Here is a 205,791-nt window from a genome sequence, read left to right on the forward strand (position 1 = left end):
GTGTTATCTAAAACCTCATGCACTTCTAACACTTTCGTGGTTGTCGCTGTTAATGTTGACTACAGAGAAAAGAGGATGCGAAAGTATGCAAATTCACATTGCACGAGTGAAAAGAACATAATTTCATTCTGAAGAGGCTTGTAAGTTTAAAGTAAGTGTCTTGAGGTGTCATTGTGTTGCATAAGCTTGTTATAAGTACCTTCATGCTGTAGGGTGTGTGTGATTTCTAAGCTTGTACATGCTTGTAGACAATTTGCATAAGATCCGTACCATCGTAAAGAGCATTGTATGTTCCTTAAGATTTTTGTTTCAAAAGAGTAAGAGTATGTTTAAAATGGGCTTGTGTCAGGTCAATAAAGACAATGCTGACACCTGACCACAGGGTGAAAATATTGATCAGGTGTCAAAACAGTGTTCTTTCAGGAAACCTCCTTTAGGTCATTTTGTTTGCGCTGACTTGTCAAGCTTTGTGTTCTAGTCGTCTGATCCAGCATAAAAGAAAAGAGGTTGACCGGGAGAAGCATTAAGCAGTCCCACAGTGCTTTGCAGGTACTGTGTGAAGAGCCCCATTGGCACCTCCAGTGGACAGGTAAATTACAGTAGCCAGGGTTCTAACTGCTTTGTAAGACGTCAAATGTAGGCCTGAGTGAATGGAACTGGGCAATTTCCCATAATCCCAAGTGCTTTGTTCAGAGATGGGGACTCGAGTTTGAGACTCGGACTCGAGTGCGACTTAAGTCGCACAAACAGTGACTTCAGACTCGACTTGAGACTCGTCCTCGAAAGACTTCAGACTCGACTCGGACTCGAGCTCCGGGACTCGTGAACAATGTTAATTTTTAGTAAACGTCAGATGAGCTCGCTGTTAGAGTTGTGACGTTCGCGAACGAACCGATTCTTTTGAACGGCTCATAAACATGAACGATGGGAGCCGAGTCACGGCTGGAGGGGAGCGTTCTTTCTGTCGCTCTTTTTCCTATGCGTGTTTCAGAGCGCGTGTTTCACACAGATGCACACAAATGAGCTCCTCCGCGAGACAGAACTGTTATAGGGGGAGGGGCGCACCCAGCGCAGGCCAACCCTTTATAGCGTGATGATATTAGTTATTAGTTGTGCACGCATCCTTCAACTGAGTAGGTACTCCAGTGGAAAAAAAACCTGCGTGCCTCTGTCATTGGGTAGGAGTGGAGCCATGACGTTTTGCACAGATATTCATTGCAGCCCACTTTGTTATTGTTCATTGACTTGAAGGGCTGATGTCCTATTTGCAAGTTTACAGTAGTAATAGTATGTAGACATTTCCATTTTATTTATTCTAATTTTATCTACTTTAAATATTTTTGGTTCTCTATCAAAATGTTCTTGGGTGATAACAATGTTCTTGTGTGTAAGTGTTTGTAGTAAAAGCTGTTTTGCACAGAAATTCATTGCAGCCGGCTTTGTTTTTGATGTTTATTGTGAGTAGGTATTGTATGAATAACATAAGTCAGCATAGCTTTGTTCATTCTTAAGCCAGACAAGAGGTGTGCAGCTATACAGCCAGGACAGACAGAAGGCCATACTGAATCCATAAATGCAAAATACAGATATTAACTTAAAAGTAAAGCATTCTTGGTGTTTTTGTCATGTTGCAATAGCCTGTTTACAACTGATTATATACCAAAATCAAAGTTGATATTGTATGCTAATAGATAGAAGTTGTCATAATAACATATTACATGCTTTGAATTCCTTATATATAGCTATGCAGTGTTCTAAGCAGCTTGGATGGGTCGCTGTACGTGATGCAACATTTATTATAACCAGAGACTTAATATAATAAAGAGACTTGAGACTTGACTTGGACTCTAGCTCAGAGACTTGAGACTTGACTTGGACTCTAGCTCAGAGACTTGAGACTTGACTTGGACTCTAGCTCAGAGACTTGTGAGCATCTCTGGCTTTGTTATTCAGACCAGCCTGCCAGATTGATGGCCATAGGAATAGAGACCAATTGAAGGTTCACTGAGCAGAAGTTTTATCAGAGATGTGGTTGAGATTTTCTAAAAACTACAGTAAACTGTTCAAAATTTTGGAGTTTTGGAAAGGAAAACTTCTATTCAACATGGATGCATTAAACTAATCAAGTGACCGTAATGTAAATGTAATATTGCAAAATATTGAAAATAAATACAGATCTTTTGAACTTTCTATTGATCAAAGAATTCTTAAAAAAATTATTATAGCATTATATATCAACTAGGATAATTCGATAACGATAATTATTGCGATATAATTATCCCAGATGAAATGATTTATGATTTATAAAGAGTTCAATAAATGTTCGATACAATGTTTGGGCCAAAAACGGAACGGAACAGCGCGACTCCTTTGAATCGCGCCACACGGATCGTTATACACTTAGATCCAGGGTTTCCGCGGGGCCATAAAAAGTCATAAATGTAACAATAAGAATTTAAGGCCATAAAAAGTCATAAAAACGTCCGGATTTTCCATACAAGGTCATAAAAAACATTTAGGCACGTCTTAAATTGATATGCTAGTCCATTCATTTGTTCTTCCATCAAAATGCGCTCGCAGCGGCAATGGTATTCATTTTTCACCTGTTGTAGTTCTGTATGAGGAATCTGGGTGGAATCACAGCGCTCCAGAACTACAAGGTCCATGTGGCAGCATACAGACTTGTCAGAATGACTTTCAGAGAAACCCGCGCGAACTCAGAACATACTGTATCATACTGAGTCACTGCTTATCTTAATTGAAATAATCCTGGCTATCACAATGGGAAAATGTACCTTTAACGATCTATGGCTCGAAGACGGTGCGTTTAGTAGCTGGCTCAAGCCCTTCGTTTACATTCGTATCAAGCATCCAAACACAAGACACGTAAAAGTTGAACTGAGTAGCTGGTTACTCGCGTGCTATGTTCGGTGCGGAGAGAGAGAGAGCCGCGAATCATGGACAGTCCCTCCTGCACATGAACGAACAAATACTAATCGCAGTTTTAAACAAACAAAAGGATGTGAAGGAGCCCAAATCAGTACTCGTGGTGTTTTGGTGTTCAGGGCTCACGCAGAGAAAGGCGTCTCAAAACGCTTGAACACAGAATTTGCTTCTTTTTGTTCTTGTGCCGACAAATACTTACAAAATATGTCACAATACCCGCCTTGGAAAGTATGCTCGAAAAAAAGTTATTTCTTAAGTGAAAGTAAACAGTTAAGGAAAAAGATGCGTTCATCGTCTCTTAAAGTGGCCGCGCCTAATTTATCCACTAGCTGCTGTAATGTTAATCCAAGAAAATGAAAGAAAATCATTCACTGCTCTTGACTGCATTACTTTGTAGTTTTAACAAGAATTTATGCACAGTCAAACCAAAAATTATCCAGAATCCAGATATAATTTTTGATATACATATTTTACTAGTAGGTACAGGACACTAATACATTTTTGTAAGTGAGTATAAGCCAACTGTGACGTATTATTCCCAAAGAATCTTCATACAGTGAACTACTAGTGAAATAGATAGGATATAAATGTTACTATCGATAGATAAATGTTCTATCTATCTATCTATATATAAAATTGGGAACAAAAATTATTCAGCACCTTATAAAGCGCCATACATTGCTTATGTGTTTTTTTTTTTTTTCTGAATAGCTAATGCAACCTTTTCACACCACTATGGAGGAATTATTGAGTCAGATTATAAACTAAAAGTCTAAAACTAAAAGTCTTAAACCAAAACTAAAAATCTAAATTTGAAACTTAAAGTCCAAGTGGAAAATTTATTTGGTATTTAGGATTGGGCATTTGGTATTTAGGATTGGGCATTTGGTATTTAGGATAGGGCATTTGGTATTTAGGATTGGGCATTTGGTAATTTAGCCATTTAGGATTTAGGATTGGGCATTTGGGGATTTAGGATTGAGGATTGTATGCAAATTAGGAGGCGTGGCCCAAATACCAGAGGCTGGGTTTGAAATGGCTGGTGTGCAGAGGCACCTTATGAACAGCAGAGGAAGCTCCCAGTGCTAAGGAGCACACTGTAATGAAAGTAATGTAATTGTAATGTAATTCTGTTCTGTAATGAAACCGAGCGAGGGAGCGGCTTGAGCGAGGACTGTGTGATAACTTCAACTTAATGACAGCTTTGTAACATTTGTGGCCTCAAACACAAAGTTACCAGTGAAAGGAGGACTAATTTCTTTTCTCTCACAATCTTTATAAAATATATATAGGCTATATAGCAAAAAAAAAAAAAAAAAAACAGAAACAAGACCATCTAGTGGCAATGTGAAAGGAGTGTATCTACTAATGTCAGAGGGGTTAACTGCAGTTTAAAAAACAAAACAGCATGTCCCAACATAATAATACCCTCCTAAAGCATGTTAGCAATATCAGCTTATATAACTAGTAGCTAATGTTAGCATCTTACCTGCTGCACTGTCTGCTGCTTTCTTGTCATCAGACCGATAGCCCTCCTTTCACTGGTAACTTTGTGTTTGAGGCCACAAATGTTACAAAGCTGTCATTAAGTTGAAGTTATCACACAGTCCTCGCTCAAGCCGCTCACTCGCTCGGTTTCATTACAGAAACAGAATTACATTACAATTACATTACTTTCATTACACTTAGCACTGGGAGCTCCCTCTGCTGTTCATAAGGTGTTTCTGCGCACCAGCCATTTCAAACCCAGCCTCCGGTATTTGGGCCACGCCTCCTAATTTGCATACACTCCTCAATCCTCAAATGCCCAATCCTCAATCTTCAAATGCCCAATCCTAAATCCCCAAATGCCCAATCCTCAATCCTAAATGGCTAAATGATTAAATGCCCAATCCTAAATACCAAATTCCCAATCATAAATGCCCAATCCTAAATCCTAAATAGCTAAATGACCAAACGCCCAACCCTAAATAGAAAATGCCCAACCCTAAATACAAAATGCCCTATCCTAAATACGAAATGCCCAATCCAAAATACCAAATTAATTTTCGATTTGGAATTTAAGTTTCAAATTTAGATTTTTAGTTTTGGTTTAAGACTTTTAGTTTTAGACTTTTAGTTTATAATCTGACCAAATAATCCCTCCATACACCACAGTCTGAACAAAATGAAGCATTGCTTGGTAATTGGTCAACAAAGTATTGATAGTTGTGTAAATATTGTCATAATAACTAATCTGTAGTTTTGGTTTATTGTAATCCATTACATACATTTCTATCAAAGTTATGACATTATGAAGACGAATTTGTTCTGACAGAGTTTAACTCTAAATTCTTGTCATATTTTATAACAATTTTAGAAGCAATAGCAAGTAAACTGTAATAGTGTGAGAAATGTTGTCTGAATAAATTTTGGTTTGATTGTATATTTCGTTTTTACATTGAAGACTATTCAGTGTTATTTTACATTTAATTATTCGGTTTCTGTACCTGGACACCTACAAACTTGAAAAAAACGTAAACATTGTGTAAATAGCAAAAATAAATAAAAATGAAGGAACATACAAATTAAACAATTTCAAACAGGGCCCACTGGTACAAACTTCAGCGGAGCCCCGCAAACCACAGCTACGCCCCTGCCTGTGGGTGTTGAATACTGTGACCAAACACCAATAACACTTGTTATTTTGGAAAGTAATTTCATAAAATAATTGTTAATTTACAATGTTACTTTACAACGTTACAATTGGTAAGTGTTCCTGTGTGCTTGATATTCAAGAAAAAGAAGGCGAAGGCTTCAGTTTCTTAATCTTAAGAAATAATAGAATAACTCTTTAAATAATAAAACTTGTTACTTTCAATGAAAGTCAATAATAAAAAAAGACTTTTGAAAGGAATTTAAATGACTGAAGTTATTTATCGTAATTTGTGTAGGTCATAAATTCAAATCCCAATAGTCATAAAAAGGTCTTAAAAAGTCTTAAATTTGACTGATTAAACCCTGCAGAAACCCTGTGGATCAAAGTTCAAACTGACGCGATTAATCACTTTAATCCAGCTTGCAATCAGTGTTGTACATGGAAGCAGCTCCGGGTTGATGAAGGATGAGGTCGAATTTGCGCATGCACCACTTATTGACACACGTGGAAACGCAGCAGAGAGATCAAAACAAAACAACGGCCACTAATTAAAATTACATAAGGATTTGTAAAGAAGAATGTCAGAGAATTTCGATATAAGCCAAGAGGAGACACATACGCAAAGCTGAATTCACACTTCATCAGGACGGAGCTGATTTCATGTACAACTGTTACTGCAAGCTACATTGAAGGGATTATTCCATTTTGAATATGGATATTTCTCTTACAAAAATGCACCGATTTGCTGCACGGGTTCTTTGTACACCCACCAGAACCAGTATATTATTGTGATAATTTTTTTGGCCATATCGCTCAACCTTAATATCAACCAACACTCCTCTGATTTCAACAACAATAATAATAATAATGAATATTTCTTGAGCATCAAATCAGCATATTAGAATGGTTTCTGAAGGTTACTGTGACACTAAAGACTGGAGTAATGGCTGTTGAAAATTTAGCTGTGCCATCTAAAATAAATTAAATTTTACATATACAATATTGATGATTTTTATTGTATTTTGCATAATAGACTTATGTTTTTTAAAACATTTAAAAAAATCTTACCAACCCCAAAATTTTGAACAGTAGTGTTTTTGAAACAACAAACTCATGTCCTCACATGTAGGTGAATAAGATTTTGTTGAAGTAACCGAGGATGTAATGATGTAATACTACTGTCTGTCATACATTTAATTGGAAATTTCAGCAAACTCTACAACTCTTTATGAAAAATTGGCAGAACTATTGTAAATGTATACGCAAACATTGTTTGTGATCACTTTTTAACTTTTTTTGTTTCACATTTGAAGGTAGTCAAATGCAAATAACTTGATGCTTTTAAATATTGTCAATAGTGTTTTATAAAATACATGAATGAATGAAAAGTTTAGTTTTTTGTAGTTATGAAATATTTGTATTTGTATATATTTGATATGTTTATTTAATATATTATAATATGAGCTATTAAAAGTCTGTGCAAACACTAAATGGAACCTCATAATTTTGCAATAGAATTTCATTCTTTTCCAGATATTTCTTCCTCAAAGGAACTAAAAAAACGATTTATTGGTTCTTAAGAATTGGAATTGGAATTGTTACATTCACTACTATTACTATCCCTGTTATTGACATTCAGTTAATTGCATGTGGTAATTTCACAAGATCTCTCTTTGTATTGTAGTTTGTCTTCATCAGATTGTCTGTTGGCCTGTAATACAGATCTAGTCTTTTCAAATGGAGAGCCATTAACTGAAAAAGAGGAAGAGACTGAGTGAGAGGGGAGACAACTGTGCAATTGTTGTTTCTGAGTATTTATGTTGGATCCTCATTATTGAGAATGAACAGGATCTGTCTTTCTGTTTATGTGGGCCCATTGTTTGAGGAATCATTGTTTGGTGGTTCCTCTGTGCACGTATAGTGTAATTATTCTGGGGGTATTTATGGCCAGATAGATTTGTTTTGTGCTGGATCTAAAAATAGGGCTCATCCTGCACCACATGGCTTCTGCTGTGATGTGATGTGCTGAGCGCTTTCAGATAAACACGTGAGCATGTGCTGTCATTCCCTAGTGCAACACTTTAACAGCACTCTGGGGTGTAATGGATGTTCTTGCCTCACACCTCTGAAGTGTGGTATGTTCAGTATTGAAATACTTTCTACTAGAGGTCGACCGATGTATCGTTTTTCCAATTAATCGGCACCGATGGTTGATTAGTGGAACTATAGGTTAGGGGTGATCCAATCTTTATAAAGCCTTTTTTTATCATTTAGAATTATTTATGGTCATGATACAATCAACATTTTTAGACATATATTCAGGGCCTGAATTTAATTTTGGAAAATTAATTCCTTTCTTAGGTGACTCTTGTAAGAAGATTTTTTAAATTTAAATTATTATTTTTTTTTTCATTTCAGGGGTGGAGGGACCATTTTATCAAAAATATATATTTATCTTACCTAAATGTTTGATCATGCACTGTCATGTAACTGTTACCACAATAGCTTACACAGCGCAAGCATTATTTTGTGAGCTGTATGTGAGGTTCACATACTCTGTTTGCAGTAGTCCATGCATGGTACAAAAGCATAGGAGTCTGCTCCTGATCCATGGCTGTTTAAATTTAATAATAAATTAAATTGGCAAGGCTTAAAACAAGTGCAATTGATAAGCTTTCGTGACGACGTGCAAGTTGTCTGTTTACGCTAGGTAGTCGGTTAAAATCACCGGCCCCCTCCCCTCTCCACACCGCTTTACTAAAGATATGCTCCTCCATCTGATACTCTTGATCGCTATCGGCTCCAATACTGGCATTTTCTGCGGATCGGGTATTGATCAGACGAGGGCTGTGTATTGCCAAAAATCTGGCGGTACGATACTGGGGTTGTGATATATTGGGATATTTCTTATTTTTATGAATAGGATATATTTTTAGGAAAGCTGTCATTAAAGAACACAATTCAATTCAAGTTTATTTGTATTGCGCTTTTTTACAATACAAATCGTTGCAAAGCAACTTTATAGAAAATAAAAGGATCCTTTAGTTAAATTTTATAATGCATGTATAATAAAGTTTGTGTGTGTGTGTGTGTGTGTGTGTATATATAAACCTGCTTTAAAGGTTCACACTCCATTTAAATTTGTGACAAAAATGGTAGCATTGCATCCCTTGTCTGCACAGCACTGCTTCAAGTCAAACTGCTTCAATTTGGGTTTGTGTCGGTGTTGTTGTTGTTGTGCATGCTAGGCACGCATGCCATCATACGTCATCGTGTCACTATTTCATTGATATCGTGATATGATACTTTTTTTTATCATGTAAAAACTTATATAAGTATTATCGTGGATGGTATGATATGGCACACCCCTAACAGTGGTTCATTAAAAAATGTCAAGAATCAGCCGGCCAATCAATCGGTCGACCTCTAATTTATAAACTTTAGTGACAATGCCTCAGTAGTGCAAGTGACAATTCCTGTGTCGACTGTGCAGCATGCAGCTCGCTTATAGTGCAGACTAAATGCGATTTGAAGACATTTGCATTTTGAAACAGAGCGCTGTGCTCTACTTTCTTCTATCCCAGTTATTCTAGTAGTTCACCATGAAATGTAAAGTTTGTCCCTTCTTAGATTGATACAAATGTGAGTGTTTGCCCAACAACAGCGCTATTATGTCAACTAACTGCATGAGTTTGGAATGGGACTATCTGGCAGAAAGTGAGCGTTTGATGATTACTGTTCAAAAACAGTCAGTTTTGCATTATTATTTTTGTTGACTCAGAAATGAGTACATTAGTTTGTTTCATGAAAATAACTGTCTGTCTATCCAAACTCAGGCAATGGACGCAGGCAGTTAGCACCCTAACGGGATACCTGGCACCATTTGTCTACCTGCCGACTTGCATGTGCTCGACTCTGCTTATCGCTCTGTCTTCTGGTATGAAAAGTTTTTCAGTCCAGAGAAAACTCCTGCAGTATAAGGGATAGTGGTTATCCTTGAGCAGAGCCATCTCCTGTATGCTGCTGTTGCACATGAAAATGTTGGTCATAATTTCCTGCATTTCCTCATTCCAGTGTAATCTAAGGGGGCTGTCCTGTACCTTTGGAATTACAGAGCTGGTGACGGGCGGTTGAGATGTCTAGTTCATTAGATTTCAGGGAGGAGTTGAGACTGTTGACCCATCGCTATACCTTGCCCCCTCTTGTTTAGTCCTCCTTACTCATACAAACTTTACAAAATATCCTGTGAATAGTGTGATTTTTGTGTGAAGCCTGGAATTGTTAAAAATTACAGTTATCTATTTTTCATATTTTACATTTTTTAAATTATGATTCCTAAAATCCCTTTTAGTATTTTAAATAACCAATTGAAATTTATATTGTTTTATTTATAGGTAATTTATTTAGGAAAGATGCTATATAGTTTGAATATTGGGCCTATTTTATTGTTAACCTGGACTTGGTGCTGAAACTAAATGTGCAGTTTAAAGTTAAATTGATCTTGAAGGAATAGCTGTTTAATGGCCTTTCAGATCAGGATGTTCTGTTCATAGTAGAGATGCAATTGCAATTTTCTTGGCCAATTCCAATTACTGATTATGATTTTTGTAAGTGTGACCTGCCAATACCGATTTTTGTCAATTGCAATTTATTTCCCAAGAATTATTACTGACTGCATATACAAACAAAAATCTATACTTTTTTCAATGCAAAAAATATTTATATAATTAAAAAATATTAAACATTACAATTGCCCCCATCTGGACCAAGTTTCCCTGATTTATTAACTGAAAAGGAGTTGCTGTATATAACAAAACATATGTAGTTTCCCACAGTTTTTTTACTAATGCCGCGTTTCCACCAAAATTACCCGGAACATTTGTACCTTTTGCTTTCTGTGTTTCCACCTCGGTGTAAAGTACCGGGAAGATTAGGCAAATAGACTGGTAACGTAGGTCTGCACGCGTTTCCCCGTTCAAAGTACGCTGATTTTGGACGTGCATCCTCGGTAGTGCGGCTTTGTAGTCAGTCACTTAATTTTAACTTCTTGTTTATCGAACTACCACTGTATAAAATCAGTGTCACATTGCACGTGTGTTGATATTCGCGGAAACATCTTTGTCGTTCAATGTTGCGTACCAAAATCATATATTATAGCATAAATTCCATTTTAACTGCCGCTGTATGGATCTAAGTTTCTGTGTGATCTTTTGTGATCATTAGCTTTGATTTCTGCATGAGTTTCTTTCACACACACTCACTCAGGCTGTGCGAGCCTCATCTGGCACGACATTATTATATTATCAGTCGCTGTAAGTGTGATGTCAAAACAGACCGGCTCGAAATCGTTAGGTAGACTGGCTGGTCACCGGCCCGAGCCGATCATGCGGAAAATCCACTAATTCCGGTCCCTGGCTGGTTGATCGGTGCATCTCTAGTTCATAAGCCATGTTAGTTGAGAACATCCCCAGAGTACAGAGGTGCTGGTGCAGCTGCCATAAGCCTGGCCTAAGCCCAGCACAACAGCTGCGCTAGATTCCCATCAGGACAAGGCCGTGCAGGTCAGTCCGTTCAGTATGGCCATTCACACCGCACACACAGTTCTTCCTCAGCTGTCTCACAGCGAAGCTCCTGCATACAAAGACACATACAGAAAGCACACACAGGGCAAACACATGCGGCCACGCGACGTGCCCAGCGCTGCTCAACTGCTACATCAGTCAAAAGTATTGCGCGAGTGAGGAATGTTTGTGAATGAACTGGAACAGAGCTTTACATTGTAATCTATTGATCTATCTGTTTGTCCTTCTATTAGTCTGTCATTCTGTCTTTTATCTCACATCTCCCATTCTCATTCGTTCTGCGACTAAATAAATTAACTTCTTGTCAAGAGAAAAAGTGACCGAAGCAGCAGTTGTGAGTGGGGTGGCCAACACTAGCCCCGCCCCTGAGTTATTTGCACTAAAATAATTAATCGCCTATATATATACAAACATCTTCAACCCTAATCAAATACAAATGAAATGAAATGAAATGAAAAAGCTATTCAAGGTCAAAGGTACTTACTCATTCTTACTAGAAAGCTACAGGCAGGTGAGTTTTTATCAAGGTTGGAGCAAAACTGCAGGACTGTGGCTCTCACGGACAGACGCTGGCCACCCCTGGCCTACACCATCTTCACTACGCAGCACCCTGATTACATGGCTGGTTTGACCAATGCATGATAGCTATTCATCAAGGAGCTGGTCAAAGATCTTGTAATGCCACATATGAAGAGGTATTTGGAGGGCACACCTAACATTCATAACCATATTAAAGAAGCAATGGGAAGATGTGGGATAAAAAACAAATTACACCACCCAGCCACAGGTACATCATGCAGGATGAAAATTAAAGTGCAAGAGGTGCAGGATCTGCCCAGCTGCCAAATACAGACAAGTGAGCAGCTAGTGTTCCCAGTGCCAGGCCTGTTTGCAAGGAGCACATACCTGTAGTTGTCATTTGTGGGGCATGCAAGCATGAGGATGGCAATTTGAGAGTGCTGTACCTGTGTCATTTTGTTTTGTGTAGTTTTACTTTCATCTATTTGGTCACATTCACTACAATTCACTAAAGTTGCACTACAGACAGTTTATTGGTTATCAGTGATGTGTGCATGTTATGTGTGACAAAGTGGCAAATAAACACATTTCAAGTGTTAAATGTGCTGGTCTAAATAACTGCTAAAATTATTTTCATAGAATATAGTGTTTTATCAAGCTTGTGTAGATGGGTCATTTTTGACCCATGTGTGTAAACTTGATGTTGTAATTAAATAAAAAAAAGCAAGGGAAAAAAAATAAAATTACAATTTGTGGTCATTGTAAAAAGATATTTTGAATATTCATGGATAATGGAATTTATAGATCAGGGAATACTTTTTTTTTTTTTTTTTTATACAGTGTCCGCGGGTTGAAGCGTCCCCAATAACGTGATATTTGGCTCCTGGAATTGAAATTTTACCAGATGAACCCAGCTGAAAAACATGTATTTTACCCCCTGGAATGTGATTTTTACTGGTCAACCCCCCTCAAAATGTGATTGGGCTAGTTTTGAATAGCAGTTGGGTGGGTTTGTTGTGAAAACCTGGCAACCCTGATGCCAGTGATTATACTCAGGCGAGTACCCACTAGTGAGAGAGATGATCAGTTCCACTTCGCTTGATCAGAGGTGTCTACACCGATCTAGCACACCACATTAAATAGTGCTAAAATAGTATTTATTACTTGATTTTCCTAATAAAATGGGCAGAATTTGAAAGACTTTGTTTCATATCAAAAGTAACAACAAAAGACTGTCTATCTGTCAGTCAATATCTGTCATTTAATAAGTTTGTCAGTCTGTCAATATATATCTTGTATGTCTGTTATTACATCTGTCTGTGTCTCTCATTACGTCTCTCATCTTTCTGTCTAGCCTACGTAGTCTAGAATTGAGACTTGAATCTATTTTTCTTTTATTATGTTCATAGAATCCTGTCATCTAGTCTGTTGAGGTCTTGTGTGCTTATGTCTTTGATTATTGTTGAGTGGTTTTGGGTGTAACTGAATAACTGAGTGTCCCATCTTAATACATTTTACATGTTGCTCTGAAACTAGGGTACATTTAATGTGGTACAGGCATTTTGCACTAGAGTTTCCACACCTCTATGCTTTTCCAGCCTCTCCCAAGAGGATGTTGGGTAGGCAGCACACATGGTGTAGAAATGGAACCATCTGCTCGTTCCAACCCCCTTCTAAAACCAACGGGCCCCCCACACGCCTCCCCTCACAGGACATCCAATAAAACCACCCTCAGAACTCCACTCTTCCCATATCTCACACAAGCACATGTGGATATTTCTTACTCAGGGCAGTTGGCATGGAGGCCCACAATCAAGTCGCACTGGCATTCCGGCTGCGGCGCTGGAAACTCTGAGCGCTGAGCTGCACCAGAGACTCTGAAATGATTCAACCAAGAGTAGCGTTGCCGATTTTCAACTGAGTGTTGTAGAGTGAATTAAACACTGGAGTGGTTTCCTATTAGCCCTTATACTGGAACTGGGATCATGTACTGGGAGCTGTGGATCAGTCATCTGACTAGGACTGGGAAGCACTGCATGCTGGTCCGGAATAAAGGTAGGGCTGTACAGTATGTATCTGTTTGTGTGGCAAACAGACATTGACTGTCTCAGCTGCGTGTTCTCGCAGGTTTATTAAGTTGTGCAAGACCAGTCTTTGTTTTGTCTTTTATTCATAGTGATTGTTTCCGGTTTCATTTATAGGGGCATTTTTAAGACTTGTTGAACCATCGATTACATTTTGCCCTAATATTATTTTTAAGGGTTATTTATTTAGTTAAGTCTAATTTGCTATGCTGTTATTTCTGTGGATAATTAATGTGCATGTGTCAACAACACTAGGAGTTTTGTGGGTTCTTTTAGGGATGTTCAAAACAACATATTTATCACAAAAAATCAACTAGTTGGTGGGTTGCTCAAACTACTGATTTACTAATCCATCTTAACTGGAAGCTTTGGTTTTACTTGAGCTGACTGAATGAGTTTCTTAGTTGGCGTTTACATAAGACAGATTATTTTATTTAACAACAGATGGTATAAAATGCAGATGTGTGTTTTAAATTTAGACTATTGGTTATTGCTGATATTTTTGTTACTGTTGTACACTAATAATTCAGTAACACTGTTACTGTAATCTGTAAATTATTATTATATTTGGTCGGTATGATAATGCTTTCGAATATTATGTTGTTATATGCACTACCATTCAAAAGTTTGATGTTGGTAAGATTTCTAATGTTTCTAAAGTAAGTCTCTTATGCGCATCAAGGCTGCTTTTTTTTATTTTTAAATTTTTTTTACCAAAAATACAGTAAAATTTATATTGTGAAATATTATTACAATATAGAGTAGCTGTTTTCTTTGCAAAGAAAGTTTAAAAGAAAAGCATTTACATGAAATTTAAATAGAACTTACCATATTTTCCGGACTATAAGTCAAACTTTTTTTCATAGTTTGGCTGGTCCTGCGACTTCTAGTCAGGTGTGACTTATCAAAATTAATTTGACATGAACCGAGCGAAATGAACCAATAGAAAACCTTACCGTCTCCAGCCGCGAAAGGGCGCTCTCGCGGCTGGAGACGGTAATGTTTTCTCTTGGTTCTAAATAAATGCGACTTATAGTCCAGTGCGACTTATATATGTTTTTTTCCTCATCATGACGTATTTTTATACTGATGCGACTTATACTCAGGTGCGACTTATTGTCCAAAAAATATGGTAGTTTAACCATTAGTGATTTTGATTTATGTATTTTAACTTTAGAGCATCTAGTTGTTTTTTGAATAACTAGTCATCCATTGTGACCCATCTTTTGTAGATATTTTGTATTGTGATAGACTTTTTGTTGCTGTCGTTGATATTTTGATTCATGTTGAATAATTTAACTTAATTTAGCTATTTGTTAAGTTACCTTGGGATGTGAATGTGTTCAATTCCATGGTAGTACTATTTGATTCAGACCCTCTACTATGGTAACGCCACAGTTTTGTAAAGGTAAACCTATTGTAGCCTGATCTTAGTGGCAGAATTTGTTTCATAGGGATCAGTAAAGGGAGTTTCTGATGCCTTTTCATTTCTACCTCGTCCGACGGTTTGTCCTACCACACTTTTCCCTGAGGAAAGGGGCAGCTGCCCCGACATGCTTGGTGGGTGTGTTTGTGGCTGGTTGACAGCTGTAGAGGAAGACCAGCAGACGCAGGCATGCTCAAGGCGTGGGGACTCTCCCACACCATTTTTCCAACCTCAAAGCTATTTCATGCTCCTCCTCTCCTTAAGATGTTCCTTAAGAATCAAACCCTCTCAGACAGAAGCAGAACCATCAACACATTAGGTCTGTGTTTTAGTACAAGTGAGATCAGAGACTAATCTAGAACTGCTAGATTATGCCTTTGAAGACCCTGCCGTCCAGCAGCAGTTTTGAAGAAGAAAGGGTCAGGCTGACCAACCATTCCAACCCACAGGATGTGGACCACTATTGCTTCGCAGGTAGACATCGCTATAACGGCGCCCTGAATGGCAGTGATTTTTATGTTGTTGTTGTTGTTTTTTGTGTGTGGAGGATTTCAGGTTGAGGGTATTGACATTTGTTTGTGTTTGTTCAATGTAGAAGCTATTTCTTGGTCAAATGGTTTGCTCTTGGGGGGTTTCTGGTGGTCATTTACTTTTTATAAATTAAGCATTTGGAATTTTTGTTAGAAATTTAGGAATATAGTTGTAATTTATAGTAAAATCCATTTTCTACTTTTATTAGTATTTAGAAAATATTTAATACATTTCAGTCTTCTGCATTTGAAATAACTTTTCGGTTTTTATTATTTATGTAGTATAATATTTTATATTATTATTAAAATAATAATAATAATAATTGTTATTAATATTATTATTTATGTATATTTTAAAAATATACATACATTTTCTCCAATAGTTCTTTGTGGATTTTAAAATATTTCAATAATTATTGACCAAATTAATATTGTTATTTTATTAATTGAATTAATTGAATGTCCATTCATTATTAATGTCCCTAGCATATAGTACAGTTTTGTTTTAGTTTTTTTTTAGTTTTTTTTATGACTTATTGAAGTTTTGTGTAGCCTTCATAATATTGTTAACACATATTACTTGCAAAAAAAAATGTTAAGTGAGGTATGACATAAGGAGCAAAGTGATTTCATTTTAAATCACCCTCCTTGTTTTCATTTTGCGTCAAATGGTTGCAGTTGCTTCACTTCTCTTCTCCCTCCCCACCTTGACGTTAACATGTTCGTCAACTCCTGAAACCCCTCCCCTCATACACTGACTCATTTTGCCCTTCCCAGAAGCCTCGTCTCGTTGGAGATGCCATATGCTCCATCAACAACTGCTTATGTTTTCTGTTACTCATAAAGCCTGTTGTTTGTCCCTCTTTCTCCCTCACAGAGGCCCTGCACAGGCCGTTTGGACTGGACTCGACGTCGCTGACGGAGGCGGTGCGCTGGAGCTCGAAGGAGAATCTGCTGGGGGCTGCAGAGAGTGACCCCAACCTCTTTGTAGCGCTTTACGACTTTGTTGCCAGTGGTGACAACACACTGAGCATCACGAAAGGTATGATAATCGAAAGGAGAGGAGTGGTTGCGCAACATGCGGTGCTCAGTTTCACTGAAAACGTTCACCGTTTGATCTCCACCTCTGAACACGGATGACAAACCTCATTGCATTGATAGTGTAAACTCAAGTGAAACCCAAGACCAATTTTAATACCTGGAAAAAAAACTAAGCTGAAGAATGTCTTCACAACTGTTATGGATAACTTCCTCTTTCTGTATAACAAAGCCATGGTGGTGGCATCTTTCCTTTTCCTTCCATCACTCTCCTTCCTCTTTGCTATACTTCAGAGCAACTTGTTCCTCTTCCCAGCAGCAGTTTGTAGGATCAAAGAACCAAGCTAAAAATGAAAGCGGATGCTTAACTTTTGAGTTTTATTCAACTGAAGAGCATAAACACATGGGCACCAACCTTAGCCATATGCGCTAACGCCCACAGCTCTTTCCACAGACTTAGGGAACGAGTCAGGCGGTTCTGTGCTCAGATGCTCCACGCTGAAACAGCTAACGCTAATGCCCACTTTGAAGTGTAATCCCTTCAGCTGGGTGAAAAGCAGGTGGGTAAACACAGACTAGCCCACGAGAAGAGTTCAGAGAGAGGGAGTTAGCAGTCTGCTCTTTTTCTCTGAAGTAATCGCTAATGGCCGGTAATGTAATGCACCAATGCACCAGCCTCTTCTTGTCTTCTCGCATGGGCCTTGTTGCCGCGCCAGTGTCGATTTAGGATTGGAAAAAGCACTTGGTGTCTGAAAGCTAGCAGGCCTAAAATGTGTTTCCTTGGCAGGAGGAGAGCACCCTCTGCTGGACCTATGATTGATCAAAGGAATTAAACCAAACGTATCATTCAAAATACCAATCAAAAGTTTGGGGGCAGTAAGATTTTTTTTAAAGCATTTATTCTTTTTTTTATTATTTTCAGAAAGGATGCATTAAAATGATCCGACGTAACAGTGAAAGACTTTTATAATGGCACAAAAGCTTTTTATTTAAGATAAATTATTTTTGAATTTTTCGATTTATCAAAGAATCCTGAAAAATGCATCACAATTTCCACAAAAATATAAAAATTCAGCTTTCTCAACATCATAAAAATAAATTACCTTTTTAAAATATATTAAAAAAGAAAGTTCTTTTATTTTTCTTGTCAAATTAATGCAAACCTTGGTGAGCACAAGATACTTTTTTCAAAAACATTGAAAAAATCTTACCAACCACAACTTTTCAACAGTAACATACATGAATAGAAATACATTTACATGCATTATATATATATATATATATATATATATATATATATATATATAGAAATACATTTACATGCATTTTATATATATAAGTTTGATCAAAATTATACACAAACGTGCCAAAAAGTGGCCTTATTTGTTATTTTGGTAATTGGTTACATCATTGTTTTTGACTGTGCACAGTGTACACCTAGATTTAACACTATAGAGGGTTTGGAGCGTTCTTTTTTTTCCCAACAGCTTGATGGAGCACAGCTTAATTGAAGAGAACACAAGGCTCGTGGGATGTTCCCAATAGTGCTTTTTGGAGGCATATCTTGTAAAAAAATTTTTTTTTACATAATTCTATTTTTAACTGTCATGGAGCATGGTGCAGCTGCCAGAGATGTCCGTCTGACATGCATATTTGATGAAAAATTAGATGAAAACACTACCTAATGGACAAGCCCAAACAGATCTTATTTCTGAATTATTACTGTAGTTACCTACGTAAACATGCACTTTGCCTTATTTTGAAAGACCTGATGTGCTTTTATAGTTGAACGATGGGCTTGTTGTGGCTTGCATTTCTAATCTCTCATTCCATTCCATTCAAGGGAGAAGCATTGGTATGAATAACAAGGGATTACATTGTTGAATCATAAGGAAAACATTATGCATAAAAATGTGAGAAGATCTGAATACCGAGTGATCGCAGAACAATGTTCTGTTCTTTTTTGCATTTCAGGAGAGAAGCTGCGAGTGTTGGGGTACAACCAGAATGGCGAGTGGAGTGAAGTCCGGTCGAAGAATGGCCAGGGTTGGGTGCCCAGTAACTACATCACCCCCGTGAACAGTCTGGAGAAGCACAGCTGGTATCATGGACCCGTGTCCCGCAGCGCCGCTGAGTACCTGCTCAGCAGCCTGATCAACGGCAGCTTCCTAGTGAGAGAGAGCGAGAGCAGCCCTGGCCAGCTCTCCATCTCCCTTCGTTATGAGGGACGGGTCTATCATTACCGGATCAACACCGCCTCTGATGGAAAGGTTGGGCTCCTTTCACTCTGCTTTACAAAAGTCAAGCTCCTTTTCCTTTGATTTTAAAGTTGGTCTCCTTCTCTTCTGCCTCAGGTCTATGTAACAGCTGAAAGTCGTTTCAGCACATTAGCTGAGCTGGTTCATCATCATTCCACAGTGGCAGATGGTCTGGTAACCACATTACACTATCCTGCTCCAAAATGCAACAAGCCAACTGTCTACGGCGTCTCCCCCATCCACGACAAGTGGGAGATGGAGCGCACCGACATCACCATGAAGCACAAGTTAGGCGGAGGCCAATACGGAGAGGTGTACGTCGGAGTTTGGAAAAAGTACAACCTCACTGTAGCCGTAAAAACACTAAAGGTTCGTGTTTTTGTGCCTATGCTCCCATTTCAATATTTCCCCCCTATTTCACTGGTTTTTATCGCATTGAACTGTTTATGGGTTATTGTGTGCCACCAAGTGGCTTGTCATTTTATTGCACCCATGGATTTCTGTTTTTGTAGTTGTTTGGCTAGTTCTGTTATGTGTTAATATTTTATATTGGATTATTTTGTTTCAAAGGAGGACACCATGGAGGTGGAAGAGTTTCTGAAGGAAGCTGCAGTCATGAAGGAGGTGAAACATCCCAATTTGGTACAATTGCTAGGTGAGTGTACTGCAATTTTTTATTTTTTTTTTATAGTTGACATATTGCCTGAAAAATTAATCAGCAACTCCAGATTTGAAGCTATATGTGACCTTGGACCAGAAAAGCGGTCATAAGTAGCATGGGTATATATGTAGCAATAGCCAACAACACATTATGAGGGGTCAAAATTGTAGATTTGTCTTTTTTGCCAAAAATCATTAGGATATTAAGTAAAGGTCATGTTCCATGAAGATATTTAATAAATTTCCTACCATAGATGTATCAAAACTTAATTTTTGATTAATAATATGCAATGCTAAGAACTTCTTTTGGACAATTTTAAAGACGATTTTCTCAATATTTAGATTTCGATCAGATTGCAGATTCTTAAATAGTTGTATCTCGGCCAAATTTTGTCCTATCCTTACAAACTATACATCAACGAAAAGCTGTTTATTTATTCAGCTTTCAGATGATGAATGAATCTTAGTAATAAAAAAGATCCTTATGACTGTGACTTTTGTGGTCCAGGATCACAATATATGCTTTAACTGGTTTCGGTTCAGTTGACCCAATAAGAGATGTCCTTGTCTAGACAGTTTAGAAAAAAATCTCAAGGAACTTCACGACTATGTTAATCAACCATTAATGAGTATGCATTACCCATTTTTCTCGAATAAGAAATAACAATTGTTTGTTTTAACCAAAATCTGTTTCTAGATTTGTCCCAAATTGGTCATTTGCTTTGATTCCGCTTTTCTAGGTGTGTGTACATTGGAGCCTCCATTCTATATAGTGACCGAGTACATGCCACACGGGAACCTGCTGGACTATCTGCGTGAGTGTGACCGGGAGCAGGTCAATGCTGTGGTTTTGCTGTACATGGCCACTCAGATCTCCTCTGCCATGGAGTATCTGGAGAAGAAGAACTTCATCCACAGGTGAGCGTTGCTCTTCAACCGTCAGTAGATTTCAGGAGTTCTCGATGGTTATATGGTCTTATATCCCATTGAGAGATCTCACTCCATCTTCTCAATCTCTTTCTCAGGGACTTGGCAGCTCGTAATTGTTTGGTTGGAGAGAATCATGTGGTCAAGGTGGCTGATTTTGGACTGAGCCGGCTGATGACAGGCGACACCTACACCGCTCATGCTGGGGCCAAATTCCCCATCAAATGGACCGCGCCAGAGAGTCTGGCCTATAACACCTTCTCCATCAAATCAGATGTGTGGGGTCAGTTACTAATTTCATTTTGTTATAAGAATTGTGTTGAAAGTCCTGCTACTCCATTAAGCGCTATTTGTTACAGACAAAAATGGTTGATTTGTTTATAAATAAGTGACTTGCTTATTTTCCCCAATTTTCCAGCATTTGGAGTTTTGCTCTGGGAGATTGCGACGTATGGCATGTCTCCATACCCAGGAATCGACCTGTCTCAGGTGTACGATCTGCTGGAGAAGGGCTACCGCATGGAGCAGCCCGAGGGCTGTCCTCCTAAAGTCTATGAGCTCATGAGAGCCTGTGAGTACCAGCAGTGACTTTAAAAACACTTCATAGCTTTTACTTAATAACTTTAAAAAGTATTATCTCATTAGTGTATATTCAAATAATGTCGAGTCATATTCTAGTGTATATTCAAATAATATCATACATATTCTATATTAGCAGTATGCAGTGTTGAGAAATATTAATATTATTTATATCTTGATATTTTTAAAATGTAATTTATTCCTTTGAAGGTAACGCTGAATTTTCAATAGCCATTACTTCATACTTCAGTGTCACATGATTCTTTTCAGGACTTAATTTTTTTTTATAGAACAGCATTTGTTTGAAATGGTAATCTGTGGTAACATTCATTTTGTAACTTTTACTGTCACTTGTGAGCAATTTAACGTGTCATTGCTTCTTTTCAAAAGACTTACATGACCCTAAACTTTTTAAGCATAGAGTAAAGCCATGGTTTGTTTGTGTGTTGGTAGGCTGGCAGTGGAGTCCACTAGATAGACCCTCGTTTGCTGAGATTCACCAGGCCTTTGAGACCATGTTCCATGACTCGAGCATCTCAGAAGGTATTGTTGCATCATCTGTTTTGAGAGACAGAGGAAGCTGTAAACCAAGCTGACTTTTTATACAGATCTTATATACTCAATGTTAAATTAAAGCACAACACATAGTCTTAAATTGGCTTTAAAGAAAGAATAAATAACATAGGTTGTATTGAATTAAATATAGAAGTGCATTTATGACAATTTACCATTGAAAATTGACTAAAATAAAGTTGAAGATATGACTCGCAGTATTTAGATGTAAAACATAGTATTAATCTGTCTACTTACTCCTCTCCAGAGGTCGCCGAAGAGCTGTGTAAAACCGCATCTGGTGGGCAAGGTGGGCTCGCTCACACCTTTGGCCACGATATGCCACTGTTGCCCTCAAAGTCTCGTGGGCAGAAGAAACACTCTGAGAACAAAGAGAATATGGAGGAGGCAGGACCTCACGGCCCTGCAGGTATACAGGCTCAACTCCGGCTCAATCGGCTCAGACAGAAGCTCAAGAGAATGGGAGTGGTGTTCATTACTGATTAACAGAGCTACATAGTATATAACCCTACCAATATATCTTCACTAATATAGCCTAATTTAGAACATTCTGTGTATTATATCATACATACATACATACATACACACACACACACACACACACACACTCACACTCACTCACTCACTCACTCACTCACACTCACTCACTCACTCACACACACACACACACATATTTCTTATACAGATTTATTGCAAAATAATTGTACCTGTTCTTTATTACATAAGAAGATTTGCAGTTTCCTCAAACGGTTTTCCTCAGTTTCCTAAACAGTCAATTGGTTGACTTGCTTCTCACAGCTGATGCCTGTACTATCAACACAGGAAATAAAATCCAATTCACTATTGTCTATTTAGAAACCGTTTTCATCATGATACCAGTGATACTACAAGTTCTATAGCCATAAAATATTGACTAGTTACTTTACACTCAACCTGTGTGTGTGTGTGTGCGTGCGTGTGCGTGTGTGTGCGTGCGTGCGTGCGTGCGTGTGTGTGTGTGTGTTTTTTAGTGTGTTTTTGAATGTGTTTGTGTGTGTGTGTATATATATATATATATATTGTCGATTTAGAAACCATTTTCATCATGATACCAGTGATACTACAAGTTCTATAGCCATAAAATACTGACTAGTTACTTTACAATCAACGTGTGTGTGTGTGTGTGTATATATATATATATATATATATATATATATATATATATATATATATATATATATATATATTAGTGCTGTCATTTAACGCATACGATTAATTTTACAATCCGCAAAATTACTGAAGCACAATTTGTATTCTAAACCCTTTAACCCAATTTTGCTTTTATGCTTGCGATCAGATTATTTTAAGCTGCTAAACTCCGGGAAAGTTTTCAATCCAGTGATCCAGTAAGCTAATGCATTCAAACAATCCATCCAAAACATCCATCGCATGTACAGACTGAACTGATTGTCAGCACATCCCACCACTGTATGGCCAGATATGACACAAATTATATTTTCTCAACTGGATAACCAGTCTTGCTAGTAAAGTTTTGATGTATGAAGACTGCAATCAAGGTAAAGACGATTGCGGTGGCTTACAGGAGTCGTACAGTAAGCATGTGTGAGTCCGTTATAATAATACATGTATGAGTGCTCTTGACACATTGATTGCACATTGTATTTATGCACAGGCACAGACATTTTCGTACATTGATGTTGTTTCCACATATTCATGATAATGTTTTGATTCATCTGTGTTTAGTTATACTGAATGGATCTGTGTACTGTAGTAGATATATGCAGTCGGCAGGCGGTTGGTTAAGGTTTTTTTTTTTTTGCATCTCCGTGTGGTCCTGTTCGTTATTGCAACATTTTAAAATGTAAAAATAGCTATTTGCTGTTGCACTGTATACATACTATAAAATTCAGATTTTCTTTTCTTTCATATGTGCTTTCATGGGGTCCTTATATCACTTGGTTTTTTGGTGTCCTTTTTTGGAAAGACATCTCAATTTATCTTGAAAAAAAGCTTGCAGAAAATACAGATTTTTGAGTGTCACCCTTCAATCTTTTGGTTTACTTTGCTGGATATAGCAAATTATGACAAAATGAACATTTGATAAATGATAAGATAAATCGTCTATGCTTAATTTCATGAAGTGTGCGATTAAGCTTGATTAATCACAGAAAAAGGGTGTGATTAAATTAGATTATAAATTTTAATTGATTGACAGTCCTATATATAAATATATATAAATAAATATATATATATATATATATATATATATATATATATATATATATATATATATATTTCTTTCTTTTGTTCTCATGTTTGTGTTTATTGTTTGAAATGTATTGTGATCCCATTTGTGTACGTGTGTATGTGTATGTATGTGTCGCATTTGTCCTGTCACTAAACCCCAAGTATCCACACAAGCACTGCACGTGTATCTATATTTTGATTAAAATTTGTTTAAGCATTTTTCATGTATTGTGCAATATTGTTTTTAAACTTAAAACTATTTATATGCTATTTATTAAAATTACATAAAGTTTCTATAAAATGAACTTTAAAGGTGGAATTGTTTATAATTACTTTTTGTCATGTTATTAAACCTTTCAAGCATGCAAAAAGTTTATTTTTAATGTTTTATACATTTCTTGTTTTGTATTCCTGTATCTTTATTGTCCTGCCATTGATTGTCCTGGCAATCTTACTTTTCCGCACATATCAAGTGATACTCTCTACATACAGCAAATATCTAGACTTCATGTTTGCCACAGGACCTGTAAAAAAGAAAAAAATATATCTTATCTTATATCTATATATCTTGGCCCACTCATAAATATTGCCCCATCAATTAAAGAGATGTCATGTACTTTCATTTTTAAATAATGACATCAAGCAGTAGCAGTAACTCATAAAGGCACTACACAGTGTCTTGTATAAAAGCATATACCAGGCTATTTCTTATGAATTACAGTCAGGGTTAGCAGAAATGTTCTCTAATATCATCCAACATTCTTCACTTACACCAGGCTCACCATGTTATACTTCTATGTGTTTATCTTTTGTGACCTTTGCTTGAGACGCCACTATTGTTAACAATGTAATAAATTAAATATTCATTTTATAGTCAAGCAATCACAGTCTCGCACAATATGCTATTTGTGCACTGAGTTATGCAGTAAGCAAGTGTTCCAGTTTTAGTTATTTATTGCATGTCTGCTGTTACCACTTATTTTCTGTTCTTTGACTTTTGGTTCTGTTGTCCTATTGTGTTCAGGTCTTGCAGCATCCCTTTTTTTGGGTGATGGACGCTCCAGCAGCTCTCCTGCCCTACCACGTAAACAGAGGGATAAGTCTCCCTCTAACCTGCTGGAGGACTCCCTGGACACTACCTTCACCCGAGACCGCAAGGCTGGCTTCTTCAGTTCCTTCATGAAGAAGAAGTCCATGTCTTCCTCTTCTACTTCATCCTCACCTCAGCAGCAACAGAATCTCCCTATGCCTCCCAAGAGGAGCAGCTCTTTCCGGGAGATGGAGACCCAGCCCCATAAAAAGTATGAGCCCACGGCTGGGTTTGCTGGCCCTCCACCTCCATTGCCCCAAAATGATGGGTTGAATTTTTCTCCATCTCATGCAGAGGGGAACCACGTGCAATCCCGCTGTTGTGGGGCCACGTTTGGACAGAAACCCTCAAGTTCAAACTCTGGAGCAACTGGTCAAGTGGGAAGCAGTAGTAGTTGGGGAAGCCTTGCAGGCTTCTTTACCCCTCGCCTTATCAAAAAGACCCTGGGATTGCGGACTGGTAAACCTTCTGGAATAGACGAAGGAAGTGGAACCAAGCCATTCCCTCGTTCCAATTCAACTTCCTCTATGTCTGCCGGGTTGCCGGACTTAGAGCGGATGGCGCTGACATTACCAAGAAACCGAAGCAAACCCCCATTAGAACGTACAACTTCCACCACCTCACAGCCAGAGAATGGGGCAGCACGACCTTCAGATGCAATCCTGAGGAAGCTTGACGAAGGTACGGCTCAGATACGAGATCGTCCCAAAGCCAAACTCTTGCCACGAGGGGTCGCAGGTGGAGTTAGGGCACCGGGTGTAGGGGGAGAGGCAAATTCAGACTCCAACACACGAGGAAAAGATGGGCAAGATGACAGGCAAGGCTGGTCATCTCCATCGAAAACCTCCACTCTTGTTTCGGTCAATCTGCACAACCACAAAGTTCCAGTGCTGATCTCCCCAACCCTAAAGCACAGCTCAGCTGATGTACACCTAGTCGGTGTGGACTCTCAGGGCAACCGCTTTAAACTGCTGTCCGACAGTGGCGATCGTGACCGACCGCGACTGGTGAAGCCCAAATGTGCACCTCCTCCACCGCCCATGCTCCGCTCCCTCCAACACTCCTACAGTGCCGATTCAGCTGACGAGGTTGTCAGTGGAAACATTGAGGTCAATGGAGATGCCGTCAAAAGGTCAGGAAGAGAAGCCAGAGGAGCACGTCCATCTATACCACCACCACAAGTGCCTCCAGCCCCCATAGTCCCCTCTATCAACAACAACACCCAAACTAAGATGGCCAACGGTGCTTCCAGTGGCGGGCCTGGCCCTACTTCCGCCAAACCCACCCTTAGACGGACTCGGCAGCAGACAGAACGAATCCCACTGGAGAAGATCAGCAAGGAGGCTCTTTTGGAATGTGCCGAATGTTTGAGTAGTGCTCTTCAAGGCAACACCGAGCTTTCATCAAACAGCCAGGTCCTGGATGTGGGACACCAACTTTTGGACTACTGCTCGGGGTATGTTGATTGCATCCCCCAGACACGTAATAAATTTGCCTTTCGTGAGGCAGTGGGGAAACTGGAGTTAAGTCTACAGGAGCTGCGCGCTTCCTCTACAGGTGGGGGAGTGGGATCTGGGACCAGCCCTGCTCTTGACAACTTGCACACGTGCATTAGAGAGATCAGTGATGTTGTGCAAAGGTAGCCACTGTGTCCACCTCCAAAACTCCTCCTCCTGTACTCCTTGAGACTTAAGGTATCATAATCAATTTAGTTTTATTTAAGTATTGGGGGACAGAGAGTATTCTCTAAGAAGTACCTCAGAAATTTACTACAAACACTCTCTAACTTTTTATTGTTTACAGGTGACTTTCTCCTTGAAATTGCCAGGTGGGAACAGAGTTCTTTGTATATAAGCTTTTTGTCACTACCAAAATACACGGTTTTGTTTTTGACAAATTAATATTTACAGTTTTTTCTCGGTATGACTGAATCAATTTTCACAAATATACAGGGGTTTGCACAGGTTAATGTGAACCAACTACAAATTAACTGGTCCACTTATCATGCATTTTACGGATTTCCATTTGCTTTTTCGATATTTAATTTGCATTAGTTCCATGGTAACTGGATATTGCATCAGAATGTCAATGCAAACATACAAATCCCAAACAGTTATGGTATAAATTGAACTTAAACAATATTGCTCGTTATGAAACTGCAGTAGTAATGAATTTGAATTGCAAACACTGCTCTTTGTCTGATATTACACACTAAAACTGCTTCTGACAACATCCCATACTGTCTTTTTTTATTATTATTTGACCACACTTGTTAAACAATACAGCATTTGATGACCATTCATAATTTCTGTAATAAGTCTTTATTTTGACATGGTCCATGCATTATTTTTGCTAGCAGTGATTGGCTGTGGCATAGTTGAAATGGTGTTGGGTCTGTCACCACATGGATCATATTCGGCCTTTAATATCTGTGGCCTTTAGATAATGCCCCCATCACACAGATGGCACAAATCTACAGTCTGACTCTAGAGTTCTACACTTCAGAATTCTAAATATGTTTCTAGATTTTATTGATTTGCTATGGGGCAATTATGTGATGTGTGGAAAGTCTCAATTTATTTTATGACCGTCATGGTGCCAACACAGAAGCAGCAACACTAGATAAACAAGTATTTCCAAGTCTTTTAACACAAACTGCATTTTTCTTAGCACATTGATTTGTGACTTTATTTTGATTTCACTTTAGAATGTCGCCATTTGTAAACTTGAATTTTAAATTATTCTTTATTAAAAGCACAGGCGTTTTTATGATATTGTAGATATTGCATATTATTTTATACCCACAAACAGGTATGGAAGGTAACGCTCACTTGTGTCCTTGTGGTGAGATTTTGGTGTGAGGGTCTCCATCTGTGCATCTACATTATGAATGTATTAATTTGTTAAAACCGGAATGTTTTTTTGTTGTTGTTTGTTTGTTTAAACAGTTCAAACTTTATAAAAAAAGAACCATTATTAAAAGAAACATTTTCTTCAGGACATAAACAGTTGTTTTCTGTGTCTGCATTCATGAAATGATAGATTTCTATTAGAATTTGCATAAATGAGATTTTTGTGGGTACCCTGCGATGCATAATTAAAATGTAATGAATATGATTTGTACCGATTACACTGGAGCACATTTTTAAAGCATAAATGTTAATTGCCTTGCCTTAATTCACTATTCTAGGGTATATAGTATGGAGATTTTGGAAGGAGAAATTGTTTTTGCCATGCATCTCAATGACATTTAAATTCCACTGCAACAGAAAATCATACGTTTTTTGTTCAAAACCATTTTTGTATTCTAAATCATTGCATAATTTGCCTACACTAACTTGGCTTGTTTTATCATTATAATTTTTTTTTTTTTTTTTTGCCATGAGCAGTGTTTTCTGATATTACATGGTGCCTTTTGTGAGAGATGTTTTGTTTTGTGCACTGCAAGGTCATGTTAAAGATCTGTTTATGTAAATATGTTTTGCGCAAAAATATTCATTATCCATTATTAGGTGGCAAATGGGATTTTTCAAGCCTTTATTATCATTCAGGCTGCCCTGTTCAGACATCTGGGTATGTGAGGTGTCCGACTTGAATAGGAAAAGTGCAATGATCTGTCCTTTACATAGAAAAAGACAGTGCTTGAAGTCTGGTCTCCTTTTACTGAAAGAGCTCATGAATTTGTTTTGCTTTGTCAGGAATACCTTTCTTGAAATCACGTTAACACAGATGCGTTTCATGCGTGATTTAGCAGTTTGTTCTTTCAAACACATGCAGGTCATTTATTCCATTTATTATTATGTCTAAAAAGTTTTCATTACCAAACAACTGTGGGGGAAAAAAGAATTAGTGACTGTTTTTGTTAGTTTTACATAATTGTCAGGGAGTGTTTTGCCTTTTAAACCTTTTAGTAAACAGCAACGTGGTTTTTTTTTAAATTTCCACTTTTCACCGGAATTTGTATTTTTTTTTTCTTTTGTCAAAATCAGTACATTTTATTTTAGTAAACCTCCTCTGAAAGTTTGTTCATTGAATAAAGTTTTATTGTATCATGTATAGAGAAAGAATTCGGAGAGAACAATCTTATCCTATAGTTTATGCTTTATGAGCCTCGGTTACCCAAGTTTTTTCCTTTTTCATTTTTGTTGGTCTCTTTTATTTATTTTTGGTTTATTTATTGATTTTCTTTTTATGTTGAATCCTGGAACTCGCTTTTTTTTTTCTTTTTGGTGGGGGGGAGGGGGTGGCGGGGGCTGTCTTTTTGTAAGGTCAGATTTTAAGTGCTGAAGAAATTTATATACCAAAGGCCACCTCTCTAGTCCTTCAAGTGCAATGAAAATAAAACACTTAATTTTGAATATGTGAATTTAACAGGGATTAAAAAGGCAGAGGTTGACAGATTAACAGTATTTTCTTTGTTTTGTAAAAAGTATATTTTGTGTGATTCTAATTTAAAGCTCACTTTTAATATTATATTACTGTGAAGTCCTTCCTCATTGTTACACTTGATGTAAATAATGAATAAAGAAACTGTTGAAACATTGGTTTGAGAGTTTATTTTCTAGTTTTATCATTATTTAATATTTTAATTATTTGTTTTAAGGCATGCTGTGGTGTAATACGTAATACTTTATCAAGTAATGAACATTAATTGAAATCTTTGTAAAACCGTGCCAAACCTATATTTTCATTTAATTTAACTTGAAATTGGAAAAAAATTTTTTTTTTTTAACTAAATCTGTGTAGACTACAATGTATTTAAAAACGCAGCTAAAAATAGCAAATACTTATTGAAATTACTAAAACAAAAAAAATGTAAATATAGATATAAAAACAATATATGGTATACTACAGTATACTAAAATATATATCTATATTTTTAAATCTATAGTGGTATATTCACACACACACGCACACACATATATATATATATATATATATATATATATATATATATATATATATATATATAGATAGATAGATAGATAGATAGATAGATAGATAAAATGTAATCAATATTGCAATATGATTATGATTTTTAGTCTACAGATTACATTATTTCGTATTACATAACATATATATAAAACTCTATTGTAATGTCAAGAATCTAAATGGCAAAATATTTAATCTCTCCACTTACACGCTTTGGTGAATAGGGGGCGCTAATGGACAAACGCATACCTCCATTTCCCCGCGGCAGAGGTGCATTGTGTGTCGGAAATGGGAAAAGCCTGAGCCGTGAGGTTGTCGCTGCTGGCTTCATTGGAGTAGTGAGTTACACGACGACAGAGAGAGGGAAGAACAAGCAGCCCTGGAGTTTTAAGCGGCGGAGACATCAGTTTTTCGGAGTTTTTTCGCTATGAGCTGGGGAACGGATCTTTGGGTAGGCGCACTTTTCCATTCCTTGCTCCTTGTGGCCTTTTGTTCACTAACAAACAACTCGGTTTTTGACATGACTTCAGGAAAGGTGTCCTAGTCATGCTGCTTGTGTATTGTCGGTATGTCCTGCTGGTTTACAAAAACACCTTTACCGCCAGAAACGATGTCATAGTTTGATACATTATAACGTTTAGCTTTAAAATGTAGCAAGTTTCATATGGCTCACGCGTGACGTTTCGTTTGATCCTAGTGACATTCCAAATCAAACCCAGGCTAAAGGTTTCACACCCAGTTTCGATGACTAAGAAGTGGAGAGAGGATCACCATTTATTAGCTCGTTTTCTTAGCATACAATCGATATAATATCGTATATATGGATTATTAATTTAAGACAAACCACAGATTCTCCCTGCTGCATCCAGAATATTTTTCTATCGTTGCTTATTGGTGACAGAGACAATGTAGAAGATGATGTGCTGTAAAAGAGTAACCTGAGATGAAATCTTCTAATGTTTGGGTCTTATGTTTCTTTATCTACGGGTTCCATTTGGAAACGCTTCTGCAGTTTGATCCCACATCTTTTATTGTCTGGGCTTCGAGTCTGCCATGTCTGATTGACAAAAACTCGCATTTTAAATAATGAAAACTCCTTCGTTTCGACATAAGCTGAAGTATTGAGAGACAATGAAGCCCGTCGAATGTGTGTGGGTCTGTTACAGGGGTGTTGCCCTTCAGATTGGGCTACTGGACAAAAAGCAGAGGATGTGTGAGGTATTGCTAGAAATATCCCATGCATCATTCTGTGTTTTTGAGGTTTATGGGTTTAATCTAGATGGTTATTTTTGCTTTAACTTTAATTGCTATGCATAGAATTACAAGTTTTGTGATTGGTCATGCAGATACATAACTGTAGTTACTTTTTTCGTGAGTTTATGTTTCTGGTTTCTTAGGACAATGTAACTTGAATCATAATGAATTTGCAATGAACAGATTTTAAAAGGTTTTCCTAAAGATTGGATAAAGCTTGTTTTATCGTTGTTCATCATTTGAATAGTCTGAGGGTTCCTGTTGGTAACATAGTAGCTGGGTTGAACTGGTTCAAGCTGGTCATTAGCTGACCGACCAGTAACCATCTTCCAAAAACTAACTTAAACTCTTGTGACCAGCTGGTACCTGGTTTGTTGTTTTCTTCCAGAAACATTGTCTCATAATTAAGAGATTGATACATAACAGAAAAAGACTTTCCAGCACTTTTCAATTTAACCTCAATGGAGCAAATTGTACTGTCAACTAACTGAACTTAGACTGAACAAATTCCAACTTTTACATTCAATACTGTATGTTTGGCTTGAATTGGCTGTCTTAATTTCCTGTACTGTAAATCCCTTATGCTGTGAAATATGGCATATCCTCCACAGTGTCAGTGGTCTTTTGTAGATTGTATTTATCTGTAATCCTGTGGCAAATCCTTTTGTACATGGAACATGCTGAGTAATCATGTTTGTCTGCTTGTCTCATGGTGAATGTCTTTTTAGCCATAAAATGTGGAAATATTTTCCATCCGTAGCCTTGGCTCTGATGAATGAAATGCCATTCTATCCTTTAAATGTCCTCTACACTTTTCATCATGGTTATCCTCAAATGCACTCTGCCTTAGATCCATTTGTGCTCTATTAAGTGTCATGTAAAATCAATTCATGTAATGTAGGATGTTTAATGTCGCTCATTATCTGTCAAGTGGTATATCAGTGGTATAACGTCTCGGGTGTGATTTGTTCACACCTTTCACAATTACCCAATTGTAACACAGAACAAGAAAACACCTTAAGCACAAGACCTATTGTTAGTTCTTAATGTCCTAGAGGATATTAATGGGACGTTTTTTTTTTTGCGCAGATCTGTTATTAGTGCAAAGTAGACTTTAATCAAATCAAGAACAAAGAGCTTGATTGAAACTTAATCACACAGTGCTCAGCTGAGTACGTTTAATACTGTTATTATTACAGTGGTTTCCTTGAGTTTGTTGCATCTTCTAATGTCATTTATTTGTTTTAAGTCTGTATGATGGTCTCAGAGGAGCCAGCCCAGAGCTCTAATGTTTTGTATACACCTGTAAGGAGTGTGTGGATTGAACTGTCAGTGTGTGCTGTTAAAAGAATTGCTTACAGGGCTTGGATGTGGTGATTCAGTCTTTTGTAGAGCAGACTGGTCAGACCTGTTAGTGCATGTAAGGCTTGGAAAGTAATTGTTTAGTCCATGAACTTTGTGTGTTGTAGTGTTTTGGGTTTCAGAAATGAATTGAATCCATGCATCCATGCTGAAGAAAACAGAATGGAAAAAAATGTTCTAACCCCAAACTTTTGAACAATAGTCTAATGCTATATTGATAAATATATAAGGTTTTCTCATGAAGATGCATATGCATGATGCATTTGAGATTTTGAAAGGGTCAGATTTTTTTTATCTTGAATAAACTGACAGATTAAAAATATTTCTGTAGGAAATAAAAACTTGTCAATGAAGCATATACATATTCGATTGTGAATGTAAATTAACTTATCATTTTTTTTAAGTTACCAAAGGAAGCATTTAGTTCATGTAATATAAGGACTTCAATCATGTAAGAATCTGTGGATAGAATTTGCGCTTTCTCCCTGATCTAAGATCATACACACTTGTAAAAGTCATGTCAAGAGTTGACTGAGAATCTTGTTATACATCAGATTAAAAAGCAACTTCTGTCTTCAGCCCCTGCAGTGACCCAAGCAAAAGGCAGCTGTATGAAGCTCCTGTCAAGATGGTTCAGTTAAAGGTTATCTGTAGGACTTGAAGGCTGCTTTCTGTTTTAGACTGTTCAGGCTTTTGACAACCTGACTTTGTGTTTTTACAAATAACTCTGAAATCAGGTAATTGTACACTCAAAACAGGCTCACTCAAGTAAGCTTGTATATTGTTTTATCTAACCATAAAATAACCCCCAAATTTAAAAAAATGCCAGTATTTACTCACCCGCATATCCATTCCAAACCTGCTGTTGCTCTGTTTAATATTTATGCAGCTTTTTCCATGACCGTTTGTAAGTGACCATGGCTGTACTTTACATTTTATTTTTAATCAATATAGTGTAACCAATATAATTGTTATTGGATAGTTGTTTACTGATGTTTTTCTTCAGTGATACAATTGAAAGCTTCTCAGTTGAGATGTGCAGATTGCTGGAGCTGGTAATCTTGGATACCTGGAGTTGAGTCAGGTGAGACTCTGCCAGATCATTATGACCGAGTGCAAAGACTGCTGTCGCTGTTCATTTGCCAGAGGATCTATCTATAAACATATGCTCTGAACATAATCGTGGGAAAGAGTAGGTCAGGAAACAATTTGCTTAAACCTTTGACCCCAACGTTTAGTATATCATTCTAGAGTTTATTGGCATGTGTGAGTAATGCTTACATATTACATGTGTCTATGGTGAGAGAACCAGTTTGTGCTTTCGTTGTCACTGACTTATTTTGAACAGATTGAATGTTGATCATGAATGGTTTGCTTTCAGTTTTTCTGCCTTTTGTAGTGTGGTTATTATTCTGTTTTGTATCCTGTGTCATTTTTGATAATTTCTCTCTTTGGCCCATTTTTTCCAATTTTATTTTTGGAGTTTTATGCAGTTTTACTTTCTATTGCTTCTGCCGTAATCAGAAGAAACCTCACAAACCGTCATTTCACAGTATCTTTCTTAAACACAAGCTTTCAATATTCGCACACAAATGGATCTTTGTAGAATGTGAAGCCTGCTCTTGGCTCTCTCTTTGGCCCCTGGTGCTCTCTGAAAGACCAACAGCTGGGTGCGAATGTCTGTCCATATCATACAAAGATTAATTTAGTTTTGAGATCAATGTTATCATAACCAAGGGTGCGCGGCTTATTTTTCTGCTGGAATCGACTAATTGGAACATCAAACTCTGGGCTACAACCATTTGTTTTTCACACAGACAATATTTATAGAGCACGACACACACAAACAAGTTTTGTGTTCCTTGGCCCCGGAACCAGAGTTTGAAAAACCGGCAGAACATCCTGTGATCTGCTCTACCAAACCCTTCATGATGGCGGTCCAAAAATAACTGTACTCTGAAGCTCTCCTTTGTCCTTTACTATAGATTTGGTGGCCTCATCTGAAGCAATTAGCCCAGGTTGAAAAACTACATTGAATACGACCCACTAGGCTCCACTGTTTTGGGTAAACAGGGCCACTTTTGGTCCCATTTCCTGAATCATTGAGCCCAAAACATGAAGCATGCATTTTATAAGACTAAATGGATATAAGGATAATTTTGGCCTAGGAATTTTCAGCAGTCCCTTGACACATGATGTCTGAGCCATTAATATCAAATTTACATAAGTGGGGAATTCTCTTCTGGTTTGTTTTTAAATCCTCTTACTCACTTCCTTTAGAGGAATAAATTCTGTCATTTTAGTCACCCTTATGTTTGTTCGAAACCTGTATGCTGTCTTGTGTTCCATGGAACACAGTGTTCTTTTTTTGAAGAATCCTCACTTCTGCAAATGTAGAATTCTTATTCTTTTTAGCGCAGTTTTATGCTGTACATTTCCCCCTGAGGGTCTCTAGATTCTCAATTTGAAAACCTGTATGTTGCATTAGATTAAACGAGCATTAAACACTCTCATCCTGTACTGCTACGTGCAGCTAATGAACTTCTCTTGCCTTTATCCACTGTTTTCAAAGGATTTTTACAATTCTAGGAGCTTCTTGGGGAAAGGTGTCATATAGTCAGCTCAAATCCATTACATTATAGCTCTGTTATGTAACCTGAAGAATGAAGAGGCACTTAAAAACCACCTCACAGGATGCCACTTTTGCACATACTTTTTAAATAATTAATAAACTCAAGACCTCAACATTTGGAATTCATTGTTTGCAGCTCTTAAATAGAAAATGAATTCAGCTTTTGCACAGAAAAGCTTGATGAGAATTGGCTCGAAACTGTGTATTGAGGGTAACTGAGTTCATTGTTCACAGACAGCTTCTTTCACATTTACAGGGCCCCTCAGTCCCCTGACAAATCACACAGGCCTGTTTACAGAAAGAGAGGGAGAAAACACAGGGAACCAGACTGGTCGTTTTGTCGTCTCCCACCTTTTGTTGGATGACATGCGTTGCATTTTTTATGGCCTGTGAAAATGATTCTGGAGCCGTGAGACTGTTGCTTAGAATGGTAAGAATGCACTGGAAATGTACATTTATTCACTTAGATTGGTAAGGTAGGGAGTCGGGACAGTTTTACAGTTTTTTTTTTTTTTTCACACGGGGACAATGGTGTATCAAAACAGCTTGAGATTGTTTCTTGTTTCTATTGGGTGAATTGTGGATTTGCATAGGAGAGAAGCGGTTTCCAGGGTAATCCAAATGAAATGTATCCATCTCCTAGCATGGTAAACGAAGTCGGCTCTGTGCTAAAATGCACATCTCAAGTGTCTTTTGTTTTTAATCTAGTTATGCAAGTCAGGTAGCAACTCATTAATCTGTGAGCCTTAACCTGACTGAAAATCTTGGCTCGATGTGTTAAACTTGGATTAAACTCACACACTGTTAAACTGTCTGGACAAACGTGGCGTGATGGAAGTGCATGCTGTCTTGAAGTTAATCATTAAAAAGAGGTCTATGAGCAACTCTGATACTTAAAGCCTTGCCCTTATAGATTGTTCAAGGTGAACAAGAGGGCTTGCTGAGAGCTTTAGGAGAACACGTATGTTAAATATCAAATCTGACATCATATATGCTTAATAGATTTAAGCTCCATGCTATTCATGGTTAAATAGCATTCTGTCATCCTATCATTTATGATATATGAAAAATCCAAATGAAGCGAAATTAAAGAACATCCTGTATTATTTTGGAGACTTTGTTCCAGCCTGGTGAGCTGCCCATGTAGGCAGCATTTTAAAGCCTCTTAAGCACAATCACATTCTTTTGGCACATTGATTACAGGAATAATTACTTTAATATCGAAAGGTAAGGGAAGTCAAAGTGGAATATAATCTAAAATGTCTGTGGTATTTATTTAATGCTTAGAAGTCAGTCAAGTATTGTTAGCTTACGCCAATCTCTGAAGGAATTCACACGAGCAGCATGATTTTTGTGATGCAGTGTTAATTCTGACTGGCATTTTTGATTTAGTTTTTAGTTTTTTAGTCTTTATCTTTAGACGAAAATGCTTAATAGTTTAAGGTCACATTTTAGTCATTTGAATCTTTCATACTTTTAGTCTAGCTTTAGCTGACGAAAAGACATTCATTTTTGTAAATTTTTAGTCATGCTGCAGTTAACAACGTATTTCGGTATCTAGTTTATATGCAGTCTTAAAAGAAAAATATTATCATGAATTCTTCTCTCTTCAGACCAAATAAATTAAATTAATTAAATGCATGGATTTGCTACAGGGGGCCTTTATTTACCCCCCGGAGCCGTGTGAAGGACATTTTATCACAGATACGTGCACTTTGTTTCACGTTATGTTTGTCGGTGTAATCTGGGTTATTTTCATACAGGAAGAGAGAGTGGCATTTGGGGGATGGGGGTCTAAATTTTTAGGCTTGCTTCAAACATGGCTTCTAATGATTTCCAAAAGAAAATGATTTCCCCCTGTAACAGCACAGCCCTTCACTGTAACTGAAAATTTAACCCCGCTGTTTTTGCATTGACTCGCATCAAGTTCTATTGAAATACTACAGCTGCTCTGCGTGTGTAATCTAATTGCCTTTTACTTCTGGAATGTATTTTTTTGATAACCTTAAACTAACAATGTGATCTATTTTTGTACAGGTTTTAATTAGGCAATATCGCGTTCATAATCACATTTGATTTCGAACGCGATTACGCCTAGCTTGTCAGTGAACTACGGCTCTGTGTAGTGAATGCCGATCAATCTGAAAGCAGGTGATGATGATTTACTACTTATCACGGGATCGGCTTACCTGGCGAGATGCGCATGACAATCGAATGTGATTAATTGCACAGCCCTAGTGCACACACATATATTATGTAAACAAAAACTTTTCTTTTAGATGCGATTAATCGCGATTCATCGTTTGACAGCACTTAAATGTAAAGTCTGCGAGTTTGTCATTATTTTTCTCACAATTGGGAGTTTATATCACGCAATACTGAGAGAAAAAAGTCAGAATTATGAGATTAAAAAAAGTCGCTATTTTTAATTCAGTGGTGGAAATGGGCATCCATACGTTTTTCAGAGAATTGTGGAATAAATATTTATAATTATAACCATTAGAAAAAATAATTATCAGCTTTCTATTTCAGCCAAAAGTTTCAATATTATATTAATTTAACCAACATTTAAGTCCTATGCATGCTCAATTTTACACAGTTTATGAATTGTTGTTTGATATTTGAACTGTATCATTAGAATCAAGGTGGTTGTGGTGTTAATCATTCCTGGAGTGCTCTTGCTTTGCTTGCAGCATTCTAGTGCTAAAGCAACCTGCAACTATAACTGTCCAACACAGAACTGTGTAGGACACAGGAATGCATGACTTGCTGAAACATGACTACAGAAAAACATATCCTTTTGAAAACTTCTCTGCAATGCAAGTACAGTTAATTGGACAGGTGCTAACAAGCGAATAGAGAAATGTTGTCCTCCTCTTTTGTCCCTTAAATCCAGTATATAGAGCTAACAAGGGGCAAAGCCAAGTCCTGTTTCAGACATCATTGGAGCCTAGGTGGTTTAACACTTTTTTTTTTTTTCATGACAAATCCAAACCTCCATGTGAAGCCCCTCAAAGTCTGGTGCATCCATTCTGCTGGCGTAAACCTGGGGATTGCAGTCAGACTGTGCGGTGTTGGTGGTGTTAGGTGGCCTGCTATATCCTGTTCCTCTACAGGAGAATTTACTTATTCAGGCATATTCAGGAAAACCAGCCTATTCAAATAATGTTGCCTTATGCCTTATGAGTTTACTTATGGTTGAGGTTAAAATTATTGCTGGTGGTGCGAGTTAGTTGGTTTGGATTGGCTGCTAAGTATTGTTAAAGATGATGCAGGTAATTTTCACTACTTAAACAGATACATTCCTGCTTAATATCCAGGAGGGGCTATAAGTAAACTATTTGTACGTTGACTTCCCAGAGGGGTGTAAACACTTGTGATGCTTTTAAAACATTGTTCTGTTTGTTTGAACCATCTGACATTTACATTCATTTGGCAGACTCTTGTATCCAAAGTGACTTACATTGTATTCAAGGTATTTGAAAAGTTCACGCATTCCCTGTTAATCAAGCCGTGACCTTGGTGTTGCTATCGCCATGCTCTGGTTTTTGAGCTTCTGCCATAACACGTGGCGTGAGTATCAAACCTTTTATCTGAGCAATGAAAGATTGGGGGGAGCAGGATATGTTGGTCTTGGTGTTTAGGAAACCTTTATGGTGCTTCTAGCATCACAGAAACGTCACACTTCATCTTTAAATAGAGATAAAGCGATGGTGGTATGGTGCGTCTGATGGCACACCCCTACTCCAAACACACTTCTTCAAATACAGTGATGACGTGCATTCAGTTCCAAACTACATGCAAACTTTGGAACTATGAAAAAACCTGAAGTTTTGTCATTATACAGAATGTGTTGAAAACCTGTCTGAGGAATTCTATATTTCATAAGTTATCAAAACAATAACTATTTATACTACTCTCATGCTATTGGTTGAGCCCACGTTACTATTTGGGATGCTCAGAAAAAGCTTTTAAACGTGAGATGAGCCTACAGTCTCTTACCTTTTTGAAAGAAATTATTTTTTATTCCGCAAGGTTGCATTAAAGTATGCAGCTTTTGATAATAATAATAATAACAATAAGAAAAGCTTCTTGTGCTCCAAACAGCATATTAGAAAGATTTCTGAAGGTTCTGAAAGGCTCCTAAAAATTCATTTTTGCTGTAACACAAATAAATGAAATGTTTTTTAAATGTACTAAAATGTTTTATGTTAAAATAGCACATTATATTAAATAATATTTCACATTACTGTTATCAAAACTGGTTAAATTACATTTTTAATGTATTTTTTTGGTGGTATTGCACAATAGATCATGTTATCTCAGCGGGCTTGTAACCTTTAGCTGAGAAACAGACATTGTCCATGTTTTTTCTATCAATCTATTTATCTGTAGAGACATGGTTGTGCAGTTGTTCATTGCTCAGAGGGTAGTTTTTATCGAGACAGAAAATGAAGTGTCCCTCGGTGCAAAGGATAATCAGTGTCAGAGCATGCTGTAATGGTTTTAAAAGTGTGTGTCAGCCTTAAGTCACAAGGCAGTGGACCAACTCCCTTTTTAGACACACACACACACACACACACGTCTCTTTCAGACTGGCATGCCTTTTAAAGTCCTTTAATCTTGAATGCCAGACCTTAACGAAGCTTCTCCTCGGGGCACAAAGGGATGTGACCATGTTAGAAGGCATGTAAGTGGTTTTGGGTACATTTTAGCAAGTCTTAAGAGGCAGCGAGATGAAAGAAACTGACTGTGATGTGAGGCGCTGACAGCTGCGGGAAGAGTGTGAATCTAAAGTGTAAAGAAATATGAGATCTGACAGGCATATGAGTTGTAGACTGTGTTTCCTGCAGGACTTTCGTCTTCATTTCCACCACCACAGCTTGATGACGTCCTCATGTTCTGCATTCCATGTCAGGTGCTTACAGACACGTCTGGCTCAAATTATGGCTCGGACAAACTTGCACTACATGAAGTTTTATTGGGACTGATTCATGACAATTTCCTTTGAGAATGGACCAAAAAAAAACCATGTGGTTCTGAAACACTTCTGACACAGAAAGTGCAAATTATACTGCCTTTTGTGAAGTCCCTTTGACTCATTACTGAAAAATATGAGTGAATGTCTTAATAAACTATTGCTGTTTTATCTACTGCTTGGTGGCTATGATAAGATTAAATGTCCCTTGAACATATTGATTACAACATATATGAATGCTGTAGTCATTCTCAAATATGTTTGTGAGATAGTGATGTAATGCTTCTCCATAACTGTTCTGATGAAGAAACAAACCCCTCTACATCTTGTCACCTACACTCTTAAAAATAAAGGAGGACCTTTATTTTTAAGAGTGTATAAAGTTAATTTAATTTAAAGCAAATGATCGTATCTGGGTGAACTATTTCTTTAAAAGCTATGGCTACAATGTTAATACACTGTCAAGTGCATTATCATAGTCTCTGTGTTTAGTGTTCTCCTGCAAGTAGCCGAGTATAGCACCAGGCAAGTTTCCAATACTTGAAAGGGTTTTTGAACGAACTGCAGAATTAATCTACATTAAGGAGAGCTTCTAAATCCTGATATCACTGAAACCCATAGCATGGCAATCTTGCCTTTCACCTCATTTTTCGTATCATGTTCATATTCGCATGTGAGTTCTTTGTATATCATAAAGACCAGAAAAGATGGATAACTTAAATTTTGATGTAGTGAATACCACTCAAAGCTAAATAATGACTTTACTTTTGGTCGGGGGGAGTAGGGTGAACTATTGCTTTACCTATGTGTAGGACACATGTCCAGGTTCTTCTTTAGAAAACTGAGCCTTGTTTGGTTTGGTGTTTTTGCTGTCTTTTTTTTTTTTTTTTTTTTGTAGGGGGTGGGTACTGAATACAAAGTAATAATTGGTACACAGATCTCCTGTTGTTGTTACCCAGCTCCCTCCTGTACCCTGCATGTGTTGTTGAGGCTTTTGTTTGTTATGTAACCAAAACTGCCCAGTGCTGAGAACCTAATCACAGATCAGTCTTGAAAATCTCTGATCCTAGATTTGTCTTAGACTGTATTAAACTAAGAGTTTGTTTAAATTTTTTAGATTTCTCAGGGCACAATTTACAGGATCCAGAATTGTGCCTGTTTTTCTGATAATACAAGTAACTGTACATTGCAGTGTTGTTATCAAGGGTGCTTAAGAACACATGAATAATTCTGTGTAACACATATAAATTGTTTTAGTTTTTAGAACGCACATTAGCTATTTTTCCATCAGTGAGTTATTGGCTGCAAATGTTCTGATTCTTTATATTGTTATTTTCACTTAAATCTGTTTAAATAATTTGTTTACTTCATTGTGTTTTGTTTTGTTGCATATTTAATGTTTTTGTCTTTTTGAAAAAGTTATTAAAAATATTTAGAGGACAACAGTGGTGTTTGTTAATTTTTTTTGTTTGTTTGTTTGTTTTTTTACCAGTTTTTGTAATATAATTTAGTAACTTATTCCATGGTACGTTTCATCAGATATCTGGAAATGTGATACTGTCACATGCCAGACAAGAACTGCATTCATATAGTTATAAATGTATTAATAGGTCATTAGTCATGTTTTTATTGGAATATAAAACAACTATTGATCTTTTGTATAATGCATTTTATGTTCACTGATGAGTTACTAGAATAAGCCACCAATTAATTGTTTATTTAATCATAGTTTACTCCTGCGTATATGTGTAATATTTAATTATAGAGAATCTAATAATGATACAGCCGCAAAGTCTTATGCAATTATGTTTCACTATTGGTAATTAAGTATTTAGTGACGACACTCCCTGTGGCTGTGAGAGATACCTTGAGCATGTGGTGACCTCTGGGCTGGTTTAACCTAGACTCACCCAGGCAGGCATTTCTAAAAAACTCATGCCCATCCCGTCTGGTTCCTTTCTGAGCTCTAGTGAGGACTTCAGTGACAATTATGGGATTCACTCCTTTTGTGTTTGTGTGTGCACATTTTTAAAACTATGCAAGTTTGTTTTATTTTTATATAATTGATTGTTGTAGCATTCTGCTATGAATTTGAATGTGTGCATATGTAACATCTGTCTGCGCTCTTCTCTGTAATTCTCCTTAGGGAGACAGGAAATGTCACTCTGTGGCTTGGTCTCAGCGATGACCTCACAGACTCAGGCCCAGATGGTGTACAGGTCATCCACGCTCTGCTATTGGCTACTTTTTCATTGCCAATGAAATGTTTTTATGTCTGAAAATATAACCTCACCAAATTTCCTTCTGTTGCCGCAGTTGTATGCCAACAATTACTCATGTCACTGCAGTAATGAAGGAGCAGAATGTTCTATTTCTGTATTCTGTATTACCATACTTGTTCCTCACTAAGCAAGGTAGGGTATTTAATGGCCTCCGGGTCAGCTATGTCATTTGATTAGTGATATAATTGGGTTTCTGTGAGTAAATCTGATTTATGAGCTTATTAGAGATATCCTGTATCTTTTTTAAAATGATTAATCCTCTGCTCACTGTCTCCTTAAAGCAGATTTTTGCTAAATGCTTATAAGATTTAAAATGATCTTTATAGACCTGACTTTGGAAAGGGAAATCAAAATGAGTTTTGTGGCTTTGTTCCATGTGTTAATTTTGAGGCTATATTGTCGAATGTGTGTATGTTACTATACTTCTAAATGCTGGCAGTCAGAATTGTCCAATGAAATGCTCTCTAGAATGAGAATGAGAAGTCATATTTTGTGGCTGTGAGGCACCAAATTTTCTCAATCCCAAAATATTCAACTTATAATAAGTTCAGTGTTGATTTATTAAATAAATGTGATCCATTAATTGATTATAAAATAAACGTAATATTCGGTTTCAGTTTTCAGCTGAATGAAAACTTGCGGTTTCTGTAGAAAAAAATTCTGACTCCCTTTTTCAATAGATAAGCCCTTTGTTATAGTTCTCTCGCTCTCGAACTTCCTGTTACAAAAGGAAATGCATAAATATGCACTCATCAAGCCACTTCATGGGATCTTTTTTGAAGCTCTTAGGCACATCTGGTGTTTAAAATAGTCTTATTCAGTTTTTCAATCAAATAATGATGTCCTGTTTGGGTTAGGGGTTATGTTGAGTTTCCTTTTTGCCCCCTGACTCAATGGCTGGCCAATTTATCAGATGTTACAGTCATTCTTTTGTTCCTCGAGTACGTTTTCTGGGGACATGAGCTGTCCAAGTGTCCATAGCACCACAAAACAACAATTGTTCTCGCCCTCAGTGGTCCTCGTGTTAATGACCCCAGTAATTTGTAGCTTTACAAACATGCCTTGTGACCTAATAATGATTCAGGCACTAACCCATTTCCTCCTGATGAATGTTGCCCTCTGATTCACAAAGTGTTCAAGTGATGCCTCATGCAAAGAATTAGTTTTTATTTCTTATACATTCTTTTGTTATTAATCATAAAACAGTTTTGAAAATTGAACCAGTCTTATGAGTCAATACATTGAATTGATGAAGAATGGAAAAATATTTGTTGATGACTGAAGCTCTACTAATGCCTCTCCTGCTTTTTTGTAAATGTCTCTGTTTGGCTGATGAGTCACGCTTATCAGTGGTTTTAGTTTGACATTAAATTGCAAGTTTAACTTGGTATTTAGAGCTGGATATGACTTGCATGTGATTGCCGGGTGCGTCTTGTGAGCCTTCACTGTGATACTCTATACAGTGGACTCTTTTTCTCCCTCTCTCACAATCTTCCCTGCTTTCATGGATCAGTGCCACTAACAGGAACTTGGACTGTAGTGAACAACCTCTCCTGAGGCCTTTTCCATATGGTTTCCTGTTCCGGCTCCTCCACAGGCAAACTGATCACTTTCAGTCTCAAACATATGATTCTTTGCCCAATTCTCCCAAACCTTTAACAGATAAAAAGTAGTCTTCACTGAGATCATATCATTGGTTCATAGCAGCTGTATTCTACTTTGACCTCTGGTTCACTATTGGTGATTGAGTGTGTAGTGGGAATGGCACAGTGTTTGGGAAGTTACAGAAAACTGTATATTGTCAATCTAAATAGTTTTTTTTTTTATAATTATATATATATATATTAGGCTTTGTGTTCTGTATTACAGCTATTTGTATATTTGATTCTTGTAAGGCATACTTTTTCAGATTAAATTCTGATGCTGGTTTAAATGCTCCTGAAATGTTGTGGTCAAGTTGGAAGTTTGTTGTTCTTTACCACTTTAAAGAAATCGTTTGCATGACTGACCGATGTCGCCTGTAGCATTCTGCCCAGACATTTTACAGAAGCAGACCATTGAGACGGAGATCCAGGTTTGTAGTTGTGCAGGCTGAAAGTGATCTTCCAGTCTCCTTTTGTCTCTCTCTTTTCCCCCTCCCCCTTGCATCTTCTCCTTATGTGATCCTTTCATTGGGCAGACAGACTCACATTTCTGCCACCATAGGTCTACTGTCATTTTTCTGGCCGGTCAGCTTTTGCCCCAGTACACTACCTGCGGATCAGCTAACCACAGCTATAAATGCTTCACTACTGCTGGCCACTTAATACAAGGCGATGTTTCATCTTTATACTTTGATTCTTCCTTTTTTGGCAGCATCAAAAGAAGTGCCATGTGGAGGCTGAATTAGGCCTGTCCCTTGTGTTGCTAGAGAAGAAGGATGAAAGAGAGAGGAAGAGGTGGTGCCCTTGGGCACTTCATTAAGCACAGCAGGTTGTGCTGAGGATGTGGTGAGATTTGAGAGCCCCCCCTGCCCCCCATTCTTCATTCAGAAGGGAATTTTGGATGCGCCTTGAGATGAACTATTTGAATGCTAATGTATGGATTAACCAAAACAATGGAAAGCTTTTTAGGAAGGCATGAATTTTAATGAACCCAGTGCCACCCTAAAAATCAAACTGAAAGTACTGTAATCAGTGGGTGGTATGACTCTTGGTAATAATAATTGTTGTAAATTCAACCTGTGTTATATTTATATATATATATATATATATATATATATATATATATATATATATATATATATATAATATAATATAAAATAAAAGTTTAATTGATCTTTGAAAAGGTGTTGCGTTATGCCATTATCATTATTTTTAGTTGAAACTGGTCTTAGAATGACAATATTATCGTTTATCGCGACAATTTCTTGGACAATTTATCATCCAGCAAAATTTATCGTGACAGCCCTAATGTTATCTAATGTTTGCTTTTATCTAATTCATGTCTAATGTAACTTTATAAACCTTAGTGAGGTATTTTAAGCCTCTTTTGTATTCCATGTATAATTCATGGTATTAAGATGTAGATGCAGGTCTTTTTGGGGTCTCTCTGCTACATTCAGTATGTATTGGGAGGAATGATATTAAATAGAGGCTTGAACTCAGTGATTCAAGGAATAAAGACAGTTACATTTCTGCCTTTCCCCGCCCCCCATAGGTGTGTTGTGTGTGTATGTTTTGCATGGTCACGGTGTAGCTAAGATTTAAGATTTAATCTTTCTGTTTGAATCTTCCAGACAGAATATCTAACAATAATATCAAAGCACTATCAAGGAACGGTTTGCATGAATTCCTTCATGTCTTTAATTGCAGCCGTATGCAAGATATACACTGACATGATCGGAGTAGTATGGCTCTGTGTTTGTTCTTTTGATTTCACCATGGTTGAACTCCGTGAGATTTTCATGTAATTGTTCATGTTCTGACCTCACTTCCTGTCATTATTTGAGCACAGGATGTTTGCCTTCTACGACATGCCTCTCCCGAGACACCCATTGTCCTTTAAGACCCCCAGATTTTTGCTTGTGTTCTGTTATCTGTGATTTTCAGAAACATTTTGTTCTACTTTGGGAGGTTTTTAAAACCTTTGTGCTTTGGATGCAATCTAAGGCTGTATTTGGAAAGGTGTAGACTTTAGAAATGGAAAAGAGCAAATCTATTAAACAAGTGAGTTGTTTCTCCCTGAAAGCATTTTTGGAGGAAATTCATAACTGTATATCTGTGGGGAAATTGGCTGCTGAGCTGCTAGTCTCCCTCAGTCTTTTTGAGGTTTCTTAACTTTTAGCATTTTGTGTACTGCATTCTAATTGGAAATGTTGTCTTCTGTGGTGTTTTGCTTCAACCCCCAAGTTGTACCATTATCTCAACTGTAACTAGTTGTTAATTTGTTCCTCATAGTCTTCAGTCTGTCTAGATTCACAGATAATCTTGCTGTTCTTCGGACAGTTCTAGTTTCCACATGAACAACTCAACACTTTTGACTAAATTTGAGTTTTTCTGTTCCATGTTTTCTGTTCTCTTCTCATTGTAATGTTCAGTTTAGACCTCTACTTAAGGTCAGTTTGTTGACTTGACTTTCTTAGTACATGTTCCTGGTTTTGTTTGGCATGATTGTTCCAAAGTTCATGTTATTCCAAATACATTTTTAATTAAAATATTCAAACGAATGGCAATCTCCTGTTATAAAGAAACATATTGTGCCTTTGTAAAACTGATTTGTCTTACATCAAGGCTCAGGCAATTATGTATTTGTATGGTTGCTCAGTGATCCATAAAAACACAAATTGTTCAGTGTTTTCTCAAAGTAGATGAAAGTGGCAGAGCTCTGCATATTGAAGAGCCTTGGAATTATACATGCAGCTATTATTCACAGAAAGCCTTGATGAAGATCATCATTTCAAAAACAGAGGCTCCTCTAAGAGAGATGGAAAGAACCACAAAATAAATAGCAGAGACCGAAATCATGAGATGAGAATGTCTGGAAAAAAGTTACAGGAGCACTGCTGGAATCACCTTGCATTAAAGTGCTCATCTTGTTTTAGTGGAGGGAAATCCATTCTGCTTTTGCAAGTACAACAAGATATATGAGAGCCCCCTTCTTTTCTCTCAGAATATTCTCATTTGTTGCACACATCAGGAGTGAATCTGGGCATACTCACTTCTGCAGGGGGTCTGGGACGCTTCCTTCCCTTGAGACTTAAATTTATGAATTCTATCAGGTTTCTGTAAGCTGAGATTGGCCCACCTCTTTTTGTTTCCTAGCAACTGCAGTTGCCAGTCAGCCTGTGGAGGCAGAGCCTGCATGAACTCGTGGCATTAATTATTCATGAGCGCTTGGAAAAGTGGGTGATGTAAGGATAGAAACTGAGCATGCTCGCCTAACTTTGGCACCAACAGTAACCGGGCACCAGGCAGAAAATTGGATGTATTATGCCAGCCCTTGGCTACTGCCTTTGTTTCATTTACACTATAATATATGAACAGACTGGGTTTTGAGTGTGAACAAAGACGTGTGAAAGATTTTAATTTAGCATCCATAGTCATGAGCTTGTGTAATCACTCCAGCCAAAAGAACAGACCCTCATAACAAGATGACAGACCACCATCTCCATATCTTCGCCAGTCCACACAAGCCAGTCAGAGAACACATGCCACTAAGAACCATGGATCAAGCTGTTTTTTTGGATGTCACAGGTGTGTTTTGGTGTGTGTTTGTATGCGTTTGGAGAGAACCCGCTGGTTGGCCAATCTGCTAGTGTGTAGTTCAAAACCCTATGACTATGTATGAATATTTATATATACATAATATAACAAAAACTTTTATTTTGTGATTAATCATTTGACAACACATTTATATATTTAAATTATATTTGTGTGTGTGTGTGTGTGTGTGTGTGTGTGTGTGTAAGTGTATATACACATCCACACACACACACACACACAGTAATATTGTTAATGTGAAAAAAAAACATGAATGTTGATTTGATATTAATTGTAAATGATATAATTTGTATTATTAATATTACTTTACATATTAATGAAAATACATATTTTCAAAAGTCAATGAAGCAAATATACAATTATAAATGTTGAAAGTCAAACCTAAATAAATAAAAAATAAGGAAACAAAAAAATATTTGAACTGAAATAGAAAGGAACATGTTATCTCAGCCAAACTTTCCATTTGTCTTAAACTTGTCGTTAGTGACAAGGACATTTCCATTATTATGTGTCACTATAAGCCACACCCACTCAAGGAAACCGCCCCCTCCATGCTGATCATAACAATATTCTGTTTATTGGTTTAAGGTTCACTAGTTTTGTGATATAATCTATGCCTATGTCAATAGATGTCCCTCTTTATGCCTTTTATGACTGGTTTTATGGTTAATCTTAATGAATGCCGTTAGGAACTGGGGCAGTTTCCTGTATCTTTCAAAGTATTAGAATATATAGGAACAATTATTGTGAGATATTAGTATTGATGGTACTTTAATAATGACAATGGCAAAAGTTCAAGAATAATTACTTTTAAAGCAGCATAGAGATAACTAAATGCTATATTATAAATATTTTTTAGTTTTAGTTAATATATTACATAAATTTCTTAAAGTTTTCTGGTCTATTTAAAAGAATGTTGCTGTCGATAGTGTCGAATGCAGCTCTAAGATCCAAAAGCACTAATAGAGAGATATAACCGCAGTGATCATATCATTTACAAAAAGTGCTTTCATAGAAAGGGACCTGTTATTCAATAAGCCAAGCTTTAAAAAAAAAAGATCTGTATTATATCATTTTTTTCTTTTTTATTATTTGTTGAATGTCAATTAAATTGCTACTCTTAAATTGGTTTGGACATCTTTTGTATTTTCTAGTTCGGGATACAGACAGTCTCTATAGTGTGATATCTAGGTGAAAGGGTATCTGTGTGCTGAGAATGAACTGATTTTTGTTACATGATGCGGCTAGCAGATGGTCGGTCATTCTGCTTCCTGACCTGGGCCCCAGTTAGTCAAGTACAAAAAGAGGTTCACCACCCCAAGAGGGATGAAGACAATCCTTTTTCAGCAGGTCAAGTCTGTCCCAAAAACTCACCCGATTGTCTATGTCTATGATTGTCTAAGACCTATGTTATTCTGTAGGCACCACTTAGACATCAAGCCACTGAGTGATGACAGTCTGCTATGCATCTAATCTTGTACTGTGTTCGATACATCGATACGACGATGTATCATCACAGAGATTTGACTATATGGGTATCAATACAGCTTTCCCTCTATTGATATTGTGGCATTTGTGCAGCAGTGGACTGCGCTCAATTTGAATACAAGAGCACCGTTTAGTAGTAAAGTGTGAGGTTTCCAAAAAATGAGTGGAGCATAATATATAGGCTACAAGAAGGTCTAATCTGGCTGCAGAGGGGAACACAACTGGGGTTGCCTGATATTCAGTTGTTAAGTGTTTCCGGGTCCAAGCCTAAACTCGCTTCACTTGAGAATACGACCTCAGCAGACGTTTATGACCACTGTTTATTTATATTAATCATTTAAGTTAAGAGCTTTCAAACTTACGGTGTACACTAAAGTCTACTTGCTCACAGCGACCCAAACACAAATAATTGTTATTTATTTATTTATATTTATAATTTCATTGTCTGGCCATCTGGGACTTCGGTATCCAGTTAAATGTAAGGATTATAACTTTTTCGGTAGTATTCACAATCAAGTTGTTAGTGTATATTAGCACCTTTTGTTGTTTTCTTGCGGTATCTGATAGAGAGTTTGGACCGGGAAGCGGTGACACGTGATGTCAGACTTAACAAGCGAATAAAGAGATGTAATCCCAGAAAGAGAGCTTCACACTGACGCAATAAGGAAAAGTCTGTTAATTATTTTTAGGGCTGCAATAACTAATCGATAAAATCGATTGTTATTGATATTTAAAATAATTAGCCAACGATTCCCATTATCGATTAGTCGGGTCTGCCTGTTCTTACTGTTCTCAATCAAAATGTGGATGTGTGTCTCTAGTTCTGAAATCTTCTCTGTCAGCCTAACTATTTCCCTGCATTTATCACATGTGAATCCCTCGTCGCTGACAGAGAGAGAGATAAACTGAACATGTGGCAAGCAGTGCAAATAATAATAGCAGAAGATGATATGTATTCTGACTTACCACTGTTGTTTGATGAACTTTTGAAAAACAGAGCCTGAGAAAAAAGAAAACTGTAATAGACAATGGAAACATGAATGACAAGCTAACTGGCTAATGGATGATAACGCGCTGCACTCACGGTTTAAAATTAAATACAAATGATCAAATTAGTCAGATTAGTTTGATAAATAGTATCGGATATATGGTGGGAATGAAGTTATATTTAATCACTTTAAACCACAGAGAGTGACCGTAAGATAGAGATACAACTGAGATTCAATGTCATATGAAATGTGTCTGATAAATTTCCTGTGGCCCTAAAAGCAGCCTGATTTTACAGGACGTCTGTAACATAAGTTAAGTTGTATAGTACTTCAACCCACAGAGTTGTTCATTTGGAAAACCTGCCTATTGTGTTTACTTGGATATGATTGGTCGCAGTATTCTCTTACCTTAACTGCCGTGTGTGTATGTGTGTGTCAGATGACAGTTAAAGTCTGGCAGATGGTGGGGAATGCTGTTTTTCCACTTGAGTGAAATATCAGCGTGCTGCAAAGGTGATTTCCTCAATTTCAGGACTGTGTGCAATACTCCCTCCAGGTCTGGAGACTTACCCTCACATGTCTGCATTATGTGTTTATGCAGCGCTCTTCAGGTTTAGGAAGATAATTTGTATTTAACCCTCCACCTGATGTGATTTGACTGTCAGGTGCTGTCGTTGAATTGCTTGCTGGATTCAGGATTTTCCATAATGCCTGTCATGAGAGTTATAGCCAGGAGTAATCATTAACTACTGGTCCTGTGTGCAAACATAGCATAAGAATGCCTCTTTTATCTTAATTGCTCTTCATCGTTCCCTCAGTCTCTCTCTCTTTCTTTCATTCTCTGATTTGTGCACTCATTAGCTAAATAAGATGCTGTCAGTATAACAAAAACATCAAGTCAGCTCAAAATACAGGCCACTGAACAGATGAGCCCCAGTTGGTTGTATTGGCTTGACTGAAGTATAGTGTTATGTTGAAGATCCAGTGACAATGTTAAATTTATGCATCCTTAATGAATACTCTATTAATTTTGTTGGGGTCAGTGTGTTAATGTGCTATTCCCATCCTGTTGTGCATGTCTTTGGTATAACACCACACAATAGTCAGGAATCTTTTGCTGGGTTCACCCAAGGTTTCACTGTTTCTCAAACGGTGTTCTATTCTTGATGATGTTCTCAGGGTGAGGCTGATTAAATGAGCTTGTAATCTGTGCTCCATGCTCCGTGAGGTGCTGTTAAGACATTTGTTCATTGTTCTTCAGTGGAGGAAGTATGCTGACTGCATCTAATCTCAGTCTGTCTCACAGAGTCAGTGCCAGAACTCTAGAACAAAGCTCTCCTCTTCTCTCCTGGCATACAAAGGTTGTAGGTTCAAGCCCTGCTAGCTGTGATGTAGCTCAATAGGTAATGCACCTTAAAACTGAATGGTCATTATTTTTGACAAATGTTGACTAGTCACCATATTAGGAAAAATTTAATAAAATGATAATATGATATCATACTTTGTTAGGACACATAAGTAGTTTTGGATTTGTGACGATGATGAATCCTTTGAAGCTGCATTACTATGTCTCTCTTGTCTCCTGTCGAACAGTGGGTAGACTGTCTTGTGCCCCCTGTGAACAGACTGACTCGGCCTCGGGCAAATACACAGCTTGTCTCTGTCTCTCACTCTCTGCTTCTCAAGCATCATCATCATCATCACCAGAAAGCCCCGTCTGACCCAAGACAGAGTTAGCATATACAGACAGTTGCTGCATTCACATTCAGTTCAAACAGGCAGGTCTTCAGCCTGAGACCTCACAGGGCTCCATGCTGTACTGCAGTGGTCAAAAAAAATGAAAAATAAATAATAGTTTATAATCTGTATTTATATGTAATTGGTTATAGATTATTTAGCTATTCCGTGTTTGTTTTAGAAGCCATTTTAGGTGTTCTCACTCAGTCTGGCTACATCCAACGCCTTACCATAAATAGTCCTTGAATGTAATGCTGTAGATGTCACTTACTCCTCCGTAGGGTTGTATGTCGCTCAGAACCCAGATGGACTGTGTTTGGATCCACCGTGTCTGTGTTGTCAGGTTGGTGGTGAGGAATGTGATGTAACAGTCTTGAGCTGTTCAGCTCACCCTATTCGTCATCCAAGCTGGCTCAACATGTCTGAGATAACATATAAAAGTTAAATTGCTGGAGAGGAGAATCATATTTGCCAAAACGATTCCTTCACTTAAAACGTCTCTTAAAAGTTGGTTCAAATCTATGAAACAATCTTTGTTTGCAGTGTGAACATTTATTCAGTGTTGATTTATATTCTGCACTCACACTGCAAATGTTTAATATTCTTCAAACAAGTATTTCCATATTCATGTTTCCTGTCTGGCACCAGCAGCCAGATCAGACTCCCTCTAACTGGACATCTTTTTCTTTTCTGCTTTCTTCCTTGATCAGGACCAGTTCGAAAATCTCGACAGACACACACAGTGGGGCATCGACTTCCTAGAGCGCTATGCAAAGTTCGTCAAGGAGCGTCTGGAGATCGAGCAGACCTATGCAAAGCAGCTACGGTGAGCATCTGACAACATGTTTTAAATGGCAACTTCTGTAGATGACTCCTCTGATGTCAGTGAGTGGTTTTATTGCTCTGATTACATTAAAATATGTAGGTTAAAAAAAATGAATGATATCAGTGAGTGATACTGATGTACTGGTTCAGATTCAATATTTGTAGCCATGTTTACAACAGATGCAAATAACTGCGAGCTTATAAAGTCAAGTGGGTCAATTTCCTGAACAACTTGTTGACTAATTGGTCAAAAAGAAGCCCCAGTATATTAAAATAATGAATTTGGTCCATCGTGATTCATTCATGAAAATTACAACAATTTATTAACAATATCTAACACTTCATCTGTGGTCATATTGCTATTATAATTAACCAAAATATAGCTTATTTAAAAATGAAAATAATTTAATGCACACTACTCCATCTCATGTGCTTTTATTATTGGCAGCAGCAAAAATGTTAAGGCCATTGTTAAGTAAATACAAGGACAATTAAAGCCCTATTATAAAAAAGATTGTTCCGCTATAAAAAAATAAAGGAATGACTGGACAAGCAACATTAAAACCATGCACACCTGAAATGGCACATCAGGTAAATATGATAATTTGCAAAGATATATATATCTTTTATTTTTATTTTTTTTTATAGTGGAACAATTTATTTTATAATAGGGCTTTAATTGTACTAATGAGCATATCTGGTTAGACCCATGTTACTGCTTTAGTTCTATTTTTTTCCAGCCATCAGTTCCTTATGTGGTAATATTGGTTTTTGCCTTGCGATACAACGTGAGGGGTGGGTGACAAATCAGGGGTCAAAAATCCCTGCAGGCTCTAAGTTGTAAGATTTGAAATGAGATCAAACTGAGAATGAGACACACGCCGTGATTTTGCCAGAGGACACGCAATGACTGCAGCTGTGGCCTACAATCTTTTCCCGGGATGTCTCTGTCCCTGTGGACATTCTGCTGTTGCCTGGATACGGTTATAGTGTCGCTCCTCTTCCCCCTCTCAAATCTCATTGAAGGTTCTAGAGGACCACCACATTCATTCTTACTGACAGGTCCCACACTGCTCTGTAAACCCCCCTCGAGACACGCTCAGTCACACATGGTAACACCCAGACTGTTTTCTCTCTCAAGGGTTTCCATAGTAAGGTGTGAATGGAGCCAAACCACAGTACCCTTGTTTGAGTTTAATATAATTTTTCAAATTAAGTATGTATTGTTGCATTATATATTAGTGTTGGGCGATATGGTCATTTTTCAAATCGTCATATCATCAGCCAGTTGGATCGTCGATACACAATATTATCGTGCATGGGTGGAACAAGAGTTCTTGTCATAGCATAACTTTTTGCTGTTTTAAACCGTGCTGGTTTGCGAGAGAGCCTATGTAAAAAAAATATACTTTCAAACATACTGATAAACTAACGTTAAATATAAAAATACTGCATTTAAAACAGCTAGTTCATATATGGTTGAACGAAACTGTCATATTGCGTGTCCTGAGACAAATTTGCCGCATCTGCGCACGGAAGATATCAGTATGTTCTGCAAAATCAGTCAATGGTGAAAATCATTAATATATTTAATTTAAAGTCCAACAGTTGAACACTAATATTGGACATAAACGAACATGTTAAAGCTGCAGTCGGTAACTTTTGACGCTCTAGCGGTTAATAAACAGAACTGCTTGCGTGTTGCGGAAGGACATCGTAGCCGGAACTACTTCTCTCTGTCAGTGAAGAATCACAAAGGTACTGGGTTACTCCGCCGCGGTACCCCCGAAGCAATCTAAAATAGTCAGAATATAAACACTTATTATAGGTGCACCCTAGTGATTCAGGAAAGGCTAAAAACACGGTTTGGAAAATGGATTCATGTTGTACTCGCTTATTATATACATTTTGTATACTTAGAACACAAAAAAGTTACGGACTGCAGCTCTGAATGGTTGTTTCTTACTGGGAGCGGTAATGCTATTGCAGCATTTTAACAAAAGCATATTTTTCCGCATTTTGTACAGTTGTCTCCATAACATAAAATTATTCATAAAGTGATACAAAATGTTGGACTGTGTATTCTTGCCCGTACCATAGTGTTAAAAACATTTTAACATTACACCTTGAGGTGCACATAACATATTTTTCCACAACTGTTTGTAGATTATCAGTTAGATGCTTATGTTTTTACTGCACCCCTAAAATTCAGCAAGATCCTCTGAATCAAAATAGATTCTGAGATACTCTGGTTATGAGTGTACTAATCATAACCAGACTAAAGGAGAGGGGAAGTGAGTGTTTGTTTGATTGATTTCATGAAGTGGATTTGAGGAAGCTATCATAAAGGAAGTGCAAAACATCAAAGCAGCTCAATGGGAGTCTGGGTTGGGGAAAGCAGGACCCCTTACACATCCCCCATCCCTGAAGACAGCAACGTGCCTGAGCACAGCAGTGCAGCTCCTCTCAGGAGCTCCCACATAACTTAGCATACCAGACAGATTAGCATACCATCACTTTTTTTTGCCTGTTTACCATGGCCTACTTTAATTCTCTGATGCACAAAGTAAACACACTGTAGACAGACTTCTTTTTGTCTTCATGGCTGTATGAATAACTTTAGTTTTGATGTTAAGGTATATTATAATCCCTAATGAGTGGTTACATTTGATCTATTTATAATGTTGTGTTTTTGTCTATATCTGTGTGTTCTGAATATTTATTTTTGTTGTCCAACAGAAGTCTGGTTAAGAAATATTGCCCTAAGCGGTCCAAAGATGATGAGCCCAGGTGAGATAAATTGCATACTTTTTCTTCTTTTCACTTATTCTAGCATGCTCCAGTGGTTCTCAACTGGTTGTTTTTTACACACACGTATACGAAACTTGAAATATAAAAATAAATATTTGAACTACCATTAAATCTGTACATTTGAACTTTAAATATTATTTAATTGTATGTTTTGGCTGCAGTTGCTGTCTTAAGCGGCATGTTTTGTTCCCTGTTGGCTGTAGTTTTAGGTTGAAGGCTCCAGACCCTCCCATATCTCGTAATGAATTCCATTAGATAGGCATAATTTCTCCCAGCATGTGTTTTTGTCCCAGGACATTCATGTTGTGTACAGACAGCCCACCAATTAGAACTCAGCCCTGAAGGTGGGGGCCATTTGCTTTGGACAAAAAAAAACTGTCCAGCCTTCCCAATACACACATGCTCTCTAAATGTCTCATATTAGAACGTAAGCCTTTAGTTCAGATGCAAGACATTGACAAGTCCAAAAATTAAAGTTTTTATCACTGTCCTCATTTGTTAACCGCTTTGGATAAAAGCATTTGCTAAATGAATAAATCTAAATGTATTGCATTGTTTTAATTAGATTTTGGCCTAAAATTGGTCATTGATGCTGTTATGGCAATAATAATAAATAAAAGCTGTAAACATCATGTTTACTATTTTCTTCATTTTTTTCCTGTAGGTTCACATCCTGTCTGTCATTCTTCTCCATACTGAATGAGCTGAATGACTACGCAGGTCAGCGAGAGGTCGTTGCTGAAGAGATGGGGCACAAAGTGTATGGGGAGCTGATGAGGTACTCGCAGGACCTGAAGGGAGAGAGAAAACATGTGAGTGCCAAATACATGCACCTTAGACACATGCACGCTCTGGTGAATTTCAATGCAATTTGTATTTTAAATATTGTTGTCTGATCAACAGCATCTCCAGGAGGGACGGAAGGCCCAACAGTCTTTAGACCAGTACTGGAAACACATGGACAACGTGAGTCGTTTTGAGATTTGAGGTGTCAGAAGTACTGGTACTTTGCTACAAAAATTTACAGTCGATTATCTGAAACAGGTGGGAAAAAAATAATAATAATGATGATATAAAAAAAAAAAAAAATATATATATATATATATATATATATATATATATATATATATATATATATATAATATATTTCAAGTTTTACATTTGATTAATTTATGCTATTACAAGTACCAAAATTTTTTTGTTCTCTTCATTTAAATTTGTTTTCCTTTTATTTTATTAGTGACTTTATTAAGAAAAGTTAAATAATTAAAAACTTGAAGCAGTGTTTATATAATTTAAATACTGAATAATGGGGGTGTAACGGTACAGCAGGAGAGAATAAAAACGAAACATCTTTTTTTAATTAAACAATGGTTAACTATTACGATCTATTTTTAACTATAATAATAAAACTCTCAAATAAATTGCAAACGTTAATGCACAATGTAGTTTTTCAATGAACTTCATGAAGACGTCACTAACAGGTAAAGTAAAATATAGCGAAGTATGTTTCTCAAAATGCTCTTTTCTAGACTTTATTTCTCTAGCATATAACGAGCTGTAGACTCTGATGACTTACCTGAGGTAAATTTAAAAGAACTGGACTATAAGTCGCATTTATTTAGGACCAAGAACCAAGAGAAAACATTACGGTCTACAGCCGCGAGAGGGCGCTCTATGCTGCTTAGTGTAGGCTACAGGAGCACAGAGCAGCATAGAGCGCCCTCTCGCGGCTGTAGACCGTAATGTTTTCTCTTGGTTCATTTCTCTCGGTTCATGTCAAATTAATTTTGATAAATAAGTCGCACCTGACTATAAGTCGCAGGACCAGCCAAACTATGAAAAAAGTGTGACTTATAGTCCGGAAAATATGGTATTTAGTTTTAAAACCAGTAGTAATGATGAAGAGATGATCGCGCTCAGTGCTCACCTCATAACTGAGTCTTCTATACAGCGATCTGTCGTGCTACATCAAAGAGTGTCAAAACATGGACAATTAACCAAAAAACAACAAAACTACAAATCGCAGACCAAGAGCTGAAGAGTAATATTGAGAGGAAAAAAAAACTTTTTTTAAGCAAGGAGGAAGCTTTACTGTATCCTTTGATTTAATATTCCATGGAATAAAATTTTTTGGGAAATTGATTATGAGAAACGTGAAATTTTACTGGTATTAGTATCAACCACAGAAGTCTTGTAATAGCGTCTGCTCTATTTGAGATGGTTTGTACATCTGCTATTTGCACTGTTGTGCAAGTGACCGATTCACTACCTCTCCTCCAGCTGTGACCTGAGATCCAGATATATCTGTGTGTGTTTATGTGCAAGTATAAAACACAAGAAAGTGTCAAAGACTGTTGGCAGTGCACAAATGGAAACCTTCCTGCACCACATTCAAGTTATCAAGTTCTCTCTTTCCATTCTCCCTCTCTCTGCGAATCATACCCTGCACTGCGTTCCTGCATCCTGTACATTTCCTGCCTGTCAGTGCGTCTCATAGTCTGTACAGCTGGATTATTTTTGCAGCTTTATGGTTGCTGCAGCTAAAGGCCAACAAGAGCTGAATTTGGCATTGAGAATGGCCATGTCGTAATAACACAGATATTCCTTGTTCTTGCACTGTCACAAAATGAAACACAGATGCTTTAGAAGCTGTTACACAAATTTCATTACCGCTCTCACTCTCTGTACTGTTTTGGATGTTTGTTTGTACATGTATCTGTATTTATGTTGCTACTTGATCAAAACATGACAGTATTTATGATTGTATTTCATGTAGGAAGATTGGTTAATGCTTACATAGTGTTGCAGGAAATGCATTGTGTGTGTTTTGACAGCCTCAAAACGTGTCTCCTTTTCCGTATGGATTTTACAGAGTAAAAAGAAGTTTGAACGGGAATGCAGAGAGGCTGAGAAATCACAGCTCATCTATGAAAGGATAGACAGTGATATCAACGCCACAAAGTCAGAGGTGGAAAAGGTAGTTTGTGTGATCCTGATATACTCTATATGACTTCTTAAAGTTAATGACTGAATATTGTCTGAACCGTTTGAAAAAACATGGAACGCCAAATGCAGCTTTTGGCCCAAGACTCGAAAGTTGTTCTGGGGCTTGAGCTGTATTCCTTAAGTATTAGTAATACAAATGACCATTCATTCTGTCTTAGGCAAAGTCCCAGCTGTATTTGAGACAGCACATGGTGGAGGAGAGCAAGAACGAGTATGCAGCCCAGTTGCAAAACTTCAACTCTGAACAGTGGAAACATTTCAACGTCGCCATCCCTCAGATATTCAAGGTGATGATATCCCTGATTTGTAGTTTCTGATATTTCAATTCATTTTTTGGGTAAGTTTTTTTTAAAGGCTAAGCTTTTAAAGACAATACTCCCCGAATAAATTGTTAATCAACTTGTTATTTTAGTATTATTTATAAACTATTATAGTATGTATTCATATTTGAATTAGCTTTGATCACAACCCCCCCACCCCAGTATTTAAAATTTTTAGTAAGTTTTTGTGTGCTTTTCATTTAATGTTTTTTTTTCTTTTAATCTTTCTATTTAGTTTCAGTTAATTTTAGTATTTAAACTTATTTTATTTCCGTTAGTTGACAGGGCAACATAACATTTCAATTCAAGTTAAATTTATCATCATTTTATTTGAGCTTTATTTCAATTAACAAACTTTTTTTAGTAGTTTCAGTCAACATTAACACTTTAACACATTAACGTTTCTGTGACTGCTCACAGAAAGCATCTCCTAAATCAAACATCCAGTGTAGTTTTGTGTGTGTAGTTGAACGTTTGTGTCTGTGTGCTTGTAGAATCTGCAAGACATGGATGGACGGCGGACGGTCAAGCTTGGGGAAATGTACCGGTGTTTTGCTGAGGTGGAACAAAGGGTCCTTCCCATTATCTCTAAATGCTTGGAGGGCATGGTTACTGCCGCAAAAAATGTGGACGAGCGTAAGGTAAGCACTGAAATGCTGATAAAATGTTTAAGAACCCTGCAAAAATAGTTGCATTTTGGTAAAACATATATAAATTCTAGTATTAAATAATAACGATATATACTGCTATCCAAAAACCAAAATAAATTATATTATAAAATATTAAAATAGAATACAGTAATTTACAATTTTAATAATATTCCAGATCATTACAAAGTTTACTGTATTTTTATCAAATAAATGCAGCCTTAGTGTGCATTAAAAGAGACTTCTTTTTAAAAAGATCTTACAGAACTTTTGTGGTATATTTATGTTGCTTGCCCAAAAAAAAAATATTAGAAGCGGTGTAGTTTAGCATCTAACATGGTTTGATAACCAGCCTTCATCCATTTGTTGCCTCAAGTAACTTATAACGCTCCATTATGAATTTAAGAAAATATGCCATACTTCTCCCTGAGCTCATTTTGTACCTGTGATCTCCATGGTAGCTGAAGTCCACTTCTTGGTAGAAAAAAGGAGTTATCAGAGACAACGAGTGGGCAGGAGGAAGTGAGGGAGTGGATGATTGAGAGCAAGGGAGGATGAGAGAAACATAAATTGCTGATTTTCTTAGTGCTGTCGCCAGCACTGATGCTTATGAAAAGGTTACTTGTGGCGCCATAACCACTGATTACAATTTTATCTTGCCCTGTTTTAGTCTTCCTCTCTCTTTCGGTCCTGTTCTTGTATAAACACTACAGTTAAAGGATTTAGTGTTGGTTAAATTATTATTATTTTTATTATTTTAATAATTTTGAAAATAATCTTATATGCAACAAGGTCAACTACGGTGATAAAAAAAAAAGTAATTACTCCAGTCTTAAGTGTCACATGATCCTTCAGAAATCATTATAATATGCTTCATATTTTTATGAGAACAGTATTTTTTCCCTAGTATTCTTTAGAATCGTGAGTTCAAAGAAAAGCTTTTATTTGAAACCTAAATCTTTTGTAACATTATAAATGTCTTCACTGTCACCTTTGATCAATTTAATGCATCCTTGTTGGAAAAATACATCTTATTGAGCCGAACTATGAAAGGTTGATACAGAACTTTTAAGAATTGCTTTGACTTTGGAGTCAGACAGTTCTAAGCAGAAAGCAGGACTTCAGCTCTATATGAAGAAACTAAAAGTAATTTTCAGTTAAGTCTAAGCCTTCTTAAATACAGGCGCCCCATCCTGCATCCCACTAGTCAATTTGTTTTAGCCAGTGTTCCATGCTAACACTAACATGTTTTATAGAGGATCCCCCTTGATCTCGATCTTCCGACAAAATCTCAGTGCTCATTACACACATATTTAGTAGCTCCTAACTAGGTTAGGATACCCCTCCAGGTCTCTTAAATAATTTAGGATTTAAAACCAACTAATTTATGCACAACTCTTTCTTTATACCAGGAACAGTGCTGCGTTCACATTTTGGCATTTTGACATTTCAAGAATCTGCTAGGAGCCAGTTCACATCCTCATACTCGGGAAAAGATTAGTTTCTTTGGTAACACACCCATAGTACCATACCACCCTTGTTTTTCTTCTTTTCCCCTCACTTTCCTGAATTAATTGGGGGATACTTGCCCTGCCCAGCAACAAACCGATCGGCTCTGATTGTGATTTGTGACCTGATTCTGTTTATGGTTTCATTTATGAGCTTGCTTGCGTTGTTTTGGGATTTCCTAATGCCCTCTGCTCCAATGCTGAGGTCAAGAGAGGCTCGTAGAGGCTGTTGAATGGGTGACTCGAAGCCAGAGCACTTTTGTAATGGTACCACACCCTGGACAAACACACATTTGTCCCAGACCAGCTAACCGTTCTGCCTCGTGCTTTATTTCACGGTTTACCAACACTAGAGTACTCACTGCTCCTTCCTTCAGATAACATTAGATAGATTGTTAAGGTCTCTCTTTTTTTTTCTCCCAAGATTTGCATGGTTGCAGTGACTTTTCCCTTCATACAGTATATTTCTGCCACTGATGGCCTGACATAGAGATATAGGCTGGTAGTGGTAAGCATAAGGTTGCTGCTTCAGTTTTTGAAAGGAATGAGATTATGCTTATAGTACTGTTAAACCGTAAGTGTCAAGTGTTGATGTTCAAGAGTGCACATAAATATAAATGTGGTACCAGTGTGCTCATGAAACATTTCTGATCAACGGTTTGAAAACAGATGTGCGGTTAAATGTTTTGGTGGAAACATTTTGTGATAATTTTAAGAATTATTTGATGTATAGAACATTTAAAAGAATCAAATTTATTTGAAATAGAATTATTTTCTAACAGTATAGATCTCCCCATCTTTTTTAAGCACTTTAATTTATTGTTGCTGAAGAAAGAACACTCCAAACTTCTGAATCGTAGTATATGATTCTTGCAGTTGGCTCTACATAAAGGTTATGCATATTGTTGCTGTCCCACAGGATTCTGCGATTGTAGTGGAGTCATTCAAGTCAGGGTTTGAACCGCCGGGAGAATTCCCCTTTGAGGACTTCAGTCAGAACATCCAGCGAACAGGATCAGATGGAACAATTGGGACCCCTAAAACGGAAGGAGGCAAACCGGACCCTAAACACGCTGTTAGCAGGACCAAAAACAAACTCTGGCTTTTTGGGAAGAAACCTAAGGTGAGGTTCACAAACTCTTTTCATTGCTAAGCAACTTTCTGTTACATTTTAAGGCTCATGTGCTCCAAATGGGTGATGAATTAAAAGTCTGCATGATGTCCAGGCTCTCTGCTTTGGCTTGTGTGAACAGTAAAGGATTATATTGCTAGGTAAAACTTTAACTTCTGCTTTTAAACCTATGCTGTCAGTACCTACAAACTTCCTGACCTTTTCATGTCTTTTTTTTAACAGCACAACTTCACGTTTTTCCTTCCCTTGAAAGTAGTTCTTGTTTTTAAAAACCCTTAAATTTGAATGATGTAATGGAAGTTAAAACTTGCTTTTAAGCAACATTTAACAGGCTAGACTTTGTTCATTTAGACATTTAACTAGCTAGATGAGTGATTATAGTTTATAGTTTTGCATGTTCATGTTCATTTGTTGTTTGGTTAGTAGTGCTCCTTAAATCCTTTTTGTCCCAGCGTCCCTCATCTATTCCTCCACCTTCCCCTTCCCTCCTGAGTTTTCCTTCTGGCCATTTCCAGCTAACCATCTATCTGTATTGAGAAATGCAAAATCTAAGATCTCATCCTTCCGAGCTGTGAAAAGAGGGGTGAGAGTCGGCCTGGATCTGGCATATTTTTGGATATGCAGTGATAATGACATTAGTGCTTATGTTTGGGCCAATTTCCCTCAACCATGGTTTAGTTAATTTTCTGCTTGTGAGAAAAGTGTGAATCACAATTATTTTTGCGTTAAGGAATAAGGCTTTATCTGGGTCCAAAGAGATGTGAAAATCCGTATCCTATTTCATGTAATGGCTCAATCAGTGTTTCAGCCGTGCAAAGACATCAATATAACTGCTTGTAAACATCACATTTAACACATTAACACTCTTACCTTAGAAAAAAAAATCAATATAAAACATATTCGGTGACCATAAACTCATTAGTCAGATATATAAGGTATTTTGCTTAATATATGAACCATATAACATATTAATTACATTTTTTACTTTTCTTCAATGTTTAATATTTAACACACACATATATATATATATACAATCCATCAAGTTTTTATGACAGCCACTATTTAAATGTTTATTTAAAAAAAAAAACTATTAAAGTAGAATATGTAACTGTAACTTTATTATTGTAAAAACTTCATTAATTTTAACCTTCAATATTATAGTAATGTTGTACTAACTGACTTTCATATATATTTTACAGCATTAGTTTGTCATGTAAGTTACTGTACCTGAGATATGTCCAAAATAATCAATATTGAATCGAATTGACTCAAACAGCATGTGAACCAGAATCGAATCGAATCATGAAATTTGTGTCAAATCCCTGCCCTGCACTTACAGTAATTTTAGTTACACAAGTTGCATTGCCTGCACTCTCATTAGTAGATGCTGCATTTCCGCATTGACATGATTGATGTTGTTTATTTCTCTCATTGTAAATTGCAGTAACTGCAGTAATTGGTGTCATTGAACATCTCTCAAATTAGACTTGAGGATGGGAACAAAGAATACATTTACAGACATGGGAGGATTGTCTTCTGTATATACTGTATATATTGAGTTTAGTCTGGGAGACTCATTGTTTTGAATAATTCTCCTTTGAAGTTCTTTTAAATACAGAACAAAGCTTTTTGGATAAATACCAAACCAATTTTGTTTACCAGAAATGTTTAACATCCAATTGTGAATCTTTTTATAGAAAAGTGCCCATCAAAGTCATTTTTATTATCTTCAAAGAGTTCAGGTCTGACCTTTTCTAAACAGCAAAGCAAATGATGACACTTCAAATATTGTTTTGCTATTTGTGAATGGATCTTTTAATTGGACACAGCTATTCTGAAATTTAACAAACACACTCTTTTTCCTCAAGATTTACTTGATGTAAGTATATAGCAAACAACTATTGTGCAACAAACCTGCTGAATGTTTGCAAATTCAAATTACAATAGAAGCATATTGGATTATAGCTAAAGCTATAATATGATGGTGCCATTCTGTTTAAATGTGACTAAAATCATCAGTCAAAATGCATTCGATTGACTGATGTTTGTAAGTGATTTGTCTTTGTTCTTTGTGAAATGCGGTGATGTAACCATGACTTCTCAGTGGTCTTTAAAGCTGGTAAGTGATGTGTTTTGGATTGTTGTAGTATAGATATGAGGTTTAAGAATAGAATATAAGTGTTTAGTTCCAGGACATTATGACTGCAATGAAACCCTCTCTTTCTTCATGTGCTACAGCTTAAAAATGTTTTTCTTATAGTGTGGCTAAATGTTTATAAATAAAGCGGTATTGCAAAATTGGATTGTATGCGAACAAATGTGCCTATTAAAACCCTAGGAAGTACAACTCTCTTAAAGAATGACTGTTTTTATCACGTGTACTGCGACCGGATGCTTGTCAGTGCTTCCTTGCCTCAAATCAATAACCTGTATTTGTATTTGTACAGGCACCAACACTAGAGGATTTCAGCCACCTTCCTCCTGAACAGAGACGCAAAAAACTTCAACAGAGGATCGATGAGCTGAATAAAGAACTACAGAAAGAAATGGACCAAAGGTAGACCGTCTACTCAGTCTTTTTGATTGTTTGTGTTTTTATGAATTCTCCGTCTAGCATTGTTTCCTTAAAAAAAAAAAGAAATGAAAAGTGAGTAGCCCTTTTTTTCTGAGAAAAAGATCTTTCTATTGGCTAAACTTCTTATTCGACTTTCTTTTTTTTTTTTTTTTACATCCATTTATATCATTTATTTTAATTGTGGTGTTACATTTTTATGTAATTGTTTCCCCGTGTTTGCAGCCATGCATGCTCACAGCTTAAACACTTAAACACCTATTAAATAGCTAGAGGACAGTATCTCAAAATCATAACTGTCTATCGCAGAGATGCTCTTAACAAAATGAAGGATGTTTATGAGAAGAATCCTCAGATGGGAGATCCTGGAAGTCTCCAGCCCAAGATTTCAGAGACCATATGCAACATGGAGAAACTCCGCTCTGAGATCCATAAAAATGAGGTAACCTTCCCAGAGGATCAGCTTATCGTTGCAGTCTTATAAGGAAGCACAGCCTCCGGGAATGTACATCTGGATAAATTTGACATAAAACAGCTGAGCGGCTCTGTGTGTCAGCTCCATCTAGTGGAGTAATGGATATAATGCAGTTTTTGCATCACATGAAATGCAATTTATTTTGAAGTTTCTCATAATAAGCCTTTGATATTTAACAGATGTTCATAAGTGATACAGAATATTTGGAACTGTATCATTCTTCACCTCTGTCTCTCCTTCTCAGAGTTGGCTAGCAGAGGTTGAAGGAAAGCACGGATCCCGTAGTGAGCAACGTCCCAGTGCAGATGTGAACCATCATGCACCCCCCGGCAGAGAGAGGTCTGCATTTCCTGATTACCTTATCTATATAACATTATATAGATAATAATAATAATAATAATAATAAATGTTTCTTAAAGCACCAATTCGTCATATTAGAATGATATCTGAAGGATCATGTGACACTGAAAATTTAGCTTTTCCATCACTGGAATATTTAATGTATTTACAAATATATTACAATATAAAATTGCCATTCCAGTTGCTGTATATTTGCTCAGATGAATGTATAAGAGTGTAAGTAATGATGTTAAGAGACTTATTTTTAAAACATTAAACAGATTTTAAATAGTAGTGTACTTACTGCAAATGCACTCGATCTCATTACATTTTCTTTTTATATGCATCTTGATGTACATAAACAAAAAGAAATAACAGAGATGCATGAATCATTAAACATGTGATATCAGTGGAGCAGTAGCTTCTCATTATGAAGCATGGTTGTCATATGTAACGACTGTACCTTCCAGTTCTATTCAAGTGCTTCGCACCTCCACATGTCACACCAAACATAAAGGCCACTTTAAAACATTGATGCTATTCTTCTCTCTTTCAGTCCTGAAGGCAGCTACACAGATGATCACAGTCAGGAGCATCGGTCTCCACCGCAGCCAGACCCACATGAATTTGATTACGAGTTTGACGATGACGATCCTCTCCCTGCCATTGGCCAGTGCAAAGCCCTCTACTCTTTTGATGGTATAAAAACACCTTGCATTAAATGTTCCTTGTTTGCACCTTTACACACCATAGTTTCAGTGTTCATTTATGTGACTTAAATTTGTGTTAAAGTATTAAAAATGTGTTTGTTCCTTAGGCTCTAACGAAGGCACTTTGGTAATAAAGGAGAACGAGGTGATGCACATCATAGAGGAAGATAAAGGCGACGGATGGACGAGGGTTAGGAAACAAGGTGGAGAGGAGGGCTACGTCCCCACGTCCTATGTGGAGATCTCACTGGAGAAAAACAGCAAAGGTGCGGTCACCTACATATGACATCACCCACGGTAGCACCGTGGGAGGGAGTGTGTGTCAGATTTACCGTGACTCATCAAGTGCAGCTCGGCTGACTGCCATTTGCCTTTGTTCACCATGTGAGCTCAAGGACAAACACACACTGACTCACTGGCTTAAGTGGCTATTTCCTCTGCACTGTGACTTAGCTCCAGCAGATGAAACTGTAGACCTGTAGAGATCTTTTATTCAATTTTTAATTAGTGCTTAATGCACTGTTTTTTAATCGGTTTCATATCGTCGGAGCAAACCTGATCAAAATGCATCAGTTCCTTTTCAAATGTCTGTTTGTCTGTGTAGTAATTTGATCATAATAATGAGAAATACTATCACACTTCAATCATGAGCTCTTATGTTTTTATGCACGTTGAAATTAATGTACACTTTTCCTGGAGCATCTTCTCCTTGTTTCTACAGTCTAATCTCTGTATGTACTTCTGATCTTTCAGTTCATGCAGTTCTTCCAGCTTTCTCCAAAACGTTATTTACTTTCTACTAAATTTTTGCTCATTGCAGCACCAAACCTGATTCACTTCAACTTTTCCTGCGAGTGCTACTCTTCTGTTTAAATTTGTAGTGGCACCAGTTCCTTTTTAATTTGTGCCCTGAAAGCATATAATAAATATGATCCAAGATCGACTTGGTCTTGATCTTTTTCTCTGTCGCTGATCGATCTTTGTTGTCGGTGAACCTTTCAATGACTCTGTCCTCTCTTTTCTCTGTGGCTACAGGTTCCTGAATGGATGAGTGGGGTTCTGTGGTGTTTGGTGGACGGGCTCACTGCTGTGGGTCTGTTAGTGGGGCGAATTTAAGACCAAGATTGTGTTAGGGCAGGTTGCATGTTCGCATGCAGTTTGTGTCATGGCCATTAACATCATTCCATTGCAGCAGACATTCCAGGGACTATCTGGTAAGGCCTGGGAGAATGCAGAAAGACGCTCTCATGCAATAATGGAGAGGCCAAAAAGAGTCGTTGACTGGCACTAACATATTCAGCAGAATGCGTATCTGTCTGTATCATCATCTCATGTTCATCATAACATGCACTTGCATGGTCCAGCAGCCTTTCATTCCGTTTCTGACCAATTGATCCCTTGTTAGGATTTAACCACTTTTTATCCAAACCACTCTTTTAGTGTCCGTTTCTGTTGACTTTTCTCTTTCTCACTGATGCATTCCATGTTAACCATGATGTGAGTCTCAAAAGCATGACCAATCAGAGTAGAGGAAGCATGCTGCTTCAGTAGCCAATGCCACAGTCCACACAGCAACATCCACTCACTGGCCCCGCCCCCTTATGCCATAGTCTGGAGGCTGGAAGGAGATGGATGCATTTGACCAGCAGGGGGACCCAACGCCATATAAAACAAGCAGTGAACCACTAGCGAGGACCTCGAACACCAACCATCATCTCTGCCTTAATTACAGGCCTCTGTGTGGAAACCTGGGTCTATCTGACCCTCAGTGCCCCAAAAAAACTGCTTGTTCTTGGGCTGCCAGAACTCTGTGGTGCTTTCTTCATTTCTCATCCAGTTCCTGATGTCACATGTGCTAAAAGAACATGCTCACTGCCTCCTAACAATCCAGAATCCCATCTCAAGTGCGTTTATTTGTGAATGTGATTCTTACATATAAAACTGTGTATGCATATATGCATATGTATATACCTAGTTAGTTTTTATTATTAAACGCTATGTATTAACATCTTTATTTTCAAATGAATGTTTTTATCTTGACTTTTTTTTTTAACTGAAGCGAGTGACTTTCAGGCTTTGCTTTAAACCACCGTGTCGTAATTGCTTTATAACCTGTTTTTCTTCCTGTCTGAACTCTGTTTTCAATAGAACTCTGGTCTTAACCGATGCACTTTTTACCCCGTTGCATTTAAATTGGAATTTTAGAGAGTGAATGAAGTCGGATGTGAATGCTTCCTTTTGTGTGGATGTGTTGTACAGTAAGACAACATTGACCACTATATACTGGGGTTTGTGTTGGAGCAAGAGCAACTGAGAAATAAATACCTATGTCTGTTCGTCTCGTTCATCTTGCCTTTTATTTCTTCAGTCTGTGTTTAGCCTGATGTAGTTTGTGATTTATTTCATCACTATTGCTTGTTTTTTGTGCAGCCAGGGATTCTAACCTGAAACTATGTAAATGCAGTGCATCATGTGCTTTTGTAGATTAATAGTTTTGTCAATAACACACACACACACACACACACTACTGTACAAAAGTTTGGGCTCAGTAAGATTTTTTTTTAACCAGATATCTAATATTTTAGGCTCGCCAAGTCTGATAAAAAATGCAGTAAAAATAGTATAATTGTTAAATATAATTAGAAAATTGAAGAACTCTTTTGTATTTTAACACCTTTACAAATTTACTAATTTATTCCAGTAATTGCAAAGCTGATTTTTTAGCAGCTATTATTCCATTCTTCAGTGTCACATGATACTTCAGAAATCATTCTGGTATTTTTATTTGGTGCACAAGAAACATTTCTTACAAATGTTAAAAACATTGTGCTGCTTTATGTTTTGGTGGAAATTGATCCATTCTTTAACTAATAGAAAGAACAGCATTTACTTGAAATAGAAATCTTTAAATTAAAAATTGTTACTTTTAATCAATTTAACGCCAGCTTGCTAAAAAAACCAACCTACTGATCCTTATACAGTATTACACATGAGGAAAAATTGTGTAACAATTCAGATTAATTCGACATTTATTCAATATTTTCAGAATATTTCATTTATGGGTGACTATTTACAGGTCAATAATACTTAATACAATATATTACACAAACTAGCCTTCACATGCTTACACTAGTGATGATTATGTACATCTTTTTTTTTTTTTTTTCATGTGGGATTTTAAACCTCAACATTGCTTTGACCAGTGGGCTTCATAATATTTCTAAGTGTACAAACTTTAAAACCTTGTCTTCCTTCATAGAGCTGCAAATTTGTCTTGAAGGTGTAGTCCATCATCTCAGTGGTCTCTCATCCATAATTTCATGTGTCAAATGATTGAGCACATTCATAAACCTCTTATGAAGTGTTCTCACTGCCTACCAACATTATATGTATTTGATAGGGTGGATGATATATTGGAAATTAGAATTATTCTATTACCCTTCCTTCTTTTCTTGAAGGCAAAACTGGTACTGTACCTGCTTATTTCATAAGTGTGGAGCACAGCACACCTCTGGCAGATGCATATTGAACAAAGTAGCTCTCCATAGACAAGTGCCATTTCTGCTCATCAGTGGCTCTTAACTTGCAATCTGCATGTGATCCACTGAAGTGCACATCCTGGTAGAGAACATCCTTTTTTCAGATTCTGATGCCCTTCGACCTGACTCCACAGAGAGGTTCAGAGAGTTTAGTATGTATATAAAGTGTCTGGGTTTTCAGAGTTCTGTGTGTTTGATTGGAGGCTCCAGTTTTCTGGACAGGGCTGTAAGGATGAGTTTGAATTTGTCGTATCGCTCTGTCTGATCCACGGCCGCCCCCCTGCTGCCCCAGAGCAGACGCAACTGGAAATCGGTCCTCATGATCTCTAGCATGTCATCATTAGGTTGGAATCCTGGAGAGATGGTCAAATGTCACTAAAGAATGATTTTCACTTTACAATACGTTTCAATTTATTGTCATTAATGCAATGGATATCAGGAAAAAATAAAATCTTATTTTTTTACACAACTTTAAAAAAAAATTATTCGTACTTTCATTCAATATTAGTTTTTTCTATCTTTATTATCTTGTAAAAAGTCTTTTTGAGAGACTCTTTTAAAAAACTAGCTCATAAGATTCTAAGGTTTGTGAATCAGACTACACTAGTCAAGCTTTTAACTTCCTGAGGCAACCCATGATTTAAATGCAAATTTCCTGTTTATGGCCTGAACAGCATTATTCCAAATCAGTTTCAATCCAAGGGTGTATGAACATTCTATTACATAAATGTTTTTGGCTCACCAATTGCCTCAAGTTAAAGCATTTAAGTTAATGTTATTCCTGGAATGACTGCCTTGTCTTACCCTGGAGGATCCGTTGTGCATTGCAGGTGTATGTGTCCGCATTGCATGCAACAGCACGAGCTCCTTCCAGGTGCCGGAACATGATTTCACAGCCTTGATCGTTGTTCTCCCAGACGTCCATACCATCAAAGGTGACCGCAGGCCTCTCCATCAAGGTGAGCAGCGGCATTAGCAGTGGAACGCTTGCATTGCTCAGTGGGATTTCAGCTAGAAAAACAAGAACCAGAACTTCACTAACCGTGACCTATGGAGGGCGTTTAATGTGTCTAATTGTAAGAAACTCACCACTTCCTTCATAGAGTCCTTTGTAGAATGGTTTCAAAGATTTCTCATAAATGATGGCTGTCTGTGTATATTTTCTTCGCAAGCTAGTCCACGTATGATCCAGTCGGGTAATCTGTTCATACAAGAAAGAGCACAGATTAAAGCCTGCTTCTGATGACCACACATTAAGGGAGGAAAAGTCTCAAGCGCAAGTGGCAGCTATGTAGAAGGAGCTGGGTACCTGAGGCATGTCCAGTGCTTTCATTATGGAGGAAAAGGCATAAAGATCTCCCATGGAGTCTTTCAGCTCCAGAGCCACCAGAATGATCCGGTTTAGGGTGGCTGCTCTCTCATCCAGACTTCCTGTACACCCCAGGATATCCACAGCAACTCCAATCGCCATAGTGTTATGCCTGTTTAAGAAGAACCAGCCATGCATGTTAAATGTGTGGCCTACATGACTGGATACTGCAAAAAAAAAAAAAACCTCAGTTTCGTTAGTTTATCATATGCAAGAGTTCATTTAAAGTTGTCGCCCTTACGAGTCATAAGAAATCTGCTTAATACATCATATGTTGACTGTATCGGTTTACCTTTCCGTGAGGTCCTGTCGCAGCTGTCGCCCATGAGGAAGGGTCACCAGCTCCAGCCCAGAGGTCACACCCATTTGACCTTTCACCTCTTCAGAAACATTTAATATCCTAGCGACCTGTAGTATGTACACACAGCATTTTCATCAAAGGAATTAACATCCAGAATAGAAAAGTATTTCACAGAAGCTAAGCTAAATTTGGGCTGTGTATGTGTCGACTGTTTTTGTCCATAATATTGGTCCTATGACTGAGATAATCAGCCAGCTTAAAATTTAATTCCCATATACACAGACAAACAACCTGGCCACGCTTTTAAAGCAGAAAGACGTGGAGAAGTGGATAGTCACATGTATAAGAGGCTTTTTCTACTTTCAGCCCCTGCTGTGTGGCACAACTGTGATCTTGTCCTCTGATTGGCTGGAAGAACCAGTCTCCAACCTGAAGAATAATCTGACTCACACACTGAGCCTGTAATTACAGACCTGTTGGTCATGATTGTATTCAGTAAGTGGGTGTGAATGGCTGTCCAAATTCTGTTTTCATCTTGATTTTCTCTTATGTTGTTGAGTGCTTAGTTTTTTTTTTTTTTTTTTTTTTTTTTTTTTGAAATCAAAAGCTATCAGATATACAATCTGTTATGGATGTGTATCATCATAACATCTTATTATGTTATACATCTTATATTAGCTTTTGTAATGTGTGACTGCAATATTGTTAAAACTGGAATCTGTAATATATATATATATATATATATATATATATATATATATATATATATATATATATATATATATATATAATATTTAAAAAAAATATATACTTTTATTCAGTGAATTGTAATGAACATTCTATTAATTATGTAAATGTATCACATTTTCCACAAATTTAATTTTACCTAATGCATGTTGATAAATTAAAAAGGATATTAATTCACCAAATTTGGACTTTATGCCGACATCAAAGGCTCATAATTAATATTACCTCACAGTCTGCTTGCAGGATGTGTTTGGCGATGGTTTTTGGATCCTGACTGACGAGCAGCTCTTTGGCTTTCTTAAGCACGGTCATCTCTAGTGGCTTGTTCTCCACTGGTAGAAGCCGGAAGCTGATGTCTCCAGGTTTGAACGCTGACTCTGTTTCAAACACAGGTCTTTTGAAACCTTTCTTGCAGTCCTGTTCTTTATCCACATCCTCCTCCTTGTCTTCCTCACTGTCGTTGTCTAGGGCCTCAATGGCATTATGATAGGAGCTACGGTCAAGTTTTACGCTACTATCACATCTCCTTAACCCCTCCTCAGTCTTTAGTCTCTCCACATAGCCATTAGCTTGTGAGCTAGTCATGTTTTCCCAATCAGCAGGACTGCATGGTTCACAGGAGCTTCGTTCTGGACTCGATGGGCTGGCCAACTGCTGCTGTTGCTGGAATGGAGGTCGCTGTTTGTGGGGCTTTACTGGAGGGACCGGTGGGGAGAGGGTCTTCAGGCCAGGGGTGCAGGATACTCTCATAGAGGGAACCTTGCTGGGTTTAGGGGGCGGTTTGGGACACAGCTGGCTGTCGGATCCACGAATAGCCTCACCAGGCTGGGTGTCAAAGGCCATTCTGCGTGGCACTGTGGGGCTCAGAGCTGGCTCACTTCCTGTGCGGAAAACTGGGGATTTGGGGCACGGCTGGTGCTCCATATGCTGAACCTGAGCCTGAGGCCTAGAGCCTGAAAGCAAAGGCACATACAATCAACTTTTTATTCATTAAAGTCGAAAATATGTTGTAGATGGACTCAAAGCTGCAGAGTTTTCTTTCTGCATTCTGAACGGTAAAGCAGATTCAGCGCTCTGGATTCTGACATGCACAGCAGAGCTGTGTTTTCGCATAACCATATTTATTCCACTGACACAGGCATAAATTATCTCTATCCTCCACAGTGCTTCAACAAAACATTTTATTTTGCATTTCAATTCCATGTCTCATTTCACACATTTATTGTTCAGTAAGCCAAAGTGAATTTCAAAGGAGGAAACGTCAGCTTGACTTTGAGAAGCACTTTCTCTTTGGCAGAGGGTGAATGTGAGAAAGATGACTGGTTTTCAGGGCTGTCAGCTGTGTGTATCACTGGAGGGTTGGAGGCGTGACGGGGTATCAGTGAGGATGAGAGCTGACAGGCACTCACCGATAGGGAGAAAGCTCTCCGACTGATGGGTCTTCAGTGGCCGTCTCCTCTCCTGAACGTGGTTTAGACATGCTGGTTGACTTCCACACTTATCTTTGTTGCTGTGAAGGAGAAAGACAGGTCATTTAGTTTGTTCTCAAAGTCTTTTGGACTATGCCGTGAAGTTTACACCACTTCTCAACTGAGTTAATTTCAAAGTTGCGTGGCATGAATTTTTAAAAGTGCAAATTCAGTGCAGTCTCTCAGTTAATGTCAGGCAACCTGCACAGTTATTTTAATACCATTTTTAAATTGCTAAGTTAATAAGCTATTTTGACACATTGTTTCGAAAAATTAGACTCCCATGTGCTGAAGCTGCACAAATAAGTTAAACTTTCACTTATTTTATGATTATTGGTGCTAAAAAATCTCTTTATATTATTGTGGAACTGTCACATTGTGGGACTGAATAATTGAACACATAAGTAGTTCCACATAAATAATACGCATTAAAGCAATATTCAAAAGTAAAAGTTGCTTTCTTCCTAATTTGCTAGTCAGAAAAATGCCTTATTTAGTTCCTCCTGGGGTCCTAATGAGCAAACCTGTCAAGGATTTCCAAAAGATTGCAGTTAAGAAATGGAAGTTTGTGATTTATACCACAAGACCCAATAAGTATTATAATTCTATAGGTTTTACTGTATAAACCTGGGGATAATATGCAAATTCATGACTAGTCTCTTTTTAAAGTAGACCCCAATTATATATTGCAAATGTATTTAAGTTCTATCTCTAGTATTGTTTATTTTGATGATTGTTTTCTAATTCAGAGTTCAAGATGGACAGTCCTGAACTCTGTCTCTGAATTTCCTTTTACTTCAAATTGCATAAAAAGATTAAATCATGTGAGCTAAATCTCTGTAATTAACTATCTAACCAAGTGTTGAAAATATGAAAGGAATGAATTATCGGCCTCTCTTTTTAGGAGCAGCAAAATTGCATGTATTACAAATTACATGGAAAAAAGGCTAAATACAGATTCTGAAAAAGCCACATTACACAAACCGTTTGAGAACTAGAATCTGTAAATAGTAATGTCAATCCTTTAACAGGATTTTTAACATTTTCTCAAATATATAATTAAAATGCCTTGCAGAGTATTTCTTCTTGGCAATGCATAAGAGTGCCATAGGATAGTCTTAGTCTCACCTGAGGAGATTCCCACGGCTGAGGGTGTGATCCTGGGTGTGTCCGTTCATGATATTCAGACTCAACCGTTTGGAAGTCAGGCTCTTTCTCTCGGAGTATCCCGCCTCTACACGTATAGATCCAACTCCATATTTCTCCTCCAGACACCTCAGAGGCAGAGCTCTGTTGATTGGCTGAAAGATAATCGCTCCCACAACCTCAGAGACCGGCTCACGGTTGCCTACGTAGTATCGCACTAACGCGGGGATGCTGTCAAATCCCTCCTTCTCAAACAGGTACTGAACACGTGAGTAGGCCTCGTTCATGGCTACCACGCGTTTGTTGATTTTGAAGTGTTGAGGGGTGTTCTTCCACTGGCAGGTCAGAACGTAGTTCCCTGGGCTGGACAGCGAGTCTCGGATCAGAAAGTCTCCATCTCTCTGAACCAGGTTTTCAGCCACCTTAAATTCAAACATACACACAATTTTTGATGTTTTTGTAGTCACTGTTTATATATATATATTGCTTCCTCCTTAGTTTCAAGAGTATTGCATGTTGGCGAGGTATATTTTTATATATATTTCCTTATTTGTTTTTAATATCAGTATGTCTTGCATTTATTCGTTTACTTGAGAAATGAGATACGATTAAAGTTTGTACGTCATTGTTTCATATTACTTCTCACTATGTGCTCATGAAAGGATCAAACACTAATAAATCTGTTAGCATGTGTGTTTGGAGCTGTGGAAAGAGTCATTACGTGGAATTAGAATCTCACAAGTGTTTATGACCGTTTTCATGATGGTGTGCTAAATGCTGTTCTCAGGCCTTTCTTATATTATAAAACAGCAGCTAAAAAGCTTAGCTTTTTTTTTTATGTTCAAGTATGCATAGTTTCACAAGTTGCAGCCTGTCTTGTCATCTGTTATTAATAAGTATTCATCTTTTACCATCTTCTCCTTTCAGTGACTAACAAAACACAAACGGGCATTTACAGGAAACACTTTGAAATCAAGCACATGTCATTTCACTCCACTGGTCATAAAGTGATGCGTGTCAAATCGGAAAATGCCTGTCTTTCCTCTTTCCTTGTCTGTAGTTTGTTTGATTAACTCGAGCCGAGCAGGTCAGACTCGTCTGGCTGAAAGACTCATGGGTAAACACGAGCTGTAGTGCAGCACACATGCTGTCAAGGGTTTTTTGAGAATCACAGTGTGTGTAGAGATTCAAGGACCACTCAAAAGAATCAAACTAACTGCTGATTCCTCTTAATAGTGCTGATGGATAACATGATTGTAGAGAAATAATCAACAAAGGGCACCTTACTCATGAACTCGATGTACATGTACTATATTCTAAGGTCATTCAGAAAGTGTGTTGAGCCATGATGAATAAGTTTGTTCTTTCTGACTATATTTGTGGTGTAAGCAGTAGCCAGACGAATGCTGCTAGTTCTGATCATTTGATGCCGTTAAATAAATAGACCTTGGGTCAAATAGCAGTCATGATTCATCACTGCATTAACAACTCTTGCTCTGTTACAATTGTTGATGGATGAGTTGTCAGTTTTAGGGGGCAAATCCTGCAAAGGAGCATGGGAAAGAGGAGCCAGGGTACATGGTTTTCATAAGAGCGGATCTGTAGCTGTCAGCACTGTGATGTTTGCAATGATGAGAAACTGTTGATGGGTGTTTTTGAATAAAGCTGGGTGTTAATGAACCGTCCAGTATGTAGTTATTAAGCACAGTGAATTGTACTAGAAAATATTGTTAGTCTGAGTTTTGCTGCTTGACAAGCATTCAGGCAAGACTCCACATTTAGTGTTTTGTTTCAGTGAGACGTTTTGTTTTCCTTGGTCATGGATCAAGTCTGGGTGTGAAAGTGACTTTACTTGTTCTGGACAGGTTTGGCGCCTGTAACCAGTTCAGAACAAGAACTGATCAACCATTACATAGGTTCTTAAATACACCATAGCCTTTGGGCCTCGCAAAGCAAATACTTGCCACTTCTATATGCTTATTGTTTTTCTTATTTCTAGCATCTAATCATTAATATGTACGTTCACATAGCCAAGCAAGTAAAATTTGCATATTAAAGGAATATTTTAGAACACTAGTCACTGTATTCATAGGTTATTATTTTGCACAACATGCTTATATGTAATCTATTGTTAGTAAAATATATAATGTATACGTTTCATAATTTTGGCGATCTGTTTTTTTAAGTATTAGGACACTGTAGCCTATGAATCATGATAATACAATACTATTCTTTGAAGTAACTTGTAGTACCTTGTAAAAACAGATGTAAGTAGATGCATGTGGTATCAGAGAACCATGATACTGATCTCCTACATCATTTTTTTTCATGATACTTCCATGGTACCTTTTGTACAATTAGCAAGTTATCCATAAGAACATCTAATGCAAGTCATATCCTCAGTGTTTTCTTCTCTTAATCAAGTATTACTGGCCGGAGCTCTAGCTGAAGCAAACATGGCCACATGTCTTTAATTCATTATCTTTTCTACAAAGAAAGTGAATGTCTGAGTGCCAGATACAGGCATGACTTCACTGTCACACAAGGAGAGAGCAGCTATGCTTTGACAGCAGAAAGATCTCTACTCTCAGCCAGATTTAACTTCTGAACAATATTGCAGACATGTGGTAACCATACTTATATTAAATCACGGACACAGCCACTCACAACAGAAATATTCCAAAAAAGTTGTACCTGTCTAGGGATGGCTCCATGATACCAGGCATGACTCCTTGGTTCCTCACTGCTCAGTTTCAGTTCTTCTTCTAGTTCTCTTCTAAGCTTCTCTGGTGGTCCATCCATGATGTACTTGTCCCTTGAAAACTGCACATAGATGGGGACAGAGGAGTCTGTTAGAGCCATGGTGGCCCTAGATAGTATGTTAGTCTCTATGATTGAAGTATGTGTATTAGTCTTGTTTCTTTTTCTATTCCCCTCCCTTCTTTTTGCCCTGTTACTCAGTATCTGACTGGATGATGGATCTGTGCTTCCTGTGCCGATCTGTTTACAGTGACACATAAGTCCCTCCCTCTTCCTGTCTGTCTCCGCCTCCTTCAGCCACGGGGCAAGCCGTACCTTTACCTGCACACACGCCCCACTGCTGTGATTCATCATGGATTTTCTGGTTTGATGGAAAAATGCTTGTCACCTTAGAGGGTTGTGGATTTCACAAGTGAGGAATATTTCTTGTCAATAAGCTGCTTAAAAGAAATGCAACTGAAATGTAGACAGATTATGCAATTTTAATTTTCGCAATATCCTCCATGTCTTAACAGCACATGCCATTGTTGTTTATCAACAAATAGGAGTTGTAATAATGTTCTTCTGTTGTCAAAAGAGTATGATATACAGTACTATTGTCCGGCACATCTAATATGTTATCAATGAATAAAGCTTTATTAATTAAATAATAAATTATTCATTGCTAGTTTGTGAAACCTAATGTTAACATTCTTTTAAAACATTATAATTTGCTTGCTAAACAGTATTAATAGTACAGACCTACTAAAAGTAGTAGTACAGGGTTTGGGGCAGTGCAGCATGTGAGAGAAATGTATTATAAAGATTTTTGGGGAGAAATTTTCATGGCTTCCCCAAAAATATTAAACGGCACAACTGTTTTCATTATTGATTATAATATTCCTTGAGCATCAACTCAGCAATTTATTTTAAATTGTTATAATATAGTAGTAAACAATATTAATGTTTACTATTTTTAATCAAATAAACACATCCTTGGTGAGCAGAAGAAGACTTCTTTCAAACACATGTTAAAATCTTACAGATAGTGGTCGACTGATATTGTTTTTTGACAGCCGATGTCGATGCAGATATCTTGGAAAGCAGGGGGCCGATAGCAGATATAAAGCCGATATAATTATACTTTTTTTTTTTTTTTGTATTAATATTTCAGAAATTTGAAATCATTTGACACTGGATTAATAAATGAATGTGTAAAATAAACATACTAATACTTTAGATGACAAAGTGTTTTTCACAAATAAATATTTAACTAAAATATAATAAAAAATGAAGTAAACACTGTTACCAAAAGGGCACTCAGTATTCTGGGAAGTTTGTGTACAGGGTGCGACTTGCCAGGGGGGATGCGTGGGATTTCCCCCTTTCTGCCGCTACTTTGGCTGGCGCGCAGCCTCTCTGTATTCACCACTCTGCAGACTTGCTCAATGTCCCACCCACGGCGCTATCTGATTAAATACACCTCACGAGTAATAGCCTAGCAACACTTGCGAGACGGTTGAAGCCGGTCCGCTGGACAGTGGAGTTGGTAACTTTTAGCAACTTTTAGATTTAGCGCCTTTTTTCCAAAACAGCGACTAGCAACAAATTTAGCGACTTTTTGGACAATCATTATTTAGTCTCTGAGACTCTCTGGTGCTGCCGTCCGAGCGCGAAGTCTCTTCCCCAGCGCGAGACTCTCTCTCTGCATCTGTTGTGTTCAGCGAGCGCAGAGAGAAAGAGATTCTGTTGCTTCTAACTCTATTTTACAAGCAAGTATAGCCGACATCAGTCACAGCACAACCACGTACTTTATCGTATGTGTATTTGATTTCATTAGTGCAGATTAATGTTTGAGAGCTGGTTGTGTAGTCTTAATGGACCGCATTTCAGTCATTGTAATATTCATTCTGTTGTCTGACAACAAACATGAAAATATAGTAATAAAAACAGTTTTATTGAGAATTAAATTAAATGGCTAAATTAAACTGCAGTATGTGAGCACAGGGAGGCAATACAATACGATGCACTTACATCATAAATATGCTAATTAGCGCATGCCATCATATAGTTAATGTTTCATGATTTATTTGTATGAATTTAAAATGTTTCAAAACATCCCCCCCTCTGTTTTTTTTCCCACAAATCGGACCCTGGCATTAGGAATCATATTTTTCAAATAAAGCAAGGGAAACACTCATTTTACATACAGCACACAGAGAAAATGACATGAATATGAGGGTGGGCAAATGCATAAATCACAGCATAATTTGAAATCATGAGTTTAAAGTTTAAAGCATTAAATTCACACGGACCGACCATCACACAGAGAACACACAATCATGCTGGATACACACGCACACTTCACAAGATCTCACAGCTTGATTTGACCAAGCTTGCAAGGTTTGTGAAATTAAATATTCATTAGCCATTAAAAAAAATTTGTTTAAATTATATAAATGTATATTTGCCTGATGTTGACAGCAAACTGGTAAGTATTAGGTTTGCCTAATAATATAAAAGAAATTGTTGTAACACTTCCTGTATACATAAATTTTTTTGTTTAACCATTCTATCTGATTAATAAACAGACTTCTATCCGTATTAGACAGAACTGCTAATGACAGCAGCGAATAAGAGGGAGAATGTGAGCTGTGTACGTTCAGTTGCTACCCTTCTCAGCGCCGTCAAAATAAAAATACAAAATACTGTGGCATGCCTTGAAAATATCAACCAAGCAGAAAAAAAAACGTATTGGCCGATGCCGATATTTGAAAATGGTAGATATCGGCCGATATATCGATCAAACACTACTTACAGATGCTAAACTTTTTAACTCTTTAACCTGTTTTTCTCGATCATAAACCCTTATTTTCCTGAATTTGTGATTTTTGAACTGAATGCTGTGTTTTTAATTGTACAACCAGGGCAAAAAAAAAGGATGTTACATAATTTAGAAAGGGGATTTCAAACATGAAGTTCTTGGAATGTCATCTATGTGTGGTAACTAACTCCAGAGACCTAAAGTGGTACCTTTGTGCTCTAGCTGGTAGTTGTAAGCAGTAGGTACTCAAGCACAGCACTGCAGCATAACCCCAAGCTAAATCTGTGCGTGAGGGGGAAATTCCCAGCAGGACTCCTCGTTTCAACTTTGTAGTTGTGGTCTATTGAGTAATATGTCAAATGAAACCAACAAAAGGGCAAAGGTAATTGGAATTGATGAATGACTGACTGTGTGTGTGTGTGTGGGCATGCACGCACTCAGAAGTGGAAACTATGATTGTTACACACTGTTTGATTTAATTAAGTCAGCTGAATCGCACACCGGCCAAAGAGCCAGTGATGCTGTTGTGTATTTTTATTATATAGTCCAATTTTAGTGTGTCGTTGTTGCTTTGTAGATTGAAATAGCTTTAATGGCTTGATGATTAAGAGCTTTGGGTTTTCTTAAAACTGCCAAGACATCTGATTATTGCCGAGAGCCATGGTGATGTACAATGACATCAATAATCATAACAAGTGATCTCATAATAGAAACTAGAACCTGGTGCATATGGACTACTCTTGTATTAATGGGCAATGTTTATAATATTATACAAAATAATTAGCAAGACACACATTATTTGGTAAAACCAATCAAAAGGACAATAAAAATCTGTGTAGCATGTGAAAATCACATTTCACTTCTATTAAAACTGAGCTACATCAGTTTCCTGTGATGTTGAGAAGATTCTTAGCTGTCAGTCTCTCTCTCTCTCTCTCTCTATCTCTCTCTCTATATATATATGTCTAAGCAGTGTCTGTCAAGCATGTCAGACAGTTATTAGGATCTTACTGACCACAATCTGTCACTGCGGTCCACAACAAACCACTTCACACAGGCCTGGCAATGCTGGACATCTTTTAATATGACAAAGACACTTCTCTATATAGCAAAAAAACACGTCTCACAGGGAAAAGCTTGAAGCATGAAAGCTTGTGCAATTGATTGGACATCCTCCAATTATCATATACACCATCATATAATAACAACAATCATTCTAAATTGATTGATATCAAGGATTACAAGAGCCTTTTGGCTTGCCCATATTCAAATAATGTCAGATATATCAACTATGTAAACAGGTTATTTATTTCTGAATCATTTTAAGAGTGTTGTTAGGCACATTTTGAAGCAGAATACTTAAAAAGCTCTTAAAAATTGAATGTATAAATTTGTAATTAAAAAAAAAAAAAATTATTATTTGATGGGGGTTTCAAACACTTTGCTTTACTCCTTTATAGATCATTTGACCCTAAGTGGATAGCCAACAGCTGATTGCTAGGAGAGATATAAATTCTGCCATAAGATCTCTTAATTCTAGCCTCTGAGTTGCTGATTTGTGTTGGGAAAGCATCTCGCACAAACATATGGCAGTCTTGTCATTTCCTTTTTTGAGCAGCTAGTGGATAATCCTGGCCGATTTATCCTCATGTCAACTCTCTTTTACTGATCATTCAATAGCTTTAAAAAAGTGTTTTCAGAGGACTCTGTCTGAAGGGCACTTTTTAGATGGTCAGGTATTATGATTACTTGAAAGGTTGTAACAAACCCGCTGAATTAAGGAGTTGTGCATTTCTTTGAAAGCAGTTCTGCGCTTTTGTGAATTTATTCAAGTCATGCCACACAACAGACAGTTTTTCCCTTTATATGGAGAAGCTTCTAAGATCCTTGCTATGTATAGAGACTGACAAACCCAGGCCACAGCGAGGACTGAAATATACTCTGATGCCTCTGGTATTGTAGTGAGGGACGGGCGTCACACCCCTCTTCATTTAGACAACAGCGAGCCAAGCCAACACCCCGCAAGCCACAAATTACAGTGACCAGATGACACATACTTTTACCCTGGCTGGGAAAATCATCCCAAAGCACTTGTTTTTGCTTAGTGTCTTCAACTGTATTACACAATACAGTGACTTAAACAACCGATAAAAATATAACTTTTAGTAAAAACATATGAGCACGAGACTGTATTCTGGTTGTATGGAATGCAAATATTTTTTGGACCTTATGTCCACGTTTTAGGTTTTATGACTGCTTTGTGATTACATGCCAGCTGAGGTGGTGTTTATCTGGCATGGCCGTTGCATTCATTCTGCGCTACGACATCGTGGATCCATTTAGAGGTGCACTGAGGCCATAAATGTTTAAAAATAGCCAACGCTCAATTGCTCGAGCAGCTCGATAGCAGCATGACGAATAATCTCTCCATCGAGCAGCGGTGTAGATGTATTTGTACATCAAATGAATCACCTCTACTTTTAGTTGTAGCCATTTATATATTGCCATATTTATCTTTGCACATCTGAGTGGCTGATTGCTAAGGCTCTTTTTAAATAGTGGCATGCATTTTGAATGTGAAGCATTTGGATATATTGAATTAAGGTTCAAAGGTCACATTGGGTAAGTGCAGCGCACAGGTTAGTAATCGTCAGACAGATGAGCGTCATAATGACAATATATGAGACACTTTGCAGTATTAATAAGAGCCATTCTCTGTAGTAGTTCATGAGACATCAGAAGCATGGCTGAGTGACTAAGCGCACATTAGATCAGATTGGCACACGTCAGAACTGACTGTTCTCATGGCTTTTCTGGTCAAAGATGATGCGCTCAGAGGCTGAATTAGATCTGGAAAGCTGCTTTTGGGTGATGCTTATGGATGAGATGACATTCTCCTGCTGATTCTTGAACATCTAATCCTCTTTAGTTTGCTCCACAAGGGGCCGTTCAGCAGCTTAGCGAGTGAACTTTAAAAAAATCCATGTTTGATTTGGAAATTGTGCAGATTATGGCAAAGTGCATGTCTGAAGATGGAGATCATTTTCATGAATGTTGTGATAGAAACCAGCAGGACTGCTAATCCAATGGTACAAGTAGATAGTTAGTAATACTTGTTCTAATGATTAGAGATTTTAACACCATTTGTGCTACAGACATAAGTAATACCTTGAATGTTGCAGTTTGTTGAGTTGAGGTATCTGACTTACAATAGCTGGATGATTAACAGACCTAAAACAAAAATCAAAGACCCTAGAAGCCAGTCAGAACATCCCAGCAGATGTATAGCAATGTGCTAAAAACGACTTTGAAGACCTTGGCATCAACTGTCCTCACACTGTGGTGGGGACTTTGCATGGTTAAGCATCACTCACATTAACATATAAAATGTCAAGATCTTGTTATTTCCTGCTGTTTCCTGAGAGGGCTTGAAGGATGGAGACCCCCTGTCTCAAAACTGTAGGCTGAGATTCCCAAAGGGTTCAGTGGGTCATTAGCAGCCTCTTATGTGCAGGACAATCGACCTGGTCTGGGCTTTGGTATTGGGTCACACCTTTCCTGGACCAGAGTAAACAAAGAGGGCCATCAGAGTGTCCCATCAGCCTCCTGGGACTTTAAACACAGGACCTCTTCCTCTCTTATCTCACCCCCATCACGTTGTCCATTTAGATGGTCCCCGGGGTGTCTGCCATCGTCATGTATTCCTGGACAGGGCAGGCCAAATCTTAGCTGAAAAGAACAGTCCGTCAAGAGTCTGGGGATGTGACGGATGCTCGTGAAATTTATGATCCTTTTAAATTGATTTAAAATACACATTTTTGGTGCAATTTAGGGATGACAACCAGCATGAACCTGGCTATACAATATTATACTCAACAATTTGTCAATGTATTTTTTCAGTTATATCCTCACACCATTTTTATTATTATTATTATTATTATTATTATTATTATTTGTTAGTTTATTATATTTGCTACAGTATTAAAGACAAAGTCATAAAATGTCAATACTTTGATATATTGACTTTTCTCTCCATTCTTACTAATTCTAAGAAAGACTGATTCTAAGAATCTAGTCAAATCTTATCATACATTGTGTGGATTGAGAGGGCATCTTAGTTTCAGGAAAAAAGCTAGATTCTCTCTCTTTCTCTTATTTAATCACATTTTCTCCATTTCAATCTATGATCCCCCAGCCCCCTCATTCCACTCATTCTGTCCCAATCAGCGTGGCCCAGCCCTGGCTTTGTGAGGAGGGCAGAAGGGGAGATTAGGGCCTGGGGCAGCTGTGCTGAATCACTTTGAACATGGCCTCTTTTTAATGTTTCCTCAAGCGTGCTCAAATTGCTGTATAGCAAACGAGAGAAGGGGGAAAGTAGGGGACACGCTTGTCCTGGGGACTCAAAATTGCTGGAAGCCATCCTGTTGGAAAGGAAAGCCCTGAGCCTGGAGAATGCCTTGAAGTCCTATGGATTGCTTGAGGAAGGCAGAATCAGAGAAGATAAAACTGACGAAAAACAAAACTGTTTTTTTCCTCAAGTTTCCAAATTATACAGCATTCCTTTTTGTACACATTTGAAATGTAGACAACAAAAGATTTAGAAAGCCAAATTGTTAGTGTTCATTCTCTGAATTATTCAGTGCACATTATTGCATAAAAAAATGATTGTAATTTTTCATCAAAATGTAATGGCTTGCTCTGACTCTGAAATGTCTTTCCTGTTCAGCTCCAAACACAGGTGTTAAGTGGTGTTTAAGAAGGGTAGCTGTTTTTGGTTCTGTTCTGGTACATAATGCCCATTTTTCAATGGATAAAATTGTTGTTTGGTCACTCTGCCAGTTGGTGAACACATGAAGTGCTTTCTAGAATTATGTGTTTATTCCCTGGTCCAAAAACATATTCTTTTTTCTCCGACAGGAGGTGAAACTTTTGGTGTAGACTGAAGGGACTGTGCCAGGCTGTGTCAGCACCTCTCCGGCAGCCTGTCAATCAGACAGCCTTCCCGCTGTCCCACTGCTCTGTGGAGCTTTTATTTCTGCCACAGCCATGATACTTCTGCTTGTTACACTGTCAGGGCATGGGGAACCTCTGCTGCCTGTCCAGTGTGTGTGAGAATGGGTTAGAGAAAAGGAGACATGATTCCTTTCAGTTAATTTCAATGAACCAACACTGAAACTGTTCGGGGTTAGACTACTTTTAACTTGATGCCATCTAAATGATGCCACACCAGTGTCCCACAAAACACATGCCTTAAGAACTGACTGAGAAGAGCGATTTATTCGACATTCATTAAAGTCTGTCATTCATGTCTGTCAGGTGTAAATATACGTCTCTGCCAAACGAGTAAGCCTGTTTATTTAAGGCAGACTTGTCACGGTTTGAGTTTCAAGCCTCTGTAGGGTGGAAGACATTCACAGCTGTACCGTACAGTACACACCACAGCTGCCCCTCACACTGACCAAAATAAAGCCCTCAAGTTATTTTCACCATGGAGAAATTTACTTAGAAGTCACTCGCTGCCAGATAAAGCTTTCTATGACTGAAGCTGTTCTGTGAGAAACTTCCTCCCAAAAGAAAGAATTCATACAAGAGGCACCAACACTGCCCTCTCTGTCCCTCTATTGCCCATTGACCCCCCAACACCATCGCAAAGACCGGAAGTCTCCATGACAACCTAGCGCTATTTTTAGAAACAAGCCCAAAAAATGTGGACCAGACCCGAATGTTTTCAACAGACGCTCGAGCCCTGAGAGCGAGGATCCGATGAGTTGGCCGGCCAGACGCGAGAAATAACAAACATGCTGCTATTTCTGGCCAATTCAGCCTTAGCATTCGAAAATATAGACTGTTCTGATAAATTAAACCAGGAATCTGTGATCAGTGCTGGTGCAATTTGCATTCATGCAATTGGCCCACACTTTTATTCAAAGCAATGCTATCCATCTTTTCAGTTTCATGTACTCCCTGGGAATTGAACCTATGATGGTGTTGCTAGTGCCATGCTCTGGTGTTTTAACTACAGGAATATTTCTATGAAAAGCAGGACTGTTCAGTGAATTTCTGTTTCCTAACATGCTCTGCTTTATTGTGTTCTAGATTTTGATGGACCATAGATCAGTAGTTCATGCGCCCTCAGAAAGAAAGAACCGATTAGCTACACCTGTGGAGAGTCCTTCAATCCACTCCGAAATCTGAATGCATTTCATCCTGTTGGCCAAAACCCCCTATAGTCTCTGTGTAATGTAAGTCTTTGAACATTCTTGCTATTAATAATCCATACGTTTTGAATAGTTGTATGACCCATTGGCTGATGGTTTCCTTCCCACATCGGTTCCATATAAAACTGTAACAGCCTCCTGCAAGGCAACCAATTTTATATCACGCATAAATTCACTCAACCTGACCTGAGCAGCTCTCTGTCCTTATCACATGACATTAGATGAGTGAATAGAACTGCACGTGTTCACACTTACGACCCATTTGCAAGCCACAGAGATAAAGGATATCAATCAATACTGGTTAAATGGTTTTAAGACAAAAGGAGGAGGGTGTGCAGCTAAACAATTACAAGTGAATGGGAAGAGAAACACATACACTCTTGTAAGTGAGTGTGTGCATGACGCCTTCACTTACTATAATGAAACAAAGCCATATATCTAAAGATCCCAGACCAAAGACTGCCACAATAAAACTACACATGGACCTGCTTTTTATGGCACCTTTCTATCAATCTTTTTCTTTCTGCCACATTTTTTGTTGCCTTTTCAAAAATGTCCTTTTTTTTAAGAAATAATGCTACAGATTATTTATAGAATTTTACCACTTATATTTACATTTTACTGCTAACCAACATAAATTGTTACATATTTATGTAAATGAACAGTAAACAGTTGTTAAAATATAAATATAATAAATATTACACATGAATTTGATGCTACTAAAATGCATAAACTGACATGTAACTCTATACAGATGTAATTTTATCAAGCTTTTACTCACCTTGCCTCCAATAACAGAGCTCTTCTGATAGAAGCAGCACAAAGCTGCCGTGATGGTCCTCAGAATATTGCATCTCTCCGACATCTCTCTTGTTTCTGTGGCACTCATCAGTGGAAATACTCTTACAAACTCAGTGCTTTATACCTCCAGTGAACAGAAGCATGTTAGCTGCCCAGCGACTAACTGTGAACTCTCTCAGTGCGAGTGTGCATGAGTGAGTGTGAGTGTGTGTGCATGTGTTTGAGCGCTCAGCAGTGCATATGCTGCTCCATGCTGTTGCTCTCACCCCCGGGCAGCCCATGTAAGGAGCCGAGCTAAACTCCATGTGATATGACTTTCCAGCCAATCAGAGGACAGCCATCTGCATGAGCGCCACACAGCCAGCCTCCAAACCAACCCCCCTTTCCCCAAAACCTCTAACAGCTTGTCAGAAAAAGAGATGAGGAGAGAACGGGATAGAAAAGATGTATTTAGATTAGGACTTCAAATTTTTTAGTTCTTGCATTTTCTCTCTTCCTTGCTTTTTTCTTTAGGTATATGCTAATTAGTGAATGAGCGAAGATTATATTTAGACATCTTGAGAATTTCAGTCACTAACTGGACAATTAACAGAAGCTTGTGAAGCTAGTAAAAAGCAAGTAAATATTATGCTTTGAGATCTGAGGTATGTATAGCTGTATTCTGCTGGCATTTCAAAAATTCCACATCGACTGACTAATGTTGCTAATTTCATGAATCATATTCACATATCATTTCTAAATGCAATCTGCACACTTTCCCTGATTTCTTTGCACTGATTTTAGAAAAAGATTTGTGATTTAAGCATGATAAAATGGGTTAAATTGAGTAGAAGTACTAACTCATTATTTGTAATTAAATTAACCAATATACTATGTTTAACAAACAAATACTAGATTTCACAGAAAGCTGCAGCATTGCATATGCTCAAATTCTATGTAGGCTTGATTATCAGGGTCTAAAAATTATAGATGAGAATTGTCACTTAAACAAAATAAAGAACAGTGCTGACACATATTGCAAGTAAATGAGAACATGCAGAGAGAAAATCTGATATCCAGCAGTTCAGTGACATGAAAAAAAAAAAACATTGCTTATCACTAATGACATTTGAAATAAATATTTTTAGACAAGAGCGAGCATTTCCTGTGGACTACTTTTAGGAGCAGTTTTCCAGGCAGATGAGGAGAGTGGTTATACTGTGTGACAGGTCTGCACTGAAGGACCAGGACTGTGTCTTTTAGTATCATCACAACTCTAAAAATCACTCTAAAATCCAGCTGGGTTTCAGTAACAGCAGGGGGTTAATATAAAAGAGCATTCCCCCAGCAGGCAGGGCCCTCTTCCCCAGCTGGGACTATCCTGACCCTGAGAAGAGAGCTTGGTTGAGCCTGAAGGGTCCCAGACGGCCAAATTCACTCATTTCTCCCACTGGGGTTTAAATAACAAGACTACTCTGTCTCTAGTCACACACAAGACAGCACTTAGTGTTATTGCGGCTATAGTTGGTGGGGTGGGGGTGGTAACTGTGGCTTTTTTCTTGATTAACCTATTTGTTAACAGCATTACAAGTTCTGTCATTTTCAGGGAAAGTAACCCCCGCCCCATAGAAAAGAGTCAGAGAGTAAAAGAGGCATTTGGAAACCAGTAAGTTTAGAAGACAGAAGAGAATTCATGTTTTCCAGACCATTTGACCGGACTGAATAGAGCTCACAGTGTTTGTGTGAGGTGAGTCTTTTTGTGTGAGTGTGTGTGGGTGTTATTTGCACCTTTTAATATTGTGTGGCTATTTAGTGAAAGGACCTTTTAAAACATTATTTCCTAATATCAGAATTTTTGTGGGGTCTGGGCACAAAAATCCTTGAGTGAAAATGCTTAAAAAAAAATGTCCCAATATATATTTTATTATTATAAATAATTGTATTTGCACAGCAGTTTAAGTTTTCTTTGACCAGAAGAAAACTGATCCAAAGAGCATTTTGTACTTCAGTGGAAGCAGGAGCATCTGACTGTCTGTGCAAAGAGTTCAAAGACTTTTAAAGGGGTCATCGGATGCCCATTATCCAAGTTGATATGATTACTTTAGGATCTTAATGAAAAGTCTGTAACATAGTTGGTAGTGTAAAACAACACTCTTTTCAGAGCAAGCCGTTTTGTAGCATTTTCCTTTAAATGCAAATTAGCTCTGTTGACTCCGCCCCTCTCTTTTGAACCGCTCTCTGAGGGACCGTTTACTTTACCAACAAAATTAAATGAATATTTAAAACAATAAAGTGTACTGTACGTCCTACATAATTCAGAGCCATTTTTGGATGCAAAAAGTTGGATGTCTATCAACAGATTTATGTTTCTCCCAGATTGCTCTTAAGAGGTAAACAAAGACATAATGGCTGGCTGGCACACCCTCGGACCAACACTGGAATGTTCTCCCTGAGAGTGGGCTCCTAAACTACCTAATTATGCTCAATAAAATCGCCATGGTCCTGCAAGCAAATCTGCCTTTCCACAGTCCGCTAAAGAAAGCAGCCAGCGGGATGTTTTTGTACATAAGAGCAAAAAATAAATTTTAAATACATGTCTGACTTCACTTCAAGAGAGTATAGTTCAAAGTGTAAAGTGCTTGCATGTGACCGTTTCTAGCTGAAGTAGGGTGAGTTAGGGTAATCTGGGAAACCTTTTGATTCCATCTTGCTACATGTTTTTTTCTGAGCATGCAAAAAATGCAGACAAGAAGAAAATTTGATTTACAATTCGAAAATGTCAAATATTACGGTGTAATGTGAGCAAATCCTTTATCTAAGGTGACAGCTCCAGTGCATTAAGTCTGAGGGTTCAGACTTTATCCAGTGGTTAGACCATAAGTTATTTTTGTTTCCTTGTAGAAACTTCATTATAATTTGTGACCCTGGACCACAAAACCAGTCATAAGGGTAATTTTTTTTAAATTAAATAAATAAGCTTTCCATATGATCTATTAGAACAATATTTGACCAAGAAACAAATATTTAAAAATCTGGAATCTGAGGGAGCAATAAATAAAGAAATAATAAATAAATAAATAAAATACTGAGAAAATAGACTTTAAAGTTGTCCAAATGAAGTTCTTAGCAATGCACATTAACAATCCAAAATTAAGTTTTTATATATTTACAGTAGGGAATTTACAAAATATCTTTATGGAACATGATCTTTAGTTAATGTCCCAATGATTTTAGGCATAAAAGAAAAATCAATCATTTTGACCTATACAATGTATTTTGGCATATTGCTACAAATATACCTGTGCTACTTATGACTGGTTTTGTAGTCCAGGGTCACATTTGCTTTATTTATTCTATAATGTTTTAATATTTTTATTATTTTTATTACTTTTAATATATATATATATATATATATATATATATATATTTTTTTTTTTTTTTATTTTACACTAAAGAAACTATGATTGTAAACCTTTTTAATCAAATCACTAGACTTACTGTTTCAAAGGACTTAACTTTTTATAAATTCTGATGTTAAATGTGAGTGAAAGCTTGCTGTAATTTATTCTGTTGTGCTGCAGTGCATATAGATGAACACTAGGAGGTGCTGTGCCTCTGTAATGTGTGCAGTGTTTATAATAATCATCGCATGTTTTAGTTATAGTGGCTTCCTCATTATTTTCTAATTCACACCTAATAATGTTAGGTAAACTTTCAGATGCACTGATGATCTTCCAGTTTGTTTAGTGTTCAGTGACAATCTCTATTGCAATATGTAAGACAATGTTCATTCAGCTTTTGCTTTGACTCACTAATGTCTTGATCCAAGTTCACAGTCATGTAAAATCAAGAGATTCTCCATCCTAAGAGGAATGTGATCAACGATCTTCATCACCAGTCAAGTTATGCCTGTGGATGGGATTTTTGTACAATCTGCAGTGTTCCCTGAGGTAAAGCTCTAAAAATACTACTTTTAATATCACTGCATTAAGAACTGGAACACATGCCAAAACGTTGAATTATAATAACTGGAGGCTTTAAAGCAGGGAGTGTGCCACATGCCATTTCTTTAATTTCGATTTAATGAAAACTCTGGATATCTGACAACTCATTTATCGGGTTATATAAAAGTAAAACAATAAGTCATAGCACTGGTTAAGTTGTTTTACATAGTTACTTCAGTAACACTTTATATTACCTTTGTTAAACATTGTTAATTAATGTATCAATAGAAATATCACCCTTGTAATATTTTCATCTGTATTTAAGGTTGAATTCTTTTAAAGAATTATGTTTAAATAATGAGAATTAGTGTGCTGTCTAATAATAATGTTACTCATTCCATCTTACGTATTTTCTTCTGTGCAGACTGACCTAAAGTTTCTGCCTACTTTCATGGCCATTACTCTATTCTTTGTCTGTTTATCTAAAGAACATGAAATATCTAGCAATGGTGATATGATTTTATATAACAATATGAGTGGGTGTGTCAGTCTCTTCCATCAGGTCTTCATGCTTCCGGTCTCTCTCATCTTTTGAGAGACAGAAGCCCTTTGAGCTGTTGGTACTGGGTCAGTCTATGTCCTGTGTTTCTGTGCTTCTGTCTCTAGCTGCTGTAAACGTTCAGAGAGGCTGCAGGCCGGACTAAGGAAGTCTTTCTATGGGTTCACAGGGCAGCAGATCCCACAGAGGGAACAGTGCCTCATTGTTCCTGTAAAGCTCTTTCATGAGTGCTTAGCAGCTTACTGAGCAACAGTGTGTGTGTGTGTGTGTGTGTGTTCACCATCAGGCCATCAAGAACAGAAAGATGTGTGTGTGTGTGCATGTGTGGGAGAAAACAGGAAATAAATCTGTTGTTGTTAAATATAAAAAAAAAAGTCTTAGTAACTAGCAAAACATCTGAGATTAATAAAGAATAAAGTCATAATAACGGAAGTCAATATTTTGAGAAAAACCCCCAAAATTAATGAAGTTGTAATATTTAAAAAATTTTATATAATCGAAATATCATATAGCTACAGTATTGTCTTTTTTTTTTTTTTTTTTACATTTTACTCCAAATATTATGACTGTTAATATAACTTTATTCTGCTAATCTTTGATTGATATGTATTTTTATTTATTTTTATTTAAGCTCTAAAATGCTTTCATACGTAACCATATGGTTCTTTGGAGATTATAAAATAATTTCTTGATAGTACATTATAAATCATCAGATTAGATCACTTATCATTTTGTATCAGCCAAACCAGACTTTGAATAGTTGTATATATCTTTCTTAAAATGTGTAACATGAAAATTAGTGTTAATGTGCCAATGACACCCATATGTAATTTATAGTAAAATAAATGCGGCACTGATGTTTAATTTCCATCCATGAATCACAACAAGAAGTCAGTGATTCATGTGTCACATCCGCAGATCACAGATTTGATTCCCATCCTTTAAAAAAAAAATATATTTTTAAACATCCAAGTCACCCAAACAATTTCCACCCTCCAGATCCTCTTTGATGATAATAGCTCCAATTTCTTCAATCTCTGCTTCACACGCAAGGAGAGAAACAGATGAATAAAGGCTTGATATTGTAAAAAAAAAAAAAAAAAATCATATAATTCGTGCTTGATATTAAATATAGGTAGATGACTTCCCTAAGTTGCGTGGCTAAGGTTTTGTCCCGGGGTTACATATGTAAACGGAGTAGAAGTTGAGCTAACAAATTTCAACTTGACTCATTCAACCCCAAACCATGATGGAAAGCACCACCTGATCTGATATCATCTGAAAACAAACAGTTTTCACTAACAATGCTAAAACCAGGGTCATCTGACTTCAGGAAGTGATATCAGTGCATAAGGTCTTGGAAGTTAATTATCCCATATTTTTGATGGCTGGCTTCCTGTTAACTTTGAAGAAAACATTCCTTCGCTAACAGGTCGTCAAAAAAATAGGCCAAGACTGTAAACCGAAAACCCAAGACATGCAAAACTAGCCAGTTGAATGTTGAAATAAATGAAGCCTGATGGAAGAGAGACGCTTTTAAATTTATCATTGATTACAAACCTTGTATATAGATAGCATATATAGATATGTCCAGTATTAGATATGTACAGTATAGATAGCGTCCAGTATTTTTATAGTTTCTTGGCTGAATGATCAACATCAGGTAACAGTTTGTAAAGGGAATGTATAATTTATATAATTTATACCAAGCTAAGTATAGTGTCTGTGTACCCCAATTATAATGTCAGTAGATGATGAGAACTGTATTGATAATTACAGCATAATTTCAATATATATATTAAATAATTGACTATTTTAGATGATAAACCCCATCTGTGGCTTTCTGGCTGACGGATTGAATTTGTGCACAGGTCTGCATGGGAACCTTCTGTTACTGAGAGAGATCAGAGATCCCAGGTTCTGTTCAGACCCAGGTGTTTGATAAACATGAAGCTGGAAACTCGACACCACCTGAAGAGGGCAAGTTGAGGTCCACATTCATTCAGTCTGAGGGAGAGGACGGGGGATGATTTACTGAAACTATGACTACCTCAGACCTTGACGCAGACACCCAAACACACAGGCGTGATGAAGACTCTGTCAACATCTAGATTTATTTTCTTTTCAGCTGAGTGTTTAATGGTGTAAATGGAAAAACTTCATATGGCAGTACAGATTACTACAGCTGCTTTTGCATTCTTACAGATGGCCACACATTAAACAGGCAGAGCTTCCTCAAATAGAGTATAAAGAGCCAGTGTATATGCAGTTCGTCTGATTGAAACATTTCATGGCTATGTTATTCCCCTGAGGATATGTTGTCCAGTTTTGTTATAGGCCTCTCTAATTGGCGGGTGAATCTCACGAATTTCTGAATCATATTTTTCTTCAAATTGTTTTTTCAATTTGTATTTTATTTCATCAATCACATTCCATTCAATTAATATCCAGATGAGTTTTATTAATTTTTACAGTAATATTGCCATATATCATTTGTGTGTAAACATTCATTCATTTATTTAAAAAAATACTTTTCACTTTGTTAGTAATTTAAATATTAATTAGTAATGGCAAAATGCTAAAAAATAAAAAATATTCACTCCTATTTATTTGAACATTCAGTTCAAACAAATATGTACTTTTTATATGATTTATATTCATGAAAATGTAGTGTTAAAATGTGTTAACATATCTGTAAAATATGGCAGACATTCTTGGACAGGCTGTGGGATTCACCCTATAATGATGTTTTATAAAAATCATTTTCGGTTATGGTGACTGTCTGTTCAACTGTGCTGGAGCACTGCCAACGTATAGTTGCTATTGACTGTGTGTTTGTGCTGTTTGCTTTGGTTTGTTGTCTGTGCAAGGTAATGCTATGAGGTGTTTGTTCTTCACAGGGAGTTGCTAGACCCCAACATGATGCAGCCCACTGAGCTACTGAGTACAGGGAGGACAGAGAGAGTGAGACGGATCATTTCTCAGCAGGCTGACAGAGGTAGCTGTGTGGTGACAACACACTCAAGGCTGCAGGTGATCACAGTGGAAAATCTCATTCAGTCGGTGCGAACCGAATGAGGCACTCAAGATATATGTCACACCATATCTTTCATCAGAGTCGTGGGTGCTGTAATACAGTCATGTTGTGTGATGGAGAGCTTTCATAACTGCTAGATGATGCCCCAGGTCAAAATAAAGCCAGGGAACAATTCTGCCTTTGCTGGCAAAGTGAAATTTGTCATTTGTTCCTAACTTGATCGAGTATAATTTCACCTGCATATGTTGTTTGCAGAGCCTTGAAATATCACCAGCTCATTTCCTCCTTGTAATTGTGCCATTTTAATTTAAGATGTGTCTACAGGGGCCCCTCGTACAGTAGGAAATGCAGAAATTGTCAGATCTTTATCAGAAAATTTTGGCTGTTGAGTTTTATGAACAGCTCTGGCTTAAAGTTGCAAGAGTCTAAGGTCTGATGTATTCATGTATACATTGCCTGTCATTCCCCTCAGAATCAAATGTGGTCAACTACCTAGACGGGTCAAGGAGAGTGCACTTTATTTGCTAACTCCGAGTTAAATAACACTGAGAAATGGAACGAAAGTATTGTTTTTGCAATTGGCTTATCATTTTTAATTAGCACATAAGATACATCAGGAAGCGTAGATTTTATACAACCAAGATAATCACTCCCACTGACGCACACATTTATCTCTGATGCAAATCCAAGTATGCAATGTAATACGTATATTTACTCAGCACTCCGTCAATAAACTACAATCCTTCATATCCACAACATCCAGCACAGATGACATTCTCATCCTACTTTAAAGACTCTACACTTACAAAACTCCTTAAGCTGAATAGTATTGGATATCTCAAAGGGTTAAGGGTTGCCCTAAGATATTTTCTGTCTTCTGCAAACCCTCACCCACCATTCTATCATTACCTCATACACTGCCAGTGGCTTTTCACCATAATAGAGCAATCATTTCAAACTCCACACGCACATGTTACGGTAAAATGTGAAGCCTTACCTTGACATACTCCATGGTAGGGTCCATGCCTGCACCGTCCCTGCAGGAAAAAGAAAGAACTCTCTTCAGCGAACACATCAACTCTCCTTTAGCCAAGCTGGCTGCCGGTTTAACTGTAAGTGTGTGTGTGTGTGTGTGGGTCCTTCTCTGGGCAGGCTGTACATTGGACTGCAGTTCAGCCCCTCTCGCCTGAGGTCATTACACCACAGTATAGACCACAACATGTGGACACAAACACCCACCATCCCCCCAAACACACACAATTACTTCCACACTAACCTAAATGCACAAAGTTCAGCTGAGATGCAGATTTCAATTTTGACAATGAATAAAAAAATTTAAGCAGGCTTTAAAAAATATAAGGTTAAGCAGTAAGGGATGAGCATTTCAGGTCTTTTAGTGGCTCTCTGTCTCACACACAAACACACTCTTATGACTCTCCGGATTTATGCTTGCGTGAAGACTTAAACCCCAAATTCTAAAGGATTATAGCCAGGAAAAGGGGAATTAATTCATTGAGTCTAAATTTCCCACAGGCTCAAAAAACAGCATAAATAAACTTTCAGTGCTACCTTTGGGTAAGAGACAAACTTGGCGCAAATGTAACCCAGAATCTATACAAAACAGGAGACGAGACATAGCAATTGTTCACATGACCACTATTCCTGCCTGCATCTTTAAGGTTATGGTCTAGATGTGACTTACCCTAACTGCAGAGATGGCCCTTGGTCAGCACTGCATTTTTTGTTTTATTTAGATTCTCTATGTGGAACGCAGGAACCATGGTGGTGAAGAGAGTCACAGAGAAGAATGAGCGGTCGAGGTGCACTGCACGGCTCAGCTTTTTCTCCATTTAGATGTTTCCACCCTCTCTGTTTTTGCCTTTACCCAGAGTCCCTTTCATCTCAGCTTACACAAAAACCTGACTTTTCTTTATGACTCTCTCTCTCTTCCTTTCTTACCACCAGGGTGTGTGGTGGACTGTCTCAACCCCTTAGGGGAATAAGGGTGGCTTTCAGGTTCAGTGTGGAGGTGGCACCTGGGGTGAGAGCTCAGATATATAAAAAGCGTCCGATTACTGGAAATACGAGAATTTGTGAAGATTTTTTTTTTTTATTGTTTGTTTGCTTCGCATTTGATGTAACTTTAAAGCATAACTGATGCTGTTCCCATTGGACATTCAGTAGAAAACTACTCTAGAGGCGATAGGTCACGCTTTAAAGCTTCTGAACACTGACATTAGAGCGCTATAAGAGTACACTGTCAGCACTCCCACGGGTCGACCCAAGAGTGACTTGAGTTTGGAACCAGGCCGAACATACCGTCTTGTCCGCAAAAAGAGGGCATGCCGTGAGGACATGGCCTCAAGAAAAACATTCATCTCCATCTCTGGCTCGTTCTGTGCCAAGCCACAGCTGTATTGTGTCTCAAAGTGGTGATTTGTACCTCACAGTCTTGCCAGTCATAATTAGAAAGCTGAGGGAGGACATGTCAAGTTAGAGAGATGGACAAGCTATTATTGGGTTTCCAGAAACAGATTCATAATACTTAAGCCAAAGGAGAGAAATGGGACATTTGACATGCAACACTCCCAAAAAATTACCCACACATCGAAAGTCATAAATCAAAGGCAGTTCACAGCCAAGACGACAGGGGCAGTGAACCGATACCAGTCAAGTTCACTAGGGACTTTAGGGAGTTTCAGTAGGAATTCAGGCCATAGATGTGATTGTTCTAATTAGTGTAAACTATGGCATGAATTCTAAGATGTGTCTGTGGTTAAGCTGTGTTACCCAATGAGTAAATTGGAGATGACCTATGACTATACCGTACAAACCTACCTTCCTATGTGTGAGGAAGTTTGATTACCATTTGGGGACAACATTTTAAAATAAGGTAAAAACTGTAATTAATTTTATATTTATGCTTTATTTTGTATTTATTTACAGTATTTACCTCAAAGTGCAAAGGATTTCCTTCTTCATGCAGATTTAGGATGTGGATTAAATATAGTTTTATGTAAGGTAAATGGGTGTGTGAGAGGAAAGAGAGTGGAAGAGACTCCAACAAAAACTGTTTCACGTCACATCAGCAGAACTGTGTGGCAGAAGGAAATCCTTTGGGCCACCTGGTAGTCTGGATGGAATGTTTGGGTTCCGTTGAGCTTAGCAACCCTAATAAAGTTACAGAATAATACCAGACGGCCCAACAAAGACCTGAGTTTGCCAGCACATGCAGGGCATTGATATCATTACTTTTTTTGCATGTCATGTAAACTATCAACTGTCATTACTGTTATGCATTTCTTGTCAACTATTCATGACCTCAATTTAATTAAATGACTACATGGAATACTTGTCCTTTTAGTTAACAGTAAAAAACTCTCATGTGAGTTCATTTATAACCAATAATACGGTTGATGTCTTGAAAATGAAAGATAGGTGGCACTTTTTCTAAACTATTTTGCAAACTTTATAATTATAATTTTTACAATACTACATTATTAAGTAAACGGGTACATTTACTCACATGAGCGATCTTATTACCCTGTATACTGCACAATGGAGATGTGATGACAAAGTGATGGCTGATTCATTGTGATTATAGCAGTACAACACCAGGAAATGGCTGATATCTTTCCATCAGAGAGTTAAAACTGTTTAATCATTTGATTGTTTAGTTTAATGTTTACCATGTGTCATTTCTATCATTTGGCTGACAGAACCAAAGATCATTTTGGCATGCTCAGAGACGAGGCCATGTAGTTATGAGGGTGTTGAGTGGATTCTGTCAACAACTAGAACAACTTTAATCAGCTTTAACAAGTAAATCAAATGGCACTGTTGCTCCTGCATCTCTTTCAGCTGTCTCATTCTCTCCCTTTGTCTCTCTCTTTGTGTTTTTATCTCGATCTCTATTCCAATCTGTCTTCAAAAATTCTTTCATCTCTCGGTCAAGCTATAAATCTACAGTCCTCACTATAACCTGCGAAGAGTTGTGTGTGTCTGTGTTAGAACAGCTGCCTCACACATGCAGGTAGTAAAGCAAAGCACCTTGATGTTTCATAAAAGATAAAATGTTTCAGTCCTAGAAACAAAACCTACAGGCATCTTGTCTCATCTGACTATTTGCCTGCAGGCAGACACTCAAACTGGTGAAGCATTCAGCAGCCAGACGTTTAGGAGGTTGGCATTTAATCACAATGCCATCCAAGTCTCCAACTCTGATAAATCTAATGTAAGAAAGTCATCCAGGAGTAAGCTAGTCATTGCTTCTGGGCTGATTCAATGTAGGTCCATTGTTGATAATGAGAAGTGTCAATCCTTTTCTATGCTGGTGCCTCTCTTTCTTTCTCTCTCTCTCTCTCTCTCTCTCTCTCAGTGATTATGTTCTACCTATTTCTTTTTCCATGTGTCACGCAGAGTCGCAATAAGGTGTTGTTATGGTGACTGGGCCGCTATGAGAGGTCATTGCTAACCTTGCTGCCAGCCCAGAGCAGCTTCTTTTGTGTGCTGTGGTCATTTTTCACCTCCCATATCTCAGTGAGCTTTGTTGCTGTGAAATACTAGTGTAATATTAGGTAACCTTCAAATGTCAAGGGACAGATGTGGCTTACTGGGATACGGAAACCCAAACACACCCCTACGCCTCAACAGACACACAATCACACAGTTACACTTAAAACTGTTTTTATAAAAGCCACTATTTAGTCTGTCTAAATTTCCTGAGGTGCTTCTGGTAAAAGTACATGCTGAAGATGTTAACAGCAACTCGAGTTATCAATGTTTTGTCTTAAGGTCTGCACACTGTTTCAGTTGTGGAAACTGTTTCTCTTTGGCACTTTCCACATAAATCCTATGTTTTTATTTTGTTTACCTGGATTCTTTTTTGTGAAACATATTAGATATGTTACATCAACTATCATACAACAAAAATTAAGATCAGAAAATTATTTCATCTATTGAATTGATTTTTAATTTAGAAGTAATAAGTATTTTGTATTTTTAATTAACAATTAAATGATCATGCTTTAATCATATTTATTTAAATTTTGATTATATTTAATTTTTTAATTCTGTAATTTATCGGAAATATACATTTATAAACTAACAAAAAGATTGTTCATTTAACATTTAGTTTTAGGTTTATGATTATTTCTTAAGAAAAAATTATAATATAATTCATGACTTATTTTGTGCCATGTTTGTGGAAGGTGCCCTTTATAATCTGTAACACTGTCTACAGCGCCAGACAGATTACTTTACTATATCTTCCAGGTCTTTTGTTGAGGGTGAGATATTACCTGTTAAGTTAGTATGTGTAAATACGGGACAGATGCAAACGTCTTTGTTGCTGACTGTGATAAGATGAGACAGCCAGTAAGGGTGATATAGCTAAACAGGCCCAGAGCTATGGCAAAGATCTAGGTATACAGTGAAAAAGAGAGACAAGACACAGTGATGGAGACAGTCCTGGACATGAGTCTGAGCCAGCTGCAGCTTGTATTTTATGATTATTATCTCAGTTGTGCTATTTTCTGAAGACAGTAAAGTTAACGGGATTGAGTTGAACTGATGGCCAACTTATTAAATCACTAGCCAAAACAAAGGGGTGATATGTTACTGTAAAAAATAAAGCCGAAGCATAGAGGATATTCAAATCAAATTACTATGTACAAATAAATGCTAGCAAAGGGTAATAGCAGTTTTAGGGTGCCAAGTGATACTGTACTAGCTCTTGACTGAGTTCACCTTTGCATCAAAATCACTTTATAAGGCTATATTTTAGTAAAGTACTGTATGTAATTTTTATATACCAAAAATAAGCAACCCATGTGGGTTCACAAACCATAATTTAGAAACTATTAAGTTTGATTGTTAAACAGATGACAGTAGATGACATTTTATAACCCATTATATAATATGGCATTTAATTCATAACACATTGTTCTAAAGGTAAACGGTAATCCAACTGAGCTCCTAATGTCCCATAACCCTAACCGGGCAAAACACAAGTTCTTTTATCAATTGTTGCATTGTCATGATTAGGACATGGTGTAATAGTATTGTAGCATTTTTGTCAAATGTAATCTGTTCTTGCTAATCAGTCCTATTCCATAATCTGACAATCTGCACATGAGGAAAATGTATATGTATATTAATGAGATGTATAGCTATTCAGCCAATTTTGAGATCTAAAAGTCTTGATCGTATTCATTTAATATTATTTAATATAATATTATTATAGTATTTAATCAGAAAAGTGACCAATTTGGCAAGTTCACTGTCACGCTGTCATTTGGTGGGTTTTAGATGTAGTGTACTTAGTTAAAGAACATAAGCTGTCCTGAACAGGCAGGTTAAGTTGCTGTTGTGGCAACCTTCACCTAAATAAACCTTGACCTTAATCTTGACTATGTATCTGAAAGCAACATTGCTCTAAGCTGGGAAAGAGCAGTATTATGATTTCATGAACTGGGAATGTGTTTTTTGATATTACATGTTACTTCCTATTTATTTAAAGGCGCATTCACATTGAGACTGACAAGTCCATAGAATAGCAACACCTGAACAAATGGGTAACTTGAATTCTTTGCAAAGATTGTGAGGTTTTTGCAGGTGCTGTAGAGCTATGTTGCGTTTGAATCACTGAGAGAGGACAGGCGTGTGGAAGTACTGTGTTTCTTACCTAGATGTGAAGCTGCTCTTTCTGTCTGAATGGAAAGCCTGGTGTTCTTCGATAATGTTGTGTATGAGCGGTGATGGTGGAAGGCGATATCGGCCTGGGTATGGTGCTACTGATGACCCCATATTTCCATTCATCTCCCACTGCTTCACAGACGAACCAGAGCCATTCTTCTTCTTGCGAGGCAGGGTACCATGGATGGAGACTCCCTGGTAGCCGCTGACCGGCGTCTCGGCCATGGCAGGCCGTGAGCTCAGCAGATCCATAGAAGATGCGAGAGGACACTGGCGCCCGATGTGCATGTTCCTGGGCAGACTAGAAAACCTCCCTTCTGCCATCATCCTCAGCTCTGTATAATGGTAAAAAAAGACAACATTACATGGATAGTCTGCAAAAAAGATATAAAGGAAAAATTTTATGAAATATTATTATTACAGTTCAAAATAAATGTTTTCTATTTTTATATTTTTTCGAATGTAATTACTCCTGTAATGGCAAAACTGAATTTTCAGCAGCCAGTCAGTGTCACAAGATCCTTCAGAAATCATTATAATTTGCTAAATTTAGTGCTTGATACATTTTTTCTAATGTTGGAAACCGTTCATACATTTTTCAAGATTATTTGATGAATAGACTAATTTAATATTCTTACTTTTCACCTTTAATCAATTTATTGTGTCCTTGCTAAACATTTTTTTTTGTTGCTTGTAATAACTGGCAGTAGTCTGTGAGTCTGTGTTTAGGCTGTATCTATAATTAACAACACAGATATGGCAAATGCTACTGGGTGTTATTTGTTCTGACATTTCATTGAGGTGCTATCAACAGCTAGTGTTTATACGAAACCTCCTGCCATGTGTGCCCTATGGCACAGGTAAGTTGGAAGGCATCACTGTTTGATAGACGTGTCTCCTGGCAGCAACAGACACAAACAATATACAGACATCACTCTCAAAGACAGGGAACTCCGTTCAGTCTGACCATAAGAGGTGCAGATAAGGATCTTCCCTTGTTGTCTCCAAACTCATGTTTACTTCAGCATTCCACAGACGCACAAAGACCACTAATTGGTGCAGTGAAAGTGGAGACTGATTTTATGGAATTACAGATGATGATGATGGAGATTTGATGGCATCACACTTTCTGTTGAGCTTTCAAAGGAATAGTTAACCCCACCAAAAAAAAAATCTACATTTCCTCATTCATGTGACTCAAATCCGGTATGCTAATATTCAACGGCTTTTTTTTTTTTTTAACAGCACCACTGGTGTCCATAATTCCTTGACTTTCTTATGTTTATTGAGGGGCTTCAAATTAAGAGAAAACTGTGGGAGTTCAATGACCCAGACGCTGGATGAGTGTGTGTACGTGTTGACCCAATTAAAGAGCGCTGTTAGGGTTATTCGGAGCACACATGCACACAGCAGAGCGGGTGTTGCCGTCACCCTCTTTTGTCTCTTTTGTGACAAGTGAAACTCAATATTGGACCCTGACAGCGCTTCTGTTTAAAGTCTGGCATGACCTCATCTCTTTCCTCACCACCACTGGCCCCCAAATGTTCTTTCTCTGCTACATGTAGCTGTGCATTAAGTTCTGGACTAGCAGCTCATATTTTTTATGTTACATAATAATAACATTTCGTGTTTTCTCATAGTTTGCAGTGCATCCCAGGTCCAAAATGAACACTCACCGAGCTTCAAATGTGACTGAAATTTGGCTTTAGTGAGTAAATAAAACATCTTGATTCATTTAAAAAACATAAGATGCCCAATATAATTGTAGAATGTCCCTCCCTCACTGTTTATTTATCTGCTGTAAGCAATGTAAGTGAATCAAATTGTTAGGAATAGATCAAGTGGAATAATACTCAGAGAAGGTCTTTGTTTTAATATTATTTAACACTTGAACTAAATATGGCACCATTCCTGACATTAAGATTAACAAAAGCACCCATTGTAATGTTTTCATTGTAATATTAACACTTGTGTGATTCTGTGAATTAGACCTGCACTCATCATAATCAACAAGATGTAGACACAAGCTGAATAAGATTTATTCTGCAGTGTAGACAGCTTAGTTGATTATAGCGATACAGTAATAAAAATATATAGTTATATTGTTATAATAGGAGTGTTTTAGTATTGTCACGTAGTTTTTTTTTTAAATATATTTAAAATATAAATTATTGTTTTGTTATCTGCCACAAGGGCTAATGTTAATTTAAGGAGTATCTTGATTTACTGATTTATAAAAAGTCAATAAATGATTTCAGAAACAGAGTTCTTATTTTGAATGTGTAGCATATATAAAAACTATGGCATAGATGTCACAAAGAAAATACATATTTTAATGTTAATGTAAAATTTGAGATTAATAGTCATAAAAAGAAGAGAAAATAACTAAGTTTTTGTCATAACCGTGCAGCACTGCTGGGACACACTGACATGTGTTTGTTGCAAATAAGCAACATTTTTTTTAACAGAACAATTTTTTTTCCCAAAGAGTAATTTTGGTCCCTTGCACAAGCATATGTGAAGAGAGTGGAAAGACATGGAAACTCCCTGGTAAAGCCCTGCTGGGGTGTTTGAACCTACAAACTAACCAGAGTCACCTCCACCCCACAGATCTACTCATTCATGACCACCAACGTCCTGAATCAGCTTATCATGTGACTGTGCTCATTTAATGTTGTTTTTCAGTTTGTCACAGTAACAGTTGGGCTGGGTGTATAGCTTAGAATATTTTGTTCTTAAAGGATAAGAAAATATATGCACTTAATCAGCCTACGCCTGTCATACACCTGTAAATCACTTTTTTATTTGTGTTTATGTAATTCTTTTCACATTCTGGGTGTTCTGGTGTATAATGACTAGATCCACACAGCGGGTTTTTAATGGTTTGATCAGGGCACTTTGCAGTGTTATGAAGCCGGAGCTGTATATTTATGCACCTGGAGCACCTGTGCACTGTCCCGGGGCCCTGAAACATGAAACTTCATTCACTGGTGCTGTTTTCATGTGGTGTGTAATGGCTAGGAGACATTAAAATCCACAGATCAGTGTTACTGAGTTATCATACTGGCTAGTCAGGAATCCCCTGTTGGTTTCAGATTAATTTGTCTCACATGTCTCAGAGTGTGAGGGATAGTCATGCTCATTTGAGAAGGCAGATCTGTTCTTCCTGTGTCGGGGGAAGCGAGGGGTCTGAGTCATAATACTCATATACACCACTGATTTTAGGATGGCAACTGTGACATTTCTAAAAATAAAAATAGGAACATGGAGTGGAATAAGCTGGGGCAGACCCTCCGGATCCCTGAAGGAGGCCATTTCAAAGATATGATTTTAAATCTTTCCCTCAATGTATATATTTCACAGGTGATTGTAATTTTAAAGGTATAGGTCACTGAAAAATGCTATTTTTTTCATAATTTACTCACCCTCATGTCTTTTAAAATTCATCATACAAATGTTTATTGTAAAGGAAACATAAGAAATAAAGTCAGATTTAGAATTCTTACAGATTTAGAATGACATGACCATTTTTATTGTTGGTCAAAATAATCTCTTAAGCTTTTACCTCTATAAGAAATGAGGCCTTACTGAGGTAACAAGGAAATCCAATCATATTAATGTGCATTTAAACAGCCAAATTTATTTCAGTGTAATTGGCTCTGGTCATTTGGTTCTGGTCAAACACTATACTTCATCATTAGTCTCAAGTCATCTTAAAAAAATAAATCAGTGTTTTTAAATTACACCCATTGTCTAGGATGGATGAACTTGAATCTGGTTCAGTCACAGACAAACATGAGAAAATCTCCAGTCTTACCAATTTCATCAGTTTTTTTTACTTCATACTTTTAAATAATTAAAATCCATTTTTTTTTTTACTTTAATTCAGCTACTCTTACCTAGATTATTATTCACACAGTCCCCATAGTATAACCTCAGGACAAGTTTTTCTCTGTAAAAACAATACATGGTTAATAGTTTAAAAGATATAGCCAAAGCAATGTCTGATATTGTTTAGTATATTAATAGAAGCAACACGTAACATGGACACTATAATGTAAAATGTCCCTGTTATTTGTAACTCTTACATAAACTACTCTGTGTAATAGGAATCTGAAACATAAGTGATTTCCCTGCTCTCAGCCCAGGTCAAAAGGCCACAGTAGGCTAACATGGTGTCTAAGAGCTCTGCATGGTGTAATTTTCAACATTTCAGCATGCAGTGAGGCAGAGAGACAGCTGTCAGCCTTGCAGAAATGCAGAAACGAGTCCCCTGTGGCTCTAGATTACATATGCTAAACAATTAAACCATTAAATTTCAATTCCTCCCCAGAGGTCATGAATATGCAAAATGCACATTAAACGGTTCTTAATTAATTCTTTGCTCTACTATTTTCTCTTTACACTCCCCATTGATTATCCAGTTCTTTCTCAAGTGCTTGTTTTATTCTAGACTGACATGCCGTCATATGACCTCACTCTAAAGTGTCAATCACAGTAGCCTGTTCTCTGTCTCTTTGTCTCTCAATACTGCAAAGCACAGCTGGATGCTGGCTGACATCATCCTCTATATCAAACACATCTATTTGCCTCTGGCTAATACAATGTCATGTCTGGGAATGTTAAAGTGTCTTTGTTCTCCAGGAAAGCCATTATCTTATTCTTTTTCTCGAATGGCTTGGACACATTATTAGGATAATTGCCCAAAAAATATTCTGTCATCATTTAATCATTTATTCCGAAATAATGGAATAATGAAATTATACTTTTGAATATGAAACTAACCACCAGTAGGTGGCGGCAAGTAACTGTTTTAATGAGCGAGTCAATGATTCAACCAATCATTCAATAAATAAAGGTTTTATATTTAAACATGAATTTGTTTGTATTTTAAGTGAGCTGTTTTTGATATAATAGTGTTTTGTTGTACAGGTAATACACTCATTGATAGTTGTTCTTATTATACATTCATATTCATAGCATACTATAGTCACACAATAACTGCCAAAATAAATAAATATTCTTGCTCTTGTAACGACAAATACATGCAAAATTGTGTCAAAATACCCGTCTTGGAGTGTGTTTGAAAAAACTGTTAGTTATGTCTAAAGTCATAGTAAACAGTGGAGAAAGAAATTGGATGGGTATCATTATATTGGATGCATTGTCTCTTAAAGTGACAGTGCCAAATTTACTAGCTGTTGTCGGTGTCCTTAATGTTAATCCAAGAAAATAAAGAAAATCACTCACTGCTGTTGACTGAATTACTTTATAGTTTTAACAAGAATTAATCCTCAGTCAAACCAAAAATTATTCAGACACCAGAAATAATTTTTAATATGTTTTTCTAGTGGGTACAGGACACTATAGTTAATTTATATAAGTGAGTATAGCAAAATAAAATAAACTCTGAAATATTATACCCAAAAAATATTCATACTGTTTACTACCAGTGACATAGAAAAAAATCTGGGACCAAAAATGATTCAGACACTTCGACCTGACCATGTTTTGTTTACATGTTTTTTCTTTAATTTCTAATGCAACCTTTTTACACCACAGACTGAACATAATTAAGTATTGCTTGGTAATTTGTCAACAGACTATTGATAGTTGTGTAGATATTGTCAAACTAACAGTTGTCTGAAGTTTTGTTTGATTGTAATCCATTACATACCTTTCTATCAAAGTTATCTGACATTATCAAGATGAATTTGTTCTGACACAGTTTAATTCTGAGTTCTTGTCATATTTTGTTACCATTTTCTAAACTATAGCAAATAACCGTGATAATGTTGAAAGTGTCTGGATACATTTTGGTTTGACTATATTAATTTTACAGTGAAGACTATCCAGTGTTATTTTACATTTAATTATTCGGTTTCTGTACCTTGACACCTACAAACTTGAAAAAACGTAAACATTGTGTAAATAGCACAAATAAATAAATAGAACGAACATACAGATGAAACAATTTCAAACAGGACCCAGTCGTACAACCCCAGTTCAAGACAGCAGTTCACAACAGTTCATATAAAAGCTCATTTCACAAATGAACAAAGCTGCATTGATGAGTTTGGAGTACAGTGTTTAACAAAACAGAGCAAACGGAAAGACAAAGTGCAATCTGTGGCTATTATTAGCTCTCTATATAAAACATATTGACAGAAAGACAAAGGTTGTGCTGAAAGACACACAATCTTCCAGCCTAGCATAATTTGGGACAAATATAATGTGATTTGATGGGGGGTAGGGGTTGGCTTAGGTTTATGTCCCCAGCAATGTCAAAAGCAAACCCCTATGCCCTTGCTGTCAATACCTGATCCGTTATCAGTCACCGTTTACCTTGAAAGTCTCAACAGGGAAGTTGTGGCCTAATGGTTAGAGAGTCGGACTCCCAATTGAAAGGTTGTGAGTTCGAGTCCCGGGCCGGCAGGAATTGTGGGTAGAGGGAGTGCATGTACAGTTCTCTCTCCACCTTCAATACCCCTTGAGCAAGGCACCGAACCCCAAACTGCTCTCTGGGCGCTGCAGCATAAATGGCTGCCCACTGCTCTGGGTGTGTGTTCACAGTGTGTGTGTGTGTGTGTGTGTGTGTGTGTGTTCACTGCTCTGTGTTTGTGCACTTCGGATGGGTTAAATGCAGAGCACAAATTCTGAGTATGGGTCACCATACTTGGCTGAGTTTCAGTGTGGTCCTCCTAGTTGATATTTTATGCAGGTTAATTGTCTTTTTAGTATCGTCTTTCACAAAACTCGTTGTGTTTTTGATAAAAACCTATTGCTTTCTCATTTCAAGTTGTTTGAAAAGGATTATCCTGAGGTAATTATGCAAAGGTATTGAAGGGGTATAGATGTAGGAATTGTACTGTGTACAAAAACAATCACAGTCAAAGTCACACAGAGTTTTTGTCATACTCAAAATGTGCATGCAGTACAAACAGTTTTCAAAGAGCTCTGACTCTCAGAGCAAAAAGGTTAAACACATGAAGGAGGAGAATTCTCTGCGCATTTCAAAACAACAAGATGACTATTCTCACTCAGGCCCTTTCACCGTCCAGCCATCCCCCACAGGAGTTGGTGGGAATCTCGTGAATAAAGCAGTTCTCCTTTAATTAATTCAAACCTGCTTTTGGAACACAAAGACTCGAGTGAGAGGAGAGCAAGTGTAGTGTAGGGTTTAAAGAGCTCTTAACACACAACCATGCATCAACCATGATGGCCTGAAGGAGTGGAGAACACATTCTGAAGTTCAAAAAGAACCAACCACTGCATTATAGAACCACAGTTCATACATAAGTTAAAAGAATAGTGTTTAATACAACACTATTCTGTATAAGGTTAATACAAGTTAAGATGTTTGATATCATGATTACTGCAGAAAGTTATGTTTTGTGAAGCTGTCTGAGTTGTCCTTTTAGTGGTGGGATTATTATAGGGAAATTAACGAATGGTTATTTTGACATTATTCCTGTAGTCATGTCATAGGTCACATCCCTTTCTGGTATCCCTGCATGGATCATGTGAAAGTAACCAGTTATAGCAGCTTTAAATTGTCGACAGAAGTTGAAAATTGGATTATAACTTTGCACAGACAAGACAAGTACACATTTTATCACATTTCGCATTAAAATATGAATATAAAGTAGCCCCTGAAACTTAATATTACAATAATTTAAAGTAGGATCAGTAAGATTTCTTTTAAAGGGATATGAAAATGAAATGAAAATTCTGTCATTAATTACTCTCCCCCTTGTCGTTCCAAAAACGTAAGACATTCGTTTATCTTCGGAACACAAATTAAAATATTTTTTATGAAACTGGAGAGCTTTCTGACCCTGCATAGACAGCAATGCAACAGCAATATTCCTAGACCCAGAAACAAAAATATTCAGAAACTTTATTCAACAATTCTTCTCCCCCACGTCAATGTCTTCCACCATTCTGGAGAGTACCATCATTAATGAGCATGCTTTCTAGTGAACGTAAATAACACTGATTACATTCTGGGGAAAATGCGCACGCATCTTGGTACTCTTCAAAATAGCAGAAGGTAACTAGGAGAGAAGAATTGTTAAATAAATAGTTTTTTGTTTTCTTTGTGCACAAAAAGTATTCTCATAGCTTTGCAAAATTGAAGTAGAGGCACTGGTGTCAGATGGACTGTTTACTGATGTCCTTCCTACGTTTCTCGGTCTGGGAACATTGCAGTTTCATAGCTGCCTATGCAAGGTCAGAGAACTCTCTGATTTCATCAAAAATATCTTAATTTGTGTTCCAAAGAAGAACAGAGGTCTTACTGGTTTGGAACAACAAGAGGTTGAGTAATTAATGACAGAATTTTCATTTTGGGTCGAAATATCCCTTTAAAGAAGTTAATATTAAAGGGGTCATATGATGCTTTTTTAAAGATCATCATTTTGTGTATTTGGTGTAACAGAATATGGTGACATGCTTTAATGTAAATAGAAGCATTATTTTTCAAATACTGTACATTATTGTAGGTCCTCTATGCCCCGCCTCTCTCAAACGCGTCGTTTTCTACAAAGACCCTCCTTCCGACAAGTGCAGTCTGCTCTGATTGGCCAACTGACCCAGTGCACTGTGATTGGGCGAACACCACAAGTACTCATCGGAAATGTAACGGCCCCTTTCCATAATTGCATAATAACTCTCTCTCTCTCTCTCTCACACACACACACACACACACACACACACACAAGTTGCACAAAACTCGCATTTGAACATTCAATAGCAAATACTTAAACTAATAACAAAACATACAGTAGCTGATTCAGAAGTGCCAGATTGTCGTAGTGAAGTCAGAATTACTTTATCTCCTAGGTTCACAAAACGGTCGTTCATAAAATGTGTTGCTAATTCCTAAATGCATCTACTTTCAGAAGGCCAAATAAAGTGCTTTTGCCTAGATACACACAGCATCTCCCTGACAAAGCTGATTCAACACTAACTGTGTTTACTGAAACCACACCTTCTTTCTCTGCGTGAACATTTGGGTGGCATTACGCAAATATATCCACATAGTGACGTAGACATGTGGAGGCGCGTCTGAACGAGCCGTTTTGGTGTGTGTGTGTGTGGAGGGGGGGGGATGTTAATAAAGAAATTTGATAAAGAATATCTCTTCGGTCTCGAGACTTTAGTTTTTGCAACTTCAGGGATCTTATCTATGCACAATCAGCTTGTAACACTCCAAAGAGAAAGGAAGACTTTAAATGGCATCATATGACCCCTTTAAACATAACAGCAATTTCAAACATTGATAGTAAGAAATGTTGCATGAGAACAAAATCAGCATTAAAATGATTTCTCATAATTTCACTATTTTTTTTTTTTACTGTATTTGTCATCATCAAAAAATAAAAAATGACACTGACCCCAAACTTTTCAACGGTAGTACTCTTGAAGCAAAAGCAGTTAAGACCATTGGTCTACATTTTTAGAGTGAGAGTTCTAGTACTTCCTCTATGACATCACTGTGTTTGTCTCATTGATTGAGGGTCCCATTGTCACTGACAATAGCAGTAAAGCAACAGGAGACAAAACAACCCAATGTAGACCACTCAGCTGCACACAGAGAGAGGAACATATGGGCAACAGTACATCAACATCTCTCCTCCGCCCCCATGACAGACGCAACACTTTCTGCTTCAACTCGGACTCCTGTACCAGTAGTCAACAGCCACAAATAAGGCCTGAGCAGTTCATTACGCAGTCCCAGCACTAAGGCTTATCAGAATAGGAAGTATGGAAATGCATACAGACGTGTGAATACACCACACGCCCATTCACTGAAGGCTTGGAGCCAGCAGTCAGATCCGTCTCTCTCAGGTCTACGTGCTAAAAGTAGATCTTTAAGATCTTCCAGTCCAATCACATGAAACACGGCTGCTCCCTAATTACTATTATGAGCATGTTGAGCGGAAAACACCATAAACAAACAAACACCAAGAGCAACGATGGGAGGACAGAATAAGGCCAAAACAAAAAGGGTCCCGCTTTCTCTGCTGGATATTTAAGAAGTTATTAAACATGTTTATCTGTGTACATTTTGACATTAAGGTGACTAAGGTTTTATATTTAAACATGAATTTGTTTGTTTTTTAAATGAGCTGTTTTTGATAAAATAGTGTTTTGTTGTACAGGTAATACACTCATTGATAGTTGTTCTTGTTATACATTCATATTCATAGACTACTATAGTCACACAATAACTGCCAATTTCTAATGGACCATTCTTTTGTTGAGCAGGAAGGGGTGAGAAGAGATGTCAAGCCCCAAACCCCCTGCTACCCATCAAGGATGTGACCTGCAGTGCTATTTTCAGTCTGAGAGTCAACTAGTGAGATTTGTGACATATTAATCACAAATTTATTAAAGTCCTCAGCAGTGGCTACCACTTTTTTTTTCCACATGAGCAACTCAAAAGACAACAGATGCTGCTGCTGTGAGACTTTATAATACACACACACCCCACTTAACATCAGCTCTTATCAGCTGCTGAATGTAACACACAAAGTGTCACAATTCGCAAGCTTAGACAATCATATTTAGCGTTATTTGTTAAAAAAAAAATTACATTATATTTTTTAAATTATAATAGAAATTTATGTAGTCTAGATAGATAGATAGATACATGCATACATAAATACAAAATTAGAGGAAATTTGAATAACTGTACCACAACCATTTGTATTTTTTTTCCCTTACCTGGCTAAAGGTTGTAGCTTCTTCAAGTGTGCAAATTATGAAATATACTCCTTGTGCAGTCTGTTAGTAAGAGTTTCTCAGTTCCACAGCAAGCATAGCGACCTAGCGCACAGATTCACCCTGATGGACAACAAGTTGAACGTGAAAAATAATGTTGCTACTGACCTCCCACTATGAGCTGTGCCGGTGTTTCCCAAGCAATCTTACAATCTCCTCCAAGTCCCTCTCTCGCCTGCTCACTCTCTCTCCTTAGTTCAGCCCCCAAGGGAGTGATTTGGATTTGCCAGTCACACCCTCTCCAATGGGCGGAACTTATGGAGTCATCTCACAACTGACTAGCCAGCCCCTGCCCCCAGCAGCGCTCTCCTCTCTCATGTGCCCAGTCCAAACATTACTGGCCTTTCTTTGCTCAAGTTAACTTTTTGGACAAGTATTACACATCTGTGTTGTGTGTCAAATGAATGCTAAAGATGTCAATGTTAAAACTTAAAATAGTCTAAAAATTGATATTTTACACCTAATATGGTCGTCAAAAATGTATTTAACTGTCAACCAATGCTTTTTCAGAAAAGGTCAATCAGAATGGCTAAATGTTTTTTCTCTTCTTTTCTGTTGTCTGTGAGGAACAGAATTTCCCATCTCTTTGTCCTCGGATTCCTCTTCATTGTCAGTGGGATGATAACAAATGACGGAGGCAAAGTTCCTTCCCGAATGATTCAGGCAGAGCGATGGGGTGCGGTGTGAACTGAGTAAAGTCTGATGAGAGTGCGGTGAACATGTCATTCAATTACTGTCGGTGTGTTGTGAAAACCATTGTGCAAACATCCAGATCCAAAGCTAACCATTTTTATACATTTCTAGTATTGTAGGGTTGTATATAAATACCAGAAGTGCCTAAGCACTACACAACAATGAATTCACTACTTACAAAGTGTGTGCACTAGAAACACTGAAAAGGATACATCTGGATTGAAATGGGCCTCCTTAAGTTACAGCACACCTGCCTAGAGTACCATTTGTCAAGTGTCAAAACCAGACATTGTCCTGAAAACAGATATATATCTGTCAAAGATACCACTCAAAGCACTGTTATCAATCTTCAGCTCCATGCAATTAAACATGCACACTTTGAAATTTAGCGTTTATTATGTGACATGGGCAATAGATCACTAATAAAGGAGAGTTATGGTGAATCTGTCAACATGTCGGTTTTGTTCAGCCCTTGAGTTCTCAAGTAATGTAGTACAGACACAACCAAAGATAGCAATATCCACAACGAATGATAAGTCTGGTAAAACAGCTTCACATAAAGTAAATCTCTAAATTCTAATTGCACATTAACAACAGTTACAGTTACTTGCTTTTAATAACAAGGTCTTCTTCGCCTTGACTTGTATTTTCTTTATTGGAACTTACACATATACTGTAAATAACATAAAGCAGTCCTGCCTGCTGATTTGATGTCAATATCTCTACTGTGGTATAAACAGTAGTGCACAATCTATAGTGCTTGACACACTTCTACCATTTCATGGCATTTACCATCATGCCATAAGGCCAATGATTGAGAGCAGACATTCTTTGCTTTAATCTGATGATCCCATCACCTTAGGCGCCTTGACGTGGAGTCAGACCGCCTGACTGGACCTATACAGCCTCCAGCTGAGCAGTTTTGACTGGAGGACTGGATTCAGTAATTTGACTAGTAGCTCAAAATTCAAACAGGTAATAGAAGACACAGTTACAGATGAGAACACCTCAAACATAATGGTTTGTTTGTAATGGTGCATTTGATATATTCTGACCTCATTGGTAACAATATAAGCTTTTTAAAGCAATGATAAAGTTGCCATGAAATCTATTTTAATTATATATTTTTTCATACACTTTAATATTTGTTATCAATTCATTGGTGCAAATTATTTTAAAAGTAAAGAAAAATCATATATATTTTTTTAAAGTTCTCTGAAACTCTTTAGGTGACATGAATTAGGAAAATTATAAATAAATTAAATAAAAATGACATCTTCAAATATTATTATTTTTTGTTGTTTTTTTTTAGAAGTGTCCATAATGCAATGTCATTTTTGCAGTTGTTTTCCTTACCTTTCCTTGCAGTTGAGTCATTACGTGATTATTGAGTTAATCTGTTATTATAAGTATTAACTTGCAGTTTCTAATAAAGTTTAGCCTGACTACGTCAGGCTTCCTACTTCCGCTCAATTTCATTTCACTTCTGTACTCAGTCTGATACAGCGTCAGAGCTTTCTGTTTGCCACCGGTCTGGAAACAGCCGGGCCAATCAACGAACAGAGGGCGGGCTGAGAGCCGTGACGTAAATGCTAAGCGCCGAGTTTTACATTGTAGGTTAGAGAAATCGAAAACCGGAACGACGTTTACAGTGGAAGTTCAATCATAGATTTGAGTTCGATGCATGATGTCTGTGGTTCGCGGCTGTACAGGGGCATAACATACGTCATAACTAAACGTATCTGATTGGCTTACGGGTAACCAATGATTTTAAACTTCAGACAAGCGCCCCCTAGCGAGAGAGAAAACACTTCTCTATTATGCCATTCCAGACTCTGTCTACGAAGCAAAGTGAAGTAGCAGAGTCTGGTATTACCAGGCTAAATAAAGTTACCAGTAAACAGACAAATAACTATTTTTACTTTGATTTGGAGCTTGGTGAGCAATTTTGAAAGCAATTTTGTATTGAACTATTTTATGTATTTATTTTCCAGACTATAAGTCGCACTTATTTCATAGTTTGGCTGGTCCTGCGACTTATAGTCAGGTGCGACTTACTTATCAAAATTAATTTGACATGAACCGAGAGAAATGAACCAAGAGAAAACATTACTGGATTGGTTCTAAATAAATGCGACTTATAGTCCAGTGCGACTTATATATGTTTTTTTTTCCTCGTCATGACATATTTTTGGATTGATGCGACTTAAACTCAGGTGCGACTTATAGTCCGAAAAATACGGGTATGTGTTTCCATACAGGAACAGAAACACATTTTGGAATGGAATGCATCAATATGAGCACAAGACAAAGTCTGTGTCTCACAAACAGTCACAGTGTTCCTTAGAAGGGATATAAAGCTCATCTATTTCTGCCTCTCTCTTTTTTTACTGGTTCCACCCAAGGCTGAGAGTTAGAGCAGTTATCAAAGTATGAAATGTTATCTTGCCCCATTCCACAACATGTAATCATTCAGGCAAAGTTTTTTTTAACAAGAAAATCAGAATTTCCTCTCATGACTCATTTTCTGAATCATAAAATTGTTGATTTTACTAACTGAAATCAGATTTTAAGTCTTTACAAAATTCTTATTTGTGCAAGCATGTGTATCTTTGTGTATCATGGAAGAATAATTAAAAAGCTGTATTAAACCGTGTTATTGGATAAAACCATGTTAAAATGTGAGCAATAACTTGCCAGCTTTATCTTATGGCCTGTGCCTCAGATAAACATGATGTGGAATCTGCTTGTCATGACTGGTATTTTCCAACACTGGCAAATGGCTTTTTAGCAGTGAGCACCGCTACATCTGACCTGTCGGCTTAAAGTCTAGCTGTCATCAGATGGAGTTTAGCTGCTACTTATACATGGTCAAGCACAGTCATATTGATGGACTAAGTGGCCGCTGGTGACTGCTTGTCCGATTCCAGCCCCACATTCTTTCTTATACAAGTGCAAATCTATTCTAGGTCTCTGGATAAATATGGCTAGTGAAAGTAAAATGATCTTTACCAGGAAGGAGAATTGATATAGACTGTATTCAGAGTAGACAACATATTCACATTCATCTAATTTTAACAACTTTCTGGAGATTTTGTCAGCAGGAAATTTATTAAGATTTTAGCACCAGAATAGCCAGACACAGAAACAGTTTCTTCCCTCAGACAATCCATCTCATGATCACTTAACAATAATCTTGGAACACAAAACACTATATACATTACCTAATTAACACCATACTTGTTAAAATGGGTGGAGTCAACCCATTTTACTTCCATGTGATGTATTTCAGAGTATTTTATAATTATATTTTATCAGGATTGTAAAAATGTATATATCACAGGTGGTTAAAACAGAAAAAAAAAATAAGATGGCTTGATGATTTCAGCCAAACAAGGAAAGCTTCAACAGAGGTGGAGTAAGTTTTGATTATACATAATCCAAAGACATTTTTAACATTTTTTTTTTTCTTGAGACTAATGTGCATTGATGAATCATTCACATTAAGACAAGGTACATGCATTAACGAGGTAAAAAAAAAATATTGAAATCCTCAGATGTATTTTTTCCATTAATGCATTTTGTGTTTTTAGAATAAATCAAATGTGGCATCTGCTCTGAGTCAAGTCTTTTGGGCATGTTGTTGAACTTGATAAATGCTAACAAATCCCTCCTAAACATATTTAAACATTGCTCAGAAGAATAATGGACACTTTCTACAGGTGAAATTTGTCTATCAGACAAAAGAGTTTAATGCGGGTATCTGAAAAGACTGGGGACTTTTTGCCCCAGTATCATCCGTCATGAAAGATATATTTTGAACATGTATCAAGTTTCAAAACAGAGGTTTTTTTAAGAGGGGCCCAGCTGTTCATTCTGGCTGGGAAATGTGTTTGTTTATGAAATGCTGGCACAGAGCTGAATGTGACTGAGGGGTGATGGAGCTGATGCCAGCTCTATACTCTCACACCCAATATGAGCGCATGGACAGGGAAGAGCTTTCCCACAAAACGCCCAAGACACGCCCAGAATATATCCAAGAGACACCCTGGGCTTTCATCTAACTGTGATTAGTTTTCTCACGTTTTCTCACAAGGCTATTTAGAATTATGCTGCTTTTTCTAATGCTTATGCTGGATTAGGTTTTACAAAGCACCCAAGTGCTTAATGAAAGAACTGCATAATTGGGATTTAATTTGAGCGTATATCCACTCTGTAATTCAACTATTTTCATGCTTAGTCTTAATCATAGTTTCTGCAACAACAGAACATATATTGGATAATAAATAATAATAAAAAAAATTATGAAACCCACATAGAAGGATGCATTGCTGACCTTGGAGCTTATGTAGCTCAGAACTGCTTATGTATGGAATTTTATATACTCTATGGTGGCAAAGCACGAATCTGCAATCTCCGCTGAGAGCAGGGAAGGCAGTGAGCCAACCACCCATTTAATAGCATGCTTCATTTAATAGCAAACTCCAGCCCTTCTACACAAGTGCAGCCTGTCATCATTGCACATCACTGCAAAAAGTGTTGCAAATACATGTGAGTACTGTGTTTATGCTCTGGCACACACTTTTCAACTACACAAAAAGCACCAAATAAAATAATGCCTGAAGCTAAATGAATACTGGAATAAAGAAAAAAAAAAATCATCATTTAGACATTTACTTACTCTCAAGTGATGTCAAACCTGTATGTCTTTCTTTCTTCTAGGAAACACAAAAATATGTTTTGTAGTATAGAAAAACAGTGATTGTCAAATTCCAAAAAAGAACAGTTCATATATGTACCATAAAGTAGTCCATATGCAAAACAATCATGTGGCTTTAGAAGTCGAACAGACCACTTTTTTCTGCTAAACGTATTCTTTTTGCTTGCAAATGATAAAGGTTTGGAACAACATTAGGGTGAGTAAACAAATGACAGATGTTTCATTTTTGAGTGTTCAATTAAATTTGGACTTTAGAAGGTTGAAATGCTTGGGAGATTGATTTCAAATAACTATAAAAGTGAAAGGGTAAGAAAAAACTTTGAAGTACATAAAATACTAAATTGGTCGTTTCTGGAAATAATGGTGTTTCAATAAATATATGTATTTTTCAGTATAAGATTTGAATATACAGCTGTTAAAATAATATTGCCAGCTGAAATTGTATGTGTAACATTTGAATTTCTCACAGGATGTGAAGGATACAGGAGCTGAATGGAGACGCTACTAGAATGGGATGGGGTAAAGGTGTCGAACCCAATTTAAACGGACCACCTATTGAGTCCTCAAACAGCCAAAACATTTCAGGGAAACAATGGTTATTGTCCTCAAGCATGGGACCATGCCAGTAGAGACCAGACATTTTTTTAAAATTGACAGTTAGTTTTCAGACTGCTCAAAGCTTTTGCTTATGCTGTAACCCTTTTTAAGTTTGTGTTTACTTAATTTGTAATATTAAATAACCCAAGCATCAATAGCTGTTCAGCACTATTCCTATTGTATAAAACTTAAAAAACATTTTATCTGCAAAGTTGCTGATCCAAGACATCTAATTCAACAGCCCAGTGTCAGAGTCTCTATAGCAATAGAGTCGAGGCAGTATGTTATGCCTGGGAAACGAGCCTTGGCCTGTCAGCCCACTGTTTGTATGTGTGTGTCTTGACATGCTTTTTAAGGACTTAATTACACACAGTGGAGGGTTGCCCCCACAGCAATGCTGACTGCCGGGGTTGCGGGATGGGTGAAAGATTTTATAATCACCTGGCAGCTCCTGAACACAGCACCGTGTGTCTGCTCCTCCTCTACATAGACACTTGTCTGTGTGTCTGTTTGACTGAAGGGTAGGGGTGGCAGTGTTGCCAGATTTTTCAAAAAATAATAAACAAGCTCAGAAAAAGTGACCTGCCTCATTAAAATAAGCAGCATGTCAGTTTTGTGCTCTTAGTGATGGGTGGTTGGTGGTAATACAGGTGCATCTCAGTAAATTAGAATGTTGTGGAAAAGTTCATTTATTTCAGTAATTCAACTCAAATTGTGAAACTTGAGTATTAAATAAATTCAATGCACACAAACTTAAGTAGTTTAAGTCTTTGGTTCTTTTAATTGTGTTGATTTTGGCTCACATTTAACAAAAACCCACCAATTCATAACAAATTTCAATACTTCACAAGACCAATAAAAAAAAATGTGATTGGTTTGTGGCACTGCTGAGATGGTATGGAAGCCCAGGTTTCTTTGACAGTGGCTTTCAGCTCATGACAATAGCCCATAGATTGCTGGCCAATCAAGTGCACCAACACCATGGTCATTTAACCAACTTTGTGTGGGCAGGTGCCAAATCCTACTGGAAAATGAAATCAGCATCTTCAAAAAGTTGGTCAACCGAAGGAAGCATGAAGTGCTTTAAAATTTCTTGCTAAATGGGTGCAGTGACTTTGGTTTTAAAAAAAACCCAATAATCCAACACCAGCAGATGACATTGCACTCCAAATCATCACAGACTGTGGAAAATTAACACTGGACTTCGAACAACTTGGGTTATGAGCTTCTCCATCATTCCTCCAGACTCTATGACCTTGGTTTCCAAATGAAATACAGAACTTGCTTTCATCTGAAAAGAGGACTTTGGACCACTGGGCAACCGTCCAGTTCTTCTTCTCCTTAGCCCAGGTAAGACGCCTCTGATGTTGTCTGTGGTTCATCAAATTCCATGACATTTCTTTGTGTTGTGGGCCTTAACCCCAACCTCAGTCCATTCCTTGTGAAGTTCACTCAAATTATTTAATAGTTTTTTCTTAACAATCCTCATAAGGCTGTGGTTTTCTCAGTTGGTTGTTCATCTTTTTCTTCCACCCTTATCCTTTTACTCAACTTTCTGTTAACATGCTTGGATACAGCACTCTGTGAACAGCCAGCTTCTTTGGCAATGAATGTTTGTGGCTTACCCTCCTTGTGAAGGGTGTCAATGATTGTCTTGTGGACAACTGTCAGAGCATCAGTCTTCCCCATGATTGTGTAGCCTAGTGAACCAAACCATTTTGAAGGCTCAGGAAACCTTAGCAGGTGTTTTGAGTTGATTAGTTGATTGGCATGTCACCATATTCTAATTTGTTGAGATAGTGAATTGGTGGATTTTTGTTAAATGTGAGCCAAAATCATCACAATTAAAAGAACCAAATACTTTATGTGCATTGAATTTAATTAATAAACGAGTTTCACAATTTGAGTTGAATTTCTGAAATAAATGAACTTTTCCACAACATTCTAATTTATTGAGATGCACCTGTAGATTAAGGATAATTCCTTATTTCATTGATTTTATTTAATATAGAAAAAAAAAATTTTGCATCTTAATTTTTTTTTTTATAATTTATTTTAAAAAAAAATCCTATTCTTAAAAAAAAATTTTTTATGCATTCAACTGGCCATTTAGATTAATTGGGAAAAAGGTGTTTTTTTTCTTGTAAACGATGAAAATAAATTATAAAATGTAAAGTGTGGCTTGATTGTCATCAGATGTAATGTTTTTTCTTGATGGTTTTCAGACATACTTTATTGTACTATGTAACAATGTCAAAAAAGTAATTTTTATAAGCAATTATAAAAATCCATATTGTTTCAAAGTAGCTTTTAAAAAATTGTGACCGTAAAGCCCCCCATAAGCAACTTTACAATGAATGTACTTGTGCTAATAATTGACTAGTTATACAGCATGTAATCCAACTCGTGTTCATTTAATACATTAAATTATACAATTTTCACTGTCAGTAAGTCGATGTTTAAACTGTAAGTATAACGATTAGTTTAATTTTTCAAGTCAATGCTAAAAAATGTAGACATGTCAACTCTGAGGGGGGTAGTTTGATGTTAGGACTTCTTTGTGTGTGAGTGTGCAGAAGCATGTCCATTCATGACTCACTATCAGTGTTGACAGTAAATGCTTCTTATGTTTCTTAGTGTTCTCTGATGAGCCGTTATCTCCATAATTTCAGCATGCTGATTAGATGTGTATCACTTTCAAGGCTTTGAGATGACCTCTTGAAGATCTTGAGGATAGCATAATTATGTTTGTCTCAGATTAAAACTTTTCCACCAAGCTGAGCTGGCAATGAGTTTATGTATAGGCACTACCATTACACACACACAATATTCCACAGGGAGATCTATCACACACTCCAATGCTTAGTTTTGTGAGCTAATCCCTGTTGATTTGACCCCATATGCATGTGTCCCCATGCCTGCAGCCTGAACTGCTCTCACACCCTACAGATAGCCTTGCTGTGATTAACGAAGCTCTTCAGTGTCACATGCTGTCCAGTAGAAGAATGGCTATGGAGCAGCAGACTCAGCCCAGCCAGAGAAAACATCCATAAATATAAGCTCCTGCTTCTGTTTTAACCGCTGTGGTTTATGAGGAGGTGTGTGCATGGAGATAGATTCTTTAATTGCTGGTTGAGTTTAATGATTCTTTTACAACTTTTTTATTTTAAAAAGCCCTTATAAATAGCAGAAGCCAAGTCAGTTCAGTAAGCTGCCACCCCTTGAGCAGCTATCATCTATGTTGGCAATAGGGATACAAGTGAAGCTTGTACCTACTCTACCAATGAAAAGTTTGGGGTTAATAAGATTTGAATTTTATTTTTTTAATTCTTTATTTATTTAATTAATTATTATTATTATTATAATTTAAAAAAAAGAAAATGTTACTGTTATTCAGCAAAGATATATTAAAGTGACAAAAAAGACAAAAAAAAACTGAAAAAATATGTTAGTTTCCACAAAAATATTAAGAACGGAGCACAACTGTTTTCAACATAATAAATAAAAAATGCTTCCTGAGCATCAAATTAGCATATTCGATTTTTGAAGGATCATGTGACACTGATGACTGGAATAATGCCTGCTGAAAATCTAGCTTTGCTATCACAGGAATAAACTTCATTTTATTATTACTACATTTTATTTTAATTTCTATTCAGTTCCACAATATTATGGTTTTTACTGTATGTTTGATTAAATAAAATCAGCCTTAGTGAGGATAAGAGACTTTTTTCAAAAACATTGAAAAATCGTACTAACCCCAAACTTGTAAACGGTAGTGTACCTAAGTGGGAAAAGACCGGGACTGACCTCTTTTTGTTTCACGCTCTCGCAGCACTTGGATACTGGAGAGAATGTGGATGCGATGGAGACGACTTTGGACCCCCATACCCAACAGATCCATCTCTGTAAGGTGCAGTAAGTCCTAAAGAGAGACGAAAACAGAGTTGAAGTGGTTTAAATATGTGGTGAGAATGACAACGGCTAGAACTAATGGCCATCTATCATTCACACACAAAAACAAACATCAGAAAAGCGTATGTTTTAAGCTAGCGGTGTGTGATTACGGACTGTGCTTCGCCACTCCTCAAAGCCAGGCCTCGTGTGGCTTTCAAACGATACATTCCTTTCGCTTCTGACACAACAAAAACGCACGGCTATGTTTTAGACGGCATCTCTGCTTTCATTGTTCCTGGCAGGACAAAACAAGAGCTGTTTAATTGAAGGTTATGTGCTATTTTCTGCTGTTTAGTATTTACAGTGCACATGCCAAAGCATTCCTTCCAAAATAAACAATAACAAACATGTGCTTTCACAGCATATTGGGTTATTTGGGACTGCCCATATTTTGTCAATGCAACTAAAATTGGTTTGCTCAGATTTTTGTGGCTGCATTCCAATTTGCATACTATCCATCCTAAATATGCAAGATTTGAATTTGTTTGTGTTTTGAAATTAGCCATTTCTGTGGATTGTATATTGTAATGTTTCCTTTCATGGAAATGACAAAGATATCGGTACACAGGAGAACATAAATTATGTAGAAAGGATTTTCACTCAGAAATTGCTAGTAAATGTCACAATTTATTACAACGAAAAAGAATGTAACATTGAATTAAACATGACATTTTGAAGTAGAAAGACTGCAATCCTGAAAGCAAGATTTCATACTTTAACTCTTGTTCTTGTAAATTGTTCTCCAATAGTTTATTTACAACTTTGTTTTTACTTGGGTAAATGTTATTTTAAACATTCTATACTCCAATTCTAATGTTGTAATGCCTGAATATACTTACTATTGAATTTAAAATGACCAATTAAAAGTTTTAGTATATTATTTTTAATAAAGAAAAAAGAGAAAAAAAATCATTTAAAGCTGCAGTCGGTAACTTTTGGTGCTCGCGTCTGGCGGAAGAACACTGTGTGACGGATAAATACTACAAAATAAAATGATACAACTGGCATAAAAACTGTGGCCTTCATGTGACCAAGATGTAACAGAGAATCCTGCCTTTTTCTTCAAAATAAAATATTGTTATGGCTCAGCGCACTTCTGCCTGTTATTTGTTTTGCAAAAATCCACAGCTCCCGGCTCTTCTGGTCCAATCAGCGCAAGGCTGTGCCACAAAGTTGTTTTGTGTTGAAAATGTAAAAAATATATATAATAAGCGAGTACATCATGAATCCATTTTCCAAACCGTGTTTTTGTCTTATCCTGAATCACTATGGTACCCCTATAATAAGTGTTTGTATTTGGACTATTTTAGTCTGGTTGGGGTCGGCAACGCTGCAGAGTATCACAGTACCTGCGTGACTTGCCATAGATGTAAACAGAGAGAAGTAGCTCCGGCTACAATGTTCTTCCGCCAGACGTGAGAACCAAAAGTTACCGGCTGCAGCTTTAAAATGTCCTGGTAATCTTAGTGCTGTTCATTCTCATTATTCAAAGGCCTTTACCAAGTCATACGTTAAGCTGAGCTATGAGAATCCGTGTGAACTCTGTTTTGCAGAATTGGTGCAGTGAGGTGAAGAAGTGTTGATCTAACTTTGGAGTTGCAGATGCATGCTGCATTGCTCTCTTTGTGTGTTTTATCTCATCTGCTCCAATGGATCGAATGGATTCTACCCAGAATCTCCTACATCAGCAGCAAGTACTCTTTCCCACTGCCATGTCTCTGTTTTTACAGGCTAATTTGGAGAAGCAGAGAGAAGGGTGGTGGACAGGGACAGACAGAGTGGCAGACAAAAAAGAAAGCCAGTGAAAGGCCAAACGAGGGGATAACATGCTGGTAAGGGCCCATTGTTCATCTGCCTTCAACCCACAGCTAAAACCCACAGCTAAATCTAACAAGCCATGACAAAGCCTCTGCACACTCAACTCTTTATTTACCATGTCTGGTGTCATATCAATCTCTCATGCTGAGACTTCAAAAACATGTCACTAAGCATGCAGCTTTTCAGACACCTCCTCTTGAGTGAACAGGTAGATATAAGAGATGTGCTACTATGTTGTTGTTTTGGCAGAAGGTTTGTAGATCTTAAAGGGTTAGTTCATCGAAAAATGAAAATTATGTCATTAATGATTCATCCTCATTTCGTTCCAAACCGAAAGAACCGAACTTCCCATCACTACTGGTGATCCAAAAACTGATGCAACCGGTTCTTGACTCGAGAACGAGTCAATCGTTTGTTCGTTATCTGGCTCTGCTCGATGTTCATCTTCAGTTCTCTCTTCACAGCAGTTCAGTCAGGTACTGTTTGAGTAAATGGATTACTCCGGGATATTGGTTTTGGTTGAACTCAGAGGGAATGTCAGCCACATTAAAAAGTTAACAGCTTAAGTCATTTGTGGATTAATGCATATTGGAGATGCAAACCGTTTAAAACGATTCAGTTCGATTTGGTGAACTGGTTCAAAAAGATCCGGTTACATTGAATGATTCGTTCGCGAACCGGATATCACAAACTGCTTTGTTTTGAACTTTCTCTCACAACAGACACGGAAGATAAGATCATGTTGAATAAAGTCGTAGTTTTTGCTATTTTTGGACCAAAATGTATTTTCGATGCTTCTAAAAAATTCTAACTGACCCTCTGATGTCACATGGACTACTTTGAAGATGCTTTTATTACCTTTCTAACCATGGACAGTATATCATACATAGGTTTTTAATGGAGGGACACAAAGCTCTCGGACTAAATCTAAAATATCTTAAACTGTGTTCCGAAGATGAATAGAGGACTTACGGGTTTGGAACGACATGAGGGTGAGTTATTAATGACATAATTTAAAAAAAAAATTTGGGTGAACTATCCCTTTAAGTTCCTGAATTTTAATAAAAAAAGCACTGAATTGAAATTTAAAACAGAATTTATGGAAGCTATATAAATGTGTTTGTTGGTGTATAAGTCAAACATATTAGTCACTCAAATCAGTTATAAAATAAAGGGAAAACAGCTCTTTCATCATTGGTTAAAGTGGTAATGGATACTTAATAGCTGTTTTATTGGTGCTGTTCTTCATCCAGGCTTTACCCTGCACTCCATTAGTGAGTTGGAATCACGGAAATATGATTCACCGTTAATGTGCATTGCACAAAGCAATCAGCGAGCCTTTAATGGACATGTACTGTAGTTGTCTCAGAGTCAACACTGCTGTTGTTTCTGATCCACTGTTCATTTCTTTCTTGGCAGTTGAGTGTTTTTTTTTTTCTTTCTAGAAAATAGAGCTGGTTAAATTGTAAAGTGGATAATTGTGTGGAAGACAGTGACTTATATCTTGTTATTTGTGGAGCATACAATAAATTATTTCAGAGCTGAGCAACTGGAATTCTTTATAGGGCACTGAAAATGAGTCACCTGGGGCTCATGCTGTGTGTGACAGGTGGTGATCAAAATGTTTCCATTACATACAACTATCATGGTTCTGGTTAGAATGAAAATGAAAATTATGTTTTGTGTTACAAATACATTAATGTAGGGGTGTCCAGGGCCGGATTAACCATACGGGCAACTGGGCAATTGCCCAGGGGCCAAGACCTCTAAAGGGCCCAGGGCAGCAAGGGCACGAGCAAAATACTGTATCTGGTAATCTCTCGCTTTATATTAAACGAACTCTCAACACAGGCTTTTGCGCTGCACAGAGAGACGCTGCGCTGCCTATGACTTTGAACGTGAGTTGAGAGCGGTTGAGAGTCTTAAATTAAGACCCTCTCCTCATTGGTCAGTCCGCATGAGGTGGGTCAAATGTTACGCCGGGCGGGTTACGTCAGGTGTTGCTACAACAGAAAAAAATCTGACATGGAGAAGCCAAGTGGGAGCGCGAAGCGGAAATTAAAAAAGGAAAGGACATCAGAAACGTAGAAAATTTAAAGTATATACCTAAAATAAGAAAATTTCTTCACTCCTGTTAATGTTGCCGACAGATCTGTTAAGTCAGCTCCCGTCAACGACGAGGACAACTCAGGTATCCAGGACTTTTCTACACCGCCAGCTTACGTTTACAGCCCAGAGAGCGAAGAGCATTTCAAATTCAAACATGCACTTCGTTATTATTTAGGACTAAAAATGTGTGTTTTGCCAGATTATGTAGCATTTTTTTCTGTCTTGTCTTCTTCAGAGAAATTGACAGATTTTTAAATGTTTATGTAGCAAAAATGTTTAACTGGTTAATTGTGCTGTGATATGTTGTTGTTCTATTTTAAAACAAGTTAAAATGAGCTTAGGATAAAAATGTTTATAAGCAGATAATCGTGATACTGGATTTTATTTATTTATTTTTTGCTTGAGGTGCCAGCTTCATTAAAATGCTGTAAATTGTTGTGGAGGGGTAAACGGGCAGATTTCAAATTGTTTGTGTTGGACTAATAACTTGATTGCCTTGTTGAATTCTGAGGAAACAGGGTCACCCTGTCAGGGTGATTTCTGCTTAAAATGAGCTGAGGACCAAATTGTTTCTTGATGTGTTGTCTGTGGTCTTCTGTTATAGCTCTATCAATTCAATACATTTCTATGGGGAATAAATGTTGTTTAATAAACAATGGTTTGAAAGTGGTTGCTTATTTATTCATTTTTGTGAAAATGGAGGATATTTCCCTCCCTCTCAATGTAGTGGGTCAATTTTACCAGATTATACAGATGCTGATGAGTTTTGTTTTCATAGCATCATATGTGAGTGAATGTCTTTGATAGGGGACATAGTAGTGCATTTGTAGTTCTATGAGCATTTAAATATTTGTAAATCGAAATACACCTGATGACAGTTAGAATTTGAAGTATTGAGTATATTTTCTGTTTATTACAGTAATACATTCTGTATATGACCATATTATGGTGATCCTGGGGTCGTGATGATGGGGCCCTTGAATATTGTTGCCCAGGGTACAACAAAGTGTTAATCTGGCCCTGGGGGTGTCTGATCCCGCTCCTGAGAGTTCATCTGCAACCTGTTTCATCACAGCTAACGGTTTAGTTATCCTTAGGATCTTGATTAGCTGGTTCAGGTTTGTTTAATTATGGATAGAGCTAAACTCTGCAGGTGGTTCTCAAGGAAATACATTGGACAACCCTATACTAATGTAAATGGGATGCCCAAAAATGTATCTGAAATGGAGTATTTGGAGTATTATACTATATTGGACACAAACCTTTAACAAAAAAAAACTCTCACTCTCCTCCTGATTATTTAAAATGTTACACCAGGAATTGAAGATAAAAAGTAAAGTACAGTATTCGTGCAATGTAGAGTGAAGTTTAAAATTTAGGAATATGTGTGTGGTTAAAGTATTTTGTTGGCAGTAGCTTTAGAAGTGAAGTTTAGCACTATAGTCAGGTCAAGCATGCATACTGGTACACAAAAATACTTTCAGAATCTTTGTTTTACTTCTGTTCCTGGACGCACTTACAGGTGAAGTGTGCTGCCAAGAGTATATGGCTGAAAATACATATGTCAGATCAGCTGGTCTAAATTCAGTGAAATGCTTTGAACGGAATCTCAGCGTGCTTTCCCGAGTTCAACCACAGAGTTTAGATTTCACTTTTCTGTAAGGTTTGCTGCTTTTCAGAGCTCACTTTGACTTTGAAGTTGTTTATGATTATAAATAATAAAGAGAAGCTCACAGGCAGTCATGCAATTTCAAATAACTATTTTTGAATAATTGCATGACACAGTGAGAGGCATGCAGCTCTGTGTGCATGTGTGTGTAAGCATGTGCATGTGTTTCTAAACTCACAGTGTGTGCTGACTTTACCTCCACTCCATCATATTCTTCATCGAATAGCGAGCAGTATTGCGGTAGCCCCAGCTGACTTAACCATTTCGAGATGGACATGTGCTTCATGATGGAATTTTATCCAAATGTTGCCTCTAATGCCCCTCTGTATGGAAGGCTAGAAGAAAAGCAAAGCATTATTTGCATTAATATTGTGATTTACTTAATACTTTTTTCAAATAGACTGGAGATACATTTTGGGTCATGTCTCACTGGTCTAAACCACATCAGGTTATTTTCCTATATAGCATGATGAGTTATCTGACACATGACATTCGAGTCATTATTTGGCCTTGCCTTCAGTCACAAATGAAAAAAATTGTACAGAATCATCCTGGAAGCTAACAAATCTGTCTGCACATTCTTTCTCAATGAACCCTGGGGGTCCGCAAAAAGAAAGTACATGGTACTTAAGGTAAGCAAAGCAGTCCCAAGAAATCTAATAAGCAGTTTGAACGGTTTCATTATGATTAAGAAGTGATTCACAGTGCAGTTTTGTGCATGAGTGTGAGCATGTGTGATGGGTGGAGCACATGTGCATAAATGCATATGTGCAATTTGTGTGCTTGCATGACTCTGGATGTCCTCCCTCTTACTGACTGTGAAACCGCACTATGGATTTATGGTGTTGGCATAGGCTTTAATTACTATATGAACCAGCTCCCCTTAGTTTAATAGCTTATTTATGATAAGGCAGCATTTCTACTCCTTTTCTCCTTCAAAAACTCTAAGTATGATTGGTCACATCACCAGACATTTCTCTTCTAATGGACATAATCTGTGTGGGCAGTTATGCACATATCAGAGATGTATGTCTTCTTTTTAAAGGCATGAATTCTAACACAAACAAATTACCAACAAAATGCGGAGGAATTAAATTATTAAATAAGTTGGATGAGGCAGCGGAGTGTTTTTTCAAATCTTGGCATGATATGTCCAATCATTTAAAAGATCACCCAGAGAGGAGGCCATTACAGTTATTAGTATGTGAGTGTGAGTGTGTGCGTATGAGAGAGAGAGAGAGAGAGACAGAAAGAGTGTGTATTTATAGACTGGATGGGCTCCTCGCAGAAGGCCCTGTCACCTTGCCTGAGAGAAGTGCTTTGTCAAGGGTTACTCCTGCCAACAAAAGAATCCACTTCACAAATCACACAACTAATCATACCCCAAGCATCATCGCATGCTCTGTCTAGTACTTCATCATGACAGGAACATAGTTTCAGACAAGCAATATGACTGCTTATAATATTGCTCCTACACAACAGTTCAATAAATAAAAAGTAAATAATGAGTATATTTGAACACAATATTTCCAGTTAGTCTATTTCCAGACTCACTCACTTATTTTATTTCTAGATGAATTAGTGTGTTTCAATGTAAGAGTTTAATAAATTATTCAGTGACTCACTCACAAACACACTTGTCACCACCTACTGGAATATCAATGTAACTTGTAGCGAGTTCCACTGTTATAACTGCACCTGTCATATCCACTGTTGTAGTTATTATTACTCATACTTTAGTAGGAGCAATAACAAATGTTTTCTTTAGTAAGCTGCATTAATTATGTAGTGAAACATTTTCTGTTTGTTCTTCCCCTGCATTGATGAGACATCCTTGAGCTTACAATTTGACAGTAAATTAAAACATGGTTTGGAGTGGGTTTGATATTTCATTCATTAAATTACATTTCAGTTTCTAAACTCATCTTGTTTGTGAACCCTGCAGTATTTCATTTTGTTAATGCAGACATGCACCAGTTAGGAAGATCCTGATGTCCCTTTTTTCCCAGCAATCAACTTTCATCTACTCTCACACAATGTGCAATAAAAGCAGCTGTGGAAGTGGTGGAAACATGGCTCATAAAACACTGCTGAGGCAATACAACAAAAAAAGTTGCAGTTAATCCGATATAGCTCTCAGGCCCAGCTGTGCTCGCAGTCGGCAGCCCATCCCTGGGGTAAAGCAATCAGAAGAGTAGCTTGTACTATTGTGGAGAGGTTTATTCCTGTCATGAATGTCAATACCCCTGTGGCAACATGAACAGATGTATGGTGGGTCTCACACCTTAGAGGACAGGTTGTTTGGCTGACAAGAGAAAACTGCATGTCCTTGGAGCACTTAAACAAAACAAATGCCTTTATCTTTAATCAAGTGATAGTAGATTCGGTTAACATGATATTCAAGCCATTAGCATCACAGTTTAAATTATATTCAAGCCTTTAGGTCCAATACACAGCTTATTGTTTAGTTTCAAGCCATTAAAGCTGTTCCACTTGCCATTTGTACAATTAATAAATTGACCGAACAAACTAAAAGTAGCTTTTAGCCTTTTTTACTGAATTTATTCATTGTACAATTAAGTGAAAGAATTGTAAGCCCAATGCATTAATGTAACCCAAGTGGATTTAAAATGAATTAAACAAACAGCATGTAGAGAAGGTTATTAAAATCTTGTCCTGGAGGGCCAATGCGCTGCAGAGTTTAGCTCCAACCCTGATCAAACTCACCTACCTCCAGCACAAGATTTGAATAACCCTGATGTAGAGCATGGCAATCTTGGAGTAATTATTCCATACAATACAACTTAATTGTTTATATACTATATTGTTTATAGACTAAAGTATATAACAGTAGTATATTTATACACTACATTATTTTTGCCTCATGTAATAAAGCTGAAGGTGGATGCCCTTTCAGAATCATGATGATGAAGTCCAGTTATTTGGCTGATATTCATTCAATAGACTTGTGCATCTGCATGATCCAATTTTCTTAAAAGCCATTTTGTAGATACATCCTGACATAACTTAATCGCATTTAGAGTTTAGTATGCACATACACACAAACATATCAATGTCATATATGCCTGTAAAGATTTACCATCGATAGAGTGCAGAACAAGATCATGTTCATAATATTCAACATATTCTTCCTGAACTCTTTTAATTAAGATTCAATCTATAATCTGTTCTTTTACTAAATTCTTCTGACTACATTATGCCATAGCATTCACTGCTGCTGTGGTGTCTATATACTGTTCATACTGGGTCCAAAATAGCTCTGATGATTAGAAAAGCATGCAACAGGAACTAATTACTGCAAACTGCGGGCTGGGGACACGTGAAGTCACACACTGTGTTGCTTTGAACATCCTGTTTGGGAAACAGAAGACCCCTTCCCATTTCCTCTGTTGTGGTTACAGAAACAAGAGACTGCATGGCTCCTTGGCACTAAAATGACTTTGACTTTTTATATTTTCTTATTTTATGTTTGCTATTTTGAAACTGAACTTTCTTAAATATTGATTACTTTGTTTTCAGTGGCTCTGTTTTTAGACTAAAATAGAAGTTTGTGTGAAACAAAGGATTTTTATTTGGTTTATATATTTATACATATATATATATATAATCTGCTATTTGTACATTCTGCTGCACACAAGGGGCCACAAATGGGACACATTATGTTTGCATAGACTTGCAGCTTTTAATCAGCTGGTCCCATTTTACTTTAAAGCTGCGGTAGGGAACTTTTGACGCTCTAGCGGTTAATAAACAGAACTGCTTGCGTCTTGTGGAAGAACATCGTAGCCGGAACTACTTCTCTCTGTTTATGTCTATGAAGAATCACAAAGGTACTGGGTTACTCCGCCGCGGTACCCCCGAAGCAATTTAAAATAGTCCAAATATAAACACTTATTATAGGTGCACCCTAGTGATTCAGGACAGGCTAAAAACACGGTTTGAAAAATGGATTCTTGGTGTACTCGCTTATTATATAAATTTTTCTACATTTTGAACACAAACAAAGTTACGGACCGCAGCTATGATTGGTTATTTTTTACCTGGAGCGGATGGCTTTCTGCAAATGGCAATAGGACCACTGGGAGGAGCCAGAGGAGCTTGATTTTTTTCACAGATTATCTGTCTCATATTCTACTGTCAGGACATAATGACAGTTTTAATAAATATGTAAAAAATATTTTTTTAAACAGAAGTTCTCTACAGCACCTTTAATTCACACAGGTATGTTGGCAGAATAACCATCACTATGGATATGTTCCACTAACATCTGAAAACTACAAAATGTATTAATATAGACTATATTCAGCAGTAAATCTTGTTTTATTGAAAATCATTATTTAACATAAATGCCACATTCATACATTTTTAGCAGTGCTTTAAAAAAATTCAAATACTGTTTTGGTTTATAATACATGTAAATCTTTAATTTGTAACATTTTCCAAAATCTAAATCTTACACTTGCAGCTGGTAGGCATGTAGAGTGCCAAAAAAAAAAAACATGTCACAGAGAAGAGCTAAAAATTGCTGTGTATAAAGTGAACTGAGCTATTTTTAATCTTCATATGACTGATTAAGAATGTCATTCCATTACCAGATGACAAGATGTGATTGGACATCGGCATTGGACTGTCAGATTTCAAGATAAGTGAGGAGAGTGAACCCAGATTCAATGACATCATTGTTCTGAGTTAAGCATTCCAGAACGACACGTGGGAGATCTTGCAAGTCAAGAGCACACGCAGCACTGATTTATGATGATGTTGCATGTGCACGTGTGTGTGTGGTGGCCAGCAGGATTGAGATACACATGAGTAACATATGTGACCTGCATGACTTGAATATGTGGTGGGTGTACAGTATATACAGTATGAGTGTGTATATGTGAGATTATATAAATGCTGTTTCGGATCAAGACTAGAACACCCTCTAAGATGAAGATGCAGGTATTTTGGGAGTGTGCTGCCAAGTTTTGACATTAAAACAACCAGGAATATCTGACTGGTAAATTGTGTGTGTGAAGTTCATTGACCAATAAACTCTTGCTGGTTAAGCTAAAGTCCGATGGGGCTTCCAGGATCCCATGCTGGAAACCATCATCCAAAACACTACACATACTGGTCTTTTCCACAAGGTTGAGATACGCTATGACACTTTAGCAATCAGTCAAGATAATGTAGCCATTTTGTCAGTTCACGTGAATCGTGTGAGCAGATGTTTTGTACAAAATGGTTCTGTCCTGGTAGTCCTCTCTCTCTCGTGTTAATGTCAGTTGGGAGTTGTAGAGGAGGCAGGCACCACTTTCTCCCCCATACACCCCTTCTAATCTCTGCTTTTACCATGAGGCAAACAACTCACCTAAAATACATCTAAAGAATTCTAATGCAATATAAATTACATCTTTAAACAAAAGGCAGTCACGATCAGATGATGCTTATACTTTAATTACCACAGAGTTTAGGATACATAAACTGTATGCAAAATAAATATTGTGTCAATATGTTATGATAGCAACTATTCCATAACTATTCTATGGATCCATGCAGTCTCTTATCTCTTCTTAGTTTTGATGAACTACTGATTCTTTCCTCAGTACTGCCCCTGTGTTCCCCAACATGCTCTGTTTCAAAGTTCTGCCTGAGGAGGAGGATGGTCTACCCTGATTCACAGCATACCGGCCGTGCCTGAAGTCCTGAGTTCACACCACAGTTAGGTTAATAACATTCCCTGGCAATTCTTGACTCATCCTCACAGACAATCTGCCAGATACTTTTGCCATTACAGCTGTTTGGGATACAGTAAACAGTAACTAGAAGCCTCCTCATTCAAGGTGTTGTGAGAAGTTTTGTATATAGCAGGCTATAAGTGTTATGCTTTTTATAATGCTTTTGATTTTAAAATTGTGGTGTAGTGTAAACTGTCTTTGATATTAACTCCCTTCAACTTCATGAAATGTAAATTGGACAGCTTCTATGCACACCACTTTTCTGTGAGTTACTTTAGGATACTTGTTTGTGTAGATTTATGAGTATTTTTTATATATTGCAAAGACTAGAAACTGAGTGTAACTTGAGAAATGCGCACTAGGTCAGAGGTCAAGTGGAACTTTCTAACTCCAGAGTTCATTCAAAGTTCTGTCTCCTCAAACAGGCTTTCTGAGGACAGTTGTGGGAAACTCATAAAAACAGCAAACACATTGTGACCACAGATCATTAAAAACACTGTGGTATTGATTTGTTTCCTCAAAGTGAAACAACACAGAACCATCAATATCTTAAATTTAATTTAAAGCATGAAAAATGCATAAGAAGTCCAGTCATAGTGCTTCAAGATCTCTCGGTTTTAATCGTTTTATTGTATTTGAATGTCCTATCGATCAACCCTTTTAATCAAAATTGATAAAGCTAATAATTTATTGTGCTCTTTAATGTAGTTTAGCATGAATGCACACATTAGAGAGAGCACACAGAGCATAAGTCAAAAGTAAACTCTTTTTCATTGGACATACACAAACAATCAGTGCAACCTCTATTTAGTTGCACCCACCTGTCTGCCCTGTGGTCAAGAGTTAAGCATCCCACAAGCCACTGCATGTTTTAGAGCATGCTGGGTTATAGCCTCTTTTAAAGCATGGAAAACACCATTGCTAGACTGTCTGCAAAAACTAAGATGCCAGATGCCCTGCATGCCTTCAGTGGCGTTTATCAGGATGTGAGCAACCACATAAGAAAGCTCTCAGCATGCCACTGTAGTGTGTGGTGGGGTTGGGAGCTGAGCAATATAAGGGCTCTTCAACTCTTTCTCTCTCTGCCCTCCACTTACCTCTATGGCAAGAGTCATACTGAAGCCAAATAACTTGGACTTTTGGTTCCAAAAGAGTTGCACACACATATTTTAATTTCTTTAATGGAAGTTTGTTGAAGCAGTGTGCCATAAATGCAATTTGGGTTTAATGTCAAAATTTGACAAAGGGCAAGCACTGATCCAACTAACTTTTAACAGAATCTTTTAACTGACAGAAGAACCCTGAGGACAGGTGATTTAGTTTCAAAGCACTCCGTTACCGAACCTGTGAAGCATTTAGTCAGTGTCAAGAGACTCGAGGTTAGGAGTGTTTTTCTATTATTAGTAGTATCTAAAGAACCCTGTGGTTTCAATTCTGCATATATTGTGTTAGGTTATTTATTATTTACTAATGTCAGTTCCAGCTTTATTACTAACGTTACTTATAACTGTTAACTAAGTTAGTCATTGCACATGACAATTAGCCTTAATTACTTGTTTTTATTGGGATAGAGACTATACCACAGTTATGACTAAATTAATAACTATTAACGTTAGTAACTGGACCAAAGTAATGGAAAAAGTGCAAATAACATAAAAATATAAAGTTAGGCTTATTTTAATATTTAACTTAACGTTAGAAGATGAAAGTAACGTTAAAATCGCTTACCGTAACTTTGCATGTAAACACTAGGTTTTTCAAGATTAAACGGCTTTGCAAATTGTTATAGCCTATACATCAAATCTGTCGTGTATTATGTTAAGCATGATAAATAAATAAAAAAGTCAGCCAAGCACAAAAAATATTTCAATTCAAAACTCACCTTGAAGGTTGCGCAAGCGATTTTACTTCAGTAGCCTAATATTCTTCGATCCAAATTAATCAACTCCCCTCAGAGAGCAGACACTCAGAAGTCAAACACTCATTCTGCATGAATTGTCCCTGCTGTTACTGCGTTTCCCTGCGAAGAAAGCTGAATGATGCTGACTGCTGACAAATCCCGCAAGGATGCGATTACAACGCGCCTGAACGCGCTTTCACTGGAATGCGCGCCGGGATGCTGCGTCTGCAGGTCTACACTCCGCGCACGGGGCGTCATTGTTGTGAACCGATATAACCGATTTCATGCGGTTGTTTGAGACCAAAATAGTTATCTTGTTTTAGTTCCCAAACAGGCTACATTATGTAACATATGTATATTAAAGTTTACACTTGTAGTAGAGGAGTCGAAAAACTGATTTTTGTGTCGGTGAGTCTCAGGTATAACCGTTAATTTTTTAAATGCGTGAGCCCGCGAATTTCTCAGGAGGACAGAAAAAAAATGCTTTTAATAATGTTTTCTCGCATGGCTAACCCTGGTTTAACGTCTGTGAATTTGGGGCAGATTGTATCTATTAAATTATTAAAAACAGTTTCTTAAATGGTTGATGTTTGTATAGCCTAGTCATAGTTAAAATATGTGGAATAGACAAACTCATAGAGGATAAGCTTAAGGGCCATGCAGCAGCAATTAAAATATTAGACTGCTATTTGGCGCTCCACCAAAACTAATTCAGTTCTGAATATTGTTCTGCAGAAGATGTTACCTTGGGCTGTCATTCCTCCTCTTTTATCATAAAGCTCCTTGCCAGAAATATCTGATTCAGAGAGATACATCAATATTTAAAGTCACAGTTGAATTGTTGGGACTGGTGACTGATTCAGATTATATTTTGAAGATGAATAGTATGCCTTACAGTTACATTTATGATGTGAAAGCTAATAGTAAATCATGAAAAGATGATCCTGCAATCCTCAGGGAACCCATTTTATCATCTGATTATTATATTCTATATTCTAGAGAGTGCACAATTCTGTGGTGGCTGAAATTCATAAGCCATTTAGTTTAACCATTTCTGTTAATAAAATATGGTTAAACATTATTTAATGCAGTCCTCTGATAATTTGATACAGAGCTGAGTTTCTAAAGTACAATTATGGATTGAGTTGCTCTGTTGTCAGTCTAATGGCCTTCCCCTGTGTGAGAAGATGAGAGCTTTTGGTGTCTCACATTTCCTTTTGATTCCCCTGCCCTGGTAGACAGAAGCACTGAGGCATAATGATTACACGAGTGAACATAATCATGCCTTTCTCTTAGCCGTGCTGTCATTAGTCTTGCAAATACAGCGATGGCTGTTGGGTGATTCTGAGACAAGCGGATGACATGACTGGCATACCCATCTTTTATCAGAAGGCAGGGTGGGCATGACCGGGGGGACCATTTGCCCTTTGTGCCCAGAGAAACTGATGGAGAACTCACCAGCAGGCACACAATGAGCTCTGTGAAGCACAAAACAAACGTAGTACTGTTTGGGCTACTTTTTGCTGTTTACTGTGCTAGGAGAAAGTTGCACCCACACAGAGCTCTGGAGCTGCTGTCTTCTTTGGTCCATACCACCAGCATGAAAGCCTACTCCATCCTTTTGTGCAAGCAAAACTGACCAGTGCATTTGAAAATGGAATTTATTTAACATTTTATTACCTAACATTTCACAGTTTATTTGTCACACACATTGAGAGTGAAATGATCTGTGAAAAGAGAAATGTAGATAAAAGGAGGGATGGAACTGTAAAAAAAATGTAAGGTACAATGGCTAAACAGTATTTGGACTTTTATGGACACTTAAGACACTTTAAAAATGTGAGATTTTCATTGCATTATACTAAAAGTAAATGGCTTCTCCAAAAAAGCCAGTTTCAGAAATAACTTTATTCAGTTATTTTAACCGAATTTTAACTATTATCAACTATTATTATAATTAGTTTTTATTAGTTGATTGAATTATATTTTTGATTGAAATGCCTAAATACCTTTTGGCACCACTAGAATAGATATGAAAATGTAAATATCAGTAAAGTTATATACAGTAATGCAGATATTTTAGTGAACTGTGATGTGTCTGGGGGCTTTGGGTTTTTGGGGTGGGCCTGTTTGTCGACAAACAGAGGATCCAGGTCACTGTTGCCCCTGGACTCACCTGCCCAGACAAGTTACTTCATTAAAAAGTGAAAAACGGCACCATGGGAAAAAGGACTTATACTTTCTCAAACCAAACATTCTCCAAATCCCACAATATCCTTTAGTCATCATCTAATCATCTTGAGAAATATGGTCACATTGATGTTTCCAAAACACTCACATGAGTCATGTCCGATGACAGATTTATGATAATGTCTTACAGATAAAAACACGTAAACAGCGTGTTGCGTGTGTAAAGCATGACACGTATCTTTTCAGGGGCACATTTCTGTCATGATGATACAGCTATCAATACTGTCCGTACATGCAGTCCAAGCAAAGATAAACAATGAGAGTGATGTCACTCCCTCTGAGTGCAGCAAAAGATGCCTGTTGTTTGTTGGTGTAGTCTTTTCACTGATTTGTGTCAAGGCCACAGATTTTACCCCTCACCTGCTTCCCGCTGGATCAGATCGGTTTGACCCTGCTGTGAGACAAAGCTCAGATTATTGAAAACTAAGCCTGCATTCAATGACGCCAAAAGATGATAAATTAACAACGATGATGAATTAATGTCACAATAAGGTCATTGATTCTTCCGAGCCAAGATTGGCTTGAATTGTGACAAAAGTGAATGGCTTGGTTCCCCACTGGCCAGACTTTGCAAGCTAAGTCAAGTTTCAAAGTGTTTCACTTGGCTTATTATAATTTTGCACTGAGCGATTCCGTGCTGCAATACATCTGTTTTGAAAAATTTGTTGAACAGAGAAAGCCTAAGGGCAAGACATTTTGCCATTAAAGAAAAGGAAGTGCACCTGTTCATGTTCTAAGAAAATATTCTTTGCTCATATTGGTGGGGTGCTATTATTTTGGGGTCATTATGTTCATCATAATTAGTACAAAGTGGTGCAAATCCAATATAGGATAACACTTAATCACCTGAATACAAATAAAAAATAATCAAATAAATACGATTTATCCTGTTTCAAAAAATATTACATACTTTTCTTTTACATATAATTTTCCAGACACTATTGTCTAAAATGCACATAATGGAGGCACTTTCTCTGGAGTAATCTGGTGATCCGTGTCTTGATCAAAAGAACAGTGTAACATCGAGCGGGTCGCTGTGAACAGAGCTGTTTTTGACAAGGTAAAGAGGGTGCTGTTTTACGCTACACTTGAGAAATTTTAACCAAAGTATGTTATAGACTTTTCATTAAGATCCTAAAGAAACATATCAATATGACCCCTTTAATTCAAACGTAGTCCACTACAAATGTGCACAATTTGTCCAGTAGGGGGCAGAGAATTTAATTTCTTAATTTCTTAGGATTTTCTGCCCCCTACTGGACAAATATTCATAAAACGTCCTGAGAAACAGAAAAACAGTATGATGTTTCTGTCTACTTAAGTGTGGGCACATCGCCAGTCATAGCGGTCAAACAGGAAGTAGAACTTAGCGATGCCACTACATGCTGAAAGTTGAATAGACAGAATTTAGTGCCTATACAAAATAGGTAGACTTTTAGTAAAAAAAAAAATATTTAGGCTAAAACTATAAATTATTGCAACCAGAGCAATAAAAGCTTTTCATATGGATTTCAGGAACTGTAGGTCCACTGTCTAAATATGTGTAAGATGTTATTTATTTGTATTTTTTTACGGGGTCATGTTTATACATTTTTTTAATGCCAAAAACCCTAGAAATTGAATAAATTTAGTTAAATATCAATACAGTGACTAAACTCATCAGTATATAGGCCTAGAATAAAAAGTGAAATGTGGAGATTTTAAATAAAATATAAATGAAGATAAACATAAAAGCAAAAGAACTTCAGTAATGTTTTAAATATCTAGGGAGTTTTGTCAAATTCTGTAACATTTTCTAACAAACCCTGGTTAATTTCTGACCCTGTAATGCACTGTTCTATGCTATATTAATATTTAACAATAAATATGTCACTGGCTTTCTCTTTTTATGTCAAAGGTAATGTATGTGTTGATACTGGAGTACAGTACATCCATGGGGCGTCAGAAAAAACCCAGTCTACTGAAAAAGTCTGGCCATCTCAACCTGATCCCTGAGATGGGCAAATAAATATTTTACAGTAACGGAGGCATAAAGTAGATGCAAACTCCACCAGATGTGCATATGAAGCTGGAGAGGAAGTTATTCAATACCGTGGTTACAACACAGAAAGAAACCAAGGGTGTGACTGACAGCTTGCAAGACGATGATGAGAAACCATGAATGCAGATGTTTTTGCTTTGGACAAAAAAAAAGTCTCTTGACTCCTGGCAGTATTATATCAACATGGGTGACAGTCTCGATGTTGCAGGGTATGATGGACTGAGAATATGATCTACATTCAGTTGCAATTATTACTCACTAAATGATCCATAGTGTTAAATGTTGTGCCAGTTTAATGTTTCTGCTTGTGGATATGCTGCTGGAGGACTTCCCCAAGATTGTTTGCTGTTGAAAAGAGAAGTTAGTAAGATCAAATGGAATGGATCCTTTTCTATTTCCCCTCCTCGTAATGAACCTCTCCCTGCTCACACTGAATCTGCTTCTCAAGAAAAATCCTGCTAGTACCCAGTTTGCATTATCTGTGAGAATGGAGAAGACATGCCAGCTGATCATGTAATTGTGACCATTTCATTTGGTATGTGTTGAGAAGGACTGGGTATTATGAGGATGACGCTGTCTGAAGTCAGCGCATTTATACAGTATATGTAAGAGATCCATTTTGTCATTGCAAATTGAGAGCTTTGTATGTGTTTATGTTTTGAAGGTTATCTAAAACTCTGGTGTCTAAAAGCACTAGCTTCCAGCCTATTCATCCCCTGTATCCCTACCTAGAAAATGGAGGTCATCGATAAGCTGTGATCTTTCAGGAGTAAGAAGAGGCATTCTGGGAAAATTATGTTGGCTCTATTAGCCTCATTTGATGACACGCCTACCTTAGTATCAACCAATAAAATGCAGTGAAATTTTCAGTAATTTTAAATATATGTTCAATTTAATATTTTACATTTGCATGTATTTGCTTTTATGAGAAATCTGGATCTATACAATTACTCTTAAACATCACTGACTATAATTAATAGGAAAAACATACAGGAAAACAGCCAAAACCCTTGCTTCAAAGATACAAAATAATATTGATAATAATAATTTGTAGTAGTAGTACTAGCATTATAATTATTATGACTATGACTATTTTCCAATAGCGGAACCATTAGATGTTGCAGCACAAGTTTCCAGGGGAGCATTCTATGCTGATACACTTCGATGCCGGTTGTTGATGTGACCTTCTCCGTTCTAAAGTGTTCTGCTATTATCTTCTTACACTTATGAAAATATTTACTACGTAACTGTTGCAAGTGTTGCAGATTTTATGATCATGGCTTTAAATACAATTGGCCAGCCTTGCAAGAGTATATTTAGGTACGTTAAGTAGTGAACTGACAGCACCTTGAGTTCTCTCATCTCTGATGTAGTGTGGTAGTCAATGTTTTTTCGTTTTTAAAGCTGTGTGTTAGTCTTAAACAAAGCCAGAGTGACTCATTTGAACCCTTTAACATATTGTTTGTCCTCATTAAAAATGTGTAAGACCTTCTCATGGAAGGATTTTGGTTTCTTAACTATTTCCTTAGTGACAAATGATCTGACTTTTAAGTGATTGAGGTGCTGAAGTTACAGTGATTGTATTATTTTTTCGATTAGCTGCAGCTAGCATAAAAATAATCAGTGATGCTCAGAAATGTTTACATTTGTAATGTCCTTTTATTATTTTGAACAGGTGTCTTCAGGCTGTGGTCACCCACAGGTGTTTGCAAGCAACATCCACATTTCACACTACAGTCTTTCAGTCAGACTCCAACAGAACGTGTGTGGTCCGCTTCGGGAGGCAGAAGTATGAGAGGATGTATCCCGTTCTGTTGGTGAGACCTGATGGATCCACCATCAACATCAGATATAAAGAGCCCAGAAGAATAATGAAGGTTAGTGGATTATATTCCAGTTTCCAAGCTTTTTTTGTTGAAGGTACACTACACACGTCAACCAAAAAGTCTAATTCTGCTGTTATTCACTCGATATCATGTTGATGGTCTTTTTTGATGTGGTAGATAAACGGAGAATTATTTTGAAGAACTGTTATACAATGGTAGTTTAAAATGTTTTAAAAAAGGTCCTAGGGTGAGTGTTTTGAGTCAGTTATCAACAGTTTTTAATGTATTTTATTTTTCCTCCCAGATGCCCGTGGACATCACCACCCTCTCAGAGGAGGAGAGGAAAATCAGGATGCGGAAAAGAGAACCAAAGAGGGCAGCAAAACAGAAATTGGATGATTTTGAGGATGATTTCAAAGTTGATGATTACAGCAAATTCTGGAAGAAGAAATAGATGGACTGATATTCAGATGATTCATGTCGTCTCACATGTAAAATATAGCAATTTTGTTTATGTCACCCTGCTATTAAAAAGTCTTCAAATGTTTGTCATTCTCTGATTTCTTTCTTTATTTTTAAATTGGGGCTAAATTGCATATTTTTTTTCATATGTATTCTTAAAAGCAAGTATCCTTTATGGAATTAATTCATTTAGATTATTATGTTAAGTGAAACAACAAAATTATTTATTTTGTATATAAAGGCATGCAATTGTTTTTCTAGACCGTATACTGTTAACTTTAAAATATATTAGTTTACAGCATCCTCACTTGGTAATGTATAGCTGTCATATAATGCATAACTCTCAGCATTGCATTCTCAGCATTCTTTGAAACAGGCTGATTAATTATTAATCAAGTTAGCACCTGCTTCAAAGTTCACACTTTTGCCTCAGGCATTGTACAAAATGCCAGCTTCACCTGAACTCGTAACTGGCACCCCAGAGCCAGAGGTGCCCAGGAAGTTTACTTTGGAAGCTGCAGATATTGCTGTGGTTGTGGTCTACTTTGTGTTTGTGTTGGCAGTTGGGATATGGGTAAGTAAAAGCCGCCTGGTAATATTTGCATTGATTTAAAGAATTCCGCATGCCTAGTTCTTGATGCAGAGATTGAACTGCTGTGTTTTTGATTTGTAGTCTTCAGTCAGAGCCAACCGTGGGACAGTCGGTGGATACTTCTTGGCTGGACGATCAATGACATGGTGGCCAGTGAGTTTGTTTTGCGTTTACTCAATAATGAAGATGGAAAGTTTATTTTGTGGATGTCTACAAGGAAGCATCTTGATTTTAGTGGAATTACAACCAGGAAGCAGAAAAAATAAATCAACCCAGTCTCTTAAGATAACTGATTTCATGTAAAAACATTATGAAGTGCATGTGTTTTGTGTTAAATTAAATTATATCATATACAACAGTTATAAACAAATTAAACACTGAACAAAATTACAACACTTTTGTTTTTGCCCCAATTTTCACTCAAAATTCTAAGACTTTTCTTCTATGTACACAAAAGGCCTATTCCTCTCAAAATGTGTTCACAAATCTGTCTAAATCTGTTTAAGTGAGCACTTGTCCTTTGCCGAGATAATCCATCCACCTCACATGTGTGGCATATCAACATGCTGATTAGACAGCATGATTATTGCACAGGTGTGTCTTAGGCTGGCCTCAGTAAAAGTTCACTCTAAAATGTGAAGTTTTATCACAGAGCACAATGCCACAGATGTCACAAGTTTTGAGGGAGCATGCAATTGGCATGCTGACTGCAGGAATGTCCACCAGAGCTGTTGCCAGTGAATTTGAATGTTCATTTCTCTACCATAAGCCGTCTCCAAAGGTGTTTCAGAGAATTTGGCAGTACATCCAACCGGCCACACAACCGGAGACCACGTGTAACCACACCAGCCCAGGACCTCCACATCCAGCATCTTCACCTCCAAGATCGTCTAAGACCAGCCACCCGGACAGCTGCTGCAACAATCAGTTTGCATAACCACAAAATTTCTGCACAAACTGTCAGAAACCGTCTTAGAGAAGCTCATCTGCATGCTTGTCATCATCATCGGGGTCTCGACCTGACTGCAGTTCGTCGTCGTAACCGACATGAGTGGGTAGTTGCTCACATTCAATGGCATCTGGCTCTTTGGAGAGGTGTTCTCTTAACGGATGAATCCCGGTTTTCACTGTACAGAGCAGATGGCAGCCAGCGTGTGTGGCATCGTGTGGGTGAGTGGTTTGCTGATGTCAACGGCGCTGTGGATCGAGTGACCCATGGTGGCAGTGGGGTTATGGAATGGGCAAGCGTATGTTATGAACAAAACACAGCTACATTTTATTGATGGCATTTTGAATGCACAGAGATACTGTGACGAGATCCAGAGGTCCATTGTTGTGCCATTCATCAACGACCATGTTGCAGCATGATAATGCACAGCCCCATGTTGCAAGGATCTGTACACAATTCCTGGAAGCTGAAAACAACATTTGGGATGCTCTGGATTGGCGTATATGACAGCGTGTTCCAGTTTCTGCCAATTTCCAGCAACTTTACACAGCCATTGAAGAGGAGTGGACCAACATTCCACAGGTCACAGTCAACAACCTGATCAACTCTATGGGAAGGAGATGTGTCGCACTGTGTGAGGCAAATGATCACATCAGATACTGACTGGTTTTTGGACCCCCCCCCCCCCCAATACAGTAAAACTGCACATTTTAGAGTGTCCTTTTATTGTGGCCAGGCTGAGGCACACCTGTGCAATAATCATGCTGTCTAATCAGCATCTTGATATGCCCCACCTGTGAGCTGCATGGATTATATCGGCAAAGGAGAAGTGCTCACTAACACAGATTTAGACAGATTTGTGAACAATATTTAAGGGAAATAGGCCTTTTGAGTACATAGAAAATGTCTTAGATCTTTGAGTTCAGCTCATGAAAAAAGAGTTGGGTTTATAATTTTGTTCAGTGTATTTACAGAAGATTCATATTTAATGTGAAGACATGTCTCTTTTATTTAGATTTGAGAGTGTTTTCTCAGTATGTCTTTCGTGTTATGTTTCAACAGATCGGAGCCTCTTTGATGTCGAGTAACGTAGGCAGCGGTCTGTTCATTGGATTAGCAGGAACAGGAGCTGCAGGGGGACTCGCAGTTGGGGGATTCGAGTGGAATGTATGGCATTCCTACACGCTTTCAGTGTTGTTACAGTAATTACTGATTGCACTTGAGAGATTGTTGTCTTAAGCGAATCAACTGTTTGACAGTTATATTGCATCGCATGCTGAAACAAAACAAGTGTGATGTTCTTTAGGCAGCATGGGTCCTCATTGCCTTGGGCTGGATCTTTGTGCCTGTGTACATTTCTTCTGGAGTAGTCACAATGCCAGAGTATCTGAGGAAGAGGTTCGGGGGTCAGCGCATCCGAATCTACATGAGTGTGCTGTCTCTCATCCTCTACATTTTCACCAAGATATCAGTAAGGCTCCTTAGATTAACACATGTAAATTAAGTATTATTAAATAAAACAATCCAGTATAGTTGTAATAGTGTAATGTACATGTAATAGAGTGAATCATAATCATAATTCTGTTCTTGCCAGACAGACATTTTTTCAGGGGCTTTATTCATCCAGGTGTCCCTGGGGTGGGACCTGTACGTCTCCACTGTTGTGCTGCTAGCTGTCACTGCACTATACACTATAGCTGGTAATAAGTCAACACATACATTTCTTACATTTTAGATAAATTGTGCCTAAATGTGATTCTAGTTCAGGTGCTTTAATTGATGGCTTGTTTTAATGCAGGTGGGCTTACAGCAGTAATCTACACTGATGCCTTACAGACTGTCATCATGGTAATAGGAGCATTCGTCCTCATGTTCATAGGTATAGATCTCTGGTTGATGAAATGTTATAGTTTCATTAATTATTCCAGGGTGAGTACAGTGATTCTTTTCAACTGAATTTTCCCTGTCAGCATTCGACAAAGTTGGCTGGTATGAGGGTTTGCTGGTTCAGTATGAGAGAGCTGTACCTGCTATCATAGTTCCCAACACCACTTGTCATCTTCCTCGGTCTGATGCCTTCCATATCTTCAGAGATCCGGTGACAGGAGACCTTCCTTGGCCAGGCCTGATTTTTGGACTCACTGTTCTGGCCACATGGGTGTGGTGCACAGACCAGGTGAATTTAAAATACTGCAGATTTTAGCATGAATTCATATTCATCAGGGGATTTCACAAATGTTTCTCTTTAAACTCGCAAGCAATTGCATATATTTCTTGTTTGAAGGTGATAGTGCAAAGGTCTCTCTCTGCCAAAAACCTGTCCCATGCCAAAGGTGGTTCGGTACTCGGTGGCTACCTCAAGGTCTTTCCTATGTTCTTCGTCGTTATGCCAGGAATGATCAGCAGAGCTCTCTACCCAAGTACTACTCAGTCATTCTTTGCATTTCCCTCAATCTATCGTCTGGATTTAAGAAAGATATTACCTGAACATTTATTAAACCAATGGAAAGGGGGAACACTTTTTCTGGTAAATAGTGTGATATAATGTTTGTACATTTTCTAGATGAAGTAGGATGTGTGGATCCTGAGGAGTGTATGAAGATCTGTGGGGCCAGTGTGGGCTGCTCTAACATTGCCTACCCAAAGTTAGTTGTGGAGCTCATGCCAATGGGTATGACAACCTAATGTTTTCATCAGAATAATCATATGTACTGCTTATATATATATATATATATATATATATATATATATATATATCTATAAAAGCTCTTTTTGGCATAAAAGAAAAATCAATCATTTTGACACATACAATGTTTTTTGGACATTGTTAAAAATAAACCACAGTGACTTAAGATACAATTTTATTTATAAAATAAATGTAATGCATAAATTGTCAATTATGTTGCCTGCTACATCAGAGATTTTTAGAGCAACAATGTTGTTGTTATGCTAATACAGGTTTTTCTTTCCCTGTAATTGTGTTGTAGGTTTGAGAGGTCTGATGATTGCTGTAATGATGGCAGCACTCATGTCCTCTCTCACCTCTATATTCAACAGTAGCAGCACTCTGTTCACCATGGACATATGGCAACGGATCCGGCCCCGGGCCACTGAGAGAGAGCTCATGGTAGTGGGCAGGTAGGCTGAGAAATGCTTTGTGGAAAAAACTTTGGAACTCTTTAATTTGTAAAATATTTTTCAGAAAATAAACAGAAGTATCTAAAAGAAGTGAATGCTACTAGTTCAATGAAGATGCCCAGGAACTAGTTCTAACTAGTTCAACGAAAGTGGAAACAGTCCACCACCAATTCCACCAAGTGGTTTAGCCACATCAGAGTGGTTTTGTCGGCCCCGTTTAGGGCAGATAAAAAAACAATTGATGTGCGAACTGTCAAATTAAAATTAAAAACAGTTGTCCTTTTCCAAAATATACACTTTTATTTCACTAAAGAGGCGGAGTCTACTGGCTCGTCTTAATTGCTGCTGTTTATTTACCTCCACAGGGTGTTCATTTTATTTCTAGTGGCCCTGAGCATTGTGTGGATTCCAGTCATTCAAACAGCCAATAGTGGACAACTGTTTGACTACATTCAGGCCATTACTAGCTACCTGGCACCTCCCATCACCACAGTGTTCATTATGGCTATCTTCTGGGGGCGAGTAAATGAACAGGTGAATCAATTAACCTTTTTTTTGTGCCTGTGCAGTTAAATTTAAATTTAAAATGCATTGCCCATAACACTTGATGCAGTTTTGAAACATTCAAGTCAAGTTTCTTTTTATCTTGCACAGGGTGCTTTTTGGGGTCTGATGGTGGGACTAGTGGTGGGCACTGTGAGGATGGTAATGGAATTTGTGTACAGCACCCCATCATGCGGAGAATCAGACCTGCGTCCTGCCCTGCTGAAAGACGTGCACTACCTGTATTTTGCACTTATCCTGCTTGCACTGACAGCTCTGATCATCACAGCTGTCAGCCTCTGCACTGCACCTATTCCAGAGCAACATGTAACTATGAACCACAATCCAAATGCATACACATTTAAATAAACATTTATATCCATTTGTATACAAAACTTACAAAAAAAACAAAAAAAAAGCGAGAGAGAGAAAAATGCTGCATGCCCAGTTACCTGGGATCTATCCATGTACTACGCTTAACTGGTACATTTAGAAAATGTACATATTACAGACTAATTCCACTAGTTTTTAATTTGAGTGGTTTTAATTTAAATGTATTTTATTTATATCTCCCCTATTAATTTTCACAAAAATAAGTTTTTGCTCCATACAGTACCAAATCAACATGTACATTGCCTTAATTTTTAATTAATTTACCTAGGCAATACTTATTCATTTATTTACTTATTTATTTTTAATAGCATTAGAAACAGCAAAAAAAAAAAAAGGTATATATACCCGTATTTTTCGGATTATAAATTGCACCTGAGTATAAGTCCCATCAGTCCAAAAATACGTCATGATGAGGAAAAAAACATATGTAAGTTGCACTGGACTATTAGTCGCATTTATTTAGACCAAGAGAAAACATTACCGTTTACAGCCGCGAGAGGGGGCTCTATGCTGCTTAGTGTGTAGACTACAGGAGCACTGAGCAGCATAGAGCGCCTTCTGGCGGCTGTAGATGGTAATGTTTTCTCTTGATTAATTTTTAGTTCATTTCTCTTGGTTCATGTCAAATTAATTTTGATAAATAAGTCGCACCTGACTATAAGTAGCAGGACCAGCCAAACTATGAAAACAAGTGTGACTTATAGTCTGGAAAATACGGTAATGGATTATTTATTTATAAATTGATAATGCTTAATTTCAATAGTCCAGTTTAGACATTCTGTTAATTAGGGTCAGTAGAATAAACTGGTATATACTTCCAAAGTTACTTATAGTCAGTAGAATGTCTGTTGGGGGCCATCAAAGTAACAGATATTAAGCAGATGGTCTGATACTAATACACTAACTGTAGTGGACATGTAGTGACAATGTTAATTGTAGTTAGTTGAAGGTCTAAAGTAGACTATCAAAATAAAATGTTACTTTATATATATTTGTAAGCAAAAAACAATATTAACAGTGATATTTTAGGAGAAACAGACACTGAATATGAGCAAATATAAAGAACTAATATTTCATTTTAGCTTGTTCGTTTGACCTGGTGGACAAGACACAGTAAAAGGGAGCGTGTAGAGCTGGAAGACCCCTGGACTAGAGGGTCCAGACCAGCAGGCTCTGATCCCAGCACTACAGAGTCAGAGGGGTCAGATGAGGATACGCCTGCATGGTGGAAGCGTGCTGGAATGTGGCTGTGTGGTCTCTCCCATGCGGCTAAACAAGAGCTGAGTGAGGAGGAACGGCAGGCTCTGGAAAGGAAACTCACCAGTATTGAAGAAGACCACACCTGGAAGACTGTCTGCAATGTGAATGCCCTCATTTTACTCACTGTCAATGTCTTTCTCTGGGGGTACTTTGCATGAATGTACTATAAAGAAACTCACCAATACTGATGAAAAACACATCTGGTTGTTGGCAGTTACATGCCCTAATTTTATTTACTGTAAATGTTTTTTTTTTTTCCCGCTTTATGTAAAATAAAAGATGGATGTGATTTTTAGCTGTTATTTTGGTATGTTTTTTTTTAAAGGGTCAGATTTTGAATTAACCTTTAATTTTAATAAAACACATTTTAAAAGCAGTTCGCTGTCCCACTGGTAATAACTAAACATACTGTAGTAATGCATGCTGTGTCATAATGACACATAACTTAAGATGCCTTGTAATCCTTCCCGCCCAGGGGTGGGGCCTCACCAGGCTGCAAATTACTTTTATTGCGCACTCATTATTTTATTATAACTTATTTTGAAATAATTTTACTTATTTAATTATTATTTTTATTTATTTATTTAACTTATTAACGCTAAAAGCTTCAATATTTCTTATTTAGTTTGTCCCTTTTTTTCATTATTGACCATGCAGTGTAGAAGTAAATGGATACCTAATGTGCTATTTGGGATTCTTCTTGATTCTATAAATAAAAAAAGCCTGAAAGCCAGTAGCTTTGTTAGCATTCTGAAGAAGAGGCAGAGGAAGTTTCGTTCTACATGGGGTCCTTTGAATATTGTGCTGGACAATAGGGGGCCTCAGAAAGGTTGACCGTGGCTTTGATTCACTCGTCCGATCCACGTCGAGCTGATCCTGGCCAGGTTTTCCTAACGCAACCCATCCATATTCTTATTGTGGGCGTGAAACTCTCTGCTCTAACCACCTCCTCTCTACTTGAATGAACTGCAAGTGCAAAGTCATATTACACTCACTGTTTAGTGCACTTGAGAGAGAGAGGGAAACGTACCCGAGGGCATTCTACGGTTAATAGTTACACAGACAACACTTGTTTCCAGTCACCGATTTTCACGGACAATGGAGCCTCATGTAAACGCGAAGCGGCTTTTTAATCACGCGACAACACTGAAGCTTCACACGGGGAATTTAGTCAACCGCAGTCGACTTAAGAAGAAATGTCCGTCTTCACCCAGTGAGGAGGTAACGTTATAAGTGACATGAGTTTGCTGTGTTAATGTGCACCTTGGTCCATTTCGGCAGCACGAGTATGACATGTTTTATTGTGTGTTATTGCTAGGTGAATGAGTTCAGCCTCGGACATCCCAGTATTTATGTTTATAAGATCGTCGTTGCTTTTGTGAAGTCCGGTTCTTTTTTTAAGCATCGACTCCTACGGACGGTTCGTTCACCGAATCGGTTCACAGAATCATTTGAGATGTCTTTCAGGTTTTCCTAGACGTCCGCACGCATGGTTTACAAAAAAAAAAAGTGTTAAATACATGTTTTCAATATAAATTTTGAAACATGAGTTGTTTTAGCTGTATACACTTGATTTTGTGTATATTTGTGTTGTATTTGGATTATATCACGAATAGCCTAGTTATACGTTTAATCGACATACTGTCAATTCTTTTCGAAAACAAAAAATGGTTATAAGGTTATTTTGTTTATGTTCCTGCATAACGTTTTGAAACCGAAAGCTTTGCGAATCGATTCAGTCGAGTCATTAAGATCGAGTCGGCTCACAATAACGATTCCGTGGCTTAAAGATATGATCCGTCTGCTTTCATTAATGACGTCAATGACCAGCTTTGCCTCGTGCTGCTCATGACATGCCACTGTATGCAAAATGTGGTGAGAAATTGAAATGCATCGCACTGTTATTGCATTCACGTTCAAATGGCCAGGACTTTGCCGTCCTTGTGCATACAAGCAATGCTTCTGTCAAAGACTCACTAGACCTGTCACATAAGATGTACATAATTGACCCTCACCCGTCCTAGGCGATCTGTGTTATTTTTATTGTATATTGTTGGGAATATCTTCTTAATTAGGTTATTTCAATCTGTTTACCACGTTTGTGTGACTTGTACCAAAATTTTGAATAATATACACTACTGTTCAACAGATTGAGGTCACTAAGGTTTTTAAATACTTTAACTCCTTTTAAAAGTATTTAATTTAAAATACTTCAAAGTTAATGCTTATTTAGCTGGTATATAGTAAAATGTGACAGTTAATATTTCTATTTCAAATAAACATTGTTTTTTTGTTTTTTAAATGTGACCTGACTTGACATACTGGAATGAAGAATGGTGCAATGTCATGCTGATTGATGTCTTCTAATCTCAACAGATGAATGACAAATGACTTTGCATTTTCTATAGCTAAAACCTCTCTGACATCCCATCATAAAATTGAGGCGTATTGTTCAAGCCCACACAAGTGTATTAGTAATGTTTAAACATGTAGGCTAATATGTGTAGATTTTATTGCAAGATTATAATAGAATGTTAATGATGTCTTGCTGTCTTAAATCGTTTTGCTCAACAGGGTGTTTCTACACTATATATAATTTTTTTTTCATTTTATTTCATGTTTCTATTTCCCGTTTAATTATTAACAACACAAACACACTGTTGTTCAAAAGTTTGGGATTAGTAAGACTTTTAATATTTTTGAAAGACGTCTCATGCTCATCAAGGCTGCATTTAAAAAAAATACAGAAAACATTAATATTGCAAAATATCTTTACAATTTAAAATAACTGGTTTATATTTTTTATGTACTTTAAAATATAACTTATTCCTGTGCTGCAAATCATCCATTACTCCAGACTTCAGTGTCACACAATCTTACAAAAATCAGTATGCTGATTTATTATCTATGTTGGAAACGTTGTGCTGCTTAATTTTTTGAATAAAAAGTTAAAAAGAACAGCATTTATTCAAAATATTAATATTTTCTAACAATATTTTTCAAAATTTGACTATCACTTTTGATCAATTTAACACATATATTACTATTATTCATTTAATAATTATTTCTTAAAAAAAGAAATTACCCCAAACTCATGAAGGGTAGTGTATTAATATTGTTACAAAAGATGTCTGTTTTGAATAAATGCTGTTCTTTCATTAGAATTTCTACAGATGATATATAATGTTTGATACATTATTAAAATACATTATTAAATTATGTACTCTTTTTATTTTATTTTTTTGACTAGACTTTTCTAAAAGCCTACAGGGCCAAAAGCCAAAAGTGTCTATGAATATAAATATTGTGAAATGTTTGGGAAAGACTGCCAAGATGTTGTATTTATGTTTCATAATTTGAATGTTTTTCAATGTTTTCTGAATCCACAGCTGCAAGACTGCATCCAAGGCACACTGAGCGAGTGGTTTGCTGCAGTGTCGTCATCTCTTGACTCTGTAAGACCTTGCACGATATTCATAAAAAGAAAAAGGAAACCTTGAGAACTTATAAACAAGCCGTTTTAAGCTAAACAAACGTCATCTTTGACATGTCAAAGATTTCAGTAATCAGACCCACTGAACATAAACAGTTGAGCGCTCTGTGGACTGTGGGAAAACAAACCATCTGCCTCTTTTGCACCATTAAAGCATATATAGGCAGTGGGATGAAAAGATAGTTGTTATGGTGATTGTTCATGGGGCCACTGTGCCTCTGCTCTGGCTCTTTCTGCCATTGTCAGCGAATCTGCCTGAGAGCTCAGCAAGTAGAGAGTAAAGGTCTTAGCACACAAAAGCTGAGGCTTATTGATGCATTCCTTTCATACAGTCCATTAACAAGGTGTCTAATGTTTTCACATGCAAAGGAAAGTGAGGTCCATAGACACAAGATTGCCAAAAAATTATGCAACTATAATGCATAATCCAGTAAGTGACTGGATACTTTCCATGAGAGCATGGTTTTGCGATTACCTTTGTTTTTCTTCTCAGGAGCTTCCCAGCACTCTGGACTGCACTATTCCCGAAAACACAGAGGCCATCACTCCAGAGGAGAGAGAGGAGCTGAAAGTGTCTGGTGAGGATTACTGATCCTCAATGCATTAAAGAATGCTGTTGCAGTGAATTTACATGTTATTACATATGTTTAAATATCTTTACAGTCAAGCTTTTTCTCACTGAGTCGGACTGTTCATCCATCAGAAGTGCGGTGGACATGGGTAAGTTCTGTTTAATGTGATGCTGTATATATGAACATTATTATGTTCAATAAGGTAAAACTATTTATGTAGATTTAGTGCAAACTTGTTACCCTGATCTTACTGATTTGAGCATACTAAGAGAGTATATGAGATGTTTAAGGCTCTAAGAAATGTATGAAAATTAGAACTGAAAGGGCTCACATTCTGTATATATATACAATGGATAAAATAAGTATTGATCACCATTTTTCCCAGTAAATATTTTTATAAACGTATTGCTAACATAAATTTTTCACCAGATGTCGGTAACAGCCCAAGTAACCCATACATACAAATAAAACAAAACACATAAATTGTGTAAAAAAAAAAATGTAACAACTTATGTCTTTATTGTCACTTTTTAGCAATTCAATGCATCCTTGCAGAAAAATTATTATTCAGATTTTTTATTTTAATGAACCCAAATGTTTGAATGGTAGTGTATGTGAATATTAATTTCAGGTGATTTGACCATAACCCCCTCTCCTCTTCTCTGTGTTGTTCAGCTTGTCTCTCGTTAGGCGTATCTCAGTTGGACTCTGTGATCATTGCTCCACCTCCTCTCCCCGAGGGTGAGGCACAGATGCTGACCCACCTGCAGCCGCTGTGGGAGGAACTGGAAAGTCTTGTGCACAGCCAGAAGATCGCTGCCATCGGCACGTCCGACTTGGACAAAACTCTTCTAGAGCAGCTGTATAACTGGGCTCAGGTCTGCTGTGAGTGTGCATTCCTTCTGCACATCACAGAATAATTGATTATTTACCATGCATTTTTGTGCTCTTTCATCCTATGCAGGTAAAGCCAAGTAGTAATCAGGTGAATCTGGCCTCGTGCTGTGTGATGCCTCCAGACCTCACTGCATTTGCTAAAGAGTTCGACATACAATTGCTTACACACAATGACCCTAAAGGTGTGTATTTTATGCTGAGTCATTGAGCTCATTGACTGCATGTGTGAACTGGCTCGGCAGTTTAAGTATCAAACTGCATGAGCAGCAGCACAGGAAATCTCATGATGCCAATATATTTTCTTGTCTCTAGAGCTAATCAGTGCAGGAGGCTTCCAGGAAGCTGTGCAGGGGAGCAGTAAGGACCTGCAGGTGGACGATTGGAGGCTGGAGTGGGTCTTACGGTACTCCATCATAGTCAAGAGCAGAGGCATCATAAAAGCAAAAGGCTACATTGTTCATGCTAAAAAGGGCAACAACCTTTAACATATCCAGTTCGAACAAGGCACATAAAAATGTCCGGAGCTACTAAATTTTTACAGGCATTTTACAGGTTCAAGACTTCATTGAATCTGAATTTTCAATAGAACAAAAATTCACTCACTTTTTCCTCATGATTTAGAATATTTAGACAGCTACCTGTTCGGGTAGATAAATGCAAAGTGCCTCTTGTTTTCCTGACCTGGCCTGGTTTAACTCTCTGTACAAAACAATGGTTGATAGGACAAGATGCTTCAAATACCATAAGATTGTTTTATTAAACATTTTCTGTTTTATTTTAAAAAGTTAACCACTTTTTTTTTTAAAGAGTGGGCCACATAGTTGTATTTTTCACTTTCAATTTTAATGTCAAATTTTGAGTCCTGCTGGCATTTAAAGTTTGTCTAATTTATTTTGATCGATGCTTTGCTTGGAATGTTATCTAAATGTTTTCCTAGCTGTTTTCAACAGATGATTCTATCTCTTTTGCATCCCTTTGTAAACAAAATGACTTGCTTATCTGATAAAAAGAAATATTCAAATATGTGACTGTATGGGAGGCTGTAAACATGCATGGCATGAACGGCATTAACTCATTGTATATAAGAACACTGGAAAATTCCACACTTGGAGAAAAATAATGATTATAGTTCCAGTATCCAACGAATAGTCAGAATATATATTTTTACCTGTGTTATTTATTCATTGTAATGACGATTCATTTTGGAGCCAATCATATAATACAGTTTTTTTCTTTCATGTACTGTACATGTACTTACTATTTTCCCATACTGTGTTAAACATTTTTAATGTGGTAAACTTCGGAATTGAAAAACGAAACATGGACTTGCATTGGGTTTCTTTCATTTCAGTGTTTATATGTTAGATATACGCGATAACCTGAGACCTAACGCACAATAAAATTGTATTTTATTAATTAATGAATGAATAAATTGTATTACTGTTTCAATACAAAAATCCATATCATTATTTGCAACTCACCCAACGCTCAAAACTGCTCAACGACGCTTTCCTGCATCAATTCGTCACGACTGCGCATCCGGAGAACGCGTGTCGTCAGCGGGAGTGCGTCAAACGTCATCATCGTGGCAAGATGGTGGCCACCAGAAGAGGAACACGCGTGGGCTCCCCTGTGAAAAATACTAGCGATGAAAACTCAAGAGCCACGGTATGTAGGATACTTGAGCAGTTTAGTCTATATATTCCCCGGAAGCGCCAGTGTGTGTTTGTTATTGCAGTGTTGTATGTATTCATGAGTTCAAATGAGTCGCTGCATGTGTCCATACATGCCCGAGCAACTCAGAGAAACTTGTTGACTACCTTTTTGAATACGAACGTGATTTGTTAATGTCGTCTATTCGTATTTTTACGTCGTCAGTTTTGCATTCTTCTTCGAGTTGAGAGTTATGTAAACAAATAAGAAACAAATCACACCTTGTGATCCTGTTGTGAACAACATCTTGTCAGCCCCACCATATAACGTTATGTATAACGTTACATAAACATAAATTAGAATTAGTTTTCTATAAAGTGACCATTTGTTTTGGGTGAATTGTAAGTATTTTCATCCTTTCTGGCAAAGCACGTGATCATTTAAATATTTTAAAAGTTTATCAATAAAACCCTCATGCAACCTTTAAATTGTCATTGGTCAGTCCGTCACTGAGCAATGCCTGCTGTTATTTCTTTCTTGATATGTTTAATTTCATTAATTTCAAATAAATAATGAATAAGTAAAGCCAAACTTTTGACTCGTTGTGTCTGACTAGATTTTAAATTTTAGTGCATTTCAATTGGAGCTGCACGATTCTGGATAAAATGAGAATCAAATTTGTGTGTCTAAAATAGAGATCAGGATTCTCACATGATTCTGAACTAAACAAAATAATGTGACAAAATATTATTGCTGCAGTCGATTGAAAAGTGTTTAATGCATTTGAATGAATTAATAAACTTTTTAATATGTATTGAATACACCAATTCTTTATATTAAAATTATGAAAAACTACTTTGAATGGTTCAATGACTCATAAATACTTCACTTGTTTCGTTACTGGATGATTTCAGTAAGTCAGCATTTTTGGACAAATCTCTTGAAAGACTAATTCAATTACAGTTTTTTTAACAGTCACTTAAAAAAAATCGACACATACCTTATTTGATGCACCTATTACTTTCAAAAGAGGATTTGCTCTTTTTTTATCGCTGTTATAGACATCAGTGTTTATATCTGAACTGTAAACTTTTATCCCAGAATTTCGGTGTTAATATGGATGACCATAAGACCAAATTAATTCTGTGTAGTTGAAAAGACTGTTAAGCTGTTTTCTTATCCAAACATAGTAAAATGCAGCACAAACGCAGATTTGAATGTTCTGGTATGAGTTTTAATGGTTTAATAGACAAGGGCGAATCATTGTCATTTGAAAATGGGATTGCATGGGAGTTTAAATCAAGATTGCGATCTTTTACAGATAAATCACTATACATTATGTATTTTTTATGCTCTAACATCAACGTAAATATGTTTAACATTATTCTGATAAGGAATCCTCAAATAATCTGAAGCAAATATCCTCGTTCTCGCAGCAGCCTACTCCTTCGACCAGAAGAACACGGCGCAGAACGCTAATGGAGGAAAATCAGTCCCAGTCTGAACTTGCAGATGACTCCCAGCCAGATGAGCCAAAGGATGACCGTACTGCCTCCTCCTCAATAGCTAGTCCGCTCAAGCGAGAAACTAGAAGATCCACACGTCTCCTTGCTGACAAAAAGGAACCAAACTCTACCAATGAAGCTGATGTGTCTGAGTCAGAGTCCTGCTGCTCTGTAGTTTCTGAGGTGCAGGTGACACCCAGAACCCGACGGAGGACTGCAGTCAGGGAAAAGCCCACTGTGCAGGACGAGGCATCTGAAGTTGAATCCTGCTCATCTGAGGTCTCTGCGACCCGTTCCCGCAGAGCTCCACGCAGCCTGAGAAAGCGTGTTCTGACTTCAGCTGCTACAAAAGATGCCGCAAAGAACGATGATGATGATCCCTCAGGGGACGAGTCCTGCAGTTCTGCTGTATCCTTCACTACAGCTATGGACACTCGTCGTATAACAAGGAGCCATCGGAAGACTGCTGTTCCTTCTGCAGAAGCAGATTCATCTGGACCAGAGTCATGCTCCTCCAGCGTTTCTGGCCTTCATGGCTCTGTGGTCCGCAGATCCGCTCGAAACCAGAAGGTCAAGCCGACTCAGCCAATCCCTTTGAGCTTTGAGGAAACCACAGACACCCCTTCTTCTCCAGTTTCCAAGAAAAGAGGCCATAGGAACAAGGTTGATGAGGAAAATGAGTCAGACGGATGCAAGTCTGGTCCTAGCACGAGTCCGTTGAGATCCACCAGGCGTCAAACCAAACCTAGTGAGTCCGATTCAGAATTGGTAGCTAATGATGTCTGCCATAATCAGGGGAGCCCAAGCCTTCAAAGAGGAAGGGGGACTCCTTGTAGTAGCCGAACTGGGTCTTCTAGTAGTACCTGTGCGGTTCCTGTAACCAGGGCAAGAAGTAAAGCAAAATTGAATTCTGATGTAGGTGACACTGTTACAACTGTTGCTGCCATGCCTGAGGAACTGGGTGAGGAGCATGAACCTCATCCTGAAAGTTTTCCAGTACATGATGGTGATAAAGCTGAAGACACAATAGAACAGTTGGATAGAACTGTGACCATGGACACCAGTGAAGCTCAAGAATCCATCATGATTGAGGAAAGCGCTGAAGATACCACTCTAGTTCTTGATCAGGATGAGGCCATCGAGATGCAGGGACCCCAGAGCTTCTCGCAAGATGTTGAGGCGGTGGAGGACAGTGGAACTGAAATTCTGACACTTCAAGAAAAACCTGTGGATGAAACGTCTTCTGCGGTAATTGAAGAGCCTGAAGATGTTGCCATGGGAAGTGATGAGCTTGTGGAGATGAGCCAAGTTGTTCCAAATCAAACATGTACTGAGTCTGTTAATGAGGATCTGGTAGACACCACCGTAGAATATCCTGTGTCAACTGTGGTTGAGGAGCATGAGAACAAGATTGAGTGTGAAAAGAAAGGTGTAATCGTTTATGAGGAAGCTAATGATACCACTAAGACAACTGGTAATTATTCTGTAATATTGAATGACCTTGAAGGCTCTTCTACAAGCTCACACACTGAACCAAATTTGATCACCACAGAGGAAATATCCAAGAAACTTCCTCCCCAGGAAAAAAGGATCAGTTTACTCGACAGCAGTGAGGATGAAGACAGTGCTGATGAAGGTCTGTCTTCAGAGGAGGAAGGTTGTTCACAGAAAGTTGAAGATGATGTCATGCACCCTGATGGAAATCAGGCGTCAGAAAAACCAGAGGCACATGGTGATGGACTGTTTGTCATAGACACTAAACCTGGACTACGGTCTGAGAAACAGTATTATGTTGATGCCAAGCAAACAGAGGAAGAGTATGAGGAGGATTTTGTTGATGAGGAAGATGAGGATGACGATGAAGATTCAACTGTGCTGTTCACTTCCAAAAAGCCTCTGTAAGTTTTTTTCTTCTCATATTGGTTTAATTAAAAAAAAAATTAAAAACATTTAAATATTTGTAACGATTCAATATTTACTTGATGTTTATATTATATTTAGTCTGACAGTGTTTTCTCTCGCTCAGTATACAGCTATCTAGTGCCATTGACACGGGTCTGAAAATGAAGGAACTTGGTGGTTTGTACATCAGTTTTAATGGCAACAACCCAAAGAGTCTTTCCAACAGTTCGAAAACTCAGAACAATCCAGATGAGGTAAATAATAATCATTTATTCGATGAAACATTGACTGTATTTTTTTTTTTCCAGTATCGTAAGCATTTCAAAGCATTTTGTGGAGATGTGAACGCTTATTGAAGCTAAAGTGCAAAATGTTATTGAAGCTAAAATGTTGTATTCATTTTGTAGTTGCTGAAAAAGAGTGTTATCGTTCCGGATTTTGAGAAAAAAGATTCAGTTCCTCCATACAGTGAATCAAAGCATGCTACTAAACTCAAGCGCAAGGTGAGTACGCCAGTTCTTGAACAAATGGATGGTCTTACATTTTGTATCTGCTTGAAGGGAAATCCGTTTTAGTTTTTAACTTGTATTAATTCATCTTGAAAACTTAAACTATTGTTCAAAAGTTTGGGGTCAGAGTATGATTTTAGTAAAATGTAAAAAAATAAATAGTGGTCGAACCGATATGTGTTTTCTGACAGCCAGTTCCTATATCTTGGAAAGCAGGGGGGTCCATAGCCAATATAATTTATGTTTTTTTAAATTCATATTTAAGAAATTTGAAATCATTTGACAATGGATTAAAAAATAAATGTGTAAAAGAAACATACTTTAAATGGCAAAGTATTTTTCACTAATACATAAATATTTAATAAAAATATAATTAAAAAGGAAGTAAACACTGTAACCAACAGGAAACACAGTATTCTGGGAAGTTTGTGTGCACTTATTAACATACAGCACACATAGAAAATTACATTAATATGACAGTGGGCGAATGCATAAAGCACAGCATAATTTGAAATCACGAGTTTAAAGTTGAAAGCATTTAATTCACGCGGACCAACTGTCATGCAGAGAACACACGGTCATGCTAGATAAAAATGCACACTTAACAAGATCTCACAGCTGGATTCGACTAAGTTTGCAAGGTTTGTGAAATTAAAATTACATAAATGTGTATTTGCTTAATGTTGACCGCAAACGCGAAAGTATTATGTTTGCCTTTCTATTAGGGGTGCTCCGATCACGATCGGCCGATCGTCATGCGCATCTCGTCAGTAAAGCCGGTTTTCTAATCAGCGATTAATTCCATCAGGTGCGTGATTTCTCATAGAGCAGCTGTTACTACACAGAGCCGTTGTTAATAGAGAAGATGCGCAAATCTCGTTAATTTTCAGCGTTTATTGGCCCATCTTCTCAGTTAACAACGGCTCTGTGTAGTAACAGCTGCTCTATGTGAAATCACGCACCTGATGGAATTAATCGCTGATTAGAAAACCGGCTTTACTGACGAGATGCGCATTAACGATCGGCCGATCGTGATCGGAGCACCCCTACTTTCTATTACTAATAGGCATAATAAAAAGAAATCGTTATAACATTTTCTGTATACATTAATTCCTTTAACAGTTCTATCCGTATTAGACAGAACTGTTAACAATGAAGGCGAACAAGAGGGAGAGCGTGAGCAGTGTTGCCAACTAATTTTCAGGGGTAGTTGCTATAGACAGATCGTTTTGTTGCTAAAAGTTGCTAAATGACATTGTGACGTAATTACGCCATGACGTCATTACGTAATCGCAATGCAAAACTACATAGATATTATTTGAAATGCTAATTTAAATTTGTTTGTAAAATAAATACACACAGCATTTTTTAAATGAATACAAACAACACTTTTTTTTTCACAGATTTATTTTTATATTTAAATACAACATTGATATTGAACATTTAAACACTTTTGAACAATTACATTTTATGTAGGCTATTTTCCTTTTAACCAGTGAAACTACACATGAACTGAACAATTAAAGCCCTGTGGTAGTTAAAATGCTACCTAAATGATCAACAGTTTAAACAAGCCAATAACAAGGTATATCAGTAAATTAACTGTTAGGCTATATTGAACAATTGCAGCCAGCATCTTAACTTATCTTAACAAGCCCTTTTGAAGTGCTAATGGTACTTGTGTAGGAAATTCTAAATTTGTCCTTTTTTTTTTTAAATTGTGACTTGCTAACCAAACAATTGTACTCTGAACTTAATGCTTTAAATTATTTTGCTAAAAATGAGAAATGCGTGCATGCTACTGCCCCACGCCCACTTGTTGTCTTTTGTCTTCTGGTTTTTACAGCTATTTCCACAGCAATCTTAAGGAATTATGAATCAACCGCTCAGTCTATTTAACTAGCTTGTATGTGTGCCGTTTTGATTAGAGTTACTTTCCAAAAGTTGCTAAAAGTTGCCAAATGTTAAAAATTGCTAAATTTGTTGCTAGGTGCTTTTTGGAAAAAAAGTTGCTAGTGTAGTCTGAAAAGTTGCTAAATCTAGCAACAAAATTGCTAAATCTAGCAACAAAATTGCTAAATTGGGAACACTGAGCTTGAGCACTGTATTCAGGCACAGCCGCTCTTAGTGCCACGAACACATCGGCTAAGCAGAAAAACTTATCGAACAATGCAGATATTTGAAAAATAGCAAATATCGGGCGTTATATTGACCTGAGAATGTGTTAAATTGATCAAAAGTGAATGCTACAAAAGAGTTATTTAAAAATGTATGATACATTTATGCTACAAAAAAAATCTAACTGTTATATAGGTGTATAGAACAGTACATTAGAATGAATTCTGAAGGATCATGTGACACTGAAGACTGGATTAATGTTGAAAATTCAGTTTTGCCATTGCAGGAATAAATTACATTTTAAAATACATAAACATAGGAAAGTAATTTTAAATGGTAATATTTCTCAAAAATATAATTGTTTATTTTACTATAAATGTAGCCTTTGTGAAATAACTTAGACACAAGTGTACAGTATGTAACTTTAAATCTTCAATACTAAAGAAATGGTTATGATTTCTGGAAAAGTTTGTAATGCTCATGCTTTTGATTACATCAGGGTTTTATAAGCAATGAACTAATCTTATTTGTCTCATACAGGCGGAAAGAGAAAAGACAACTGGTGATGGCTGGTTCAACATGAGAGCTCCGGAATTAACAGAAGAGCTCAAAAACGACCTGAAGGCACTTAAGATGCGCTCCGCTATGGACCCAAAGCGCTTCTACAAGAAGAATGACAGAGAAGGACCTCCCAAGTACTTTCAGGTTGGTTGGGAAGTATTATCAGCAACAGACTTTCCTCTCAAGCAACTTTACAAAAAGCCATTGTTCCTTAGACAAAAAAAAAAAAGTGAAAACAAAAAATGAGAATGGTTATCAAAATCCTGACGTTGCAATCAACCATAGGCATACATTTTAAAGAAAGCAGACAATGGCATATTGTTCTATTCTTTAGTAAAGTTTTGCTCTTTTTGTTTCAGGTTGGTACAGTGGTTGACAACCCAGTAGACTTTTATAGTTCAAGAATCCCTAAGAAACAAAGGAAAAGGACCATGGTGGAGGAGCTGCTTGCAGATGCAGAGTTTAGAAGGTAAGAAAGCTGTGGCTGATTAGTTTTATATAAAGTAAACTGTGATGAATGATTTGTATTCATGACAATTGAATTTAATTATAGATTGTTCTCCACTATTGTTTTAAATTAATTGTCATGTACTAAAATACATATTTTCTTCTTTTCAGCTATAACAAAAAGAAATATCAAGAGATCATGGCAGAAAAAGCAGCACAGGCCGCTGGCAAGATGAACAAAAAGCACAAGTTTCATAAAAAGAAAATTAATTTATAATTTCATAAGACTAATCAGTTTTTTTGTCCTCTTTCCTGAACAAGAATTGTATAGCCTTTGTAAATATAAGGCAACTATATTTTTATTTTCAGTGGATTATTGAACAACCGTTTTTAGTGTTATAATCATATGCATTGCATGTAAAAAAGAAACACATGCAGATTGTACAGAGACAATGATTTTAGAGATTGTCTGACTGATTACACCTCTGTGGATTCATAATTAATCAAGTCCAAAGAAAGCGTACTGTAGTAAATACTGTAAATTAAATAACATCTTGTCAAACTCTCACCACCCGTACAGTTTTCCTGATTTGATTGAATAGATCTATTAAGATCACTGTGTCCAGGTGTTTTGTCCACTGTGTCCTGTCTGTGATGCGTTCCTGTAAAGGTTCTTGTAGATTTTGCTCAAGCTGTCCTCAAACACAGCTCTGTGGGGCTTTCCTGTGTACGCACCCGCTCTGTTAGTCCAGAATGTTCCGTTGTCTGAATGAACGGATGATTCTCCAGGAATAAGCCTGCAGTATGGACAGGACACAACATTTAATGTCAAATTAAAACTTACTGTATGTTCCACTGCAAGCTTACGTTTTCAAGGCCAAGTAGAAATTGTTAAAAAAATAAATTATATACATTATATACACATACAGTCTTGAGTATACACAGTCTGATTAACAGTTATATAGTTAAAATAACTTTATACACAATTTACATTTATATATTCTAACTCCCAATAATATTTTTGAATTAAATTGAATTTATTCAGAATCAGATGTTTAATTATTTATTCAGATTAACTTCTATATGTGTTCATGATTTTCATATATGATTTTCATATTTTACATATAATTTGCATCTACATTATCTATATATTCAGACTTATTCATTTATCATTATTATACAGTCTATTTGTAGTTTGTCTTTCGTAAACTCAAGGCACTATATATTGCAACGTTCGTGTAAATATTCAGATTATAAGCACATATTCACAATGTACAGTTATATATTCAGGCTTAAAACTATATAATCAGATTTATGTCTATATTAATGAAATATACGATTTGCATCTATATATTCAGAATTTTCACTGTATATTTGGTTTCACAGCAGGGCTGTCCTAAACTCTGTTAGTCCCTAGACGAGATTTTCGATTTCTTGCGGTAATATGCACTCTTCAAAAAAAGCACTTGCAAGTTTAAGCACAAGTCTTGGGGGACACATGGTTAAGCACGATTAGCTGTTCTTCCTGTCTACCTGTAGCGTTGTCTTCGGTATATACAAAAATGAAAGACATTGCCGTATATTTCTCTGGCCACACCTGCAGTCCTCATGCCTCCCTGCAGGACTGTGACATGTTAACAGGTGAGCAGGGACTCTATCTTCTGCTGTTATTCCATATATATATATATATATATATATATATATATATATATATATATATATATATATATATATATATATATATATATAAATAAAACCAAAGAAATATTAAAATTTTCATTTAAACTAGAAATCCTAAACTGTTTGAGATAAGGTGATGTTCACCTGTCCTGTGGTAGCCGGTTGTCAATCACAGAGTCATGGTGGGTAGAAACATGTAAACTCTGTCTGACCCCCTCCTCCTCCTCACTCTCTTCATCCTGACAACACACACACTTTAGTCATGAAAACATTCAAATCATTATCACTAAATAATACAATAAAGCAAACTGTAATTATAATACGGTGAAATTAGCACAAAGATATGCAGCGCTGCCGAATATACCAAACTAATTAATTTTTTTTTTTCAAAAATCTGCTAATGCAATATGAGTGAAACTCTCATAAAAGCAAATCCTTTGAACTGCTTGATTAAAACTCTTAAAAATAAATCCCAGTCCTTCTCTCTTTTTAACTCTGGAGTGGATTACACAGTTCTCTTCTTGAGCTGGGCTTCAGCCACGCAGCGCTTGGCACCCAACTGTGCCACTGTGGCATCTCTTCTCTCTCTTCTATCTGTAAAAGATGAGCCTGTAACGACAGCCGTCAGCCTGCAGACCTTCCTCCCAGTGAAAATGCACTCCTTTCTTCCTCTAAGGGGGGATTTGGGGAAGCTTTAGAGTAATTAGAACTCTCTCGCTTTTCTTCCAGCGGAACACAGCGTGGGCGGTGATGCGTTTAAGCGGCCCACGACTCGAGTGAACAGAAAGAATGAGCACGTAAGGTGATTACCTCGTTCACTTCCTGGAAGACAGTGGCGGCACATCCTGACACAATGGATGTGAAGAACACCGAGCGCTTGACAGAATCAATGGAGGACGTTTGAAACACTGACATGTGCCGTAATGAATGTTTTGAAGATTGCTTTTGCATGGGTTAACGTGTGCACTGAATGACAGCATTACATGCAGTTGCGATCTCAGGCGAGACGTACGAAAGAAAGCTTGCAGCGGGGTGCGTGGATGTTCAGGATTCTCTGCACTCGTTTGTGGATCTCCTCCGACTGTGAGGGACTGGAGGAACTCTGGAAACTGCAATGAATGGAAAACAACAGGACTGAAAATACAAATCAACTGGACCAATGTCTTTAACTAAATATGAAAAATAGTCTTGGAATTCCACAAGAAAATCTACTACAAAGGACTGAATAGAGGCGACAACTATAATAAATTTGTACAAACTAATATTTATAGTATTATTATAATTTTTACTATTACATTTGTCATTTTATATATATATATATATATATATATATATATATATATATATATATATATATATATATATACACACACACACACATACATATATACACACACACATATATATACACATATATACACCTATATATTAAATATAAATTTACAATTTTATAATTGTAAAATAATTTCAATTTATAGATACATATAATTTTTTATATATTCATTATTGTATATATGTAAGAATAAAAAGTCTAAAATTAATAAAAATTAAGTTGGAAATAAAAGAAACCAAATACTGAAATAAATAGCAACAATACCAGCTCAAACCACTAGTCTGTGCTATAGCCCTTACATTGGAGCTCTGTCATCTTGGGAAATAGGACTTGTAAATTTCAGACCAGTTAAATCATGAAGTTAAATCACAAATGCACATACAGAGACATTTATCTCCAGCCCTGTAGCAAATGCTGATATTTTCTTTTTTATGCATCTAAATATGCCACAAGAGAGAAGCTCAGATGAGGAATTACACAAACATTTGAGCGGTGTCCTTGGATTTACAATATTAAAACCTGTGTGTGAATAAACTAGCAATATATTATTAACGCACTTCTTAAAAAGATAGAAGGAGATAATTAATTGCAATCTTTATTAAAAGGAATATAGAGGTAAAAAGACTAGCAGATCTGTATGAAAGGTCATGCATCACTGTGGTTCGAACGCTGGCCATCTTTAGAATTACCATACAAGAAGGCCAGAGAAAGGGCCAGACTGAACTTTTAGAAACTGTCGTTTCTTTCACTCACCCCCCCACCCCCACCAAACCACCCCCCACCCCCCACCCATCAACTGCTCAAAAAGACGTGCCTGATCTCTCATTGTGCGAATCTGCGGAGCGGGTCTTAATCTCCGGGCCGGTGACTCCGGTCATGCTTTCAATTGACAGAATAGTATCACACATTTCCCACTATTTACTCTCAAGACTTAGATTGTCTATTGATTTGAAATGTTTGCTCATGCCCCTGCGGAAAAGGCGCTGGCGGTTGAGAGACTAGCAAACAAACAAACAAACATTTGCCGGTTTCGCAGCCGATGTTCAGATCAATGACAAGGGCCTCTCGGAATTTATTAAACTGTGCGTCGGGTCAAACGCATTAGATCTCACTGAAACCCAATCAATAGCATTTCCCCTTGTTTTCTCAGCAGCTCCAACCCCCTTCTCATAAGTAATGAACAAACATGACCAAACATCAGGTTCTGTCATTTGAAGGTGAGGCAGTAAATTCATCTCGTCTGTTGCGTGTGATCACAATATAGATTTGTGGAATGGACGCTCAGTTTACTGGGCTTTGTTTTTATGAGCCGCACATTTAGTCAATACCACATCATTGGAACTTCATAGGAAAGGGACGAAGGGGCAGCACTTTTAGTTTCGCTCACTGCACGTTTGAGAAAAATGCATATCATATAGGATGGATTTTAAGGAAAGTACAAGCATGACATTTATTAAACCTATGGAAGGATAAGTAAGTGTAATGCTTCTGTGTGTTGATCCTTCTGAAAAAACAAATCAATCCAATGACAAAATCGAACAGTATGACAGTGCGTGTTAAATCGCTTTGCAGTAAATGCAGTATCAGATGTTAAACATACCGTTCTTTCAGGGAAGAGCGCGTCAGGACTGGACTCTGATCTCTGAAGGTGATGGACACAGGGGTGGAGTGATCTTTGGGGGAACTTCTGGCTGCCTGCATGGATGCCTCCCCAAGAGATATAATGGAGAAAACAGGGTCAGAATAGGCAAGGATTCCTGTACAGCTCGAAATATTTCAAACCAAGGTCTTTGTAACTTACATGTGAGGGCTTTGATCTCAAACTTCCACGGAGAGAGCGATCTGGAGAAGTTTAGTGGGAAAATATGGTAAAATGCATCTTCCACAATACCGTATTTTTCGGACTATAAGTTGCACCTGAGTATAAGTCGCATCAGTCCAAAAATACGTCACGATGAGGAAAAAAACATAAGTCACACTGGACTATAAGTCGCATTTATTTAGAACCAAGAGAAAACATTACCGTCTCCAGCCGCGAGAGGGGGCTTCAGTGTAGACTACAGGAGCACGTAGCAGCATAGAGCGCCCTCTCGTGGCTGTAGACGGTAATGTTTTCTCTTGGTTCATTTCTCTTGGTTCATGTCAAATTAATTTTGATAAATAAGTCACACCTGACTATAAGTAGCAGGACCAGCCAAACTGTGAAAAAAGGTGTGACTTATAGTCCGGAAAATACGGTACACAGAAAAACACATATAATACTTAATGATCAGTAATTGACTGAAATACTCAAAACAAACTATTTTAAAAGAATAGCTCACCCACAAATGAAAATAATTTGTCACTCCAACCGGAGTTTTTTTCTTCTAGAGAACACAAGCTACACTACTGTTCAAAAGTTTTTTTTTTTGTTATTGTAGTTTTTTTTAAGACTGCATTTATTGAACTATTATTGCACTTTTAAATTGTTTTCTAATGTAGTATATTTTACAATTTAATTTATTCCTGTGAGAGAGAAGCTGAATTTTCAGCAGCCATTCATAGAGTCATCAGTGTCACATGATCCTTCAGAAATCATGCCAATATGCTAATTTGGTGCTCAAGACACATTTATTGTTATTAATGTTGCAAAACAATTGTGCTGCTTAATATTTTTGTGGAAACTGAACGTTTTTGTTTTTTTTTCAGGATTCTTTGGGACATAGAAAGTAAAAAAAAAAAAATTGAAATACAAACCTTTCATAAAATTGTTTTTTACTGTTACTTTTGATCAATTTAATGTGTCCTAGCTGAGTATTAATAAAAAGTATTCTGAACAGTAGTGTCTTTTTTCGAGATCTGTTTCTGTTCATACCATTCAAGTCATTCTTATCCAAAACAACACTGGACCCCTTTTTTATTGTTTTATTTTTTTTAAGTATCTTAATTTATAAAAGAAAGTCATACAGGTTTGGAGAAACATGAGGATGAATAAATGCACAAATAGACATGTAAAAACACAATACCATAGTGACCTGTGAAGTCTGTGGTGTAGCTCCTTGACTGCGGACGTAGGGGGCTTCTTTTAGGAGAAGACTGAGATGTTAGACACATGGAGGTTTCCATCAGAGACGTGTTTGGGCTTCGGGGGACCTGCAAACAGAAGATTCAATCAGCTACGGTGCCCATTAAAAGATAAATACTCGCTCATCTCTGATTTAGCAGGTGAAGCGAAGTGCATCAACACTCCATTGACACACAGAGCATCGATTATTCAAATGAATTTGACTTTCATTTCAGAGTTAATCACTTTTCTAGGAAGGTGAAAGTGAGGAGAGAAACTTCAGAGGGAAGTTCCTCAGACTCAGGTGCCTGTGTATACTCTCAGACTTCAATTAGTCCATTCGAACTTCATTTAAATAGTAAAGTGACCAAGCAAGCTAATGAAACGAGCTATTTAGTTTTCATGCAAAACAAGTGTGCCGACTTTAAACACACATAAACTGAACGGGCTAATCTGCTGAAATAAGAGGAAAGAATTTGCTAATCACAGCCTGACTCTTAATTACTTAGGTTAATTGTAGCCTGGGGATTTTCTTTGAAAAGGCTAGCCACTTTTTAAAAGGCCTGTGACAGAAAATGCCATGATGATATCAGACACAAATCCAAAAGCTGCCTTTTATACCATGACAGCTTTGATATTTGCACCCCAGGATGTACTTACTGTTGTTTTAGAAAACACGAAAAAGAAACAAAAGGGGGAATTTATGCTTTTACTTCAGTCTTGAAAACGAGTAAAGATTTTGACACGGCTGTCTGTCTCCTGTAATCAATGCCCTCAGAAAAAAAATACCGCAGTTCACACGTCAAACTTAAAAATAAGTGCATACATGTTAATAACATGATCATTAACCAACGATGAAAAATGCACAATAAACTCTGTTTGTATTGTTTAATAAGTCAATCTGACCCACCACAAATGGAGCCTGAGGGACCGTCTCTTTTTTAAATGTGTAGGGCCCAAGTTTGAGGTGGCTGAGTCGTTGTCTGGCCTCCTCAGACAGCTGACACATCTTACGGTGGGTGTAGGGTGCAGGAGCGCGGCTTTGAGACGCCACCGTTGGCTTCTTGTATCCACTGGATGGCGCTGCGTCTGGCTTCTTCTTCTTCTTTGAGTTTGCAGGGGAAGTTCTTACACGACAGGGTTTAGTTGAGGTACGAGCACATGACTGGATAGGGACATCAGAGGTATGTTTGACATCATGCAGGGCTGCGCAGACTGATCGGCGAGAGTAGCCGCTTGCAGTCGGGGGCGGAACTGAAAGCGGAGACGTCAAGTCGGACACTTTCTGCTCCTGGTAGTGACGCTCTTGTGGTGTTTGCATACTCTATCACAGATGAAATGAATAACATACATTATTTGTCAAAAACACAGACGTTTCAGAAACGTTTTATAAGCAACAGCAACACTTTTTATGTACTGCTTTAAGTGGTCATCGGATGCCCATTTTCCACAAGTTGATATGATTCTTTAGGGTCTTAATGAAAAGTCTGTAACATAGTTTGGTTAAAACTTCTCAATGGTAGTGTAAAAAAAACAATACCCTTTTTTACCCTGTCAAAAACATCTCGTTTTAGAGCAGGCCATTTAGTAGCAGTTTCCTAAAAATGTTAATGAGCTCTGTTGACCCCGCCCCTCTCTCCCGTGCTGCTCTCTGAGGGACTGTTTACTTTAGCTGCATTCATCATGATATTTGCTAATTAGCACATTATTAGGAAAGTTGATTTGCAAAGATTAATTAGAACACTTTTCCTATAGGTGAAGCTGGATCCCAAATGATTCGCGTGAACATTTGAACACATTTAGGAAGATCGGGGGCACATTCCCTTCAAAATCAAACGTAATCCACTGTGTCTTCAGTGGTTCATATTTCGAGAGTAAATGATGACTGCTATGTTCATTATTACATCAACAACAGAACACCTCAAATGCTTAGGAGTCATTCTTGTGTACATCTGCTCCGGCGGTGAAACAATGGCAGACTGATGACAGCTCACTCAGGGCGGGTCTAAAGTAAGACACCAGTCCAGTCTGTGCTGAAATGCTACTGTCAATCAAACAATCGTGGGAGGGGCCTGTTTTTGTGCATCACATCGGAGATTGGCTTGATTTGAGAAAGGGCTAAAGATTTTAGTAGATTAGGGTGGATTTTTATCATTATATCATTATAGAGAAGCATCCAATAACCTCTTTAATACAGCACTATCTGTTCAAGAATAAAGTTCAACATAAACATATAATATATAAATACCAATAAAGTGTGGGTCTATCAGTGTTTTTTTTTTTAAACGCCACTCAATATAACATTGCGACTATAGTAAAATAGGTTTTACGGTTCTAAAAACAGATTTGTGAGCAGTATTGGAAAGGAAGATGTTAGAAACACACGTCATTGTTGTCATGTGGTAAATTTGTCCAATCGTTTAACAGCTGTCATCATCAGCACTCCTGCAGTCGCTCTGAAAAAGCTGTGCCGAGTTAGCCGGCTGTTCTCGAAAGGCTATTGCGGTACTTTGATGCCACACGTGAAAGTGACATGGCATCAGCGCCGGTTCAAGTCAGACAAAATTTCTAACCAACATGCACTGCTTCAAGTCAGCCGTCCATCTGTCTGCGCAGCATCGCATAAAATCGAACGCACCAAAAGACTTCATTGAATTATTCACTGAATAGAATTCATAGTTGTAGTGTAATCATTAACTGAAATTTAAACTATTACAAAAATGTTTGTGGTAATGAAATAAAATTAAATATAAATTTTCATGAAATGTGTAAAAAAAAAAAAGTACAATGACTAAAATGGAAATAAAAAGCTAAATAGAAATATAAAAAATGAGAACTAATAAAGATGACAAACACCTAAAACGAAAATGTCTTTAACAATAAAAAAAAATTATATATTAATATATATACACACACACACACACACACACACACACATATATAATGCTAAAATGACACATGTTCAAAAATTATAATTTCTATATAATATTTCAAAATTTTCAAAAGCTAAGAGGTAAAAGAAAAATAACTACATTTGTTGAAGGAAAGTCAAGGGAATATGTGTGGTTGCGAAGGTGCTCTATATTTTTATTAGCATATAGCAACACAGTTGCTAAGGTGGCTATTCATGTCAGTAGCACAGTTAAACATTAGTGTTTAATACTTAGGGTTAGGGGTTTGTTTGAATACTTTACTATGAGCAATAACAACAGCATGAAATTACACTCTTCACCTTTGAAACAAAAATGGAAAAGAAGATCCCAGAGGAAGAGAGTATAAGGTCACGCTTTATTATAGTGATATTGCAAACTTCTTTCTGTTCGTACCGGGCTAATCCACTCTTTTCCTTGTTATGTACACATGTAACCTGATGTAAACCTTTCCTCAGTGTTCCAATCTCACCTTTGCAGGCAAATGACTTCAATAACTCTAATCTCAGCTAACATAATTCTGAGCCCCAATAACAACTGTTCCTGCAGGCGCTGCCTGGGTAAATACGTTTTTAAAAATGTTAATTGCATTTGTTGGCCGGTCTCAACCTAATATGATAATGGCATTACATGGATGTAAAAAAAAACAACGATAATTTAAATGCTAATTGGAACATCCTGCCATATTAAGTCATTTTTAAAAAGCAGAAAAAGAAAAAAGTAAATCCTGATAGCGATTGCCGTTTGAAGAGTCAAGATTTAATGAAATTAAACTAAGTGGCTTTTTCTCCTTTTATTCTTCTCTCCCTCTCTCTTCTTCCTTTTTCTTTGGACGGAGGGACAAAGAGGCCGTTTTAAAGCAGGAGTCGTGCTTGTCTGATGTGATTAGTGGCTCGGCTGGTGTTGGTAATGGGAGATAAAGCCGGATGTCCTTGAAACAACAAAGCCAGCACCACAAGTAGCTTATTAAACAAGAAACAAGCGCCGTTCAAATGCATGCAAATCGCACCGAGAAAGCCCGCTTTACAGAATGCCGTGTCAAGTCCAAACTAGAGACATCCACAAAGGGAGGAAAAGCACATGAAACATGACCGAAGAGACAGTCAACAGCAGAAGCCGTCTAACGAGGGTCTGAGAAACTTGACATGAAGGATGCAGACTCAATCAGCGATTTGAAACGCAACGAGAGGTCTGCGAGCAAGTAATGGAGGAAACAAATTGGACCGGTCAAGTCCAACTGATCAGCGCCGATCCAAGTAGAAAAGAGCCAATTCTCTGTAATTACCTGCATGGTAAAAAGAGCATCCTGAAAGGGGGCGTGAGGCCACTAGAAGGACAGCAGAAAGTGGCACAGATGGCAACAGACAGTTTGATTGACAGGGAGACCCATCGTACTCCCACATACATCTAAAAAAAGCCTTCGTATGGTCCTTTTCCGTTAAACCTCAGTGTTGCTTTTCATATAGCATCACAAATAATTGCTCTGTTCCAAAACATAACGAGCAGAAGCATCATACAGAAGCCATCGTTCCAGAAGCCAGACGCCTTCAAAGGCAGCTGCCTATGTAGGCAGCGCGCTAGCTTTTGGAACGGAGCACATACCAGCTGCAATATAATGGCAATAACAAAAGCCCCGAGACTCACAGACATGGCAGGCTGACCATGTTTCACATCACACTCCTCAATAATAGACGTCGTTGAAAACTCCACTTTGGGAGAGATTCCCTGAGGGAACAAGACAGGAGAGATAGTGAGCAGAAAAAAAACATCACAAAACTTTTCGAATGATGAAAAGACAGAGGGCAAATGCAGATAATAACACTCTTGGCAGATCAATTTACCAAAACAATCTACGTCTTCAAGCAAATAGCAGGAAAATGGGACCGGCTTTTAAGATGCATCAGAGATATGACAAAAACGCTGAGAGGAAGACACACGCACGGGGAAGGTGATGGATCTCTTCATCAGAATCTCTCTCTCTGGGCCGGGGCTTCTGGGAGTCAAACGAGGGCCTGGATACAGAAACTCCCGGGTGTCATCTTCAAACGTGGCCAGGATCTCACCCTCTGCACAGTCAAATAAAAAATACATGATGGAATGGTGAATTCTGTACGTTTTTCTTGACAGCTGTTTCTTTGTGTTTTAAAGCAATAAAGTAACAGGAAAGAATGAGAGTCAGATTGTGTGTAAAAAAAAAAAAAAAAAAAAAAAATCTCAGCCCAAAAGACCTCCATTGAAAGCCACATAATTTAGGCATACTGTAATGAGAGTGCTCGGTCCAATAATGTATGTATTCCCCTGCTGATGTTGGTTAATTTTTTTAATTGTACTGGCAGGTCTGAGAATTCGGTCGTTGCGTCAACAGCAAAAGCTGGAGCCTTCAATCAAAGCTTAGCTCAAATCTAATGTTTTTTTTCGGTTTACAGCGCTATGTTAGAGAACTCAATCTACAGCCTCACAAATCTGTCAGTGTTACAGCTGGAATGGATGTGAGATCTTACCTGGAGGAACGAGCTGAATGAGCTCTAAAGATGTTGTATCATCTGCAGCAGAGGAAAAAAACATGATGGAAAAGTATATAAGTTTATTGATCTAAAGTTTATGAAAGAACACAGGACAAATTGAAGTCAGCCCAAAGTATTCTTACTTTCCAGATGCTCAGCTACAGCACCCGGATCAACTGCTCCCACAAAGGTCTGCCGAAGAGAATGGGAGAAGAAACAAAATAAAAGAAATCAGATAGTAAGATAGCATGTGTCACAGGTCGAAATGACTCAAAGACATTTTAATAAAGTCTTACCTTCACAAACACCATTTTTTCATGCAGCAGCAGAGGGAAAACTGGAGGAACACACTTGGACTTCTGATACTGGCCCATTATCCGAACACTCACATAAATGTCTTCTTGGGATGGTAGCACCACCCCTGGACAAGTTATCTATAGGAGGAAAAACATTAACATGAGATCATCTTACACCATATTTTTTATCATTTTATTTTACATGATCTTTCATGTACAATGCTGCTCCTTTGAGCTTTCTATTCTTCAATGAATCCTGGAAAAAGTATCACTGCCACTGAAGTGCCACTCTCAAGGATCTTATGACACTAAACGTAGTGGATGTAGAAAATTTTTGTTTTGCCCTCACATTTTAAAATACATTAAAATAGAAAACAGTTTTGTTTGTTTATACCAGTTCACAGTATTACTGTCTTTAGTCTATTTGTATTTAAATGAATGCAGATTTGAAAAATCTCTCAACATGAAAACAAAATCTTACCAAGCGAACTTTTTACAAAAACGATTTTTACAAAAAACAACATATTACTTAATTAACATGTCTTGCTTATCTCCGAATGTAAAGCAACTACTTCCCCTTCCTAGTCACACTTTAATGTGAATGTCTAAAGAGTGATCACTTTGATTACAGTATTAAAATAACCACAATTTCCTGCAGATCAGAAGATATTTTCTCCTATATCCATGATGCACTATACTGTATGAAAAACAAAAGCTCCGACTGAACCAAAAACTACTAACGTAAGTTAGATGCTAACAGCCTGGCTGAAAATGAAGTAGATTGCATGTGCATCGCTTTTAATAAACACATCGGAGGCTGGAATGAATGCAGGGCAGTTTATTATCATGTTTCTGCTCGTTGCAGCTTTGCCGATGAACATCCGTGGTACACTGTTAGCCACTTGTTGCTAACAGTATGCTAACACGTAAACGTCTATCATAACACACGCAAACAGGAAGATTTGTGTTGTCGTTGAGTGAAAAAGGCAGAATGGGACGCGGGCTGATATACTTACAGATTGGATATCCACCTCGACAGTGCATTTTAGCGCTTTTTGTCGCATTTGTGAAGCTGAAGGCTGCTTGGGCGGCGTTAATCCGCCCATGTTTTAAAAATTTGTTGCTATGACAACAGCCCAAGTTCCCATTCCTTGAAACCGCGAGGAAATGACGACAAATGTAAAACCTTTAAATAAATGTAGTAATAACAATTGTTTTTTTGTTAAGGCGGAAAGTAGAAGTTTAGCTAAAGGCTAGAGTTCAGTTCTCTCTAAAATAGTATAAAAAATTCAAAAAAATAAAATCTAAAATAAATCTAAAAAAAGAATATAACATATGAAAGCTACAGTACAACTGCTGTAGTTTTAATAAAAGTATTGTTTTTTTTCTCATAAAACCATCTTATTTAGTTTGACTTTACAACAGAATACTGTAGCTGCTATAATAAGAATTACTAATTATCAACCACAAATACATTTCTGTAATATTTATAATACTAATAGTTATCATCATAAGACTGTAAATTAATCATTTAAATTAATAATTAAATACTGTATTTTATTGCTGCATTTGCATTTTATTGCTGTTATTGTGCTGACTGCTGTAATACTATTACTTTTGCTATACTGCTGTAAATTAACAACTGAATGTATTACTTCATAAAACAAATAACTAAAATTTAACTAAAATTTAATATAACAGGATATTTCTATATTGGACAAACAATTGTTGGATGCTGAAAAGCCAACCCAAGATTAGTGTCAACTCTGTCAAAAGTGAATCTTGTAAAGATTTGGTAAGAAAATGCACAGTTAGGAGCATTTGGTCCTAAAAACTGCTTTTTTTAAGTCAAGAGGGGCCAGGAGTGATTTGACACACGAGGACACATTCAGACACGGGAATCTGAAAAGTAATTACTATTTTTAAACACGTAGGGTGAAGGGAAGTAGAAATGTCTAAAAGTGGGGTGACATTAGTTCACTAAGTCTCAGTTTTAAGCAGCTTATAATGATGTTCAATAAGAATCTGCCCTCGAAGTGAACCATACCACTTTTAGTGCTGAGAGACAGACCTCACAGAGAATCACAGAGGCCAGTTAACTTGTGCACAAGAATGGACCATGTCGATGTTTAAGAAGGGAAATGCAAACAGTTCACAGGAGCCTAAGGGCAATTAGGATGTGTTTGTGGCAGTGAGGTGAGCCAAGCTTAAGGGACTAATGGTTCGAGGCTCTGGTTAAAATGACAGCGCAGTGGGGAGGTGAGGCTCTCCATAAGCACAAGGGCTTTTAGGTATGACAGCACCATTACCTGTGTGTGTGTGTGTGTTTGTCGAGATTCTGTAGATGGATGTGTTTTCTCATTCACATTAGCTCTCGCCATCTTCTCTTCAACCATCTAAAATGCAAGTCATTTGTTTTTGCCTTTTCTGACTGATTGCCTCAGTTATTCCGAATGACTTGGCCTGAAAAGTACACACTGCTTTTCACACTTCTTGACTGATAGCTTGAGCCATTCAGTATTTCAGCCCCCTCACACTGTGTTCTGTGTGTGGACAGATCAGACATTGTTTGGAGACGCTGTGTTACAGGCTTAACAGACTCCGTATTAGAGTTCTTTGGTGAACAGCAGAGCAAACAATGTGTTGATGCTTATTGCCCTGAGACTATGATGAGGGGATTAAAATGCATTGTTTTTTTTAACAGCATTTCAAAACGATTTCAATATAAGCACTTAATAAGATACTGGAAAGCCATTTTTTATCAAACACTTTATTCGAAGCAAATTTATGAACACAAAGCATGCATATATTAAAACATTACAGGTCAATTGCTTTTTATTTAAGCAATTTTCAAACATCGAGGTTTGAATAAATAACTCAAGATGACTATCTAGACAATTAAAGAATTCATAAAAGTAATCACTTTATCAGAATGAGCACCGCTGAGCGAAATACAATTTCTGTACTGATAACAGACAACTCCAAATGCAAGGCAAAGAAAGTAGTTGGTATTCAACAAAGCACTGTAAAAGCAATAAATGTAGCCGGTGGGATAATTTGCAGTTGATGTTTTCTCTGTGCAATATCTCACAAGTGAGAATTAATACCGAAGACTTATTCACAGTCGTTGAGTCCTATCAGCACATACAAACTTAGACAACAAATATCTGGTGGATTGCGGTGGGCTGATATGAAAACCTAATTTGCAAGTGGACCATAGTTCACAACGTCTCACTCGAGGATGTGGAACCATACAGTATTCCCTGTGTTTTTAGTAATCCCTGACTCCATGGGGTTTTCTGTCTCCTTTAACCTTTCCATTTCCAGCTTTGTTTACTTGATGACTGGTGGATGAGCCATCGAGAGAGCTGAAAGACATAAAGGATGTTTCTTAGAGGAGTTTTGTAAGAATCAAAAGTTCAGGGTAAGATAAGCCACCCCTTGTTTAGTGACAATTATACAGAAAATAAAGCATGTGACAGTACTTGTAAGAGTAGAGATTAGAGAGTAAATTATATACATATATATATATATATATATATATATATATATATATATATATATATATATATATATATATATATATTAGTGCTGTCAATCGATTAAAAAAAATTAACTAATTAATCGCACAATTTTTTTAAATTAATCGCGATTAATCGCGATTAATCGCAATTAAAAGACTGAAACTTTTTGCATATGTAAATGTAAAATGTAAATAATTAATGTAAACTCAAGACAAAGAAACTATTTAAATTCAAAATATGATTGTTTATTGGAATTTTTGTTTAACTTGTAACACAGATTTTCTCATGTAAACAACATACCTGCAATAAACCATCAATATCCTCCAAATTAACTGTTGGCTTGAAAGCCATATTTATTACAGAAATAAAAACACAGGCATGTAAGTACCATTTGAATTTCAAAACAATCAATGTCAATAAAAAACAAAAATGATTTCCATTTTGAATTCTAAGTGGACTGCAAAAAAATTCCAAAGTATAGTCATTGCCAGTGCTTTAAGTGGGCCGGTACGCACGGTACTTAGTACAGCCACTTCCAAATATAGCTCTTGAGCGTACCGCCACCTCTCCGTGCGCCCAGAACGTGCTTGTAGCGTACCGGTACGCTCATTTGGACATCTGTTTTAATAGAGGTTTTAATCTTTTACCTGCACTGCCGATTTTCAGAGCGCCCTTCACAATGCAAGCTTCCTAATTCATCCCACCCAGAGCAGAAACTACATTACCCATTCACCCTTAAGTTACACAAGTGAATAGCGCATGTGTCGCTTTTCCCACTCTTAAGTGTCAACAACTCAACGTGGCCGGAGAAGGTGTGTGAAACACGTTGTGTGTGTACACAACGCTCGGTTCGGTTAAAAATCAAATACAGTTAACAACAACACTTAATATGTTTTCTTGGCTTCAGACTCTGAATACTGCAAGAACAAGACCAGAATCTGATGATTCGCTGACTGACACCTCACCAAAATCGAATCCTATCACTGCAGGTCAGACTCAAGCTAATTAAGTAATGCAGCTCTTTCAGGAAGGGTGATCAGACGTCCCGAAAAATTCGGGACAGTCCCGAAATCTAAACTGTTGTCCCGACTCCCGAATCTGGCCCTAATTGTCCCGGAACTTATACTAAAGCAAAATCTTGAGTATTTATTGTCTGATAAACATTAAAAACTGTCTGCGGAGGTTGAGTCGTCCTGCAGCCCCCGCTGGCTGCTCATTGGCTGCAGCATCTTTTTTCTAAGTTCTAAAAAAATACCGTAGACGGCAAGGCACAAATTTAGATATTCATTTATCTAATTAATCTATAGCCTATGCACAAAGACAATATGATCTCTTTGTCCCCTTTTTGTTTTAAAGCTTGATGAAGAGAGGGAGAGCGCAAGTTGCTGCAGCTGCGAGGAGGACAGTGATGCACGAGGAGTGATTGACAGTTCGCGGCACTGTGTACAAAAAATACTCCGCTACACAATTATTTCGTTTTTTTGGTTTAAGCTTATTAACGTTAGCGTTACAGAAAGGTCTGATTTACGCACTGTTACAACAGTCATTGTTTTTTTTTTTTTAAACAATGACATTTGAGTTCATGATTTTAATGTTGCTGTTTCTTGTGGCAGACTGAATGAAGAGTAATGTTTCTTGTGGCAGACTGAAGAGTAATCCGGCAGAGTTTTATACTGAAACTTTCCGTCTAAAAGTCCTTCCTTGGTCTTATCCATATTTCTTTGCACGTTGAACACACATAGGCCACGACCAGAAATAAAAAAAACTGCAACCGCGTTAATTGCGTTATTTTTTTTTTAACGCGTTAAATATTTCAAATTAATCGAATGCGTTAACGCGCTAATTTTGACAGCACTAATATATATATATATATATATATATATATATATATATATATATATATATACAATTTCCATATTATATGATTATTAAGAGTGGGGTTTTCTAAATGTGTGAATTGATGAAAACGCAAATTAAAATATATCATTTTAAAATAAAACACAAAAAATATAAAATATTTTCGTTGTTTACTGCATGACATGTGACCATGAGCTGAGCATGTGAATTTTGTGTGAAATGATCAAAATATTAAATTCTACACTAAAAAATTAAGGTAAAAAATTTGGGAGGAAGGAAAACAAATTTCGAGAAGCTTTAGATTAGATGCTGTCAAAAGAGACCATCTGAAAGCTAAACAAAAATCTGAAGGCTATCTATTGTGTGAAGCAGTTACATTATGAAGTATTGGGTGCAATTTAAAGAAAAGCTTCATTAATTCTTTGTCTGTGTACTTCTCCAACTCATATTCGTCCAACATTGTTGTTTTGGCTTTTGTTTTGTAAAAGGCATCTGACTTTCTTGTTTGGTAAACACTGTGTTTGTACTTCCGCCTACATCACATGTCACCTTTCTAACATGGTTAAGTAAAGTGTGAATTCGCGGATGCGCATCATGCAGCTAGTGCAAAACGAGCATTTTTTTATTAAAAAGTACTGTATTTTTCGTACTATAAGTCGAACCGGAGTATAAATCGCATCAGTCCAAAAATACATCATCATGAGGAAAAAAAACATAAATAAGTCGCACTGATTTAGAACCAAGAGAAAACATTACCGTCTACAGCCACGAGAGGGCGCTCTATGCTGCTCAGTGTAGACTACAGGAGCACTGAGCAGCATCTCTGGCAGTATAGAGCACACTCTCGCGGCTATAGACGGTAATGTTTTCTCTTGGTTCATTTCTCTCGGTTCATGTTAAATTAATTTTGATAAATAAGTCGCACCTGACTATAAGTCGCAGGACCAGCCAAACTATGAAAAAAAAGTGCAACTTATAGTCCGGAAAATACAGTATATAGATTGTCTTTTTTTCTTTTTGCTAAATAAAACACTTATTCATTGGCTGAGATAGCGTAGAGCACTTTGAACCTGCATTGAATTCAATTAAATTGCATCGAAACTGCAATTTGAACCTTCAACCATTTGGGTCTCACTGAATTCCACTATATAGAGAAAAATCCTGCAATGTTTTATTCAAAAATTTTAATTTCTTTTTGACTGAATATAGAAAGGCATGATGATATGGGGGCAAGTAAATCATCTTGGATGACATGGGGGTGATTAAATTATCAGGATATTTTTATTCTGGAAATGAACTAATCCTTTAACAAAATAAGCTAAATACAGTTTTGCTGATTTCCACCTTAAGTTTCAAGTTGTTAGCAATTATATATTCTCAATTAAGTAATAAAAAAAAAAGTACAAAGTGGCTATTCTCATGCAGGACTGTAGTATAAAGTATGTATTATTATTCATAAGGATATGGAAAACAAACCCAAGATCAGTGCCATTGCTGTGAGATAATGGAATATTTGATTGCATTATTCACCTGTTAATGTGTCCTGTGAGTTTGCTTTCGTCTATCAGGTTGTTCAGTTTGTAGTAATCCAGGAATGTCCGGGCAACGTTTCTGCCCAGTCTTATGTCTATGTGAGGAAATTAAGGAACCTTTGAGATCACATAACACAGATTATTACTGTACAGCGACTGCACATCTCAGCTGTGGAACCCCACATAGATTTTTTTGTTGGCGGGAAAAAACGCAAAATAAAGTGACCTTCATATGCATATATATTGGTCTATTGAATGCTTTACTGTCATTGGTAAAAACTTGCCAGCATTGAAAAGTCGAATACCTTGAGCCCACTCCAGCAGTCTGTCTCTGTATTCCTAAAGAGACAGTCGACAACAAAGCAATATTGGAACGCCTCCTAGGCCCCAGCACAGTTAGAGCGTCGGATCCCTCAGAACCTTTAAATCTCTGTTCTGACGTGCCACTTTTAATTGAAAAATAAATAAATAAGAGCCCGATTTTCTCCCATCTCATACCAACGCGACCATTTGCAGTAAATAACTGGCCAATACCCAGCAGAGCAATACGGAGAGTAAATAAGCGGGACAGGCAAGCCAGCGCTCAACTCCTCGTGAGGATAAATCAAACGCCTCTCAGTCAAGTCAGCCAAAAGAAAATAAATGCATCTCATTCCTGCAGTTACTTACAGCCGGAGCTTTATTTAAATTCATGCATCTACTCCACAACCCCCCCCCCCCCCACAAGCCTTTCTTCCACCGTGCCCACGTTACAGAGCACATCAATTACCAAAAGCACTGCATCAAAGAGCTGTGAGGGCACTTCCAATGCAGCTGAAAGAGTGGGAGCCGTTTAACTCCAGCAACCACAAGCCAGGCAAACCTTAAACGGAAATCATTTTCTTTTAACCTAAAGGAATAGTTCATCCGCAAATGAAAATTCTGTCATCATTTACTCACTCTCGTGTTGTTCCAAACCTGACTTTCTTTCTTCCGCAGAATACAAAAGGAGACATTTCAAAGAATGTACTGGACATTTTTTCCATGCAACTACAAATAGTGGTGCATTCAGGCATTCAGGCTTAAAAAAAAGATGTCAAAGAAGTAGTTCCTATGACGAAATACAATAATATGATCATAAACGAACAGACCCAACCAAATATCTGCCCCAGCTTCATTTGGTGATATGACCAAAAAAGCTCCATGAAATTATATTAAATATCTCCCTTTGTGTCCCACAGAAGAAAGTCAGTCATACAGGTTTGGAACAACATGAGAATTTTTATTTTATTTTTGTATTGGTGACCCGTGTCTTTAAACTGTACATTTTTATACAAGATTTCAAAGAAAAGCTTGATCGTGGGATATAGATCATACAGTGTGTCATGGACTGTGATGGATGTCTGTGTTGCAGGACACTGGCTCAGAATAGATGTTCCATCATGATCTGATAAGGAAGGTTTTCTCCAGTGTTGTGGTTAACGGGCTGCTCTTATGGGGCCGGACACTGTTGATGAATGAACACAGAGGTGTTATTTTTCACCTTTGGCTGTCAGCCCTTTACCGATGTTCTGAGATGACATGTCTGACTGTCAGGGCTGTTGGAGTGAAACAAGAGCCCTGGAAGAAAAACAAGGTGCAAAGCGATTCAGTCATTTTTTATTTTTATTTTTATTTTTCCAATTTCTTCCAACAGTCAAAAATCTCCCTGGTCACATAAATCCCAAGGCCACGGCTGGAAATCCTATTATCCAAAGCTTTTAACTCATAAACAATCCCTCCTTGATGGGAATGCACCAGCCAAAGGACTTTCTGTCATGTCTTGTGCATTTAAATGACACACACATATTCACAGACTACATGACAATTCAATCCATTTTCTACTCTGCTTGTGCACTACTGGGTTATTCATAACCGCATCAATCACCAACTACATCATGACCATTTGTCAGTGAAATAAACAGGCGCTCGACGTGACCTTGATTAGCAGAGAGGTCAAATCGTCTGTGTCTAAACCTCAGATCCAGCCGTTTGCTCATCACCCCCCTGCTCTCTGTGGCCTTGACAGCCACTGCAGTGTACAGAGCCTTTCTGGGTTTCATCCCTCACCCAGCGGGCTGATGGGAACTCTCTCCATGACTCCAGCCCCTGTCTTCACACCCCATCTGGCCAGGGTTACAAACACTGCAGCCCTCCAAAAACAATGGCTATTTTTGGATGCCGGGCAGGGAAGATGGCAGGGTTCACTTTGAAAGGATGACACAGAAGACATGGCATGACATAGCATTTCTGTTATGTTTCTAATGTGCACCGCATTGATTAAGGAATAGCGTAAATGACCTCAATAGTTTTTTTATTATTATTTATTATTTTAATAATAAATGAAAATAAATATGATATTATGAAAAAAACTGAATTTTATTACAATAATAATAATAATAATAATATCTGAAAATAAATATGATAATATTGTAGGAAATTAAACAGAAAAATGTATGACTGAAATGTATAATAATAATAATAATAATAATAATAATAATAAATCGTTAAGATAACATTGTGCAAAAGTAAATATTGTTTGATTAATAATAATAATAATAATAATAATAATAATAATAATAATAATAATGCAAAATGAAGTTGTTTTAAATAAGAATACAAAATAAAATAACTATTATTTAATCCAAAATAATATTACTATGTAAAATTTAATAAAATACAAAAAAGTAATTAAAACAGTATTTTAAAAAAAAGTGTGTTTTAGAATAATAAAATAAATAATCCCAAATAAAATTGCTATGCAAAATTAAACATGTTAATAAAAATAATTATAAAGTTATGCAAAATAAAAGGTTGTATGTTTTAAAACAATACAAAATAATACTACATTAAATAATCTAAATAATAACAGTGAGAAAGTGTTAAAATAATAATAATAGTAAAAGTAGCTTTTATAGCTACTAGCAATTCATTTTCGATTTGCAACCCACTAGTGGAGAACCAATGTCCTTTTGTGTTATCAAGTCTCTCTGAAGCATTAAAATATTATAACAAATTGTCCTCAAATCTCTCGCATCCATAACATCTTTGCTTTGACCTCCTGAAAAGTTTCATGCTTCCCCTCAATAAAGAGAAACTCTTCCAGCCAGCGAGTATGTGAGTACGTGGAGCTCTGACAGAAATAGCCCGGGACCCTGCCGTTTGCAGATGGTCTCTCCACTTGTGATGACACATTATACCCATTTATAACAGGAAATATGCGATGGAAGGTCTGATGAGGAAGAGGAGAAGGCTTCATCAGCATCACAGCTGTGAGCGGGACTCTCCTGTGCTCTGATTGGCTGTTGGCAACGGCCCAGCAGCAACCAGAATGCCTAGAACAACCTGGAAGCAGGGGAAAAGCGAGGTACTGCCAGAATGGTGGATGAGGCCTGCTGAGGGCTGGAATTTTCCAAAACATCCACCGTTCCACCTGGACGGTAGACGAGAGCTCTTGCATAATAATGTGACATGAAGGTTAGGCGTCCCGTGTGGTGAAGTGGTCACAATCATATAACAGAAGCCAGATTGCAAACATCATGAGACAGAATTGCGCTTCACATTTAATCACTCAGATGTGAAGGGAATCCGAATAAATGAGGGGAATTTTGTTTAACAGTTTAACATTATGAAAATAACCCTATACACCAGATGTTCTCAGTCATTTTTATATTTAAAAAATGGGTCTGACTATTTGTCTGGAAAAATTGTCACGAAAACTAAAACATTTGACTATTTAGTCTACTATGTCATTATTATTCATGTCAGGGTTTTCAACAAGTTAAAAGTAAATCAAATTTTATTTTTTAAAACACACACATGTAAATGACACATGTTCGGTATAAAGCTGAAAGAGAACATCTCCCAGCTCTGTAACATCCAATATGGATCGTATTTGGTCTTATTGCAATCAAGAGTGCTGGATTCTGCACAAATGTGTGCAAGCTGACAGTACCAGCTGTTTTAGGGCACCCCAGTCTGTGATTCTTCTGCATATTCACACTTTGCAGCAGCTGCTTTGTGTGTGTTTTAGCCTACTTTTCACATACTATTTTAAGGGAAGCTGCATATTTTATATCTACCAATAAAAAACCCCCAATAAATCTCCCTATAAATTTGATAACCTCAGCAATATCTTTTAATTTAAATTATTTTTGCAATCTACCCGATTAAATATAAAACAGTTTTATTTGTTTCTTTTTAAAAATATACTACATGCATGAATGGAAATACAACAGTTCAAAAAGCTCTAAAGTCTAAAATCTCAGCATGGCTCTTCACACTGTGTTGCAGAAATCTGGCGGTTTCAGTTAACATATTAATATGCCCAGATTTTTCCCAGCTATGTCGTAATAAGAATCATTTCCACAATGTTTCATACTGTGCAACATATTGGGCAATTTTTAAGTGTGTTTTTTCATGTAAAGTTGCTGAAAATACAGCAAATTCTCTACGACTAAACAGAAATTCCAACAGAAACGTATGTATACACTGAACTAAACACCACCGCGTGACACATTATCAAGCAGTCAAGTTTTCAAATGCGCTTTCTAAAAAGTCACCAAAAACTGTTTACAGACTGAGCTAAAGAGCTTTCTTCAGTTTCCCGTGGGCTTAAATGGTTTAAGCAGTCCGTGTCATTGATGCGTGTGAGGTTTTTAATGTCATCGGCATACGCTCGAGTGTTTGGATCGATTGCCGTCTTTGTTTCGACTCAAGGACAGGTCTCCAAGGGGCTGATGAGATGAGACAGAGATGGACGTTTCCATGGCCTGACAAATAATTTGTTTACCGGACTGTGTATCCGCACGCAAACGCTCCCGCGCAGACAAATGGACAATGATGGCCCAATGACAAGAAACAAGGCACCCTGGTCTGGAGCCGGCCGTGTGTTAACAAGAAGACAAATTAGGGACGAGAGTGGCATCAATACAGTGGAGTGACAGGCCTGTCACCAAGCTGTCACAAAGTGCCAATTAACAATGCTAATTAAAACAGTAAACAAGAGCACATAAAGCACGCAGCTATTGTCTCCCTGCTGCTCGAACCCTCAGTAAGGACCTTTCGTCCGGCCTCTGTAGGGCGAAACCCAAGTTAACAGCCGTAGAGGACAAACTCAGGCTTTGGAATTGCATTTGGCAGGAATCCGAGCAGGAAATTTTAATAATGCTTCCTAAGTGCCTCAACATTTATCTATGTATTTAATCAAATACTTCAACGTGTCACGCACACACACACACACACATGCATCCAGACAGTCTGCAACGTACATGATATTACTTGGCAGACTGCTCGTTGCCATTTTCCCATCAGAGACAGCCCTGCTGTAGTGTTAATAGGAAGGAGATGACCATGAGCAGTGGTGCTAAAGAGCTGAGATAAGCACTCTGCTATGAAGTATTGGCTTTAAGAGCAATGCAGAGGTACAGTGGCTGGATTGGCCACAGGCTGGATTCGAATCAAATCCATTTCATGCCATAAAGCTCTCAAAGACCAGAACACTGCCGTATCTGATGACCCCTCAAGACAATCTACTCCACAGATAGAGAGCGAGAGAGAACCATATCCACTCCGTTCTGACCATTAGAAGTTTCTTAACTCACATTGGAAAACACTGAATGCATCAGTCAAAGAGTATAAAATAAAACAACGATCTGATCGAGAACCGTAAACTGATAAATCAGCCAAGAGTGACATTTCTGTCATCAAATTGACCATATATTACCTTAAAAAGTGTTTCAACTGTTTTTGTCCAAATAATGAACATCAATGGCATCACAAAGCATTGGACTGACTTTCATTGAACAGACATTTGTCAATATTTATGTTCCACAGAAGAAAGAAAGTCATTGAAAATTTGGAACAACACGAGTGTGTACACGATGACAGAATTGCATTCTCGGGTGAACTGTTCCTTTAAGTGTTCGCAATAGCAAGTAATTAAAATCTTAATTTATCACTGCTGCAGACAGGCTACACATATAAATTAGGAACAGCTAATGAGGCATTAAGAGTGTTGCAGTGAGAAAGACACTCTGAAACCGTAGCTTGTGAAGCTATTTATAATTTCATTTAAATACAGCCAAGCTAGCTTTTAAAAAAGTATTTAACTCATGCTACAAGATAACAAAAAGAAGCTAATTACATTGAAGCTAAGGGGCACTATCTTTTAAATTATATCATTATCAGATTAAAAGATAATTAAAGCTGATTTATGAATGAATTCGAGTGACAGCATCAAATTTAAAATAAATAAATAAATAAATACCCTTGTCGTGCCAAACCTTTCTGGCTTTTTCTTCTTCTTTATGGAACACGAAATGATCAATTAACTGGTGGCTTTTTTCTATAAAACTACAATAAACACAAACTAAGCTTTGAAGCTTTGAACAGACAATGAAGCATCAAAATAACATAAAAATGCCATGGGTATGCTTTTGACTATTTTAGACCTTCTTGATGCTATCCTCAAAACCTGTACCTGTAAGTCTTATTTATTAACCATAATATAGTTAACATGAACTTTATGAAATGTATAATACTTACACCGCATCTATTAATTGTATTCAATGGTCATTTTAACATTTATTAATACATTTAGTTTACAAAAATGTAATTAACTAAGATTAAGGGGGGGGGTGCTATTTCATGCATACTGAGTTTTTTACACTGTTAAAGAGTTGGATACCTAAGAGATGGAAGTTTCAAAAATTAAGTTGTACATTTGAAGGAGTATTTTTGTTCCAAAAATACTCCTTCCAGTTTGTCACAAGTTTCGGAAAGTTTTTTTCGAGTATGGCTCTGTGTGACGTTAGATGGAGTGAAATTTCCTTATATGGGTCTTAAGGGCACTTCTCCCGGAAGAGCGCGCGCTCCTGTATAGCAGAGCACTGAGAGCACAGACATTCACTGATCAGAGCGAGAGCGTCGCGGAAATGTCACAAAAGAAGTGTGTTTTTGGTTGCCAGGGCAAGACAACCCTGCAGAGATTACCAATAAAAAACAAGGCCCAGTTTGACGCCGGATTTGCACATCGTTTATTTCTTAAGGATAATGCAGTCCCAACGAAAAAGGGTCACGATTGTGTGTTGGAACCGCATGCGGTGAGTAAAACTGCTTCAAATATCTCTGTGTTGTTAACTTAGCTATCGGCGCGTAAGCACATCAAGTAAACAACATGCGATGTTGGCATCAAACTGCACTTTCCTCATGTAACGTTACAGCTTAAAAAAAAAAAAAAAAAAGACGACATGAAGTGGAACTTAGTCATTTTCCAAAACCGCTAAGCAAATATACACAGTTTCAGTACATACCACATAGAGACGTCGTTGCTGATGCTGCTCTTGTTAAATTTCAGCCTCTGGATCTGATTCTGGATCATAAATATACGCTGAATCTGACTGTTAGCCATGGTTTGTTTTGGATGTTTTTTCCTCACGGTGTCACAGCTTCCAAACGCTCTCAACGCAAAAGCCTACTCGTGCTCGTGATTCTTTAGCTCCGCCCACACGTCACGCCTCCAGCGGCTCGTGTTTTTCCTTTTGTACAGACTATCTTTCTCTTATGAATATAATAAAATAATTTAATAATAATTGGAGTTATGAAGGATGCAGTAATACTCTATAGGTACTCAAGATTAACAGGATATTGAGTGAAAATGAGCATTTTACCCCCCCCCCCTTTAATAAAGATTAATAGGCATTATTTAAATAAAAAGATTGCTTATTGTTAGTTCATGTTTGCTAATGCATTAACTAATGTTAACAAATGAGACCCTATTGTAAAGTGTTACAGATTGTTGTTCCAGGACCAACAAAGGACATTGATCCAGGAAAATGTCTGTCTTTGGGTAAATCACATTAAGCCTTCTGCAAAGCATGCATATGATTTCCACAGTGTTGCGGAGGCCTGTGTATCCCCACAATGTGTATTACAGGTTACTGCTAACTCAATTTTCTGGAGGATTTAAAGACCTCTCATCCTTTTTAGTTTGATTGAAAGCGCTACATTTCAAATATACAGTATGAATATGGTCTTGCATTGTCATGTTTGAAATGCTATTTGGTATTCAAAAAAAGGCCCTTCTTCTGTTCTTTACTACACCTCTGCCAATCAGGCCGTTGTTCGGGTTGATCTCATGTCAGCCATTGGCAGTTAACTTGAGGATCAACAGAATTGTCTTTGGAAAAGGCTGTGACTGATGTTAAAGGCAGCTGGATCCATTGAGCCGCCTGATCCGACATTGTGCTTGTGCTGGATTGCTTTATATGTACGGCTCATTCTCAAGACAGCCGTGCAACATTTAAGCTCGCTGGATCCAAACCGAAACGTCTGACATTGAAAGGCGGTGCTTGATTGAGTGGGACTTTTATAGCTTAGCCCAGGGATAACAGCTCTCACAGTAGCCGTCTGTAGCCTAAAGGACAAAAGAAAATGGCACGGTCGCCATAACACTGTGCGGTTTTTCTCTCTCACGCTCCCTTCATTGATGACTTGAAGTAGAAGACTTGTTAACCTGTCAGTCGGTAAAGGGCAGAGGCAAGATTATTGCGAATGTCTCTCTGAAACATTCCCCATTTCGGATGTCTAGCACTGAGCCTAATACTACTCTTTACCCAAAAGTTAAGCTGTAACCTTAAACATGTTGATTAGTTCAGTCACCGCATCTTTAAATGCCACCGTAATTTTTATTAATCTCTCAGTACAGCTTTGTCACTTTGCTTATGTCACTGAAAATATTAACACAGATATAACCATCTCTGTATCTGTAAGGAGAGATCGGAAAACTGCATCATTTCATCCCTTAGGATGACTAGCTATCATAATTCTAATCGATCCCCAATCACACTTTGCGTATGTCATGACAAATATATCTAGAAAAAGTAAATCAGAAAGGATTCTAACATTGATAGTGCACACCAGCCAAAGTGTGTTTGCACAACAGATGTCTGCTTAGCTCAACAAACCAAAACTTTAATCAACATTTTCCTAAGTTCTTAGGACGATGAGCTCTGAGACATCCGTACAAAGTGAATTGAAAGTCACAGAGTGAGCTCGCTCCATCAAAGCATCCAGCTGGGTGTTGAACAAGATCCCAGACTCACTCGGCGCTCACCTGTTTTCGACATTCTAACGATGGTGTGTCATCCGAACCTCTCTGTTACTTTTTGAAATGAATTCGGGAACAGCATGACTTGGACAAAAAGCATTATATTATCCCTAACCAATTAGGTTGTTTGGTTGCAGATAAATGACGATGAATGCACTTATGAAGTGATATTACTAACAAATGCAAATATCTTTCATTAAAATTATCATCTTTAAGAATAATTAGGATTATTCTATAGCTCAGAGATTAGCAATCAAGATGTACTTAAAAAAAAATATATATATATATAGCTTTTAAAAATTTGTGAAAACTATTTTTTTTATATACATTTTTTATAATACAATTTGTACTAAACAGATCATTTAAAACAAGATAGATAGATTTCATTTCAAACCACACTCTCACCACACACACATAACCACCCACAGCACCTTCGTACAGAGGCACCTTGCCACCACAGGTATTACCCAACTTATATCGCCCAGGGGATGCTGTGACGATGATAAAAATCGGTTACAGGTTATCAACAACCGAGCCATGCATCCATCATAAATTTCCTCGGTTTTGTGCGACATTACAAGTGGTGATAAATCATTAAATGTGCTAAATTATTCCCTCAGTGCTGCCGTTCTATATTCCCAATATGCTCTGTGTTCTATAATGAGACAGAGGTGGAGCAAAAACATGAGCAATTGAGTCCTTTGACTGAAGGATCTTTCAGTGTCTCCTGTCACGAAATGCAGCATTATGTAGAGTGGTGAGATCTCTATCCAGGTGGTGCCACTGTCAACATTAGCAGTTCATTATGCATGTGTTTATGGGTGTGTGTTTGTTTAGTGAGGTTAGGAAAAGGTGAATTAATTCCTATGCAGGTAATTATAATGTTGTCATTGTTTTGGTTTTTATCAGGGAGTGAAGTCGTGTCTGTAAAGGTCTCTGCTGATAATTTGCACGCTCCATAGACCTGCCAACCGGCCTGTAAAAAAGTGGCATGTCACATTCTAGTAACCTCTTTGCCCCCAATCTTTGCACTACATGCCATGGCAAATACCCTTCCACTACTGAAGGCTGACACCCTCAGCCCTCGCGTGCCACACACACTAACACACCCTTTCCAGATATTCAACTTAATAACCTTTTAAAAGTCACACCATATTCAGCTTTTCCTCAGTTGTTTTGCCAGTCTACAGGTGCATCTCAACAAATTAGAATGCTGTGGATAGGGTTGGGAATCGTTAGAAATTTTCTGGTTCAGGTTCTGCCTAACTGTTCCGGTTCCGGTTCCGGTTCCATTAAAATCATTAAATTACTGCTTTTTAAAAATGCGGGTTAGGAAACGGGTCGGGTACAATATTTTATTTGCATCATAATTACATTAGCGTAAAACCTCAAATCTTTCACATGAAATGAGAGTTTCATTTAAAAAAACAAAAAAACAAGACGCTCTGCATTAACAGGTGACAGCTGGTTGCGAGTGTGGGAACGAATGTCCCCAGCAGTAGCCTACTGAAAATTCTTTCACTGGGCACAGAGGTTTACTGGCACACAGAAGTAGATTTTTGCCATTTTTGCCATGGCAATCGCTGCTGGTTTGTCTTCTTCGACCACTGATGATGATCCTCTCTAAGAGGAATCAAAGGCTCACACGTCAGCACCCGATGTGACTGGCTGGCTTCTGTATTGGTACGGTACAAATCGTCCCAGCCGCTCAAGATTCCTCAACAGTTTAGTTTAGAGCGAACTGTCGGGCCGTGTTCCTCCTCATATAAACACCTTCACGCAATCAACGGCCGCGTGACGTCGACCAGCGTAGTGCAAGCCTTGGGTTCGGTTCAGTGAAAAAAAAACCTAAGGTTTGGCCGAAACCGAACCCCGTCAAAAAGCCCAGTATTCGGCCGAATCCGAATTCGAATCCTGGATTCGGTGCATCCCTACAAATTAGAATACTTCATAAGATCAATAAAAAACAAACAAACATTTTTAGTGAATTGTTGGCCTTCTGGAAAGTATGTTCATTTACTCTAAATGTACTCAATACTTGGTAGGGGCTCCTTTTGCTTTAATTACTTCCTCAATTCGGCGTGGCATGGAGGTGATAAGTTTGTGGCACTGCTGAAGTTGTACGGGATCCCAGGTTTCTTTGACAGTGGCATTCAGCTCATCTGCATTTTTGGTCTCTTGTTTCTCATTTTGCTCTTGACAATACCCCTTAGATTCTATATAGGGTTCAGGTCAGGTGAGTTTGCTGGCCAGTTATGGTCATTTAATCAACTTTTTGATTTTGGAAGTATGGGCAGGTGCCAAATCCTGCTGGAAAATGAAACCAGCATCTTCAAAAAGCTGGTCAGCAGAAGGAAGCATGAAGTGCTCCAAAATTTCTAGGTAAACGAGTGCAGTGACTTTGGTTTTCAAAAATCACAATGGATCAATACCAGCAGATGACATTGCACCCCAAATAATCACAGACTGGAAACTTAACACTGGACTTCAAGCAACTTCTTGACCTTCTTGTTCTTCCTCCAGACTCTAGGACCTTTGTTTCCAAATGAAAAACAAAACTTGCTCTCATGTGAAAAGAAGACATTGGACCACTTGGCAACAGTCCAGTTCTTCTTCTCCTTAGCCCAGGTAAGACGCCTCTGACATTGTTTGTGGTTCAGGAGTGGCTTAACAAGAGGAATACAACAACTGTAGCCAAATTCCTTGATCTGTTTGCCTTGACCCCAGCCTCAGTTTATTCCTTGTGAAATTCACTCAAATTCTTGAATCGATTTTGCTTGACAATCCTTATGGTTGTGCATCTTTTTCTTCCACACTTTTTCCCTACCATTAACTTTCTGTTAACATGCTTGGATACAGCACTCTGTGAACAGCCAGCGTCTTTGGCAATGAATGTTTGTGCCTTACCCTCCTTGTGAAGGGTGTCAATGATTGTCTTGTGGACAACTGTTAGATCAGCAGTCTTCCCCATGATTGTGTAGTCTAGTGAACCAAACTTAGAGACTATTTTGAAGGCTCAGGAAACCTTTGCAGGTGTTTTGAGTTGATTAGCTGATTGGCAAGTTGTTGAGATGTCGTTAAATATGAGCCAAAATCATCACAATTAAAAGAACCAAAGACTTAAATTACTTCAGTCTGTATGCATTTAATTTATTTAATGCACGAGATTCACAATTTGCGTTGAATTACTGAAATAAATGAACTTTTCCATGGCATTCTAATTTATTGAGATGCACCTGTATTACACTAAAAAAAAATTAATGCCAAAGACCCCCAAATATGAAGTCAAATGAACATCAAATGCTTTAAAATTCTGATATTTTCTAAAATAAAGAATATATTTTCAGACCAGTGTTATTTTAGTTTCACTGACATGGTATTTTAGTTTTGAATAATATTTTGAATCAGTTATTTTATATTTTCAGTTTTCATTGGAAGGTTTTAGTTATTGTTTGCAGTTTATGTCTATATCTATAGTTTTTAATCCTTTTTATTTTACTTTTAGTTTGTAGTTAGTTTTATTTATTTCAATTATTTTAAATTAAATAAACAAGGAAAGTTTCATTGCTTGAACTAATGTTTATATATATATATATATATATATATATATATATATATATATATATATATATATATATTTTTTTTCCTTTATGTCAATTAACATGTTTTATTTTAAGTAATGAAAATGACTATTTTATTGTTTTTTATTAACTATAATAACCCTGTTTTAGGTTCATTTATGCAAAATGTATAGCTCTTTATGAATTAATACACACACAATTATATAACATAATAATAATATTATTAATAATAACAAATAATAATGATTAATAACTAATAAATTAATATAGACAATAAAAATTATAAAATATAACAATCAATTTAATTCCTTAACAGAATATGAAACTATATGTTTTCATGTTTTTTGTAGCAACTGAGAAAATTATTTGTTTTGCAGTGCTAATCTATCTTCCCCATTTGTATGTATAGCTATACATATGACGACCAAATTTGGAAAATGTTATTTTAAACATAGTAAAACGTTCAAAAGTGAATTGTCAGAACATTTAAAGCAGCTCTCACCATCTGAAAGGCTCATAAATATCTATGTGTGCCCAAATGTGTACAACATAAAGACTGTACAAATGATCTCCTGCTAAAAATGCAAATGACTGTCAGCTTTACTAAACATCTCACACACTTCTTCGGTGGCAGGTCCCTCATTGTTAGCTCGTGTTTTGCACACCTAATAAATAGCACAGCCCACAATCAGCTTTAACCTGTCGCTGCTTCACGGCACAGCTGTTTTAAGTGATGAGAAAAATACTGTTTCAAGGAGAGAGGCCTCACAGGTAAGTTATGACTCTTTCCAGCAAGCTGTAAATTGTCTTTTTTGTTGTTTCTATCTTTTCTCTGTCACTAAGGGAAAATAATCTGCAGGGCTGTGGAGTAATTCTACATGGATGGGTTTCTTATTACCGCGACTGGAGCGCCTGGGCCTTGGAGATGACAGCCCAGCGAGGCAGCAGGCGAGCGGAGAGAAACAGTGAAAGCGATGAGGCATCAGTCAGCAGCTTTACTGCTCGCTCTGAGATAAACACCCAACAAATAAATAAATTAATGCAAGAGAGGCCTGTAAATATGCAGCAAATAGCAGATGGGTGCATGACAGAGCAATACAGGGGTGAAACACTCACATGTGTGCACACATTCACCCACACACACACACACACACACACACACGCACGCTCATAGTACAGTTCAACCAACCCTTTTCCGATCACTAGAGGGCACTTAAGCTACACACATCCCGGGTTTGCACAAAGACACCTTTTTAGCCATGGAATTTACTCCTTTATATAGAGTGGCTTTCAACCTCAGATTCAGATATGAAAATAAATAAAAACAAAAATAAAATAATAAAATATCCACAGTTGCCCAAAATTTATCTGGTCCTGTATCGATTGAGAAAGTATTATCGAACAAAAAGGTGTTGGTTTATGGTCTTTCATATCAGCCCCGTCTAAAAAACTGTGATTAACGTAACCACAAATTCTTCAGTAATCATTGAATGTACTTTATAATTAAACAGTATTCATCCTTCTAGTCAGTGCTGAAACAGGTCAGATCTGACATGTTTGAAATATTAGATATTTTAAGTCAGCTGAGCATGATTCAAACTACTACCCTCTTCCAATTAAAAGAATAATTACTCCCCAAATGAGTCCATGTGGGACTAAAATCCTAGAATTGTCCCTAATCTTCCTAATGGATTGGACACCTGTTGGTGTTGGCACAGAAGTGGATACACTGCATCCACATCGACACAACAACGCACTTCTGTTGGCCGGCCGATGTCTCTCGTGTGTTGAACAGCCAACCGGGTCAACAAAACCTTGCTCTCTGATAATGATTCCTACAATAATTAAGAGATCAATGAGTGAGCATTGCTCGCGGTAAATAAGGGGATGGAGTTGTATGACCAGCATGCAACTTAAACGCAGGGAAGAGAGCCGAGCTTCAATAGAGTGACATTATCACCCCAGCCTTTATTATTGAACCATGACACCACCCCAGTATGTCGCTCGGTGCACCTACATTGGAGAGATCATTTCAGAAAGTGAGACAGCAGCACAACTCATTGGCTTTTATCTACTGAGCTGCAGCATTGATTCAAGAAAATCGGGTCTTTACACCAGCTATATGTTCCTCATGAGGGGGGAAATTCAATGAGAGTGGAGTTCTCGATCGTTCTAGGTGGAGCACGAGCCTTCAGGGAAGATGCAAAGTGACCAGGCTGTTTGTTCATCACTGAACAAACCAACTCACAAACAATCTATAACCAACAGGAACCAGCTCCACTTCAAAGCCTCTCTGTCAATAAAACAACCGGTGGTTCCTCTATCTAAACACCCAGAACTTATTCAGTACAGTATGAGACATCAGAAAAAATTTGTAGAGGCGAAACAAAATGAGAAGTTCGTCCTTCATCTGATCATTTTATCTTCCCTTCCTCCTTCAGACAGCAGGAGGCTTCAGGGTCAGAGATACTCCAGGAGGAACAGAGAGAAACAGAAGTGTACAAGGCGAAACTGAAGAGTGCTATATGTTAGCATTCCCATTAAACCCAAATCCTCCACTATAGCGACTATTTTGATACGTGACGTGAAAGGCGGCAGACATGGCAATACAATATATAAACAGATATATGTATACCTTTCAAAGGTTTGAGGTTGGCAAGATATTATGTTTTTGAAAGAACATTTTAATGCATTTATTTGATCACAAACAGTAATACTGAAAATATTTTTACAAACGGAAATACCTGCTTTCTATTCTAATATATTTTAAAATTGTAAACATGTCATCAGTCATTACTCCAGTTTTTAGTGTCACATAATTCTTCACAAATCATTCTATTATGCAAATAAGCATACATTTTTTTAATATGCTGCTTAATATTTTTGTGGAAATCACTATATATATATATATATATATATATATATATATATATATATATATATATATATATATATATATATATATATATGTGTGTGTGTGTGTGTGTGTGTGTGTGTGTGTGTGTGTGTATTATACTGCACATTTAATATTTAATATTATACATAACATTTAAAATATCAACAAAAATCTTACTAAACTCAAACTATTGAACGGTACACTGAAAAAAAACCCCAAACAAACAGCGGTTTACTTTCAAGCAGTTTTCACTCCAAAAAAAACTGTAAATTTCACAAATATTATAAAGAAACAGCAAGTAACAGTATGAATTAAGCATTGTGTTTTGAAGTTAAAGAAAGTATTTGTAGCAGAAATGAGTCAAATCAGACAAATCAAAGAGTCTATCAGAGCTGTGTGCACTGAAACATGAGCTGAATTCCTCAGGAAGTCATAAATCAGTTCTAGTGCCACAGGAACCAGGCAAGATAACCAACCAACCAACTTGTTCACACAACAGCTTTCAACATTAACACCAATAGAACAATTATTAACAATTTTAATTTGAAGAAGAGATTGTCAAATTTATTGTTCGTGATTGAAATGCAACGCTGGACATCACATGTAAACCCAGGAGATCAAGTTAAATACTTGCATTGACTTCCCCCCCCAGCCAGTGAAACCAGACTGAAATTCCTAAGGGGGAAGGGCTTTGAACCTTTGTCTTCACAGAAAAGTCCTTTGCCAGAGAATGGCAAAGAAACTGCTTTTTATACATTATATATGGACCAGAATGAACTCAAAAAAGACTTATGAATGAATCATTCCATTGCTTAACTCCATATTCATTTACGTGTAACCCACACATTTGACTATCATGTATAATCACTTATTGTGTATGTCTTTTGATAACTATAGGATACCTAGTCATGTCTAGTATTCAAATAATCACATTTTCTTGCTTGATATTGTCCTGACAATCATTTATTTGTAAAATATATCATAATCATGTTATAGGAATCATGTCCAAAATTAGACCCTTTGAGGCAAGAACCACATGCTTGGTAAGATAAACAATGATTTATGATACCCCAGACCCCAGGACCATATCTGATTGGTCAAGGCAACATTTGAGGGGTGGCCAACAAGGAAGTTTAAAAACTTTGGACACGATTAAATCTTGCTTTTTAGTTCTAGTCTGCCTGCTGCTATTAGCCATGTCGGCTTTTAGTCTGCTTTTAGTTCTGGTCTAGCTGCTGCTATTAGCCATGTCGGCTTTTAGTTCCAGCCTTGCTCGTGCTATCAGTCATGCCTGCTCTTAGCTTTTAGCTTGTAGCTTTGCTACCTAGCTTTAGCTTGTAGCATCTAGCCATGCGGTAGTCATCATTGTTCTTTGAGCGCGGTTCCAGCGTGCCTGCCTGCTGCTACTATGAGAAGGAACACAACCTAGTCTCGTCAAACTTTATTTCTTTTCTTTTCCGTTTGAGAGTTTCGTGTTCTGAGTTAAGTTTTGTAACGTCCATTCAACTTCAACCAGCGAACACGACTCTGCACTTTCAGCCAACGCCCAACAACCATGGGCTTCCCGAGACGTCACTTCAGAGACTGAACTTCCAGCCAATCAACGACCTCGGGATAGCCCTTTCACCGAGGCTCCTTCTTCACAGGAGATGCAAGTAACTTTACCTCCAGACTGTGACCTTTACTGGTGTATCTAATATAATTTTAACCTCATTGAGGAACTCAATGCGAGCGCTAATTACGTGATTGATGGTTGTTCATGTTTATGCAATTTAACGTATTGCTGTTAACTTGGGATTCCATATTTCCATTCTCTTAAACTCATCTTTCCCTAACTTTTGACCTTCCTGCAACTTGTGTGAATGTATGTGTGCGTGCGTTTATGTTAGATTAGTTTATATGTCTTAGATTTATCTAATAAAGCCTTATTCATATTGAAAAGAGAAGTATCTTGTGTTTTGTGCTTACAAGTTAATGTCTTAAACTGCCGATCTTGTTACTGTGCTAATTGATAGTGTTTTCACTATAGTTTGGATATTAGTATCCAGCGCAGATTTGATGTTAAACGGCTCGTTCACTGAACCGCAGGCGCGTCTCCGTGAACAGCCGTGAAACAGTGATTCTGTTCAAATTCCCTTTAAAATCTTAAATGATTCCCTTTGAGCTAAATTGACCTGTTTCCCTTACATTTATAATGGTGGAGAATGCGGGCAGTTTAATCTAAATTGTGAGCATAAACCAAGTTATTTAATCTTTGATTTTGCTAAAGGAATGAAAGATGAGAAGCTTGCGAGACTGGAGTATGTGTGTGTGACGCGTGACGTAAGCAGCGCGCGCCCTCCCGCTTGAATGAAAGGAGCTAGAGGAGACTTTAACTCGAGTCCGTCTCCCCGTTGTTAATAGCAGTAAGTGAACTTAAAAGTAAACATCTGAGATCGTACAATAAGGTAGAAATTGAGCGTGTTCCTCATTTGTGTAATGCCTTGTTTTATAGCTGATTTGATTTCACTGTGTGTTCCAGTGTCTCAAACGCTATCTCAGTCACTGTTTGCTGAACGGAGCTAAACTGTTAGTGTTTCAAAAGGGATATAAATCGGTGAATAAAGAATAGTTTTGAGCGGGTTCCTCAATCTATTTATCAAAGTCCCCGTATTCATATTTCATATAGTTTGATTGCCAGTGCGTGTTCCACTGCCGAATCAAATTTGATATTCGACTCCCCTAAGTTAACGTTAAACATTAGAGAACAATGTTTGCCCATTTGTATCCGTTCACAAAGTGAATGCAATCTCGCGTAACACGGCGTGTGTCCGAGAGTAATGTGAATGGGAGTGTTTTAAAAGCTTGATCAAGTATATTTTAACTGTGTACCAACAGCGAAGGAAAGCTTTTATGTTTGTGTCCAGAAAAACTGGCACGGAGAATCAAATTGCTGAGATTGATATAATAACTACAGCAGGAAGCTGCTATTTGAATTAAGATAAATTTAACTCTATACAAACTGAGAGTTTAAGTGCCACATCGCAAAACCAACTGAAAGGCGGTGTTGTTATTTGTAGTGTTGAAATGAGCCGACATTTCATGTAACATGCTTAAGTGTATTTGCAACAATGCAACGATTCATGTGCTAATCCACTAGAATGTGTTTTGGTTGCCATAGTGACGACCGTGACCAGGAAGCCTTTAACGTACTTCCGGAGCAACTCTGAACTGTGCATGCGCAGCGCACAAACTCCACGGTGTCGCTAAGCTAACGAAACCATTGCATTTACATTGAAGTCTATACTAAAGCCACTAGCCTCAAAGGTTAGCCGTTAGCATTACCGTCCAGTGGTAGAATAATGTGTGTTTGGACAACGCTGACGTGATTTAACCATTTAAACATCTTAACTAACACTTGTTAGTCCCTTTCTTTTTATCGATCTCTTTTCCCACTAGACCACTTATTTTCATTTTACTAGAAAGGGAAATACTGACTCACAATTATTAATTGTCAAATTGAAATTTAATTGAAACATTAAATTTATTTTGAATCATTTAAAATTTCCCTCTCAGATCATTTCATATGATCTTTATTTCTAGTATTCTCTTTTGGGTCTAATTATTTTAGGAATGAATAAGCCTTGAACTTTGGAAGTTAAGTAAACTTATTCTTCCTAATTTATTTATCACCCATCTGAATAAATGCTATTCAGACCTTTACTTATTTGAATGCGTTTTACCCCTCTTCCTGTTTTGGTTATACACTTAACCACTATTGTTTTACGTATTGATTTCCTCTTTTTAATTTAATTTTTGCATAGTTTGCCCATTTATTAATTTTTTTAATTGTCCTATTTCTTACCATTTCTTTTGTGTATCCTAGCCTGGGAACGACAAACCTGAGCCCTAAAAGGAGACATTGTTATCCCTCACTACGAGTTCAAATAAATTAGAAAGACAACCCTCTTTCACTTAAAGTTTATTTTGTTTGATTAGTTGTGCAGCAACTAACACAACGCTCTCCTTGTAGTTCAGATAACCGCTACTGAGACTTACCATCTCCGTCCTCTCTCTCCTTTACTTTCCTCTTCTCTTTTTACATTTGTAGGACATGTAAGAACCATCAATCAATTCTAAGTGAAGTAAATACACAATCGTGCCAAAGACGACGAATCATCCTTATGAATTTGATTGTAATCATCCTCTCACTTGTTCTTCCTAACCTCCCTACATTTGGAAACGCAATCCAAGTTTTAGCATCTCATCCAACGTTGAGATCAATTTAATAGAGATACGTGTTGAGCAACTGTCGCCTTCGCTGACTCCCTGGTGAGCGGTCCAACTGAAAGGTGTACGGTGTCAATCCTGTCAGACTAAGAAAAGAGATATCAGAATTATTATTGTATTCTTTTGTCCAAAGCAAGAAATATAATAATATTATTTATGTTTTTGATAACATTTAATTGGAAAAAAATAAGTTTCCTCATTTGAAAAACAGAAATTTTGCTTGTCAGTTGAATTTGTTTTTCACCTCTGTCTCTCTTTTCCTCTTCCTCATTAGAGTGACAAAGTCTTCGCATCTCTAGTCTACTTAGACACCCTGAGACCAACACAGTCATCACCACATTTCACTAGTGGTTCACAATCACTGATACAACACTTAGTTGTCCCACCACACATAGGCTTTTACTCCACACAGATCTGTGTCAGTCTCTCTTCTTCCCAGCGTGCCAACATGCCGCAGACTGCAGACCCCATTTCCCATGGGGAAGATGTGAACATTTGGCTGAGAGGCATAACAGACAGCCTCACTCCAAAGACATTTGAACTGTTATTATTTTTAATAATAATCCTAATCCTGAGAAGATTCCTGACACAAGATTCAAGCCAGAACAACAACCACGAGGAGCTAGTCAAGATCACGAGCTCACTAAGCTATGCCTTCACAACCCAGCTGAAACTGAGCGACAAGCACATCACCCACCTTCAAGAGGAGCTGACACGTGCTCAACGTCGCATAGACAAGCTGGAAGTGAAAGTTCAAAATCAACTCAAAGCACCCAGCGAGAGGGAGCAGGATACAACAGAACAAGTTATGAAGCTCCTAGCAGCCCTGGCAGCAGCTCAGCTCGACCAGCAACATACAACGGCTGCTCAGAAAGACCTGGTAAACAGACTCCAGTATGCCGAACAGCTACTAGAGAAAGCCAAGCTAGACATCAGAAACAAGAACTCTGAAATCAGTGCTTTGAAAGACCACCTTGAAAGGTACAGAACTGAAATGGACAATCTGACCCAACAACTAGATGATACCAACGATGAGCTCTACATGGTCAGAAAAGAACTCCAAAATGCTTACAAGCACAAACTAGAGCCAAGAAAAGAGAAACATCTCTTAGCCTCATCACTGCTGAGCAGAGCAGAGTCCCACGTCCAAGAACTGGCATATGACGAAAGGAGCGAAGGGCCACAACCCAAAACCTCACCTGCCTTCGCCACACAACCCTTTCCTGCCAACGAAAGAAAACCTCCCGTCCAAGGCCTTGAAGCTGCACACGGGATGACCATCAAAGACCTCAACAAGCTGTCTAAAAACATCAGCAGGTTCAACCCAAACTCCACAGAGAGCCCCGACATCCAAGCTTATCTGCGAGATATCGAATTTCACCTGGAAGTGAGACCTCATGTGACTGACAGAGACTGGTTATACCTCCTTAGAGCCACGTCCAGTCCCGAGGTACGAAACTTTCTAGATCGACAGCCCAGTCAAACCAAGTCAAACTACCAGCGACTTCGTGAGGTCCTGATTAAAGAGTTTACAGACCCAGAGTCTGAACATGGACTGTTAACTGCCTTGGAAACCAAACAAGGTCGTCAAGAGACTCCACAAGCTTACTACAACCGACTCCGACAATCCTACTTTGGTGCACACAACAACTCTGACCTTGAAGAGGATGTGAACTTCAAAACCCTCTTCCTAAAGAATCTGCACCCTGGAGTCAGTCACCATCTAGGTGTCATGGCCTGTCCGAACTCCATGACCATCCAACAGTTGCGTGACCTAACACAGAAGGCCTATAACAAGCAGAAGTTGGGCCTCAAAGAAAGGTAACAAAACATCCACACTCTTGAACTCTGTCAACAAAGACTCAAGCCTTGCACTGGACGACACCCAGTGGCATCACAACACCAGAGTCTTCCATCAAGAGCACAGAGAACGTGACGCCCATATCCACGACCGCTTTCAGCCCAACTGCTGGAAAAATCCATGGGACCAGCCACGCTTCTCAAGAAACCAAAAGGATAACATCTGGAAACCTAACCAGAGATCCAAAGGTAATCACCTGACTCATCCAAGAGCAACTCGTGTGGGTAAGCGACAACAAAACCCACCTCAGCACCACTCAGACATGCACAGTGCTGAGTATGCACAAGAACATAACCGCTTACCATTAGAAGACACGGAACAAGTCATGGAACAACTAAGAGAGTTCTTTCAAGACAATTTACATGCATATGACCACAAAGTTGAGTCATGCTCGCTGTGACCAGCGACAGAACGGAAGGCCGGTGATCACCTGGTGCACCACATCAGAGATGACAAGCACCTGTTCAACAACAACCCAGAATGAACAAGTCTTTCACGGCCAACTGTTGATGAAAATCTGAGGTACTAAAGGACATCACCTCAGTCACTAACAAACTGTCAAATGAACTCCAACTCCAAGTTCCAAATTCCCTGTCTGTGCAACAACAACCACCAGAGCACAGAAGGTCAGAAAGTCTGCTACAGCCAGAAGGCATCACAAGAAGAATGCAACATAGGAGACAAGTTTTGCAACTCAGCTTCACACAGCCATGCCAAACTGCCTCCGACTGTCTGCTAAAGAACTTCCTGCCTTGCTGGACTGACCCCTCATTACACCATGGACACGCCCCTCATCCAAGCCAAGGATGCTGAGAGCCAGTCTTAAGTGACATGCTAGAAAAAGGGGGAGACAACACAGACTTGAACAGATCTGACCACACATGCACTACACCAGTAATACACAACATTACCTACACCCAGAGGTAAACACATCTACTGATAACACAGTCAACAAACATATTCTTCCCACAGGTAGAATATCCAACTTTTAGTGTAACAAAGTTACACATACCCACCATGAAGAAACGTGCAGCCATCCTCACAATAGGTAGAACACCTGACACTAAGTTAAGGTTCATGACACACTAGCTGCACCTGACATCCTAGCTCAATAGTAGTTGTAACCCATGCTAGGAAAACCCACAGCAGCCTTGTTTTGTTTTGTTCTTCTTTTACCTATCCTTCTCCTTCCCCTCTTTCCTGAGTAGGTGAAATGCCTAGACACCCTGCGAGGGTCGAAGGTCTGATATTAGGATTGACTCACAACACCTAATATCCGCCAGCCACTCTAAACTGAATGGAAGCCAGAGAGCTCCATGCATGATAGGTCAATTCATTGAATTGAAATGAAATTACTAGAAAACTAATGGGTAAACGTAAAGTAAGACAACCTAGAAGAACCAAACAAAGTTAACCACAAATTTGATTGATGAATCAAAAATAAAAACAATTTCCAAGACGATCTAAACTATCCTCAATGTGCTAAACTACATTGACTAATTGAACTTAACCACGTGTACCTAAATAACCTGATGCCTGCACCAGTACAGTAACTGTCATGGAGGTGTTGTCTTGCTGGTTTGCTGTGTTTGTCTGCTTCTTCTGCCTTTGTTTCTCCAGCGATCGACGATGTCTTCACCTAAACACCTCGCCGATCGAAAGGGGGATATATGTAGCAGAAATGAGTCAAATCAGACAAATCAAAGAGTCCTATCAGAGCTGTGTGCACTGAAAACATGAGCTGAATTCCTCAGGAAGTCATAAATCAGGTTCTAGTGCCACAGGAACCAGGCAAGATAAACCAACCAACCAACTTGTTCACACAACAGCTTTCAACATTAACACCAATAGAACAATTATTAACAATTTTAATTTGAAGAGAGAGATTGTCAAATTTATTGTTCGTGATTGAAATGCAACGCTGGACATCACATGTAAACCCAGGAGATCAAGTTAAATACTTGCATTGACTTCCCCCAGCCAGTGAAACCAGACTGAAATTCCTAAGGGGGAAGGGCTTTAAACCTTTGTCTTCACAGAAAAGTCCTTTGCCAGAGAATGGCAAAGAAACTGCTTTTATACATTATATATGGACCAGAATGAACTCAAAAAAGACTTATGAATGAATCATTCCATTGCTTAACTCCATATTCATTTACGTGTAACCCACACATTTGACTATCATGTATAATCACTTATTGTGTATGTCTTTTGATAACTATAGGATACCTAGTCATGTCTAGTATTGAATAATCGCATTTTCTTGCTTGATATTGTCCTGACAATCATTTATTTGTAAAATATATCATAATCATGTTATAGGAATCATGTCCAAAATTAGACCCTGTGAGGCAAGAACCACATGCTTGGTAAGATAAACAAATGATTTATGATACCCAGACCCCAAGGACCATATCTGATTGGTCAAGGCAACATTTGAGGGGTGGCCAACAAGGAAGTTTAAAAAACTTTGGACATACGATTAAATCTTGCTTTTTAGTTCTAGTCTGCCTGCTGCTATTAG

At 37.5% G+C, this 205,791-nt stretch overlaps 8 protein-coding genes across 18 annotated transcripts; 6 read left to right on the forward strand and 2 right to left on the reverse strand.

The window, feature by feature from the left end:
• The first annotated feature begins 13,435 nt into the window (after positions 1-13,435).
• Positions 13,436-29,640, forward strand: LOC113107120 (tyrosine-protein kinase ABL2-like). Of its 2 annotated transcripts, none has more exons than XM_026269364.1 (11): positions 13,436-13,740; positions 16,603-16,767; positions 18,738-19,033; positions 19,118-19,390; positions 19,592-19,676; positions 20,422-20,599; positions 20,707-20,891; positions 21,027-21,179; positions 21,641-21,730; positions 22,008-22,169; positions 25,032-29,640. In XM_026269364.1, exons 1-11 carry the CDS (start codon positions 13,671-13,673, stop codon positions 26,738-26,740), a joined length of 3,366 nt encoding a protein of 1,121 aa, XP_026125149.1. In that variant the 5' UTR covers positions 13,436-13,670; the 3' UTR covers positions 26,741-29,640. The 2 variants fall into 2 exon arrangements, with proteins under 2 accessions (XP_026125149.1, XP_026125148.1); XM_026269363.1 differs by lacking the exon at positions 13,436-13,740 and adding an exon at positions 15,377-15,669.
• A 654-nt stretch (positions 29,641-30,294) lies between these two features.
• Positions 30,295-68,705, forward strand: LOC113107122 (formin-binding protein 1-like). 2 transcript variants are annotated; one of them, XM_026269371.1, is made up of 15 exons: positions 30,296-30,480; positions 52,723-52,838; positions 55,577-55,627; positions 56,313-56,460; positions 56,552-56,614; positions 58,524-58,628; positions 58,816-58,944; positions 59,472-59,618; positions 62,052-62,255; positions 64,712-64,821; positions 65,146-65,278; positions 65,556-65,650; positions 66,207-66,349; positions 66,468-66,626; positions 67,396-68,705. In XM_026269371.1, the coding sequence occupies exons 1-15, from the start codon at positions 30,457-30,459 to the stop codon at positions 67,401-67,403; spliced, it is 1,635 nt and encodes a 544-aa protein (XP_026125156.1). In that variant the 5' UTR covers positions 30,296-30,456; the 3' UTR covers positions 67,404-68,705. The 2 variants fall into 2 exon arrangements, with proteins under 2 accessions (XP_026125155.1, XP_026125156.1); XM_026269370.1 differs by lacking the exon at positions 67,396-68,705 and having other exon boundaries at positions 30,295-30,480; positions 66,468-67,303.
• A 559-nt stretch (positions 68,706-69,264) lies between these two features.
• Positions 69,265-135,902, reverse strand: bcar3 (BCAR3 adaptor protein, NSP family member). Of its 5 annotated transcripts, none has more exons than XM_026269366.1 (14): positions 135,706-135,902; positions 128,276-128,414; positions 122,337-122,451; positions 101,718-102,063; positions 96,030-96,069; positions 77,626-77,754; positions 74,914-75,353; positions 73,726-73,826; positions 72,542-73,269; positions 71,561-71,676; positions 71,209-71,380; positions 70,989-71,100; positions 70,704-70,910; positions 69,265-70,252 (listed from the first exon to the last, which is right to left on the reverse strand). In XM_026269366.1, exons 2-14 carry the CDS (start codon positions 128,363-128,365, stop codon positions 70,077-70,079), a joined length of 2,772 nt encoding a protein of 923 aa, XP_026125151.1. In that variant the 5' UTR covers positions 128,366-128,414; positions 135,706-135,902; the 3' UTR covers positions 69,265-70,076. The 5 variants fall into 5 exon arrangements, with proteins under 5 accessions (XP_026125151.1, XP_026125150.1, XP_026125153.1 ...); XM_026269365.1 differs by having other exon boundaries at positions 128,258-128,414; XM_026269368.1 differs by lacking the exons at positions 122,337-122,451; positions 128,276-128,414; positions 135,706-135,902 and adding an exon at positions 112,625-112,730.
• A 5,242-nt stretch (positions 135,903-141,144) lies between these two features.
• Positions 141,145-142,387, forward strand: LOC113106723 (39S ribosomal protein L55, mitochondrial-like). Its single transcript, XM_026268764.1, has 3 exons — positions 141,145-141,334; positions 141,690-141,891; positions 142,145-142,387. Exons 1-3 carry the CDS (start codon positions 141,285-141,287, stop codon positions 142,292-142,294), a joined length of 402 nt encoding a protein of 133 aa, XP_026124549.1. The 5' UTR covers positions 141,145-141,284; the 3' UTR covers positions 142,295-142,387.
• Positions 142,388-142,739: 352 nt separating this feature from the next.
• Positions 142,740-149,470, forward strand: slc5a9 (solute carrier family 5 member 9). The gene is made up of 13 exons (XM_026269372.1): positions 142,740-142,876; positions 142,976-143,047; positions 144,906-145,010; positions 145,150-145,314; positions 145,438-145,543; positions 145,642-145,722; positions 145,814-146,019; positions 146,128-146,263; positions 146,407-146,514; positions 146,831-146,981; positions 147,347-147,515; positions 147,636-147,851; positions 149,000-149,470. Exons 1-13 carry the CDS (start codon positions 142,748-142,750, stop codon positions 149,333-149,335), a joined length of 1,980 nt encoding a protein of 659 aa, XP_026125157.1. The 5' UTR covers positions 142,740-142,747; the 3' UTR covers positions 149,336-149,470.
• A 646-nt stretch (positions 149,471-150,116) lies between these two features.
• gclm (glutamate-cysteine ligase, modifier subunit) lies at positions 150,117-155,390 on the forward strand. The gene is made up of 7 exons (XM_026269380.1): positions 150,117-150,398; positions 152,567-152,632; positions 153,164-153,248; positions 153,334-153,390; positions 153,918-154,120; positions 154,207-154,321; positions 154,452-155,390. The coding sequence occupies exons 1-7, from the start codon at positions 150,276-150,278 to the stop codon at positions 154,622-154,624; spliced, it is 822 nt and encodes a 273-aa protein (XP_026125165.1). The 5' UTR covers positions 150,117-150,275; the 3' UTR covers positions 154,625-155,390.
• Positions 155,391-155,651: 261 nt separating this feature from the next.
• On the forward strand, positions 155,652-163,402 carry LOC113107125 (deoxynucleotidyltransferase terminal-interacting protein 2-like). 2 transcript variants are annotated; one of them, XM_026269373.1, is made up of 7 exons: positions 155,652-155,807; positions 157,229-159,195; positions 159,324-159,453; positions 159,607-159,702; positions 162,367-162,531; positions 162,747-162,856; positions 163,006-163,402. In XM_026269373.1, exons 1-7 carry the CDS (start codon positions 155,733-155,735, stop codon positions 163,109-163,111), a joined length of 2,649 nt encoding a protein of 882 aa, XP_026125158.1. In that variant the 5' UTR covers positions 155,652-155,732; the 3' UTR covers positions 163,112-163,402. The 2 variants fall into 2 exon arrangements, with proteins under 2 accessions (XP_026125158.1, XP_026125160.1); XM_026269375.1 differs by having other exon boundaries at positions 155,657-155,807; positions 157,232-159,195.
• spata6 (spermatogenesis associated 6) lies at positions 163,178-175,765 on the reverse strand. Of its 4 annotated transcripts, none has more exons than XM_026269379.1 (13): positions 175,637-175,765; positions 174,621-174,758; positions 174,468-174,516; positions 174,322-174,363; positions 173,762-173,886; positions 173,465-173,545; positions 169,801-170,214; positions 168,862-168,979; positions 167,649-167,689; positions 167,448-167,542; positions 165,527-165,623; positions 164,659-164,753; positions 163,178-163,631 (listed from the first exon to the last, which is right to left on the reverse strand). In XM_026269379.1, the coding sequence occupies exons 1-13, from the start codon at positions 175,724-175,726 to the stop codon at positions 163,448-163,450; spliced, it is 1,569 nt and encodes a 522-aa protein (XP_026125164.1). In that variant the 5' UTR covers positions 175,727-175,765; the 3' UTR covers positions 163,178-163,447. The 4 variants fall into 4 exon arrangements, with proteins under 4 accessions (XP_026125164.1, XP_026125162.1, XP_026125163.1 ...); XM_026269377.1 differs by having other exon boundaries at positions 167,448-167,554; XM_026269378.1 differs by having other exon boundaries at positions 168,853-168,979.
• Positions 175,766-205,791: the final 30,026 nt, after the last annotated feature.

Source organism: Carassius auratus, chromosome 8 (genome assembly GCF_003368295.1).
Source record: "Carassius auratus strain Wakin chromosome 8, ASM336829v1, whole genome shotgun sequence".
Taxonomy (NCBI): Eukaryota; Metazoa; Chordata; class Actinopteri; order Cypriniformes; family Cyprinidae; genus Carassius; species Carassius auratus.

Bases quoted from the DNA above. Each gene is read 5' to 3' on its own strand.
- LOC113107120 (XM_026269363.1), top strand. From the start codon at position 15,567: ATGCCTTTGAAGACCCTGCCGTCCAGCAGCAGTTTTGAAGAAGAAAGG. The intron at 15,670-16,602 runs GTAGACATCGCT...TCTCCCTCACAG, and splicing joins GGACCACTATTGCTTCGCAG to AGGCCCTGCACAGGCCGTTT. The intron at 16,768-18,737 runs GTATGATAATCG...TTTGCATTTCAG, and splicing joins CACACTGAGCATCACGAAAG to GAGAGAAGCTGCGAGTGTTG.
- gclm (XM_026269380.1), top strand. From the start codon at position 150,276: ATGGAGCCTCATGTAAACGCGAAGCGGCTTTTTAATCACGCGACAACA. The intron at 153,249-153,333 runs GTGAGGATTACT...ATATCTTTACAG, and splicing joins AGAGGAGCTGAAAGTGTCTG to TCAAGCTTTTTCTCACTGAG. The intron at 154,322-154,451 runs GTGTGTATTTTA...TCTTGTCTCTAG, and splicing joins TACACACAATGACCCTAAAG to AGCTAATCAGTGCAGGAGGC.
- spata6 (XM_026269376.1), bottom strand. From the start codon at position 175,726: ATGGGCGGATTAACGCCGCCCAAGCAGCCTTCAGCTTCACAAATGCGA. The intron at 174,759-175,636 runs GTAAGTATATCA...TTCCTCCTATAG, and splicing joins TCGAGGTGGATATCCAATCT to ATAACTTGTCCAGGGGTGGT. The intron at 164,754-165,526 runs GTACGTCTCGCC...GTGTGTTGTCAG, and splicing joins CCCGCTGCAAGCTTTCTTTC to GATGAAGAGAGTGAGGAGGA.
- bcar3 (XM_026269365.1), bottom strand. From the start codon at position 128,365: ATGAAGCACATGTCCATCTCGAAATGGTTAAGTCAGCTGGGGCTACCG. The intron at 75,354-77,625 runs GTACAACTTTTT...TTTGAATTTAAG, and splicing joins ATGGAGCCATCCCTAGACAG to GTGGCTGAAAACCTGGTTCA. The intron at 71,677-72,541 runs GTAATATTAATT...TACATACTACAG, and splicing joins TCCTGCAAGCAGACTGTGAG to GTCGCTAGGATATTAAATGT.
- slc5a9 (XM_026269372.1), top strand. From the start codon at position 142,748: ATGCCAGCTTCACCTGAACTCGTAACTGGCACCCCAGAGCCAGAGGTG. The intron at 146,020-146,127 runs GTGAATTTAAAA...TCTTGTTTGAAG, and splicing joins GGGTGTGGTGCACAGACCAG to GTGATAGTGCAAAGGTCTCT. The intron at 146,982-147,346 runs GTAGGCTGAGAA...TTACCTCCACAG, and splicing joins GAGCTCATGGTAGTGGGCAG to GGTGTTCATTTTATTTCTAG.
- LOC113107122 (XM_026269370.1), top strand. From the start codon at position 30,457: ATGAGCTGGGGAACGGATCTTTGG. The intron at 56,615-58,523 runs GTGAGTCGTTTT...TGGATTTTACAG, and splicing joins ACTGGAAACACATGGACAAC to AGTAAAAAGAAGTTTGAACG. The intron at 65,279-65,555 runs GTAACCTTCCCA...TCTCCTTCTCAG, and splicing joins CTGAGATCCATAAAAATGAG to AGTTGGCTAGCAGAGGTTGA.
- LOC113106723 (XM_026268764.1), top strand. From the start codon at position 141,285: ATGATCATGGCTTTAAATACAATTGGCCAGCCTTGCAAGAGTATATTT. The intron at 141,335-141,689 runs GTACGTTAAGTA...TATTTTGAACAG, and splicing joins CCTTGCAAGAGTATATTTAG to GTGTCTTCAGGCTGTGGTCA. The intron at 141,892-142,144 runs GTTAGTGGATTA...TTTTCCTCCCAG, and splicing joins AGCCCAGAAGAATAATGAAG to ATGCCCGTGGACATCACCAC.
- LOC113107125 (XM_026269373.1), top strand. From the start codon at position 155,733: ATGGTGGCCACCAGAAGAGGAACACGCGTGGGCTCCCCTGTGAAAAAT. The intron at 155,808-157,228 runs GTATGTAGGATA...TCGTTCTCGCAG, and splicing joins ATGAAAACTCAAGAGCCACG to CAGCCTACTCCTTCGACCAG. The intron at 162,857-163,005 runs GTAAGAAAGCTG...TCTTCTTTTCAG, and splicing joins GCAGATGCAGAGTTTAGAAG to CTATAACAAAAAGAAATATC.